Source organism: Ptychodera flava, chromosome 16, assembly GCF_041260155.1.
Source record: "Ptychodera flava strain L36383 chromosome 16, AS_Pfla_20210202, whole genome shotgun sequence".
In the NCBI taxonomy this organism is placed as follows: domain Eukaryota; kingdom Metazoa; phylum Hemichordata; class Enteropneusta; family Ptychoderidae; genus Ptychodera; species Ptychodera flava.
This window is the reverse complement of record NC_091943.1, coordinates 439323-668527: the sequence shown is the minus strand read 5'-3', so window position 1 is coordinate 668527 and position 229205 is coordinate 439323. Positions and strand designations below refer to the sequence as shown.

The following is a 229205-nucleotide window of genomic DNA, read 5'->3' as shown; positions in this document are numbered from 1 at the left end:
GTTGCATCCTATATTAATTAAATTATATGTTGCCATAATTACTAAAAACAATTGTACCTTCATTGAAAAAAGCACCTTTATTGAGTGATGATGTAATTCAATTGGGTCTACATTTACCTTATTTTGATTTTGGAAATTTTGCGCATTCTTTCCTTGTTTCCTTTATTCTAAGACCATACCTTGTTGCTTGGCTATTTCCAATCATAATGTGTATGTCTTATAAAAATAAAATTGGGTCCCCCAAATTTTTAATTTAGCATGAAAACAATTACGACCGGCTGAAACAAGGATTCTTTGTTAAAAGATGGATGCCAGAATAGTTCAGTGTTGGTTCCGGTGCCAAATGTTTACAAAGAACGGAAAACATTCACTCGCACATGTAAAATTAGTACCAAATTCCCATGATGCTCTGCGAAGAACTGGTTTTGTCGTGTTGCGTTGACACCATTTCGCTCTCCTGTGTTGCGCCAGACTGGAAATTTTTCTCCGGCCAGAACTTTGGACTCCCGCGACCAGCCATATCTCAGTCGATCTTCCCCTTAGTCTCTTCTCCTCGTGATCTCAAGTGCGGCTTGGTCCCCTCTGACCCCTGGTGACCCCTGGGGTGGGTAATGCGCATTTGAGAGACTGACAGTGGCCCTACTTCTGTCTGATAAAATCCAGCCCGGTAGCCATTAAATATCGACTAGAAACTTTGTGGGTACATTAATTTGAAAAGGTTTATCAGCGGGGTCAACAAAGTACACTTCAGCGGTCCACTAGGAAACTGGCTGAAATTTATTAGACTTGGTCAAACAAGTTCTGTCATGCTGGGCAATTTTTTTAAGTGTGAAGGAGATCTGAGGGGGTGTGCGTGACAGTTGCACCAATTGCTGTGTATTGTAGGCAGGCCTGTCATCATCATGAGATAACGGAGAGACACTGGAAGACGTTTTGTCAGATTCGAGTGCTGGCCTTAGTTTTCCATTTAAAATGTACAGGGAGGGCATTATAGGCTGTGCTAAGCAATAAACTACTTTTTGAAATGACATGACACACAAAATCATAATAATAAATCTAGCACACACGAACGCACACACAAAATATTATCAGAAAGAAGAGCAAAGTAACTGTGGATACTTTTGATAACAAAGCTGCGTACAGATAGTGTGAGAAAGGGAGACAAGTTTTTTGGGAGTAGCAGCTAGATACATAATAGAACTTTTGAAATGAATGCGTACTTTGAAATGAATGCGTACATCACTGTATCCAGAGAATAACCCTGAACCAAAGTGTGATGAGTCAACAAAAAAGGTGGGTAAATAATGACTGTTTAAGTTCCAATTTCAACAACGATCATTGGGCAATGATGGTGACACTGAACATAGTGTTGCAGTCCATACAGATTTGACACCTGTTGCTGTCATTGGCTTGACAGCTGGCGTAAGCACACATATGGCTTTATTTACTCACTTTTTGCACTCTGGGCAGACTCCCCAAATGCAGACCTGGTTACCAACTCTAGTGTTGTTGTCAAGCACAGGCCACTCGTACAGCAGAGTCACAATGCCATGTCTGGGTTTTGAACTGCTCACAGGACATGATGAAACACATACCGATAAATTGCATTTCAGCTTAGGTGTTTTCCATACCAGCCGGACAGATGATTGTTTTCAGCGTCAGTCTTTTGCATAATACCGCTTTAAAGAAACTTCCTACATGAAAACAGTTAGCCTCTTGTCTGGTACAATATTATCACATCTTGTCAACAGAGATACGTAACCCTACTTGGTGACTTCATGGCAGGCCCTCTGTCATTGGCATGCCATAGACTTCTGTATTTCATTTTGTTCGACATAAGTCACGAAACGGTTTGTAAATTTTTTCACTGACTGGTAAAATAAAGAAGATCATAAATTTTATTGATATTTTCACTTTGGTAACCTTTTCCGTTTACATTTGAATGGAATAATTACTGAGCACCCATTGATTACAAGGAATGAGGCACAAAATTTGAAAATGAATTACACAGTGCTTAATTTCTGCCTATAATTTTTGGCGGGAAAAATAGGCGGGAAATTACAGAATGCGATAGTTTAATACCACTGGATGTAATACCAAATAGACCATAGACTTTGCTACAATTGAAAAGTATACATTCATTACACAAAACAATCTCCTTCAATTTAAAATCAGAAGCTAAACATTTCTCACTGCAAAACAAACTTTAAGTGAGTTTTTACTTGAATTATCATAAAAATAAGAGAAATGTCAGAACTACTTTCCTGGATACTAATGCATTTTTCATTCAATTAGATATGCTACCTACCTTCACTCAATTACTCTCCATGAGTACACTGACCTTTACTAAAGAGCCTTTCGAAAAAAGTGACAACATTCAACAAATATTTCTATAGTGAATGCACTTGACAAGTGTTTGTAATGACTTTATTTCAAGTTCAAGCCAGCAAAGGTCAATAATGTTCTGCTTTCCAGGAGAAATCGGTCAGCTTGAATGAGAAGTTATTAAACAGACAGATGTGTCTTGGAGCTTATCTGAGAGGATCTGATACTTCTGACATAGGACTGGTGTTATTGATGGTGATTTCATCATCCATGGAAAGCATAACCCTTTCACCCCTACGTCCTATAATGAAAGACCACCTTTGCCACAGACAAGAATGGGATTGCGCCATAATTGGACAGTGGCAGGGGTTAAAACATTCTGTAAACCCTTTCACCTATTTCAAATGTCTACTTATCAAACTGCGTTTTCAGAAACTTCTGAAAGCTGGAAAGCAGCAAGGCTAATAGCCTGTAAAACAGCCTGGAAGCAAACTTCCATTTTATACAATGGTGACCAGTGTCGAAAAGAATAACAAAAAACCTTTATCTAGAACCCATTTGTATGGATTGGCTATTTTTTGTGTGAGAAAGTATTCATTATATGTGGAATACAGCACTTTTCAGAGATATTCAATAATTATCATCTTGGCCTGACAGAAGTTACTTTTCACTACCCTAAATTGTTTGCACAAGCCAAATATAACAAAAAAAATTGACAGTACATAGTGAAGAAGGTCTGCAGTGGAACATTTTCCTGGACTGAAAAGCTTATTTTTTTTCAGTTTTCTCATTTCAGGGAAACAGTTTTTACAGAAACTATTCCCTTAAAAGCATCATGTAAGTTGGTAGCAGAAACAAAAGTTTGCTTACCCTGTTGATGGACTAAGGTACTGTACTGATCAAGGTAGGATGCACCTTCAAAGTGAAAGACTTAAACTTTTGCTCAAACTTTCTTCAAGGAATATTTCAACCATTCTATTTCAAAATCAAGAATAAAACTTGAGGATTGCCGTGAAAATTTTGGTACTAGGGAAACAAATTACTCAAAATTTACTGATATTTGAAATTCAAAATGGCCACCATCCCTGTGTTAACTCTATGGAGAAAATTAAAAGTTTTGATTTTTTGAAAAACTAGGCTAGTGCAAAGTTTTCATATACCAAGAGCTTTAAAATAAACCCCAACAAGTGGTAGATCAGAAAAGAATTGTAAAAGTTTGAGAGTAAGAATATCTGTCCCCAAGGCGCATTCTACCTGTAAGCCTGCCCCTGATTGAATTTTAAAGTGGTAAGAAGTATAACAGACACACATCTAGAAAAATAATTCAACCTCATATTAATGCATTCTCCGAATGCCTGATATTCCTTTCAACAACAAATATTTGTACATGTTATGATGGAAGCGGAAGGCAAGAGCTTGAGCCAGGGGCATCCTATTCAGCTAATTTTGAGAAAATGTAATGAAAAGTATTTTCACATGTAAGTACTATTCTAATGTATCTTGAACAGAATTATAATTTGGAAGGGAAAATGACAGGCGTTGTTGACTGCCATCACGCTATGATTTAGAAATTTTGGTTTTACCCTTTCTCTACGCCCCATGGCATGGGCCCAGTATCCTGCAGTCTGGCTGGATGTACAGTGGAATTTTAAGCAGTTTGCAAGACAATTTTATTTGTCCAATTTCTGATTGGCTCTGATGGCTTCAGTTGACATACCATACATGTAGTAATATCTGTGAAGTTCATGTGCACTGTAATCACCTCAATTTTACTAGTATTGGTGCAAGATCGGGGCAGATAAGTATTAATTTATGCAAATTATATTAATGAGCATTGTTTCGGTATTAAAATTTTATGCTAATGATTCTTTATCAATGTGGATTATTCATCTGCCCTGAATTGTGCACTATATACAATTTTACACCCAAAATAATACTCAGCCAACAATACAGCTGTACCTCTTCTATTAAATGCATGGTGTTCATCTTATCAACATATTATGCATGTGTGTACATGTATGTATGTCAAATTTATTGTTGACAACTGAATTTGATAAAACACAAAATATTATACACATATGTGCTGGCAAGACCAATAATTTGTGTTTTGTCATTCAACATATTCTGGCAAGAAGAAGTAGAAAAACACTGATTTTCGAAAACATAAAATATTGTTGAAAGTTAAAACTACAAAAAAAAGTGAAACAGACAACAGTTACTTGGGAATAAATGGCTTCTTGATTTGCTTGTCTACTTATCACACAAGCAACACTCTTGTTTTACTTCCTGACTATGTGTCTTAGAAGACTGCAGTTTGGTACAACAGTTGAACACGACGATGAAATAACAATATTTAGTGTCTATTTATCAATGCTGCCATACTTTTGTTTCATTTATGTCCACAAATTTCCTAACAAATGACATATGTTTATGTTTTGATATTTTCTGACCAGAGGTCAACAGATCTCTTTCATCGTAATTTTGACAAAAAACTTTGATCTCGTTCTGAACAAGACTGGAACAACTCTCGATCGTATTTCCTCTTCAAAAGCCTAACAGAGTTGAGGTCAACAGATCTCTTTCATCGTAATTTTGACAAAAAACTTTGATCTCGTTCTGAACAAGACTGGAACAACTCTCGATCGTATTTCCTCTTCAAAAGCCTAACAGAGTTGATGTTTCTGTGTGAACTTTTTTTGCAGAGCCAAAAGAAATTCCTTTTCTCTTTGAAATCATAACGCGTGAACTGTAACTAATCATTGCCAGACTCTGAAAATTGATTCAGGGTGACATGGTGTCTGCACAGCGGTTTGTGACAATCACGCAATATTTCCACCATGTTGGAGCCAACTTTGTTTCTAAGCTTGTACTCCTCATAAAAAAATATTACACAAAATTGGTGGATTTGATATGATATTTTGAATAAGGAATTACTTCTGACAAGGATTATTGAGCATACTTAATAACTTTTGGATGGATTTTTTATTAGTTTCGAAGCGCGGTGTTTCCTTTTTGTTCAAAATTAAAAATGTCTACATTTTTCACACACACACACACACACACAAATGAAAATGTTTTCTAAATTCGAGGAATGCAAGCAGACACATTTCAGTCTACAGACGTATGTAATCTGCTTGTTTCACTGCAGTTGTAATTTAAACCCTCTGATAGCAATATTGTGGCTCAATCCTTTTGTTTTCCACAGCAAAGTTGGACTGCCGCACATGATTATGGGTAACATGGTTCAACCCAAAGACTGTAGATTGTTGTTGAAGAAGGACTGCGGAGATGTAATACACTGGAACTGTTCTTGGGTAAAGAGCCAAGTACACGGCAAAGTGCAACAGTCAACCACTGCGGTCATATAACTGTCAGATTCGACTGACATATCAGTATTTTTTTCAAGTCATCAAACTGTGAAACGAACTCTGGTGTAGCTTTTAAATCACCAACAATCTTTATAAAACTCAGGCAACTGTGAAGTAGTATTTTATCAGCGCAGTTTTTAGCTCAAACCCCTGTTTGTCACGGTGAGCTTTGCAATTCAAACTGTCATTGTTTCCAGCCAAATTATTTGATTATCTTCCCTGATGTATTGTTTGTCAACCATGCGTTAAAGATCCTCCTGTCAATTGCGCTTGTTAAAATCATTTTAAGCCGTATTTATGGTGGTCGTGATCACGGCATGGAATGATCACAGCATACATCAACAGTACCACAACTATTCCTGCCTACTGTATTATAGTAACAAACTTTACGACATGCAAACACGCATCCCTCCCATTTCCAACACTACTTTATGTCTACTTCATACAATTCAACATTCTCTGAACAAACAATATGTTGATGAGACAGATTCATTAATAATAAATAAACAATGTTCAGAATTAGACCACTTGTCCATGGCAAAATATCACTTTGTTCATCATCACAAATTATCCAATCAAACAGGTGACCAACACAATTGTGGTCATGCGTACTGTAGAATCTCTGTCATAAGTTATCATTAAAAACTTCCTTTTTCATTGCCAACACAAAACTACTCTACATCAGCTACATTTTGCATTTCTTTTATGAAATTTCATGACATGGCAAAAAAGTTTATTCTCAATGCAAGGTGAAAATTGGTTCTTTAAAAATTACTACTACAACGATAATATTTTTCCTCTATATGTAAATTTGAAGGTGTCAAACTGATAAGTTCACAGAGAAATTATGTACAATGTAGCCAAATTTTTGAATCACCTTTTCTGTCAGTCAGTATACACACATTATTAGCAAGCTCATGCAATTCCAAGGTCGCACATTTTCTGTTTCTAAAACTTGTACTTCATAGTAATTTTCTCTAAACATTAAAAACGTAGTTCTGACTGTGAGCACATCCATCAAAACTTGTACCAGTGGGCTTTCTTTGTTAAGTTGCCACACTACTGATTAGAAAAAAGTTCTCTGTGAGAAATGATTATTTTATATATTCCATGAAAATGGTGGTGCAGAGAATTTTCCTGAAATTTCAAAATTGACTGAATAGACTTAAGTGCTTGTGCTTTAGAGTGTAAACTGCCACTGGTATATCATTTACATCACAGCAAAACTGACGTTATTCAGTCTAAATCACATTTTATCCAGGTACAAACAGTAATTTCCTGTCAATGACATCATCAAAATCACTTTGGTTTGAAAGCAGGGGTGGAAAGAAGCCAAAATGTTTGCAGAAGAAATGTGAAGACTGAATTGATGAGAATTCACTGTCTCTTACCATTTACTGTAGCATAACTTTGATTCATGGATGTCAACAAGAATATGAATCTGAATCTGTTTGAAAAGTTTCTCCACTTGTAAAGAACTCTGTGCTATCACTTTCATCATAGATCAAGCGAACCGCAATCCAGCATCTTTGCATTTCCTACATCTCAGATAAGATTTGACACTGATATGTGAATCTCTTTTTCTGAACCCGAATCTTGAAGTTGTAAGATTTTCCTTTCCACTATCATTGTCGGTACTTTCTGACTGAAATCACAAAGCCTCCTTAAACAGTCATATATTGACAGACTTCAGACGATAACTGTACGGAGCTGATAACTGTGGTGGATTACGATTTGGTTAATCCTATAATCAGGAGGGGTATCTTGAAACATTTTGGGATAGATTGTGGTGGATTATCTACCTAGGTGTCGGTTGAGAGATACTTCAGTCACAACCTTTGTGCACACATACTATAAAGCAAAAATCTGAATACTGTTATTTCAAAACAGTGGCGAAATAGAAATTTTCACAATATTTCCGTATCACTGAGTGTTGTATTACCGCAATAAACCGACTTGTGTTCAATATCTGTCTTGTTTGATCTTGAAGGTGTACTTTTGTTATTTGTTGTAGCATGATTTTGCAAAGTGGTTGATAAATTCTGTCTTCCTGATCCCACACTCAATTTCTAGCTCCAGGGTCAGCTATAAATGTATTGCATAGCATTGTGGGTAGAAAACTCTGCGACTTCAGGGGGACCGAACTCGGCACACCAGCTGCTCCCGATACTGTTTGAAATTTCCCCGGGTAGGTTTCTTCAGCGTCAAATGTTCAGACGAACTGTTATTAAAACCAAACCTTCCCGGGTTTATTAAGTGTCAATCATTGAGAGGGGTTCTGAGAAACAAACACATCGGTACATGAAACGATATCATGCAAATTTGAACCCCTTGACCCGTTTCATTTAAGAACAATATTTGTTGTCTGACATCAGTCAAGAGGTAACTTTGGAGTCGGCAACCCTCCGGCAGAATATGATATTTTGAAATGGAGTTATTACTGCTGTATAATCTTATCAGTGAACACCCCCTGCGGTCGCTGAAGCTTAAGATCAATTTCAGAGTAGTGAAGAATTGCCAGGGTATACTAACGTTTTCATTTTTCTGGACATGCTGTCATGAAAACGTACGAACAGTAATTTATTTATTATTTATTATATCTTTATTTCGGACTTGAGCGTCCATATAATAGTCAAATAAGGCAATAGTATGAAAATTCAGTTACAAGATTAACTTGTGGTTGAAAAGATAGAAAAATTGATTATATCTACATACATAATCCAATGGGTTTCTTTTTAAACAGGCATTTAAACATAGAGTAACTTATTCCAGTGTTTTACCATCTCTGAGTTGAAATACAATGATTTACATACATTTCGTACAATTGCATTGCTACTTTTCAAAAGTCTTTGTCTCAGGCTGTTAATCTGATTTCTCAGAAGAGCATCAAAGTTGCTTATTCTGTTAGATACAAACATTAGACTCGCGCTGCTCCGTTTCTCATAACCCAATAACAGTCGTGCAGCATTATTGTAAGCAACTTTCAATTTTCTCAAGACATTTGCATAATAGCTATTCCATATTGGTCCCCCATACAACTGATAACAATACGCTTTAAATAGAATGCATTTAACATGAAAAGTACACATGTGGAATTTTCTCATTAGCATATTCGCTACTACGTAAAAATATCTCGTCTGCCTCTCAATGTCATCATCATCTCTGAAATGGTCAGTTAACACAAACCCTAGATGTTTTTTCTTAACAACAAAGGTTAATTTAACCCCGTTCAGATACACACATGGAATGTGCCGAATCTGATGATGTTTACTTTGCAATTTTTTCCCCTTGGGTTCTCTTTTAGCTGTAACTTGCACTTCCGGTAGTAGAAATATTTTGAAAGTGTCGGAGTAAAAGTTATTCCATGGCTATGGATATAATCCATGTAGATATGCTTGGGAGAATACCAGTGCTCCCCTAACTGATGAAGTTTCTGATATCTATGAGTCAATCCAGGAATTATTGGATATTTCTTTGAGTCAGCCCTGTACCAGCTTGCTTGCACCGGGGCTTGCACCAGCAAGAAGATTCCCGGGTCTGTAAACATGTCAAATGAGCCATAGATGCAATACAAGTGAGCATTTGCACATTACATAGTAACATTTATGAACAAAGCAGTTATGGCAACATCAGCAGATAATTCAGTGGACAGGTTTCATGGATATCAAAAGAACATTTGCTAATCCCCTCTTTCCCACATGAATTGGTCATCCCGCACAACAGTAAAGCAACGGTCTCAACAAAATTGGAATGACAAGAGGGGTTACAAGAGCCATTTCTTTCTTCCAATGTTGGCATTTCCTGATCTCCAATTCTACACTTTGTCACACTGAAAAATCTAATGTTACGTCATGACTAACAATTTGCTTCCACGAAGTCAAATGGACATTCTCGTTTCAAAATTTTTCATAACATTTCTGTTGCCTGGAAGTATAACATTTCCTTGATTTTTTTTTTTCGCTGAGGATTTTGCATCAACTTCTGCAGCCTGTTGTTTCAAACTCCAATTAGTCAATGAAAGGAAAGCTTACCAGACAGAGGAGAAGAATGTAAAGACGACAAATATAATTGTGAACATCATCGCACCTTTTGAATATTGTAATTGAGCAAATTTCAGTAACAATAAAAATACATCTATGAGTATTAGGAGAATTCATTAACAACACCATCTTATGAAATGAAGTCATTTATGTGGTAAAAGAAGTACCAAATGCACTAACCATTTCTATGTAGCTTGGGTACAAGTTTTGTGATGAAATAAGATTTTTTCAAAAAAATGATGTATTTTTGTCCAGTCAAAACAAGCCTCAATTATATATAGCACTATCACAACAAATATCAGATTGTGTTTATGCAACCACAATACACAATTCTCAGGGGCATGTCTTAGCTCCTTAACAGTGCCTAACTACTGTATTTGTATTAGAAAATCAACAAAAAACAGGCCACCTGCCTGTCTGTATTTCTAATGGATTAATCCTGTTATTAAAACCTTGCAGTTAATTTCGTCTCCTCCTCCCAAAAATTCACCGGACATAGGTGAGAACACTAGAAACAAGAGCATTCTGAAGACAATCTATCGGACTGAAAAAAACACACCTTAATATCTAATGCCAGAGTTGCATAACACAAAAATTGGAGCGAAAAATGCCAAAAAAGGGGATGAAAAATCATAGTTGTTTCCATAGAAACTGGTTTTTTACACTTGAGTTTAATTTGTGTACAGAGACAGTCCGGTTGGTCAAGAGGCCATTTTAACCACATAATGACCAGATACCGACAACAGGAGGATTAGAGTGTTTGAAGTGGTCTACATAATAACCATATTCAATTTAGCTCTGACTTTGCATTTCAATATTGTGCTTATTATTCTGCTGTAACGCAGATCAACAAAGCTAATTTGCAGAAGCTATTGGATAGCAACTTCGTTGGAAGATTTCAAAGTTTCCCTGCAACAGAAAAATTACAAAATGATATTTTTAGGTTCACACCGCAGTAGAGTTTACTTTTTCCACACTATTCTGGCTCACAGCGTGCCCTTTATAATAGCATACCTACAGAGCCATTTCATAATCTATTATTTCATTCAGGTTCTGTGTTTCATTCAAGTCTCTGAGCTCACTTTGGGTCTGTGAACACTTATCGGGGTCTTATCAGGGTCCATGGATCATATAGTTTCCCAACAGAAAAACAGTAACAGTAGAAATCAAAGTTATTTTGTTTCAAGTAAAATGCAAATCCCATTGATTATATTTCCTAGCATGTGTAAGAATAAACTTGATAAATGTACTTTTTGGCAATTTGAAATGAAAAAAGGCAAGAATTTTGAATAAAATATTTTTTTTTTTGCACGGTAGAAAGTCTGAACTTGAGAATCAAAGGTGTAATTTTACTGACTTTGTTGATTACTAGTAAAAAAGGTTTTTTGCCATGAACAGAATTTAACCCCATGTAGAATCTCCTAAAGACTCGGTTTCAAAGAATTCAGCAGGTGAAATGGAATACAAGTCTGTGTAAAATCATGACTTCAAGTGATACTGCAAGGTTGGATGGCTGGCCTGACTCAATGCCTGGGCTGTCCATGTTGATCAGATGGAGACAAGCCCTCCAACTGATAAAGTGGTCAGATAGTTACATACACAGGCACCACGGGCAATCATTCAACCGGCGGCTCTTTTGTGCTGCCATGTTGGTCTGGGCTGGATATAGTTTCTGCATCAGTGAAAACTGGCTGACCTTTTCGAGCCGCAGTCCCAGCTTGCCTTGTGAACATTGACTTGCACCGCAATATGTGATTTTTTGGGGGTATCTGGTTATGAAGTGTTAACCTGAAACATATGGCATCGGTTAGCAGCAAGACGCAGGAAGAGCAATAACTTGATAATCGACCAATTTTACCATAGAGGGCGCTGTTTTCACTACATTTGCTACATTCGCTGGAAGCAGTTTTGAGTTCACTACAATCTACAATGACCTGCTATTAACAGAGAGATTTTCAAGATAATCATACTTTTCTTTAAATACTTTGTACTTGTGGTGTAAAGGGTGATAATTGGGTGGCATTTGCACTTAGCCTTAACTTTCTGAAAGTGACCAGCTCCAATTCTTGAGTCTCTGACTAATGTCAAAGATAGATACACAGCTGATATCATTCAACTGACGTTGAGTTACACAGAAAGCAATAGACCAGATAAATGTCATTGACAGGCAAAGAGATAGAACTGCTGAGGTAGATGTGAAGATGTTGGATACGATTACACGTTCACACTAACGAAGTCCAGAACTGATAAGCCAAGAGTTCAACACTAGAACACAGTGTGTCAATGTGTCCTTCTGCTGCCTCATCTGATGATGACTTGTTTACCAGTGTATCATCTCAACCCAAAACATCAACCGTTTAGGTGCCAAAGTCAATTTTTGTAGACTTTATAAAATGTACCCCAGTCCATTTTTTTTCAGATTTTTACCAAAATTTTGATAAAAACTGTAGCCAATCAAATTATGTGTCCACTTAGTCCAAAATTATCCAAAAAAATACAGACTGAAAAATTCATAAAAATTGGAAAAATGTTGCACTCAAACTATGGTGGGACAAAATTATAGCACTAAAAGGTTTAAGGGAGTACACATCTTGAAAGTGAGAGACTCAAGTTTACACTCAAACTTTCTTCAATGAAACTTTCAACCATTCTCATACCCCATCAAGCAAAAAAATTAGGGGGTCATAGCGCAAATTATGGTACTAGAGAAACAAAAATCCCAACATTTACCAATATATGGCTATATATTGGTAAATGCCATTAATGTGTTAATTTGATGGGGAAATTATTGATTTTCAAAAAACTATGACAGTGACAATTTTTCTTACTTCAAGAGCTTCAAGATGAGCTTTGACAAGTGGTAGATAACAAAAGAATCAAAAAAATTTGAGAGTCCGAATTCTGTCCCAGAGGTGCATTCTACACTAAATACAATAGAATTCAAAGTTCCATCGGCTGTACCTTTTGAAGTATTATTCCAAAGTTTTGATCTATTCCTAAAATACGTTTTCTTGCTCTGCTCCAAAAATCATGTTTAAATGCCTAACATTAAACTTGTCAACGCAACACAGCCCGCATATGTGTGTTATGTCTAAGATTTTTGTCAACAAATGAATTATATTCCAGACTTGAATTCAGTCGTCAAAAGTGAAATTGCATATTCTGAGCAAATTGTACATGTATTAGCACATTTTAGGGAAGAGGAGTTGATATACTATGCTTCTAGAACAAAAGTAAAATGAAGATATTACCAAAAATTACATCTTTTATTCCTTCAACTAAAATTTTATCACTAAAGGTATGCATTCATGACTGTGTGTATTGATAAGACATGATAAAAGACCCTGTCTCTGGGTGCACATTGTACATGCTGTGAAAGTAGGGACCAAATCATCAGACGTCAATACCCACTTTCTCGCTGAGTTTAACTTCTTCACCAAGTAGTGAAGACTTTTCAGTGGCAGTATTAATTAATGCAAGTCTAAAGCCAGTAGGTTCCTGTGTTCTTGATGATGGGATGCAGCTAACTATGGTAGTTAGAGAAAAACAGTAACAACTTTGACTGCGTAAATATAGTAAAACTGATGCACCAAAGATACTCTGAACTCATACAGAAATTTCCTGGAATTTTCAAGCACTAAAGACATGTGGTAATTAATTATGACACCAGAAATTTCCGGCATTCAAGGTACAGTAGTCAAGAGGTCAAAAAAGAAAAAAAATGAGAATTGTTAGTAATTAAAACAATAGCAGAGTATGCTTTTTGAATGAGTGGCTAGGTTAATGGTGTAATGGATTTCATGCTGTACATTGGAACTAATGAATTCTAATGAAACATGATACAAGCAAATGCTTTATCAAACTTTATGGTTTTATTCAAAAATGACAAAAAACAAACAAACAAACAAATAAAAACAAAGGCATGACAATTGTTATTTACATATGTACACATGCATGGCTGTTACATTCTGTGGCGTTAGTTTCTATGCTTCCATTTTTAGTATGAAACTCTGATCAGCTTTAAGGAAATATAGGCTCTGCCCTAAAAACAAAGGCACCAATGGCAACTCTGCTGAATAAAATGCACCTTTTTCTTCTGAAAGTGTTTTAGGAATCTTTCCACAGTATATCTAACGGATGCCTTCAGAGGTAAAATGCCGGCATAAATCTTTGGCTGCAGAAACATTTTCAAATTTTGCAAACATTAATTTTGTCCTTGACTTTTAATATTGAAAAAATGTCATTTTTCTGATAGAAGAAAGTGTGAAAAATGTTTGTATACATTTGCATGAATTTACATATTTAAGTGTAGTTTGCACCTTTTGGTGGTAACATCTGTCACAAATGACTTCAACCATTGGACCAACCAACAAAAGCGTGTTAGTCTTGTTATGGGTTTGAAATTTCACTTCTGGTTTATATTGTGGCATTTTGCAACAAGCTTTAAGGCTGCCATAAAATTACAATACGAAACATGACATACAAAATTTTTTGGCACCAAGTGTCAATCAGTGACTTTCAATGAAACAGAGAGACATCAAGATGCTTCTGTTAGGACATTTTGTAAATTAAATGCAAGTAATCTCTCCATGCTGTATAGAAAAGGTGTTTCATTATTGGCAATAATACAATACATCGAATTATCCCCGATGGGCAACCAGCAACAGTCAGTTACACTGTGCTTTGTGTCAGAAAATATAGTTCAGTTCACTTTGACAATTGCAAGAATATGAGGGCTAAGTCAATGGTCACAAAAAACAGTAAAAAAAACCACAAGTTAGTTGATGAGTAACAACTTTGGTGTATTGTAGGGAGGGGTACATTATTGCTTGTTGCAAGCAGATTTAGTTGTAGCAAAAGTATATCATAGTAGGGCTCTCCCTGGTTTATGTTTCTGTAACTTTGATTGTAATCGTAAAGACTGATGAAGAGATAATGTCTATGACATGGTAGCTTTTCCAAATGTAAAATTGAATTAAATATGACACACGCCAACAGGATTTTTGTTATATTGTTTCAAACCATCTAATATTTATGCCTGTTACTTGAATAATTTGATCTAGTATCATGGTTAGTTAGCAATGGCCAGACTTGGGCAACATGTGCAACAAGGAAGAAGAGGTTGCAATACCATTTCAGAAGAGTCAACAATGTCAGATTTTGTAGTTTGGGGAAAAATTTCAAAAATCCATTTTGTGGACACACACCCCTGAAAGAATGGAAATATTGCTCGTCCGTGATTATAAGTAACTGGCATGTGATTATTCATGAAGAAATATGCGGAAATTATAAAATTCTAAACATTCTGGAAAGAACTGCTCCATTTTTAATATTTTCGTCTCTGCTAAACATATTTCAAAAACCCTACTGACAAAAAAGGGTGGAAGAAAATTGCATGATAAACTCTTTTGGAAAAATTTTACTACATAGTGATCACTTAGTTGCATTAGAGAAAAATGGCGAATACAAACAGTAGATCTTCAAATATTGGTAAGATGAACAAATTCTATATCTTAAAAAGGTACATCTATGTAATGAAGTGTTCTGGAATGATTGTAGCACAGACATACATGTAATAATAACGTAAAAAACCACATCAGCATATGTTAAGAGTGTACACAATGATTGTTTTACATAACACTTGTAATATGTACAATTTCTATGAAATGTGTGACTCAATAAAATATTTAAAAATACATTCTCACAAAGATAAAGTTTTCAAATTTCCAAAATAAATGTAGTTCTAAGTTCTTTTTCACTCTAAAAGGAAGGCACACATAAGTTTCTTTGAGTGGGTTCTAAGGATGATCAATGGATGGAAGTTCATGTAAATATTTAGGATGGATTGCTTTGGTAAGTATACAGTTATTTGTCCATCTGAGCACCATCATCATGGATGAAGTTAATGTTCCTTGTTGCCGTAGCAACAAGGCAGAGTTTAGGATGGCGGAAGACACTCTAAGGTCTCTGGAAGTAACTGGTATTGCTTGACATTTTATAAATAAGTATCATACTCAGTTTGCGGGTATTGCTACTGATTTGAAAGTGCTTGTGGAACTCAACTGTGGGCAGGTGAACTTGAACCTGTCACCCTATATTGAGGTCTGTCACCCTGTATTGAGGTCTGGCACCGTTGTTTTCAGTGATGAAGCAACAACTGAAGCAGAAGGATTAAAAACCCTAATGAAATTGCTCCAGCTGCTGCTATTTACAAAACTACAGAATGAGACAAATTCCATTTTCTGTTCTGCTTTTGGTTAAGGTAAGAAAAATCTTACACCTGAGATGAATAGAAATGTACGCAATACTGGGATAACATTACACATTAGTGTTAAAAAAAATAAACCCATTTTATTCGCACTTAAAAGAAAGGACTAAAACTAATGAATGGACGGCTACAATTGATTGCACAACAAGCTTGTTAAATGTCCCCACCACACTGATAAATCATGTAGAAACAAAGTAAAAGTAATAGATGTTTGCTAGAGGGCGCTAACCTGATCTGTAAAATTGCTGGGGCTTAGGGTATCTTCAGAGTCATGGATGCTGCTCCACAAGCTACCAATGTTCCTGTCGGGGTGAAAGTACATGTATGGATACGTTCTGCTTTGGCCTTTGGGATAAAAGAAAAAAATTCCAAGATTTTAATATATTGAGGCGTGATATTAAAGCTGGTTCCCACAGCTGAGGTACATGCAGGAAAAGAAAATACTACATTTGTACCATTTACACAAAAATAAAACTATATGAGAGAGGCTGTTCTACAATTATACTGAAAGTGAAATAACTCGAACTTAAAAACATAACATTGCAAATAAATAAATATTCTTAGACACAGCATTATTACAACTTAGCAAGCTGTAAAGTGTAAATAAAGTTTGACACCGTAATTAACAATCAGTACTTTTTAAAGGGGCATTTCTCAATCCCTGGTTCTTGTATTCTTTGTTAATATTAAGTACTTATATGGTGTTAGCCCATTGTTTTACTTTAAATTTTCTATCATGTTGGCCAATTTGCTTTTAGATGAAGCTGATAAATGATTTGCCCCTTTAACATTGAGTACACAGATACACCATCATATAAACAGCTCATCAGGACTTTGGGTATGCTATTTGTACCAACAAATTGATATACTGACCTAATGTAACTATGCTAAAGAACTCTCACAAGAATTTTTACTCACCTCTAGGACTTTGAGACATTCCGCTGTCACAACATCCCATAATCTGACCTGCAGAGGATAAGAATATTTGTGGAAAGATGCTCTTATCATTTAAAGACAGATAGAGAAGGTTGTATGTGAATGAATTAAAATGTGTCTCACGACTCAAAATCAAATCATTGCTCACCATGCTAAAATTAATGTAAACTTGTTTTGAAAACAAATATGGGTGGTCAATTTGCTTTGAAAAAGTTTATTGACTTCCTATAGATGTAACAGAGGTAATGCTAGCCCCATGATAAAAAGCAGTCATTACTTTGGTGTATTTCTGAAGTTTCTCCATCTATTTCAAATAAACGCAAAGACTTAACATTTCTTTGGATTTAGCATTTGATGATTAAATTGCTTTGAAAGACTCATAAAGTTGCAACTTTTTGCATTATGTTAATGAGTTTCTTTCATACTAAAATCAGTTTTTGTTAAAGTGTGCACTGAAGATGTATGTGCATCAAAGTATCATTAACGACAAACTGAAACCAGATGTACATGACTGAATGAATTGAATAATACATAGATGTTCATACATATAGTCAACTCTACACACAGTATGCTAAAAGCGGTGGAGATGGTGCATATACACATTCAAATTCTCACAGAAATTAACATATTTCACCTATTGACACACACACAGCATTGAATCCTCTGCACAAATGTATAGCATTCTCTGTTTTCTTTGTGATATGAGATTTAAGAAAATGGCAAGACATTTAAATGAAGTGAAAATTCTTTAGTTTACTTGCCCGTTCCATCTCAAACGTATGTTACTGCCATTCATTTAATGGGGAGAATTCATTCAAAAATATCTACAAAAATTGCAACACATTTTGATGACACCAAATTACAAAGAAATGCAGCAAAGGAACATCAACAGTCTCTTGACGGCTTTCATTTTTGATTATGAAATACCAGTAGAACACACTCAGTCAGTCAATCTTGCTAAACTCTTTGCCATGTAAAATGTTTAATTGGTCAATAGAGATAGTGGCAAGAGTTGGGAATAGTGGACAATGACAGCATTTTGTGTTTATCACTTGTAACCTAGGGAGTCTTATGGGATAGGAATACTAGTAGTTTGGGCAAGAGGACCCCTAAGAAAAAAGCTTTCTGGTTGCATGTACCGGTGTGTGTTCACTTATCCCTACTCATACTCAGATACTTTATCAAATTTTATGTATCACCTAGATAGTTTTTGAACCTCCAGCATACAAAACGGAATACACTCTTTCATTTCAAGAAAAAATAAACTTTGAAATACTCAAGAATGGGAACTTTCACATACATTGATGTAACTAGGTAATAATTACCGTTTCATCATCTGATGCACTGGCAACCAGAATACCATCAGTGGAGAAAGTGACTGCTTGTACCCAGCCCTCATGGCCTTTCAGTATGTGTAACAGATTACCTTTAGCAGGGTTCCAAAGACGGACTGTCTTATCCCATGAGGCTGATGCCTAGAGGTGAAAGCAAATAACGATGAAAATTCGGTGATGCCTGTCGACATTGATAAATTAATGAAAAGAAATGGAAATCATGTCAAATTTAGAAGGTCTGTTGGGTTGAAACTAGGGATGCCTAGAACTTCCAATTTTGTGATTTGCGAGTCAACTGAACACTTCCTGATATCCAAAGTTTCGGTACTTCCCAACTTCGCAATGTGATCTTTGAAAAACTGAACAGATAACTTAATCTATGAAGAAATGGTTGCAAATTGAGCATGAGATTAACACTTGTCAATATTAAATTGTCATGTCAAGTGTTCTTAGTACAGTAATTTTTTTCCAATAGGCAAAAATTTAAAAAGTTCTATGACAAATTGTGGATGTGTATGTGTATGTGCATGTATGTAAGGGGGTGGGGCGTGTGGCAGTTTTAAATCACAAGTGCACGAATATCTCAAAGCAGAAGTCAAATTGAATATGCACAATTACCTGTAGATTACTGTTATTTGATCAATTTTTTTGAATAAGCAAACATTAAAGGAAACAGCAGTCAAACTATGCAGTATGGGGAACAAAAATAACAACAGCAAATTTCATTGGTAATGGGTGTTGTTGTCACGATTTCCATAAGATATTCTTTCCTCAGAACAGCCTTTCTGAAGGAAAAATAACCCTTGTGTGTAAAGCAACGTGTTGGTAAGGAAGGGGTTGATAGATTAGATCAGAGATTGTAGCACAAGTTCAGAGATGCAGCAAACATGAAATATTAAATCCATTTTCTAGAAGCTAAGAATAAGAATCTTCTCTACGCAGGTGTGAAAGTCTAACAAAAACATGCTGCATTCATTGGTGAAGAACATTTGGAAACAGTCTAACCTCATTTCAAAAGTAGAAAAATACCTGTAAAAATGATAAAAAGAAGTGTTGCATGGAATTTTGGAACGATTCAAATCAACCATCATATTGTTATTGTAGGAAGTCTTGCCATGATTTATAATATTATAACAATAATAATTCCATAGTTAACAGACCATTTCACCCCTATTTCTCTGTATATGAATTCAACCACCCTATTGAAACTAACTGTTACTGGGTTTTACCAAAGTCTAGTGGTCAAAAGGTTAGGGTAAACTTGTTTATGCATGTAAATATAACTTGAACAGAATGTGAAAGACTTCCATGCTGCAGCACACAATTATTATGTGTTTACCAAAAGATTTCTTCAAAAAATTGTGTTATATTTGAATAAACAATGGAAACTGCTAGAGCTTAAGAAGATGTACTCAGACTATTGCCTAATACAGGTATCAACAGATAAACTAATCAACTCTCCTAAATTTCCGCAGCTGTGTACCTACGTCTTATAATGGACTACACTGAAGTTTGAGCAGGCAAATAATTAATGTTGCATCATGGGAAGGATATCTCTTTTAATTGTTTTACTTCACTATAGAGATGAAAAATGTGTCTGGCTCAGATATGGCAGCCACTAGTGCTGATCATGATTATAGATTTGTAACTACCAGTACATGTAGCAATGTGTGAGTGTAACTTTAGCTGTTGCTGATAGAAATTTGGAAAAGCCTTATGTTAGAGCCCTAGATGTGATTTTTTTACCATTTTTACCACAACATTGGTATTTACCAAATCCCATTTTTTGTTGTTCTTCTGCTTGATATTGTCAAAAGTCTTGATATAATATTGGAAAATTATTTACTCTTACATAATATTATATAGGGTTCAGCCCTTGGTGTCGCGCCAGGGGTTAAGATTGGCAATGTTATTTGTATTGATTCATGATAAAATGTAATTAAGGTGAATTACTACGAATTACGTCAAAATTAAGTTGTGGTGTCATTTTCTTGAAAATTTTGCACAAATATTCTTGGAAGTTGTGCAAGTGCAAAAATGAAATAAAAAATGGGGGTCATCACGCTCGTTTCCATGGAAACGGACGATAAAATGGCATCGTTAGAAATAAATAAAAATGATATAATTCACTTAAACTAAAGAAAGAAATTATAAAACACTTAGCAAATGAGTTAATTTTAATAAATACCAAGACTTAAGATCCATATCTATTGAATGTATTATTTTCATGATGTTTGTGAAGAAATTTTAACATAAGGCGAGAAAAAAAAATTATCTGTTCAACGGGCCCGACCGACCCATATTTGGACCACTTCACATTTTTCTTTTTTTTTTCCCGAAATCTTTACGAATCTGAAGAAACGCGGAGATGTTATTCAGTGAACATCTGTCTGTAAGATGAATGACCTTCACATTTTCGATGACATTGACTTGAGTGAGATTGATACAGGCTATGATTTGAAGAGTAAAGGTGGAAGCGCATCACAAACATTTGATCAAGGTGAAGGGCAGGGTTAATACGCCGTGGAAAATAAACTATTACGCCACGTGTTCCGTATAGCATAGACACTCTGTACTGTATTGTTTCACTGGCGGTTATTTCACGTCCGAGTGGTTGTACAGTCTATGTTTTCTAGTGTTCGTATTTTCAGTGTTCCTTGAAAATTCTTTATTGTTCTTTGAGTCATCACTCGTTCCGATTTCCGTCATGGCTTTCTCCTATCGAATGTGTGATTGTAAGCAGCAGTTCTTACTGCAGGACAGACATGATTTGTGTTTCCGTTGTCGAGAATGCACAAGGAGTCAACCTTGTGACATTTGTTTCACTTGGACACAGGAGGAATGGTCTAATTTGCTCCCTCGCTCAACGACGTCACCCCGGACATCCCCGGGGCTGACCCGTCAGTTTCTGAGTCGCCAGTTTTGGTTGGAATGCACCGTGCTCATATGGCTGGTGACACCAACACAGAAATTAGCTCCGTTAGATTCAGGTGCAACCAACGAAGCTGTTCGTGCAAAAAGGTGTTCGTGCAAAGTTTTTCAGCGGGCGGGCAGATTTCAAAACTAATCAGCGGGTGGGAGAAAAATATCGATATTTACTGTAGGCGGGGAAGAAATGTCATTACTTTCAGCGGGCGGGAGAAAATTTTTGACAGTGGGCACCGGAAAATACGTAGAGGGAGGGGAAAGTAGCGTGCTTAACAATGTTCCAAGGTATACTGCTTACTGCTTGCATGGTTTTGTGTTGATCTGGGTTGCATAGTGGGCATCTAGTTGGCAATGGGGAATTTCAGTAGTAGGGAGAGGGCAGCAGGGAGCTTGAATTGTTGTGGGGAGTGGGGAGCGGGCAGACTGTAGATACCGGAGGGCAGTGGGCATCAAAATTCAGTGGGACATTTTCAGTGTATACCAGTGGGAGGGCACTTACGAACAGCTCTCACTTTCCCCTCCGAGTTTAGGTCAGGGTCAAAAATAAGAAAAATCAGTATATCAGCCTTCAAAACAGGTTTTGTGATGATTTTGAGAAATTCATGAAATTTACAAGTTGGCGGCACCTGTAGATTGAACTGTAGAAGTGAAGGCAAAGAAGCTGTTCTGAGACAACCAACCCATGTCAACAAAAATGAAAATATCATGAACGTACTAAACAACATATCCAGTATATGTTATGTGACTAAGAAAAGCATGAAACACACAAAAAGTGTTTATATTATATGTTCTGTTCAAGAAAAACCAAAAAAAAAAATCAAAAAAAAAAAAAAAAAATCCGCCCTACCTACCAAACTTTGAAGTCATCCCGCCCGTTGAACAGCTTTTTTTTTTTTTTTGGCCTAAGTATCGATTACAAAATGATGATATCGAAATTATATCACTACATAATTTCGAACTTTCTTCCTGTTGCTTTGAATGGTGTCATTTTGACCAAACTTGGCGAATAAACTCCTGACATAATACCATTTAGTTTACACTTTTAATAAAAGGGTGTCACCATGCTACTTTTTACAATATCTCCAGGTGAATGGGTAATTTGCGCCATATAAATGGGAGAGAAATGTTAATTTTTCGCTCATATTGAATAAAAAAAAGCTTCCTAGGGGGTCATAATATGACAAGGTTACAGGTCACATGTATTTCTAAGACACTGGGTCAAAAAATTAGGTAAAAGCGCAATTTCAACAATGACAGGTGATGTTAAATATATGCGCTACAAAATAACCCATTTGCGGCAGGCTGGAGTTAAATCTGCGCAGTAACGTTCTAAAGCGTGTGCGCGTCCGAATTTGTCGCCCTTTACCTTCTTCATAAACGTTTATATGACAACTATGCCCAGTTTCCTTCTGATGAAAGCAGTTCACGTACGGTACACAATGTCAAACCCTGCAGCAGTGCAGGTATAGATTTTCTGTAACGTGTAAAATTTTGGACAAAAATTGGCAATTTTTACAATGATAACAGCCTATTGCGTTAAACAAGGGCTGTATTATGCAATCACTATCATTGCAATGGTAACCGCACTGCCCATCTTCCACCTGCAAGCTGAAAACTATAGCGTTCCATCTAAAAACTGGCAATTTTTGAATCTAATTATTGACACAGGGGGCGCTTTTCTAAAATTCAATCCCAGCATTCTTTGCGTATGCCCCCGTTCATATGCACGACAGTTTTCCCTTTATCTTTATTAACGATATTTTGTATCAGCGACAAGGTGCATAATAACATTTACTGGCTAATAAAAGAGGTATATTTTATAAAAGGCATGTTATATAATAGTAATTTGTTTCGTATTTGTTTATTTACGAGTACTCAAAAAAAACATGGCGGCGCCCATGATAGAGGGGTACACTTCCGGTTACTCGCATAGTATATTATAAATATGCGCATGCGTAGTCAGTAAGCCGCTGGCACGACTATTAAAGATAGGTACTGTAACGTCATTTGTAATTGACCTATTTCTTTTCCAATATTGATTTCAATTTTACCATTGACTTGGTCCATCCACTCACCAGCATTCCCTGTCTTGAAAATGCCACAGCGTGTACATTACCAGTATGCCCTTCAAGAACTTTGACAGCGTCCATTCCACGGTTGCCACCCAATGGCCACACCCGAACTGTGTGATCCCATGAACCAGTTGCCTGGCCAAAAAAAAATTAAGAACGACAGTCAGCAGAAATCATATCTATGGTGGTGAGTGTTTCTGACAAATGTGTAGTGTAGAGAGATACACCAATGAACGCCACCTCTTCACTGGCTATAATATGACCTCAATGTCCATGAAATATTTTTGAATAACCCATAAAAATTCAAATTTTAAAACAGAGAGAATAAAAGGCAGTTTTGATTTAAATATTAAGTTGTTTATCCCAATTGATATACTGGTATGTGCCCTCTGAGACTTAGTTGCCGTGTGCCGATAGGGTGACAATATTCCTGTTTACAATAAAATGACTGGGTATCACCATGGTAAAATCTATAAGCTCATCAGCATAATCAAAACAGTAGTAATTCATGTAAAACTTCATACTTACAAGATACTTCATATCATATGAAAAAATACAGCACTGGATCATATTCTTGTGACCATTCAAAATATACACAGCAATACCTTTCTGGAATGGAAAGAGAATAATTGTTGTATTGTCAGCTTTGCAGTCACATGAAATGTAATCTTTGATATCACACTTACTGCCTGCAGTGTTTCATCTAGGATGCTACACCGGGACTGGTCCCCCTCTACAGGAATTTTTGAGGGGGATTTTAAAATTTTGGGGGGGATTTAACTGAAACATATAATCACGGCTTTACACATAAGTTTTAATGTTGCAGTGATGTCACTTGTGATATACATACTACAAGCCATAAATCACTTGCTTACACAATCCAAGATGCTGACTGCAAACACCATCCTCTATAGGATTTTTTCAAAAGTCAACAAATTTGAGTATCACTGTTGTGAATGTATATAGAGCTTAGAAGAGTGGCGGATGGCTCATTAATATTCATACGCATTAATATTCCTGGAAAAATTGTAGCGTATTTTGTACGCTACAATATTCTGTATGTTTGTTTGTACTTATTCTGTATGTTTGCTTTCTTAGGGCTTAAAATACATTCAAACATAACAACATCGTAAGCCATTTCCACTGTACATGTACCTTCAAGGGATTTTTTTTTCATTTTTAACTGAACTGTGTGCGTTTAGACAACGCAAGAAAAAATCTTTAGTAGTAATAAAGGAATGTTTTTCTATCTTCTGAAAAAAATAATATACTTGTTTGTCACGTTTTTACTTTGCTTATATCATCCCTTAACTAGTTTGGATCAAGATTGCCCTATACAAACCAGTTAGCTGTATTTTTCTAGTGACCTAGCTGGTCTTGTAGTCTTGTGCGCAGACTCAGTAGAGTTAAAACAAACAACTTAGGAGGTCAGACTAGTCTCTGTTTGCCATGCTTTGAATGTGGAGTTTCTCGATGTCAGATTCACTCTAATTGCTTTTTGGCAGTCATTTTACAATGGGAAAATAACAAACAGAAAGGCTGGTTGTCACCGACAGTTAACTTTACGGTTTATTTGCCCAAAAAATAAGTCAATGTTTGTTCACTGAATTCAATAACCAGGCCCGTTGACACTACAGCTTGCTCCTGACTCTCATTGCATGCAGTCCCGCGGCAGTCACAGTGCCAATGCCATTCACTGAACTGAACACGTTTATGTAACAGTAAAGTCCAATTTCCGTGTCAATTTTTGCTACCAGAATTATTTTCATAGTGTTATGGACATTCATATTATGCATAAAAACTTCAATTTGTCTCCTTTTCTCAATCGTACAAGATAGTTTGTCTCCTTTTCTCAATCGTACAGAGATAATGTGACACAGAAACCTTATATAGCTAGGGCAATGAACTTTTGTGAACGTGACTCTAAATGGGCTGACAGGCTTTCATATGCAAAATCAAAATGCAAAATACGGAAAGTACAAAAAGTATCAAATCGAACTAAAATTAGTCCCTTTCATGTACATGTTCTTGCTACACTATACAATGCCTGTTGCCAAAGTATTAACAGGTGCCGATAACGGGCCAAATGCATCGAAGTGACACCCATGATATTTGATATGCCATTCCAGCCAGCTCAAAGCAGTGCGCGATGGGTCGCCCCTTCTACGTACAGATAGCGGCGCGCAGCACATCAAAGAGGGGGAATCGCGCAATCGCGCAGCCTAGATGAAACACTGTGCCTGGTGTCTAAAAGTAATGACATACCGATATGATTTCAGTTATTTTATGTCATCGATGCGATTGTGTCAAATGACCTGCATGATTTGCATTCTGTGATGTGATTGGGTAGAGAGTCTTACCTCTACGTTCCACACAATTGCAGAGTTATCCCATGATCCTGAGCATAGCAAATTACAATCTGGTGAGAAGCTGATGGTCTCAACACTCCTACAGTGACCTAGTAACATCAAAAAAATTAATATACAAATAAAAGATGAAACAGTGTCAGAACTTAAGGTAGTATGCATCTCATAAGTGAAAGACTTAAACTTTTGCTCAATTTTTCCACAATGAAACTTTCAGCTATAATCTTAACAAATCAATTGTAAAAAAGTCAGGGGTCACCGGGCAAATGCAAAGTTTGGTACTACAGAAACACATTACCTGACATTTATCTAGATACACTGATATTCTCTGCAGAGTAAAATCTGAGACAGTGAAATTTTTTATTACTCCAAGAGACTTGAAATGAGCCCCAAAAAGTGGTAGATCAGAAAAGAATTGTAAAACTTTGAGAGTCCAAATATCTTTCCGTGGGTCCCATTCTACCTTAACCTGTTATGAACTGTGTGACATGTCCTTACGCCTATCCTCTAACAAATAGTACTTCAACAACATATCCTGATCTGGCTCCATCAGATTAAAATTTGATGACAGCAAATCGTTCATATACAGGGTCACATTGAAAGAGCATTATAATCAAAACGGAGTACTGACTGCAGAGATGTACTCTGGTCTGACTCAATAAAATACAGTTGTATCAACTGTTACTAACTGAAGTATGTTTGAATTGCCAATGTAGATATAACATTACATCACTACATCATACTAGTCCACTGAGTACCAATCATACTTAAAGCTATACTGTCACCTGTTCCAATTTTGCCACAGTTACCAGGGAAAGAGAAAATCTGACCAATCACAGATTTTAAGCGGGTGGCCGCTTATTAAAAACAGCGCCCTCACATGGGCATTTTGAATACCAAGGAACGCCCTTTTGACCATATATGGGCATATTTAGATTACAGGTGACTATATACCTTTATGGGATAATACCTGATAAAGTGTGTACAATCTCAGCATTTCTTGTTCTCCATATGATGACATTGCCATCGTAAGCAGCACTGGCAAAGTACTTGCTGTCATTGGTGATAGCTACACTCTTGATTGCACCTGTCAAATAAGTAAATAAATAAATAAATAGATAAATAAATATACAACAAATAATGAATAAATGAGTAAATGAGTAAGTAAATAAATCAGTAAACAATTAGTGCTGATGTTATTAAAAATTAACGCAAGGCATACATGTACTTACTTAGGCAGATATGTACATATTGTAAGTGTTAATATTTACTTCAAGACAGTATTTATCTAGGAATTCTGATTTAAACATAGAATTTTCCAAGTAGTACCAATACAGACATCCCTTAGCAGTTTCCTTAAATGTCAATGTAATCTTATTAGAATTCTTTTCACACGACACATTTTACACTCAAAGACACAAAATACTGACACATGCTCAGTTAGAGTCTCTTCTTTAGTGTTGTTGTTGTGTTTTTAAACTTACACCTGATGAAAGTCAATTAAATATAGGGCCAAAGTCCCTGAAGCTACTATAGACATGGATACAAAATTAAGTATTTCCTGACTGTATGAAATTATCTCACTAAGGTCATCCTAGGGACTTGTAACCCAAATATTAAAGCTGTCTGACCAGCGGTTTTGAAAAAACAAGCGACTCAACAGTTGACAGAGTTTTGCTGTGTTATGTAGACAATAACCTTTGTGACACATGTATTGATGGAGAAGGTGGATATCTTTGATAGCTCATTTCAGGATGGCCTGACCATTGAAAGTAAGTTCTGTTGAATAAAGTTGAGACTGTACGTACTCAGAGAAAGCACACTGAAGAGACAAATGTTTGAAACTGAAGAAGTTCAAGGTCATCAAAAGCATTATAAGGAATCATGTACACTTTCATTGCACTGTTTACACAGATTGCATAATTGCTATAAATAGCACAAGAGGAATCTTACAGCCCAGCTTTACCATAAAAACCCTATCACTTTGACCACTCTTTTAATTGGCCTCTCTATTTTTTTTCCGCAAAAAGTAATTTTATTTTATCCTTACCAAGTCAACCATAAACGGAAATTAGAACTTTCTCTATATCTATTTATTTGACCACCCTATCATGACAAACTATTATGAGCAATTTCTTTTAGATAACATACAGGGCACAATAAATGACGGTTCAGAATATGTCAAAGTTGGCATTCAGGAAAGTTGCCTTTACATGTTTTAATCCTCCGAGATGGTAAGCATTTCACTATGACCTGTCAAAAAAAGTTGAACTTTCTGATAATTCTACACTGAAATTATTTTGGCTTTGATGATTTCCTAATTAATTCAATTATTTAAAATCATATTAATTATTTTTTTCTGGGTGAATTGATAGGGTTTATACAGTACAAGAATTACATACAATGTAAGTCAAATTTTGACCAAAAATGACAAAAAATTCAAAATACAGATTTGCATATTTCATCACAATTTGAACAAATCTAAGTTGGGTTATCCCTAGGGACCTGTATACCAAATAACAAAGCTGTCTGACCAGCGGTTATGAAGAAGAAGATTTTTTACCAAAAACGTCTTTTTTGGCATTAATTTGCCTATTTTCAACAATATCAAAAAATTAAAAAAAATAGTTTCTCAAAATCATATTTTTAATCTACACCACAAATATCAAATCAGTAAGTACTGCGGTTCTCAAGATATTTGAGTGGACGGACGCCTCACAAACGGACATACATAATAATAATAATAATAATATAATAATAATAGTTTATTTCTCATAGGTCATGAAACAAAAAAAAAAAAAAAATGACAATACAAGACCATTTAAACCTGGCAAAAATTCAATGAGAAAAAGGACTGAAAAATAGTTGCATTCCGCAACTAATCGGGCTCAGCCTCACAACTCAATGTACAACAGTTTTCAAAAGACTGGTATAATTTAGGTTACACTGTTCCTTTTAGAAAATTGATAAGGATGAACAATTTTAGACTCGGTATATCAGTACAGTATAAGAAAATAAATATGAATCAAAACAATACAACACTTTCTAAGAAAAGCAATACACCCTTGACAAGTTAAAGGTAAAACTAGCCTAATAAGAGATACTTTTTCAATTCACATTTGAAGAGATGTCTTGAATGAATAGTTTTAATGTTTTCTGGAATACTGTTCCACACCACTGGACCAACAAATCTGATTGAAGTCTGGCCTAATCTACAGTTAAATTTAGGGGGATGAAGAATACTTTTATTTTTAGACCTGGTGCCATAAACATGCTCTAGAGGGGAAAAATATGAGTTAAAATGAGGGGGGAGTCTGTCATGGAGTGCATCATGAACAAAAATAGCGACTTGAAACTTAAACTGCTTATGTATATCAAGAATTTGAAGTTTTTTGAATAATGGAGCACTGTGAGAATAATAATTACTAGCTGAAATAATACGTACAATTCGTTTTTGAATTAAAAGAATGTCATATACATACATACAGACTGACGCCGGACGGATACCTATCCCAAAAGATTCTATAGACTATAGTCTATAGTAGCTAAATATACTATAAATAGATTATGTTTTTTTAATAATAGTACTTTACTGCCTTAGCTGCTATCATGAGAGATATTCTAATTTTCTATTGACATATTCATGTTAAGGTACCTATATCAATATTGATATTAAGGTTTTCACATTACTGTGTGACATACAATGGAAATTGCAATATGTTGAGTGATGCTGACATTTTGAGCATTATACATCTAGTGACATATACTACATGTTACATGTATTAAGATACAAAAGTGAAGTGTTGTGTGTTATTCTGGTACTAGGAGATGAGTCTGAGGCTCAATAATTATACAACCATCACAGTCAGATTAATTTAGAACCAGTTTATTGTCAACTTTAACATCAGGGGTTTTGCTAGATTTGAAGTAGAAGACAAAGTAAACCCAAAAGACAAAGTAAACGGCTTTCTAAAAGGTGAAGAAACATGTTAGCTATCACAAAGTATCAATTTTCAAAGAAAGTAGCTGGCAAAATCGTGAGAGAAACTGGTCAATTTGCCACTGGCCTCCTCTTTGAGAAACCCCAGAACATTTGTGAAAAATTGAATCTTCTCCACAATAAGTCATCACTGATGACACAGTCCCCACTACAGTTCAGCATTCTCCGTGTCTGGCCTCACAGTTGTAATGTAATGATTGAAATGTAATGAGATCTTAAACTACGGATTTCCCTACCTCACCTGTGAGGGCGCCCTCATTTCACCACTGAGTTATCCATAGTCAGGATGGAAGGGGTTAAAACATTTACAAAATCTGTTTTCATACATGCAGGTGGCCCGATTGTGTGTGTTGTTCGATGTTTTTTTCGCAGGGGTAGGGGGTGACCGTTGCAATTAGGCCAAACCACAAATAAGCCTTACAGTTCAGCATTCTCCATGTCTGGCGTGTTGTTCGTTGTTTTCTTTGTGGCGATGTAGGGGGGGGGGGGTGTGTGTTTGTGTGTGTGACCATTGCAATTATGCCCAACCACAAATAAGCCTTACAGTTCAGCATTCTCCATGTCTGGCCTCACAATTGTAATGTAATGATTGAAATGTCCCATTTAAAATTTTTTAATGAAGCAGGACCATCCTGTTTCATATCCCATTGACTTTGAGTTTGGCCATACCTTGTACGTCAAAACAAAACAGTAATCTTCTTTCAGGAATAAAATTATAAAAAAAACGTAAACAGCAGGAAAAACAAATGACAGATTTTCTTTCCAAAATATACTTAATTCATATATCTACAAAGCCAACACAGAGTAACTATAGTGTTTGGTTGCACTGAGCAATGTTTTCTCTAAAATAATAATAAAAATCTGGACAACACAATTTTTCATACATGTAGGGTAGATGTTTGATTAATTATGAAAGATTACTGCTACAGTTGAAAAGGAAGCAGGTGTCTGTTGTGACTGACGAAGAAAAGGCCACGATGTCTGACAGACTTCAACAAAATATTGACTCACTGGTCACACATACCTTTCCATTACCTAGCACTTTGGCTGGGGGATTTTAACGCACATGTAAAGTGTCTGTTTACATCATAGTGAACAAGCATTTCCTGTGTTTTACACTTGTAAGAGATCTCGCATTCTAAAGAAGGGACAGGAAATGTGTACAATTCCCAAGCCTCTATTATTGTACATGTAGGTATTATGTTCAGTTACCACCCAGCTCCAGTCGCAATCGGACCGATGGTCTGTCATCAGAATGCAAGGTCACTGAGGTCAACCCAAGAGGGAGCAGTTTCCAACATTTGATATTGGCAGGTTGTTGTGAGTTTTTCTCTAGAGGAAAACCATTCATGAAGCACAAAAGTCAAACCATTCATGGAATGGCTGTTCTCACAACATGATAGGGTCTAAAGATTTTAACAGCGATCAAATTTTTTCACTCCTCAACCATTTGGCGTCTGCCTGCTTATTCACTGATTTTTGACACAAATACTTCGGCGAAACGGAAACAGGTCACCATTTTGAGTAACAAACACACAAATAATATTTTACAGGAGAATTAGGAGATTTACTGCCTTAATTCCACCCAACGTATCTTCTCTGTGTTCAGGTTATTGACCTTATAAATCTGAGTAAGATACAACAGTGCAGGGGTTTACCGGACTAATGGATAATTTTGCAGGATACAAATCTAATTCCGTGCACAATCACAAGGGATTTTGCATGCCTCTCAACCATAAAATGCTCCATAAACTCCGCGTCAAAGTAATTCAGCCGATCACTGCACAAAAATAGCTAGCTCCTGTAGAAACACTGTCTACTGACCTTCATGACCTTTAAGTTTGCAGACCATTTGACCTGTGACCCTATTCCAGACACGGATTCTGCCATCATCGCTGCCGGTGATCATGATCTCCATGTCGGGGGAGAAGGCACAGCAATTAACCTGCAATGCAAAGAGACAGACTTCACATCCTGCATAAGATGTCACATCAAAGCAACAGGTACACGTATTGCAGTCAAGCCTGTGACACTGACTCCAGGATTTCAACTTCAACACTACTGTGAAAAGGTAGTCTGCTGGATATATTCATACAAAACAATGTGTGTTTTAAGCCCCATAATCTGTAACTTTTGATGTACTTATCTTTAGTATTTTCCATAATCTATTATTGTAAAATATGCTTCCTTGTTCTACTGAAATGTGTACTGTTCAACTTTGTCAACGTAGCCTGTATTTGTTGACAGCAAACTTCCAGTGTGGACTTGAATTCATTTATCAAAAATATTGCATTTTGCACATAATTCATTTCTTGGGCATGGCTCATAATTTGTATATTTTAGGGAGACAAATAAAAAGTTAACATAAAATTGTTTTACAGAATGAAAATAATACATTTATCAACTGTTACATAGATGTCCCTGTAAGAAAATACAATGTATATATGATATATAAGGTTTATCATTGTACTGCATCAAGGTGAATATATCCCTATATATAACTATTGTTAGAGATGAAGGCTGGTTATTTCATTTTGTACAAAACGTACTTTAACCTAGTGATAGTCTTATTGTTCATCTGCCAAAAAGCTTAACAATTTTTGCCAATATATTATCCATAAAACAATTTTTACACGAACACTCTCATAATCAAATATACCGTTGCATGTACATACCCATTGGTTCTAACTATACACATATGCAGGGCAGTAAGTGAAATAGTTAAATTATCATCAGGCAGTTTCAGTTAATACACAGTCCCTTGTCAGTGGAGGGACTGTGGTTCAAATCAAAATTTCAACATTAGATTTTTGTACTTCCAATTTCTCTCAGGGGAGCGGGACCAAGGAGTTTGAGGTCAAACAAAACAAGTTTTTTTTATTTACCATTCACATTTCAAGGTTCAATCATAGAAGGAGGCCCTGTCCATGGTTGCATGCACACCGTATTTTGCTTTCATGCTGAATGTAAACTTGTTCTATAGCTTTTTATCAGCATTTGTCTTGTTGGAAAACATTCAATTAAGTTGTTGCTATTTGAAGTGATGATTAAAAAAACATTAAGGTGAATGAATGATGAATAAATAAATAAATAAATAAATAAGTAATTAAAAACATTCATAAGATCTCTGCTGATATTGTGTAAAATATCAGAGCCCCTCCAGAAAAACACTGAGATGAGGATAATAATTAACAACTCATGCGAAACATTGTTGCGAGTTTATTAACTGTATGATGTATATCATAATGTGCGTGATGTCATTGCAAACACCTGTTGCTGCCCGCGCAAACTATTTGTACACTCTGCATGAACACTGACTTGTGTGAATTTTAGGCAGACCATACTGGAGCGGTCTTTGATCAATTTTCGGACCCTGCATGTTCACATAATTGAAATGGTACCCTACCTCGTCTTTGTGGCCGTCATAATTTCGCAGATCGAGCTTTGCAAAGTTTTCTTCAATCGCTGCCGACAACATAATAATGTAATGAAGAACCGATGGACTTATGCGTATTGTTGACCGACCGGCCACATCTCGTGTGTGGTCTGTACAGTAGACAGTTTCGCACTTCGTTCGACGAAAAGAGAACAGCCTCGGTTATGTGGTCATATCATCCGATTCACGAGTGTACGTGAACCACATAAATGCGACAGAAAGTCACCATATCCTCTTCATCCCACTCAAAGAAGGGAATTTCGGCAAAACTGTAGATATTTCTGTAGCTTGACGACGAAACTTTGCTTTCTGCTTGTGTGTTTATCGCGCTTGCCCGGTACGTACACCTATGTTACTGTGAATTCTTTTGTATGGCACAATCTTTTTTTGTGGAATAGGGGTTAAATTATGGAAATAGTTTTACGGTGCTTCACACTTGTTCTACATCTGCAGTCAGAACTATCTAGATTGTGACTCAAAAAAGAAACTTTTGAATGATATCGGGGATGCATAATTTTGGCAGTCGGTTAGGGGGCCAAGGTAAAGTCCAACATTTAAAACGAGGCAAGTGACACGATGCTGAAGTTATTTTCGTATTCGTTTTCGTATTCGTTTTCGTATTCGTATTCGTATTCGTATTGGAGTCACTGACAAAATTTTTTATTTTTAGTCCAAATTTCGTACGTATTATATAAAAGTTCTGTCTTTACAGAACTTACAGTACTTTTTATATGACAATTTATCAATACTTCAATATTTGAGAATGTAAGTTGAAAAAGATCCAATCTGTTTAGGCCCTAGATTGAAAGATATCGTTGGTATAATTAGAGGAGAGATTTTAAAAACAAACGGCCAGTACACAGGCACTCCTTAGCTGGGTAGTCTGTTGAATAGATCGATTTTCGGTTCGATCTATCGATCCCGTAGTCGATATGCGCGCCATTGTAACCAAAATACTCACTAGGTTACAGTGGCGGGCAAACTGACCACGGGATCGATCGATCGAGCCGAAAATCGATCTATTTAGCAGATACCAAGCTATTAGCGCCTGTGGGCCAGTAGTAGTCTTTGGAGGAAAGATTTTTTAAACAAACATCATTTTCGTATTCGTATTCGTATTCGTTTTCGTATTAACTTTATCACAACAACCAACTTAAACATTCTGTTGACATCATTAGTATCGATAATGGAAATTTAGCTGACCCGCCCAATTTGACGAGTTGTAAACTTAAAAGGTAATTTTCTTGTTTTAAACTGATATCTCTGAGAAAGTGATCGTCATAACGACAGTGAATGCAGGGCTCAACGTTATCGCATGCCCTAAGTCGATGACATGCTATATTTAGACTGCTGTCGCAAAGAAAATATCATCTCATATGATGTGGAAAAGCGTCATAAAAGAAAACGAGATGAATAAAATGGTATCATAGGCCTATGTCCCGATCGGTACATTTGTTTCCCTAATAAAGATTAATTAATGTGTGCGCTGTTGTCAGAGTCCTTATTTCAGTATGGCCCATCTCTGCGTCAACTGTCATTGCCAGAACATGTTGATCAACTTGCTTTATGATAAGATACACCAGAATGCATGGAAATTAATTGTATCGCGAAATATCGAGAAATACCTGTACTCTATGATAAATAGACTTCAGCTAGTCTAGTAGCTGTCGCTACTGGCTCGATCGGTTTCCGTCATTTGTTGCTGCGAATCCGTAGCCTCTACCACTCGGGTAGGTTGGTCATTGGAGCTCGAGTGCAGCAGAACACGTCAAGGAGTGGCAGGGCTCGTTTTCGCAGCAACGTCATTTGTTACTGTGCGATCCAGTTTTAGTGTTACGCAGTTTGCCCAGCTCTACAACTCCGTTCTGCAGGTCACTCCAAAAACTTTCAGCAGTACTATTTTGGGGGACCAATTAAGCCGCTAGCCGTAGATAGCTACTTTTTTCAACAAAAACTCTGAATAGAAATGCAGCAACTATCAACTTCGATAGATATTTTGTAGGCAAGAGAACAAAACTCAAACGTATATGCGCATTAAATCCTAGCTATGATATCGCAGCGGTACTTGTGGCGTGTATCGAACTCGCTCGGGTCATTGAGGTCATCGCCACAGTCCCATCCATGGTCTGTTCTCTACTACCTCCATGGTTCTACATAATTGCAGTCGCTACCCGGCAGATTTGCCATGATATTTCAACAAAGTTGCTTGCTATTTAGATCTAGCTGAAAAAAAACCTTTATGAAACAGGATAATCCAGTCCAAGCTTGATGAAATCGATGCTTTGATCTGCTCTCCAAAGGACGATTTCCGGAAATGGTCTAGCCGGTCACGTGCCACTAACGCAAATATTCATTACGCACGTGAACGCATGAAACATGTTGCAGTTACTGGTTGCTTGTTTTCCCTTGTCAGCTACATTTTGATGACATTTTATGCTGGGATTATGATTGGTTCATTTGAAATGATGTGACAGCACTAAAACTGCTTCTGATACTTGATTGGATTGTAGTAAAATTTATCATTAAATTCATGGGATATTTTGACAGATCATTCAAGATAACATCAGCAGACACATTGGCAGCGCTGTGCAGAGGAGAGAACGCGCTCAAACCTTTGAGTAACTCCGCTCAACGGCTATGCTTATTCAATGCGTATTTTGGGTCATGGCCTTTCAGGACAATGCTCCGTGAACACTGAGCGAATATATGTTGTATTTGATCACGTATATGGTATGGAGAAATGTCTTGAAAAACATTCAGTCGCAATCTCATAAAATTTGGTCGCCTATGCTACTGAAAATGGTCGCTACTTTGAGCCCTGATTGAATGTAATACATGAATTATCGGTCGGTCCGGTTTTATGTATAATATTGCTCACATCTTTACTCTGAAAGATAAACTACCTATTGTCATTGATTTATGTTACTTTCTCCCTTGTAGCAGCACGTACAACTTAGTCGTAACTTGCAATTTTGTAATTTTTGCCTTACCCGCACTCCCTGAGTTTTGTAAAGTATTGTATTTGTATCGTTATTATAATTTATTTCAGGTCTACGTAGAGCCATATCAAAATCAAGTAAAATACTTGAAATACAAAATTGTAAAGGGATATGATCATTCTAAAGTGAGTCCAAAAGGATGACCGGATATAACAATTTTCATATTTTTTTATTCAGATGGTTGTCCTAGACCAGTCCCCCGTTCATCATAGCTTTCAACAGTCACCCGTTTTGCAGCGCCTCACAAAAATCTGCCCTCCCCGCAAAACAATGGTACAGTCCAGGGCAGTTCCTTTGCATCCGCTCTCACGAGTCCCATTACTTGGCACTGACCACCTGATTTAGGGGTGCATCCAGCTGCCCGGTCAAGAGACATTGGCAAGCAAAGATGCTGCCTTACCAGATCCCAACCGATTTTAAGTATTTTTCCAAATAAAATGAAGTGAACAAATTCTTTAAAATCTACAAATGCAAATTTATGTAAATTTAACCAATTTGGCAGATGAAATTACGAATCAAATTATCACAATATTTAAACCTCAGTAAATATCGTATATAGCACGTTTCATACCTGAAACCTGGACTAAAAATAACAATTTCTGTCAGTGACTCCAATACGAATACGAATACGAATACGAAAACGAATACGAAAACGAATACGAAAATAACTTCAGCATCGAGGCAAGTGACTTCCTTGCTCTGGTCTCTGTGCCTAGAGTGACACACGGCCACTCCCGATGCCACGAATGCATGATAACCCAAGTGTGCAACACAGTTTCAATACAGAATGAAACTTGTCACAGCATCCAAGATAAGGTAATTTATCAACTAAGCTTTTTGGCACAGCGACTTTTGAAGTTCATTCTTATTTTGAATGCTTGCGCTCATCAATCCCTGCCCGTAGCTATCTAGCTATTGGTTGTCGGAACCAGAGGCACCACAGGCTCTAGAGTCAATGCAGGCGAACCGCTAGCCGTCACTGATACACTTTATTGTATCAGTGGCGGCTAGCGGTTCGCCTGCATTGACTCTAGAGCCTGTGAGAGGCACCATCGTATTATTAGCGCATGGGGAGGTAGTATAGTAGCTCCCTACTACCTCCATGATTAGCGCTACTACACAAAAAATAGCGCTATCAACTACGGAGGTGCCCGTGGTCGGAATAATAATAATAATAATATTTTTATTGCTTGCTTGTAAATATAGGATTTACATCACATTTGTGGCAATAAAAGTGTGATACAAAAATAAGTTAAAATTTTGTTCAATAAAGATAAAGTATTACAGTATAATAATAGTAGCTAATAATAAATATAACTAGGTATTTCTTTGTTTATATAAAGTAAAAATATAATCAGCAAGTTGTTCATTAAAAGATAACTCTTGTTTTGTTAGTAGAGAAATAAGCTGATTTTCAGTATCGTCGTTTGGGAAATTGATTTTACTGAAAAAGTACTTTCTTTGGACTTTGTATTTCTGACAGACTAATAAAAAGTGTGTTTCATCTTCAATACTGTTGGTGTTACATTGATTGCAGTATCTTTCAGTAATTGGTGTTTTTGGAACAGTGTGTCTCCCTTTTGCTAGATCATGATTGCTAATGCGAATATGGTGAGCAATTTTCTTTCTCACCTTGCAACTGTGTTAAGTAGGGTTCTAATCTAAAATTACGTTTTATTTTGGCATACATTCTTAGTTTACTATTTTCATCAGTGATCAACTTTTTCCAAAAGACTTCATAATTGTTTGTTAAATTTGTTTTCATTAAACCAGTTATAACTTTGTGGTGTTTAAGTGATGGAGCTTTATCAAGGAGAAAGTCCATTCCATTGTCTTTAATTAAAGCACTTAAACAGTTAAACCAGGATCTATTGTTAGTGTTGTTTACCATTTGCTCCAGAAAAGCTTCTTTAGCAAGATTACAATGTGGCAGTTGTACGATATGAAGCCAGTGTTTAACAATATTAAGTTTGATCTCAAGTAGAAGTGGAAATTGTCCTAGTTCACCCCTCACAGCGGCATTACAAGCTTGTCTATTACACTGTAAAATGTTCTTACAAAATTTGAGGTGAGTTTTTTCAATTGCTGATTTATCCCACTTCTTGTAATCCATGAAATCTTGTCCCCAAATCTCTGAGCCATACAGTAAAACAGGTTTAATGAAAACATTGAATAGATGTAGGGAAAATTTTATCTTTTTGTTGTGCAATAAAATCCTTTTTAAACTATACAAAGATTTTGCTGCTTTGCTGCTTTTTTGAATATGTAAAGTGTAGACTGCAACATGCTTCGCAGAACCCTGCTGAATGAAACAGTTCTCGATTATGTTGTGAGCATTATGCGCTACCAAAGTGCTAGTCAGGGTGGTGCCTGTGCTAAATTATAATTGTTGTGTATTTTGTTTCCAATTTACAAAAATAGGTGGGTCTTTGGAATTTTATCTATATTCCCTTCCAGGGTGATCTTTACAGATCACGCCACATTAACCCGTCAAGCCATTTAGCAAAATGCCTTGTAAAACAGAGAGTCATTTGGCCAGATAACAAGTAAATTGGCGGTCAACTTCAGTGGTCTGGTACAGGGATTGTAATACAAAAGTCAGCAGGAAGCCCAACTCTAGCCATAAAATTGATACTGATACTACAGGCTGCGTAAACATCGCACAGTGGTACAAACCATTTCTCTCATGGTGTATCTTAGAAAATAAACTGAATCGAATGAAGAATAATTCACAATTGACACTGATTGAGATTACCCGCTGATTTTAGTGTTTGCAATTGCTGTACCCAACCAGTGAAGTTGATCGCCAATTTGTTTGTTATCTGGCCAAATGACTCCCTGTCTCACTAAGCATTTTGCTAAATGGCTTGACGGGTTAATGTGGTGTTCTCTGTAATTAGTTGTTAAAACTGAAAAAGAAAAAACTGATCAAATAAATTAAATTTTTGTTCCCTAATGTGTCTGCAGTCATTCATGCCGTTCATACACAGGCCATTAAAACGCCTCTGAAACGGTTCTGGGCCAATACTGGCACAGAAAGTTATGTGCGGATACTCCGAAGTGGTTCTGAAGCGCTTTCAGATTTGAGACGGTTTAGTCGGCCCAACCTGAGCCGTTGTAGGGATTAACTCTTTCTGCAAATCGCTGTGTGGACGGACCGAGCCGCTTCAGAGGCGTTTTAAACGCCCTCTCGCAACAGGTATTTAACATAAACAAACGACAACCAACATAAATATTCACTTTGGTCACGGCTGCCAAACACAGCTCTATGTCTCGTGGAAATAACTGGTCAGACGACGAAATAAGTTTGCTGATCTCAGTCTGGGCAGAGGAAAGCATTCAAAGAATGCTAAAGAGAATGTGTCGCGAATACGTAGTGGACACACAGGAAAAAAATACTGAAAAAAAGGAGAAGAAAATGGCATTAACGGGTCTTTTATAGTTAGCCGAAGAAGGACTATTCCAATGGCAGACTGTCTTTACAGTGGAGTAACATTGAATATCTTTGGTAGTCATAGAAATGCAGACACTGGGTTGTGGAATGTGCATTGAAATCACAATGGTCATGTTATACATTTTTCCCCAACATCTGAAAACATCATACAGATACTCAGTTGAAGTAAAGCATAGACATACCGGTATATGAAATGCTAAACATGTATCAGCTTTGCAACCATACTTCCCCCGGAACCCAAAGACTTTGGTTTCCCGGAAGCTGCCCGCCAGGTCATGGGAGTAACGCCGGCGGATCGCCAGTCGGCATCGTTTATGGTTAGAACTAGGACGGTATCTGATCGTCTTCGAACCTCTAACTTTCGTTCTTGATTAATACCAGCAAACAGACTCAAAAATAATTATGCAGTTCAGTTCAGTCTACTCAGTGACAAAATTGTCCTAAAATTCTTACTCTTTGCTGTATCATACTTTGGAAATTAAAAAGACAATGCATTCATTCTATATACCATGGGTGTTTCACTTGAAGTTCTTATTTTACTCAGAGTATGATGAAATGCACAATATTTAGCTTGTTAGACTAACTTTGAGATGTGCAGTGAACACTGTCATCATTGAAAATAACTCATGTCTAAATCAGTGCTTCAACTATAACAACTATAACAGCACTGAATGAACTTGTAGATTGTTTATAAGGTATTTGGTAATTTCATCATTCTTTGAGATTAAAATAGGACAACACAATACTGAAAAGTAGCTGTAGGTGTTACAAGTAGTAAAGCTTGAACATATGTTATTTTGTTTGTTTATTATTTATATATTTATTTGTTTATTATTTATTTCAAGAATGCAAGAATGTTGTTTTCACTAAAGCATATATTAAAAGTTATTATAAGGATTATATATATGTGTACAACTTTGTACCTATGTAATCTTTCTTTTTTGGAGAGAGGGGGGCCACAAAAATTTTGTTGCCGGTGATGGGGGGCCACTAAAATTTTTGCTGGTTTTAGGGGGGCCTGTAAAAAATATATGCACCACATATTTTCTCTTCCGCCCCCCCCTCTGCCGTTAATTGTGCTCGTTCCCTAATATCGATACTATAGGCCTAACAGAACCCCATGGACGATACTAGATTCATTCAAATCGAGCGTATCCAATATATATTGGAGATTTCACCGTCTTACAGTTCTGGTGAAACCCGACTTCCAAGGACTGACTCTAGCTTCAATACTAAAAGATACTAGATTCTGTCAAATCGCGCGTAAATATCCGATATATATCGGAGATTTCACCACCTTACAGTTCTTGTCAAACCCGACTTCCAAGGGCTGATTCCAGCTGCGATACTAGACAATACTAGATTCTGTCAAATCGCGCGTAAATATCCGATATATATCGGAGATTTCACCACCTTAAAAGTTCTTGTCAAACCCAACTTCAAGGACTGACTCTTGCTTTTATACTAGACGATACTAGATTCTGTCAAATCGCGCTAAATATCCTATATAGCATAAGCTTAGCCTATGTCGGAGATTTCACCACCTTACAGTTCTTGTCAAACCCGACTACCAAGGACTGACTCTAGCTGCGATACTGGATGATACTAGATTCATTCAAATCGTGCGTAAATATCCGATATATATTGGAGATTTCACCACCTCACAGTTCTTGTCAAATCCGACTTCCAAGGACTGATTCCAGCTGCGATACTAGACGATACTAGATTCTGTCAAATCGCGCGTAAATATCCGATATATATCGGAGATTTCACCACCTTAAAAGTTCTGGTCAAACCCGACTTCCAAGGACTGACTTTTGCTTTTATACTAGACGATACTAGATTCTGTCAAATCGCGCTAAATATCCGATATATATATCGGATATTTCAGCCTTTTGTAGATCTAGCTAAGCCAATCTAACTTTGATATTGTATAGTCTAGTAGCCATAAATATCGGATATCATATAAAAGTGCAATGTCGCGGTGTCCTCCAAGAGACGTAGCGGCAGAGGCAATAACTGTCTCGGATCCTCGGTAATCGGCCATCTGTCAATCCCAGTAGAAACACCAACAGAATACCTGTTAACTATGCTAAACATTATTCTGAAAAAAGACACATTCGAATTTAACAACGAATTCTACAAACAAACATGTGGGTGCACAATGGGACCGCCATCGTCACCCGAGATTGCCAATCGGCATCACATTTCACGAATTAGAACTGAAAATCATACGTGAACACACAACAAAAATATCACTATGATGTAGATTCAGAGACAATGTTTTCCTAATCTTTATTGGAACGGAGCACGAACTCCATGAATTTATAACAGTAATTAAAAAAATGCATCCTACTTTCAAATTTTCATATGAAAGTTCTTCACATGAAATCACATATCTTGACCTAGTCATTTACAAAGGTCAATGATACAACAACGAAAACATACTAGACACTAGACCTCACACAAAACCAGCAGATACGTTCCAGTTCTTACAATGAAAACACTACATATTTGTAAAGTTGGTATTTCTGGATACCTGGGTATATTTCAGATATCAATGATACAGCATTCAACAAAATTTCATCTATCAATTAATTTCCCTGCATTCATTTGTACTCATTCATGAATTTAGTATTTCAGACTACAAACTAAGCTGTTTGCAACATATTTTTCTCACAATTTTACAACGCCAGTAGTTGTACGAAAGCCAACTAGCGAAGAGAAGTACAGTTTATCGCATGATGACAGAATAATGGGCATACAATGTACGCTAAGCTTTGCGTGCCAAAACACTGAAAGGTCATCTTATCAAACAAACCCAAAATTTTGGCAAGGATTGAACGCCATCAGGGGCGACTCACCCCACTGACATAGTGTGGTTACTGTTGACTGCATTTACACTGATTTGCATGTATTTCGGATTTTTCATATTACACTTAGAATACTTATTAGTATTTGGAGTGAATGAAAATGGCTAGGTCTACTGGACACACAAAACTGGCGACCATTTATATAATTTTCATTTCGCCAAATTTCCTTCGAGTGCCAAATAGGGGTGAGTGCCAGGGGACACATACCAGTACATAGGTATTCCATCAGCACCAGATGTGATTTCTGTTGGAGGCAGAGAAATCTGAATCAATGTTACCTGACACAAAATATGTGTTTTAAACCAATTAAGATGAGCGATGTTACTTCTATGGCTCTCCAGAGAAAGCATGTAAAGTTCTGTCCAGGAAAATACCATTTTATTTGCTCACGTGTTGACACACGTGAGCATATGTCACAGTGATGTCTGTCTGTCTGTCTGTCTGTCTGTCTGTGTGCTCGATATCTCAAAAATGGCTCATCAGATCAGAATCAAATCTGATACATAGATTCAGTTTGCAAATGGCAAGAACTGATTAGTTTTTGGTGGGTGTGGCTTTCTTACTTTTTGCTCATTTGCATAATTAATGATTTTAGAAAAAACGGATATATATGGACAACGACTGCACACAATTTGATGAGATTTGCTACAAATGTTGATCACACCAAGATATATCAGCTGTGAAAGATATCAAAGGGTGACATAAAAGATAATGGATAATTTGCATATTTAATGAGCTTTCCTAATTAGGGATATATATCTGATTTGACCTAATCAAAATTGACAAAACTTGCTATGTACATTGAAGATATTATGATATAACATTATTGAAAATCATTAAGCAGTTTTACTTCAGCCAATTCCCTATTTACATATTTAATGAACTTCACTAATTAGGGATATATATCTGAATTGACTCGACTGAAGTTGATGAATCTTGCTATATATATTGAAGATACTATAAAACAACATCATTAATAGTCATTAAACTTTTTGACTTCAGCCAATTCCCAATTTGCATAATGAAGTTTCCAATTAGGGATATTTATCTGTATTGACTAGACCAAATTTGACAAAACTTGCTATGTTAAAGATACTATGATACGACATTATTAAAAGTCATTCATCATTTTTAGCGACGAAGTTACGTAACTGAGGAAGCTTATAGAGTTGGGAGAGGCGAAATTGACGTCATTTCCGTCAACAACTTCCGTAAAACTATTAAGTTGTCACACCACGCGATCAGTGTTATTTAACGACTATATCATACCTCCATAGCACACCATTCACGTTGCACACTCACTATCAGCGAAAATACCAGATCATGTTGAATTGACATTATAACTGAACTTAGAGCGTACGTGTGAGTGTATTGGCTTACATGAAAATGCGATAGACAATGATGCATTTACGTTAGAACGTCCATGCTCGATCATATTGTTTTTGTTCTGTCAGTGTAAATTACGAGGTTGATGGATGTTGACGGACATCATGCGTGCGTTTGGTCCGGTTCCTGACATGCATGTCGTTTCGATCTCCTTTTTACTGTGCAGGAGAGAATGAATTACGTTCCTCATGGGTTTCAAATATGTCAAAAAAATACGAAGTTTTGAGTGGATTTACGATTTCGTTTGTAAAATTACGAGCAAAAATTTCAGCTTCCCATTTCATCGGCGCAACCGTGCAAGAAACCTCAATCTCCTACTACCTCCATGATCACATGTTGTACCTCACGAACATGAAAGGCGTGTGGAAATTTGCGTAGTGTTTTTTCTCATTTAATTTGGCAAATTATAAGCAAAAACCTCAATAATTCAAGGTAACCCTTTCTTCTCAATCGCTTCCTTGAGTTTCAAAGTCATACCAACGAAAATGAATGAAAAATTTCGATGCAAAAATCGTGCATCGGTGAGAGTGATATGCGTAAGCTTAAAGAGACTTAGAGTATTCGTAGAGAAATAGCCCATGATTCGAGCTTGGTTTTCCTGTTTTCGTTTGAATTTTGGCCAAATAGTCGCTTTTTAGCGGGTTTTGAAATTTTTAAAGCATCTAAAAATATTAAAATGACTTTTCATGAACAAACGAAATAAAAAAGTAAGAAATTCAATTATTTATCTACAAAATAAAAATATTTTGGCAGGCTGAACATGCAGCTAAAAAGTGAACAATCAATGTTTTGGACGAGTACATACTTGTGAGTGATTTTTCGCGGGGATTCCCCGACCCTTCATTGCTGTGGCGCTCGAATACGCAGTCAGTTTCTGTGAAACGGGATGAAATTTTCTTTCAGGCGAGGCGTTTCAAGTTACTCTTGAGAAAAGTTACTTATTTATCAGTTGTTGTTTTACTGTTTCATGACACATGTTTCTGATTCAATCACTTGTTGACCTGAAAAACAACGACATTTAGTACTCTTTTTAGCTCCGCTGTCAGCGACGCGGAGCTTATCAAATAGGTTGATTTTCCGTCGTCGTCCGTCGTCGTCCGTCATCCGTCGTCCGTCAACAATTGCCTTCTCCTCTGAAACCGCAAGTCCAATTGCTTTGAAATTTTATATGCAGTTCACTTGGGGTGACCTCACTTAAGTTTGTTCAAATTGTGTTAAATTTGCATATTTGTATTTTTGGGGCAATTTTTGGTGTTTTTGGTAAAAAAATCTGAAACCGCTTGTCCGATTGCTTTTAAATTTGATATGCAGTTTACTGAGGGTGATTTCAGTCAGATTTGTTCAAATGGTGGTGAAATTTGCATATTTGTATTTTTAAGGCAATTTTTGTCATTTTTGGTAAAAAAATCTTTAAAAATCTTCTTCTTCAAAACTACTAGTCAGATAGCTTTGATATTTGGTACATATGTCCCTAGGGATGATCTATTTCAGATTTGTTCAAATTGTGCAGAAATATGCAAATTTGCATTTTTAAGGCAATTTTTGCCATTTTTGGTCAAAAAATGTTTTTCGTCAAAAAGTACTGGTCTGATAGTTTTGAAATTTGGTATACAGATTCCTATAGATGAACTTAGTAATATGTATTGAATTTCTGATGAAATCTGTAATTTTGTATTTTTGGGGCAATTTTTGCCATTTTTGGTCAAAAAATGTGTGTTTCCAAAACTGCTCATCTGATAGCTTTGAAATTTGGTATACAGGTTCCTACAGATGAACTTAATAATATTTATTGAAATTATGATGAAATCTGCAATTTTGTAATTTTGGGTTAATTTTTTCCATTTTTGGTCAAAAAATGTGTATTTCCAAAACTACTCATCTGATAGCTTTTCAGTTTGGTATACAGGTTCCTACAGATCACCTTAATAATATTTATTGAAATTATGATGAAATCTGCAATTTTGTAATTGTGGGGCAATTTTTGCCATTTTTGGTCAAAAAGTGTGTTTCTCAAAAAGTACTGTTCTGATAGCTTTGAAATTTGGTATACAGGTTTCTACAGATGAGCTAAGTAATATACATTGAATTGCTGATGAGATCTGTAATTTTGTATTTTTGGGGCAATGTTGCCATTTTTGGTCAGAAAGTTTCAGTCTTAAAAAACTACTCATCGGATAGCTTTGGTTGACATGTTCTTAGGGATGATCCGATGTGATATATTCAAAGTATGATGAAATTATGTATTTTTGCAGCTTATTTTAGCCACTTTTTTCTGGCCATTGCATTGAGCTATCAAAGATTTCCACCTTCTTCATCAACATGTGTCCAAAATAGTTACTCTCTACATAAACGCAGCGGAGCTATATCGGCCGCTAGGTCGCTTGTTCAACAGACTTATAGTAAGTAGCCGCGGTACAGCTGTCAAAATACTATCGTTTTTAAAGTACATTTTGAGTGAACTTTGTGAATGAACATTCTGAACCATCGTGTAATGTTATGCTTGGAATTTTGTTGCTTTTGAGGTTTATTCGTGGTTTTTTGTTTCTTTTCATCATCAAACATTGACAAGTAAGCTTGTAAAACTAGCCTTAAATCACTTAAATTAGAATTATGTGTTACTTTCTGGTTTTGTAACATAAAGAAATAAATAAGTTGATTTCTTTTGATCCTTTCCACTTATTGGTATTTTTCCTGGTTAAAGTTACTAATATCCTTAACCTTTAGTCTCTACAATCTTAGAAAAAATGAAACGATTGATTTAATAAAAGAAACTTATTGTGACACAGTTCAGTCATTTTCATAACTCTGGTTCAAAATTCAGTGTGCTCTATACTCATATCTTGGCAGTGCTGAACTCTTCTATCATAGTATCTGCAATTGAAGAATTACTTCACATAGAATAATTTGTAAATGTAAATCAGTGCTGTTGAAGATTATTTAATTGTTAGGGTGTTGCCAAATCTTGTGTGAATATATAAGTATGTCCGGTTCTGAGATGAGCTATATTGGCATACAAAAGGAATTTGTTGATAACTGACAATTTGAAATTTACTCAAAACTTTTGAGACTGAATTTGAAATTTTACTAAGAATTTTTGGTAGCTAGAGGGGAAACAGACATACCACTGTGATGGGCAGACCAGAAAGTCCATGGAAATCAAGCGCTAGGTTGTTCTTACATGAACATTGCTGTTTGGTGTGTTGATTTGTAACACACTATGCTAACATGTTTCAACACCCAAGGAAACATTTGTAACTTTGTAGTCAATGCGACATATTAATAAAATTATTTTAATTTTGTATCGAAATATCACAAAACAATGTTGTGATCATCGCAGTCCAGCTAGCTGTTATGAGTAAGCATGTGTACTTGGCTGGACCGATCAAGTTTCTGCAAAAAATCATTTCACCATCAATGACAAGCTAAAGTGACGTCTTTAATAAATGTGTCCATTCAATATCCAAAGAAAATCAAGGCTATCAATGACACGAAGAAAGTTTGTTTAGAATTATATTTTCGTTTTAAACTGCAGTTCTTTGATGCAGTTTGGTTGTCTGGCAATCCACCATCATGGCAGATGTAGTGCATGCAATACACAGTCCACACTGTCCAATCATGCGTGCTTATTTTCCTGTTACAATTCAAGTGGGTCAGAATTTTGTAGCAAGGAACATACCAAATCTTGCAGATAAATCAATTTGGATGATCTATGTTGATCTATGCAAATTCCAAGTTTGGTGGACATGTGAAAATTATGTTTTTTGCCTTCATGTACAAGATGGCATGTTTACCAAGCTGGACGCTCACTGCTAAAAAAACAATAGGTTTTATTACAGTTTCACAATTCAACCCTTTCTTTGCATCTTTCTCAGCAACATTCCCCAAACCCCTCTCCTTGCATCCCTACCGCTAAATGCACCGAGGAGCACAGTGTCATATCATTGACGCTATTTTTACTTCAGCCACTTCATAATTTGCATATTTAATGAGAACATTTCAGTCAATTCCTAATTTGCATAATTTAATGAACTTTCCTGATTGGAGATATATACTTGAATTTAGAATTAATCTGTGGTGAATATTTCATTATGTTGATCATAACACTTTAAATGTAGTTGCAAACAAGTGGCAAAGGTTCAAATTTACACATAACTGCAATATATAATTAAACACGTGAGCATTTTCAGTTCATATCTGGTTAGATGTTTTGTCCCGTCAGTAGAATTTGGCTTGGGGGGGGGGGGGGCGGCAAAGGTGATTAGTCAATTAAAAGCACTGCGAGAAGTTGCAAGATCTCTCTAGAGTACAGAAGAAATTGCATTTGTTGTGAAAAAGTAAATTTTTAGCATCTGATTTGTGCACCATTGTGCTTTTGACCAAACAGGGAAGGAGGGGAGGGGCAAAAAACTACATCTCTCTGTGATCTGTTATTCAAGAATGGCAGGCCGAAAAATCCTGGGCGACAATGTGCAACCCGCGGTTTTTAATGTATAGTGGTAATTATCACTTAGGTACGTTGAGAATCCCTCAATGAAATTATTGCCAAAATGTCATAATGGAAAGAGGAACATATAAGGAAATGGAATCTGTAACTCTTCACGAATATTTAGCTGTGTAGCTAGGAAATTCGGTGAAATTTTGAACATTGCGTGGAAGACGGATTTGACTTTCTGTATGCTTTCTTGACGTGTGTGGCAAAAAGCGGGCATGCCTTGAGTGAACAAAATGGGGACTTTTTCTGCCCATAGTGAAAGGAAAAAGTCATTCAATGTGACTTATGATCGCATGAATGCATTGCAGTGAAGACAATCTCGTTCAGTCTTATCTAAGGTAGTGTGCGCCTCGAAAGTAAAAGACCTAAACTTTTGCTCAAACTTCCAAAAAAACACTTTCAACCATTCTCATACCAAAATAAGACTATAAGTCAGGGGTCATCATGCAGAGTTTGGAACTAGCGGAACAAACCACCAAATGTTCTGCAATATTTGAAATTAAAAATGGCCTCCATCCCTGTGCTAACTCTATGGGGAAAATTAAATTTCCGATTTTCGAAAAACTAGGACACTGAAAGTTTTTCTTTTTCCAAGAGCTTCAAAAGGAAGCTCCACAACTGGCAAATCAGAAAGAAATAGAAATTGGAGAGTGAATATCTATCCCCGAGGCACGCTCTACCTTAAAGAACAAGTCATAAACTTGCATGTGTGTGTGTACATTTGTATGTATTTTTATTTATTCACGTTCTATGAGACTGTATGTTTATTTATCTATTTGTTTATATTTGTCTGCATGTTTGTTTATTATTTATTTCTGTATTTGTATGCTTTTTTGTATGTTTGTAAATTGTTTTTGTTTATTTATTTGTCTGTTTGCATGCTTAGGTTTTTGTTTTTTCTGACTCTCTGGGACAAAACAAATAAACAAACATGCATAAACAAACAACAAACAAAACCGTTCTTTATTGACAAATTTAATACTGAAATACAACTGCTTACTGGTTCTTTATTGTATATGGAAATAATAATACGTAACAAATAACAAACACTCATAAACAAACAAACAAACAAACAAAGCGCCTGATTCTCTGTGGAGGCACGGAGGCCAAAGAGAAGAAATAGGGTCTGTGCTAATATACTGATTGATGTGTAAAAATGCTTCAGCAAGAGGTAGACAGAAATATACATTAAAATCATTGACGTTACAGTGGAGGTCCCTCTTATACTGCATTACAATACTTGCAGGTGATATGGTCATTCTATGTACGAGAACAGTGATTTGTCAACAAAAATAATCAAATTTGTTTGGTTTAACCCTTGGAGCGCCAAAGTCGATTTTTTTCACCTTTATAAAATATAGCCCTGTTAGTTTTTTTCAGATTTTTACCAAAATTTTGATAAAAATCTGTAGCCAATGAAATGTGATGTCCATGTGGTCCAAAATTATCATATAGAAATTGGTATAATATTGTGCTAAAATTTTGGTGGGAAAAAATTACAGTATACAAAGGGTTAATTTTGCAATGAAATGGTAAAATTATTTTACAGTATCTGAGGACCTCAAGCATAGGGTCCTCAATCTCCAATGATATTGATGATGATGATGATTAAATATTTAAAAATGGAGAAAATAAAAATATATTTGGACTCTGTAAATTTGTTGTTGTTGTTGTTTTTATTATTGTTGTTATTGTTGATAGTATTTGCAGAAAAGAACAAAGTATGCCCTGTTTGTACAAAGGCAAAACCACCTCTGTCTGGGGTTGTAAATGAGATACAATGTAACATTAAAGCGCAGTGGTCGTCGCGCTGCGCAAGATCCTGAGGGTGTCCCCACTTGTTGACAATATATCCGAGAATGCCGTATGAGGTTACGGGTTGATTATTATGTTTGCGATATTGCCGCTGATATGGCGGCTGGTTTGTCACAAGCATACCAACTTACCAAATCTAACACCCAATAAAAGGTCAATTAATCTAAGTTAAATATCTGCTGAATATTGAACAGTAATTACACGCTGGATTGAGATCACATTTGATCATGATTTTCTTGAATCAGTTGAATTGGGCCCCGGAATGGGGCTCGTTCGAGCCATGGATCTGAACACTTACCCGTACGCGTGTATATGCCAACAGACTATCAATGACCGGGCTCTGGTCTACGACATCGCTACCAAGGACGAGAACTTTCATTTCAAGAGGCCCAACAGGAGTACAATTGACAAAAACGCAAGCTACAGAAATCTACAGCTCGCAGAGCCCGCTGCAGCAAGAAGCATCTGTTCCATGGTCTGCAGTAACGTCGGTGTCAAGAGAATCGGGTATATGGCGCGCTACACTCAGCTGTGGAGAATCCAACTCCACTACAAAGTTTACTCTGCTGGGGTACAAACGAGAATTCCGAGTACAGGTATAAAGTCAAGCAAAGGACCTGTCATAGGTCTTCTTGTTATGTGGGGGTTATCTCATTTGAAAGAGGATTCAGCAAGGTATAATGGTGCGCTCATTGTTGACTTTGTCAAAGTTAATCCAGTGATAATCTGGTGACAGCGCCCACAGATTAGTAATTTACCCTTGCTTACTTTGGCAAATTGGGCACTAAAACTCATCAGATAAAAGACTGAAGGTGGGTTTACACGTGTATTTTTTTAAACCCAAGTGTATCCGATTAGTCGCTCTGTAAATATTCCTTATCAGCAATCTAAACGATCTCACGTTTACACGTCAATCACTAGGGTATAAATTTAGTTTGGGCCAAACGGTATTCAGTGGCCCAGAGAACAATTGCTAGTGTTGGACACAAACATCAGACAGCTGCTGTCTACGCACTTTTACAGCCATGAATCAACCGATCGAGATGCCTTCGGCGAAGACATTTACAAGAAGAAGAGGATTTTGATGGATAGAGAATCATGTCACTCGACAGCAACCTTTAATGATTTCATCAAAGGAAAATTCCTCAGATATGCTCGCACTTGTAACAACACTGAGGACTTTATTTAAAAAGTAGCATTCTTCACGAGTAAACTACTTGATACAGAATACAAAAACAACGAAATCACAAAATGACAGTGGAAATAGACCACAGTATTCGAAGTAACTAACAAACTGCACAGTGACAAGAAAAGAAACAACGGACAAACAGACTGGGTGCTGTACGTTGTAAGTTCGAACCCGTTTGAAACCATCGTATTTAGTTTAAGGACAACATATATACTGGGCAGAGCTGCAAAAAGACACAAAAAGACACTGAGAAATCTGTTCCAAGAATCACCGATCATTGCTTACAAGAGAAACAAAAATTTAAAAAACAAACTAGTCAAAACAAAATTTACAGAAGTAAATAAAAAACAAAAAACAAACCAACTTGATCCCCAAATGGGTCTACAACGTGATCCAAACATTGATATAGTTGCGTCGGTACTTGAAGAACAAGAACACTGAATTCACTTACAAATTGCACAAACACAAACTGAGGAAAGAATTTACTCTGCGACTGACGAGAAATCACACTTGGATTTCAAAATGCAAGCAACAAAGGTGCATTCTATCAAGTCCTGTAACACTATAGGTCCGGCTGCGTCTGTCCATAAGCTTGCTCCACACAAACAAAGGACTATCATACACATTATACATGTAATTCCCTTCACATTACTATATCATAAACGAAACAAACAATACTGTAACACAAACCATTGCATAGTAATGTGGGAATCCTATTTCACACATATCCGAAACGAAACAAACACCAATGCAACACAAACTTTTGGATAGTAAGGTGGGAAGCCTCTTTCACATTTTTATGTGAGGCAGAAGACAGGATATAGTTCGGCGTTTAGTTCGGCGTTCTGGTCACACATGTAAAGAGGCCATTGTTTAGTACGGAGCACCAAACCTTAACCAGCCCTCCGACACCGAATTAATTTAGTTCTTTGTTAGTTCGGTGTTGTCTGGTCACACATCCAACTGACACAGGTTTAACTTTAATCCAGTGTCAGCTCCGGAGTAAACACGCACGTGTAAACCCCTAATAAATTACTACCTTGCTTGCTTTGGCGAATTAGGCAATCAAACTGCCCAGATAATAAATGCAGCATGCTGATAAAACATTTACGCAAGATTGTCAAGGGCAGTGCAAGACCAAAACACCAAAGTTTGGTAGAATAAACCTTTATTAGCAATACAACAAAACACCTACCCACCCCTGGGGACGGACACATAGGCTATCCCCTATGGTCATACTACATGGCCCAGGGTGACAAGGTATTTATCAGGGCCATAAAATTCACAATACAACAAGTGAAAAGTGTTTGACGTGTACAGTGTTGTTTGCTCAGACAGCAACAGGTGTTTGCAATGACATCACGCACACATCATGATATACATCATACATTTAATAAATTCCCAACAATTTTTCACATGAGATAGTAATTATTATCTTCAGTGTTACTGGATCTTTGATAGGATATCAGCATAGATAAATGAATGTCAGGGGTTTCACTAAATTTTGAAACAGGGGACCATATCTACAGTACAGGAGGCCGATCTATACTGACTGCCATGCATAGGGTTGTTTGGTGACCCCTAGATTTATTTATTTATTTATTTACTGATAATATTTTCTATGTTTTTGGTTGCAACAGGGACAGCATAATTTCATTTGCTGTTTGGATGTAGCATCAAGCACAGCACATGTGTACATGTACACGTGTGTCTCCCAGCCTTTGATGTACATGTGGTTAATGAGACATATTTAGCAGTCCCGTATTTTCAGAAAAAAAGAACAGTATTTATTCATCCTGAAAGACTTATTACAATCTGAAATTGCTGGAATGACAATCACATCATCAAAATTGTTGAATAACAGAGGCTAAGGGAAGTCCAAACAAGCTTGTTGGAAATTGTTGGATGTTATTTTTTATGGTAGCATGTATAAATTTTACATTCCTGATTACAGAAGTTGATTGTATGATTTACAAATTTTTAACAAGTTACATTTTTGCCAAACCTATTGCGTGCTATCAGATAACTTGAACTACTGTATTAATGTAATAGAATTTTTCCCTGTATTTCTTTACAGGGCAATACGAAGGGAAGAAGCTATCTGACTAGGTTTACCAAATAGATAGCATTTCTCCTGAGTGCAGATGAGGAAGTTTGCCGCCATGGTAGTGGGTAACACCTGCAAACAGACTGCTATAAACATCTTCATGATACTGGGCATTGGTGGGACCTGGGCAGGCAGCATGCAACTGGCAACGTGTGCGTACTCACCATCCTTCGATGGAGTGCTGTTGTACGTGTGGTTTTCTACCGCGTGGCTGATCTTGTTCTTTCCAGTATCACGGTTCTGTAGCAGATTTCAGAAGAAAGAATGCATTCTAGAATATGAGAAGTGAGTGAATTTCAGCTGTCTCAAACCTGTTCACTTCCAGTTCCCTGTAAACTGGTCCACAATCACTGTTTGTAACAATGGTTTGAGTTAAACCACGGCATTGAAAGGGTTAAACAAAAGAGTGCTTGTCCTGCACTTTCATGTATGTTACTTCCCATACACATGTACACCCTGGGTCTGTGACAGTATTTCTCTTTTCATGTAGCTATATCATTCATTTCATGCCAACACAATTTCTTTCATGCCGTACACTTCACCATAAAAAATATTGAGTTGTGACTATGAAAGCACAAATACAAGAAAAGTATTTGAACCTACAGACAAAATATTTTAAGTCACATTTTTCTAGTTTATGGGTACGTGTATTGTGTGCCATTGGAAAAAAGTATGTTGAAAACAGTTTCTTGTTTTTGCTGTGCTTTGTGAATCAGCTACCAAACTTACCGGTAAAAATATATGCTGTTGTGAGCTCTTAGCATTTTCACTAAGGGCTGGACAGAAAAAGTCATTTCTAATTGTGATGTCTACAGTTATTTCAGATATTTGAAGCAATAGTTGTATGATGCAACAAAGACCCCAACAAGTATATTAAAAAGAGTAAGCTATATTTTGAATGTCTTTGGGAAAAATTTATTTCTATTCATACATTGAAAAGTATAAAAGGACAAATTATTTCTTTCATCAAAATCATAGACAGTAGGAGTACTCATACATGCACATTTTCTTCATAGCTTCTTGCCATCAATATTATCATGTTTCACGCTTTCTACAGATGTTGATGTCATACATGTACACATTTCACCCTTGAACATCTATTTCAAAGAATGATGGTATTCGATTTTTGACAACCAATAGGGCAGCAGTTTCCTGACAGTAAGTATGAAGAATGCTTGATGTGAAATCATTTTGAGGTCAAAGTTGAAATCTACAAATTTCATGTTTTACACACACCAATACACATACTGTACATCCAATGTCAACATTTTGATGCTGTAAAAAAAGAAAATATGTGCTTTGCCAGTCATTTGAAAAATGCATAGGTAAACTTACACATTTTTACTTTATGATAATTTGGGGATGGCTAAATTTTCATTTTTGATCCGATGAAAAAGTGAAAAAAAGAAAATACAAAATGAATCACATGTATCAAATTGCTCATCCTGGGCCGCCAGACTTTTGGTGGACTATTAAGGTAGAATGCATCTCAGGGACATTCGAATTGTATAATACTTTTCTGATCCACCACTTGTGGGCTCATTTTAAAGCTCTTGAAGTAAGAATATATTTCACCGTCTTGGTTTTTAATATTTTATTTTTCCCCATAGAGTTAACACAGGAATGGTAGCCATATTGAATTTCAAATATTTATAAATGTTAGGTAATAGGCCAAACCCGGAATTTGAATCGACCACGGTACCAACAAATATGCGCAAACGTGCATAGACGTACGTGCATTTCCATATGCGTTAGTATACATGTGGGTTTGTTTGTACCGGCATCACGTGATTATTTGGGTGTACTGAGTGTGTAGAACGCATCGCGTCCTTTTTATTCCGGAGTAGAACCATTAGTTTATCATGTACCAAAGTTTGCACAGTGACCCCAAATTTTTATTCCTTATTTGGTAAACAGTGGTTAAAGATTTCATTAAGGAAAAATTAAGCAAAACTTAAAAAGTCTTCACTTTTGAGGTGCATACTACCTTAACCCATAAACATTGAAATGGTTAATGACAATAACACACTGAAATTTTCTTTTTTTGGTGTCAGAAAGATGACATTGGCGTTCAATTGTTTGGTATTTCTTAACTCTTCAGCCATGTCCATTACAACTGTTGTAACATTGAATCAACTCATCACACCGATACTCCATTCACCTCCATCAGATATTCTGTGACATATCACATGCTAACCACATATCATGATGCAATATCTGAAGTGTTTTCTGTAAACAGCATGAATTCAAGTAATTTTGTTGCTGTTACTTTTAATTTTGCTCCTAAAAAATTCAGCTGTCTTTGTAATGCATTTCTTAGACTGAATCCTTGCATCGATATGGCCAGTTATCCTAAGAAAGTAAACTTCTAATGACAGGAAACTTCAAAATTAACTTGATCATTTTTGTGACTTTATAAGGATAAAATGTTCTGTAAACAGTTTTATATGCGATGAGCATGGCCGATTTTGTATGTGTTGTCATATGAAAGTCAACAAATAACATTTTTCTCATTATTGCTTGTATACTAACCTTGCTGGCAACCTTTTGTAAAAGCCAGTTTTTTTCTTTTTGTCATCTCTTACTGTTCCTATGTTTTGCTCACCCTTCTAGGACATGTGATTCAGTGCATGCAATCAATGCCCTTTGTCTCAAAACCTTTCTAACCAAGGTCTGTCCATTCTGTGCCCTGTGGATGTTGACTAACTACCTGTTTCTGCAATCATTAACTGGACTTACTGCCACCGATGCCTCCGCTATCTACTCAACCTGCTCAGCTTATATTTATATATTATCTGTATTTGTATTTCAAGAGTCTGTATTAACTGCACGGGTAGGTATATCTGATTCTGTACTAACTTAATGTCTTCTGTCAACATATGTGTCACATAAATATTGATAAAAAATAGTGTTTGATATGACACTCATGTTTATGCAATTGGATATAAATCATGATAAGGAATATAAACTATTAAAGGGAAAATAACTCAAAGTTTTGATAATATTTACATTATTTTTATTCTATTCTTACCACTACAGAATGTTAATGTTAGCCTTGCCAACACAGTAAATTTATATTTTAGGGAAAATTCTCCTATTTTGTCAAAAATTCATGTGAAATTGCTTGTTCGATTGCTTTGAAACTTGTCATGCATGTTCCTAGGGGTAATCCTAGTTGAGCTTCTTCAAATTGTGGTGAAATTTGCATTTTTGGGTAATTTTTTCTTCTTTTTTAGCTCCGCTGTCAGCGACGCGGAGCTTATCAAATAGGTTGATTTTCCGTCGTCGTCGTCGCCCGTCAACAAATGCCTTCTCCTTTGAAACCACAAGTCCAATTGCTTTGAAATTTTATATGCAGTTCACTTGGGGTGACCTTACTTAAGTTTGTTCAAATCGTGGTGAAATTTGCATATTTGTATTTTTGGGGCATTTTTTGGTGTTTTTGGTAAAAAAAATCATCTTCTCTGAAACTGCTCGTCCGATTGCTTTGAAATTTGATATGCAGTTTACTCAGGGTGACTTCAGTCAGATTTGTTCAAATCGTGGTGAAATTTGCATATTTGTATTTTTAAGGCAATTTTTGTCATTTTTGGTCAAAAGATGTATTTCTCATCTTCTTCAAAACTACCAGTCAGATAGCTTTAATATTTGGTACATATGTGCCTACGGATGATCTATTTCAGATATGTTCAAATTGTGCAGAAATATGCAAATTTGCATTTTTAAGGCAGTTTTTGCCATTTTTGGTCAAAAAATGTATTTTTCAAAAAGTACTGGTCTGATAGTTTTGAAATTTGGTATACAGGTTTTTATAGATGAGTTAAGTAATATATATTGAACTTCTGATGAAATATGTAATTTTGTACTTTTGGGGCAATTTTTGCCATTTTTGGTCAAAAGATATGTATTTCCAAAACTACTCATCTGATAGCTTTGAAATTTGGTATACAGGTTTCTTTAGATGAACTAAATGATATTTATTGAAATTATGATGAAATCTTTCAATTTTGTATTTTTGGGGCAATTTTTTCCATTTTTGTTCAAAAAATGTGTATTTCCAAAACTGCTCGTCTGATAGCTTTGCAATTTGGTATACAGGTCCCTACAGATCACCTAAATAATATTTATTAAAATTAAGATGAGATCTGCAATTTTGCAATTTGGGGGCAATTTTTACCATTTTTGGTCAAAAAATGTGTTTCTCAAAAAGTACTGGTCTGATAGCTTTGAAATTTGGTATATAGGTTTCTACAGATGAGCTAAGTAATATATATTGAATTTCAGATGAAATCTGTAATTTTGTATTTTTGGGGCAATTTTTGCCATTTTTGGTCAAAAAATGTGTATTTCCATAACTACTCATCTGATAGCTTTGAAATTTGGTATACAGGTTTCTTTAGATGAACTAAATGATATTTATTGAAATTATGATGAAATCTGCAATTTTTATTTGGGGTGGCAACTGTTGCCATTTTTGTTCAGAAAATTTTATTCTTAAAAAAACTACTCATCAGATAGCTTTGGTTGACATGTTCTTAGGGATGATCCGATGTAATATATTCAAAGTATGATGAAATCTTCAATTGTGCATTTTTGCAGCTATTTTAGTCACTTTTTTCTGGCCACTGCATTGAGCTATCAAAGATTTCCACCTTTTTCATCAACATGTGTCAAAATAGTTATTCTCTACATAAACACAGCGGAGCTATATCGGCCGCTAGGTCGCTTGTTTTCTTTGGTAAAAAAATCTTATCTGAAATTCCTGGTCCGATTGCTTTGACATTTGACATGATATTGAATCATATTGTAAAAAGTCCAGAGTGCGTGTATTATATATATGTACATTGATGGTATTTATGTTTGTGTCTCAAGTAGCGTCTTCCATACTTAGTTAATAATTCACATTATTACATATTTACCACAGTTTACTTGCATAAGAGCACGCGCACGTTTACCAACAGTATTTGTACTGCAGTGAAATACCAAAAACCTTATGCCATACCTTTATGTTAATGAGCACTCATAACCCAGACTAATTTTGCTTGAATGTCAACAAATAGTATCTTAATGGTCATCTGCAAGCTGTTCTACTTCGCAAGAAAATCATCAATCTCCAGAGAGAAAGAGAGAGAGAGAGAGAGAGAGAGAGAGAGAGAGAGAGAGAGAGAGAGAGAGAATCATATTCTGAAAGTTTTGATATAATACACTGCAGTGTATTCTGATGTCACTGCACTTGCTAGACACTCATGTGTGGATGGCCGCAGATTACATGGCAGGCCCTCATTTAAGTACCCTGAATACATCGTGCTTGCACTGCCTTGCCATGGGGTTCTGTCATAAAATTTGATACCCTGGCAAATTTCTCACTGTTCCATGATTTTGAGTTAGATGGCATGATGTAAGTACATTACAATCTTCTTTTCCACAGGTAATCGCTGTTTTCCTGTCCTTATTTGGTTTTGCTATACTCTGGCATTTAGACACTGTTTTCCATCCTGGATTCATGGGTGTAATCTTGTGCCTTGGCTCAACAGTCACAGCATCAGTCTACAAGGTAGCCTACATTTTATGTGTCTATCTTCTTGCACAAAATGCAATGATCTAATTAAAATAAAATATTGATTTTTATAATAGTCAAAGTTTTCCTGACATGTTATTTATATGGTATTTTGATGCAATTGTTTGTTGTATCACATTGTCAAGTCCTTTGCACAACTTTTGATTTTACTCTAATAGCATAAATCCTCTGTGTGTGTGTGTGTGTGTGTGTGTGTACACACTGTGTGTGTGTATGTGAGTGTATTTGTTGATGCTATACAAATTACTGTGCTTATACTATACCATTCTATTCTCAATGTAGGTGTTCTTTTATCACACCATGGGAAATGCAACTTTTGCCGATATAGCCATGTTCTTTACAATGATTGGCATATGTGATTTGCTACTCATGTGGCCAGTCGTCTTCTGTGCGTCATATACTGGTTATGAGAGCTACATCATCAAGGAAGTCCCATGGACAATCTTATCCCTGGCTGCCCTGTTTGGATTGTGTGAGTACACAGTGATGGCTGATGTTGCATAAATTCTGGCAGAATTCCGGTAATGAATCGCAATCCATGCATTCATCACTCCTGGCATGAATTACAGGGTGTTATGGAATCAGTTAAAACCAACCACCAGTGGGATAAAATTGAAGAGAGGGATTTGGGTTTTGTGAAATCACTTTTGCATGTCCGTGCAGCAAAGGTATGAGAAAAAAGTCCAGCACAGTCTAGTCTCTTTATTAGATAGGGTTCGGTATGGAGACAATTCACCGTTGTTTTTCTTTGTTGAAATACCAATAGCCTTCAAGTTCACCAATGAAATCATGACCAAAATAAAATCATCAAAATATCATATTATGTCTAATCTACCTGTAAAATCATCTCAAAATATCCTTAGTTTTCCAAGCGTTTTCTTTGAATGAGACCCATTAGAGACTGAAAAAGTGTATAATGCTGCCATGAGTGTCGAGAGTGGCGTGTGAATTCAAAAGTTTTAACGTCATTTTAGATATCCCGCCATTTTCAGAAACTACTGGTAAGGCAAAAAAAAAAAATATGTGCCGTTCCGATTACCCGACCTACCTCAATTTGATCCCCCCGACCCTAGACTTTTTAGAGCTTTGTAAACCCGGAAGTAAAAATAATGATATGAAAAAATGTGAAACGCATTAAACTAATTTTAGTTCGATTTTGATACTTTTTGAACTACTTCAATAAAATACTGTTGAAACAATACCAGGCGTAAGTTTCCGTACGCTGATTTTGCATATGAGAGCCTATCAGCCAGTTGAGAGTTACGTTCACAAAAGTTCATGGCCCTAGCTAGCCCGATAAGGTTTCTGTGTCACATCGTCTCTGTACGATCGAGAAAAGGAGACAAACTGAAGGTTTTGTGCTTCATTCGTCCATAACACTCTGAAAATAATTCTGATAGCAAAATTGGCACGAAAAATTGGACTTTACTGTCACAGAAACGTGTTCAGTGCAGACTGCACAAGCATTGAAGCAAGCTGTGGTGTCAATGGGCACGGTTTTTGAATTCAGTGAACAGACACTGACTCATTTTTCGGAGCAAATAAACCCTAAAATTAACTGTCGGTGACAACTAACCTTTCTGTTTGTTATTTTCCCCATTCTAAAATGACTGAAAAAAGCAACTGGAGCAAATCTGACATCGAGAAAAACTCGTCTCCGCATTCAATTCAAAACAAGGGATCTGACCCTCTAAGTTGTTTGTTTTAGCTCTACTGAGTCTGCGCACAAAACTACAAGACCAGCTAGGTCACTAGAAAAATACAGCTCACTGGTTTGCAAAGGGCAATGTTGATCCAAACTTACAGTAGTGAGGGATGATATACGCACAGTAAAAACGTGACAAACAAGCACATTTTTTTTTCAGAAGCTACAAAACATTCTTTTTATAACTACAATAGATTTTTTTCTTGGTTTGTGTAGTGCAGATAGTTCAGTAAAAATGAAAAAATCCCTTGAAGGTACAGTGGGAATGGCTGTTGTTAATTTTGATGTTTGAATGTACATTAAGCCCTATGAAAGCAACTTACAGAATATGTGCAAACAAACATACAGAATATTTAAGCATGAGGGAATATGCGACAATTTTTAGGGATATGTTTATCCAAACTTATGAATATTAATGAGCCGTCCGCTACTCTTGGAAGCCCTATACATTCACAACAGTACTACGTGATACCCAAATTTGTTGACTTTTGAAAAAATCTTATTGAGGATGGTGTTTGGAGCCAGCAGCTTGGATTGTGTAAGCAAGTGATTTATGGCTTGTAGTATGTATATCACAAGTGACATCACTGCAACATTAAAACTTACACATAAGATGTCATTAAGTGTTTCAGTTAAATCCCCCAAACATTTTAAAATCCCCCTCAACAATTCCAGGAGAGGGGGACCAATGAAACACTGTATTGATGACAGTAAATATTGTGTTGTGTCAGTTCTCACAAGTCAGACTTACTGATGGATAAACAGTTCACTTTCCTGTCAAAGAATTGTAATTCAGCCATATCAATTTCCGTGGCAGTCTAATAAACCACACACTTCAATTCTACTGATGAATATTTTATTTTAATAAATTGGTATTCAATTTTAGTGCATTTCATGAGGAAATTGTTCCCTGGTAGTTTGTTTGAACGCGTACAAAATGCACATTGAGAAATAAAAAAAAAATGAAAAAAAAAATTTCCCTACCTACCTACCCCATTTTTGAAAACTATGTAATCGGAACAGCACAATTTTTTTTTTTTGGCCTAATCATATGACAGAGAAAATAAAGATTACAACAACAAAATGTTAGCCTTCGTGTGTTGTGCATTCAAGTAAATGGCATCCAGTGTTTTCTCTGCATGTTCAGTGAAGTGGGCAATTTCTGCCCCATTCATCAGAATTAGGGAGCAAACTTGACATTTGAGGGGGCAGTATTATTTAATGCTTACTAATGACATTAAACAACATATCCTAACAAAACATGAACATAAAATGGCGCTAGTATCCATGGAGACTGAAGCACAACTATGTCCTTTACTGTGTTTTCTTTTCGATGCGTCCACTCCACGTTATGCACGTCACCAAAATTGAATGACAGGCGATATTTTGTCTTTTCCAGGGGAATATTCTGAATAGAAATAACAGCAAATTTACAGATCACTACACTGTGCGCTTGGGTCAACATCATACGGACGCATTTGCGTGCTGTGTTTTGTACGCGATTTTCGCGCAGTCAGTAACTTTTAAAGGGCAGAAAATGGCTCGAAATGCGCAATTTGCGCAATCGCGCAGTCGAGAGAAAACTCTGGGCATCATGCTTGTTTCTGTTATGATCACGATGTATATGTGCAGGAAATACTGTTTTTTCTATTTTCCCATGGGGGCGCCATTTTATGGGTGCAGCACCCGTTTGTTATTTAACCTGTTAAAACGTGTTGGCATGGTCAAAATCAGCGAGCAGTGATACTTCAATACACGTCCTTCAGTAAGTAGATTTAAATGAACCAACTTTGGTTTGAAAATAAAATCATGAAAATAATGCATAAAATTAGCAGCTATTCAATGGGGCTTTAATATTGTTTGACATGTTGAAAGACACTGAATGAATGGGTGACCATGCATATATTCGACCCCGGTTTTAGACACGATACATGAAACCATGGCGAAAATGAATAAATGGTCATGACCATTAATTCATTTTCGCCATGGTTTCATCTAATTTGTCTAAAACCGGGGTCGAATATATGCATGGTCACCCATTCATTCAGTATCTTTCAACATGTCAAACAATATAAGTAGTATAGACATCAAATCAGGTCCAATAATCGTTATCATTCAAGGTAAACTATGAAATTTACCAGGTCCAAGGAACATATAGATGATGACAAAGGCAATGGGGCCATCTTGAACCACGAAATAGTGGTGGTACCAGGTGTCCGGAATGGGTAAGCGTACCCTGCCAGCTAGCCGCACCCGTCAAGATTGACCCAAAGTGACAAATTCATTGTTATTTGGTGAATTCACCAAATTACTTTTGTGAGTCAAAATTTGGTATGCTGTCACTCATCATTTGAGAAACAGACAGGTCATATTTTGATGCAACATCTCCGTATCTACCGTAGAACTTCTTAAATGATTTCACTAATCTACTTTCTGAGAATCCTTGCCTCACTAACTTTTGAGCTAATAGGCTGTGTCTAACTCGAAAGTCTTCATATGAATGGCATGCTCTACTGTATCTGAGGAGTTGTGAAATATACACACCATAAGCTGGAGATGATGGTATATTGCTCGGAAAGTTTATGATTTCAAAATTGAAATCGTGTATTATGTCTAATTTCAAACAATGCATCTAGGTATGATGCCGAGTCCACATTTTCAGTTGTTTCTTTTATTTCTAAATCATCTGGGTAGATGTGGTGTAGATAATTGGATATACCAGGATTGTTTAAACTGATGAGATCATCAATATATCTGTGGGTGTTGTTAAATCGCTTGGCAATCCTTTTACACCCAGATTTCTGAAGTGATTGCATGAACTCTGCTTCATACGAATACAAAAATAAGTCTGCAAGAAGTGGGGCGCAGTTTGTGCCCATGGGAATGCCTATAATTTGCCTGAATGTCATGCCAGCAAATTTGATAAATATGTTGTCAATTAGGAAATATAGCATTTGAATCACCTCAACATCACTGTATTTGAGTTTGGCATCACTGTTGTTGGTGAAATAGCCTAAGTTGCGCTTGATGGCAATGTATTCATACCTACAACTACCATTCTTGTAAAAGAAGGCTTTCTTCACGAGATATGATAGCCTGTCTTTAAGTTTGTTATGTGGGATGGTTGTGTACAACGTTGAAAAATCAAATGTGTGGATTGAATTGTACATGTTTTTGTTACTTTGTAAAATATGTAACAATTCTTTGGAGTTCTTTAATATCCACATTTGATTGACCCCACTAGTTTCATAAATTTTGTCACAATAGTATCTTGCATCAAACAAAATTCATGAAAAATGGCTGACTTTGTCTCTTTAATGAGTCAATAATGGCCCTAAAGGGGCCATTTACTGTGTGCACATCAACAACCAACAAATGTACTTGTCTCATGAAAATTCCTAATGTCCTCTGTGTTTTTACCAACAAAGTTGAAATACAACCATCTTAGCAATATCATTCAAATACACTTATTCTGTGCAAGAATTACTGGAGACGATGCCAGACCTGCCCTCATGCATTTTTGTTTTGTTTTGTTTTGTTTTAGTCCTCACCTTTCTTGTGATATTTGGCAGTGTCTGTACATCTCATGCCAACATCTCTCTAGGAACGTTAGTCGGAATCCCAATAAATATTGGTAAGTCTGAAATATTTCTTAAGTTTTCAACTACCTCAGGGTCCTATTGCAGATGTATATACAAGGTTGAGATGTACTTGGATCGCAGAGTCAGCCATATTACAGTTCAACATTATACTAAGGGGTATGCTTCCATTTGTTTCTTTTTAGCAAGGCCAGGGATCACAACCATAAGCATGATTTGACCCACTGTTCTACAGTGTTCAGTTGATTATTTTTTGATCTTGGGAGGAGATGGCTCTTAAAAATGACCCCAAAAAAATATAGAGCAAAGTTGACAGAAAAACATCTCCAGTCTTCATATCATGCTTCCGCTAAAAATTTCATATAATTTGTAACTGAAAAGTAAAGGTATTGTGGCGGGGGAGTTACATAATTTTATTTCTGCTTCTCTCCCCCTTCCCCCCCCCCTAAATAAACTTTTCAAAGAGTTGAATTCATTGGTAACTATACATTGTATGATCTTGTCTCTCTTTCACAGTTGTAGACATTCTGGCCTATGAGGTGGCCTTCTCTTGGCTGAAGATCCTAGCTTTGCTTTCCATCGGTGCTGGATTCATTCTCATGCTTATTCCAAGATCAGATACAAGTAAAGAAGTTTGTCAGGATTGCACTATCAATGGAAAGCAGCCTAAAGTGTCTGCCACTTGTTTTGGTTGAGAACAACTCCAGTCATTTCTGTGCCAACAAATTTAGACCTTGACCTTGAACATGAATGACCTTGAACATGAATAAGTTCATCTCAATACCTTTTTCTGGATCACTGAAATGTGCAATATATCAGTTGGAAAACTACCCATAGTAGAAACTAACAGAAGACATTACGTGAATAGCTTTAAGGCAACACAGAAGGATTCAAGTATCTATGCAATGGTTGCTAAGGAAACTTTGTCAAATCCCTGAAAATATGAGTTTTGGTCGTTTATTGGTTCGAAGATGCAAAATGATGGCACCAAAACTGAGGAGACACATGGTTGCTGGTCATGGAACAAGTAACGTCATAGATATGCAGATGGACACTGGACAGTATCGGCAACTCCTCAATTGAAACAGTGTCTCTAGGTCCCGTATTGCCAACTGTACTACACAAACCACTGTAAGAATTGTTCTTCAGAGTTGCTACTTTCTACTTTTGCCAAGTGGTAGGTTTTTTACTGAAAATTATGCAAACTCTGACCAAAACATCAATGCAATTTGTCTTCGGTGGTTAAAACAATGATCGTGTTCTTGTTGTAACATTACACAGTAAACATATCTATTGGACTCAATATATTGTTTCTTTATGTCCTGTGATATACAGTCACAGTGACCGCAGCCCCTCCTCAAATGGACCATGCCGTGACTTGGCATTTTGTGTCATGGAATTATTCTGCAAATTTACTGGTTCATAGACATGGAAAAAGTAAAAAATTCCACAAGTGCCTCTCTTGCCTTCTCAAGAAGATTAAAGGAAAGATATTTGATTTCTGTTTAGTGATAACAATTTTTTCAGTAATATTTGTGGCTCCCATATGCCTTGTACAATGCATACTACTTTAAAGATATCAACTCTGTGTTTTCTTACCCAAGCAGCTGTAAGGGTGGGGGGGATCTTTTATGACCAAATCTTTCATGCTTTTTTGTCTGAAAATGGAAATGGCCTAGTTTCTGAAAACAGTAAAAAACCCCAAACTTTGGGCTTTGCGCTCTCTCTCTCTCTCTCTCTCTCTCTCTCTCTCTCTCTCTCTCTCTCTCTCTCTCTCTCTCTCTCTCTCTCTCTCCACATGTCAATAAATGCAACTGTTATTACATATAAATACCTTTTTTTTGAAATATTTTTCCTATCACTAGTCCATTTTTGGGGTTTATTTTAAAGTAGTACTACTGGACTTGATTAGCTTAAAGTCTCAAAAGAAACAAATGTATACAAAGTTAAGACCTAGTTGCAAAAGTCTTCTTAGATTTTACTTTTTTTTCCTGTTTTTTACATGTAAATATAGTCATCATTCTGCCATTACATCAACCATCTCTCTAGTGTCATTGCACCTTGACTTGATAATGAACCATTCAAGTTGCTGAGCAATGTTTACAAGGAGGACTGTATGATATCCTAAAATATAACTTGTGATTTATTATTGGATATTAAAGTTGTTGCCAGCCATGGACCTTTTGATGTCATAGAAATGGAAAGTAGTTGGGTGACTTTGAAAAAATGCTTCAGAACTTCTAAATTTGGTCAAAGACCTTTTAAACCAAAGGAGTATGCCCATATGTAACATGTTGGTCCTCCATGAGCATGGAGTGTCAATTTGGTTAATTACTGTTTTGAAATAGTGTATGCTTACATTGAACTTAAATTCAAATTTAAAACAAATTTCTGCCAAATTTGGACGAAATTGCTGTTTTTGAAAGCAAATGTCCACCTTTTTAAGTTTACCCAAGTAATTGAAAGTTGAACCAGGCTTCTGACAAATATGGTGTCGTCTCCCAAAGCATGGAGAGCATTGTATATTAATACCTGCCCAGGTCTTTCAAGATGGTGCATGACAAACTATCAAAATTGTATGAATGAAAATTGACCAATTTTACAGGTTTTAAAGAAAAGGATTTCTTAAACTTACAAAAGTACAGTATGATTCAAAGTATGATTCAAAGATATGACAACAGTGAAAAGAGTTAAGCATTTTCAGCTAATTTCTAATTTGCATACTAAGAATCATCGATTTAGATGATACATGATTAATATTGCTCGTGATGCCTATCATAGTAAGTGTTAAGAAAGTTACTAACTCCTGCATAATTTCAGAGAAAAGTGTCAATTTAGAGACAATGGCAATGTATACTGGAACACGGGAGCATTTTCAGTTCATACCTGGTTGTCATGTATTCCTGAAGAATATTTTGATTATCATGATTATTATGCTGTGATTTTGATGTCATTCAGAATGATCGATACCACTGCTTAGCAAGTTGGTGTTTTTTTATAAATTTGAATCTGATATGAGATATTGGAATGTAATTTAATAAAGATGTAATATTTAGTTTAAAGAAATGGTTGTCCTGCTATCACTGACTTGAGTATGTATGCATTTGGAATGAAAATGTGTGTGTATCGAATTTGAATTTTGTGTATCGATATACATGGAAAATCTCCAGTCTTTGTATGTACATGTATGAATGCGGCATGTGGAAGGGTCGAGAACGTGGGATGAATCTGCAGCGCCCTCAATATAATTTTTGATGTATTCATTTGTTTGTGTGTTCTCTTTACCCATAACACCATGCGTTTCCTCTCGCGCATGGGCAGATTTGTAAAAACACTCGTTATGACTAAACCTGGATTCTGTAGCCTTGGCCTCGAAAATATTCCAGAGGGAAAGTGAGTGCTAAAATAAAATACAGGTAAGAATATTCTATATGACAAAGCAGCATGAAAAATGCATGCGTCATCTGAAGAAGCCTTACCAAATCGTCCTGGAGAGACCGAAATTCACGAGTTGACAATCAAACTCCCACACTGTACACTCATCACTGTAAATCATGTACATAGGAAGAAAAAATTTAACTTCCGATTGGTTCACCTTAGACTTACAAATTATTCTTTAGGGCCTCAATAGGTGTCCAATACTTTACCATTCGTTTTAGATACGAACTATCTTGACTTCGATTACCTTGACAGCCCCGCCCCCTATTAAAAATACCAATAACCTGACAGTGACAAGTGGGGTTTGTACTGCTATCTGTGTCCTATTCCGCATGAAAATTCGTGTTTGAAATTGACGGGCAAGGAAAAATGGGATTTTCCAATTGCTTCCAGCGTCAAATACACACCTAAATGGACGATACAGTCAGCCGTAGTTCGACAGATTCGTTATCGACGGCTGAGGAGTATGTCCTAGTATCGCCGTCCGAAGGTGCGCACGCTGCGGGCGACGGTAACGGGGCTCTGAAACCAGTGAAGGAAGAGACAGGTCTGAAAATCGCCGGGAATGGCAACATGGAGGAATTGAAACAGAACCTTGAGGAGGTGATGAATGAACAGCCAGAGAGCCAGAGTAATAACACTACACGGGATCAAAAGCCTGAACAGAAAAAGGAGACCGAGGATATATGGGTAAAGCGAACAGACAGCTCGAATATAGCACGGAATAACACAAGCAAAGGAAAAATTATCCAGAATTTACCCACTACGGAAGTACGGAAAAGTGTCGGAGAAAGTACGTTTTACAGAAGTACTCTGGCCCGACCAAGAACAACATCTGATATCACAGACAATCAGAAACAAGAAAGACCAAAAGACCTGAAAACTGGTAAGTCCAAGCTGAATCAGAGAGAGAGAGAGAGAGAGAGAGAGAGAATGTTCATTCATTTGTACAACATAGTACACCAGTTAAACAGCTGAACATTTCAATACTTAACATGGTCATACAGTTTTTCTGTGTCAAATTGCTATCTCCATATGGGTGTCCTTATGGATTGTGTTATGTAATAGACTGTAGTGATGTCAAACTATAGCTATTGTGTTTTGACACACAATCTTTTGTTTTTGGATGAAATTCCAGACAGCCAGAGTCAAATGGTCAACTTAATGTATGGGATGATGGTAACACCTGTTCAATATGAGAGGTCATTTGCAAGGAAATGTTTTCTTATAGGGGTACGGATATGAACTGTACATAGCTTGAAATTTCAAACAACGTAAAATGGTAGATTGGCTTATTGCCATTTCAAAAGATAACTGTACACCTGCCATTTTTATTCAAATAGACACCCAAAAGTGCAAAGTTCAGTGACTTCAGGGACACAATGTGACAGTGGACACATAAATGTTACAGTCAAAATTTGTTCAGCCTACGTCACCGTGGTCAGCTGCAGTGTGCTAAACATCAGAATGCCTACTCTAGAATTCAGTTATTGGAAAGTGCCAGTCTTGTTGAGTGTGTTCATTTATCAGCAAACTCACTAGTGAGTCAGTAACTTTTCCTATCAATTTCCCATCTCACATGTGAAAAAGGATACAACTCGTTGACGACACCATTTTCCTGGTCACCCACAAAATAATGGACATTGGCAGCCTAATTTCATAAAACTTTCTAACATTTTCTGGATTATACAGTAACATGGCATCAAATTATCCCACACACCTCGGTGATGTTTGTGCAAGAATTTCTTTAAGGTAGTATGCACTTCGAAAATTAAAGACTCAAACTTTTGCTCAAACTTTTGTTAATGAAACTTTCAACCATTCTCTTACTAAATCAAGAATAAAAATCGGGGGTCACCATGCAAATTTTGGTACTAGAGAAACAAATAACCTAGGATTTATCGATATTTAAAATTCAAAATTCAAAATCCCTGTGTTAAGTCTGTGGAGGAAAAATAAAATTTTCGATTTTTGAAAAAGTAAGCCGGTAAAAAGTTTTCTTACATGAAGAGCTTTAAAATGAACCCCCATAAGTGGTAAAAATTTGAGAGTCCGAATATCTGTCCCCGAGGCGCGATCTACCTTAAGAAAGGGGAATATCGATGAATGATAATATAATCTTTCATCTGAACATTGTACGCTAATGAAGTGCAGGGATATTGATTCAGTGTCATGATACAGTGATGGAAGAAAAATGGGAAACGGTAGATTATAAAGGTGTAGTGTGTGGACTGATATTTGTCTCTGATTTACCTTGAACTACTCAATTCCAGCAAGTGTCACCAATTACAGTTTCTCATCCAAGTGAATGAATGTGATATTTTCAATTTTGAACAGGTGCTCAGCATTGATCAGTCACGGAATTCATTCACTGTGAGCAAAGTTCATTCACCCCATACCTCCACGAAATAAATGCCTCATTGTCTCTGAGAGTGCAACCCATCCACTTTCCCGATATTTCACAGCTGTCACACTCTAAGTCCATGAAATGCAGTTTCAAAAGCGTTGACAGCATTCATAATCACAGGACATTTACTTCCTGTGTAAATACTTAAATATGAAACTCTTCTGTGTATCGATCGGATCTACTGAACAACACACTGCCTGATCACTTCCGTGCAGCAAATTTGCATCCAAAAATGTACTTTCTTGGTTTTCTGTACATCAAATCACTATGATTGATCTATGTACAAGTAGGAGAGGCAGTTCTTTAAGATAAGTTATGAGTTTCTCATGGATAAATTTTATTTGGAAAATGAAATCTGCATTACTCACTATGTTCAAGGGATCCGGTACCAGAAAATGTTCATAACAGTTGATGATTGGAATTTTTGAAATTATTTTGTAATGAGGGTAGCCTTGAAATAGAATGATGCCATTAGCAGCAGTATTGTCAGTATAAATACTGTGAAAGCAGTTTCTGAACCAAGGGAAATAAGTAAACAAGAAAAACTGTGGCATATCACTGAAGGAGACAGACATACATACATACATACATACATACATACATACACACACACACACACACACATACATACATACATATATACATACATACATACATACACACATACACCAGGTTTTCTCTCGACTGCGCAATTGCGCAAATTGCGCATTTCGAGCCATTTTCCGCCCTTTAACAGATACTGCCAGCGCGAAAATCGCGCAAAAAAACACAGCAGGCAAATACGCCCGTACGATGGTGACCAAAGCGCATAGTGTAGTGACCTGTGAATTTCCTGTTGTTCCTGCCCCTACAATGTCAAGTCTGCCCCAAATTTTCATGAATGGAGCAGAAATTGCCCCCTTCAGTGAACATGCAGAGAAAACACTGACATACATACATACATACATACATACATACATACATACATACATACATACATACGTGTATTATATACATACACAGCATACTGTATGAAATTTTAAACAATTATGTCAGTTTATGGCTGATATTCTCGGATCAGTTTTCAAGAAATGAAACCATGAAATATAAAAGATCATAATAAAAAGACATTGCTGGCTTAACTTACCATGTACTGTAGTTAATGTACTGCAGTTATAGTCTCCGTGACAGATGTGATACAACAAAGTAGTGTTACTTGAAACTTTCATTTGTAATTTTTTACAAATTTTACCCAATCAGTATTTGTCTCTGTAATTCTGTTATTGGAATGTTAAGATTAAAGCAACAAACTTTTTCATCCAAAAACCTCATTTCCAGACAGTACATTCAATTTTGCTATCTTGTGAACAAAGTTTGGAAAATTTGGGAGTGAGGGTCCTTTAATATGCAAAGTTGCCAACTGAAGGATTCAAGTGAAACATAATTTCTTGTGACTGTAGAATTTTAGTTACTTGACTCAAGACTTGAGGATTTTGTTTAACAGGAAAATATGTTTCAAATATAATAATTTTCAGTGATATAGAAGGACAACAAATCAACAGCAGCCTTGAGCTGGATCCAAAATACATTATTTAAAAAATGAATTGAAAAAATGAAAATACTATCATGTCATGAAGGTTGCTGTAAGATGCAATAGTACTTTGTGTAGAGGAAAATTGAACATAACAACAAAATATTACATTATCATTTTCCTGTTTTTCTAAATATGTGTCATTTGTCTATTCAAAGTATGTATTCCATTTGGGAAAAAAGATTCCCTGTAGATACCCTTAAGTAGTTGTGATATACAATACTTCTTTCATCCTATGGTCTTTGTTAATGGGCAGCTTATGAATAGGGAGATATTATCATCAATATGAAATTGTAATGTTTCTAATTCACTGTGCTTTGTTGAGTGTACAGTGTCGGCATTTTCCATTGGCCACTTTGTCTCTTATCAGATCCACTTGTTGTGATCAGTGCTTGTGCATCTGTGAGAAAGATAGCTGCCAAGGGTGATTCTAATTCACACTGCAGGCATGGCAGTGTGCTCTGTGCCAGTGATTGGAATTGGCAAATATTAAACTACTCTACAGACAGCTTTGTATCATTACATGGTGGCTGTTTTGGCACAATTTCTCCATTTGTTTCTTATTGTTGGTGGAAATGCTCATATGTCAACTCATTTCAAGTATCATGTGTATGTAATTTTTTATCTTCTGCTTGTATACAGTACTTTAAGACTTCAATCCATTCAAACAGTTGTTTTCATGTGTTCCTTTTGCTCTGCAGTTGTTTCAACAGGTACAGGGGTGTAGGAAATTTTGGTTAAGGTGGCAAAAATAAAAGTATATATGGATTCAAGTAGTGTGTGTGCACATTAAGTTAGTGAAAAATGTCCTAATGTTTTACTAAAATTAAATTTTCACAGCTGGTAAAATTTTAGCTGACAGCCGGTTGGTTTTGCCCACTATTTTCTACAGCCCTGAGGTAGAATGTAAACATGATGTTGAAGAATGTCAAATTAAAATAACAGCCAACAGAAAATATGTACAGTACTTTTTTCATTGAATTCCCTGTTTAGACATATGATTCTTGTGAATGTAGTTGAGCCTTAAGATTGTCGATAAATTAAAATATAGAAAACCACAATTTTTGGTCTAAAATCCTCATTTCTGTCTCTTGCTTTTCATTGAAATTTCTCTTTTCAAAACCTTTGCATTATGAACACATATTTTCATCTGACATAATGTAGGTAAAGTATCCACTGAATGAAATTTTTTCTTCTGGGTTGGGCCCTCTGACTAGTACAGTGCACCACAAATATAGGTGTGGTTGTGTGTATAGTTTAAAATTGGCACTCCTTGTGAACAGTTGGTTCATTTGGGTATATATGAATTGATCAACAGACCTGGCCAGCATTGGCAGTGACTAGAGAATGATTCAATTGATTGAGATCAGTTTGAAAAACCTACAGTTGTGATTTTAGATAGGAATGTGTATTAAGCATGGCAGATTAATCAGTGTAATTGTTGTTGATTTATTGTTGTATGATTAATCACTGGCACTCACTCCTGTCTCACATCTGATCATGGCTGTATGTCCAGTAAATATCAATGAGACGTCATTTGGTATTTTAAAAATTCCTTCAGTTGCCAACAGTTGAACTACATGATGTCACAAGGTGACCTCTAACCTTAGGTACATATCTGTGTTTTGTGTGGTAAAGCCAGTATTGTCCGAAATACAATATGACAGATGGACCATGCTTAATTTACCTAACAATGGACAAATAACATGCTGTGTATACCATTTACAATTACAGTACAGGTAGCCATTTTACAAGGAAATTTAAAACACTTGAAATTGAATGAAATGTACAGTACTTGAAATACGATGGTTTCAACCGGGACTCGAACCCACAACGCACGGCACCCAATCACCTAGCGCAGAGGACAACAGACGAACCGCTCGACTAAATCCCCAATCTTAAAAAAGATTGGTTCAATAATCGAGCTAAGGATGTTACAATTCTGACTGCGCCCTCTCCACTCGCCGTAGAGTTCGTGAAGCACTCACGCTAGCACACACGCTATCATACATCTCACACAAACTTTATTGAAGCGAAGCAATGAATACAACGCTTAAACTGGGCGGAAGATAGCCTCGAGGACAATTCTGTCCACCAGCAGAGCTATCAACCCAGGAAAGAGAAATACGATGGTTTCAACCGGGACTCGAACCCACAACGCACGGCACCCAATCACCTAGCGCAGAGGACAACAGACGAACCGCTCGACTAAATCCCCAATCTTAAAAAAGATTGGTTCAATAATCGAGCTAAGGATGTTACAATTCTGACAATACTTCAGAGTAAGTGTAACACAATATTTATTGCTGACACTCATTATATGTGCTGTTAGGTTACGTATGCTAGCAACGACTCATAATATCCACACTTTATTCATGAAATGTATTCGAGGAAGCTTAGACTATAAATCACATAGTCACTTTCAGAACTGCTTTCCAAATTGTGACAGTTAATCTGACATTATTTTCCTACATTTGATCTAAACAGGGTTCTTATTCTGGCAGAAATTCTGCCAGAATATTACTGGCAGAAAAACAAAAATTGATAGGATCAATACTCATTAACCAGTGCATTTCCCAAATGTTTCATTTCTTTCTGTGCTCATTGCTATTCTGAAATATGATGTATTAAATAAAACTGAAAGTGTAGAGCTGTTTAAGCCTTACAAGTATTTCTGTGTGTTTGCTTAGTATGAGAACCCCCTATCCTCCTGACTTGACAGTCATTCTCTATTTATGGCTGCTGTTTTGTCAGCAAATATAGAAATGATATAATTAACAGCACGGTTGAAAATGTGCCAAATGCTGTATCAGTGCAAAAATCAATGAATGTGTCAATGTCAAAAGAGTAGAGAGTTTGGAATACTGAAGACTAGACATGTTATTGTTGATAAATGTTGATAAATGAATTCTAGTCTGGACCAGAGCCATATATATTGTCAACAGTAGCATTGTACATTGCACACTAGACAGGCCATGTGGATGAACAGAAAACTGGGCATTTTAGCATGTTTTTTTGAAATAACAAGAAACTATGTTTCATAAAGAAACTAAAATCACTGGAAATCACATCAAAATGAACTGATAATGGAGCTTTGGTAAGGATCTCCCATTGGCGCTGAGTTTCTTCAAAAGGTTTGGGAACTATGCAGTATTTTGATATTTTTTAGTCTATTTAGTGTTTTCTCCGACATGATTGGTTGATTTTCATAATGATCACCAGGTGACATCAGCAGTATTCATTCTCTACACATGTACCGTACATTGCGGTACATGTGTACAATGACCCTTCAAGTGCCAAAGACAATATTTTTTGCCTCTATAGAATATCACAACAACAACTTTTCCAGATCCAGGCAAATTTTTTCCAGATTTTCCCCAAATTTTGGGTCAAAGATTGTAGCAAATGATGATTCATGTCTGTTTGGTCCAAAATTATGAAACAAAAAGTTATAGAAAAATTTTTAAAATTGGTAAAATGTAGAACGTACAGTACATTTAAATTTTGGTGGGGAAAATTACAGTACTCACAGGGTTAATGATTAATTTCCTGTATATTGTCGGGATATAATTAAATATGTTTTCAAATTTGTAATGAACTTTAATTACATAATCTCTACTGTAGAATACAATTACAGCCACATTAACCCGTCAAGCCATTCAGCAAAATGCCTTGTAAAACAGAGAGTCATTGGGCCAGATAACAAGTAAACTGGCGGTCAACTTCAGTGGCCTGGTACAGCGATTGTACTACAAAAGTCAGCAGGAAGCCCAACTCTGGCCATAAAATTGATACTGATACTACAGGCTGCGTAAACATCGCACAGTGGTACAAACTATTTCCCTCATGATGTATCTTAGAAAATAAACTGAATGGAATGGAAAATAATTCACAATTGACACTGATTGAGATTACCCGCTGATTTTAGTGTTTGCAATTGCTGTACCAAACCAGTGAAGTTGATAGCCAATTTATTTGTTATCTCGCCAAATGACTCCCTGTCTCACTAGGCATTTTGCTAAATGGCTTGACAGGTTACTGCAGTCGCGATAAGTTTAAACACACCAAACTTCCAATTCATTTAGGTATACCGCTGGTGATGTCGTTTTATGCTTACATATCTGATATCACATTCCCCCCCCCCCCCCCCGTGAAGCCGTTGTTTTATGGAGGAAGTGAACGTTGTCATGGGTAGTCTACGAGATAAGCTCAAGGGGTCATTCATTTTGGCCCAAGGGATTGGTAACGGTCTGTGGGTTGGTGAAATAAAATATGAATGGTACAACTACACTCTCATTTCTCTCGCGTGTCATTTATTTAGAATAATATATATTTTAACTGATTTCATTTTCACATGCGGATTTTTCATCGGTGCTAGCCTTCCTCAAAAATGTCCACACAGAATGATTCCCTTTATAAAAATGGTATCAACTGCAATCACTCCAAGCGCGCGAATATTGACCTGTAATGTTCCACAACGTACACGCACGCACTCTGTGCAATGACCAAGCGACATGTACCAATTTCAAGTGAAGTACTGCGGGACGAAAATACGTCACACTTATGGTGACGGCATTAAAACGAATTTCAAAGTTGTGTGCCTGATTAAGGAAAATATCTCAAGTTTGAAAACGGCTGACTTTCAAATTCAGTATCGGAATGACGAAGGAGACACTATAAAGTTATCGAACAGTGAACTCGATGTCAATGATTTGTATCGTTGCTCAGAAACTCTTCCGAACGCGGAATACAAGCAGGTAAAATTAGAGGTCGTAGAAGATTTCTCTCATCAAGTTCGCGAGCGACTCTTCGAAATGACATGAGTTGGAAGAATATTCGTTCGCTTTATCCCGGCTTCGTCAAAAAGTGTATTTGCAGTGGATCAAGGCTTGTGACCATGTCGATGTATCGAACGACACGTTCTATGTTTTGCTCTGTAACTTGTTCTGCAGGTACCTGCGATAGCCTCTTGTAACTATAGTTCAAATCTCGTTTAAAGATGTCGTATATAGTTCTGTTGGCAGGGCAAGGAATCGATGTCACAGATTTCACTATTTAAAAGCTCCGCGCGAACTTCGCTGGCTGTCATTGATGGCTTCCTTATTTTCAGATACTCGACAACATCTGCGGAGCTTTACACTCAGTGTCAGTTTTCGGATAGGGTAGTGAATTTCGCCCAAAGCTGTTTCATAAATGACGAGCACTACGAAATCTTATTATCATACCGGTACCTTTCGAAACTTTATTGTGTTTATCCTCAAACTGCTAACACCGACAGAAGTGGCATTTAGGGGGTCTAAGTTGCCAAATTTTTGACCCATGTTGAGTGCGTAGTAATCAGACTGCTATCGCAATAATCAGACGTCGTATTTGGAATATGATTATAGGGGCTAAATACTGATATTTTGAAACTTCGAACCCCGATTTTCAATTTCGTTGTGTTTAGAAAACTATTTGGAAATATTTCGTGATAATTAGTTACGTTTAATCCATGGACGACGCAACTGTATTTCGACGTGCGTTCGACATCTTGTATCGTACGGTGTGGCTACCTTCGCCAAGTTTGTAGCGCCCGAAATAGCTTCTACCGAAAAAAAACCTATCCAAAACGGGACAGTAGCGTCACCTGACTTAATATGCGGTAGCATGCCTTGTAAAACGCTATCAATACGGAGCGAAGTGAGTACAACGAACAGCATGTCATTAAAATGTCCAAAAACTGAGGTCGTCCGAAAATCACACTGAGTGTACTGTGTGGGCGTCCACTTGCTCTAGCCGTTACAGTAAGACCGGTTTTCTTGAATCGCCTCAAAATAGTTGCCACTGTTGATGCCGATATATTTTTGTCATTAGCAACAGATCTTATAGAGTGTCCATTCAGCTAAAGCTGAATTATTTCAGACCGCACTGTCGGGCGAACCCTTCGCTTCGACAACATGTTCGGTGGAGATAGTTTTGGCGTGGGACAGACAACGTAGTGGTTGATACCATTTTATTAGGGTTGGGAGGAATGATCGGTAGTAAGTTCACATGTATATTTTTTAGGCCTACTGGTGATAAAAGACGAAAAGCGAGAGAAACAAAAAATAAAGCAGTGACACTCGGTAAATGATACAAACAGTAAGAAGATGAACAAGAGTCATTGATTTAATAAAATTTTATTTTTGTGTCCTCATTCAATAAAGTGGAATATTCCGTCCCATCTGTACAGCCGCCACTTTTATGGCCAGGCTCAGCTCCCTGTGGAATTCCAGAAGCGTAAACAGCATGTGTAATTCTACCTGATTACTTGGGTGATTACATGGGAATGTAACAACATCACCAGCGGTATACCTACATGTAAATACATTGGAAGTTTGGTGTGTGTAAACTTATCGCGACAGTAATAATGTCGTGTTCTCTGTAATACTAAAGACAGTGAAGTCAATAAGTTGCTGGCTTTTAGCATAACTGTGGCGTTTTGTTAACAGGTCCATACTCACTATTGACAACAATGGGTTTGGGCCAAACTACGGTGGTAAAAGGGGGAAATACATGATAACCATCCAGGATTGGTTGGCTTCACTTGGCCATCTCTTTAAGATAGTAAATACCTGTGTTTATTTTTTTCAACATCTCTGTTAATCTGCAGCTATCCTCCATTGTTTGCATTTGTTCTCATTTGTCATAAAATTGGTGTATCATGTATCATAAGGTGACATTACTATAATATGTACAAATTTTGCAGACAGCAAGATATTATAATTTCAGTTACAGATTGCAAGTTTGTAACTTTTAATTATAATTCTCAGCATCAAGTAGACTGAAGAAACACTCTTGAAATTGTGTCTGCTATACTGTAAACTCACTTGTTATTCCATAGAATACCATATCTACAAGAAAATCAATGCTTCATTTGAGTCAAAAGAAACTAAGATAGCAAGACTGAGGAAGGCTAGGCCCATACTGCACAATTTTACAAATCAACATAACACTAGAGGGTTCAGTTGCTTCATAAAGCAAGGGTAGGACCCCCTAAGAAAACTTCATTGTTGTACATTTGGAATAACGAGTCCATTGTTCTTCAGGTGCACCAATAACCAAACCCAGCCCAGTAAACAGACATTTAAAATATAGACAGCAACAAAAAATTCATCCATAATCTGTTTTCCAAGTAATTTACCGGATTTTTCTGAGAGTACGCCCACTCGAAAAACCGCCCATGGGCGGTTATTTGGGGGGTGGGCCGTCATTAAGAATTTTAAATTTCATCTTAACCTTTGTCTACGGCATTTCAACTTGACTCCCCTTGAAAAAAATTACCTACGCAAAGGTCAAAAAGTTTTATATAGCGTACAAAATAAAATAAGTTACACTTCTAAGATAATTACTTCGGCGATATATGTCCGTATCCCCCTATTTATGCTACTAAAATGCAGGTGGAATGATCCAGAAGAACGCAAAGTCAACGTTAGAGTTTGCCACACAATGCCGACAATGATTGACAGATGAAGCAGGAGCCAGGAATTTTCCATTCTGCACGATGGGGATCATGAAATAAATAAAATGACTATCATAAAAAATAACTCTGTTTCATTATTTTTTTATTTAATGTACATCATTACTTTTTACGTTTTTTTCGCTTTGATACAAAAATCTGATGATTTTCTTCGCGTAAATTTGTTGCATTCACAAACGTAACAGTAGTAGTAATCCCTAGTAGAAGTGGTATGATCCACAATTGTTTACGACACTGTATCTATTTTCACAAGTTCGACTACTTTGATTAACTTGTCACGCTTACAAACTAGGTCAACCTCAGAACACGTGCACACGTCAAAATCTGATCGATGATTTTCTTCGCTTAAATTTGAATGCGTTCGACAAACCATGGAGGCATATATAAAAAAAAATGTCTATATAAAAATTTAAAAAGGTTTTTCCTTTTTTTGTTATTGGCAAGTAAAATCTAGCGTAAAACTGTTGGTCGAGGATCCCTGCAGTACGTCACTACAGTGACGTAGTACGCGGTGACCTCTCAACTTCTGAACACGTACCAAGAGATTACGGCCAGCATGCAGCATCCGCGCGCCACGAATAATCATAGATCCTAGGACTGAACTTTCCCCCACCCCCCGAGTAAAAGTTTGGTTTCAGTTTTGTGAGACTGGGAATGTCCATAAGACGAACGATGGTCATCGACATCACACGAAGAATCTCTCAGTTTGTGTTTAGAAGTTGAGAGGTCACCGCTACGTCACTGTAGTGACGTACTGCAGGGATCCTCGACCAACAGTTTTACGCTAGCAAAATGGCGGTCTCCGTGTAGTTATGTCGGGCAAACTTAGAAAAAAAGGCGATATTTCAGTGAATTTTGAGCGGACTTCTGGTCTGGTTAGTCCCTAATAACCAAGCTGTCGATGAGTGTTGGCAATTTGTAATTTGGATGGAAAATATTTCGAAATATCGTCGAGCAAACTTCCGCAAAGGGTGCTTGCGGCGGAACATGGACGCTAGTCTATGGAATATCCCATAGCTGTGGTGGCGGGGTAAAAATCGTAAAAGTCAAAACCAGCCCGTAAAAGGCAGGAATCCCGTCTGAAAACACCACAGCTATGGACCCACAGCTAAATCATGGACCTTGTGTTGTCACGGTTGTGCGTTGATTATCCATGCGTTATTTTTACCTGACTCGTAATTTATTTTTCCATGTGTGATTTTATTTTCCAAAGAGATGTGTATAATTATTATTGCAATTTGTGTTGATATACAAATAAAAGAAATCTTGATCGTATCGTGGGTTCAATTTAGTTTTATGCGTGCGTGAATGAGTGCATGAGTGTCAGTTTATGTTATGATGCATCAGAAAATTGCAACATTGTGTCCTTTTTGTTGAAGATGGATCTGTTAGAATTTGTAGCGCACAATGATGAAAAAGAAAACAAAACTCTCGAGAAAAAAATGAGTGGATGTTTTGCAGCGTTCTACCGCCATTTATTTAAGCAATAACCCACGCCGCAGGAGGGTATACACGAGATTTTGGTACAATGCGCGACATATAGCACGAGCCGATAGGCGAGTGCTATATGGAGCGTATTGTACCAAAATCGAGTGTATACCCGACTGCAAAGGGGGTTATTGCTATTATATTATATCAACTTATGTGTCTTTGTTGTCTTGTTTGACTATTTTCGTCACATTAAGCCCCAAATACAGAAAATGGACGTGTGAGAGACCGATCATCGGAAATTCTGCGCCCGAGACCGAGCATTTTTATGTTGGGATTACGTACACGCACACAGTATCGTACGATAAATACGCATACGTTCATCAACATTGCATTTTATTCGCATGCAACGCGAAGACTATCATAATATACGGATAGTTTTCAATCGGATTCGAACCCACAACATACGGCATCAGTCGCCTAAAAATAAAAATACCTGCTGCAGACACAGAAAACAGGTCAAGAGTTCAAATCAAAAGAAAAAGTAACAATTTTTTCGTAAATTTACATATGAACAATAGTCCTGGTTTTTTTTGCATAGGCCTACTAAAAATAGATTTGTCTCATTCTGTACCGCTTACGCGTATACGGTATACCTCGACCGTCGCGACATTCAGAGGTGGTACAGTGAAGTTACAGGATGTATTTGATGGATAATTCGGACGTACCAGAAAATATGCAGTTTTGAAATAATCCAGATGTACGATGACTGCAATTGTGATGAACAGTTGTACAGTGTGTGTTGCCCGATGCAGCGAGAGCTGGACGCTGATATTGTTCGTAGCATTTGATGTCAAATTTTGTCGCAGTCGCCATGAGTCGTCCCATTGTTATTTTGAACTTCTTGGTCTACATCGACGTTAGGACACCCTGGTCTGTTGCAGCCCAAACTTTGGTAAAGAATATCTGACATACCGTTACTGTGAGGAAGTGTCAATTTATCAGTGTGTGCACGAATACTAGCTTCATTTTAAAGAGCGGTAGGATATATCACGTCTCGATTCCCGCAATATCAAGAAAAGTGCACGGTGCGCTGTCGCCTCAATGCAATAATTCGTCTACATCACACTCAAGTGTGCTGGTTCAGAGATGTAGTTTATCATCAATCTCAACTTATTTTCACCAAGAGGTGAGTTACAGACCCACACTCTATCTGTGTATCAAAATTCTGTATTCTTTCTTTGAAACAAAGCGGACTGTTTCGGTTTTTCGCGAGGGTCTATGGTTTAGATGGGTACGTTCAAAATGCAGCGAGTGGGAAATTTTCGAAAATTCTGGTTTAGGGGCCCGTTTTACCACTGCTATCAGTGCTAAAACAGTATTTTAGCATCGGTGGAATGAGCTCTCGTCCAATCAGAATGGCGCATGGTAGCATGATATAATATAATTTTGGTTTTGTGATCAACAGTGATAAAATAACTCATTTATTTTTTAGTTAATTGGCGGTAAATTTATACCGAATTACGGCCCTGGGCCGTTATTTAGCTACAGGTGTGAAGCAGACAATGTAGCCATTTTCTGTTTAACGGCCCTGGGCGTACTCTCAGAAAAATCCGGTACTTGAAATGCATGTGAGGAAAATGTTGTAAAATATTTCTTCAGAGAGTTAGCCCATCTTAAATGTAAAACAGGTTAAAAATTTAGAAAGCTTAATACTGTAATAGCTTGCAAGGGCATTTACATTTGGTATTGTGGAACACAAGTGCCCTCTGTCCAAAGTATGTTTACAGGAAATTTCAGAACTAAAACCAAACTAAAACATCGAGAGTGAAAAGTACATTTTTAATGAGAGAATGTTTAATCACCAAGAAATCTGAGTTTTTAATACATAGATTATTTTTTTTAGGGCTATAAAGTTTGATACTTACTAAGATTGTGACTGTCAGCTTTCGTGAACTTATACCATACCAACCAGAACCCATAAATATAATCCACTTTTTCAAACATTCATGTGTGGAAAAGCTGACAAAATAGATCTTGACAATATTCATGTTTGTCGTACAGTCGAATGTTACAGTGTCTTAGCCAATCAGCTCATTTATCAAATACTTGTTACACCGTGTAAATAATTGCACTCAAATATGAGTGTTCGTTCATCAACTAACTGTTATTGATGTCAATCATGGCCAGGTAAAGATATGCAGTAGCTGCTTGGGGAATAAAACACACACAACACTCCATCATGTCAACACATATACATTGGATATGATTAATCATCACATTTTGCTGTACAAATTATGCAGAGCCAACAATTTACATGTACCTTGTGTTGGGTATGTCTCACTTTCCTAACCCCAGCTGCCCCATGATTCCCCTATACACAATTCAATATCATGTTTATGCATGCGAAACAGTAATATTTGACCAAACCTCATCTCTGGAAGATTCACTTCGTTAGTAGTATGCTCTGCACAAGCTACACTGATGTCAGAGTTCCATTATTAATATGCAAAAATAAATATTTGTTTTTAATATTTTGACAAGACTTTTAGAAATTGTGCTTGTAAGGAATAGCCATGGTTGTAGTTTCTTTGCTACAATACTGTTATTGAAACTGTCGATACTACATATCAAAGGATCTGATCACGAGAGGCAGTGATAACTTTAGAAAGATGCACAAACAGACAGTTTGTCTGAATTTTTGTTAGCGGCAGCCAGTGTTGCGCATTTGTTGCTATATTTAGTAACAAACCTACGATTGCAAGCAATGCTATATCTGGCAGTCATATACATATATGTGCCATATCAAACGTCTATACCTCCACCTATCCACCTCCATCTATGCATGTAGCTTTCCAATATTGCAATTACGGCCTTGTATTTTCTGTTAAACATAAGGTAGAATGTGCCCCGGTGACAGATGTTTGGACTCTCAAATTTGTACAGTTCTTTTCTGATATACCACTTGTAGGGGCTCATTTTGAAGCCCTTGGAGTAAGAAAAAATTTCATGTTGGTTTTTGAAAATCAAAAATTTTATTTTTCCTCATAGAGATAACACTGGGATGGCGGCCATTTTGAATTCCAAATATAGGTAAATGTTTGGTAATTTGTATCTCTAGTGCCAAACTTTACATGGTGACCCCTAATTTTGTTCTTGATTTGGTAAGAGAGTGGTTGAAAGTTTCATTGTGTAAAGTTTGAACAAAAGTTGAAATCTTTCACTTTTGAGTGCATACTACCTTAACAGTATTTGCCCAGTGTACCGTACTTTAAATCAGCGCCATACTTGCATTTTTTTTCTTCTCCATGTTAAATGTTTGCCTGTTGATGTTCTGGTAGAATGTAAAATAATTGTAAATTGACGCATGATTTTGTCCAGAAAATTTCCGGGTTAGATATGAGGTAGGAATATTGTGACAAGAAAATCTTTCGATGAAAAAAATCATCTCAAATTACAAACATTTGAATGATTTATTATGCATCAAAGTTTAATATGATGAAAGTATACTGTGATAGGAGTTTAGAGTTTTCACTTTTCATTTTTCATGAAAATCTTTCCCCATGGATGGATTTATTCCGTGAAGCAGATTGACAACAAGATTATTGTGAAATCATCCTCCCATGAAGTTTGATATGTGATGACTCATTTGGTTATCGGTTTACGTCATCCGTATGCTTGATTTGAAGTGTTTCTGCACGCATTTCACAGTGTCTTCAATCTGTCATTCAGCATTTGTACAAACGTCTGCCATCTGTCATTTTCTCTCTTTTCCGCTGCTTATTTTTTTAAAGTCATTTCTTGTTTTACATTCTACCCAGCTGTGTCATTTTATATTTGGTCATAAAGTAGTTATTAATTACAACTTACAACTTTCACACCCCCTTTCAATGTGGTAAGGTTCAGTTTGACTATTGAAAACAATAGGATTGGGGCAAACCATCATGTTAAAGGGGTTAAGTGAAACAAGAAATGGATATTGTAGCCACCATCCATGGAGAGTGTGTACATGTTAGCAGAACACAAGATTTGTTAGCTTCCTAGAATGTTGAACAGGAACAGGAAATTTTTACTTTTGTAAAGAGCAACGTCAATAAAATTTGATTCAGCAACTGACACACAACATTGATATAACAGTCGATAGTGAAACAGAAATGAAACTAATAATACAGGTAGGTGTGAACTGGATGAGAACTGTTCCTAATTTTCTTTCTGTTGTGTTTCAATTCATTCTCGTTCTTTGAAAGTACATCTCTTGCATTTAGTTGTCTTCTATTTCCCTAAAGATTTGTCAAAAAACAAAATTGTTGAATCCTGCAAGATACCCACTTGTTGTAGATGTACTTGTAAAATATTAAAATTAAACAAGGATATCTAAGTCATTTGTAGGAGTACCACAGTGAACAAAACTGTCGGCAAAGTGAATACTTTGTCAAATTTTACTTGTGAAACTCTGTTCCATTAGAGTGTTCATGTAAGGTGGTATTCAATTTCTACATTGAAAGCAAGAATGGATTTTTTTTATCAAAATTCATCATTTATGCAACATTCACATGAATTTTAGAATTGTGATTGACTAACAAGGCAGACAATATAGCATTGATTTGTTTTGGAAAGAAAGTGTATGTGCATGTAATATTCAGTGTTCAATCGTTCACCATAATTTAAATCAAAATGTGTTTGATGTTTTTGAGCTTGGGGTATGACTTCAGAGATGAATGTTCAATTTCCATTGTTTATGAGATTCACTCGGCAGTTGTAACATAATTACTGGTATAAGTGCTATAGCATACCGGTACCTAATACCAGGGATACTGAAGAGTTGCACTGAATTTTTTTCTTAGTTTCAATAACTTGCTTAAATTACTTGAATATGCTAAATAAGGATACCTAAGTGATTTGTCACTCTGTGAAGTTTTAACAAAGAGGAATTCCTGGAAACTTCTCAATATTTCATATTAACCCTTTGAGTGCTAAAGTCAATTTTTGCCGCCTTTATGAAATGTAACCCAGACAAATTTTTTCAGATTTTTCCCAACATTTTGACCAAAAACTGTAGCCAGTGAAAAGTAATGTCCATCTGGTCCAAAACTGTTAAAAAATTACAAAAAAGTCATAAAAAGTTTGTAAAATTTTGCACAAAAATTTTGGCAGGAAAATTTGTAACACTCAAACGGTTAAGGGAGAATGTGCCCCAAGGAACAAATATTCAGACTCTCAAACTTTTACAACATTCTGCAGGTTTACCACTTTTTAGGGTTCATTTTGAAGCTTATGAAGTTTAATAAACTTTTCATTATCTTATTTTTGTGAAAATCAAACATTTTATTTTCATCCACATATAGAGATAAAAACAGGCATGGTAGCCACTTTGAATTGTATTGGCAAATGTTGGGTCATTTATTTGTGTCGTTCAACAATTTGCTTCATCTGTTCTCCCTAGAATAGGGTGGTGATTTCTTTTGAGAATGTGACCTCATCAAAGCGTGAGTCTGAATGTAGCATTTTCTTTTATGGTTTTTAAAATAACTGTACAAGCTTGTAATTCCACACAAGTTTGTGGCAGAGATAAATGGCATATGATTGTGAAGACTGTCAATTTCATGACAGCGCAAAGATCTTATCTCATTGAACAAAGAACTGGAAATGATGGCAAGATGAGATCAGATGACTATGAAAACAGGATCAAAACCATTCTCACTTCATCTTTAATTTCCCAATCTGCAGGTCGCTCCAGGTCAGTATCAACACCAACCGGTACCGCAGTGACTCCAACAGAGATGGTTGACGCTGATTACACAGTGTTCAGTCGCATCATTTACCTGGGCTCGGCCACCATGAATGCGCCCAGAAGTGAGAAGGAAGCGGCTCGCATCATGGGAATTCTGAAAGAGCAGTCGCATGCTCCAAATGCAATGGAAGTTGTCTTATCGGTACCTAGCAACTCAGAAGGCATTGTAAGGTGAGAGATTTGCTGATTGCAGTTATCCCGTATTTCTTAACTAAATGAAAACCTTTAAATTTAATTCTCTCTTTTTCACTTACCTTTTCCTCTTAGATTAACACCCTTTTCACTCTCACATTTAATCCCCACCTTCAACATCAATTTACCTGTTCAAGCCTTTCACCATGTGTAAACATTACAATTACATCATTTGTTAACCTTGTGCTTTCCCTTGTGACCCTTCACCTTTGACCTCATCACCTCTTCAGTCTGGCTCTGCAACATTTATAGAAACGTCAATAACAAAATCAATCAAGCAAGCATAGTTATAACACAGGCAAATCCAATTCAGGAAAAAACATGCGGAAGAACAGCTCTAGAGTGGAATGATAGAATGTACTGTCGAGGAAATGAGATTTTTTGAGATTTGCTGATCCCTTTTGAAAGTGTTTTGTACTTGAATCGGTAACTCCAAATGTAATTCCTTTCAGGTGAGTTCACTTGTGATCTTTTTACTTTGGGCTTGAGTCTCAGTTTGATTAATCTAACAAGCACCATTATTTTGGTTCAGACGAGTTCACTAGATATCAGATAGGTGGTAAGAAAGGAATCGACAGTTTGTTCTTCTTTGCAAGCAGTATAACTGTTTAATGTAACTATTCTCTGATGACTAGCTGAAAAGCAGAACAAATCATTTCCTCTACATTACTTTCAGTAGGAAACACCCATGTCAGGACTGATTTTTATAACAAATTTGACCAAATACTTCTGCAGTTAATGTTGTTACAGTAGGTCAGTGTTTTAATGGCGTCAAGGAAGAGATTTGTTTCAAATTTTCCAACTGTTGGTTTTGGCTTGATAGGCAGTTGGGCTAAACGAAAACATGAAAAACTGTTCTTGATTTTTTCCAGGGAAACATGCAACTATGACAAGTTACAAAGAATTCTCTGTAACCCTTTGAGTGCCAAAGTCAATTCTTGTTGTCTCTGTAAATTATCATTCAACCTATTATTTTTCAGATCAAGACAATTTTTTTCAGATTTTTCCCAACATTTTGATCAAAAACTGTAGCCAATGAAAAGCTATGTCCATTAGATCTAAAATTATTGTAATAATTGCAAAATATTCGTAAAAATTGGTAAAATGTTGCACTAAAATTTTGAGAAAATATACAGCACTCAAAAGGTTAATGATTTAGAGTGACAGTGTTTCTGAACAGACTTGTAAATCTTGTGAATGCATTCAAGTACATAGGCAGAACCACCATAGGATTAAGTGTTTTGTGCTCATAATGATAACAGAACAAGACAGAATCAAGAGAGACATCGTATTATCTCTGTGTTTAAACCTCTAGCGAACAGAAGGCTTTGAAACAATTAGCGATATCCTTTGAAAGACGGAGTCCGTGCCAAAGATGTTGCAGTATCAATTAACTTTTTAACAACTATTTTATGTGGCCTCTTATTCAGAATCTTAGCTAATACCGTTTTTCCATCCTCAATTTACCACATTCCATCTGTAAAATCCAGTAGAATTTCAAATTGTTTGAGTCTTAGGGACACATAGTTCACGCATTTCCATTTCAGTTGCTCTCATCTGTCACTTGTGTATGTCACACGAAAAGTTAATTTTCAATAAAAACTAAGACACAGACATACATTACGTTTCCTCCAGTGGATATAGATCAGCTTGGAGGTGCCGATAGACAAGACTAGAGAACTAGCTGATTTCATTTGCTGTCTCTATGCATAGTTAAATAGACAAGAGTTCAGGAAAGAGTAATCTGTTGTTTGCTCACAGCCTGTAGGTAACTTGGAATGAGTGGCTTAGTCTAATATAAATCAGTTGGGATAAATTCTGAATTATGTCTTTGCTCTGCGGTCATGTTTAAATTTGATCACTCTGTATACTGCCAACTTCGGCAAACATAATTCGTTACCACAACATTTTCCAGGGCCCTGTTGTAAGTGGTGTGACTTGAATCATTTGTCTTGCGTTTTCAGTTGAGGTTTGTAGCTGGCATTTATATAGAAGATTTGTTTTGCACAAGTTGATGTGCAGGTTACCTGCTGTGTGCCAAATACCACAGACTGGTCTGTTGGAATTTGAAATGAATGCTATTGGTATCACATATTAATCCTCTTTCTAACAGTCTCCATTGATAAACCATAGAAATAAATACAACTTGGCAGAAAGACGATTAATTGTGCCAAATATACAACATACAAATTTGGAAGACAATTATATGCGATGATGTCAGAAGAAGGTATGAAGGTGAAATAATAATTCCTTTGCACCCGATTGGTTAATTAATGTTTTCTACTAATTTGCATAAATCTCCCCCAGAAAATCCGGAGCATTTGTGAACATATGAGACCGTAATGTCTTTGTAATGTTTCATTGCTTAATATAAGAAAGATTGACTAAAACAGTGCCAGGGGTTTTTCGTGCATACACTGGTACAAATGAGATGTCCATGTAAAAACAGGTCATACAAAGCTACAACTACGGTATACCGGTACCTATACTGGATGTATGATGCAAATTGTGTCAATTTTTTAATTAGAATTCTCGTTGGGGATAGATATTCCTAGTCTCAAATTTTTACAATATTCTTTTGGCCTATCACTTGTAGTGGCTCATTTTGAAGCTTATGGAGTAAAATATTTCACTGACTTAGTTTTGTGAAAATCAGGAATTTTATTTTAATTTCAAGTGTTGGTAAATATTGGGTAATTTAATTTCTTCATCTAGTACCAAAATTTACACAGTGACTCCGGATTGATTCTTGATTTTGAAAGAAAATGGTTGAAAGTTTGCTTGAGGAAAGTTTGAGCAATAGGTTAAGTCTTCATTTTTGCTCCTTGACTTTCAATTTTATTATCCAGATTGTGTCAATTTTCTTTACAAAAAAAATCAGTAGCAAGATTGTCTTCCAAATTTGTATGTTGTACATTTATATGCAAGTTGCATTTTTGATAGCACCTTTTCCCACAACTAACTGTAGCTTGTTGTATTGGTATCACTATCTCAAAGTTGATAAATTTCAGATGTATTTCACAAGAGCCTCTTCAAAATGCATACCTGTAGTCTGTAGGCAAGACTTGATGAAGTACACTGTAATCCGTTCCAACTGCTACACAGCCATCAGAATTCATTTGCCCGGAAGAAGAATTAAATCTGAATCCAAGGGCTAGAAAATTTGCAGCATTTTGTCTATGCTTGAATACCTTATGCAGTTTGTTATCTGTAATGCATCTATGGCTAGGAGGATGTACACTGCAGTGTGTCTGTACATCATTGTAATACTGTGCATTAAGTATGTGTATGGGGTTCAGAAGAGTCAATTTAGAGTGTGTGGTTAACCTACAAGGGTCAACAGGATTGGATTGCGTTTGAGTTGAGTGATAGCATGCCTGTCTACGCATCTTTCTACCCTAGATAGATAGGGTGGGAAACAGGTAAGTTAGCAGGTACTTGCAGGTACATGGTATGTTGATTCATTGATGGGGAAGTAAAGGAAGTAGGCACATAGGAACAATGTAGGTAGTTTTAATACGGTATATAGATTTAACCTCTGAGGGTCAAAAGGTTAGACAGCAGCAGTGTTCAGTAAAAGCATAACAAGTGTCTGCATGTCTTCCTAAGTAGAAAGATTGGTTTAGGTAAGTACCGGTAGATTTGTATGTATGTACAAATGCACCTGTTGATTTATTGGCAGGGCAGCAAGTAGGTACGTATGTCATGTGTATCCGTATTGATTTTACATTAGATGGAAGAAAATATCTCTTAGAAATTTTGCTTTATCATTAAAAATTAATAAGGAAATATTATATGTTGTTTCTGCAAGATTGTCATGGCACTGACAATCTTGATAAGAGCAAAATGGTTTTTTACTCACATTTGGTATACCAATGTGAGGTTATCGTATAAGCTGAATTGATTTGCATGTCTGTATATTTGTGGGTATGTGCGGATGTATGTCCGTCACACACAAAGGCTCCCATACCGCCAAAGCTACCGTCTCAGTATTTGGTGTACAGGTAGATGTAAGGGTTGAGATGTGAATTTGTTCAAATGAACACATCAGTGTCAAAAATGTGCAAATGAGGTAAGAAAAAGGGAAATTCTGCAATGTTCATGAGTGGTCGCATACCAATGGCTGAAACAGGATACTCCACTGACCTGTAATCATTTCCTGTCATTGTTTATGAACTGTTACATATTAACAGACCTGCTCAAACTAAGGGACGGACCATTAGATCTTGGGAGGGGGTGGTCACATGAATTGTGAACATTTTTTTTACAACTGTAAATTTCTAAAAAAAATTTTTCCAAATGAGAAAGCTGTGCTAATATTTTTTACTAAGTAAATTTTCAGATTTATAATTTTTTTTAGTTAGACGCTGTCTGAGATACAATGTACATCCATATCACTAGCGCAAATAAGATTGCGTGCTGTAACTACTTATGGCCCAGTGATTTATATTGCTGATAGATTTCGCGAAATGTTGCAGATCATCTTTTGACAAGCTGAGAAGCTGTTTGCAAAAATGTGGTGAAATTTCAATATTTGTGTTTTTAGGACAATATTTGCCCTTTTTTTGATCAAAACATCAATTTCTCTGTAGCAGTATGTCAAACTTCTGTCATTCTTGTTGTTTTTCTGGTTGTGCTGTGCAGAAATTATTGTCATAACATCAACGTAGTATTTTCCTGCACTGAACAGATAGAAACAACATTTATTGTTGATCTTTGGTACCCATACTGGTATGTACCCAATTTTGATCAAATGTGAGCGATACCGTATCATTGACGCTATTTTTATTTCTCCCTGGCTTTTATCTTCAATTTCAAGATACTGCTTTGGTACAATTGATATCTTGCTTTAGCATTCCAATCTCTGAACACTTTATTATTTTTTTTACTTCGCAATATGTAATTTTTGATAACTAACTAACATACAGTATGTAGTAACAAAGCTGTTTTGTTTCATAGCATTTGCCATTTCATTGTTGCAAGGAGTTTTTATACATCCATATCTCACTTTCTGGGTCCCATCTGTTGTGAGAGGGACCCTTACATTTTCAGGTCAAATCTGCAGCAGCTTAACCCTTTGAGCGCCAAAGTCAATTTTTTTCACCTTTATAAAATGTATCCAAGTTTGACTCAATATTTTTCAAAGTTTTGCCAAAATTTTGATAAAAAACTGTAGCCAATGAAATGTGATATCCATTTGGTCCAAAATTATAAAAAAATTACAGAAAAATACATAAAATTGGTAAAATGTTGCACTAAAATTTTGGTGGGCAAAATAACAGCACTCAAAGGGTTACAATTTAATAAGCCTATAGCTGATTGGCTATTATTTGGAATGATTCATTATTGTCCATGATATTCAACCAAACAATGAGCCAGAACCTTGCCATACTCTGCACATCAGCCCCATTTCCACTTTCACGTACGATTGAAATTTTCTTTGTTTATATTCCAGTCACAAGAACTCACTTTTACCAATCACAGGGGACTCTAATTGTGAGAGGGACCCTTACTTACTAGGTTCCTGTTGTCTTCATGAAGCAGATTTGTACCACCTCAGTCTTTTTGTCAACTAGTTTTGTATTTGTACCGATATGTCCAAATTAATGCCGTAGTATTTTACAGAAATGATGTTGCCTCATCATCTGAACAATTTCTACGCACCCTGTTCTGTTTTTCAGATTACTAGAGCCGGACGGCGACACCCAGATATCAGAGTATCCCATCACTAGTATACTGTTCTGCTGTCGAGGCGCCGAGTCAACTCACGAGTATGATTGTTTTGCTTTCAATACTGGTCATGGAAAACGCAACAACGAAATCTTTCAATGTCACGTCTTTCGATGTGAAATTCCTGAGGCTGTAAGTTAAAAATTATTTTGTCGTTTCTTCAGAAGAAAAAATTAATTTCTCGTAGTACTTTGTGTACTTTTTCTTTCCCAAACATTGTACATAAAGCCAGTTGAGAAAAACTTACTCTAAGTAGTCTACTCTCTGGCAGGATTAGAAAATGAGTTGGAATAACATACAAACGTGCTTAACCCCTTGAGTGCTGTAATTTTTTCCCACCAAAATTTTAATGCAACATTTTACCAATTTTTATGAATTTTTCTGCAATTGTTTGATAATTTTGAACCAGATAGACATCACATTTCATCGGCTAAAGGTTTTAATCAAAATTTTGGCAGGAATCTGAAAAAAATTGACTTGGGTACATTTTACAAAGGCGTCAAAAATTGACTTTGGCGCTCAAAGAGTTAATATTTGTAAAACCAGCAAGTAGACACATGTGTACACTAAACATCAACAAGAGAAACAGTGCAATTTTTTTCCTTGTTTTAAATGAACCCCATTTTCATTTAATCAACCCTTTTGACATTTTAATGTATTGAAATCAGGGCACTCAGGTTGTATGCAAGTCAGTTCTTATTATCTCCACTTCACGGCAATGTTTGGAGTATTGTAAACATTTGTTTTTTAATGCAGAACCTTATTTCTCCAAAGAGTTTATTTTAATAAATGGCCTTTCAAGAATTTGACATTAATATTTTGGCCTTTAATCATAATTTGGCATTTTCCTTGATTGCCAATGTTGTTTCTTTTTATTTACTGCAAAGTTTTTGACCAACTGAGAAAAATTAAACACAATATTTCAACCTTTTTACTGGGTGAGAGCAATACTGTTACAATGAATTGGTACACCTTCTGAGGGCATACCATATTCTGCCACAGAAATAAATAAGTACCAGAGCTACTTTTTCCAATTAAATCTCTGTAGATCAGGTACGTATCAGTTTGACCAAGCCATTCTTGATTTAACATGTTTTCTGTGATTTCTTGAGGGCAATAAAATTGTGTAATCTTTACAGTTCTTCAGATCTGCTGTGACACACATCTCCTAATTGATGAATAATCATGTCTGGTAACAGCTCACGAACCGAATCATTGACTCAGGACAGTCATCATGAATCATAGACTATCTTACCCTTGAACCTTCAAACCATTGGTAATATATACGAGTGTGTTGAAGTCCATCAGAAACATAGAGGTTCCAGTAGTGTAAATTTCACATTTTCATATTTTAGTTTGTCGCCATTTTGCTCCTAAAGTTCGACATTTTTCAGCCTAATGCTTACTTGGAAAGATAACTGTTGAGGTTACTGAATGCTAACAGTGGAGAATTTTTGACACTGTGTACGTTTAAAAAGGTAAAGTAGAATATAATTAGAATGATGACATTCGTCTGTGCTGATAGAATTACTAGAGAATTACTGGAAAACCCATGACTAACATTTTCGTTTCCATGAAATCTTCAACTTAGCGTATTAAGTTAAGAACGATATAAGACTCAGTGATCAAAAATATGAATGGAAATCACTCACCATTTGATAAAAAATTTGTGAAATGTTTTCATCTGTTAAATTCACTGACACAAAAATGCTGACTCAGCCTTATATATATGAATTCACCCAGTGTGCTCTCTTACACTACTGACCAGAAGTAACCTTTATATTTTACTGTTTTTTAGCTCACATTTAGTATACCAATGTGAGGTAATCGTATAAGCTGAATCAGTTCATTTGCATGCCATTTGCATGTCTGTATGTATGTATGTATGTATGTATGTATGTATGTATGTATGTATGTATGTATGTATGTATGTATGTCCGTCCACGTCAAAAACAGCTAAATGGCAGAACCTACTGTCTTAATATTTGGTGTACAGGTACACCTAGGGGTGGAGATGTGAATTTGTTCAAATGAACTTGTCAGTGTCAAAAATATGCAAATGAGGGGGAAAAAAGGAAAAACCCTACAAATTGCTAAAACTCTGTAACCCTTGGTCAGATAGGGTTGAAACTTGGTGTGCAGGTTCCTTTAGGTATTCTGAAGTAGGTGTTTAAAATTTGGGATGAAATATGCATGTTTCTATTTTTCAGGTAATTTTTTCAGTTTTTAGTCAAAAACTGTTTAACTCTGAAACGACTCATCTGATTGCTTTGAAAGTTGGTATACATGTTCCTCAGGATGATCTCAGTCAATTGTATACAAATTGAATTGAAATTTTCATATTTGTAATTTTGGGGCAATTTTCTGAATTTTTGGTCAAAATTTTTTTTATTCAAGAATAATCTGATAGCTTTGATATTTGGTATACAGGTTACTAAGGTTGATCAAAATCAGTTTGATGAATATCGTGAAGATATCTTGAATTTTGTATTTTTGCTTAATTTTTTGGTTATTTTTCTCATTTTAAGTAAAATTTCTTCTTCTCTGAAACCGCTAGCCCAATTGCTGTCAAATTTGGATTGGACGTTTGCAAGGGTGTTACCCTTCTAATTGTTGAAATTACGAAAAAATTGGAAATATCACTGTTTTGGGGCAATTTTTGTCATTTTTGGTCAAAAAATCGTAAAAAATATTTTCCTTTTAAAGCCCCTGGACAGACGGCTTTTATATTTGATGTACAGATGTCCAGGGATGACAATAGTCAGATATGTGGAAATTGTCCTGAAATATACAAATTTGTATTTTTAAGACAATTTTGTCATATTTGGTCAAGAAAAGTTGTTCTCAAAATTACTTGTCTGATAGCTTTGTAATTTGGTACAAAAGTCCCGAGGGATGTTATAAGATAACTTTTCTGCTCAAAGTGTTGGGAAACCCCCCAAATAGTTATATTTTAGTTAATTTTCTTTTGTGACCTTAAATGACCTACACCAACCAAGGATTTGTTATGAGACAATTTTGAAGGCTCTGAACATAATTTTGTCATGTTTAATATCAATTTGTAGTAAAATTTGATCCTGAAAACAAAGCTGAGGTAAATTTTTTCATTACGGACCAATTTTTAGCTCATAATTGGTTTTATATATAAATACCAAAAAGAGCTTATATGATGAGTCTAAATGTCTGTATATTTGTGGGTATGTGCAGATGTATGTCCGTCACACACAAAGGCTCCCATACCGCCAAAGCTACCGTCTAAGTATTTGGTGTACAGGTAGATGTAGGGGTTAAGATGTGAATTTGTTCAAATGAACACATCAGTGTCAAAAATGTGCAAATGAGGTAAGAAAAAGCGAAATTCTGAAACAGGCTTGAAACAGGCTTACTCCACTGACTTGAGTCATTTCCTGTCATTGTCATTGAACTGTTACATATTAACAGACCTGCTCAAACCATAGACAGTAGAGGGGAGGAAGACCGTCAGTAGAGGGGAGGAAGACCGTCTATGGTCAAACTAAGGCAGTAAGGGGGCTAGCTGCCTTTCTGCTATGCATGTTGCTAAAGTTGACCTCCAGTACCTAAAGTTTCAGACCTTAATTACTTTTGTCATTCTTGTTTTTCTGGTTTAAATATTTCTTGTTGTTTTTCTGGTTGTACTGTGCAGAAATCATTGTCATAACATCAACGTAGAATTTTCCTGCACTGAACAGATAGAAACAACATTTATTGTTGATCTTTGGTACCCTACTGGTATGTACCAATTCTGATCAAATTTGAGCGACACCGTATAATTGCGGTATTTTTGCAACTTTTGCATGTATTAAAGACACACAAGAAATGATGAGAAATTTGGATCCAGGATAATTCCAGATGTCATAATCCCCCCCCCCCCCCACAGTGGAAGGAATTTCACTATCTTTGAAAATAGTTGTAAAGCGGAATATAAAATTCCACAAAGAAGTGAAATCGTTTTCAACTTTACAAGATTCATATCGTTAACAGTGAAATTCACACAACGGTCAACCAAAGATATAGAAAAGATTGAGCAAGTATGAGTATCATTCCCGATGACTCTTGAAACAAAGGGAACTGCAATCACAGCAGGAACTATGTTTGCTCAATCGTTATTACTCTATAAAGCTAAGAAAATACATTTTATTGCATTCTCTGTTAATCCTTTTACCGACAAATATTGGCAGAGTCCATTATTCTACTGTTCTCTGTGTAAAGTTGGACCTCTAAACTGAGTAACGGGGGTGAATGGATTAAACTATTCCTCATTACATTGAAACATGACCGTTTAATTATATTTCTGGTTTTTACTATACACAGGCATGTATTCTAATCTCTGTATGCATGCATGTATTCCGGGGCATGTATCCTGTTCCATTTCCGTATACAGGCTATGTTAAACAGTTCTCTGAAATTTACATCATGTATATTGAGTTCTTTCAATATTGACATGGTTGTCTTCAGACTGTCTGTGTGGCCCGTCCATATCACAGGTCTTGCTTCCCCTTTTTAAGCAGTGATCATAATCCATATTACAAGGTCAGTCTGATTCATTAATCTCTTAATCCTGCTGCCCCTTGTTCGGTTTCTGGTACACAATGGTCCAATTATATGCTGTAAAGAATAGTGTGACTTAACAGTTTTTAAAAGGTATAAAGACAAAAATTAATATGTATGTACAGTGTGAACGACAATGACTTATCAAATTTAAGAACCTTGAACATACTTGTGATATTGGTATAGAAATATTTGTCCTGCTCAAAAAAAAAAGTGAAAAATCCGAAAGTAGACAGAAAATGGATATTATGAGAATTTCATTTTAATGAAATTCTGTCAGGTACACTATTTATCCCAACTCAAATTAAAATTATCCCAGAAAAGTACAAAGTTTAACAAAGGTTATGTTTATCAATATTTTGATTACGTGATTATGATAGTAGGGGTATTTTTGAAGCTTCACTCACACACACAAGGATGTATACAGTGGGAATGCAAACAGGTGATGTGATAAGGTTGAACAATCATTGATAGAACCGGCATACCAAATGCATAGGTTTGGTTTCCAGATGCATGTAAAACCAGGTAGTACCACTGGTAAATATCAGCAGTATGGAAACACCGGACTTGTTACCCGAAGTATGTGATATGTAAAATCTCGTATGTATAGTTAATTTGTGGATGAGATTGGATCAGTGCCATAGTTTTAGGTTCAGAAGTTCCCTGGCTAATCTTTGTGAGTTAATTGTAATAGTGTATTATTGTGACTAGACCATGGTTCTGTCAATTCTACCAGTCAGAGGATAGTGGGAAAACACATGTTTATATTGGTGTGTTACTTAGATTTGTGCACATTTTCACATACTATAATATCTGGAATGCAAATCATGGTTAAAAATTTTGTACTGAGATATGAGAGATCAATTATCCAAAGATATTCATAGATGTGTGGTTTTTACCAGTTCCTCCAAGTATCCAAACCAATAGAGTATAACCCTTTTATAATACATATGTCTAATTTATTGATTTAACCACTGCCGAATTTTACTGCAGATTGATTGGTTTAGCTGAAGGGGTTAAGCATTGATATTCGCTTACAGGAGCAGTACTACCTGAAGTAAAGTGTACCAACTGTCTAGTTATAACAGTCCTGGTCAGCTATAGTGCCTACCAGGGTATAACAAGTCAGGTGATATGACATCAAACTTGACGTAGCTTTATATGCTTGCATATACATTATGATTTATACATGTAGGTACAACTTCATTTTTCAAATGTCACCATGTGCCAGGGTTTACAATCTGGGTTTAAATGTGATAGGTCAGTGACATTTGCATAGACTTGCCCCAAGTCCGATGGCAATCAAATATCAAAACAGAGTAAATTGAAAGCAAATTGAAGCAATATACTCTGACAGGCTGAGGCGTAGAGGTAGGATTAATGCAATGGCCCTCTAGGACAGCCAGTAACTGCTTCCACGAAAAGCTAAGCAACTGGGGCCAGTCTAACATTGGCACACCCATTTACAGTAATATTTCCCCTGAAAATATTTGACATGTGCCAGTCTGGGCTTTTATGATACATCCAAACTGACTGAAAAGAACCATCAGGGTGTTTTCACGTAAGTTGGATGGGTCTCTCTCAAATATACCTATCTACCACAGCTGTTTTATATACTAGTACCATAGTATTACGTACACATCTATCTGTCAAAAGATCTTGTGGCTTCTAGTAGGTTGAGAAAGATGCATTGAGCCACACAGTAACTGTCCCTGGTTTTTGTCATGCTACTCAAGTGCTATGAGTCCAGTCACAGTATGGTCACTTCATAAATTCTGCTTTCTTGGCAGTGTCCATGATTCAGGTGTACTTCTGTTTCTAACTGTACTCTATGCTTAGTGCCATTGGCATTTGTAACGTGAGGACATTCTGCAATGATTCCTATTCAGCTTTGGTTCTCTGTCTTCTGTTGAACAACTTGTAGAGTTTCTGAGCAAGATAGACAATAAATCTTCAGGAATATTCCGAGCAGATACTTAGACAAAAAATAATGGATAAAATATAGTACTAGGTAAAGTTGTAGCATACTAATACCGGTATATGGTAAAGAAACATTAATGATTTTAATGTACATAAAATTCAACACATGGGACCGTTTATGCCTCTCTGGTAGCATTAAACCTTTAAGTGCCAAAATCAATTTTTTGTTGCCTTTATCAAATATAATGCTAACAACTTTCCCACATGTAGACAATTATTTTTCAGATTGTCCCTAAATTTTGGTTGAAAATTGAAGCTAATGAAAAGTTATGACCATTTGGTCCAAAATTATTTGGTCCAAAATTATCAAAAATATTACAGAAAATTCATAAAAATTGGTAAAATTTGATGGGAAAATTACAGTACGCAAAGGGTTAAAGCAACTTGATCTGATGGTGCTCCAGTATTCATTATGTTTTTGCACAAGCCATGCCCATTTACAAATTAAACCCTTCAGGCCTAAACTCATATACACTGTAAGGGAAGCTTTGGTAAGTGACCAGAAAGTCAGGCCATAAAGGGTTAAGAATATGTCTTATACACTGCTGTTTGGGAATAATCACACATACAGCCATAGATACTTTAGCATGAAACTATGCCGTGATCAGGTGTGACACAAACGTAAATGTGATCAAGTACGTAGGGCAAACATTGTTGAGTTTTATCAATGTCAAAATTGACATTACAACTTTCATCATAAATTGTGTGTCAACCAGGAAATTCACGTTACCATGGAAATCAGACACTATACTTCTGCTCAGGTCATCTAAATACCTAAGCTTTCTGTACTAAAATGATTCCATATTCATCTGGTATATTTTCTCCGGTGATCTAAAAGGCATGCTGTTGAACAGTGGGGTAGTTAAAGAAATTCAAGTATGATGATCTGATTTATTACCAAAGTGAAAATGAAAGGAGAAAATCAATATTTAACCTGTTCACCCCTAATTCCTGGTAAACAGGTCCACACTCACCAATGATAATAATTGTTTTGGGCCAAACCATGGTGGTGAAAGGGTTAAAGTATATATCTAATCTACTATCCTCAAGTTGAAATAAAAAAGCTGAATAGGATGAAACCTTACAATCTGTTTTTTTTATAGGAAGCCAACAAGTGTAGCTTCTAAATATTAATTTTCTGAACTTCTTGAGTTAGTTTACGAACTTCTTCAAACTTCATGGAATTGATTAAAGAACTTTTATTTCAATTTCCTTGAATAAAAAGCCTCAAACCTGTAGATGTGATGTGAAATATGCTCTCAATTCAGATAGCACACTTTTGATGTGTCAGTGGTATATCAAATTGGTTTTCCAAGTCACAATTTTGCCGCTACAAATGTCATATAATGTTTAGACACTAGATGTATGGCCTCACCAAGGAAATAGAACAGGATGCCGAAAAATGTACTGATAAAAATAGACACACATTTTGTCGTAGAATTTCTAGGAAGTTGTCGCGTGCATCTTGATAAATACCGTCTTTCACCTACACCTGCAGGTAGAGAAGATTCTGTATACGTTTGCTGCAGCGTTCCGTCGGACTCCTCGAAGTCCCTCGTCCCTCAGCAGCCCCCCTGCCTCCCCTTCCAAAGAAATGAGTGACCTCTTCTGCTTCGATGTCAGCCTAGATATCAAGGAGGATGATGGGAAGGGCGGCTTCAGCCATGTCCCCAAGGAGAAGAACTGTTTCAAGTTGAGGAGGGATTACGTCAAGAAGATCATTGTGACAGTACAGCAGGTGAACAATGTCCAGCTCAATGTGGAAAGGTATGAAACAGGATTTTAGAGAGATGTTATCTGGTGGACTAGATCCAGGAGAGGTGATTGGGGGTTTTAGATTTGACAGATGATCAAACAAGTCAAGATTTATGGAAAGCAAGGAGCTTTTCACTAACATTTTGACTTCCTCCCATTACTGCCTCTCAGCTACCACTGTTCATGCTGATATCAGAGTGTTTTGCAGAAATCTCTCAAGAGTAAAGCATTCTTTGTGATAGCAAATGCAAGTGTCAATATTAAATTAATGCAAAAAAAAGGATTTTTGGAAACTGATTTCATCATGCTGAAAGTTTGATAAGTGTGACCTGTCAATATAAACTCATTTCAATATTTGATGATCTGTAATAAGGCCAAATATCAAAGCTGAATGCACTGAATTTGGAGATGTACAATATTCATGAATGATTTGTGTTATCTCAGACATGAGCATAATAAGAAGCATCGAAGTTGTAAGTAGCATTAAGCAAACTTAAATTTATATACAATGAACGCCTGTATTCTTGTTATTTTTGGTTCTGCACCATGTTTTGGCACGCAGTTTCCACATCTTACTTTCATTGATTGACAAATTTGCAGTGTGTTACATTAATGTAGGATTTAACCAGCTGCAAGTATGAAAAGCACCAATTGATTCAAAGTACTATTTCTAAAGAAAGAAAAGCAAAAATTGTTTTCTCAGCTGTTTGAGTTGTAAGGGATTGGGGAGAGGGGGTAATGTGACTCCTCAGCTTGCAAATTGAATAGCAGGCCATTGTTACAGTCAATATGCTGAACCTACGGTATATAGTGTGTGAGCCACATCATTGGGTACAACTACCAAAACACTTGAAATATTACGGTGGTCATGAGACTTGCAAAACACAACGGGTACAACACAAAATACAGCTTGCTATGCTGGTTACAATACAGCGATAAGATCGCCGTTCATACAGAGCAGCACAGAATATGCACTGACAGCACCACCCCTGACATCACAGTGAACGTAAAATTCACAACAGTGTTTAGTGAAGTCCCATGTGCTCATCTCTCCATCTTTCAGATGCTTTGGTTTGCTACTATCTCCAGGACGAAATGTCAAACACGCAGACATGCACTTGCTGGAAATGGTAAGACTTCTTCCCTGTATTAGAAATCACAGCAATGCATACAGAAATGTACATGTGTTTCTGATTTGTATTTGGCATGACTGTAGACTTTGTCTATGAGCATTAGTTGTGTGCATGTATGTTTGAAATTGGAAATGTTATCTTGACACTTTTTGTGCAGAGTTATACAGTGGTATTACAATTAATTGACACAGTCTGTAGTTTAAAAGAACATTGTTTCCCTGGGAAAAACATTTACACATACAACTGACAAGAGGCATTCTTGTCATCGTATGTTGCAATGTCATAGCAAAGGTGAAATTCTGGAAGCTTTCCTTTACATGTGTATCTATGGAAATTGATATTTCATGCTTTCTCCATGGATTTTCACTTTGTAGTTGTGACCATCCATTTCGGGCAGAGTAATGAATGACAACTGTGCAGATGAAAGGGCAGATCATTGTTATGACACTAGATTCAAACTTGGTGCGAATCTATCTTTACCTAAAATGCATACCTCTTTTGGTCAATTTGCAATTTCGTACATGGGTGCAAAGTTATGGAATAATTTACCCAATACTGTTAAAATAAGTACATCACGATATCAGTTCATAAAATCATTAAAACAGTGGTTGTTACGAAATTAGTTGAGAAAGTTTATACTACTCACTTCACTGAGCGCCACATGGTGGAATATGTAATGTAAATATTTAAGAGAATGGGACCAGACTCGATTAGCATATAGCTATTTTTCTGGATCCATATTTGCCTTTTGCCTATTTTCAGTTTTTGTAATAATGAACTTGTCAAGATTTAAAAAAAAGGTAATAAAATGAATTGAATTGAATTGAATTGAATTGAAAAAAATTTCAAAACTATGCTGTTTTCTTTGGAGAATTCACATGGTTTTATGGCAGGGTATTCCTTTCAATATTTAAAGCTTTCACCCCCCGTTCCCTGTGTACAGGTCCAACTTTATCATAGAAAACAATGCATTTGGGACAAACCACGGTGGTGAAAGGGTATTCCTTTCAATATTTAAAGTAGTTTTTGAAAGATCTCTCTGTCATCACAATCCACATCATCATCATCACCATCATCATCATCGTCATCATCATCATTTTCATCATCATTATCATTATCACCATCATCATCATCATCATCATCATCATCATCATAATCCCTATGATTATCATCATTATCTTCATTGATTATGTTGTGGCTGACATTCAAAAACCTGAGTCTCAATCTGTATTTGTTGACAATGTAGGTTTCTATGGGTGACAACAATGATGGCAAAACAATGATATCTGGAGAGTGGGATCCTAGAGACCCTAGCTTTGAAGTACTCAACACAGAAACTACCAAAGGTATGGCAAAGATCAGAATCTAATCCCTGACCACACCCTTTTCCCCCGTAAAGAGGTCCAACTAAACCATTGAAAACAATGGTATTGGGCCAAACCATGGTGGTGCAGGGATGAACATTGATGTTTCTCCCTTCTAGGATTATTGTAAACTTTGTGATCTCCAACACACTCATACTTTTTCAGACAGTCATTTATCACATTTCTTCCCTGTCTTGTGAAAGCACATAGAGAAAAACAGTCATCGGAACTGCCCCTGTGTGAGTTTCTTGTTTACTAACAATGTATTTCATGCACGATATCTAGATGCACCTCATCATAGCTGCAACATTTAAATTATACGATGTAGATTATAACAGACATGTTTTAACTTTCATCAATCACCATCGTACCTCGGATACAGTGTTTACATTGGTTGTATGGGTCTCATACCACCTTTGAGCGCAGTTCCGACAATTGTATCCCTTTAATATCGTTTTCTGTGTTTTGTCAATAATTTCTGTGACATAGTTTATGTAAGTGAGGGAAATTCTATGATTGTGTCAATTTCAATTGATATTTTTGAAGTACCGTGTTTTATGTACAAACCATTCATTAAGGGGAGGGAGAGGAATAAGAGGAGGGGGGAGAGAAAAAGAAAGAGGGAATATACAAAAGTGACTTGTGTGCTAGAGCATGATGTCGCAATTTCTTCTTGTGTATCAGAAGAGGTCAATGTTAAACTATTCAACTAAAGTATGTGTAGCTCATACTTCACATGTTAAGAGATCTCTGAAGGGCATTGCTGATTGTGAGTCATGTGACAATCTATTGAAAGAGTATGATAAATCAGATTCTAACATTGTATCTGCAGGTACTAGAGCATTCATGACAGTGGCAGTAGATCTGGTGATCACCGGTATCCAGGAACCTGTCCGATTCCGCATTGAGACTAAAGTGCGTGTGTTCCAGCCCAATGAACGCTTCTGGTACTTCAACAAGAAACCAATACGGGAACTGTTCTACTTACAACTCAAAGAGGTAGGGGCCTTGATATCTCTAATGTTTTCAAAGATTGAGTGAATGCAGTATTGTGTAGATGATACCCTCTAGCAACTGCATAGAGAAAGCTGTTATTTTGTCCGTCACAGAAATCAGATGAATACTGGAAATTATTTTAGTCCTTTGTTAAAGAGTTTAGTTTCACAATTGTAGGAATATTAAAAAATCAACATGGATATGATTATGACATGACCTAGAAGGGTCATGAGGTTGATGAATTGACCATATTACATTGCATTGTAGAGTTCCAACAAATTCAAAAGTCAAAATAAGTCTGACATGGTCCACTGTAGTCTCAACAGATTGATTTAGATCACAGTGACATACGGAATTGTTAACCCTTCTCAGGTCAAGTCGTTTAAAATCAGTGTCAAAATCAAGCATCTCTGTGACATACACAATCACAATCAGGTCAAGTTGGTAAAAATTACTGCATTGTGTATGTTGACATAGCTAGTAAAAATTGAACTTACACATGTTTTATGTGGTTTCTGTCTGCACAGTTATATGGAATTTTTCATGCATTAATTTTTTTGTCCAGCTTGGCCAGGTAAGGGCAGATGAACCTGGTAGGAAAAGGGTTATAAAGAGAAAAAAAATAGTATAATCTGAAATAACACCCACCCCAGATTAAATCATCATGTCTTTGTTAATTGGTTGATTACAGGTGCCAAGTGAGGTTGAGAATGAACCAGCCTATGAGGTGATTAACCTTGTAAGTGAGAGTGACCTGGAGAGACAGCGTGCACTGATGCAGTCTCCAACCAGAATAGCCAGGGAGAGTGTAGACGCTGGCAACAGTACCACAGATACACCACAGGATGACGATGATGGTGAGTAGAATGCTGCCAATAGTGGTAGACCTATTGTGAAAGTAGGTGAGGTTCTCTAGCAATGTACGCCACTGATTGGCTGAAAGTGGTCACCTGACCAATAATGTAAATTAGGTTCACTTCAGTCACTGGTCAGTCACTCATTGGCCAAAAGCTGTCACATGACTGAGCCTGTAATGGATACTCAGTGATGCCCTGAACACTCACGTCATTTATTTTAGGCTTGTTGATTCAGGAGAGAAAATGGTAAACATGGAAAAAGTATTACCAGTACAGCATTACATTTCATGTGATGGTATATCACACTGTTTGGGTAATACATACCAATAACCTAAGATAAATATTTGTTTGAAAATTTTCATGGAACTTTCAGAAAGTACGGTTACAGGAATGTCAACACCTTATTATCACAAATGCTGTGGATGAAAGTGTCAAAGTCATTCTTGTAGGGATCTAAACCACAATTTCAACAATAACTACAGGTGCACAGAGACAAAATTTTTGTGAATTTCTGTCATGCATTTGTTGCAATATTTAGTAAACAACCTACAACTGTGAATGACACTGTTACTAACTCCTAATGATGGCATCTTTGGAACTGTTTTCATCTTGACTATAATTATTTTAGATTGAACAGAATTTGTAAACTTAAATACAAGATGAATCCAAAGTAGGCTTGACTCCAAGGGCACTAAATAAAAAATACACAAAACAGTCAACACCAAGAAGTGTGTATGATTTTGTCATTTAGAAGAATTTTATGATGTGTTTTTCTTCTCACGTCAGACAATGATGAGCCCCTCTTGAGTGGTTTTGGAGATGTCTCCAAAGATTGTGAGGAAGACATCTTGGAGACGTGGGGTGAAGTGCTGGCTAAGTGGCGTGCCAACCTCAACAACAAACCCAAACAACTCACTGCCCTGGTCAGAAAGAGCATCCCAGAGGCTCTCAGGGGAGAGGTGTGGCAGCTACTAGCTGGTTGCCATGAGAATGAAGGACTCATGGAACACTATAGACTACTACTGACAAAAGTAAGAATTGAGAATTTAGAAAAATCATTCTGATATTGTACCCATTTGGTATCATGCGTTAGTTCAACCCTATAGTTGTCAGGGATGATTGGACCAGAGTGGAAATATTCATGATATTATTACTATAAAAAAAACCCTGGTATATTGTAAGTGTGCAAAGGATGAAAAATCATGACATAAGTAGGCTAATGTTATTTCTTTTGCCAAGGAAATGCTGTGTGTGGGTATTTGACAAAGAAAAAGTGGATACATTCTGTATCAGCATTTTGCAACAAGGGTTTGAAATGACAATCTGTTGTAATTATTCTTGAAGGAATCTGTACAAAACTTACATGCCACAAAAACTGTAGTTATACCAGGTAGGATGTAAGAGAAAAATTTAAGCTTTACTCAACCAGTTAATCAAAATATGTTATTAGTCAAACTTTGAGTTCGGTCAATCTGAAGTCAACATTGTGTGAAAGTAGTGTGAAGTGGGTTAAGAGATCTCAGATTAGCAATATTATAAATGAGTTTATGGTACGTGTGAAAGTAGTCTATCATGAATTCTGATCATGTCTTATATCCAAATGTCATGTTTTCCATCTTGAATTTCCCTCTGTAACAAAACGTTTTCTTGAAAGAAAAGCACGAGACAATTATTTAATTATCAGATATTGAACCGAACAATTAATATTAACCCTTTGAGCACCAAAGTTAATTCTTGTCGCCTTTATAAAATATATATACCCCAGTTAATTTTTTCAGATCTTTGCTAAAATTTTGATTACAAACTTTAGCCAATGAAAGGTGATGTCCTGGTCCAAAATTTATATCAAAAACATTTCAGAAAAATTCCTAAAAATTGATAAAATGTTGCACTAAAATTATGGTGGGAAAAATTACAGTGCTCAAAGAGTTAAATCTCTGTGCATGAGAACTAAAACATTGTCAAAACTGTCAATAGCTGTAACATTTGATATGTCTTCCATTGTTTTTGTTCTGTTCGTAGAGTTTGTTCTACTTCCAAAATCACTTTGAATTGCCAGGTGTTGAACTTTTCAATACAATATGTGTTTAATGTTCAATGTCATTGTTAAACATGAACCTGTCTTAAAGAACAGAAATAGTAAAACTGTCATGAAAGTTAACAGCTGTTGTCCATTTGAGACTTTTTGTGTTTTTTTTACAACAACATCCAGTGACATTCATCTGAGAAAATTGAAGACTGCATCATATTTCTAATAGATGAGTATCATGTCTGTGTTTCAGGAGACTCCTGCAGAGAAGGTGATTGAGAGAGACATCAACAGAACCTTCCCTGCACATGATTATTTCAAAGAGACTGGCGGACTTGGACAGGATGCTTTGCTCAAAATTAGCAAGGTTAGAGAAACAGTCCTCATCATAGCTTAGCTGTATCTTCCTTTCTGAATAAAAGTTTCGTAAAAGGTGTCAAATCATAGCAGTATTTAGCTAAAGATGGGCATCTGACTTTATACATCAGTGCAAATGAATATTCAATGCCTGTGGACTCATGAAGTGATATAATTGTGTGAAACTTCACCAATACAATAAGTGGACATGAAAAACTGTGTGCATCAGCCAGTGTCAATTTTGAACATATTTTTTCACACAAATACCTATGGCTGCAAATTCACATAGCAGTACTTGCATTTATGTACCTGTACACATCCATATACATCCATACGTACTTATGGTACAAACATGGTAACCATACACACCTTTTCCATCTGCTAGGCATATTCCATATATGATGAAGAGGTTGGATACTGCCAAGGTCTCTCCTTCCTTGCAGCTGTTTTACTCCTGCATGTAAGTGATATAAAACACTCTCACAGACACGCTTTGAGTAAAAAGGAGCTTTTTGACCTATTGGACTGAGACCTTTTGTTTCTGATGATATTAATATTTAAAACTAAGGCTGTAATACAGAAATTGATTTGCTGCAACATTTATCTGTCAAAAAGAAACTCCTTTAAAAGCTGACACAAACCAGAATTCCTGTGAATATTTTAAATGATATACTCTGGTTTATATATCAGATCAGTTACTTTGTAGTAAATGCTAAGTCTGTATCATGTGTTCAAAGGGACAGGACACCTTGTGAATAAATAGAACCCAATAAAAAAATATGGTAAAAACTGGGTTGAAATGTGTGCGTTTTATTTAACTTTCACATATGTAAATAAATAATGTGACGTGTTAAAATCATCATCAGTTCGTAATTTATATGTCACTCTCTAATGTACCAGATGCCCGAAGAGCAAGCATTTGCTGTCCTGGTGAAGATTATGTATGAGTACGGACTTAGAGACTTATTCCGAAATGACTTTGAACTTTTGCATGTCAAATTCTACACACTGGAAAGATTAATAGAGGTGAGTTCCCAGGTTTATCATCATCAGGTACGGAACACCTGAGATAGATCTAGGATAGTAACCCCCTTGTGATTTATCTGCAGGACACTCGCTGTCACCCTAGCCCTGAATGGTGGATGGGAACTGTCTGAGTAAATGTCCAGGGGGTGTCCATCTTTATACCCCATAGACTGAAAGATTACACGCTAGTGTGTGTCTGGTGTATATGTTCAGAATGTAATGCTGTAACAAACACTACCAGAGAAATCACAAATTCTGTTCCCAGTATGAGAAGAACAGCTATCAATATGAAATAAATCACTTGGATCTGTAATTTTGAAAGAAAGATCATTAGAGTTAGATGAACTTCACACCTAATACAAATGGTAAATGCCAGATTTGGCTTTGCATTCCTTCAGCATACAACAGTAAGGGCATCTCCTGCACTCTAATGTTTTACTGGATCAGGTCATATGAGTGAAGTATTATTCAACTTTGTCTTTTCTGTTCATCAGGACACAATGTCAGATCTACACTATCATTTCACTGATAACAACGTAGAAGCCCACATGTACGCATCTCAGTGGTTCCTCACACTCTTCACAGCCAAGTTCCCACTATTCATGGTGTTTCATATTATTGACCTTTTTCTCAGTGAGGTGAGTAGAGAAATCACATATATCCTAAAGCAGCCATGATAGCACTGATGTTATATCATACCAGTATAGTATATTGATGGTGAAATACTGCGATTTGATTGGTCGAGATGCAAAAATACCTGTGCTATATTCACAATATAGCACGGTTGGAACAGGCCCGAGCTCTTTGCTACAGGAAAATTCCCTTTTTGACGTTTTACACCAGAATTTGAATTTAATATTATAATATAATTGCAATAAACCACCTCTGCAAAGGGTATACCACTCGATTTCTACCAGATCACTCCATATATACACGAGCGATCAAACTGTTGGGTGTAAAAATGACAAAATTAGTCCCAAGAAACGGTGTTTGTTGTCAGACCCAATAGTGTTTGGATAAAGGGAGTGGTTATGGTTCATTTGTTATCTGGTTAATGTAGTATGAACAGATTAACACTCCATCCATTTATAAAACCAAAAGATGGAAATACAAAATCTCTCTACATTGCCTTTTTTTCAGGGAATGAATACACTATTCAATGTAGCATTAGCTCTATTGAAGGTAAGTATCACTGGAATGTCAGGAAGAAGTCACTAAGCTTTTAACCATAGTCACATTGTTCATTAGAATAGTGTTTCTTGTTTTACATTTCTTAGAATAGCTTTTACTAGTAACATTGATACAAAAGAAAAAACTTCTTACTAGTTTCATGTAAGCTTTGCTACCTACAAGTTGGTCCTTCAGCTGATGTACCATTTATACATAGAGAACATTTCTGTTGTACAAGACAATCTGATCAAATGCTCGTATAATCTGTGTTGTTTATCCACTTCAGTTCAATCATATGTAAACCATGTATTATTGACAAAAACTTTCCTGACAACCAACATTTTAATTTTTTTCACTCGGTGGAACTTTTGAAAGAAGGAGAAATATCTGCTCTGTCTCTCATTTTCAGAAACAGATGCCTTCCTTTTAAATACAAAGGTTAAGGGTCGCATCAATATTCAAATTTGTGGATCAGAGACAAAAGTATACTCTGCCTTTGACATCTAGACGTTTAATATGGTGATCTGCTTCATTTTCATTTTACAGTATTAGCTCACTGTTGCTCTTGAAAAGTACAGTTTATTTTGTCAAAAAAAGTACATTTTCAGTGGGGCTAGCACTCTAAATGAATAAACCACAGCTAAAGTATGCCAGACTGTTGAACAATAAGCTGCTTGCCACTTTGTAATCAATCCCATGGCCCATCTGAAGTTTTTCTTTGTCATTGCTTTGCTCACAAGTAATCTTAGACATCAAACTGAAAATGTTTCATGTTTATGGAGTGAATCACAAGTGTTACAGGACCCAGCACTAATTAATGAAATATGATAGTCTAATATTATCGTATTAAAAAAGTCTGTCAGCAGATGTCTTTCATCGTCTGACAGGACTTTGTTTTCCAGCTTTCCAAACACAATTTCCTTCAGTAGAATGTTGTCCAGATGTAATTCAAGCCTTTCTCAATTCAAAATAAATCCAGCGAAATGTATACAATGCAAGTATATCTGACTGCCGCAGTAGCTGTCAACATCTATGAATCATGTTTGATCTGTGCCGTCCCTCCTCCCCCCCCCCCCCCCCCCCCTCGCCAGCTCTTTTCCCCACCCCTCTGCAGTTCTTGTTACTGATTAAACGTTGGACTGTCCTCACTGGCTCTTGTAATTGGTTTGGAGGATCTACTTCTACAATATTGTTTCATTGCTCTACCTCCATGGTGTATCTTTGAAACAGAGCAGAAGATCATGTAAATTTGACCTGATTTGCATATTGTGGGGTCAAATTCTTTGCATGATCAATGGGAGCTGCACTATAAATACTAGACATACTTAGCGCCCTGCTATGCTGCAGGTTTCAAATTACCAAGATGCATTGATGAGCTGTGCATAATAGCTTCACTGAAAGTGTCCTCCTTCTCTGGCTCTTCAAATACAGACGTCCAAGAAGGACATCTTGGCGTTAGACTTCGAAGGAACCCTGAAGTACTTCCGCGTTACCCTGCCCAAGAAGTACAGAGCCGAGGAGAACGCCAAGGAGCTGCTTCAGATTGCGGTCACTACTAAGGTAAGGACAGGGGTAGCTCTTGGGTAAGGGTGTGGCAGGGTACAGTACAGCATGAGGGTAGGTAAGGGACACTGACAGCTCATCCACCCCTGTTGTAAACACACTGTGGTTAGGTCCGGGAGGAAAAAGGTCAGGGAATTTTTTGCCAGGGCATTGGGGTTTCTGACCTGAACTAAACTTTGAGCGTACAATCTTCAAGCCATTGATGAAGTCAGTTGTGATGGTTAGTTTGCTGGCCTCTGTAAAATGGATCGGTACATGTGGCATGCCATTTGGTGTTCTTCTCACTTCTTACCATGATGTCTGTTTGTGAAAGCTTCCATTTAGGACATTGCACAATATATTATACCAGGCCAACAAAATGTCACCAAGTTGCTCAATCTTATCTGAAATCAATTTTTCACTCCTCCATAAAAGAACAGGCATTACAGCTGCTGAGTTAAAGATCTCTTAATCTTCTTTGAGATGCTTTCATTGATTACTGGTGCATGATTTAAGTGTCTCTGCAGAGGGCTCATCGATAATTGTTGTACAGGAGCTTTATAGCTTCAAAAAATGCCCAATAAAATACAGAGGTCACCCTGCTGTGAAATTGTCAGACGTGTACTCATTAAACATAAAAATAAAATGTTTTCCACGGTCTCATACAGTCCATGTTCTAGTGTTACACGTTGCTTTTTCTCTTCTCCCCTGAAAATTTTTATCATTGAAAGAGCAAAATATTGCTCATGTGTGGAGTTTCATAATTTCTTTTAATGACAAATTGGACTATTTGTGATGATGACAATTTTGACTTTGTGACGATAAAAAAGTTGTCGGGGAAAAATCACACAGATACCAGTATGTGAAAAACACAGCTTCTATGAGTGGGTTACCCCTGGGATAAATGGTTGCATATATATATATTGATTCGTATGCACCCACACTCAGTTTTGTTGGCATGTTTTTATATGTCAAGCAAAATTATTTTGATTTCTTTGAAACACACTTAACCCTTTCACCACTGAAGTGTAGTGTAGTCATATTGTTTTCAGTTACCAAGTCGGACCACTCTACTGTAAAATTGGGGTGAAAGGATTGCATAAGTTCATCACAGCATTTTTCTGTACAAAGACAGAGTCCTATCAGAAAAATATCTGTATATAAAAACAAAATTCCCATAAAAGTTTGAGAATCGGCTATGTTCATATTTCATCACCATTCATGCTGTACAAATTGACTTGTGTCACAAATGTCTCAGTTTAATCCTGTAAGTGAAATGCCGTTCATACTTCACAGTTTGTCTCGTTTGCTCTTGTTGTTTCAGTTGAGTTCAAAGAAACTGAAAAAATATGAGAAGGAATTTTACGCCATAAAACAGAAACAGATGGAGTTGGAAGATCCGTTGTCCCGGTTTGAGGTAATTGAACTCCCTTTTCCTTCTAATTACTTTAATGTGTGTGTGTGTGTGTTTGTGTCTGTCTCTGTGTGTCTATGTGTCAAAGATGAAAAAAATTATCTACAATTATGGATTTACTAAAATGAAAAAAATGATAATATCTTACATTTCAAGGAGTGTAACTTTTGTATTAGGAAGCATAGCAAGCCTGACGGAGTGATTTACAGTGCTTGTGAAAACAATATAATTAAAAATAAACTTTAACTTTTGTATTAGGTAGCTTTCCACCTTTGCGTCGACCTCTTTTCAAACTTGAAGTTTGCCATCAAGTTGTGTATTATATATCACCTGAAAGCTATTTGTATGAATTTTTTTGTTTGATCAAGAAAATGAATGGGCGATCAATTTTCATGAAGATTTTAGTGAAAGTGTAAAGAAATTGGGGAAACTGACATAAAAAAGCTCAAGTCAGAGTGGAAGGGGGCTATTGTCTAGGTGTCAACGAGTAATTGCACTTCAGAATACTGGCTACAAAACCGTGTCTCAGATTTTTGAAAAAAGCCTTAGTTTTTTCACAGTGCTGAATAAAGTTTAGGCGATTAGGCTCACAATGCCGTCTAATTAAGCAGCGATAACTCTACTCTAAAGACCTACATTAAAAAAATGAGACACTGTTTTAGAGATAACCTATTCGACAAGCATCTGTGAAAATCTGGTGAACTTCCGTTCACGCGTTCTCGAATTAAACTCTTTTGAGCGTACTGCAAAGTGACAAAATGCTGAACTAAGAAAAAGGCGATTTAGTAAATTGGTTCGGTTTTTCCTTTATGAATGGCCATAAACAATTTACTCGACAGATAAAACACCCAAACAAGATAGTGCTATCAACGTTTTAACCCAAACAGTATTTTCACTCATTGAAATCAGTGTCAGCTGTTAAAATTAGGCTAAAAAGAGCGATTTTCCCGGAGCGATATTCCCTCTCAGAGCACAATGTACACAGTGACCGATGACTAAATAAACTTGAGGAGTGCCCATTTATCTAATCGTCTCAAAACGGACGAACTACGAGCAGACCTACAAGCTCGTACGAGCGAAGTACGAGTGACGTAATGTGCCGTACTTTCAAAGTACGAGTGACGTAATGCAGGTCCCAAAATCGACAAAGTGAGCGTCAAGCTGAGCGTGGAAAACAAAAACAGCGTCGAGCTGAGCGTTGAAAAAAAAAGACAAAATAGGATTCGAAATGAACGTAGAAACATGCCAAACAGAATGTCAAAGAGGGGTTCTGAGTACGGGTGCTAAAATATAGCAAATATGCGAAATAAACACGTAATGACTTGACTGATTTCAGCTTGAATGTAGCAAGTACGGGAACGAGTTCAAAACGTCTTTCACGTGGGTAGGCCCTACTACTGACTTTGCAGCACTATATTTATAACACTGTTGACAAAATCTCAACAACATTAAATTGTGGGTTCATCGTAATTGGTATTGCATGCATTAGTGAATTTTCAAAAATGACATTCATAATTGCATATATTTCAACTTGGGTAGCAAGAAAACCGACGACTCTGAGTGACTGGCATTGGGCGTTCGTTCGTGTGCAAACATCGCGCGCAAGTTACAGACGATGGGCGGTACGGTCGGAGTAGGCACTAATAGCGATAAACAAAACGGCCAGTTTAGCCTACCCGGGATATTGTAATACATACGTCATCCACCCTTATGTGATTTTCCTCTAATTAACGCCAAATAAATAAATATATTTGTAAAAATACATTATTACGTCGATGCCGACTTCAGTGACGTCGACAAATCGACGTCAGCATTTATACTACGACTGATGCCTGGAACTTATCTACCGAACTGAGTGTAGCTAGGTAAGTTTGGAATGTGATGAGTTGGTTTGAGTGATGTTTTTTTGTTGTTCAGGAGCGCGAACGAACGAATTGAATATAGAAGTATCGAGCATCGATATCTTGTATGGCTTCTGCAACCACGATGACAAACAGGATATTGACCCCACAGTGACCTGACTATACCATTATTCAATAGGCGGGGCCGTAATCTCGACAATACACACCAATAATAGTGTGGTTCCGATAATGTGCTTTTTCAAAACTTGAAGTTGAATGCGAGGTCAGAAAAATGTTAGTCTTTAAAATCATTGAGTAGAGGTCATTTTCAAATAGACTGCACAACATGAGGTACACACGGGTGCCACAAAAACACCCGCCAACTCATAAAATCCTTCATATTATTCATTGTACACTGTGATTAACATAATGTGGTGATCAGATTATTTCGAGGTCATAAGCTGACTCGCGAGCCACGCAGGTTTTATGTCTGTGAAATCATTGCACTTTCGAATTCGAGAAAGTAAAAAAGATTTACAACGGCGGTAGGTTCAAGTGCATTACAACCAATCGAGGTCTCTTCCTTGATGTTCGGACATTGCAACCTCTTCTTTGGTTCTTCTTTAACAGCTTAATGTTAAAATCGACGTCTGCAAAAAAGTCTACCATCGTGGCGTATAATAAGTCAGAGAGTGTCGCGTCGTCTCCAGTCTTGACCCGTACGTACAGACTCGTCCGAAAGTCAAAGCCTAAAAGTATTCCTCCGCACTGCACTGAACCCGCTCTCACGACCAAAAAAATAATCATACAAAGTTCACACCCGCTCCTACTTCAGAGTTTCGAATATACACAGAAAATGTGTTTGTCGTAAAATCCTTTCACATAAACAAAATCTTTCATCCATGGAATACAACATAGTCCTAAGCGTATTCATAAAAAATTAGGTCAAAAGGCATGTGTGACTTATAGCTTGCATACGTCACTCGTAATATGAAAGTACGAGCCAGTACTTCTGCTCGTACAATGTCAATTTCAAGACAATTACATACCTCGAGTGCCTAAGAAGGGATTATGCATAATTATGACGGATTAGCAGTAAGATGTAGACAGAGTATTAACTGTTGGACCTAACTGTTGGGACGGCTACGGCATATCGAAGCCCTCTACAAAAGGGTAAATATAATGTAATTTTATGTCAGCATTGGATCTCGGAAAGGGTTCATAGCCACTGAAGGTTCTGATTGAATGATCCCGATAATGAGTGACATAGCGAATTGAATATCGGTTGACACCACAACTAAATAAATCTGCATTTATATGTAGATATAGATTGGCAGTGTCTCTGATCATGAGAGTAAAAAAGACCTCCATGCTGTGATTCAGTCAGCTGCTATTTTTTTTCGAACTTCACGCGCCTTGAAAACATATTAACACCCACTACTCAACTCTGAGCGTTTCTAAGACAATAGTTTGCTTTCGCTCTTTACGATATTTCTGAGGCGAAGACCCTTTCTCGAGTCATTTTGACTGACATAGCCAAATGCTAGTCATTACAAATGCTCTCAACGAATGACAAATAATCGGCCATCAGCGTTAAAGTTTGGCTGTAGTATGATAATTTGCTAACATTCTCAGGCTATCTTTAACACGGTGTGGTTGTTTTGGACTTTCGATGACCCCTTTCTCGTTTTACTTCCTTTCACGATGCTGTTTCTGTCTCTGCCTTGGATGCTGAACATGTACGGGTACGTCGCAGTATTCATGTATTTGCCATCACTATGTGGCCTCCAGTGGAACGTACCATTTATGTGTACGGGACGGCCGGAGCTTCTCCAACCACTGCTCTGGATGCTTTTTCAAACGCGCAAAAGTGTCTCAAATAAAACATTCGGTATGTGGCAAAGCAATTACAAATACATGGCTTTGCCGACACGACTCGTCTGACTCGGATTACGCTGCCAAATATAGTCTTAGGATTCTGATCGAAAGTACTGTCTGCCCCAATGATCATTGAAACACGGTCCCTCCACGCCACAAAACGTCAATGGGCGGGCGATCTCTGACAAGCTAACTTGACTGTGACTTTTTATCACTTTTATTTGATAATAACTACATGTCCTGCCATTACTCATGTTGTAGATTGTAACACTCGATATATGCTGCTATTTGTGATCCGTACTAAACCTGAATTAAAATCGTCAAAATGTCATGTCTGGTCTCGTTGTGTCACTAATACTCAGAAGTTGCCATCTTTTGGGAGCGGCCACCCCTATGAGAAAAACGTACGATCCACTGTTCTGCGCCTGATCGCTATGCATACACGCGATCAGTGACGATGATCTTGACACACGCAGTTACGGTAGGTGTCAATGGGATTTTCACAGCGGATGTTGTCCAAGTGCATGCGACAATACAGTGGCGCTGCCGCTTAGCTTAATCCCTTGCCAATCAAGACTTAGCGGGAGTCTCTAAAAGCAAAAATGTGCATCTATTCCTCTTGTAAATTTTTATCGCAAAATTTCAGCCAGAAACAGAAACTCCCAGACCAAGATATTCTTCACACATGAAGATCAATATTACAGAAATCCTTTTAAGGGAAAAAACAAATTTCCGTGTTTTCGACATAAAATACCCCAGTAAATGTCGAAAGCTACCTTAACTTGATGGATATTTATGATGTTGTAAAAAATAGGGCGGCATGATTTAATAATGTTATGACATGCCTTGATAGGGAAAGGACTCAAACTTTCCTTTTTAATCCCAAATGAATCATTAGTCATAGTTTACTAAGTTTTTAATCAAATATTTACCAATTTTCAATTATTATCTTAAACTGTGAAGTTTCACCATTTGAACACCCCCCTTTTCCCATTTGAACATCCCCCCTTTTCCCATCCTCAGTCTAGTGGTCCATATACTTCCAGTGATCTGACAGCTTGTACCTTTTCTGTACCAGGGGGACAAAGAGATTGACACGCACAATATGCCATTATCTGTAATGATTTATGATTTCAGTGAAAGTGTTAATCTAGCCTTGACACGCGCTCCGTGGCTGTAAACTCATATTTTATTCCATTGTAAAAATTGTTCAAGTATGCAGAAAATGTCAAATGAAAATTTTAGCATGACCATAATTTTTCATCATCTGCAGACTTCGTGGAAATTAAAAACGGCAATAAATTCTGGTGGTTTCACACTGAAGATTTCAACTTTGAGTTTACACTTGAGCATTTCTCTAGGAGTCATGCCACACTTCTGAAGAAAAAATCTACTCATCACTGACTTCTATTCATTTTCACATACTTTTCTTTCAATTCCTACTTGACAAAAACAACTACTGTATATTGCTTAATTAGGACATGTACATTCCATTCTACTCGTTGGGTCATAGGGCGAGGTACATTCCATTCTGTTCTGGGGGTCATAACCTCAGCTCCTTTTGCATACACAGCTGACTGTAAGTAGGACAACCACATGTACCGGTATATATTGACTGTGACATAACATATGTTTCAAATCAGAACAGCTTATACTGACTGAAGTTAGTTCATAACATCATTAACATTTTAGTGTTGTGTCACATTTTGCATTGACGGTGTCTAACTAGGAAAGTGCAAATTTATGAAAGATTATGAATCTTGGACAGTTATCCTGGTGTGTTCTAGACACCCAATCATTTCCACATGAAAAGTTTACCCGCATCTCTTATTTACAAACTGAACCACTGCCATGTTCTAAAAAGACTGTCTCTTTTACGGTGTGTTTTCTCCAAATCTGAATGGAATACAAAGAGAAAAGTGCAATATCATTATTAAGAATAATGTTGGATAATTACTGTCATGTATCTGCTGTTATTGTAGTACGTGCCTCAAAAGTGAAAGACCTACACTGTTGCTCAAATTTACCCTAGTGAACTTTCATTTGTACTCTTTACCGAATCAAGAATAAAAATCAGGGGTCACTGTGCAGATTACCTGACATTTGCCAATATTTGAAATTCAAAATGGCCGCCATCCCGGTGTTAACTCTATGGAGGAAAATAAAATTTTCAATTTTCAAAAAACTAAGATAGTGAAAATTTTTCTTACTCCAAAAGCTTGACAATAAACCCCTACAAGTGGTGGATCAGAAAAGAGTAGTGAAAATTTGAGTGTCTGAATATCTCACCCCCAAGGCGCATTCCAAATTAATTGCCTTCAAGTGGTTTGATAGTGTATGGATCTATGCAACTGGGAGAGTTTGTACCAAATTTGAAATTGGAGTTTTGCAATTTTTGTTCCAACGAGAAAACCATGGGTGTGAAGGGAGACAGTGAGAGAACATCAAACTTGAGCTTCCTTTTACAAGTAAATGAAAATCAAAATAAAAGAAGTATGTGAATAAATGATTAAAATACAAATTTTCTTGAGGGCAGTATCTAGTAAATTTCACCATGGTTCATCTGTCATCTGAACAAGGTTTCCCCAGCTCTATCCATGCTGTTTTGTAGGCCATGGATGAAGAATTTTTATCCAGGTTCCCAAACCATGGTGAAATGTTTCCTGGTGATATCTATTATATATATTAGGAATATTGATAAATGGCTAGATCTTTGTAAAGTGCTAATTATAAATAAAATCCAATATCTGCAAATCTGTTCAGAATTTTGGCCTTATCGCCAAGTCCTGATCACAAACTGACTGAATACACATTAATTTCTTTTCTATTTCTTGCAGCGGGAAAACAAGAAACTTGTAGAGACTAACATGAGACTGGAGCAGGAAAACGATGACCTTGCTCATGAACTTGTGACAAGCAAGATAGCACTCCGTCATGACCTTGATAACGTAAGTCACATGACATCTAAAGGTGACATCAAACTTTTTAGTATCCTCATCATTTACGGTTTGTAGGTACTATTTCTAGTGACCCAAAGAATCATCTAGTTTCAGCTTGAAAAATATTGCCCCAGCAAACAGGTTTTTTTGAATATTGTTAAATGAAGTTTGTGGTTTCAGTGGGATAGGAAAGTGCTTAGTTAAAGGGGGCTTTTTTCATATAACAGGTCAAACCTTAATATACATGCACAGTTGTTCAATATTTATGGCGTTTTACACACACCATCTTTGTTAAGGTGCTGCATACGCGTAATATATTCCCATTCAAGCATTAAAATTATATATGTTATTCTTGAAAATTTCCACTGTGGCTGGAGGCTCTGTTTACATAGATATCAACATAATTTTAAAATGTTTAAGTAATTTTTCATAGTACGGGGAAGCATGTTGAAATACAGAGGTAAACATGAAATTTTTGCAATCAGCATACAGAAAAAAATCATGAAAACTGGTACTGACTCTGTTAATCATGGGTCATCTTTCTGATCTAGAATATTTGATTCAATATGCTCATAATGGTAATTATATGTGCAAAGTATTCTGTCAGATTTTGGCCGTTGCATCAAGAAACATTATGGTTTCAAATACAAGATAGACAGTGAAGCGACAAGGAAAATGTGAAGTGAATTTTTATTTTTTGGTTGAATAATTGATGGATGTCACCATTGCTTGACAGGCTGAAGACAAGGCTGACAGTTTCAGCAAGGAATTGTTGACGACCAAAGAGCAGTTGGTTGAGGCTGAGGAAGAGAGAGACAGGCTAGTAACAGAGCTTGAACAGGTAATGCAAACTAGATTACCCTAGTCCCAGCACAGCATACATGGACGTTATAAGGAACAAGACACCAGGGCATAAATTTTTCAGCATTCTTCATGAACGCAATGCCCCATGTGTACAACACATGTACGTTGAAGTACATGTAGCTTGAAGTGCTGTGGAGAATGTTTCATACATTCTTTCCTCAAATTAAATCAAATGATACACATGAAGAACACTGGACTCCATCCTGAAAACAACAGGGTCTTCTTGGGGGCCCCTCATACAGCTTTTGAAGCAACCAGACCCCCTAGGATTATGTTTATTTGTAAAATTGTCCTGTGTGGGCCCATTCTTTTTCAGTCTTGCCAATCAGAAATCCTATACACCACAACCAGTTTCCAAGTTTGATTACTAGGTAACATGGGCAACACATCAAAGTGACCAGCTGGTCATCACGGAATAATGACCATACACCACGGTCACCCCACAAAAATTTGTTTGTGAAGTGACCATGTGTACAGAAAGTAATGCCATCATTTTTGTTCAAAAAGCGATCCAGATAAAATAGATCAAAACTCAGAGTTTGAGGTTGCTAATTGACAGAGTGACATTTTTATCATACAGATAGCAAGCACATATTTTCATTGGCTGCATGCAAAGACTTACTATTGGAACATAGCAGAAACAAATTTTCTATTCTTCCCTCCCTGTATTAAAACATCCAAACAAATGGAAATGATTTTAATAAAGTTCTGTATTCTTAACCTGTTCACCCCATTTTGCTGTAAACATGTCCACCAATCGTAGCAATTGCTTTGGGCCAAACCATGATGATGATGATGAAAGGGTTAAAGAAACATATTCCTGATGAGATTAAACAGAAAGCAAAGTGTTTTAACAGATTTTAAATTCCATGGAAAATGAAAGTTTGCAAAGTTTGAATAAGGCAAAGAGGTAAAAGAATAGGTCTACCATGTCTACGAAAATGTCCATGGAACATTGACAATCTAACATGATATACCATTCTTTTATTTATTTTCAGGTGAAGAAAATGTGCAGGATAGAACTTGAAAGACAGGAGAAAGAAATCCAGAGAAGTACATCCATCGTAGCAGAGTACAAACAGATCTGTTCACAGCTGAGTGAAAGACTGGAAAAACAACAGGTGGCATATAAATCCGAAATACAGGGAGTTAGGGTAAGTGTACAAAATTTTGGATTTCAGGTGAAAGATCACTATAGTCAGGTCAGGGGTCAACATTGCTGCATCTTGATTATGGAAAAAATAATACTTGTCATAAGGAGCCTGTAATGGTGAATATTTACAAACATACCCCTCAGGGTAATATTGATTCGTGTTACAGCTGAGCATGGGCCCAGATTTCTTCAATGCTTACTACTCTTTCTTGCATGCTCATGGGTGCGATTTTGCTAAAAACAAGACATATTTCAACCGTAGGATTGTTTTGACTCCACTTTGTACTGGTAATGAAGATGTATATGAAGTAGTAAAGGATTCTCAAAGCAATGTTGACCAGTAATGACAGTTTTTTATAGGATGCAAAATATGAGCTGTTCACCCTTCCTGGATGCTTTCATCCCATGAAGGATTTGTTATGTGTACGTCAGCGTAGCAGGAGCTGAAGTGGCAGCAAATGGCTTTGGCCAAGGTGGGTATGCACAGATGGCTGATGGTCAGTGATGTTACTCCTTCAAAGAGACAAAATATTCATGGTAAAATATTTTTCCAAACAAATACTAAACAAAGTGTGCGCTTCTGTCCAATATGCAGGAAGCGGTCTCCACGTGTGAAAACTGTTCTGCAATGTTTACAAGCAATGGGAATGTGCAATTTAGCGTCACAAACAAAGTGAACAAAGAGGAGGTCGACCCAAAGCTAGTGGACACCGAGAAGAAACTCAGAGAGCTTGAACTTGAGCTGGCACAGACAAAACTGCAGCTTGTTGAATCAGAGTGCAAGACGCAAGATCTTGAACATCAGCTGACGGCCGCGGTCAATGAGTTGCAATCCTCCAAGAACAACTGGTTCTCAAAGACTTTTACTCAGTTGAAAGAAGTCACTTCCAAGAAGGAAGGCTAACCTTTGACCTCTCCTGCATTGCACTGCCATCGCCACTGTCCATTCCTTTGAAAAAAAAACATGAACTATTTGTTGTAGTTTTAACAACAGCTTCATGTAATCTCATTCTGAATATGGTAGCTTTTCTGAAAAAAATTTGTGTGAGTTAAGCCTATCAGGAACTAGATATCATTTTTGAAAGGTCAGACAGCCAATCACCACCATGTATGTGTACATGTATCAGTCCGTGAAAGATATCCACTTGACGACCATCTTGGATCTGCAAAGTTCAAAGTTCACAGCCTATGACCTTAGACTACCCATAGTGGTATCATATATGCAAAACCTCATCACACAGTTTATCATGCATCGTGTATGATGTACTGTCATCAATATTATCTTGTACATGAATCGAAGTGGCCCAAAATTTTCACATCCTGTATGTCCTGAAGTGAGCAACTTTGTGAAGTTGTAGATATTTCTGTTGAAAAATGAAAGTGGCAAACTTAGTAATTTCAATCACTCATCAATTTTGGTTCAGATCCAGTCCATGGTAGAATCTGAAGAATATTTACATATTATTTCAAACCAGTGTGTTGTATGCCTGTGGTGATTGAGTACAGTACTCCAAAGGTGTTGCCTAACTTTGATGCGGTTAGGGTACAATATGTTCAGTATATGAGATGTTTTTGGATAGTAATATGCATGTATTGTTATCCCCAGAACTTGAGAGTGTGTGCAGATGACTATTCATACTTTACAATGCAAAGTCCTTTCAGTTTAGCCTCAGTTTTGTGTAATTTGTAGAGCAAGTTTTCATGTCAACCAACAGCTGTTACTAGACAACAAAAGTTTTCTCTCAATTATCCTCTTGACAATTTCAGTGTAGATTTCTCTCATATGCAGTGTCTTACCTTTTTTCAGTATCAGCAGCAACAAAACGTTGCTTTTTTTACATTTACTGTAAAGTAGAGCCTTTTATTCATGTATACTTTTAACTGGTTGATTACAACTGAAATACATCAACAGACAACACAGCCGATGTTCTGGCGAAGCTTTAGCTTTTCTCTCACTGTTATAGAGCCATATGGGATCATCATAGCATCTACTGTATCCCTGATAAATATTTGGCATGTAAATCCTGCCCCCCTTACCCTCCCCCCACCCCCATCCCCTGCATCTGCGCCATTTGGTCTTTCATTCTTTTTGTCAGAAATGAACATTTTAACCTGTTAACTACCAATTGCCTGTAAATTTACAGGTCTGCATTGATAACAATTGGTTTTGGCCAAACGATAGTGGCAAAAGGGTTAAACTTTGGGTGGAAAAATAACATTTTCTAACTTTTTTAAGATAATGTAGTATACATATCGGTGTGTTGCCTGTTGGTGTATTTTCATTGTATTATTATCTTTGCTGAACAACTGCCTTCACCATAGCAAGATTTACTGTTACCGTTATGCTGATTTGAATCAGTTCACAAAGATGCTTCAACGTTTGAAAGATTTGAAAAGTCACAATTTACTATCAAAGAAAAGGAAATTGTTTTTGCCTATCAGTTTGTTACAGCTCAATGTAGATCTGAGATTGTTTTCAAAATGATTTTTCTGTTTATACTTGTTTCATTCATAACAAGTGGGCAGTGAGTCATGTCACTTGTACAAAAATCGCCATGAAATAGCATGCATTTCTTCCATGGAAGTTAAACGTAGATAACTTATGTCATTGCAAGGATATCTGCGTAATAGCTGAGTCAAAATTACAAGGAAGTGTCCAAAGGGAAATCCTATACACCACAATACTGCATGATTACTATATATTAAAATCAATGAAAAAAGATGAGAGAAACCAATATAATACCAAGATACTAGCGTTGTATCCCGTTCACCTGGTTTTCCTGTATATAGACCCACCCACCCCATTGAAAAGACTAGGAATGAACTAAAGTATAGTATTGGCAGGGTTAACCTGTTCACCCCCAGTTTCCTGTGGACTGGTCCACACTCACCATTGATAACAATAGGTTTTGGGCAAAACCATGGTGGTGAAAGAGTTAATGACGGTGACAGAAATATATATGAGGTGTTGTATAATACTGAGAAGGCAGATCACATTTCTTCAATGTAAAGTTAGGCTTCATTTCTCAGCAAAAATTTGAAAAAATTACTCCCTTTTACAGATGAGAGGCTCAAGCACAATTAAGGAGCTTTTGTAAGTTTGGAACATGATATTTTTTTTCATTTTATCCTCCACTAAAACAATTAAAATCTAGTGGAGTGAACTTAAAAAAAATAAGTATATATTGAATGTTGCATGAGTTAAGTTAAGGAGCGACTGTTCAAGTTGACGTGCTTTGCACCATGAGCAAATTAGTGTGTTTATTCAATATGAAGTATTGTCACTATGAACTTTGTGCCATCAGAGATAGACCTAATTTGTCTATGGTGTTAATCTTTAAAGGCAAACTTCATTCAGATCTCAATCTAGAGAATTTCTGAATAATCTGTGTATATGTGTAAATTTTTTGTTTTGTTTTGAGTAGATTTAGGTACACAGAGTGATACAAAGATGCTCTGCCGTTAGACTTACTAGTTACATGTTTGCAATAAGCTTTATGATAAACTTCTAGAAGACCCTCAGGTTGGCAGCATGGCAAACCACAAACTCCTCTACTCCCCATGTGAAAGTGGTATGTTCTTATTCAGTGAATTTTCATGGATTGGCCCATCATGCATTTGGGGGTGTGCATTTAAAGAATGAAAACTGTGTACAGTGCTTTGTTCTTTCCAGTGTTCCGTTGCTGTCTCACTTCAGACTTGTGTGTTTTGCCATAGATATTGGCTTGTCACTGTCATCTAATATTGGCTTGTCACTGTCATCTATGCTTGTCATAAATACTCCATGAAATAAGAAAATTCTGTACCACAGAAATGCCTCAAACTGGCCAAAAGAATGAATTTTTCCATGACACCAAGCTGTAGACAGATCATCTGTTCAGTGAAATGATTCTGTTAATTATCACTTTGTCACTCTGCCATTTCTGCTGGTATTTGGACACAATTAGTCAAGTCCAGAGCTACCTGCTCCTGCCAATGGTGTCTGCTATTTACAGCAACACAACCAGCATCTTTTTCTCTTGCCCAAAGCTTTAATGATATTCACTGCTTGTGGACAGTAATAGGAGGCAGATGGTACAATTGACCGAGAGTCATGGACAAAAATGGCTTCTAGTATTCTGTACTTGACTTTGATATCAGACACTCACCCCTCCCAAGACACCACATATCTACATGTTATAGACAAATAGTTCAGTCTAGAGGTATTCATTGCCATAGAGATGAATCAACTCAATTAAATCATGCAGTTCATAGGTTTTGCATATGCATGTAGTGTCAATGCTATAGCTGACTGAAAAAAAACCCACAAGAGTATATACGATAAAAACTTGCCATGCATTACATGCCATACTTGATGTGTATGACTATGAGATTTACATGTGATGTAAATAAAGATAGTAATTCAAACGTATGGGTTTTTGGTGTAATTTTTAATTTATTAAGGTAGAATGTGTCTCGGGGTCAAATATTTGGACTCAAAGTTGTACAATTCTTTTCTGATCTACCTCTTGTTCGAGCTCGTTTTAAAGCTCTTGGAGTAAGAAAGATTTTCACTGCCTTGGTTTTTCTAAAATTGAAAATTTTATTTTTCGGAATGCTGCAACACTAAGATGGTAGCCATTTTGAATTTCAAATGTTGGTAAATGTTTGGTAATTTGTCTAGTACCAAGCTTTGCATTATTTTGTCACCCAGATTTTTATTCTCGATTTGGCTTGAGATTGTTTGAAAGTTTCATTCAGGAAAGTTCTGAGGCGCATACTACCTTAATGACACAAATGAATGCAAGTTGAATATTTGTAGCAGTAGGGCCTATTGAGTTCCACAAATACACAATCGTGTATCTTTGTATGCATGACTCAATAGCATGTGATTTCATACTGTAACTTTATTTTAACCTGGACTGCAAGGTAAAAGAGCCAGTAATGCTAACTTCTGATGATTTTTTCACCATTTTCGTTTTCACTGTCAACCGTAATTCCTTGTTTTGTGGTACAAAACTAGTGATAATATCAACGGTATACAGCTATTGTCCGTTTGAAGTTCTCAAATAATAAGCTTAAAACTGGGACGTTAGTTTTTTCTTGTTGAAGAATGAGAGAAATCTTATAAGGTACTTGATAAAATTTGCGCGAACAAAGATAAATTGCAGATCATTCCAACCAGAAAAGACATCGATCTTGCCGGCTGTTTACCGGCCAGGTAAGACAGTGTGTGACAGAAACGGGCCCCGGTGAAAACGCGAAATGTGTATAGCGCCACCACCGGCGATGGATCGATGGTTGTGTATAGAAGTCCAAGGATCAGAAACGGCGTGATGTTTTCAACGTCATTCTGATGGCACCTGTAGGAAATAGAAACGACTTATTAAAATTTATCAGTTTACTTCGCCAATATTTTCTTTGAACCGTGTTTGAAAAAAACTGCAAAGACACAACGTGATGAGACACTTTAAACCTGCTGATAAAATTTGCAAAGTTTAATAACACGTTATTTCACTAAAATTAGAATAAACATGTAATACAGGCATGCTTGGGGTAATGAACACAAAGAACAAATTGTAGTGAAGCATGCATGCCTATACTAGAGTTTATCAATAACAAGAAGTTTAGGTATATATAAAGCAAATTTCAAAGTGATTTTTTACCTTCTCGTGTCTATTTATAGACAGAGAAGGTATTAGAGTTGAAAACCAATATGCTGCTGTCAAGAACTTCCGTCTGTCAAGCCTTCCGTCTGTCAAGATCCGTTGACGTCATGCCATTGTGATGGGTCATATCATAAACTGGTGGGGGTGTTCATGGCTCAGGTTGAGGTGTGGGAGAACGATTTTGAGCTATGACAAAATCAAAAGGGACTTAGCGGCATAGCCACAGTGTTAAGCCTTTCTCCAAGGTTTCTTAGTTGACTACAATCTATTACAGACTACTGAGCTGACGTTAGGGGTACTCACTTTGTGTTTGCTCACTCTGTGAGCGCTAGTGTTTGGTACTGAGTTGCGTGGATATTCCTCATGGCCTCACGTGATCTGGCCTGTTGCATAATCTGCAGAGATGATCATATGCCTCCAAGTCTGAAAACTGTCATTGTGTAAGCCTGTCGGCATTTTCCTTGCATTTTTTCTCATTTAATTTTGCAAAATATCGGCGAGTACCTCAATATTTCAAGATAACCCTTTCTTCCCAATCGTTTCCTGGAGTTTCAGAGTCATATGAACGAAAATGAGTGAAAGTTTAGACAGGAAAATCGGACGTCGGCCATGTTCAATGTTTACAGTACAATCAGAAGTTTACGTGGAGGAATTAACCAACAAACACAGGAGTGTTCATGATGCCCGCCCTCTAGAGGCAGACCCTCCTATATGAAGTACCACATTTGATGCTTGTGGAAAGCTTGACCACACAATGGAGCATTTAAACTTTTAGAAAATGACAAACTGAATAAGAAGGTATTCAGAAAACGTCAAATACTGAGGAAAAATGCGCAAATATTCAAAATAAACAGGTTAACTGATTGGTCAGCTATAAAAAAACAATGAAAATGTTTATGATCAAAAGTTTTTTAGATGTGCACATTTTAACAAATACAGAAATTATTAACATTATAAATATAAGACCAAACTATTTTTTCAGGGATGGGACAGGTCGGAAATGAGGGGTGAGAGACAAAGGCACTCCTATTGCTGCATGTGGATGCAGCCACACCATTTCATTTACAGCATACTTATTCACTGTGTTGTGTTCAAGTTCCATATTGTACTGACTGTCATACAAGGATAACATAAGCAAATCAAATCAAATTAGAAAAGGATCAATGCTGTTGTGTGGATTTTGCTGAACATGGCTGATATTTCGCCCTATATATTTGGTATCCAGCAAAGGCATATTTTGATGTAAAGTCAAAATTAACACTACATTGCTGAAAATATATTTTACCGTTTCTGCATGAATTTTTCTTTTTTAAATTATAGTATATTAGTACTTCAAACAGATTAACAGTTATCGTGATGTCAACCCATAATTTTACATCACAAAGACTGTAATTCTGCCAATTTTTTTTGTTTTTCAGTCATTTTATAAATTTTGCACTGCACAAGATGATTGAACAAATTGCAATGTTTGAATTTGTAAACTCAAAGAATAAAAATCCTTTGGTCACAAATTAAATTATTTTTTGAAAAGAAATTTACTCTTAAACACTTTTAGCATATATTCTTTACACGGTCATGTATTTCAAGGAAAATATGCCTATTAAAAACAGTAATTTCTTCACTTTCAATTTTTTTTCAAAAATTTGACAATTATCAGCCATGAGGTTATACAAACACAAGACCAGATAAGCGTTTTTCATCATTTCCACAGGACTCTTTGGAAAATCCATTAAAAACAGTTAAAAGTGACTGAAAATGATCACTTGTTATACATTTAATTTACAGATGCCAGGTTGTGTATTTCACATGCACTCAGGTCAGTAAGGAAGTGCGTCATTACTATTTTGGACTGTTAATTCTTATTTCTGAATTGTTTAACTTTTTTCCACATTGAACTATCTTTAGGCAGTTTATACTGTAGCTTAGAATTTTTTGATTGATGTATTTAATCATCTTTTGGGTTCTTTGGGTCCATATCCCACCTCATGCCCCTACATCATCAACTATTTACCAACAACTCCATGCCAACAACCAATTACCTGACCTGGCCACACATTAGAGAAGGTACAGCGTCATTGACGGTATTTTTTCATCATGCTGTAGGCCAATGTTTGAAACTCTGAATTTGTCACCTAGGAGTTCCTGCCTGAATGAGATCATAAACTGCCTGGTTGGGTGCCATTTCATCTCCGTTGGCCTTGAAATAGGCCCGCGGGGAATGTGCCTAGGTGACGTGGTGTAAAAATGGCCTATCTGCAGGTTTTGGCGAAATGGGTCGTATAGTTTTGCAGGTTTTGGCAGTCTTTCGCATGTGCGCAGAGCATGGATGATGATTAGACAGGTCCAGTTACAAACCAGCTAACAATATCTGACCATTTCTTTTTTGGAGAGTGCAATTTGAAATGTAGTTTGCTAGAACAATTATTATCAAAATTCATCCTAGTAATACGCAAACTCTGGGAATTTGCCATTTTCTTCTCACCAGCTACGCGTAAGATGAACCATGTTCCTCCACAAATTTCTGGATGGACCATGAATGAACCGCACATGAAAGCAATTTGTTCTCCAATACCGACTAAAGTGAAATGTCTAATTTACTAGTATACTGCGTGATAAATGTGGTTGCACGATGCGGGACTGTGTGAGGCTGCCCTCTGTAGTCAATAATCATTTCTAAAGTATTCTTTGCATTCAAGAGCAACTCAACAACAACGGTCACCTTTTGATTCTTTCAACATCCGGGTCTTGTTTGACAGCTTGGGTACCAGCATCACCTGTGTCTTCCGGATTTGCGTAAGCCTAGAAAATGCAATTCATACACAAATTATGACAAAAGAGATGGGAATGTGATGGCACCGACTTCTTTTCAACTCAAAGTCGAATAAACAATCAAAACTTTCATTAATAATTTTACGATTCCAACACGATGTTATTTCACTGAGAACAGATGATGTAGAAATAATCACACAAAACCTGGTCAACAAATGCGAGATTTCTATAACTCGTGTGTGCGCGTACAAAACTATGGAAAGATTTATATATATATATAAAGAATATTTCTCGTAATTTTACAAAATATAAGTCCAAGGTAATCAACTTTATGTTACAATTACGATGAATGTTGATATTTTGAAAGGACATATCTTAACAATTTACACTTTCCGTGATATTTTTCTGGTGATATGCCTGGGACAAATTTAGTTTGAAGAATTTCATCCCCCACAAAATTCAAGGGAAACTTCTTCATCAGCCATTTGTGGAAACTACGATTTTTTTTCAAAAAGCAGCTGTGATGTTCTCGAACCCATTTAGTGCTGTAATTTTGCCAGCCAAAACTTTAGTGTAACATTTTAGCAACTTTTGTGAATTTTTTAAAATTGTTTTGATAATTTTGGACCGAATGGACATTATATTTCACGGGCTACAGTTTTTTTATCAAAATTTTGGCGAAAATCTGAAAAAATTGACAAGGGTATATTTTATAAAGGCGACAAAAATTGACTTTGGCGCTCAAAGGTTTAAAATAACTGTTAATTAGTACACGTTGCTTGAAAAAAACACGCATAAATAAGTTATAATAATTGCTTCATGCGGTAAAATATACATCTATTAGCTTCGATTTAACAACTTTATCGGTGAAACGAACGGACCTTTAGTCCACAAAAAAGTATTCCCGAAAGAGGAAAGTTAATAAAGCAATACACCTTTTAAATACTTGTAAAACTGACGTTAAACTTACTCTTTTGATTTTCCTAAGTAGTCCAGTCAGAGGCGAAAGTACCAACCACTTTACAATCAAAATGCTGGCATAGAATGCATAACTCCTGAAAACCTGGTTGTTTTCGCTACAAAGAGGCGATGTTGTCTCCATTTTGAGTCCTACTGGCAACGGGATCAATGTGAAATTGCAGTTTTCGGTAAGCTTGGACGGTAATAAGAATGTTTATCACAATAACTTGTTAGATGAGGGATTTCAGCCAATCCCAATCCAGACTATGAAATCTATTACAATTTATGCACACGGTAGGCATCAGTATTTGCATGTTCATGCAATGATTGGATGCTTCACGTTAAATGCTGAGCAGGTATCTCATACTTGAAGCGCTGCAGAGCGTTTCGACCAAAGTCGCCTGTGCTAAAATTCCGCTCTAGGCGCAGAGCGGAATTTTAGAAAACAGGCGACTGTGGTTCAAGTTTCGACATTGTGTATTGATATGCATGATTTAATAAGAATGCAAAACTTGTGATTGTGGGTTATTACCGATGATGAGTATTCATAAACCGCGCATCTTGCACACTATGTGTGTGATATTGGGAGAATTATTTGATTTCGGAGCGGTGGGGGAGGGGGAGGAAATGAGTATATGGCAGCTTTTTTTCCCGTCACTATTTTCGTTTTACCCCGCTCCATATGTTTTTCACTGAATTTTTAAATTTATTTCTGGCCATGTTAGGCTAATATTTGTTTTAGAAGTAGCGAGGTTGCAATTTATTTTTTCCCGAGTTTTGTTTTACAGAATTTTTCAATTCTCATGCCCTCGACATGTATTGATTTATGTACTATTAAATGAAAATGCTGCGTGCCATCTGAATTCCATAAATATTATCAGGAACCCGCAGTATGTGAAACATGTGGTCATGATCATACGCATAAGCTTAGGGCCTAAGCTTACGAAGCTTACCTCATCGATAAATTTTATAGTGGTTCCCCGTTTTTGTGATGTAATTTACGAAATTAATTTTAATCGCGTGGCTGATTCAAAACACGCTATCGATTGATTTATAACAACATAATATGGAAGTCACTGCAATGTTCCCAATCGTGCCAGTGTGACGTCCGCCGAGCTACGGAGTCTTGCCACAGGCGACCCAAAAACTATTACTGAATTTTTCTCACTTTTCTCTATCATTTTCTCTCCTTTTCTTCCAGTTCTGACTGATCGGAGTAAATAAAATAAATGGTTATATAACCTAACCTAACCTCTTGTTGTGATTCTTTATTTATTTTACACCTCATTACAAGGACGTATATCTCTCATACACACATGTTGTAATTAATTAGTCAACACAACTAATTATGCTAATCCGGTGACTTCTCAGGGATTTTACGGGTTGGTCAACATCGTGAAAAATAGGAAAGGTTACATCTCTATCTTTCCAATGTTGACCAACCTCTGATAAGTCCACGGATTAGCATAATTAGTTGTGTTGACTAATCACAACATGTGTGTATGAGAGATATACGTCCTTTAATGGGGTGTAAAATAAATAAAGAGGCTAGGCTAGGTTATATAACCATTTATTTTATTTACTCCGATCAGTCAGAGCATGAAGAAAAGGAGAGAAAATGATAGAGAAAACAGTGAGGAAAAACTTAGTAATAGTTTTTGGGCCGCCTGTGGTTGTGCCGAACGAAGCTGTGGATGTGATGACGACCTAAAGTTCGTTGACACAGATTTCTTGACCCGATGGGAAAGATCGCCCTCTAGAGAAAATTACTCCCCCCTCCCGAAATCATATTAACATGTTTTAGAGTTCCCCGCTAAAATTGGTAAATTTCATATGTGTATTTTTGCATTTATTTCTCTTTCAAAAATAATGTTATAGTCACGAAATAGTTATACGCGGAAACTTAAAATCCTATGCAACAACGTTTCCGTGTTTGTTTGGTACGAGCCAATAAACATCCAAGATGGCGACGCTCGTCAAATGCACTCTCGGACCTCGGCTTTACAGAATATACAGGAGAGGCGAAGTTGCGGTCAGTATCATCTTAATATTTATGCGAGCAAATGTTAGCGTTAGTCACATTTACAGAAATAACATCAAAACGTGCTCGCCTGTTATTATTAAATTACGGTGATCTTACTGTCCGGATCGTGTGATTGGTCGGAACGCGTGCACCGCCAGTTTATAAAGACGATGGAAGTCATAATGGAATGACTTTATCACCTGTAAAGCCCTTGCCATGGTATTCTGGCTATCATGTACATCTACAACTATCTGTACTGTGACCCTTGAATAAGAAAATGTTTATTTTCAACAATAATTACACATATTAGCAGCATGGCTGCTGGTGCACATGCGCGCGCGGGTACACGTTTCCCGATATACCATGTCGATATACGGCGATAGGTGACATTTATATAGTGTAAAATATTGTTGCAAAAGACTTGGCCAAATTAACTGAACTGTAGAATGTTGAATTATTGGATTTCAAAATTAGAAAGAGCACATCTGTTTAAGTTAAACTCCACACTCTGCATTAGTAATTTAGACAGTCCGGGGTATCCTGTGAGGTGCTTTGTTCTTTTAATATATAACATGTTTAATGTACACTGACACTGTATTGGTGTCCAGCCAGACTTCAAATTCAACCTCCCAGCATTCGTCATTGTCAGCATTGAGGTCCTAATCAATCTAGTACTCCAATGTTAGTAGTATGTCCATGGATGTAGCAGTGAGGGGGCAGTGAGGCTGCTTTGATTTTTTGGTGCTGCTGTTGCCATGTCTCAATATTCAAATATGACTGTTTCGCTTTCAGTTTGTGATAGGGTAAGGGTTCAGAGAGAAGGATGTACTCATGACACAGTAACTGAGTAAGCAGCTTTTTTCTCTTTTAATACATGCGTTCATACAGAGCTGCTAATGCACAGAAATTTTGTTCAAAGAACTCTGAAAATTGTTATCATAGAGGGTACAGGGATTTGCATATATGCGCTGAGTGCTACCTTTCACCACGGTCCCTCCGGGCTGTGCTTTCACTCATGAACACAGTCTTTGAGTCAATTTTAGCAATTTCTAGAAATTTCTTTTGTCAGCTTTATACTGAGACATGTAATATGAAAAATATTCTTCTGTCACAGAGGACTTCCTCGAGTCAGTGGAATGTCAATCCTTTGGGAACAGTGATGTGGACTTACTTCAGTAGTATATAACTTTCAGGTGTGGCAAGTTGCACGATCTGATTATAACACAGCTAAATGTAATACTGTTGAAATTTGAATACCACACTGCACAAATCAGTGCACCAAAATTTGATTTCAATATGTAAAACACAACTAACTGTAATAATGTTGAAATTTGAATACCACACAGCACAAATCAGTGCACCAATTTGATTTCAATATGTATAACACAGCTAACTGTAATAATGTAGACGGTGACAGCACAAATAAGTGCACCAATTTGATTTCAATATGTATAATACAGCTAACTGTAATAATGTTGAAATTTGAATACCACACAGCACAAATAAGTGCACCAATTTGATTTCAATATGTATAACACAGTTAACTGTAAAAATATTGAAATTTGAATACCAAACAGCACAAAACATAAAATAATGTACTGTGATATGGTACAAATGATAATTGTGAAGGAAGTCTAATGGTGAAATAGTTCTATGCTATTTCAAAGCCTGTATGATAGGTAGCATTGTACAGTGTACCTGTTTATTATCAGTGGAAATCACGTCAGTAGACTGTGTTGCCATGCAACAGGGCTCCAAGCAATACTCTTGAAACCAGATGTACCGAGCACCAACAACAATTTGTTCAAAACAGGAGTACACCTCACACACAAAGACTTTGCAGCCGCTATGAAGCCATTGCGAGCATTTACAAATTAAGCTATCACAAATATCAGTGTTTTCTCTGCATGTTCAGTGAAGTGGGCAATTTCTGCCCCATTCATTATAATTAAGGGGCAAACTTGACATTTGAGGGGGCAGTATTATTTAATGCTTACTAATGACATTAAACAACATATCCTATCAAAACATGAACATAAAATGGCACTAGTATCCATGGAGACTGAAGCACAACTATGTCCTTTACTGTGTTTTCTTTTCGATGCGTCCACTCCATGTTATGCACGTCACCAAAATTGAACGAAAGGCAATATTTTGTCTTTTCCGGGGGAATATTCTGAATAGAAATAACAGCAAATTCACAGTTCACTACACTATGCGTTTGAGTCACCACCATATGGGCGTATTTGCTTGCTGGGTTTTGTGCGCGATTTTTGCACAGTCAGTAACTTTTAAAGGGCAGAAAATGGCTCGAAATGCTCAATTTGCGCAATCGCGCAGTCGAGAGAAAACCCTGAAATATTGCTCTATGTGGAGAGGCAAATACATACCTCTGTGTGTGTCATCTCTATCACATTGTGTACTGCTGCTGGTACCACTATGCCCAATGATTCACAGAAAATATGCAATAAATAAGGTAACTCTAAATTTTTAGAGTCGTACCAAGGGTGTGTACATAGTTGTACCGGTGACAGTCTGAGTGTCTGATACATTTATGTGTCTTCTATTGGTGAAAAAATTGTCAATTATAGAGTAAAAAAATACAACTTTACCAGAAATAACCACAATGGATACAATAATTTGACAACTTGGAAAACGAACAATTGCCAAGATTTAGTCATAGAAAATTCAAAATCCTGGCGTAAATTTCGCTTGTTTGCTTCCCTATAATTTACACATACACTAATTAGCAAGGGTTTCCTTTCTCTGAACCAATTTTAAGAACAACATATATGTACTCCACTTACCAGTACTAGGATGCAAAATACAATGCTATATGTATGTGTGTGTTTGTGTATGTGCTTGAGTGTGTGTGTGTGTGTGTGTGTGTGTGTGTGTGTGTGTGTGTGTGTGTCTGTCTGTCTGTCTGTCTGTCTGTCTGTTAGTTTCTGCCATTCAGTCCATAGTGGCTGCTAGGCAGCTATTGACCAATGTTGTAATTTTCAACATATCTGGAAACCATTAAACATGCCCTGACCAATATTGTTGCATTTTATACAAATACAGGGTGATAATTTGCATGTATGGACATCATTTGTTTCAAGATATTATATTGACAATATTGCTTTTTAAGTCAAGAATGTTGAATTTTAATCAATATGTGTATAAATGTGTCAATAATTTTCCTTTGGTTGTATTTCATAACGTACATGATACAGAAATACTGGCAGACACATGAGTCAGTTTTTCCCTGAAATGATCCAGAATAGGTACAAATTATAAGCCAACCGTTTTTTTGATGTCTGGTTGTCCAAAACCATAATGCATGATGCCTGTACCACTACAGTTTACTTTCAAGGTTGATACCTCTATTAGTGAATTTTTATGGTTGATACTAGAGTGTAGCACAAAGACATATACATGCAGATCAGGTTGTAGGATTCACGATTTATTCATTTCATTTTAATGTTTACATATCCAAATCATGTACTCAAACATCATAGAATCAAGGTCTTCTAACCCCTTGACTGTCATTACCAATGTTGTCCCACATACATGTTCCAAAGATAAGGGACGGACCATTATATCTGGGGAGGGGGTGGTCAAAAACAGAAAAAAAAAATTTCAGAGCAGAAAGTTAGGAAAAAAAAAATCTTCAAACTAGTTTGCAAAATAAAAAAAAATAAATAAGAAGACAAATGTGTAAAAAAAAAAATCTGCAAAAGTCTTTAAAATCTTGAATTTTTTTTAGATTTTACCGACAGGAAGCAACTTTCTGTATTTTTAGTACATCCTCCAGGCACATTTTTAATTTTAATTTATACATTTAGAGTGACTGTATCCCTTATACTGGAAGTTGTGATTATCTTATCTTTTCAGGACTTTTGTATTCTGATCACTTGAAAATTATAAAATTATAGAGCCTGTTTTCTACTTGTTTCCTGTGTACAAACCAAGCAGGTACACTAGGTAAAACATTGAAACTATGGTATGGTTGTCAAGACAGAAAGTTATATTTGCCTTTTAAGATCAAGGTAAACATATGCAGGCCACATCAGGTTCATTTTTTTCCTCAGCATTTTATTGCAATGATGAATGCAAGAATGGGTGAACAAGAAGAAACACGTCAATAATGATAAAACAACATATCAAGTCATTTTGTATTATTTTGCTTTTAAAAAGGCATTTTCAATTCTTTTTTCTCAAAAAACAGCCTCAAAAAACAACAACAACACATTTCTTAACATTCAACAATACACTACGTAGAATGCCATCTATCCAACAAATCCCAACACAAAAACACACAAAAGGGTTGAACTTTGAAAGTTTCTCGATAGCAAATACTGAATAAATCTGCATGAATAATCGTTTGTGTGTAGCAAATGCTGAATGACAATTATCTGAAGAATTTTTCCACCACAAAAAAGAACATGATTTAAACAAATCTTAAGGGACTTATGTAGCAAATTTCAAAGAAACTGGACAAGCCCTTTCAGAGAATACAGCTTTTTTGACCATGAATGGCATAAATTGCCCTAAAAAGACAAATATTGAAATTTCACCACATCTATACACATCATATCAATTTGGACATGCTGCTACAGAGAAATAGATGTTTTGATCAAAAAAGGGCAACAATTGCTCTAAAAACACAAATATGCAAATTTCACTATATTTTGCAAACAGCTTCTCAGCTTGTCAAAATCAATTGTAAATCATGAGATATGCATGATGTTTGGTGGTGTGAATGTAGGCATTTCACCACGCAGAAGAAAGGGAAGCCAGGAAACCAAAATAGTCAATTTTCAAAACTATAGGAAGCTACTGAGGAGCAAGAAGACCATGTTTCAGAGGAAGATGTGTAATCTGAAAAAATGCTCCCCAAGTGCCACCAAATAACACCATTTTAATCTCTATTTTTCGAAAGCTCCAATGGCAGAAGGGGGGACACCCCCCTCCTGACCTCCCCCCACAAAAATACTCCCCAAGTGCCACCAAATAACACCATTTTAATCTAAATTTTTCAAAAGCTCCAACAGCAGGATGGGGGACCCCCCTCCTGACCTCCCCCCACAAAAATACTCCCCAAGTGCCACCAAATAACACCATTTTAATCTAAATTTTTCAAAAGCTCCAACAGCAGGATGGGGGACACCCCCCTCCTGACCTCTCCCCACAAAAATACTCCCCAAGTGCCACCAAATAACACTATTTTAATCTCTATATTTCAAAAGCTCCAGCGGCAGGAGGAGGATATCTCCCTCCTGACCCCCCCTCCCCGCGACCGCTTGCGAGGTCGCTTGTGGCACCACATCTTTGCCCTGTTTATCCTCAGACAGTGACGAACTAAAAAAAAATTATAAATCTGAAAATTTACTCTGAAAAAAAAAATTGCACAGCTAATCTCAATTGGAAAAAATTTTTTTTTAGAAATTTACAATAGTAAAAAAAAAATTTTTACAATTTCAATGTGACCACCCCCCCCAAGATCTAATGGTCCATCCCTAATGTGAACACAGATACATTCATGCCAGAATTCGCCAGCACTGACAATATCTTGTAATTCAATATGGTGCTGGCAATATCCGGCATTCATGGTAGTCAAAGTTGATTTAATCACATGTTTGCTTTTACAAGTAGGGACCTTTTGCATTGACAACAACCCTTGCTTTTAATATGTATAATGTGATTGGTCGTATTTTTATATGTATCAGTTGCTGGCAAGGGCTTATTACCACACCAATAGCTTTTCGGTCAGCGTTGCCCATAGCAGTTGTAAGTGTCAAGCAAGACACAACAGCAGTGTATCAAGTCATAGCTAGCATAATTGGGAGTGAGGTCGAGGCAACATATCATATCGAGAAATCCAAAATAAGCAATCAATAATGACAAAATAACACGCTATAGACTTGTCAACATGTACATGTATCACATTATAAATAGAAGAAAAGTGTGTACAAATGATGTTGGAATTGTAAGCTTCCTCCATGGTTCACCTGTATCAAATACATTTTATCTTTTACAGGGTCATGAGTACGAGGCAAATGCTCTTGAAAGACACAGCGACACTGTTGTTAAATGGGTAAGTGTGTGTATTTGGTGACTGAACCTAGGTCTGTGAAAAGCTAGTGTGAATGTTAACAAGATTTGGTGATTTTAGTAGTGACTGGCTTCATAGAGGCAATACTGTGACCTTTGACATGCATTTGAGAAGTAATGTGTTAAGGTCAGACATTTAGAAGACTTTAATGATGAAGAGATTTTGAGACTTGAGCAACAGCCATCTTTATTTTATGATCTGATATGAAAATTAGTATAAAGCTTTAGAGAGGAAATATGATGAATTGTTTTATTTCTGTTAATATTCTGCTGGAGATACAAAGTGTACTTTGAAAATAAAAAAAATGCAAAATACTGACACGGTTTTGTGGAGGGACCATGATATGGATAATAAATGGTCATGTTCATGCACAAAGTCTTGTAATGGTACCATCTAGGATACTATCAGCAAGAAAAACCATTTAAAAGAAAGGAAAATGTATTAAAAGCAGTATACAATTGATGTTGACTCTGAGATTTCCAATTCCAGGTGAATGTTATGTGGAATCTCACCTGGTACTTCTCACCTGGGGTTGGATTTTTTCTCTACAGAAGAGGTAAGAAATAACATACAAACACTTCAGTTGGTCAAAGGTGAAGTGGACTTGGAGACTCAACTGTGTGTCAGTTTTCTGCAAGGAGAAATGTTTTCGGATTGTTTTCATGCAGTTTTGAATGAATGTGATTTTACTCATGTTCAAAATGGGAGAAGAAATGTTCTGAATGACTTGTAATTCTTTGCCTCTAAAATTTTGTATTCTTCGTGAAATTCAAACTAATCAGTCATGCAATGAAAATAGATATTTCAAGCATTGTATTCTGCCACTGAATCAAAGTGAAACATGACAACAAAATGAGCTTCAAGGAAAGCACAGTCCAAAATAGAATTTTAAAGGTAATTGTAAACACTTTTACTGAATTTGAACCTTTTTAGGATTTGCTTCGCTGGAAACAGACCCACACTACCCTAATGTAAGGGTGGAGGCCTAAAATGTCAAATTATTTCCAAAAATTCTTCCAAAATTCCATTAGGTGGTTTATCAAAGCTTGAAAATCAGTTTTGTAAAATGGTATGGTATGGTTTGAGAACACTTTCATGTAAAAGTTTCCATGTGTAACTATAAGTGTGCTAACTTTTGTTGCAGGTTATTTTACAGTGGATGGCCTGATAAGTATAGCCAGATTTGCTGGGACTGTGTTCATTATTCTGTTTAGTGCCGTCTGTGTCAGAGGTAAGTCTCAGGTTTCTTGTCAGTGTAGCAATCACCAAAACTCAAGAGTAAGAAAAAAATGTTGGGGCTTCATAGGGGTGAAGTTCAACTTATTCCAATAACAAACTTGTCCAGTACAAGAAACATGCTACGAAGAAACAAAACACTAGCAATTTCATAGTTATGAACTGAGGTGAAAAGTGTGAGATGGCCAGGAAAATTACGCCAAAACTAGAAAGCATCTGTAGACAATAGAGTTCATGATGCATAATTTATGTGAGTCCTACAAAGGTGAAGTTTGATTTACTCTGAAAACATACTGGTCCAGTTCAAGAAACTGTAGTGAAAAAAGAAAAAGCAGAAATGCCACGCGTCTTTAACCAAGCTGAAAGACATTAGACTGCTGGGGAAATATACTGCAAAAAATGCCATAAATACATAAACTGAAAACAGAAAGAGAGAGATGTTTCATCAATGATAATAAACCAAAGCCGCTTCGATCACCACGCAAAACAACAATAGAAGTGCCTTTGATATAAGCTATGGCTGATCAAACACCCAAAATGCTACAATTTTGACTTGCTTGAGGAGATGCAGGGTTATTGGTGATATTTTTTTCAGGTATTGGTAGGGTGACCAATGAGGAATACAGAAAATTTTTGAAAATTTTACATGAAGCACAGAAGAATAAATCATTGGAGAGCAGGGTAAGATAACAGGAATGTATTTCTTTCTTAGTGGTGCCTGCACCATTTATGTTAGTGCTTTTCAAATAAGGCTGTGTGCAAATGATGTCATTGTTTCTTCATTAATATGCAAAATGTTTGTCTGCATTTTAAGATAACACTTTTGAAAGTTTTGCATGCAAGAACGACAGAAATGCTATTTATTAGGCGACTCTTAATGTTACAATTTATACCAAAAGACATATTTACAGCTCAGACTACAAGCAAAAACAACAGCCATGCATGCAACACAGAAAATGTGTCCATGTTTTCTGCAACAGTTTCTGATGTTGCGGGTGTGCGACTATATTTAGTAATAATTCGCTAACCACAGACATAGTTATTTGAGCCTGTTTGTCTCTTTGAATGTAGAAAAACAAAAAAAAACTGAATGAATGCAAGTTTATCAAAGGAATCCCCCAAATCATGCAAAATTATGGATTTTTAGAAATGATGATTACATTTCATACTAGAAAACAACTGATGAATACAGGATAGATCGACAGTTGTAATTCCAAATTTTGATTATAGCTTCTCACATTCAAGTTATACTGTCACCTGTTCCAATTTTGCCACAGTTACCATGGAAGGAGAAAATCTAACCGATGACAGATTTTAAGCGGGTGGCCACTTTTTAAAAAGCGCCCTCACATGGCCATTTTGAATACCAAGGAATGCCCCTTTTGACCATATATGGGCATATTTAGATTACAGGTGAATGTATACCTTTAATAAAGAGAATAAAAATATCAATGTTGTTTTGTTTTTTCAGCGGAGTCTAGCACAGTATGACTTTCAGTTCAAAGCTTGGCCAGTAGATTTCAGGTGGGATGAGGTTGAAAGGTAATGTATAATTCAATGTGTCATGCTTCTACCCCTGATATTACCTAACTTTGGTACAGCCGGTAAGACTTCAATGGTGATATTGGACAGACATACTGTAAAGTGGGTGTTAAAAAGTCCGAAGGAACAGATTGGAGTCACTATTTCATCTCTGTAGTAGGAAAGACATCAATCTGTTGACGTGTTGTATTGAGTCTAAGGAGTTGGAAACATGAAGAAGGTTTTCTATTTGATAGCCTTTCAAAACTGGCATACATTGTATCCCACATACAATACCCAACAGATTATAATATACGAATTGAGGTAGAATGTGCCTCTAGGACAGATAAACAGCCTCTCAAAATGTTTTTCCCATCTTGTCCGTGTGAAAACTGATACTGTCTATTGTAAATTTTAGGTACTTTATGTCTTTAGTACCAAATTTGCATTGTGACCCCAGATTTTTATTATTGATAATGGAAGATATTAGGTTTTAAATTTCCTAGAGGAAAGTGTGAGCAAAAGTTTAAATCTTTCAGTTTAGAGGTGTATGCTACCTTTAAACTGGTTTGGACAAAGTTCAGAAAATGCTATCTTAACACACTCAACAATGTACCTGCCTTGGTTTGGAACAAGTTAACTATGAAAATACTACCTTAATACACTCAACATTGTACCTGCTGCGGTGTGGGTCTTTGTTTTGTGAAATAATTGGAAGAAACTTCATACATACCTGTGTCAATTTACATGCACCAATAGTTTCATGATGAACCAACTCATTGAAAAAAATTCTTCATGTTTTATAATTTAGATTTTCAAGAAAATTAATATATCTATTATCCAGCTCAGGCCTGCCTTGTTATCTGATATTTACTAACGGTTGTATTATCATAATTCATGGCTGTGCAGGACTGCATAGCTTGAATCTTTGCAAAGCTTTTATACAGTACTTGATCCAAGATGCATACATAGATTCCATTTAAAGTTGGTCATTGTCTCAGAACTTGGAAACGTAACCCATACTAAATAAAACAGAAATTTATACCGATATCATTTTGTTGAGCGTTACCTTTGGGCTTGTTCAATGTCTTGAATAGAGTCTTGTCTGCATTGTAAAGACAGTGACTGAAATCCACCAATTTTTGTAATAATTTCTTTGATGCATGTTTTTGATTACAGTGATGAAAGAAAACCAATTGTGACAAGACAAGTTAAACAAAAGAAACTGATTGACCGAGTCAAGGGTCTCCCATGTCAGGTTGTTAGGTATGTACCAGGAACTTTTTGCAAGTTTGTTTTTGTAAGTGTAGTTACTGTAATTGAAAACTGAATTTTCAAACATTTTATTCTTTTACAAAGAACTTATTACATGAAAACCTTTCTGTCACTATTAGGAAGTGAGCCATCTCAGTTGGGTCAGGGTTATCTCACATCATTACTGCGATGGATAAGATCCTGAGATGATCCTACTGTACCTAAAACAATAGCCAGCCATCTGAATGCTTCATATCTCAATATCCTTGTTCCAAAGTTTTAAAAGTGAAAGTGAGCAAATTTACGAGCATTTGTGAAGACTTTGTATCTCCAATGAAAGACTCCTGATAAATATATGAACAAAGGAAGGTACTTCTGTCTTGATCATTTGCTTTCCCTAGTTTTTGCAAATTTAAAAAATGTTCATGTACAGCTCAGGCATTGCACTATTGATTTCCATATGGAGGCATATACTGTAGCTTGCATGTAAAGAGTACTGTATTTATTTGACAGTGAAAACAGCAAATTGGAACATGTTTATTGTAAGCTTAACATGCTTATTATACACAATGTCTGTTTTTTTTTCCCAATCAGCTATATTTTAGTACATACATTTGGACGTAGGCTGATTTACCCAGGATCAGTCTCTGTGCTTTCTGCTGCTGTGGGTAAGTCAATAAAAACAAATGTTCATGTGCAATTCTGAGACTTTATTCCTTGAAACGCTCACAAGTTTGATGTGATTCAGTTCTGCGGTATTTGTCATCAAAGGACAACAAAGAGAAAAATATATCAACCATTAGGTTTGTAAATAGAAGACAGTACTTTGAAATATAAGATATTCTGGTCCAGGAATTGTTGCAAGAAGTCATTGGATTACGGTGAAATCATGAATACACTCAGTGTGTGTGTCTCCTTTTCAGGCTCTACGTGATTCACTTTATTTTGTGACGTGTTTTTTGAGATGCTTGTTTGTAGTTGTATCAGTTTAGTATTTCTGTTCATTTACCTGACATCCTGAAGAGCTGGCACCAAATTCTACCTTTTTACATGCTCTATACTGTAGAGACACAACTTGATCCATACTGTCTTGTCTTTCTTTTCCTGAAACTTCCTCAAACTTTACTTGCTGAATTTCCGTACAAAGTTTGGTACTTTCACATTTTATAATGTGTGTGCCTTATAAATGAATGAAGTGGAACTATGCAAATAGCTACAGTTGCCTATGTCGGCAATGTAGCACGCCCTTCCATTGAATTCTGTGCTTGTACTGGACTAGAAAGCTAGTATAAGCAAGGCACAGCTGTTGTGTTGAGTCTAGTGCCTTAACTATAACCAATATCTTCTGTGGTTGTTGTTTGTCGGGTGTAGATTCAGGGACAGGAACTACGGATAGCCTGGTAACTAAACAGAGTATTTACAATTTCAATGATTCTTGTCAGGACCAATGTTACTGCAAGGCAGGACCAAGCAGGTTGAGGAATACAATGGACAGAGGGCCAAGTTACTGGCAAGGGACGGCAATAGCATTGATACAATGTTCATTGACAGACGAAACAAAGAGGAACAATTCAGCAATGGAAACACATTGGTAAGTTGACAAGTTAGTACTGTTTTTGAAAATATCAAAAGTTTCATTTGACCCCGACAGTATCTAAAAGAATAAGAAAATTTGAAATTCAAAACAAGTGCCAATAACTTGTGTGATTTTGACACTTCAAAAATAAAGCAACTGTATAGAGAATGTTGATTGGCATCAAACAGATGACAAAATCAAATGAAACAGAATTTGTGAAATAATAGTTTGATTTTTTGAAGTTCATCAAAATTTGAGCATACTTTTAGTTTAATTCAGTCTTGTAACTGAGAACCTGTACCCTACTGGAGTTAAAAAGGCTCAAGGATCAAGACATTTGACTTTTTAAACCCAGTATTGAAGACATAAAATATGTCTTGAAAAATTGATATCATTTGCAAAGAATGGCATATCACATCTAGTTTCATATTTGTAGGTAGTGTGCTGTGAAGGAAATGCTGGCTTCTATGAAATAGGCTGTACCTGCACTCCTGTTGAAGGTATGTCACAGAATTTAGTAAACAAGATTGTGAGACTGAAGAGTGCTGGGTCTATTCTTTATTATGAGGTTATTACGAAAATACCGCAAAGGATGCACGAGGACATTGGCGCAGCGTATCGCCCAACGCGAAGCGGGGGGCAATGCGCGGCGCCAATGTCCGCATGCGTCCTTTGCGGTATTTTCGTGATAACCTTATTATTATACATCTTACATTCCCGGCTTGGGCATCACATTGTCAGAGTCGTGACCATTTTCGTGCAATGCCAACAATTTTTCTTCCGATTTTATAGCGCCAGTGTGGAATTCTATCTTGGACGCGCTTCTGCAAATTTTGGAGTGTGTGCACTACACGCGTACGTATGTACAGAGTGCGTGTGAGACATGTTCTGGCACTCGTCCAATGGGTCCCTTGAAACCGTTCAACAGTGGACGCGCAGATACAGCCGCAGTGGATGGGGCGCCTTGAAACTGTACGTGTTACAGAACGGGCGTTCCGTACGGCTTTTTAGCGCACGCTAAATCCTATTGTTCTCGATGGTAGATGTATAATAATGTAGTGTATTCGAACATCATCTTAGGGGTATGTTTTGTGTTTACTCACCATGATAGGCATTCCCAGACACGAGCTGATTTCTACCATGACAAGGACATGACCCACTTTTCTTCAGTCATGCTAAATAAACTCTATAGCATGTTTATAGTCTCTTGTGCACACTTGGCTGATGTTTACTTGTCAACAAAAGTCATGGAGCATTTATCAGCCAAAAGCATTTTCAGAAGTACAAGAACTGCAAAAAAGTTCATGCAAGTGAAATCTAGAGTTGTATGAAATGATGAACAAGAAATAACTGTATTTATAGAAACAGGAAGGTCACCCCATGGATATTTACGTCAGGGAGATTTTCCACCCATCAGTTCAGGAATAGGTTTAGGGATAGGGTTAGTGATCAGTCGGTGAATGTCCTTAGGACGACTGTTCTAGAACTGTCTCTTCTTTTCTGTTTGTTTCAATATTTGTTTTGCAAGTGCTGATGAATAAATAAGATGGGATAGGATAATAAGAGCGTATTTGGGATCAACTTGTATTGAAAAATATTCAGATAGCTACTGTATGTATCATATGTGACAGTGCAGACTTCAGTATGTAAATTGGCTGGATACGTGCAGATGTACATTCATTTTACCTGAGATATAGTAAGTAGACGAAATTTCCCTTAGTTTTAGTTGTGAAGCTTTTGCTATTCACTGAAAACACTCGTTTGCCAGGCATGTGAAACAAGGCAAAATTGTGTGACAGGATGGTGTCTGTACAGTTTATTTAAATGTAATGAACTTCTGCACAGTCCTTGATGCTGTAGATGACACCCAGTATAACCAATTTGCAATTTGTCATGTGATATAATGCAGTGACCTGTAAAACCACTTGACTATGCAACTTTTCATGGAGTCTCATGAACCACAGAATATGTTCATTTCATTCTATGTACCATACATAATTTCTTTGTATATTTTCTAACACAGGTGGATATTCAGTTCTTGGCTGGAATCACCCAGGATTTGCTGGAAGCACTGTAAGGCTTTCCAAGTTATTTATTTCAAGACCTTTTTCTCTGTTATGCTTTTTCTGCCTGCCTCATCTTCTCCCCTTCCACTGTTTGGGTTTGTCATTCATTAAATTTTTATCCCCACCCATCCTTCGTGAATCGTTCTTCCACCAATTGTTGGTCTCTCTCTATTTCAGTCTTTGTGTTTCAATTAAGCATCTTGCTGTGATAACATCAAGCTTGACAGTGCAAAATACTAAAAAACATCAAAGGGACGGGTCATCGAAACTGGCCTGTGCGACTGTCATGTTTACAAACAATGTATTTCATGCATGATGCATCATGTCAACATAGATGCAACATTTAAATTTTGCAATGTACAGTATGACAAACATGTTTTAACTTTCATCAATCACTAATGTACCTTGGATAGTGTCATTGGTTGTAAGGGTCCCATACAACTTTTGAGTGTAGTTCTGATGACCTCCTCCATTTGTCATGGACTATTATTTAATATATCTTTTGCCTTGGCCCTAGATCATACAGATCTTGTACTGCATGCATTTCTGATAGCCTTAATTGTGGCAAGTCAGTTATGTAAATTGACATGTATAACCTTGAAACAAGGAGTTTTCTTAAAACTGAATTCCCCTTGAATTCACCATGGCATTGATTGATGAATGCCTGAATATATTATGTTTGAATTTTTATAAACTGTGTTCATGTGAATATTTGTTGTTTTGTTTTCAGGGTGTTCCATTCCCAGAGAGTGAAGCAAATGCTGTGGATGTTGTCATGCAATATGCCATTAACAAACTCGGTTTTCAAGTTGAGAATATCATCATCTTTGCATGGTCCATTGGCGGCTTTACAGCTTCCCTGGCTGCCAAGAATTATCCAGATGTCAGGGCTGTGGTGAGTAACTGAAAACACAGGCTATGTCCATTTGAATAGGTCATTTTCATAGACCTTTGTTCGTAAAATGGTTTTACATCCTGGAATATTTGTCGGTATGAATTTACCATAACACTATGTGTCAGCTGAACATATCAACTGAATTTGTACGAAATTGCCACTCTACGTAACTTAATGTCAAAGAAAAATACGTATTTGTCTTGCAGCAAAATATTGAACTTGGAATGCTTGCTAACCAGAATGTAATGGCCTGTGGGATCATTTAGAAAATGGGATGCAAAATATCAACTTTTCTGACATTCTTATCAGTATGGCAAAAGTTAATTCATGTAGCATCACGCTCAACGCGTGAAAAAGGTGGTGTTTCTTGTAAGCTTTACGTACTGATGAAATTATTTTAATTTTGAAAGGTTTGATGTTTTGGAGGATCTTTAACATTAGCCTGATTATATTTCCTGCTGTTTTTAGCACCCACGGACACCGTCCGGGGAGACATAGCTTTGGTCATGTCCGTGCGTCCGTGCGTCCGTCCATGCGTCCGTCCGTTCACGCAGATATCTCAGAGATGCCTGGAGCGATTTCATTCAAACTAGGTACAAGGATTACTTCATATGTCATACAGATGCACGTTGATTTGTTTTGTGATACGATCCAATATGGCCGCCAGGCGGCCATTTTATTACAATTTTTTCATGTACAGAGCCATAACTCAGACATGTTTCAACCGATTTTATTCAAAGTTGGTACAAGGACATTGACCAATGTCATAGATATGCACGTCAATTTGTTTTGTGATACGATCCAATATGGCCGCCAGGCGGCCATTTTATTACGATTTTTTCATGTATAGAGCCATAACTCCGGCATGTTTCAACCGATTTTATTCAAGGTTGGTACAAGGACATTGACCAATGTCATACATATGCACATTGATTTGTTTTGTGATATGATCCAATATGGCTGCTGTGCGGCTATTTTGTTACGATTTTTTCATGTACTGAGACATAACTCAATCATATCTCAATTGATTCTATTCAAAGTTGGTACAAGGACATTGATCAGTGTCATAGATATGCACGTCAATTTGTTTTGTGATACGATCCAGTATGGCCACCAGGTGGCCATTTTATTTCGATTTTTTCATGTACAGCGCCATAACTCAGACATATTTCAACCAATTTTATTCAAAGTTGGTACAAGGACATTGACCAATGTCATAGATATGCACGTCAATTTGTTTTGTGATATGATCCAATATGGCTGCTGTGCGGCCATTTTGTTACGATTTTATCGTGTACAGAGCCATAATTCAGGCATATCTCAACTGATTTTATTCAAAGTTGGTACAAGGACATTGACCTATGTCATACATATGCACATTGATTTGTTTTGTGATACAATCCAATATGGCCGCCGTGTTGCCATTTTTTTTACAATTTTCCATGTCCTGAACCATAACTCAGACATGTATCAAGCAAATTTATTCAAAGTTGGTACAAGGACATTGACTTATAGTATACATATGTACTGCGATTCGTTTCTCGATATGGTCCGATATGGCCATATGGTGGCAATTTTGTTATGGTTTTTTTCATGTCGAGAGCCATAACTCTGGCAAGTCTCAACTGATTTTATTTAAAGTTTGTACCTCAGGACATTGACTTATGTCATACGTATACGTGTTTTTTAAACAGTAAGATCAAATATCGCAGTGTGGCGGCGATTTTGTTACGATTTTCTCACGATTTTCTCAAGTACTGAGCCATAACTCAGACATATTTCCACCAGTATCATTCAAAGTTGGTACAAGGACATTGACCTATTTCATTTCACATCATGTAAGCAGTATCATGTCAATTATTGATGTTTCATAATTAGGCTGATATGTCAAGAAATACTGCATCAAATTTCATGACACTTTGTACAGATGTTAAGCTCACATTGCTTTAACAGTGAAAAAGACATTTATAAGTGTCATTTTAATTAATTTGTAATTGCATATGTAATTAACTTTCCTAATTAGACTTAGGAGTGATATATCCACAAATACAACGTCAAATTTGATGAAACTTGATACAGATGTTGATCTCATAGTGTTGTAAATACTGCATTAAACTTTATGAAATATGGTACCGGTGATAATCTATTAGTGTTAGGATAGTATGAAAAAATGTTTTGCAACATCCTGTCCACTAATTCCCAGTTGACTCATTTAATGACCTTTAGGATAGTGGCCTACATTGGTTTTATGTTTTCATCACCATGGAACTCATTCTTGGCCATTGAGTGCCATCTGTATCAAAGTATTTTTATCACAGACCTAATGAAGAGGACTCTATCCTCTCTGAGGACCTGTAATCAAAGTACCCATTAACAAGTGGGGACTGTGTCATCAACGATGACTTGTTTTTTTAACAAAAGAGCGATTGCTTTGATTACAGATTCTTGATGCTACATTTGATGACCTAGTGCCTCTTGCTGTGGCTAGAATGCCGGACAGCTTGAGTAAGTAATATCAGACTCTGGCCAATGAGTGAAGCTGTGGTGCTAGTGCTATCGTTGAATTGTTCATTCACAAATTTCAGCTTTCTTGTAAATAAATATCAACCAGTCACATTCAGCACTGGTGAGCTTTGTAAGTCAACATCAACATGTTGTAAAACTGATAAGATTATTTGTGAATGCAAGGAAAGTTTCATTATCATCAGAACAGGGTAGGTTAAGACAATGTGGTAGAAATCATAGCTGGACTTGAAGATGGCAAACCGATTTTAGCAGTAGATGCAACTGTTTGCGGTGAGAAATAACATTTGCTTTTTTAATAGAAAGAATCAATAAAGAGTTAATTTTTTGTTCCAACAGGAGGTGTTATCATCAGAGGAATACGAGATTATGTCAATCTAAACATTGCTGATCAACTTTCTCAGTAAGTCAACAATATACTCATTTTGCCTTAATCTTGTACAACTGAGGGTATGAAAATCTTGTCTAAAGAGGGCGCTGTCACTGTCAGAGAACAGTTCTCTTGAGATCTACTTGCATGTGCATTTCCCGCCATGTATGTACATTTGAAGCCAAAGGTTATATAGTAACAAGCTACTTTGCATAAATTCTCTCAGGAACAGGTTAAGGATAAACTGTGTTATATATTTAAAGATAGGGTTTTCTGATGAAACCGTGTGCTGTGTTGAAAGTGTCTTTGATAGTAAAGAGTTATGGATATATACCACACAATATGACAACTACAAACGTAATCTACCCTTTGAACCATATTCAGGTCTTTTGGAATCTACAGCACTATATGTTAAACCGATAAACCTCTCTCCGGCAAATAAACCTAAACATTTCTGTGAAAGAATCTGTTCTGTAAATTGTCATTTGAAATGAAATGCAAGAAAAAGGTAATGATCAGCTTCTATTTTTGATTTCCGATTATTGAGATTTATTGTTCAAGCGTTGTATGATGTTTCTTGGTATGCACAGGTACTCTGGACCTCTAAGGCTAATACGAAGAACTAGAGATGAAATTATCACCACAGAGTAAGTCTCTATGCTATATAATCATGTAGCTGTGTGACAGTATCTCATGAAAACAAATTTGCTTACTATCTATGACAAAAATAAAATAAATTCACAAGAGATGTTGCAAAGAGTGGCAATTATATGTCATTTACGGCAGCTTGACATAATGCTAGCTACTGTAGTTCATTTAAGTGGGCTGTGTGCTATGAAACCTACATGTACGTGCAGCATTCAAGGTCACAAAGTGGAAGGTCACAAAGTGCCAGGTATTGTAGCTCATTATGGGCTGTATGCTATGAAACCATGTAGAATTCAAGGTCAAAGCGCAAGGTCATGAATTGCTAGCTACTACAGTTCATTATGGACTATATGCTATGAAACTTACATGTAGAATTCAAGGTCACAAAGTGCAAGGTCACAAAGTGCTAAGTACTGTAATTCATTGTTGGCTATATGCTATGAGACCATGTGGAATTCAAGGTCACAAAGTGCAAGGTCGCAAAGTGCTAGCTACTGTAGTTCATTATGGACTACAGTATATGCTATGAAACCTACAGTGTACATGTAGAATTCAAGGTCACAAAGTGCAAGGTCACAAAGTGCTAACTACTGTAATTCATTGTTGGCTATATGCTATGAGACCATGTAGAATTCAAGGTCACAAAGTGCAAGGTCGCAAAGTGCTAGCTACTGTAGTTCATTATGGACTACAGTATATGCTATGAAACTTACACTGTACATGTAGAACTCAAGGTCGCAAAGTGCAAGGTCGCAAAGTGCTAGCTACTGTAGTTCACTATGGGCTGTATGCAATGAGATCTATTTGCAGAATTCAATGTCCCAAAAGCCTGGATTGTGTGTGTCTGTATTGTTCAACTGCCTCAGTCTGCATACATGACCTGTTTTTTGTGAAACATTGACTTTAATATAGACAGTTTTCCGTCAGCCCTTTCGCTGCTCCTACCAGCTTTATTCTTTTTACCAAAATTGTATTTTTATTCATTGAATGACTTTCTTGTCTGAAGTTAGCCAGTATTGTTGAAAGAATTATAGTTTTTGGTTCATTATGAAAGTAAAAGCAAACAATTCAGGATTTTTCCTGCAAACAAAAGATAGCATTTATTTGTTATTTATTTGTTGATATTCTGTTGTTTTTGTTGTGCCTTTCAGTGAGCATGATGTTGCCTCGAATCGTGGTAATGATTTATTGGTAAAAGTCCTGAAACAAAGGTGAGTTATGTCCTTCAGAATCATATTGTGAGTAGAAAATTAGCATTAGATATACTCCTGGAGACTTGAATTCAAATCAGATTAATCCACGTTTATCAAGTGAGAATATTTTTCAAATTTTTTTTTTGCTCACGACATATGAAAAATACACGTAATACAAATACAAGTTCATGACAACTGATTATATTCATAGTATTTTGATACTTCAAAGACAAATGTCCTTCTTTAATACTCCTAATTTTTGGCATTCTCTGTTTTTCCAGGTTTTTCTCACTGGGTGTCCCACCTGTTTTGAAATTGTGGGAGTTGGTTTTTGTTTAGTTTGACCATAATAACTTATCCAAATGTAGTTATGCAAATTGACGTTTTGTAAGGTATCAAATATACAATTAAAGAAAGTCTCAAATTTCTTGCTCTTATCCATGTAGCAAATATTTAATATATTAGAAGCTTGGATTCATATGAGTTCAAACACAGTTTTGTAATCTGGATTCAAGATCTTGATAATAGTCCTCTAAAAAAATGGAGGCATCATGGGCCAGTCGCTAGAGCAGTGGACGCACGATCACAGGATGGTGAGTTTCGAGCCCTGGCATGGCTATGTTGTTGTGTCCTTGAGCAAGGCACTTTATACCTCGTTGCTTCTCCACACCCAGGAGTGATGGGTACCTGGTAGGACAGTGGTTGTAATGTGTGCGTTTAGCTCTGCTGCGCTTATTGGCTGCACATGTGAGCTGTTATTTGCTCCCCAGGGAGTTGAGTGGTATCATATTAGGTCCAGTGACCAGGGGTAATAGTAATTGCAAAGCGCCTTGAGTACATGTACTTGTGGATATGTGCGCTATACAAGAACCCAATATTATTATTATTATTATTAGTCCGCCATCTTCTGCAGATACATGTAGGAAGCTAGCTAGGCCAGTGGTAGTGGCTTATATCAACTATGTGATGTTACATCACAGATAGTAATCATGGTATGGATATCTAGATGCACCTCATCACAGCTGCAACATTTAAATTATACGATGTAGATTATGACAGACATGTTTTAACTTTCATCAATCACCATCGTACCTTGGATATAGTGTTTACATTGGTCTTATGGTCCCATACGACCTTTGAGTGCAGTTCCTGTTCCTACATCCCTTTAATGTCTCAAGATGTCATTGTAGACAGGGATATGTCGATTACTGTTTTCTTGAAGGGGAATTTAAACCATAAAATGGGTTTGGCTTTAAGCAATCGTGCACTCTGGAGAAAATACTGGGCATTGATTTAATGCCTTATTCAATCAAATGAAACTAGTTTGAAGTTGTTTGCTTACTGAATACTTGGCATATTTTTTTCTCAAAAGTGAAATACATCCCCCATGATGAAAGAGAGGATTACTCTCAAATCCTGAAGGTTACTGCGCCTGTATAGGTCCATAATGAACCACTGCATGTTACAGATGTTTGGATTCAAGGTTTTTGCTAGAACCTTTCAGATGGGTCTTATATGACTCCCTAGGTTGATTGATATTTTTCCCTTGGGCTAGTTCAGCTTTATCATCCCATTGGTATCATCTAGATGCCTTCAAAGTGTCACTTTTGCATGATGAATCTATCAACCATCTGTCAACAGACGACTCTTATAAATATTTGCGGAGTTACCCATACCGTATGGAGTCAGGTCAGAGGTCACAGACAATTGATTGACTCCCAGCCATCCACTCATACAGATTTCAAGATGAGTGATGAATTATCAGATCATACGCTATGCTTTCACTGAGCAAACTTATACCTCATTGACATCCGTCAAAAATCAACTCATTAAGATGACAAATGATGCCATATTTCAGCTCTGTTTAGGAATGTGTGTCTCTACAAGGAGCACTGGGACGAAAGATTAACGGATAATTTTTTCTTTTCCTGGCAGGTATCCCAAACTCATAACAAATGAAAGCCTTTCAGTTCTAAAGGCTTGGTTATCAGCTTCTGATCAAATAACACAGTGTAAGTCGATTTATTGTGTTTGTAGAGGTGTTATTTTCAATCTTGTAGTTTCATTTTCATTTCCTTCTGGCAAAGGTCTGCTATCAATATGCATATAGTGGCCCTATAGATGACTGTGTATCAGTGATCTTTTCTGCACTTTCAATTTCTTAATGTAATATTTGGTATATTATTGTATTATTTGGTGTACTATTAGATCTCATTTAGTTATGTTCTTTCTGATTTGGATATTTCAAGTTTGTAATGTAAAATGGTGCATACAGTCTCCAGTTAGCTTTATTGAAATAGTATGTAAAATCATATGTTTGTTCTGAACAATTGAAATTAACTTGAAATGGGCCAGTTATATTGTTCACATGAAAACTTTGTCATATATCACAGTAGATCCATCCCGGTTACCAGGCAGCTTTGTTCATTAAAATGTAAAAAACAAGCACTGACATTTTTCCTTCCATTGCAACATGCTTTATTGCTAGTCATTAAGGTAGAATGCAACTATTGGGGACAGATATTTGGACTCTCAAACTTTTACAATTCTTTTCTGATATACTACTTGTTTGGGTTCATTTTAAAGCTCTTGGTGTATGAAAAATTTCACCATCTTAGTTTTTCGAAAATCAAAATCATTAACTTTCTCCATAGAGTTAATACAGTGTTAGTGGCCATTTAGAATTCCAAATATCAACGCATGAATATGATGAATTTCAAATATTCTCTAGTACCAAAATTTGAACGGTGACCTCTGGATTCTGGATTTTGAAAGAGAATGGTTAAAAGAATCCGGAAAAGTTTTAGAAAAGTTTAAGTCTTTCACTTTCAAGGTGCATACTACCTTAACAGGACAGCATCGTCTTATGTACACACCATAAACAGCAGTAGATGAAAGGTATTTCCAGCGTCTAAACTCATTCATTTCTTTACAGTGTCCATTTTATCATCTGTTGAAGTAGATGAGTCAGAGTGTTTTCAGATTCTACAGAGTTATGCTGAGGAGAACTCGGCGTCTTTTCCAATGTTAATAGGTAAGTGTTTTTGTGTATCAATAAGTGAAATGCATGCCTGTACTGTATACAGTAATGTTAGCGAAGGGGTAGCGCCCTCTATCAGTTGTTGCCAGGTATGTAGAAGGAAGGTGTGTGATCTTTTGTGCGGTAAATTACTTGGTAGTCATGACAAACCTCAAGAACAGTGACCTCCTGCAGGAAGTAATTGTCAAATGCCAGTAACTGGTAGCGGGGTGGCAATCCAGTATAGGATAAAAATTAGATTGAGGGACAAGGCCAGGGTTAAAGTTGTAAGGATTTGACCTGAAAGAAACCCTGTGGCACATGGCACTGGAAAATACTTCATTGTTTTGGTTACCAATGATTTATTCTCATTCAAGTAGATATTTCTATTGATAAGAATAATTTGCCTTGTAGTTGCTACATAAATATAATTTGAGATGGTACTTATATCTTATGGGCAGGCATAAACTGCACACAGCTGTTTGTTACCTGTACGTGTCAGTCACTGTAATGGGCATAAACTGAATATTCAGTCCCTGTCAGTTTTGGCAACTGTTTACAGGTAGAAGAAACTTTTAGCGATGATGTTTTTATCTAACAAAACTGTTATACACATGACCTCTAAGTTCACATCAGAACATTCATTCAAGAAGTCAGGTGTTTCAGCCAAGGCTGTTGTGAGGAAAAGTTTAGCTCCTCTTAAATTACAATGTGAAATTTGTTTCATAGGTGATGACTTAGAAGATGATACAAAGATGAAACTGCTTCTATTTTTGGTAAGTCATTCAAAACATCCAAAGTTTCCTTGTCAGTCAAAGTCAATAATAAAATGCCTATTATTCTGTGTGTAAACTTAAACAGCAACTTCCCCTATGAAAGCCTGAATATCGTAAATCTATGCAACTGTGAAAAAGCCATGCTACTGATCGGACGTGCCATGTTTGGTCCCAGAATCCCATAATATTGCCATGTTTCAGGCGTTCATTGTCATAGAATCTTGCATATGATGTCTGTGAATATATAGCGACTAAACTTGAGTCAAAAATAAACTGAAATCATGTTCCGTTTTTAGCTACTATAGACTATAGTCTATAGAAGCTATTGGGATGGGTATCCGTCCGGCGTCTGTCGTCAGTCTGTATGTATGTATGTACGGTATGTATGTATGTCTGTTTGTGAGGCGTCCGTCCACTCAAATATCTTGAGAACCGCAGTACTTACTGATTTGATATTTGTTGTGTAGATGAAAATATGATTATGAGCAACAACAATTTTTTTTAATTTTTTGATATTGTTGAAAATATGCAAATTAGTGCCAAAAAAGGCGTTTTTTTGTAAAAAATCTTCTTCTTTGTAATCGCTGGTCAGACAGCTTTGTTATTTGGTATACAGGTACCTAGGGATAACCAAACTTAGATTTTTTCAAATTGTGATGAAATATGCAAATCTGTATTTTTAAGGATTTTTTTTATCATTTTTGGTCAAAACTTTATTTCATGAAAACCGCTCGTCTGACAGCTTTGATATTTGGTATACAGGTTCCTACAGATGAACTAAATATAATATATTGAATATATGATGAAATCTGCAATTTTGTAGTTTTGGTGCAATTGCCATTTTTGGTCAAAAAATGTGTTTCTCAAAAACTACTTGTCTGATGCCTTTGATATTTGTTATACAGGTTCCTAGGGGTTGTCTTAGTGTTATATATTGAAATTTGATGAAATCATTAATTTTTGTATTTTTGGGTCAATTTTTGCCATTTTTGGTCAAAATATTTGTTTCTCAAAAGTTACTCATCTGATAGCTTTGATATTTGGTATACAGGTTCCTAGGCTTTATCTTAATGTAATATATTGAAATTATGATGAAATCTTCAATTTTGTATTTTTGCAGCTAATTTTGCCATTTTTGGTCAGGCCATCCTGAAATGAGCTATCAAAGATATCCACCTTCTTCATCAATACATGTGTCACAAAAAGTTATTCTCTACATAACACAGCAGAGCTCTGTTGACTGTTGGGTCGCTTTTTTTTTCAAAACCGCCGGTCAGACAGCTTTACTATTTGGTTTACAGGTCCCTAGGATGACCTTAGTGAGATAATTTCATACAGTCAGGAAATACTCAATTTTGTATCCATGTCTATAGTAGCTTCAGGGACTTTGGCCCTATGTTTTGTTTGAGAACTCATATGTTTCAAAATGTGTTCCCTGTCCGACTATTTGACCCCTCTTTGCATATGTCACAAAAGTGCCTATCATGATTATTCAAATTTATCATACAGTCAAAACGGTGCTATGAGAATTCAAAAACCACCCCCCACTCCCCCAGTGTATGCAAATGGCTGCGCCATCAGTAATCCCCCTATTGTGCACCCAAGGTCCTGTAACTTCCCGTATAAATTCCCCTTTTGCAAATCTTTGTTTCCCATCGAATTTTGAATCTGTTTGATTCCACCAAGATTATACCATTTCAACCTGTCTTATACATGTACATCTGGTTTCTGTCAGTGTCTGCATAGCTGCTGTGATTCCTGTCATTGAGGTATGTAAGGGTGCTGGAAATCGACAAGTGCGGGGCTGAAGTGAGGGCCAGCACAATCAAAGTGCGAGCGAATGTGAGGGCTTGGAGTGAGGGCTCTCGCAATCGAAGTGCGAGCGAATGTGAGGGCTCTCACAATCGAAGTGCGAGCAAATGTTAGGGCTTGAAGTGAGAGGCGCCATGAACCCATCAAATTCGGGCTCAGGCATACGAAAAATGAGAGTCAAAGTCGTTTTCAACGTAGAATAAAACTATCTCCAATACACAGTCGCGGCGCGGCATAGCTCTGTGAACCATTGAACGAATGACTGAGCACGGAAGGAGTGTACACAATGACCTGCGTACAGATCATGACCCGTTACATCACTTACATCTTTGTCGTTAACCTTTTTGTGTTTTTTGTCATTGCATTTCAAATATCACAGATATCCTTTTTAGCTCATATTTGGTTTTGTATATAAATACCAAAAAAGCGTATATGATGAGTCGGTGGCGTCTGTATGTCTGTATATATGTGGGTATGTATGTGCGGATGTATGTCCGTCACACACAATAGCTCCCATACCGCCGAAGCTACCATCTCAGTATTCGGTGTACAGGTAGATGTAGGGGTTGAGATGTGAATTTGTTCAAATGAACACATCAATGTCAAAAATGTGCAAATGAGGTAAGAAAAAGGGAAATCCTGCAAATGTGCAGGAGTGATGGCATGCCAGTAAGAAACAGGCCAACTCCACTGATCTTGAGTCATTTCCTGTCATTGTTTATGAACTGTTACATATTAACAGACCTGCTGAAACCATAGACAGTAGAGGGGGAAGACCGTCTATAGTCAAACTAAGAGGGGCTTGTTTCTGCTATGCATGTTGCTAAAGTTGACCTCCAGTACCTAAAGTTTCAGACCTTACTTATTTTTGTCATTCTTGTTTTTCTGGTTTAAATATTTCTTGTTGTTTTTCTGGTTGTACTGTGCAGAAATCATTGTCATAACATCAACGTAGAATTTTCCTGCACTGAACAGATAGAAACAACATTTATTGTTGATCATTGGTAACCCATACTGGTATATACCAATTTTGATCAAATTTGAGCGACACCGTATAATTGCGGTATTTTTATTATTAAATAGGTACTCCCATTTGGTAACATTTTTAAAACACATTTTTTTAATGCCAACGGTGGTTATTTGACGTGGCGACTCCGCGCGGATCGCGAGATATCGATAAAAACATGTCATTTCCCGAGCGTATTTTTCACATCCCGAAGTTTTACAATCATTTCTGGTTATGACCTGAAATCCCCCGAAAGTGTGTTGTTGTGCTGATTGACGATATTCTAAGGAGTCCAAAAACGTTCGAATGACGCAATTAAATTACCTCCTACTGCGATGACTTTATATACATCATTATCAATGCCTTCACCTCTGGTAATTCTTGTTTAAAACTTCTCCTTAGTTTTTGTCGTTTTCATTATTCTCAATCAGTTGTATTAAATTTTTAAACCACATAGATATCAGTTTTTACATGTAAAATATTAGTTGCCTCTGATGACTACATTTTGTCGTCTGCCACACAGTTACGCGTGGTTCGATACGTAGCGGCCGCCGCGTGTGGTATGCGCGCACACCATGCGGCGGCCACTATGCGTACTATGTGTCAACCGCACCTGTCTGTGCTAGTCACCTATGCGAATTCTGGTGGAATCAGCAAACTTTGTTTTTTCGTTTTTTTGCCGAGTCAGTAAGACTCGGCTTTCTCCCATGGGACATGACCGCTCAACGACGCGAGTGGTACTGCTGTGGTGTACAGCAGCGTCAGCGTAGACTCGTACTCCATAGCTTAGTTGACAATGGCCCCAGTGCTGAATTCAGGTGGGCCACCGGAATTCAAACTTTAACTTGTTTGAGGACATGTTTTTATCTATATCTCGCCAGATCCGCGCGCAGTTGCCATGTCAAATATCGACCGTTGGCATTAAAAAAATGTGTTTTAAAAATGTTACCAAGTGGGAGTACCTCTTTAATACATGCAACTCAAGCGAGCGATACTTCTTCTGGTACCATTGTACGACTAGCGCGACTGATAAATGTGACTTCAGTCAAAGCAGTTCTTGTCTGGTTCTCTATGATTGATTTTTTGAGGATAAAAAAGATTCAATAGAAAACTCTGAGAAATCAGACAACAGCAAATGACAAGTTCTTTTTTACGTTTGTACTTACAGTATGCTTTTTATTTTCTCTATACACAAATTTTGATAATTATTTCACAAGATCAATTGCATCGGATGGATATTCTACCTCAATAAAGTATGCCATTTTGGTCAACGAGCCCTTGAATATTGTTCATTGAATCAATCTCACGGTCAATTATATTGTCACAGTGAAGTCTCTGTGAAGTAAGCGATTGACCAGTCATTAGCTAGAAATTTGACAGTCTCCTTTGTTTCACACTATATAATCGGAAAGCTCTGCGACCTTACATCTCATTCATACGTTGTTTGTCTGTAGTGGAAATGATTGTACTGTTTCCGGCTCTGAAACTCTTGTAAGCCAACGACTGGATGATTAGAACAAGCGATCTATCGGCGAGCAACACATCGCGGCCAAATCACTTGCTGTAAAACGAATATGCATGCATCGTGTATCAGCCTTGAAATAAACATTAACTCTGTGACAGGCATGTTAGATGCTAAAGAAATTTTGTGCGTTATCGTTTATAACAACTTAATGACTTAGTCGATCGTAAGAAAGGTGGTGTTGAAAACATATTTCAACTGAACGCAGTGGGTATACTATTTCCCAGTAAAACATGTCACTTTCACAAACTCTCTCTCTCTCTCTCTCTCTCTCTCTCTCTCTCGTGTCAATATCGGGTGTGGTCTCTCAGCGTACCGTCATTCTAATTTGTGTTAGGTGAAAATGATCATTGCAGTTAAGTCTTGAAATTGGCCAAACGTCATAACTAGAGACTTGTCATGGTCTGGAGCAAGTTATCAGCTTGTATAAAAGTCAGAAGTTTTTGCTTCCGAAGGGGCGAACATGTAAAATACTGAACGTGTAACTAAAACTCACCGTTGAGAAATTTCTGACTTTCACAATTAAGCCGGTTGTAGTGTCAACAATACATAAGACAGAGCGATACAGCCAACCTTAAAGACTCCGTGTATATTTTCAACCTTATACCAATGCAGCAATGGCGAGAGTATTAGTCTAAAAATATTACATCATGGTATTTCGCTTGAATATGCCATTGACCCAATGAACATGTTAAATTCGGACACCTGAACCCTAACGCTACTAGCTATGCAGTTAGACAGTATATTATCGGTCTAGACTAGACATTGTACGTTGTGATAACCATGGACGCCAGCAACCTTTCCGAGAAGGCATGCGATGTCCTGCATGCCGCTCATCGTCCGCTTGCACGGGTCGTAACAGTTCGACTATAGTCTCCCATTTCGGGGAGCATCAGGCTGAACGGACAAGAGACATACATGTAGGTCAGCGTAAATGCACATTGCAAAATGGAATGATTTAAATTGTGTTTACGTCTAGCCCAAAAAAGTCAAATTATCTACCAATCACAAGATTGTAAATTTGTAAATGATGATACATTCGCCGATATCTCTTGATACTAAAATACTATATGTAAACAAAAACGAGGGTCTTGGTTATGGGTTCAAGGACTTACATGGGGAGACACCTCGGTCGTCATGGAATTTTTTTTTTAATTCTGCAACTTAACATAAAGATGGTTACTTTGCATACCAGCAGACCGGAATAAGGCAGAGATTTCTCAGATTCAGTTCTTTTGATCTTGTTCTAAGAAAACATAGACTAATTTTCTAGGGTCTACGGTTAACACAAGTGTCACCAGTGTGATGTCGAACGAATCGAGAAGTATTATATGATGAACTCCACAGTTTACTGCTTTTGTTACTCAAAAATACAGTTTTGAAGAAAGTAGACACGCGGGAGAAAGGTAACGTAACAGATGGATGTCTTATAATGATTTTCATGAAATTCTTTTCACGAACTCTAGACTGAGTATCCTATCTCTTCATTATTTTCAAGCGGACACAGTTATTATGCCACTGTACGGCACCACTTTCATATCCCGGCATCATACCGCGCAGTAGCAAAAGAAATTCTATTCCGCATGTACGGCCAATACACACACATCTCTGAGGAAGATTCGACTTCTCATGCTCAATCGAATAACTTGTCAAATCGATGTGAAAGTCTGGGTTCCGCGTCGCTGGCAACGGCGAAGCTGAGTCCCGATACTGATGGATGCATACTTCATTTACATGTAGGGAAGCTTTAGAGCACAGTCTATAGAAGGAAGGACTGTGTTCAGATAGAGTTCAAAGAAATTACAATCATTCGGTGCCCCCGTGATGAAGCGACCGCTTTCCCTTGCCAATGTAAACTTAACTTGGAACAACCATTATTTATTCAAATTCCCCAAATACTGCTCTCTGGTTTAGGTATTTTAATTGTTGCTTCTTGAACATGCAACGAACAAGAAAAACTGTACAGATGAACAATCCACGCTGCATTAGCCTACTTCTATGTTACGGGAGTTCGCTTCTCAGGTGCGAAATTCCCGCGGGCGACTAATTTCAATATAAGCTATCTGCTATGTTTGGGAATAATGAATATTTACGAGGTGACTTTTACGACATTTGAAGCCAAATGATAAACGCCAGCCAAGGATGAACACCAGCCAATAACTTCAGCTGCCGAGAAAAGCGGCCAGTCTACTCTGGGCCATGCATTATTGTGACTTTTGTATCTATCTGGTATTGAAATACTTGCAATGCGGACAGATTTTAATATTTGCATATTTGAGAAAGAAAAATGACGTCATTCACGCTCATCGTCGAGTCAGGCGTAGCTGTATTTTCAGTGTTACTATAGCTATACTCAGTGTGACAGTTTTCGGATGACCTCAGTTTTCGGACATTTAATGACATGCTGTTCGTTGTACTCTCTTCGCTCCGTATTGATAGCGTTTTACAAGTCATGTTACTGCATATTATGTCAAATGACGCTGCTGTCCCATTTTGAATAGTTATTTTTTCGGTAGAAGCTATTTTGGGTGCTACAAACTTGATGAAGTTAACCTCACCGTACGATACAAGGTGTCGAACGCGACACACAGAGACAGCCCGTGTCCGATATCTAAGCGCTATACACATCGAAATATAGTCGCGTCGTCCATGGATTAAACGTAACTAATTATCACAAAATATTTCCATATAGTTTTCTAAACACATCGAAATTGAAAAACGGGGTTTGAAGTTTCAAAATATCAGTATTTAGCCCCTATAATCATATTCCAAATATGACGTCCAATTACTGCGATAGCAGTCGGATTATTACGCACTCAACATTGGTGAAAAATTTGGCAACTTTGACCCCCCCTAAATGCCACTTCTGTTGGTGTTAACACTATGAGGATTGTTACGACAGAAACGCCCTCTATACACTTTTTTCTTGTGACCATGTGACATAGTTGGATCATTTTGTTTTCTTTTGCTTATCTGCGTGACCAGGTGATGATAACTAATGTATTTTTGCCGTTTGTTTGCGTGACCAGGTGTTGTGAATAAATTATTTCTTTTGCCGTATATAAACCTTTACACGTGCCACGTGTAGAGCGTCGTCGGATATCCACGTCCACGGAGCGGAGCCTCTCAGTTTTGAAGACAGAGCCCGGTTTTGACTGGCTTTGTCTGAGTCGACTTGCTGGTGCTGAAAACTATGACTGCGTTCTGGAAATAACTTTGTGTAGCTGTAGACGTCTAAAGAAGTTCTAGTAACTTGCCTGTGAGTACATTCCTGTAATTAAGAAACGTCTTAGTGGTAAGAGTTTCTTGTTGTGACTTCCACGTGGATTATTGTCTGAACTTGTGCGTCAAACTGCTGAATATTGTCTGAACCTGTGTGTCCAGCTCTGTGGCTGTTTCCCGTGGACTGACGCGTCGCGGAACGGAGTGGGCACTGAGAACCAGCGTGACTACAGTGAGGAGAGAGCTCTCGTCGTCGGGTCTGTGAACATTCTGTTAATTTTCTAAAGTTTAAACAAGTTTTTTTGTTCATACCTGGTCACGCTCGTAGTACAAATAATTTCAATATTGTAAATAGTTGTTTTTTTGCTGTCATTGCGAGACACTCTGTGATTAAATAAGGATAAGACATTTTTAACCATATTATTGTGTATAGTTTCCTTTGTTTGACCATCTTTTGTTGCGGCCAGCGGGTCTGTTTGGAGTCGTTTCACTTGTTTAAAAAAAGCATTAGACGACCACATTCATTTTTGCCTTGTCGACTGCTCGTGGTGTTAACACTATGAGGATAAACACAATAAAGTTTCGAAAGGTATGATAATAAGATTTCGTAGTGCTCGTCATTTATGAAAACTGTCACACTGAGTGTATTGTTGCACACTATGACTTTGTCTTTCTTCCCTTTGGTTAAATACTGGTCTATTTCATTACCAGATCAGATCCTGATTTGATCTTACACCTACTATATCAATTCTATCAATAAGCTCTTTGGATTTGTTGACGTTTATACCGGATGAATTGAGCACAACATTCATCGTCGCCTGTCGCCTTTTTTGTGACGTCATGCCTTTCATTTCAGATCCCAATATTCTAACGTGACTTAGCTTGACGGAGGCTGTGCTAGACCATAGACGTAAATACGTCCATAGCTAGACTTGCCTAAACTTTGTAAGCATATTAATGTTGTAACAATAAGATGATAATTTTTCGAAACAGAATGAGCTCAGTGGAGTGCTCGTATGCATGAGTCGAGAGACACTTGAGAGTCTTTCTCACTCACTCCGTAGTAACTTCCAGTAGCTATTCCTCTCACTTCTACCGCTTGAGGGCGTCCTTCCATAGTACTATAAAAAGCCTGAACAGGCTACCAGGTGTCATTACCTTTCATCACGCTTGAACGGTAACATCTCCACAAGTGTTACCGGTCGTTCCTTCACGATGTCCGACTCTAAATCGTCGTCGAAGAAAGGCAAGAAGCCCGGTAAATCTCCCGCTCCTGTTACTCAGCCGGAAGAAAAACGGGACTCTTTGCCATTAGCCAACGAGGATAGCACGCATAGCAGTGGCGGTATTGGTACACCGACTGAAGCTAGTGCTACCTCGCAGTTATGCGATAGAGAAAGTGCTCCGTCGTCTAGCTTGAGCCAAGACTCAATTCGCCAGATTGCAACCCAAGTGGCGCAGATATTTGGTCAGCAAGGTATGTTCGCCACACCTTTGCCATTCTATCAGCCAGGTGATAGCGTTGCAGCCGGTTCAACGCACGTTGCTGTCAGTGGGCCGCCATCTTGTGCGTCTACGTGTCAGGCTCATCCTACGGTCAGACCTGGCTCCAGCCGCAAGTTTCCTACAGTGGATGCTCCAGTTCCTCACAAACGTAGGCGTATTATTGAAATAGAGGCTGATAGTTCCGATAATTTTGATTCAGATGCCTCCGAAATTTCTGACGTGCCGTCTTCGCTACCTATAACTATTACTACTATGAACGAGCCTGACCAGGACGAATCCCCGTCTGTGTATGCTGACGTGCCTGACTATCATACGGGCGTTCCTGGTTGGAATATGACAACGGAAACAGCTGAGTGGTTTATGAAAAGGGCAGACCGTCCATTACCTCAAGCCGTTATCCAGCAGTTGCAGCAGAAGTATTCTGTTTCTGACCAGTTTGAGCCATTTTTCAGGGCACAGGAGCTACCGTCATCGGTCCGCAACCTGATAAAGTCAAGTAAGTCTACTTACCGTAATCATGACCGTCCATATTACAAGGTTCACCAGGCTTTCAATTTGGCTGTGCGTCCTGTTCTCCAGGCCTTAGAAACCACCATTTCTCCAGATTTCAACCCCAGTCAACACGTACCCTTAGTCCGTGAAGCTCTTGGTGATGCCATACATTTAATGACCACAGCTAGTTATTTGCTGGCAGAAGTTCGCCAAGCTAGGTTGAAACCACTCTTTAGAGACGAGTATAAGGAGTTGCTGCAGGATGCTAAGCCCTCCGCACAGGGATTCTTTGGTGGGAATTTGGTTAAGGCCATAAATAATTCCAAGAAGTCAGTTAATGCTTTTCGTGTCGTCTCCAAGAGCAGTTATAAGTCCGACAGACAGTCATTTTCAAATACCAGCAGATCTGGTCGTTACTACTCGGGGAGGCAGAGTTTTACAGATAGCCAGCGATCCGATACCCAGGCTTCCAGTTCCAGAGGAGGTAAGAGATTTCAAAAAGGTGGATTTAAGTCAGCAAAGGGCAGAGGTGGTAACTCCTCTACCAAACAGGATAAGCAGTGACTTGGCAAGTTCATCAATCCCAGTTGCAGGCAGACTACAGTATTTCACTCAGGCTTGGGACAATTGCACTCAGAACACTTGGATCAGAAACGTCATTCGGGGTTACAAGCTACAGTTAATGTCAACTCCATTTCAGACTTACCAGCCTATCACCACACCTACCTCCAATACCCAGCGTTTAGTCATCCAAAAAGAGATAGACTCACTTTTGCAGAAGGGAGCCATTGTGCCAGTAAGTCCACAGCAGGATCAGTTTGTGTCAAGAATATTCACAGTGCCCAAACCGTCAGGGGATTACAGAGTAATTATAGACTTAAAGGACCTGAACAAGTTCATCAAGAAGTTATCTTTCAAAATGGAAAGCCATCCAGTCATCGAGCACCTCCTAGGTCAGGATTATTTCATGACTTCAATCGATTTAACAGATGCATACTTCATGATTCCTATCCATCCAGATCATCACAAGTACCTTTGTTTCCAGTGGATAGACCAGCGATACCAGTATGTGTGTCTCCCGTTCGGTCTAACATCCGCTCCAAGAATATTCACCAAGGTAATGAAAATTCCAATTGCACATGCACGCTCACAGGGCATTCTCTGCAGCAGTTTCATCGACGAATCTTCAACACAGCTCAGCACAGAGACAATTGTCAGACAGGCACAGACTTCCTGCTAGATCTCCTTCAGCGTCTTGGCTTCATACCCAACATCCGCAAGTCTCATCTCAGCCCAACTCAGAATCTGTTACATCTAGGCCGCACTTACAACACAGTGGAGATGACTGTTTCCCTACCTCAGGACAAGCTGCAAAAAATCAGGGACTATGCAGGTCATCTCCTAGACAACAGGTTAGTGTCTCTTCGTCAATTAGCAAGAATGTGTGGGACTAATAGAGAATGCAAGGGGTTCTATGGTCATCGCTGCATGCCATTACAGACATTTGCAACACCAGTTAATTCACAGTCTAGCTTCAAATTCATGGGAATTTCAGATAATCCTGTCAGCAGAATCAAGGTCAGATCTACTTTGGTGGATTCACCAGGCACCCCTCCACAACAGTCGGCCTCTCCATCCACTACCTCCAGACTTGAAAATCCAGGCAGATGCCTCACTCAGTGGTTGGGGGGCAGTGTGCGGACACCAGTCAACACAGGGTCGATGGACTGTTCAGGAGAAGTCATTCCACATCAACGTACTAGAGACAAAGGCAGCTTTCCTTGCCATTCAGTCATTTGTACAGGACAGATCAGACCTCTCCATAACATTGCAGCTAGACAACACAGCAGCCGTGGCTTATCTAAATCATCAGGGCGGGGTGAAGTCACCAGATCTGTGTGCAGTAGCTCTTCAGGTATGGCAGTTTTGCGAATCTCACAACATAACCCTCACAGTAGAGCATCTTCCGGGGGTCGCAAATTCCTTGGCGGATCATCAATCCAGAAATTTCAGCGATCAGCACGACTTTCATATAGACCATCACATATTCCAGCAAATTTGCAGCGTTTTCCATACTCCAGAGATAGATTTATTTGCAAGTCGAAATACCGCTCAGCTACCCCTTTATGTGGCATGGAAACCAGATCCCAAGGCTTTTGCAATAGACGCATTCACTATCTCATGGACAGAGAGAGATTTGTACATGTTCCCTCCACATGTTCTGATATTGCGTTGTCTCAGGAAGATTCAACAAGACAAAGCAAGGACTCTTTTTGTTGCACCAGTGTGGAAAACCAAACCCTGGTATCCAGTACTGCTACAGTTAACCTGCAGTTACCCAGTACTTCTACCAGAACACAGAGATTTGCTTCTGGATCCTCACACAGGGAATCCACCCATGTTCAATATGATTCCACTAGCCGTTTGGAAGCTCTCCGCGCACATTACAGAGGTAAGGGACTTTCGCAACAAGCTACTGAAATCCTCATTAAGGCAATTTGCATCAGAACATCAAGGTTGTATGACAGCAGATGGCAGCGTTTTGCAAGCTGGTGTAATCAACGGAATACCAATCCCATTTCATGCTCTGTAACACAGGTAGTGGAATTCCTTACGTACTTATTTGATTCTCATAGTCTCGCATATAGTACTCTAAATGGTTACAGGTCTGCCATTTCTTCCGTCCATGAACATGTTGATAATGAGCCCATTGGATCTCATCCTCTTGTTACAACTTTATTCATTGGGTTTTTCGCATGCGCCTCCTTTGCCTTGTTATCCAGCAATTTGGAGTGTATCTACAGTTTTGAACTATTTGAAGACTCTTCACCCAGCACAAGGTCTCAGCTTGAAGCAACTTACATTGAAGACTTGTATGTTGGTCGCTTTAACTTCTTCAGATAGAGGACAAACTCTGAGTTATTTGGACCTCAGATTCTGTGATATTTCAGATAGAGAATGTATTTTTATTATTCCTAATTTGACTAAGACATCGTCTGTTACCAGGCCTTCACGAGTGGTGAAATGTCCAAGTTTTGGTGACAAGTCTTTGGATGTCAGACATTATGTTATGATGTATATAAAGAGAACTACTAAGTTCAGAGATTATGCTGTTTCTACGGGGAGTACCCGGCCTTCCAAGTTGTTCATTTCATTTGTTCAGCCATATAGGGAAGTTACTTCCCAGACTATTGCTAGATGGATTAAGACTACATTGGCCAGTGCAGGCATTGACACAAGTAAGTTTACTGCTCATAGTACCAGGGGAGCAGCAACGTCAGCAGCATTACGACAGGGAGCATCTACTGCCCAGATACTTCAGCTTGGTGACTGGTCCTCAGAATCTACTTTTACAAGATTCTATCGGCGTTACACTGAGAACTCGGAAATTGGACGCCTCATCCTCAGGGCTGCACAAAATCCTGACAGTTCTACTCACCGCTAGGCATCCAGCTACTCAATCAGCTACTGTAAGTTACTACGGAGTGAGTGAGAAAGACTTAGAAAATTTGCCTACCTTAGGACGTCAAATTATAAGTCTTTGAGGGAACGTAGTAGTAACTTACTACGTTCTTCCCTCCCACCCAGCCCGATGCCATCTGGTGAGTTGACTTTATTATTCTGATTTTGTGGCTTGTTTTTACATGCTGTTGTTTCTCCTAGGTTCCACTGGTCCCTGCCTTTGTGCTGTTAGAGATTTTGGTTTTCATACCACAATTTTTTGCACTTTGTTGCATAAATTCCGCACTTTATTGTGCAATATTTAGCTTAATTGCTTAATTGGGTCAGCTTTATTGCTTATGACCTGGGCACCAGCTTTGGTGATGTGGAACCTACACAAGCAGCTCTGAAAGGTAATGACACCTGGTAGCCTGTTCAGGCTTTTTATAGTACTATGGAAGGACGCCCTCAAGCGGTAGAAGTGAGAGGAATAGCTACTGTAAGTTACTACTACGTTCCCTCAAAGACTTATAATTGACGTCCTAAGGTAGGCAAATTTTCTAATTTTGAACGACTTGATCAGTCCTGTGTCACAGTGTCATGGCATTGATTTCGATAATGCAATTAATTTTAATGGAACAATAATCGCCCGGGGTGGCTTGTCTCAAGTTTAAAAGCTTTACATGAAAGTGTTTTCGGTCCGTTTCTAGGTCAATTGACAGTGAATAACCTAATCATGCTGATGACTCCTGTTTTAACATTTCTGCCTGTCGCACATAGCTTTAGATTTCACTTTGACAAGCACTTTGAATGTGCTATCCCAGCCCGACCAGTCAGTCGCAGATTTTAAAATCAGCCAGACATTATATTCTTAAAGAAACTCAAGGATGTAAAGATTACAAAATGCCTCATTTATATTTTTACGGTGTTTGACAATTTTTTCCGTCACTCATATTGTGAAGATTCGATCGATGCTGTAGCTCCATGCATGCTCATACACAGGGCTGCGCTGTTTACACTTCAGTGGAGATCTTATCACGCTTTTTTAGAAGTGACTTTGATCACAAGTCTTCATTCGATCAAGGTGAATTTAGTACTGATTTTTGCAAGTCTCAACCCTCAAATACGCTCGCACTTCGATTGTGAGAGCCCTCACTTTAAGCCCTCACATTTGCTCACACTTCAATTGTGAGAGCCCTCACTTCAAGCCCTCACATTCGCTCGCACTTTGATCGTGCTGGCCGTCACTTTGGCCCCGCACTTGTCGATTTCCGGCACCTTTACATACCTGTGTCATTGCGTTAAACACTAATAACCACTGACTTGTGAAAGTATATCCCTGGTGTTTCTTTATAGTTAAATATGTACATATAAAAAAGTTCAACTTCATTGTATCATTGACTTATTAAAAGCATTATACCATGCTGTCACGGTTACTACAATATCTCTATAGGCTACCAAGTACCTATCAGATTTCGACTCAACGCACTGTACCCCACTTCCTGCCAGTCAATTTGCAATGCCTTGGATGCTGGATGAAGAATTTGTCATTTATGATGGCCAGGATGAAGACCAGTGAAGAAATGCTGTGCGTGCTCCATTGAGAGCCTGTCACGTTTGATGGCTTTGATGAAGATCAATGCAACTTTTGATAGAATCAAGGCTTTATGATAGAGTGAAGACTTGTCAGGTCTGAGTGGTTTATTTTGCTGTTTGGAGTGAGTGGAGTAATTACTGTTTGTCAAAGAACAAAGACGACAAAACAGGCAGAATAATTTTATCTGCTATAGAGAGAGAATTTTACCTTGTTCTTTTTAATTTATAGAGCATGAAGTAAGGTATTCAAGTCATCTCCATTTGATTTTCCATTTTTAGCTCATATTTGGTTTTGTATATAAATAATTATATGATGAGTCGGTGGCGTCTGTATGTCTGTATGTGGGTATGTATGTGCGGATGTATGTCCGTCACACACAAAGGCTCCCATATCGCCAAAGCTACCATCTCAGTATTTGGTGTACAGGTAGATGCAGGGGTTGAGATGTGACGTTGTTCAAATGAACATGTCAGTGTCAAAAATGTGCAAATGAGGTCAGAAATAGGGAAATCCTGCAAATGTGCAGGAGTGATGCCATGCCAGTGACTGAAACAGGCCAACTCCACTGACCTTGAGTCATTTCCTGTCATTGTTATGAACTGTTACATATTAACAGACCTGCTTAAACCATAGACAGTAGAGGGGGGAAGACTGTCTGTGGTCAAACTAAGAGGGGCCAGCTGTTTCTGCTATGCATGTTGCTAAAGTTGACCTCCAGTACCTAAAGTTTCAGACCTTCCTTACTTTTGTCATTCTTGTTTTTCTGGTTTAAATATTTCTTGTTGTTTTTCTGGTTGTACTGTGCAGAAATCATTGTCATAACATCAACGTAGAATTTTCCTGCACTGAACAGATAGAAACAACATTTATTGTTGATCTTTGGTACCCATACTGGTATATACCAATTCTGATCAAATTTGAGCGACTCTGTATAATTGCGGTATTTTTTTGCAATTTTTTCAATTTGTACTTTGCATCAATTTCATTTGTATTTGAGCAGATGTAAAGTTGTAAGCTTCACTTTTCAGTGTAGACTCAATCTGACCATTCAGAATCTAAACAATATGTAGTGGATTAGGGTTCTGTGCCACTGGAAAGTGCTCTTAAGGAAGCACTTATACAACCAACCTTTGCACATTTTGTCAGAGCTGTCAGTCAGTTATCTGTAGCAATTCACAGCATTGCTCCATGTCTTAAATATTTCATAAAAAAAGTAGTTTTGCAAATCTTTAGAAATTTGCATTAAATGAATTCTGTTATTCATGGTTTAATTTCAAATTTGGTAAATGGTTGTTTCATAGTCATGATTTATAAGTTCACTGAAATGTTGTTGTACATGACACGGCAGTGAACTGTGATTGCTAGGATTCATGATTGAAAAATTTGGAACAAAGCTGCATTTGAAGGGAATATACTTGCCTGGAAAATATGACGGAAAACTACAAAACTTCGTCTCGTGTGTTTTGTTCCAACTCACCAATAAGCAGAGTAAAAAACACAACAAACGTGTTCTGATAGTTACGTAAAATGTAGTGAGGAAATTTTATCCAATTATTATAAATTTTTCCGCAGACATTGTCATTTAGTTTGCAAAGTAATGTGGTAATAATGTTTCAAAATTTTGAGTAACTTTTTTTGTCTCTTCAAAATGTCTGTCATTTTGTGATAACAAAAACTTAATGTTTTATTCCTTAATTTCAGTGTAATATGATCTTTCTGAGCACTTAGGAATGATTAGGAATATTGAATTATGCAGGAAAATTTGTCACCTGGGATATAACGGATATTGTTGACTTCCCCAATCTATAGAAATTATTACAATCAAAGTCAGATGCTTGAGTAGGCATGCTTGACAAATAACTGTATTTGTCTTGAAGATTTGGTTAGCCCTCCTTGATTGATGGTTGTACTTGAAAGTTTGACACCGGGAACCTGTATTATGTAAATTTTTGTTTCAGTGAAGTCGTGATGATATGTTTGTATATAAAGTTTGAATTAGTTTTTTGTTGGGTTTTTTCTTCTGTTTGGTTACCAGACAGTTTCTGAAAGAACATGTATGGTTGAATGTTGTTAGATGCTGATGGCGGTAGATGGATTGGACTAGTTGACTCGTAGCAACTCCAGTGGTTGGCATTGAACCGTTGGTAATACAGGAACTAGATATACTGTCTGAATTGCAAAGTTGTCTACACTGTCAGATGTAACTATTGCTTAACGGGAACATGTGTCGATCACAAAGAAATTAACTCTGTGAAAGTTGAAACACTGTCTGGAAGGTGGTCAGACTTAGTCAAAACAACACCATCACCACACATGTTTAGGAGTGATGCATTCTGAGTAGGATGTGTGTGGATGTTTGTTGTTGTTGTTTTGAGAAAGTAAAGTTTGTTCTCGTTCTGGACAACGTTTCAACTTTTTCAGAGTTTACGTTTATTGACTGATATTACTGCCCAGACAATAATTAGGCCTGACAGTGTTGGCAACTCCTCAATTTAAATGGTATGTCTAGTTCCCATGTTGCCAAATGGTGCAATGGAAGCCACTGTAAGATACAGGTCTTGCTTCAAGTCATTGGACAATTTTGATTTATGATAAGATACCAAAGCACATGTCAAGAGTATGTCTTACATGTAACACACGTCTCATAACTGGCAGCCTCAATTATGATGATACACAAACCAAGAGGAATATGGACAAGTGTTCTAAGCTTTGAATAGTTTTAACGTGACTGAAATTAGAACGTGTAATTTGATGACACCTGCTTTCAATATCATGTCAGAAAGATGACTGTCTTTGAATTCATCACATGGTTGGCTGTGACGACTTCCACAGATGTCCATCGCAATAGTAGGTGCTCTGAAATATTTTGATGACATAAAAACAATTCAATCATGAAATGTGATATATGTTCTATGTTTACCTTGTCTAATACCCCATCCCAGTTCAGTTGTTCAGTACTGGTAGAACTCAGAAATGAAGTGGCCTTGCACAGTACTAGAGATTTCCCATAATGCATCGTGATTTGTACCAACGTAGATTCCCCTGTGAAGTCTACCACGTCTCCCATGTATAGACAAATTCCTGGACTAGATGTAAAAATTCTGAAAACGCACTTTTAAGGACACCTTTCTTCTCAATTTGCAGTTTAAAGGATTAAGAAAATTGTGCTTGATTGAGAGAGGAGATAGCATTTTTGTAAATTTTCCACTGATGGTGTCCTCAGCCATACAGAATAAAGTGATGGAAAGTAGGGAGACTAGTTGCACCTGTTTCATGAAACAAAAGGATATTGATTTTTCCAAATAGAAAAGACAAAAGAAATTTACATGCTAGCTTTTCTTTCCGAGAATGACCCCTTCAGTTGGTCATAACTTGTTTCCCAAAACTGTGACATTTGTAGTACTTGCAGAATGTGACTTTTATGGTTAATTGACGGTTTCTTTGAAATTTATAATACAATATTTCAACGTACTTTTAATAAATAAAATTAATCAATTATCATGACACTTCACATTATTGCTTTTATGCACAACTGAAAAAGTTATAAGGAAACTAATGTTGTTGGTACAAATCAAACAGCATTGTGGGTAATTTATTGTACTGTGCCTTGTTTCATTATTCTGTAGGAGTCAATATGGTAATTATCTGTTTTAAAATTTTCAATAAGGTGCAGGTGGACAGCCTTATTTGAACATTCCAATAGAAGTCAATAACGTCTGCATTTAAAAATTTGGACATTCTAATTGGAGTTTACATAAATCTATATTTGAGTATTCCTATTGGATGCTGTGCTCTATTTTCTGATTCTCGAAAAAGCTGACTTGTTTTCCATGTGAATATTCCTGATGGAGTAAGGGGTCTCATTAAATATGTTTGTGTACATAGATTTCAGTGTCATGTGACCTTGGTATTCCATGTAATAAATAAATATCGTCCAAATTTAAATTTTACTCTTACCAAAGGCAAAGAGGCAATATCATCCCCATTTGAGTTCCACTGCTACAGTCCATATCATCAATATATATATATATATATATATATATATATATATATATATATATATATATATATATATATATATAAATATATATATATATATATATATACATTTTTTTGAAAGCTACAGTGTATACATTATCTGTTTACATGCAGAAGTAGACTTTGAAATATCATTTACCATTGCGTTGTTGAAGATGGGTCTACAATTGTTACCTCAATGCATCCATAGCCCAGGTGGCAATGTGTTACCCACAGTGGAACATTGAAAAATATATTTGGAGATTTGTTTTGTCCATATAAATGTATAAATCTGCTGCTGATGTTCAAATATTATGTATTTGCGCATTCAACTTATTTGGTTCCTTCATTTAAATATTCACACAAAGGTTTAACTGCATCGAACATATTCATTCCCTTTATTTGAATATTCATAATTGACTTAAGGTAGAATGTGCCTCAGGGACAGCCATTTGGACTTGAATTTTTCCAATTTATTTCTGATCTACCATTTGGGGGGACTCATTTTAAAAATATTGGAATAAGAAAAATTTTCACAGTCTTCAGAAATCAAAAATTTATTTATCCTCATAGAGTAAGGACAGGTATGGCGGCCATTTTGAATTTCAATATCGGTAAATGTTTGGTAATTTGGTTGTCTAGTACTGAAACTTCAACCAGTGGCCCCTGATTTTTATTCTTTGATTTAATGAGAAAATAGTAGAAAGTTTCATCTGGGAAAGTTGGAGCCAAAGTCATTCCCTTTTGAGGCGCATACTACCCTAATATGAATATATGACATACGCTAACACCTATTCAGCTAACCCATGGCCAGAAAGATCATTTTATTTTAGAGTTAGGAGAAGGAAGTAGCATTCTGTGATTTGGAATGGATGATCTCAGATGGAGCTTTGCAATGTTTTCCATTACTTCAATAACATGACAGCTCATAATTGTGCCTACCTTTAATTTTATCGTCTTCGAATAAAGATCGGCCTTTATCACCACAGATATATTGCTTGTCTTCTGTTCGATGCCTTCATTATCAAAACAGGGGCTTTTTAATTGAGGTAAGCATGTTTCTTAATGAATTTTAATCCATCAGATCATCAGATATACCTAAAGCCAATCAGGTAAATTGATTACTTGTCAGTTTGTTTTTGTGATGCGATCTTGTTCGGCCCACAGGGGCATTGATGAGGCATATTTTTAACTTCATAGGATTACGATGTTGTGCCAAAGCGTCAACAACGCCCTTGTATAAGTGTGACAGTGTACGTGTCGTGCATGTGGAATATATGTCTTAATCTGGTCTCTATGTATACACTGGGCCACTGCAAACCTGCATTCCATGGTCTATGTTACGGAGACATTGATGATTTCCTCCGTAAACTACTAGTCGGCAATTTTCAAGGAATCAAATGACCTTCCATCCCTGTATTTTGCCATGGTATCAGATAAGGGATATACTATATAAGGATCAGGCGATACATGCTCCGTGTAGAAGATTCTGAACCTTCTCATTTTTATTCCCCACGGACAACGTCCGGGGGGACTTATAGGTTTGGTCATGTCCGTGCGTGCGTGCGTGCGTGCGTCCGTCCGTCCGTCCGTTCACGCAGATATCTCTGAGATGCCTCAAGCGATTTCATTCAAACTTGATACAAGGATTACTTCATATGTCATACAGATGCACGTCAATTTGTTTTGTGATACGATCCAATATGGCCGCCAGGCGGCCATTTTATTACGATTTTTTCATGTACAGAGCCATAACTCAGGCATGTTCCAACCGATTTTATTCAAAGTTGGTACAAGGACATTGACCAATGTCATACAGATGCACGTCAATTTGTTTTGTGATACGATCCAATATGGCCGCCAGGCGGCCATTTTATTACGACTTTTTCATGTACAGAGCCATTACTCAGGCATGTTTCGACCGATTTTATTCAGAGTTGGTACAAGGACATTGACCAATGTCATAGATATGCACATCAATTTGTTTTGTGATACAATCCAATATGGCCGCCAGGCGGCCATTTTATTACGATTTTTTCATGTACAGAGCCATTACTCAGGCATGTTTCGACCGATTTTATTCAGAGTTGGTACAAGGACATTGACCAATGTCATAGATATGCACGTCAATTTGTTTTGTGATACAATCCAATATGGCTGCCAGGCGGCCATTTTATTACGATTTTTTCATGTACAGAGCCATTACTCAGGCATGTTTCAACCGATTTTATTCAGAGTTGGTACAAGGACATTGACTAATGTCATAGATATGCACGTCAATTTGTTTTGTGATACGATCCAATATGGCCGCCAGGCGGCCATTTTATTACGATTTTTTCATGTACAGAGCCATTTGTCAGGCACGTTTCAACCGATTTTATTCAAAGTCAGTACAAGCTTATTGACAAATGTCATAGCTGTGCACGGCAATGTGTTTTGTGATACGATCCAAAATAGCCGCTGTGCGGCCATTTTATTACGATTTTTTCATGTACAGAGCCATAACTCAGGCATATCTCAACCGATTTTATTCAAAGTTGGTACAAGGACATTGACCAATGTCATACATATGCACGTCAATCTGTTTTGTGATACGATCCAATATGGCCGCCAGGCGGCCATTTTATTACGATTTTTTCATGTACAGAGCCATTTCTCAGGCATATCCGCATGTTTCGACCAATTGTATTCAAAGTTGGTACAAGAACATCGACCAATGTCATAGCTATGCACATCAATTCTTTTTGTGATGCGATCCAATATGGCCACTGTGCAACCATTTTGTTACGATTTTTTTCATGTCCTGAACCATAACTCAGACATGTATCAAGCGAATTCATTCAAAAGTATTTTTATCACAGACCTAATGAAGAGGACTCTATCCTCTTTGAGGACCTGTAATCAAAATACCCATTAACAAGTGGGGACTGTGTCATCAATGATGACTTGTTTTTATTACCTCCCATTTGCCATACATATATGGCAATTGGGAGGTTATATGGTTGAAAAAAGTCTGTATGTGAGATGTCTGTCTGTATATTTATATATACAATGACGTCAAACAGAGAAAAATACCATGGGATTATATATTTATCACATGAACAGTCTTCTTAATTTTCTTTTGACGTGAATGGATCAAAATTATCGTAACAAATTGCATGAATTTCGTCGCGATTTGTGTTTTACTTACGCGGTACTTTCATTTAGGCCGCGTTCAAAAAAAGTGGCGAGGGGGGGGGGGGCTGGAGGAATTCAGGGGGGGATTCGAAAATTTTTGGGGTAGTCGAGGGGGGGGACTTGAAAGTTTTGCTCTGCCTATAGGGGGGGGGGACCTGAAAATATTGTGACTCCCAACATTTTGATGTCGTCCAATGGTTCTAATGTTAGTAATAATTAAACAAAATCTAGAACCGTTTTGTCATATTTTGTATCTTTAATCTCAAAAAAGTCTAAAACTGTATGAATGCCATTAAATTTTCGTAGAACAAGTTTGCCTTGTAATGGGGCAGGAGCTACAACTGTTTATAATTTTTCAATATTTCTATGCAATGTATCAAACACAGTTTCTTGGTGTCTCTCTACAGCATGCTGAAAAACACAATATTCAGTTTGTCAACAAAGCCCGTTTGTCTAAATATTGGTGATAATGAATGATGCAAATGCATGGTACACGTAGGCTGTGTTGGCAAGCTGAATACTGGATAGCTCAACATTCTGTAAGGAATAGAACAAGAACACAAATGTATAAACTGAACAAAAATGTTGTCAAAATAAAAAGTTAATACAACTACTGCCCTGCTACTACATACTGGCAGTGAGAGTGATACATGTAGCTCTGACTCTGATGTAATTTAAAAGAGTTTCGGTCATAGGACACTCAATGACAGTGAAACATACATCTACTTGTACACAAGATCCAGCCAGAGAGCAACACATAGAAGACTAGGGGACTAACAGTTACCATGGATTTTTGAATTCTGGCATATGAGAACAATAAAATATTAGAGAAAAAAGATGGGGTCACCATAATTGATCTTATACAAATATACGATGAAAAGTCAGTTTTTCTAAAATCACTTAAAATCAATATATAAAACCATTCATTTCAAGTTTATGCAGTGAATGAAATTTTCACATCTCATTGTACCAATAACACAAAAGTAAAACTTAGAATAGTAAAGACTCTAATTTAAATGGAAAAATGTGTGACTAAATGGAATCTTTTATTTTTTATCAAATTTGTCATTATTACACCCAAAATTTCTGAGATTAAAACATTAATTTCATGGAATATTTTAACCGTCCAATCCAGTATTGTCAATTTTGTAAAACATTTTATAAGTGGCATCTAAGTTGTATATGTCTTGTACTTTTGAAAAAAAAATTTTGGTAGGTCACTGTGCTCATTTTTTCACAATTTGGTTAAACGTAGCTAGGAATACACAATTTTCATACTCTCTCATGACTGTCATTTTGTGTGCTTTTCAGCTGGTGCCATTGAACTGGCCAGAGTTGGATAAACTCAAGTCGGCTTAGACTGAGAAATCCAAAATGCTCACTGATGCATTTAAAAATGAATCAATTTAAGAACTTGCCCTAGGTATATGGCTCTACAACCTGCTGATAAGAGATATTATTATTTACCATATACCCATGCCCATATTGCTACATTCTAGTGACGTTCAACGTAAAATATCAGCCGTGATATTTCACGGTAAACGTCGAGATATGCACGATGAACGTCATCAGCTTTAGAGTTTTCCCGAACTACATTAGCAGTTTGTTGGTAAACAACAAAATGGCTGCCGCTCCCCGCCTGGGAAGCGATGTCGCCGACGTAAAAACTTGAAGGGCTTCGAGGAAGACGGGTATTTCTGGTTGCAAAATACGGGAATATCACGTTGAGTCTTGAAATGTTTTCCCATGGTATTTTTTTGGTCAAGTTCTAGCAAACATTCTGCCGTTCGCTCGGCTTCGGCACTGTGCACGGTCTCCACCGAACAGGTAGTGAGCGCGTGGCGTGACAGCGATGTCGCGCGCGCGACGACTGTTGACATGGCAACTCTAAAGGTAAACTAACAAAATGGCGTCCCTCTCCGCGCGAGCTCCGTGCCGTACGACGATCGAAATCAGGATAGATTTAAAGCTGAGCAGTTTTTGATCGGTTACAGTTGTACTAGCATATTGCAACTTAAAATGCTCCTTCCGTATGATGAGTTTTGTATCCCGGTGTCTTTCTTCTTGGGTTTCATTGAGATATGGACGACTTGCAGCTATGTCGCGCGTGATGTTGACATCTTCGTCGTATACTTTATGAATGAAGCCTGTTCACATAAACATTCTGATATTTATGCGCAAGGCGTAATAAAGTAAAGCCTCAAAATTTAAGGTTTTTCGTTCTATTAGTAAAAATTCCCTAAAATTATGGGCATGGGTATATGATAAATCGGTTATTACCCAATATCGCCTGTTCCTTGTGTCGTATCAGCATTCGTGTCATTTGTGCTGCGTCAGACACTCGACTTCGTCTCGTGTCTGACGCAGCACAAATGACACTCATGCTGATATGACACAGGAACAGGCGATATTGGGTAATAACCTCTAAGTGTTGAACATTTCCGAGCAGAACTGCCCAATAGATGTTTACATTTTCTTTGCATGCATCCTTAATAAATATGCGGCTATATGGTAATTTGGGGGGGGGGACTTGAAAATTTTTGAGGGTATTGAGGGGGGGACTTAAAATTTTTGAGGGTATTGAGGGAGGGGATCTGAAAAAAAATAAGATTTCAATCGCGATTCCTCCAGCCCCCCCCCCCCCCCCCCTCACCATTTTTTTGAACGCGGCCTTAAAGAGTAAAGCGGCCCGTCACCCAGGAGATACTTTCATTCATAAATCCCATCAAGATGAAATTTGCTACATCAAATGGTATCTCCACCAACCAGACATATGGATTCTGTCAGGTGAACCTGTCAATCATTGTCTCGCGCTGTACCGATGTCAAGGCAAGTCGGCCATCAGCATCGCATCGGTACGGCACGGTGGACATAACTTTCATCGTGCTGGTGACGGATAGCCATAGTATTCAGAGTTATTCAGAATATTCACAAAATAGATTTATGAAGTAAATGCAACGACACGATCGAAACAGTAATTCTCATTCTCAGAGATTCCGTGGCTTTTCAAAATATCACACAAGTTTACGACCGTGGCAAGTGCGAAAGATTCTGTTCGATGACACACAGAGTGTACCTTAGACTCTCCACAGTCGCTGTGCCTTGTTTTGTGCGCGCCCACGATGGGCCTGCATTCGAAGACTACGCTGTGCAGCTGTGAGCACGCGCTGCCAGACACAGCGACTGTCCGTTTTTGCAAGGGTATGAATATTCATAAGGGTAGTGACCTCCAAAGAAACACCTATCTAACTGGGCGGAGAGGATATATACTAGTAGCCGGTAGACCTGTATACGTGGTATGTTTTTATATTTCATTTTTCATTTTATTTGGCTATGCTACTTGTCATTTTTGTTGTGATTAACGGATGTGTGGAGTTCTATAAAGTACCCGGATCAGGCAGAAATCCGACCGGTCGCTTGCAAGAACGTCCAGACCCTGGGATTCGCGTCGCGTCTCTGAAGGGCGCGCGTGTTCCAACAGGGGAGAACGCGAATCGCAGGGTCTCTGCCAGACTAGGTGTACCTCATTGCATGTTTATGCCCACAACGCTGCCATCACCGGTCTCTGCCATGCCGGTGTCAACTCGTTAATCCCGATCTCGGTCATCAATGTTTACGTCTTAAGGACTTTGATGTTTGCAGTGACATATATCTCTCACCCGTAGATACATCCTAATTTTACTTGACGGAAACTATGTTCTGAGTGTTGTCCGAGTCAACTTTCGAAGTACATCGGATTCCACAGCGCTGCAATGCATATTGTACAGCTCAACAGTTGATGTCTTCGCTAGCGCTACAGCCTTACGCCGCGCTACAGGTTTGATTCCAAGCAAGAATTTACGGATTTTTTTTGTATGATGAAGGAAATTTATCGTTGTTAGTCGAATGACTTTATGCTTGTGCCTGTATGTTGCTTTCCCGAAGATTATACTGTACTCATTTATTCAGTTGAACTTCCGTTGAGGTGAAGATTTCAGGTTTATCGCCAACCGGGATCGCCAGGTACGACGTCCACATTGAGGCCTTACGAGGCGACTCGCCTGGATCAACGGTATCCCCATTCGATTCTCGGGAACAGCTATAGTTTTAGCGACTCGAAATTTCGCTGGACATGCCTTCTATGTTTCCATGTGTGGATTTATCGGGTCACCTTGAAAAAGTGTTATGAGAGCATGGCATCGATCACGACAAATCGGTCTATGTTCACGCATATACCCTCGAGAAAAACGAGGGTCTATGGTTCACGTTGCGACCCGCATGTATGAACGGTACCATGGAAAAAAAAAGTACCGGTTGATGACGTACAACAGGGGTAATTCGGATTTCTTATCCGTCCTGTTCTACGTCACACAGGTGGGAATTTGGGCCAGTTCATGTGATAAATGTATGTATGTATGTATGTTAGTATGTATGTATGTATGTATGTATGTATGTATGTATGTATGATGTGGGATGTCTGTCTGTCCAATGCAAAAACTCAATCAATCAATCAATCAATCTTTTATTACTCAACACACACTGACAGAGAGTGTGGTATGGCACATTTCAGATGAAAGAACAACATGTCCAGAACTGAACACCATCAACTGGATATTAAAATCCAAGTAAATTGAATTGAAGTACAATTTATAACTCTGACTGTAAACAGCTAACTGTAGGTAGCTACTGGAGGGGTCAGCAAACACCAGAATTCCTTATAAATATAGCAAGGTTTAGAAAATTCTGTTCCATAATCTTTTTCATCTCTTCTACTTTTTCTTCAACATTCATAGTGATAGAAAAATCTGTTCTGCTTTTCTGGCACAAAATTGATCTCTCAGAAATATGACACTTGCATGTGAATAAAAAGTGAAACTCATCATCTATTACATTACTATCACATCTCAAGCAAATTCTTTCATTTAAAGGTAAATGAGGTTTACATTTCCTACCAATTTCAACACGCAAATTATGATCACTCAGTCTATATTTTGTTAAACTTCTACGTAACCTGAAATCTGAAATATCTCTTAAATATTTTAGTCCCGCGGACGAAGTCCGGCGGGGACTTATAGATTGGGTCCCGTCTGTGCGTCCGTCCGTCCGTCCGTCCGTCCGTCCGTCATCAACAGTTTCTCAGACACTGCTGAACCAATTTCGTTCAAACTTGGCACAAAGGCATAGCACTATGACCTACAGATGCACGTCGATTTATTTTGTGATACGATCAAATTTGGCCGCGAGGCGGCCATTTTGTTGCAATTTTTCATGTCTGTGGACCATAACTCAGACATCCTTGAGCAGATTCTGTTCAAACTTGGCACAAAGGCATAACACTATGGCTTTCATATCCATGTCAAATAATTTTGCGATATGATCCAATATGAGCGCGAAGCGGCCATTTTGTTGCGATTTTTCATGTCTTTGGACCATAACTCAGACATCCTTGAACAGATTCTGTTCAAACTTGGCACAAAGGCATAACACTATGGCCTACATGTGCATGTCAAATTAGGTTGCGATACGATCCAATATGGGCGCGAGGCGGCCATTTTGTTTGCGATTTTTTGTGTCTTTGAACCATAACTCAAACATCCTCGAACCGATTCTGTTCAAACTTGGCACAAAGGCATAGCACTATGACCTACAGATGCATGTCAAGTTATGGGCGTGAGGCGGCCATTTTGTTGTGATTTTTCATGTCTTTGGACCATAACTCAGACATTCTTGAACCGATTCTGTTCAAATTTGGCACAAAAGCAAAACAGTATGCCCTTCATATGAACACCAATTTATTTCGTGAAATGATCCAATATGGCTGACAGGCGGCCATTTTACTGCGACTTTTTCATGTCTTTGAACCGTAACTCAAACATCCTTGAACCGATTTTGTTCAAACTTGGCACAAAGGCAAAGCACGTACTATGGCATGCATATGCATGTATCAATTAACCTTGCAATAGGATCCAATATGGCTGCAGAACTGCCATTTTTTTTGGAATTTTGCATGTCTTTGAATCGTAATTCAAAGGTCATTACACCCATTTTGCCCAAACTTGGCACAAAGATCAAGCACTATGGCATACATGTCAATTTACTTCGTGACATGTTCCAATATGGCTGCCAGATTGTCATTATTTTCCAATATCGCTGCCCGATGGTCATTTTTGGATTTTTTCATGTCTTTGAGGCTTAATCATATGCAAATATTCCTTAACCAATGTTGTTGAGACTTGGTATTAAGATAAAGTACTATGGCATACATATGCATGTCTACTAACTTTGTGCTATGATCCATATGGTCAATAGACAGCCATTTGATTTCAATTTTGGTGTGATTTTTTTATGTCTTTGAAACATAAACATACAGGTCACTGTCCCTCGATGGACTGATTTTGTTCAAACATGATACGAAGATAAAATACTATGGCTGCATTCTTGTGCACATTAATTTGTTTCATTATATGATTCGAATGGCTGATGGCTGATTACAACAACATACCCGATCCCATAGCATTTCCAAAATTCCACCAAACCATGTGTATAGTATGTGCCATCATGACACTAGAGGCAGTGAGGGCATTGTTATGTGTGATGTAATCAAAAGTTCCTTCAGTGGTCATTACCAGCAGAGATGAGTCATTTATTGAACGTTCCTCAGATAACTTTATTATGCAAGTCACAGGCCTGATGCACCCGTTGCATCAATGTCATTCCACAGCGACCTAGACCACAGCTACCTAGACACCAAAGATTATAACAAAATGGACAAGCGGGGACTGTGTCATCAACGATGACTTGTTCAAAACCAAACTTGGTCTTGAAGATTCTATAAGTGCGCAGTTTGTTACCACTTCCATTCTTCCTTGAATCATTGAAAAGGGTTCTCTTCCAAGTTTCTAAGTATTGATTTTCATACTCATGTTTTAACTTTTTACATAACTGAGAATAAGAATTTACTCTAAATTCACTGAAAACACGACTGTGATTGTAACTTCCCAAACGTGATGAACAAATTTTGCCCATGGAGAATTGATTTGTACATTTTCTCTAAGTGCATTTTTCAAAATATGGTCTCCTGGTAAATTATTTAATCTACACCAATATCTTATCACAGACATATTGAGCTTAATTTTACAAGGAAATCTACCTAGCTCAGATCTAATACCCTCAAAAGGGGTGTGTTTACTTACTCCTAAAATAAACCTGAGATATGATATACAAAGACTTTCAAGGCAGTTATCAACACTTGTAATTTCTGTCCCCCATATTTCAGAACAATATGAAAGAATTGGGACAATCAAACAATCAAAAAGTTTTAAACACAGCTTTGGATTCAGCATTTTTTCACACAATATAGACTTTTTAATGCTGAATAAAGCTTTCATAGCCTTATTTTTAAGATTAATCATATTTTGTTTGAACTTTCCATTAGGTGTAAAAACAACACCAACATATGTGTACTGATTCACTGCTTCAATCACACTTTTCTCAATAAAAAATTGCCGGTTCTTTATGAAACGGTTACCTCTATTAAATATCATTGTTTTTGTCTTATTGATATTGATTGAAAGGCCCCATATTTTACTGTAAGCATGCAACTTATCTAAACAATTTTGTAAACCATCAGCTGATTTTGACATAAGTATCAAATCATCTGCATATAATATACAATTTAACTTCTGATCTCCAATTTCGATAGGAGAATCAGAAATACCACCAAACTCGTGTGGAAGATCATTTAGGAAAATATTAAATAATGTTGGTGACATATTGCAACCTTGTTTCACGCCACATGAGGAAATAAACCCATCTGAAATACCACTGGACAGTTTCATTTTGTACTGAGTATCATCATACATAGACTTAACAACATTGTAAAAGCTACCAGATATACCCAACCTCTGCATTTTTAAAAAGAGGCCTTTTCTCCAAACACTGTCAAATGCTTTTCTAAAGTCTACAAATGCCACATAAAGATTGTTTGATGAATTTTTCAATCTTTTCATGGAGAACATCTTATCAATAGCAGTCTTAACAGAAAAACACAGTCTGATGTACGTCTGTTTTTTCGAAAACCAAACTGGAAGTTAGAAAAAAGATTATTATCCTCAAGATACTTAATAAGCCTCCTATTCATCACTGATGTAAAAAGTTTTGAGAAACAACTTGAAAGAGCAATTGCTCTATAATTATTCGGATCACACTTATCCCCTGACTTGTGAAGTGGAACTAATAAAGTGGATTTCCAAACTGCTGGAAAATTGCCGCTTTCTACAATGTGATTAATAACTTAAGAATGCTACTTATACAAAGACTATTACTGACTTTAATCATTTCATTTATAACTGAGTCTTCTCCTGGCGCTTTATGATTTTTTATTGTTTCATAGCAAGCAATAACTCATTGTGTTTTTTGGCATATTTAGATACGTATTCAATCTCTTTATTTTTTCAAGATCATTTAGTTCATGTGAAATACCATTTTCATTGACAGTTGTTGATGAATTGTAAAGTGACTTAAAATATTTTACCCAGTCCTTACAATGTATAGCCTCATCTACAGATGCCCCTGATTTGGAACGAAGATTCTTCAAAATATTCCAATACTCAGTTAAGTTATTATTTGTTGATTCTAATCTGTCTATTAAACATCTGCTATGCTGCTTTTTATTAAATTTCAGAAGTTTTCTATATTTTTTCCTCAAGCTGAAATAATTGCATCTTAAAAAATAATCATTGGGATTCTTATCAAAGGCTTTCATAGCGATCTTTAGTTCTTTGCGTAAATTATTACAATCTTGGTCAAACCACTGATTTCTTTTCTTCTTTTTTCCAGGATTGCTGTACTTAATTTTTAAACTTTCTCGGGCTCCTTTAGAAAAAATTTTAGTTAACGTGATAGCTGCTGAGTTCGTATCAACAAGACCTTCATTATATTTCAAAAACTTACCAAATGTATTTGTAAAATCTTGATTACTCATCACACTATTGAAAGCATCAGCACTACTACTTTCCCAAACATATTTTGGCGGAAGCTTATTTGGAGGAGAGTCATGAACTACTCTGTAATTACAACTCAATGAAGTACTTATGGCACAATGATCAGACATGGCATTAAAATCATGCACTTTAAAGTATTGCAAATTCTTATAATTTGACTTAGAAGTGATACAATAATCAACAGCACTAGATCCCATTGGATGATGATAGGTATATTTTCCAGATAAGTCTCCAACAGTTCTCCCATTAGCAATTAACAGGTTGTTATTCAGACAAAGATCAATCAATTGTTTACCAAATCTATTACCTTTGGTAGCGAGGAATCTTTAGAATTTCTTACTCTAAAATTATCAGATGTATAAAAATTGGGAACTGGAGTATATACTGTATCATCGTTCTGGATAAAGTCTGTTAGAAATCCAACTCTACTATTAAAATCACCCATTACAACAATATCACCTCTCAAAGAGTATTGAGCTATTTCCCTCTCTAATGCATCAAAATAATCATATTTCACATGTACAGAAGAATTTTCAGGTGGAATATACACACAGCAAATGTACACATCATTGTTCAAAGAAAAGAACTGCTTATCAAGTTTACACCACAAAAAATCAGAAACACTAGATTTTAACTTTGAAATACCTTTTTTCAGTGATGATCTGAACATGATTGCTGACCCTCCAGCAGCTCTACCTCTTTTTTTAACATTACAACTTCTTTCAGAACGAAAAACACTATAACCCTTGATATGGAAAAACTCCTTACTACAAGTCAACCAGGTTTCTTGTAAACAAGCTACATCAAACTGTTTGATAAATCTAAAAACTCGTCCGCAAAAACATTTTTATTGGTAAGACCATGCACATTCCAAGAACAGATAGTGATATTACTTTGACAAGAAACTGAGGTTTTATCTTGACATGTTTTAAGCTTTGGAAAATACTTGCCAGCAAATTTACACATGAAATGGTAAAAAATGTCTGAAAGACAGTGATTTTTGCAAATTAAGATCAAGTACACTCTACACTACAAACTCTGAGAATAATGTCCATTTCTGATCAATGAATGGATAAATGAATGGAAGGGGAAAAAGAGACTTACTTGTCTAACTTTCAGTAAATACACAACCCCTCGATGTAGAACAGGTCATATGAACTGCTTCATTATAACTTTCAATTTTGGCATTTATATCAGTAATGCGTTCATCCAATCTCGGTAGAACACTTGAAACAGCAACAAATGCTTTCGGGGATTTATTGAACACTTTGTTCAATAGAGTATCAAAGCATTGCCATTAGCTTTCCATAGGTCTATTTCTGTTATATGACTTCCCATATCTATTGTTACCAGAAGTATATGTATTTCTTGGTTTGAAAGTGTCATACTTGACATTCTACCACGACCATTTCTGTAGTTTCATGACTACCCATACCTGTTACCATATTGGTTTCTATTTCATATCTATTTCTGTAATACCCACGACTACCATTTGCCCTGTCAAACTCACTTCTGTGGAAGTCATAATGACTACCATTTGCCCCATCAAACCCACTTCTGTGGTTGTCATATCCGTTACCTGGATCAACACTAGAGCCATACCGGCTACCAGAACTATTTGACCTGCCATGGTATTCACGTGGTTGTACATTATGAGATATTTTTTTACCACCATGGTACTTCCTCCCTCCATTGAACACTCCAGATATTGTTTTCTTTATATCAGATACAAGCAGACTGGTGCCCCAATAATTGATGTGTATCAAATCAGGGTTGAATAGGTGACTGCTTTTAGAAAGCCTATCATGTATAACAAATACACAACCCCTCAATTTAGAACAGGTCATATGAACTGCTTCATTATAACTTTCAATTTTGGCATTTATACCAGAAATGCGTCCATCCAATCTCGGTAGAACACTTGACACAGCAACAAATGCTTTTGGGAATTTATTGAACACTTTGTTCAATAGAGTATCAAAACTGGTGTGACATGATTTGACATCTGAGTCATTTATAAGGTCATTTATACCAACATGAATAATAACTGTCCTTACATCATCACAATTCTCTACATTATCTACAAATACTTGTGCATCAGCCAAGGTTGGAGTAAACACCTTCTTAACACGTCTATAAGGATACATCTTAGTTGGAGACAGTTTTTGTAGAATAGAGTCACCAATCACAACGGTATCTATACCACTACAGTCTATAATGTTACCACAGTTTAACAAGCTTGACTTTGTCTTGTGTACAATATTATCAACAGCATTTTGAGACTCACCCAGAATATTATGTTCATCATTCTTTTGTTCACCCTCTGTTTGTCTAACACTTTGTAATTCATCTTTGTGAATATTTGTTACATTGTATTCATTGACTTTTTGTTCTTCATCTACAATGTCAAACACCTGCACCTGGTCTTTTGAATTTATCTCAGCACGAGACTGTGAAACGCCACTCTCAATCTCGTGCACACGTACATTTGTGCTGATGAAGCTCTCAAATTTTCTCTCCCACTCAGACACAATTAAACTTAATTTCTCTTGTAAATTCACATCAAAGACTCTTTGCATTTCTACTAATTTGTCCGACCAGTTCTTGTTTGATTCTTGAAGTTCAGTTTTCAGCGCGCGATTTTCCGATCTAAGTCTACACAGTTCGTCTTCAAGACGACCCACTTTTTGTACAGTACATTTCACACTGTCCAAGTCATTTTTACACGTGTGTACTTCCTGTTGTACGTAGTTCAGAACAACCGTAGATTCTATGATCTTTTCTTCCAACGCAGCTATCGTACAATCTAACCTGTCCGCACTTTCAGTTGTACCCGAAATCTCTTTAACGCGAACATCTTTGGCATTGGTACTTACATGGTTTTCCCTGCATATCGGTACTGTCGCATCAGTGCAGGGTCGAGTAAGCCCCTCATCAGCTGTTGACAACTTTTCTTTATCACTACTCTCTCCGTCGACTAAGCTGTACACATCAAAACACTTGGTGTTTATATCTTCATCATTTATGAACAACCTTTTCACAACAGTGTCAGTTTCGGATTCTGATAAACTTTCAAAGTCATCAGATGTGACACGCGTCGTATCTGTATCCGTACAGTCATCATGGCCGCCATCGAGAGAATCTACGTCGCAGTCGGAGAGAAATCCGTTACCTGAAACTGATCGTAGAATTGTTCTGCTTCAGCTTCTGTGTCAAAACCTTTGAAGCAGTTTCCAGGGTATCCGTTGGTAACTTCATGACATGACTTCCAGTCACAAAAAATACCAGTCGACCTCCCGACAGTTACGGCATAGAACTTTTTCTTCCTTCCACGCGTACGCATTGGTCGCTTCATCGTCAGCTTCACCACTGTAGCTTCATCTCGTACAACATCTTCATCTTCCGAAAGTAAATTGTCGAATTCTTCACCGTATATAAAGTCCTCACTGTTATTTAACTTTCTCTCTCGCTTCTCTGGCGTATGCATTTTCAATCCAACAAAATTGACTTGTGCAATGAACTAAATCTGCTAAAATCACTGTCAGAATGCAGAGCTGATGAAACACGTGTACACTCTACACCGCCGCCATGTTGTTTTAAACTCATGAACTGCTGCACGTGTTAAGCTGATTTTTGGTGTAGTGATGCCATATATGGTGTAGATGTGCCGTTGTTAAAATGAACTTTTTAGTCTCATAGATATGCAAATGAGGTAGAAAGAACAGAGAAAATGGTCAAAAATCAATAACTCCTGAACTACTCATCTGATCATTGTCATATTTTGGTTTTAGAGGTACCTTAGGCCCAACTCATTTAAACATATAGATTTGATGTCAATATTTGATGCTTTCTATTTTTAATGAATTTTTTTCTTTCTTTTTTGCCATTTTAGCAAAAAATCTTTTTCTCTTAAACCAATGGTCGGATCTCTTTAAAATTTGGCATGCAGGTGCCTTGTGATAACTCAAAATAGAATTCATCAAAATTATGGCAAAATTTGCATATTTTTATTTTTGGGCAATTTTTGCCATTTTTGGTAAAAAAAACTATTGGAAACTGTGTATGCTATTCTAATTGGTTGTGCAAGTTCCTAGAAGTGACCTGAAGATGACTCTGTGAACTCAAGCTGAAATTTGCAAATTTTGTGGTGTTTGCCATGCATTCAAATTTGGTACATAGGTGAAATGTAGTAGGTCATTCATTCAAAGCCAAGTACTGCCTGTGTGAATGAGCAGATTATGATTGTGCTGTTCCAGGCTGAGGTGCTATTTATAGGAATGATGCAATGTTAGACAGTAATTGATGTTTTAACTGAATTTGACTTACATTGTATGTAACTCTTGTACTGTATAAACCCAATCAATTCACCCAGAACAAAATAATTAATATGATTTTAAATAATTGAATTAATTAGGAAATCAACAAAGCCAAAATAATTTTAGTATAGAATTATTAGAAAGTTCAACTTTTTTGACAGTCCATAGTGAACTGCTTACCATCTTGGAGGATTAAAACATGTAAAGGCAACTTTCCTGAATCCCAACTTTGACATATTCTGAACCGTCATATATTGTGCTCTGTATGTTATCTAAAAGAAATTTCTCATAATAGTTTGTCATGATAGGTTGGTCAAATAAATAGAGATAGAGAAAGTTCCAATTTCCATTTATGGTTGACTTGGTAAGGATAAAGTAAAATTACTTTTTTGAGGAAAAAAATAGAGTGGTCAATTAAAAGAGTGGTAAGGTGATAGGGTTTTTATGGTAAAGCTGGGCTGTAAGATTCCTCATGTGCTATTTTATTTATAGCAATTATGCAATCTGTGTAAACAGTGCAATGAAAGTGTTACATGATTCCTTATAATGCTTTTAATGACCTTGAACTTCTTAAGTTGCAAACATTTGTCTCTTCTGTGTGCTTTCTCTGAGTACCTACAGGCTCAACTTATTCAACAGAACTTACTTGCAATGTTAATTTGAAAGTTAAAATGCGCTTGGTTAATAGGATGAAATACTGATAAAGATATCCATCTGAAGATTCTTTATAACCTGACAGATATGCTGTTTTTTTATGACGTAAATCTTGATAAGCAAGTCTTGTTTACTTTAATTAGAATGTAATTAACTCTCGTTTATATTATTATAAGCAGTAGTATCAAGTTGAACAAGCTGATATTGACAAGTTGGTCGGCTGTTGGAGGTTAAAAGCTGTAAAAATAAATGTATGCATGTATGCATGTCTGTCTGTCTGTCTGTCTGTCTGTCTGTCTGTATGTATGTATGTATGTATGTATGTATGTATGTATGTATGTATGTATGTTAGTTAATATGTGCGGATGTATGTCCGTCCACATTAAAAACTCCTAAATCGCAGCACCTACCATCTTAGTATTTGGTGGACAGGTGCACCCAGGGGTGGAGATGTGAATTTGTTGAAATAAACATGTCAAAGTCAAAAATATGCAAATGAAGGGAAGAAAGGAAAAATCCTGCAAATTGCTAAAACCCTGTAGCCACTGGCGAGATTTGGTTGAAACTTGGTATGCAGGCTCTTTATAGTGACTTAAGTTACATTTCTTCAAATTGTGGTGAAATTTTGAAAGTTGTATTTTTGGGGCGATTTTCCCGGGTTTTTTTGTCAAAAAATCTTCTTTTCTGAAAGCGCTCATCCCATTGCCTTAAAAATTTGTATGTATGATCCCAGGGTTGGCCTTTGTCAGATTTGTTCAAATTGTGGTGAAATTTTCATATTTGTATTTTTGGAGCTATTTTTCCCATTTTTTGTCAAAAAATCATTTTCTCCCAAAGTATTTGTTGGATTGCTTTAAAACATGATAGTCTTGATCCTAAGGTTGTTTTCTGTCATAGATGTGTAAAAGTCATTATGAGATGGAGCATTTCATATTGCTGGGGTATAAGATTAATTTGGACTTGCAATGGAATTTTCTTAGTCAACCTGTAAGAATGCAATGTCATGTGTGTACTAGTACTTAGTATCTGTAAAATTGGAGCACAGTGTCATTGACACTATTTTTTTATGTTCGGCGCTAGACTCGAGTTTGCACAAACGCATGGAAACGTGACAACTTTTGTTGCTATGCCTTGCTCGCATCAACCGCACGTTTCGGGTTTTAGTACGTTATTTACGACATACCTCAAGAGTTGTGCGTTGCTACACTCTTATTGATATGTTTATATTTGAAACATAATCTAGGCCCAAATAGATAAAAACTCTGAAAACCTGTGCGTGAAAATTAAAAGAATTCAAAAATTACATCAAGACAATAAAACCCAGCCCTGACATATCTGCATGGAACATGAACTTTTCTCCAACATCTTTATTGGATCGGATCTACGACATGCACGGATTATATAAAATTTCTCATATCTATTAAATCTGTGGGCAAAATTGTATAAAATTACGGTAATGCTCACCAAAAGACAATTTTAACAACCAAAAATATATTCATGCAAAGAAGAAACAATTTCAAGCAGAGTCATACTACTTTATCTTCGACTGAACAGACACATGTATATCTCGTCATCTTTATTAAGGTAGTATGCGCCTCGACATTGAAAGATTTAAACTTTTCTCAAACTTTCCTCAAGGAATCTTTCAACCATTCTCTTTCAAAATCAAGTATAAAAATCGGGGGTCACCATGCAAATTTTGGAACTAGAGAAAAGACCCAAGATTTACCGATATTTGAAATTCAAAATGGCCACATCCCTGTGTTAACTCTATGAGGGGAAATATTAAATTTTGGATGTTCGAAAAATTTAAGACGGTGAAAGTTTTTCTTTCTCTAAGAGCTTCAAAATGAGTAGAAATTTGAGAGTCCGAATATCTGCCCCCTTGGCGCATTCTACCTTAAGTATCGACCATTAACTCTTCGTAAGGAGTGTTTATTAGACTGTGGACTAGTGAAACTTGTATGAGTCCCAATATTTTCATTTTCTAGCATTTGCAGAGCAAGCCGTCTGTCTTTCTTTCTTTCGCGTTTTTTACGTTTTTCTTTTCATTTACAGTGATGGGAATACTAGTTCAGAAACAGCAAGAAAAAGGTGCAAATTTGTTTTTGCACAATTTTTGCCCTCACTAATGAGCGGACACTAGCTGAGTGTTATTTGTACATTCAAGATGTACAAATTTGAACAACAATTGATAAACTTTCATCTGAGACAGGGAGTGAATTACAAGAACGGTAAAAACACACAGATTATATGTAGCGGAGAGCTACTGCAGGGTTTGAAAATATCAATTTTCTTTACGAATATGATAGGATTTTGAAAAAGGGACGATACCTGCAGCCTTTATTATTACCTTATTCCTTTCATGAGAATGCTGAAGAAGTCCGTTCCTCATTTTTTCGACGACGATTCTTTCTGAAATGGGAACACTTACACGAGAATGGGAAATGACACTCATCTTGTGTTTTGTCACTCTCACACCTACAAATTCTTTCATTTAAAAAGTAAACTATGTTTGATAATAGTTCAGACGATATTATGTGATTGGAAGGAGTGGTATTTTCATCCATATATTCCCATGATTCATTGTACGCGTTTAAAGGTCTTAGACTACCCACGGGCAATGTACCTTTGACATTTACCTTGTTCCATTAATTGACTCGCATGTACAATGCATGAAAAAGGTTGATATAATATTGTCATCTTCATGAAAATTCCGCATTAGACTTTGTAAGACAAGCATTATTGAAAATGCATCAAAATTTGTGTCATTATGTTTGACTTTGGGGTGCAGGCTGTGATTACAGTGTTCTTGTTTTTGGAAATCTTTGCAAACAAAAATACTGACTGAGCTAAAGTTTTTACAACAATTGATTAAAAAAATTTGAGTTTATTTTTTCATCACCTTGTCAGCAACCCGCCTGTGGCTTCATGTATTTCAAAGTCATACACAGACATTCAACAAATCTGCGCCAAATTTAATAGCTTTAAGCTTTTCATGGCGTAAAGCAATTGTCGTATAGTTTTATTCAGTCCTGTGTCCTTCAGGTCATGGATTGTAACATCAAAATCCATCAAAATATTCCAACAACTTCATACGCGAAGGATGAATCTGGTTATCAGCTGTCTGAAAGTCGCATACATATAGCCAGAAGGGTTATCGTTTAAAGTACAGGCAAAAAGTATTTAATTTGACATTGAGATACATGGATGAGATTTATAGATGGCGGAGCATTACATTTCCAGCGTGTTTTGTATGTTTCACAGTACAGTACATTCGCTGAGGGTCACAGAGACAAAACCTCTTTAGCGAGGATGATTCTAGCAAAAAGGCCATCTATCTGTGTACGAAGTAGGCTATAACATGAAAAACACAGGTGTCTGAGATTTTCAAGATTTCAAGGTCTGTCTAATCCCTGCTTCTATGAAAGTTAAAATCGTCACAAAGTAAAGAGAGCCGCGCTGGGTCCAAGGATAAACTGTATTTTCGTGTGATGTATCTCAAGAAGAGAATCTCAAGAACACCGAATCTCATCATTTTTTCTTGTAAACTCACTTCTAGAATGTCGGTAATTATGAAGAAAATCGCGATATCCAGGATTCTGGGTAGGTCTCCATTAGGTGTAGTTTTTGATGCACTTTCTACTATTTTCGTGTTTTCTTTTGTAAAAACGGTTTCTCTTCTCACAAAGTCATATTGAAATGAGGGGGGGGGGGCAGGACCTAGCTTAGATAGGACTTGGGTAATTTACAAAAACGTACATGTTGACAATGTGGAAAATTCCACTCCCCCCCCGCAGGCTACGTCCCTATATGTGTGCAATATCCAACGTTATTGTTCACTACTGAATTTTTGTTCGGACTAATAATTCACTCGTCAAAAATTAGTGATTTTAGCGCCGCTAAATTTTCCAAGATGTATGTAAGAGCCAAAGTGTACCGTTCCTGTACGCAGAGAGCGTGAATGTGGGGTCGCTAAGTCATGAGTTCGCTTCTTTCTCGGCTACGAACCTGATCCCATGGTAACATTTCAAAATGTGTAACCTGGGGGAACGGTTTCCCATTTCGCCAAAGAAAATGAATGCGCCACGATTAAGTTAAATTTTTCATAGGCTGGTCTGATCGTCGACAGGTGCTACTACGTTGAAATGCAATCGACCGACTGTCATGCTCCGAGTAGCCATGGTTACCCAGTCCCCTTACACGCCAGACAAACGAGAGTGTACTATATTTACGAAATGAAGGCCCTAAGCAACCGATAACATGTTTTCAGAACTTGCCTCTGGGTAAGAGTTTCAGATCGATTGAAAAAAAGGTTTTTGAGAGTGTTTGACCCAGTTCCTGGAAGCTCTCCGCTTCAATGCGTCAGTGCTACTTGCTGCTATTATGGCGGTACTTTATTGTCGAGCGAGCGACGAGCAGACGATTTACCTACAAACCTGTTTTCCCACCTTGTTTTATGTATATTTAATACATAAATGAAATCAAGAAGGCAATTTCGTTACAAGATAGGAAAATAAAATTGTCGTAATGTACCTGTTCCCATATTAAAAGTATAGAAAGCTGTCTTTTGTAATATCAGAAAGTAACGGCGTCACACCACAGGCGTGATGTTTTCTAGGTAGTTTCTATGAGTGTAGTTTATGCTACGTTCCGTCGTTCTCTTCCGTAGCCTAATCACCTACGGACGAGAACGACGGAACGTAGCATAAACTACACTCATAGAAACTACCCAGAAAACATCACACAGTAACGGCGTCACACGTCTCTTGTGGAATTCTGAGAATCTATGTACATTAGAAAAAAACACTTAAACGGTACCAGAGTATATGTAAAATGTTTACCGTAAAAGTAGGGCGGGTCAGTCTACAAGTTCTTAATTTATTCATTTTACTCGGATGATTCAAGGAAAAAGAAAACAGTTTTAAAGGTTTCCTTTCAGGGTTTTAAGGGTTCCCATCTGATAATTTACGGTTGTGCGTGTAAGGTAAAAATTTCTACACTAAGGTAATAATGATGTTGGTTTTGTTTTGCTGTACAGCGTCTTGAAATAAATGGCCTTTCAATGCCGCCATTTTTCGATGACTGATCCTCCCATTCTGCATTTTTCCAGGAATTTCTATACTTCAAATCCAAATGAGGAATAGATCGATCCATTAAGAAGGAAGGCACAGTGCTAAATTGAAAGTATCATAACTGTCGACAGCGTGGAGAAAGTCCATTACGACTGCAGTTATACAGAGCAACGGTCACCATATTTCGTGCTGAAAAATACCCCAATATACCTCTTACATTTCGAACACGTTTGGGTTTTTTTCTGATCCCTTCTACAATGTCCACATCTTAGTGGGCATCACGCTCAAAATCTCTAAAATTATTTCATTTAAATACGGGAAAGTACGGACACTGGTCTACCCCCCGGTACAAATCATATTTTGTTTCCACAGCTATGATTTCAACTATTTTGTACTTTGTGAACGGAATGTATCTTGTATCATGCTTTTTTATAATTAACTGGAGCCGATGCCTTGTAATTACTTCTCAACGATATGTACATTCGATTCATCTACCGATATGTCGCCAAGGAAACTAAGACTTCACTGACCAAGGTAAGTAGAACCGACAACTGATCTTAATTTTTCGCTATTCCTGAAAATCATATGTATAGCTAGCTAGTCAGAAAGATAGATAGGTAGGTAGGTAGATAGATAGATAGATAGATAGATAGATAGATAGATAGATGGATGGATGGATGGATGGATGGATGGATGGATGGATGCTGGATGGATGGATGGATGGGTAGGTAGGTAGGTAGGTAGATAGATAGATAGATAGATAGATAGATAGATAGATAGATAGATAGATAGATCTATTAGATAGATAGATAAATTGATTGATTGATTGATTGATCGATTGATTGATTGATAGATGTCGCAGTGACGTGTGTATAATGAACCTTTTGAAAATAATAGTACTGTTTTAATTCTTTTCTATATTGGCATTATGTTGTTACAGAAACGTTAGACCATGAGTGCTAGAATATAAATTTCAAACGTATAACCTTCAACGGTATATTTTGTCATCAATTTCCGTAAAACATACATGCACAACCGAGAGATGACAGAAAAACGAGAATCAAAGCTTATCTGCAGTATTATTATCTCCATGTACGAAGGAATGGGATTCTACTCTGGTATTACAAGCAGGCATTGATGTCGTAAAATGAAACAGTGAGCGTTAAGCTAATGATGGAGACAAACGAAGTCGTACACGCCATCTAACGGTCTCCACAAATCCAAGATGAAAACCTTCGTAGGCGTCAATTCCTTCATAGGCATGCGAAAATTAGTCTTTAAATGACGGGTATACCGTTGTCCAAAGAACAAGATCACAGACTATGAAAAATCGTCACCTCTCATGCGGCGATTCGAGTGAATTGGTCACGTGACTTTTACATCAGCGACGCACGCAACCCGTTCGTGGTGGATCCCTATTTCCCGCGACCGCAAACGAACAACGAAGTGCGTGCGCGCGATATATCAATTTTCAATATCTTGTCAGGTCTAATACCTCTCCCCGCAGTTGGCCCGTGATTTGGCACACGCAACCGAAGACACCTGTTGCACCCTAGGCCTCACCATCTAAACTTACGTAGAACCTCTGAGACACATGGACGTTGAATGCAGACCGAAATAGATCTGTTGAAAATATCTGCTGAACAATTTTTTGTTGATTTACGTAATTCGCTATAAGCACACAGAAATGGCTGCCTGCAATTTTTACTGAAGGTTCTAAGAAATAATAAATATGTCGGAAGGCAAACCATTCCTTTCCGATAACAGAATTAGCGACGAAAACAAGACAAAACAGATGAATCGCGGAAAATAAGAGCTTCCACTACTGCAACAATAGCTACATTTATCAATAAGTAAAATTAATTACTCTGACAAGAAAAACTGTAAAATACTGTACAAGTACACCGTACTCCTAGAATTTTTTGTGAACAAAATATCCTGTGATACCTGCATGAGATGGAATTTCATGAAATCAGTTACTTTTCCCGGACTGTCTGAAAGGTGGAAACAGATGAATGAAGTAGATGCACTAAATAAAAAAATTAATTTAATTATTGAGGTTTTTCTCACGATGCAAGGTAACTTGTCCATTTATTGTCACCGTCCTGACGTTTGAACCCATGCTGTACTATTGATTCGACGCCACGGGCCGTCGTCGATTGTGTACTCGGCTAAATTAAAAGTGAATGGGGGATATTAACAGAATACAAAATTAATAACATAACGTCAAATTTATGTGATTAACGGATAACATGAATGACAGTTTTCGGACAAAACGAAGTGAAAAGTCGGTCTAGGGTTACTTGAAGACATCATTCATTTCATTGTATAATCGATTAAACCAATCGTAGAGACGATGTTATGGTATTTCCTACGAGAAAAGGTTGAAACCACACACAGCTGGTCACACCATCACGGCATTTGCGCTTTCAAATCCCGTGCATAATCGGTTTCAGCTTTCTTCACAAATTTGATGTTGAAACGGAAAAAAGGTGCCGTGTCACCTGTTAAACCAAAATTAAAATATAAACACAATTTTTATATTATCATGAAATCTCGTGACCAATATTGTTCTTTGAGAATTTAACACAAGATGCAGTTCAACTCAGTATAATAACAACGCTATGATTTTTCCGGCTTTGCCTGCAGAGTCACAGATATAACGGCTGATATTTCATTTTGAAATGCTCCCACTGCCCACCAGAAGGATACGTTTCTATGGTAACAGATTAATTGACATGGCCTCCATATTTTTCCTAACGTCCTGTTTAATGTCACGTGCCATGCCGCCCGCCGAGGGCAATTGTACAGGCCTCGCCTACTCCTACGACGGACAGAAATAAGCCAGAATGTTGACATTGGACATTTAGCTTAATTCTCACGATTTCGCTTGAATTACGTATGAACTTATGACCAGGAAGCTCGCTGACATTGATTAAAAAGCCGCTTCACCGAATAATAACATTCCCAGCGAAATGATGAACAACTGCCGTGTAAATTGAACTTGGTCGTGATCGTTCCATTGTGGCGTCTGATGTCAGCGACGCAGGGTTGTTCAATCTTCTTTAGTATTTCATGCAACATTGCACTGCTACTAAAATAAAATCGGTTACTGTAATTACACATTTTCTCCATCAAGATTGATATGACGTGTAATGAAAGGACATTTGATACACATCGACTTCAAGTAGAGTCCCTATGAATACATATTTCCTTCTTATATTGATATCAAGTAATTGTATATTACAACTGTTTTTTTTAATTAAAAATTCGACATTAAAAACCGTACAATTTTCATGAGTATAACTGTACGATACACAGTAGATCAATGTAGATGTACCTTTCATGAATGTACAGAATAATAAAGCTAAAACGGAAGCGCTTTCTTTCAGAAAAAAATTATAAGGACTTACTAAAAGTGATACTAAGTTATCACATAGATTTCGCACAGATGCATTATTTATTATATCGAGATGAAAAGCAATTTGGTAATGTCGTGATTGTTGGTAACTATGACAAAAACACTAGGAATTGTGACTAAATGAAAGCAAGTAGGTCGCCTGAGGCAGTAGCCTAGACTGGCCCCCAGTCTCCTGGCTTTTCTCAGTAGCTGAGTTACTGGCTGGCCAAGCGACTGGTGTACCTTGCAAACGCCCTCTAGTGTTACAAGCGGTCTGCCGTTTGTTGACATAAGCATATTACGTCAGCAAATGATTGACAAGGACTTCGAACTTGGTACGCAATCGGTTTATCACAAGAAGTAATTAAATCTTGATTTATAGCTGATAGTTATTTAAACTTGATAAAAAGGGAGGTTTTGGCCGTGATATGATCAGAAATGAGCATTGGCATGCAGAAAATGATCAGAAATATAGGCCCGACGCTAATATGGCACACACTGTGCAGTGGTAAAAGGGCCACCGTGTTTTGTGCATGCACGGTTTTAAGTCCTACACAATCAAGTTGATAATTTACCCGGTTTGAAAACAAGGGTTAAAAGTTACCGCATTGAACATTCTTGAAATAAAACTCTCATAATCTGTGTAATAAAGGAATGGCACATAACTCAATGGTTGCAACACGATTCCAACACAGATTCCTGGGGAAACTATGCCTATTTTTCATGCATATTTATAAGCCTTACGTTATCATGGAATATTTATGGCAGCCAAAACCCTGCAAGGTTCACAAGTCTATTGGCCAAGGCGTTCTCCCAGGATATACAAAACAGCCTCAGTGCCACTTAGTGCGACAGTCTGCTGAAGTCTAGTCCTTCAATTTATTGTTTTGATAAATTAATATGACCACAGACTTGGAGCAAGTCAGTTGCACTAAATTTCGACACTTGTCGGGCAAATAAAACGAAGTATGCCATGCGCCTCGAAAGTTCTCACACTTTTCTCAGTGAAATTTCAACCACTCTCTTGCAAAGTGACGGATAAAATCATTTAGTCCAGTCAAAATAGGGTTAGACCCACCACAAATTGCAACAAAATTTTTTTCTTCAGAATAGATATTGGAGAGGTACCCAGAACAGCAATCAAAAGTTTAATCGAATCAACCTTGGGGAAATATGTCCAATTTGCATAAATCAAATATGGCTGCCAGCCGTCCAACAAAATAACATAATTGGCCGTATATCACACGTTAAACAAGCTATTTCAGTGATTTCAAAGTCTGTAACTATTTATTTGGCACGAAAAATCATTTTGTAGATATAATGTTGCGTATAGGCAGTTCGTTAATTTGCATAATTCCAATATGGCGGCTAACATTCCTAAAAAAACACTTTTGGTCATATACTTCGTATTAAACAAGCTATTTTAGTGATTTCAAAGTTAAAAGTATATTTCTTTGGCATTGACAAACAATTTTGGAGGTACAATGTTCTACACAGACACTTTGTTAATTTGCATAAATCCAATATGGCGGCCAACATTTATACAAAGGAGATTTGCGGTCATATACCACGATTTAAATAAGCTATTTCAGTGATTTTAAATTTAAATATATTTCTTAGGCACGAAGAAACACTTTTGGCGTTTCCTTGTTTTGAAAGGCATTTTGAAACTTTGCATAAATTAAATATGGCTGCCAAATTAATGCCCCATTGCTTAATAGCTTTTAATATAAATAAAGTTCTGGTATAGTTTATAGCACTAAGAACCTATCAAAAGAAACTGTTAAGTCCTTGGACATTTGTGTTGAAAATGGTGGTGTTTCTATATATGAAGACTATTAATGATTATTAGCCGTCTGAATAATTTTTTTTTCCTGAATTATATTGGATTCACCTGTATACGACATTATTTGTAAGTTGTATGGGTGTTTAACACTATACAGTGTCAAAACATGTAATCTGTTATGTTTACTGTTTAAAGAAAAGACGTTAACTAAATGTTTAGTTTTTAATTTAGACTGAAGCTCCTTCTTATGTACGAGTACATCTGGAAGTACATCTGGAAAAATGACACTTTTGTGTATTATGAGACTTAAACAAACGGTCTGATAGATATTGTGTTTGCTCATGTTATTCGAAGTTAGGACATTCGGTGGGATTGTGAGTTCTAGTGATTTCATGAGTGTATTTTCTGCATTTCTTGTATGTGATAATCAGTGGTTTGGGAAATAGTATGTTTAAGCTTTTTCTTAAATTCACACCACTGTTCAGTCAGGGCTTGTTTGATTCTCTTAGGTCTGATGTATGGACTTCATTGTTGTGAAAATAGACTCTCTTCCTTGGTATTATTTGCTACTTTTCGTCCCACTTGCCTTCTTGCTTTACTCACTTTTCCTCCGATGACATATTTTGCTACTTTTCGTCCCACTTGCCTTCTTGCTTTACGCACTTTTCCTCCGATAATATGTTCTCTTTCCCGTTTTCGTAGTATCGGTCTTGTCGGTTTTTTCACTATAGTATGTCACTTTCTGTGTAAAATCATTTTTGTTTTTGCATGTTCTATGTTCCCCAATGTTTCACTTTTAATGAGGCCTTTCAATGTTGCCCTAGCATAGCATGGCTTTCTGCGGTTTAACTGGAATGTATCCGTTGCTTTTGTGTATTCCGGTGGAAACAATTTCTTTGTTGTGCCGGTGACCTTTATAATAGACAATTGGGCCTGAATATGTTATTTCTTGATAAGAGTTTCAACCGAAAATTTAAAAGTTGATGCATTTTGTTGAAGATGTTCGATTTAAATTCATTGAGCTCGTGTTGCATTCCAATAAAGAAATAATCCATCTCAGATACGCATGCTGCTGTTTTATTCTTATTTCTGTATCGTGAAATGCAATATCAGCTATATATCCTGTGAAGCTGGAGATCCCATACAGCACCGTCCCAAATATTTTTCTTCAGAATTCATTGTTAAATTCAAACCTGTTGTTTCTCTAATTTATCTCTAGCATGGCTGGCATATATTTTGTTTGTGGTTTTCCGATCATGTAATCGTTTGGTAACGTTTCCAGATTTAATGCCCTGTTGACTGAGTCAAATGCTTCATTATGTGATGTACTAGTACGTCCATTTACTCTTCGTCTAATGTTACAAAAGTCGCATTGTTTAGAACTTTGATTTTCTCAATTTTCTGTATAAATCTGTTTGTGTATGTTATGTATTTTGTAGTTTTTCCACGATTTGTTTCGAAATGTGAAAAGTTAGACTTCAGAGTCCACTTATCGAGCGTCGTATGAACTTTGTGCCTCGTGATCGAGTTTTGTTTATTTTTGGCAGGAGGTATGAAAGTGGTGTCTGTATTTACTGTTTAATAGACTAAGATATTTATGTGATAATCGATGTGTTTTTCTATCATACATTTTGTTGTTAGGTTGTTTATTTCTTCTATTGTTCGTTTTGTGCGATCTGCTGTTAACTTGTCTGGTATCGCCGCTCTCCCAGTTGTTGCTTACATTTCCTTTATGTTATCATCAGCATCTAGAGGTGCTGTTCCCCTATATTTATCACATGTTTAATTGCTATCTTCTTATTCTTAGATAGAATTTTCAATGCCTCGCGTTCTGTAAGCATCGTGTGATTTTTCTGGTTTAAACAGGGAATTTCACAAGTGTCAGTTACTTAGCTTTCAAATAGTTTTCTAAACTTTATGTTTCCTGTTGTTCTGTGAGGTCCATTTTGATTTCAGTATGAATGGGAGTTTCATGATTTGTTTAATTTGTTCTGTTTAAGTCTCATAATATATCGAAGTGTCATTTTTCCAGATGTACATGTTTGCATCTTGTAACAGTTGGATTCTGTTGGGCTGATTAGGTGTTTGAATGAATTTTAAGCCTTTGCTAAGCATGCAGTTTTCAATTTTTTTTGTAAGTTTGTGTGTTGATAAGGTTTTTATGAGTCTGACATTGTTTGCAACAATGATAAGTTTTAATTTGTGTGTATTGTGGCCTTTGTTACTTTTGATCAAATTATTTTTTGTATCTGCATTTTTATTAGCTTTGTTTTGTTTATTGTAGTTTTGCTGTTATATGTGATGACTTCTTGCCTATCATCTAGGGGGACTACTAAAGATGCACTCGTCCATAAGAAGAGCGATCAGTCTAAATAAAAAAACTAAAGATTTTGTACACGTCTTTTTAAATAAAAACCCAGTAAACATTACAGATTACATGTTTTGACAAAGTACAATATTAAACACCCATACAAATTACAAATGATGTCGTACACAGATAAATCCAATGTTACATTCAGAAAGAGAATATATTCGGACGACTAACAATCATTTACTGTTTTCATATATAGAAAAATCACAAAATTGTTAAAACCGCATGACTTTCTTACATCTTAATAGTAAAAGCGCACGAGCATATACTTATTTAAATCCATTTTAAGTCATAAGTGTGCCAAATTCGCTTTATCGTTTTTTCAAAATACGGTATATTTATGGAGTATATTAATACATTCAGGTACCACAAACACCTATTAAAATAAACTTTAATTCTGAAATTGATCGTTATTGTAATTAAAATTTAAAGCATACTTTTCACATTTAAAAAAATAAATTTCCAAGGACTTAACAGTTTCTTCTTGATAGATTCCTTGTGCTAAAAACTATACCAGAACCTTATTTATATTAAAACCTATTAAAAAATGGGACATTAATTTATTAATAAATTGTATTTATTAATGGCAGCCATATTTGATTTATGCAAATTATAAAAGCGCCTTTTTAAAACATCCAACCACTAAAAGTGTTCCTTCATGTCAAGGAAATATATTTCAACTTTAAAAATCACTGACACAGCTTATTTAATACGTAGTATATGACCGCAAATGTCGTTTGTAGGTATGTTGGCCGCCATATTTGATTTATGCAAATTAACTTAGTGCCTACTCAAACCATTTTATATCCGAAATCGTTTGTCCGTGCCAAAGAAATATACTTTAAACTTAAAATCACTGAAATAGCTTGTTTAATACGGAGTATATGACCGAAAATGTATTTTTTAGGAATGTTAGCCGCCATATTGGAATTATGCAAATTAACTAACTGCCTATATACAACATCATATCTCCGAAACGATTCCCCGTGCCAAATAAATAGTGTCAGACTTTGAAATCACTGAAATTCGAAATAGCTTGTTTAACGTGTGATATATGGCCAATTATGTTATTTTGTAGGACGGCTGTCAGCCATATTTGATTTATGCAAATTAGACATATTTCCTTAAGGTAGATTCGAGTAAAGTTTTGATATGTTTTTCTGGGTACCTTTCCAAAATGCATTTTAAGAAAAAAATCTGTTGCAATTTGTGGTGGGTTGGGTGCCAAAATCTCGTAGATTGACTGGAATAATTGGTCACTCCGCAGATCTGCAAATTTGATACTAGGGAAATAAATGACCTTCAATCTACCGATATTTGAAGTTCAAAATGACCGCCATACCTGTGTCAACTCTATGGGGAGAAATCAAATTTTGATTTCACAAAATATCAGACAGTGAAAATGTTATGCAGTTCAAGAGCTACATACAGAACAAGCCCACACAAGTGGTAGATCAGAAAAATGATGTAGAAATTTGAGAGTCCGAATATCTGTCCCCGAGGCGATAACTTAATCGCGATTTTAATATAGTTCTTCACCGGATCTCTCACCATCCTGTTCTATTTTCTCTGGAACCCCTCCTAGAGTGAGATTATAGATCTTTGCAGTGGCTACATGGAGTTCTCAAGCAATACATACACTGGTAGTTTCTCCGACATACTTTCATGATAAATATCGAATAGAAATGGGGAATTATCAGAGAGATTCTCTCTCTGACTTTCAGCGTGCCGCAGAGAGAGATTTTTAGGGGTAAAGAAATCCAATCATTTGTTTCATATGTTGCACTTTGTTTACAGTTATTTTTGAAAATTACGAGAGTATGCTTGTTTTTGTAATAAGCTTATCGATTTCATGAAATGAAAGATATTTTTTTCCGCAGAGTTAACACAGAGAATGGACGCCATATTTGCATTTCAGAGATTTAGTAAATTTTAGGCAATTTGCTTTCCTTCGTTAGCGGAAATTTTTGCATTGTAGGCCTCACTTTTTCGCTTGCTCTTGATTTAAAGATGGAAATGGATGAACGTTCATGCCAATCTTAGCAAAATCGGAGGTTTGAAACAAGTGGAAGGCAGTCTAACCAACCATGAAATGAATTCAAGGGAGAATGTTTCTCACGAGCATGGTGGGGTCATGATATGTACAGAGGAATAGGTAAACGTCAATCAAACACATGGCAAGAGAGAAGACATGTCGAATAAAAACCCTTTTATAGGAACTACAAGCGTCTTTCTAGGGCTTCTAGATATATACTCAATCCCGTACTCTGACCCTGGCGACCCCCTAGGTTACCGGCGATTACTACGGAGCGCCGCTTGGGTCCAATTATCTACACGCCTACAAAATATATGATCGGTTTGCTCTCCAGGCGAGCTCCGTAAAGTGACAGTCCTCTGTCCCTGGTTCTCGCATTAGCTCATTCTTTTAACAATCACTACTAGGACCGGTCATTTCTTTGTTTTTCTTTTTAAATCTTATCGAGTTTAAAAACACCGCTTTTAGACAAAGCTGATAAACAACCCGCGCCTTGTTAAAGCCGGAATTTAGACCATTTCAAAGGAAGGTACAGAAACCTAAACACACGGTAGTCTATGCGTGAAAATATTAAATATTGACGGTAAGTATACTGAGTATATCACAGAACATTCAATTATTGAAGCTTTTTTCTCTATCCGCGTTTACCTTTACAGAGAAGTGTGTATTTGCACAGATGTAAGCATTAGCGTGTGATATGACAACGGATGCCCCGTGTTTAAAACACCGTTGTTTGGATCACCTTGCCGACACATTGCGTGAGAAGCTACAATTATTAACACCCAACGGTTTGCTGAGTGTATTTGCAGTGTGATGGAAGGCTATCTCAGTAACTGCAATTCGATCTAAACTTCTTGTACAGTGCAATGCCTCGCGAATCCAATTTCAGCAGCAATTGAACAATTCCACACGTTTATGTTTGCGAAAACTCGCTGGCGCGAGGACGCGGCCCTCTCCGCGATGTTGACATGGCGTGACATCAAAAGGTTGCTCGGTCGTACTTTTCGCTTGAATGACATGGAGAAGATGAAGAAAAACTAGGTGAAGCGGATGTGCACACAACGATGTACGGTATCGATCGCTCCGGGGAGTTAAAGACAAATATGGTGAAGTTCTAGATGGTAAATAAACGTGCATGCACCTCTCATGCTAATCCTCAAAGCGGCGAGAATGTCATATTTGTTTGGCTTCGTTTTTTACCGTCTTCACGGAAGCCAGTATCGCTTCCTTCTCTGTTTGTTCTCCATTTTTCGGTTGCTTCGACTGAATCAATATGATACCATTTTGCCTGCTGGCTAGTAAAGTATGTTGACGTATAGTTTGTGGGAATGGATATTTTCAATTGATCGCACTGTACGAAAGCGAACTTGTCACCGTTTCGGTCCAAGAAAAATCACGAAATAAATAGTACAACATATTCGCTGCTCATCGTTGGGTAAATATGTTGTACTGGGTGCGTTAACAACACTGAACGACTCTTATGCTTTGAGGGTAAGAATTGCTTAGATTGACACTCTCAATGTCTTATCTTGTAGTTCGCTCAAGGAACACTTGACTTGGTTCAAGCCTTTGATTTCTGAATGTGTGAGTGCGGTGAGCGCGATGATTTGTGTTCTGTTTTCATGTGAAACGTGTGCGTGGAGTGAACACGATACTGGGGAGTTTCACCCGTACAAAGTCCGTCTAGCTGGCAGTACTACTGTGCAAGGATGCAAAGTCGGTGAATCCGGAAGAAACTAACTCACTGCACTGCGCAGAGTCAAAGGTAAATTCACCGACTTGAACCAAGTCTAAAGCAACACTTGATTGGCAACCTAATTGGCTATATTCAACATTTAAGCTGTTCTCTACATCTTTTCTCTTTACAACAGAGTAGGTAGGGTTCTTTAGAATGCGTTTGTGGTGTTTTGTTTCGAATGAATACAGACTTTGGCGAACGTGCGTGATTGCACGGTTTTCCTCGATTCCGACTCCTCGCTTGCAGCACTGAGAGCAGTTCAGTGTGGACCGTGTGACGTCATTGCGATCACGCGTGATCTGAACTCTTCACAAACATCTCGCCGGATACGTTTTTCTTCGACTAAATGGATAAAAGTTAATGAGGGCTGGATGAAAGGAAAGATTATAGGGCTGTCCGGGAAAAAATATTTTGTTACTAAACTTACGCAAGAAAAAATATCATAGTGTAAGACAAGTAGACGGAAGCCTCCTTTGGAAAGTTTGAGTTTTGATGATTTGTTTTCACTATTTTTTTCACTTTTTTGTTTCATATGTCAATCGTATGTTCTTGTTCTACTGCCCCAGGCACGTCGAAACGTCCACCTGATTAGCGTATGGACACGGCGTCTATACATGTTGAACTAGAATGCACTGTTATTGTTTACGTTTAAATTGTTATCACTGACAACAATAACAATGCCATGTACGGGCTGAGTTGAAATGCCTAACACTGTTTATCTCAATATGCTTTGGGGAGTAGAACAAGATACTGTAGTTGATATTAAAAACAAAAATAGTGAAAAAAATCGTCAAAAGTTACACCTACTCTGCATATAAAATTCCTACAGTAATTTGTCCGTTGCTTGTGTCGACCGATTTTGTGACCATGTTGTTTGTTTTGTTTTTTTGTATGTATGTATGTATGTATGTATGTATGTATGTATGTATGTATGTATGTATGTATGTATGTATGTATGTATGTATGTATGTATGTATATACACATATACAGATTGTGTCCGCAGTTTTTCATGCGTGATTATGAAAAATAATATAGTATCGTGTTCGATCAAGCGTAATATGGTCGAAACTACAGCCTTTTAATTTCACCGCCATGGTTTGCCGCAACCGATGTTATCAATGCTGATTATCGGAATTAGGGAATCGGGGTGACAATGTAATCGGCACGTCGACTTTGTGTACTTTTTCTCACTTCGTATCTTTCTGTTGTACGGTTCGTTTTACATGTATATTAACTCAAGTGCATAAGTGAATAATGTATCAGAAAGAACAGATTGATATATAAAAACAAAATCAAAGATTAATCAATCTAAAATAAAATACTTGTCCCATGAAAGAAAAATGAACCAAATAATTTTAAATGCCGGTGATGGGGCCTCTCTTCAGTCAAATGGCAAGTAGCTTTTCATGATTTTTTCACAGTTTTTGTTTTATCAATGTCAATTTCTTGTTCTACTCCAAAAGCTTGTTAAAACATCAGCTATTTAGCTTATCACCACGACGTCTATACATGCAGACTGTTTGTGTCTGCATTTGAATTAAAGTCCGGACTAGAATTCGCTTGTCAACAATAACAAGTTTACTCATGAACAGACTGACTTTGTTGAAGAGCTGAATACCGTGTATCTTAATATGCTTTGGGGAGTAGAATTCTTTCAAGAAACTCTATTTGACATTGAAAGCAAAAATAGTGTAAAAATTGGCCAAAAGATACAGCTACTGACCCCTTAAGTTTGTTTGAGTACAGTCGATAACAGAAACTAACTAAAAAGTATGTGGGTAAAGGAAAACGAAGCGCCATCCATAAAATCGTAGTTATTTAATATTTTGTTTTCTTCATACCAAAAATGGAGAAGCGGATGATAAACATGTTATTTTAAATACGTTTTTGCAACAAAAAATACAACTTCAGAACCGGATTGAGTTCTTAAAGCAAAAATGATGGAGCGTGCTAATAACCGGATAACGCACCGTGGTGGGCGCGTATACGGATTCTACATTATAATCTGTAGCCTACATGTATAATTGTAACGCGTTGGCGCTGATACGTGATTCCAGGATGAACAATCGGGCAGATTTGTTCCTATACTAAACACAAAACAGTCGCCCTCCTTCCAGAACCTTCCAGCTCTGTCGTCTGCCCCCTCCTAGTCAATAATTCAGACCACTAAACATTCATACTTTCTACGTATATAGATGTCGGTAAACTTGATGTTGTGTTGTGTTACAAGGCCTGGGTAAGTGACACGTGTCGAATAAGATGAACGACTCACGTCGGATTCAATGAATATTTGATCTGGAATCTAAACACTCCAGATCTGAGGAACGAAATGTAGATACGGCAATCGCGACCGATGTCAATAGCCCAAAGTGTTTTGAATAAATCCCATATTGTCATCTGCGAGATTAATTATTCACAATATGTGCCGGTGCCGAGGAAAAAAATATGTCATTCCCGCTGATCTATTCTCTGCCATTTTCCAAACGGCGAATGTGCAACTGCTAAATTTACTGGTAACTTGGTGATTTTTAAACGTGTTTTGGCGATGAATTCACTTCAAATGGAGATCTGAAATTTCTTCAACTATGACTTCTATGAATTCTCTGCAATGCGATTGTAATCTTTTATGAAATACTGTAAATATGGTGGAGATGTAATTAGCATGTAAAAATCCCCTCTTTCCTTGCCGTCTAAGCTCATCCAATCAAATCCCCGTTTGTCTACCCTATTGAAGTTTGCATCCGAGAGCGACGCGACTTCCAAAGACACATTTCAAGGATAAACTCTTTGTTATCATTTTCGTTCGGTGCTTTGAAATTAGCCCGATTTCCAAGAATCCAGCGATAAATTATGCAATGGTTCTTTAAAATAACTCTCCATTGGAAACTGATCATATCATCATGATTGATTTTGAGATAAAAGCTGACGGCATTTGTAATATTGTTTTCGTTCAAGCAGTAGTGGACGTACAAGTGATCAGATATACAGGAGCCCCCATCCCCCAATCTGTACTTGATATAAACATTTTATTAATTGTTTGTGGCACATGAACAGAAATAAAGAAAGAAAGTTCAATTAATTGATCGTTTTCGTATTTTGAATAATTCTTAACACTGAAGAACAATCTTCGTAATCATGATAAATTTAAGGCAATTTCCGACGTCCAACAAAATGTACAATTTCATCAAGATATAAACATCTTGTTTTGTAGGTCATATATCATCACCATTTCCAACTCCGAAATACGAGTCAAGTTCGATGTGACTTGAAACTGATAGAAGCCTAGACTTAACAACAAATTTGATCTAAACCCGGAATTCGAATGGACCATGGTACAAAAAGAACAAAAACAAAAAACAAAACAAAGCAAAACCCTTGTGCAAGAAATACGGGTGTTCCTACCCGCGTTTGTTCACGTAGTCTAGTTTGTACCGCCGTTACGTGATCTTTTGGGTGTACTGGGTCTGTGGAAAACCGCGCGTTCTTTTTTTCAACTTCAGGGCAGCCGTGACTTATTGCCAAGTCGTTGGAAACGCCTTTTCTGCAAAACACTCACGTTTCAGTTCTCGCTCCCTGTCCAGACCGAGTTAGCCGAAGGCAGCCAATTAAAGCATGTTTCATTGAACGAATGTGCGCCTGTGGATTGTGAAGTTCATTAAGTGGACGAATACGCATACTTAGATTGCCGGGCTTGTTATTTTATCGCCGCGTAACAACAGAATTCCCCTCAGTGTAACGAAGACCTTTGCGAGTTAGAAGATGTTACATCCATCACGATTTGTACAACTGTGGCATGAAATAACCTGAAGAGCAAGAACAAATTGACCTTAGATCACTTAGTCATGAAGTTACTCGTAATTTACAGAATAGCTCAAATTAAATGGGTAATTACAAAATACATTATAACACAGAGTAATGACAGCCAACGAGGTGAAGACCGTCTCAGGGCTAAATAGCTATGTAATGCAGTCGATAGAGGACAAATCGATAAAAAGGTACAGTGCAGTAGATGTTTGTAATGATCCCGAATTCCAAAGTGGAGAAGATTTTACGTGATAAACGTCTTTAGTCTTTCTAAATGTACATTTGGGCTATGTGGAGAGGCGGGGTGATATTATGAGGTGGAATGCGCCTCGGATATAGATGTCGAACACTTAATTTTTTTTTAAATTCTTAGCTTGTGTTGAGTCATTTTGAAGGTCTTACAGCAAACTAAGTTTCGTTGCCTTATTTTTGTGATTGTCTGAAATGTAACATTTTCCCAAGAGTTAAGACGGAGAATGGCGGCCATTTTGAATGTCAAATATCGGTAGGTAAACCGGAAGTAACACGCTCTTCTAAATCAAATAATTCGATTCCTTAATTTGATTCCTTATCCAGTAAGAGAATAATCCGAGCTTTCTCTAGACAGTGTATGAGCAAATCTTTAAAACGTCACGGTCAATTTTCAAGATTAACGATTGGTAGGGCTACCTTTAACTTCGTTTGGCGCTAGACTGAATTTATCCAGGGGTCAAGTTGAAATGTAAATGCCATTTGGTAACGATCATGGCCATGGAGGTAGAATATATGGTCGTCTCTGCTACTACCTCCATGTCATGACAGAGTTACAGTCCTGTGTGAGCGACCATGATTTATTTTAGCAGCATACATTCCGTGTCGTATATCGACACCTTTATGGGGAATTATGAAACTCGTCAACCTGAAGTGTAGGTCTAAACTTAGGCCAGATGAGTCGACATGGTGATTGTCATCGAATGTCTACATATCCGCCGTTCACAAGCTTCCGTAGAACATATACCTGGTGTGTACACTCTCATTGTGTCCTGATAACATAAACTTTGCAACAGTTTGACAAACGTGATAAGCGACTTGGGCTCATGGCTTGGCTAAGTGAAAATCCTGATGAGCCAGTAGAAGAGGGTCATGGCAACATCACGACATGTTCGAATTATAAAAGGAGATATAATTCTGCCCGCACGCAATCGAAACTTAAAGTATTGCAGGAGAATAACTCCAAAACTACTAAATCTGAATCTATACATTTTGTTGTTTTTTTCTTGAATGGGTGTTCTCCCAGGGATTCTTAGGATGTTTATATTTCATGCTCCAAAAATCCCGACGAAAGGGCGTATTTCACAGTGTTGTTGCATACCATGGCTACAATCTCTGAGAAAAGCAAGGACGACATTTTGATAATTTCGTTGAATGGCGGTGTAAATATATCGTTGATTACATTAAATTGGTAAAAAGGAATGCATCTTATTCGGCCTACTTGGAAGTAATTGCAAGACTTGTGCTCTGATAATGACGATATTTGTTTTCGTTTCTCCAATCAATGGGTCATTAACTTGGTGTACCATTGACACAATTATTTCCTGACAGCTATACCTCCGTTGGGGCATTTATCATAGCCATGATCGTCGTCATGATCAATATCTATTCTCATTATCGTTGCCGTCACCATCATCATCGTCGACGTCATCACTCTCATTATGGTCACTGTCACGGCCATATAGTATCCCCGGTACCCTCAGAGATGTTCATGTCCTGGAAACCTTCGTTAGCCGGCTGAAACCAACGGTTACATCAAAGGAGAATAGGTGAACGTGGACAAAGACCTGAATGACATAAACCCATATAGAGGTATATAACAGGCTAACAAGCTGTAAACAGCTCCTAGATTGTCATTAAAGCATTAGACTTGGTTCAAGGTATTTTGAACACGTAATGGCTCGTTACGATGTAGATCCAACCTGTGTATCCACTTACGTACTGCTGCCCTGACTAGCCTAATTACGACTAAAGATCGATCAAGTGTTAAGATAGCGCTGCCTTCAGTATTGAGATCCAGGTCTGTCCGCAGATTCCATTATAAACGCCTTCTTGAAGGTAGACATGTTCAGATACTAGTGTAAAGGCGTGCCTGCCACATCTTGCCTGTTAAGTAGTGTCGCCCTCGGTCAAATTAATCTACGAATTTGAAATTTGAAGCAAAGTAGCTAGTGCTAATGGTCGGAGTGTCAACGACACGGACATCTTAAGAACGAGACATGCTTTAGAGTGAAAATAGCCATAATAGCAGTGGTGATGATGATGATGACGATAATGATGATGATGATGATGATGACGATAATGATGATGATGACGATAATGATGATGATGATGATGATGATGATGATGATGATGATGATGACGATAATGATGATGATGATGATGATGATGATGATGATGATGATGATGAGGATGAGGAGGAGGAGGAGGAGGAGGAGGAGGATTGACATTGAATAACCCAACTTACACGAAACATCGGGTTTTGAAATAGTGTACTTTTCTCCAACACAACAAATCTAAATCTTTGAATTACTAGTATGACAATTATATGTTCAATTATCAGAGGACTGAGCCTAATCTTGTATCAAATACATTTTTCTCTGCTGACAGTGCTGCCTGTAGTGGGTTAAGAACAACTCCCCAGGGGATGATGAGTGAAACGATTTTCGGATTGCGTCATTGTAATCCCTCCAAAGACTCAAAGAAGCGTATTCAATTTAGTAACCCTGCTGACCCTCTCCGGTAGCTCCCTGAACTTTGTATCCCGAGCTACATAAGGCCATCCTCCTCCAGGTGTGTAACATTGAAAGGCATACCAACGCCAATGAGTACATGAGTTCCCCGTGCAACTAATGAACACATGTACTTCATGAAAGTAACACAGAAAGCCAACGTGACGGTGCCTACTTTGCTCTGACTTCAAAGACTGCGTTTAAATACTTGATTAAGTTGTACCTATAGACGGTGGTGAACACAATAACGTGTCACCGATTGTGCTCATGACCAGTATTTCGCCTTACTATTATTTCCATCCACTCAGATGTTTTTATATCTTTGGCCGGCATCCCGCACCACGTCATAGATATTGGGTATCTTTAAAGGTGTCTTTGAGAAGATATTCACGCAGAATTTCACTGCAAAGAGCCTGTTGTATGCATGCGCTTCCGGTATCTGGTTGTGGATTCAGCGCTGTAGACAAGAATGGTACAGACTGTCACAGAGAGACAGTGACTCGACTCCAGGCTGTGGAAGAAACACAATATCGAGTAAGAACAGACAGTTACAGGTATTATTACAACAACGAGCAAATGTTGGCCTGACCTCAGTATTACATATTCCCACTTCTAGACCAAACGTCTCAAAGCTTTCTGCTCGATCCAATGAAAACCCGGCTGCGAGTAGTCTCCATGGTGACAGCCTCAATTTGAAATCACGGCAAATAGAAGTCGGAAGGCTGAATTTGCTTGATTTAAATGCGACTGGAATGGCTTGGCGGAAGGAATTGTTGTTCGTCGCCTCTGCGTTGTCCCTTCGATGGAGCTAAGGCTCGATGACCGGGAAGGAAGCAAGTATACAGTAGTAGAACATCGTCGGCGTCAGTCCTGTCCCTGAAATAGCCTTCCGATAGACTTCCTTATGGTTCAGACAATGTTTTAACTTATGGACTTTCCGTACACTGGTGAGTAATCATGCTTCCGTTGAATTATACCCAGTCGTTGCCTCGCACCCTATGAGGGACGTATGTATTTTATCCCCCGAACCGGGTGTAGTTTTTGGGGCAAATGTATTCACTCTGACAAGGAAAGATTGATTCATTGTCAATTGCATTGTGTATTTGCCATATTCTTCGAGTGAGATACCTACCGTATTAAAGAGATGGTATAACATTCGAACAATACATGGAGTGAGCAAGATTCGACTTCGACGTGGATGGTATTCTAACAGTGAGACATGGAGGGTCAGATTGCTGACTTTCAAAGAAACCAAAGCTGCTCTTCGAGGGCCTACGTGATACGCTTAGTGGATGTGAACTTAAGGAGAGTTAATTAGGTATACGTGTGTGTAGCCTTCCACAACATTTGAGATTTTGTGCTGCTATTCCGTCAATTTGCAAGGTGTAATTGATCGCCGACGTGGTATTTTGAAACACATTTTCGGATGGGTGAACCCTGCAAGCCGTTTCATGTCACGCTGGGTTTTTTTTTTATCAGGACAGTCCTATTCAAAAGCAGGGTTGTATTTTGCGCCACACTTAGCCACAATCGGCACAAATCAGATTAGCTCGTCGACATACGATCAGCATCAGACCGACTAATCCGCAGAACAGTGAAAGTAAACGCGGCGGAGAAAATTAGATTGCGTCAAATTTCATCGCATAAACAGAGCAATTTACAAGCAGCGTACGTGTAATTTACACAATAACGTTTTATAGACAAACAGAACCGTCCTTTACACTCGGCGCCAAAGGCAGATTTCTATCGATAGGGTAGCCGGTGTTGTGTTCATCGTTATCGATTATTTCTGCATGGCGGCTCTTTATGAGTTGACGGGTGCGATGAAATGTTGTATTCATAGTCGCGAATGGCCGTGCCCCGCATAGTTTAAAATATATCTCTAACAAAGGAAATACTGACGCTAACGGTGCGTCATATCGTCCACTTTGAAGTTGAACGTGTCGTCCAATTGGAGTTAAACGTACAATATCTGCGGTCATATCGCCCTATTCTGGTGTCAAGTGATGTTCTCATTCGAAGACTGTGGAATTATCATGGAACGTGATACATGGATTGGTGGGGTGGGATGGGTATGGGTTCCTCGTTTTCTCAAATAACTAGCTAGTACTGGAGGAGAAAGTGGAGATTTGAAACAATTATAAACGAATTCTGTGAACACTCACTATTATTAAACTTGCAAATGTGTATGTATGTATGTATGTATGTATGTATGTATGTATGTATGTATGTATGTATGTATGTATGTATGTATGTATGTATGTATGTATGTACGTACGTACGTACGTGTGTGTGTGTGTGTGTGTGTGTGTGTGTGTGTGTGTGTGTATGTATGTATGTATGTGTGTATGTATGTATGGATGTATGTATGGATGGATGGATGGATGGACGTACGTACGTACGTGTGTGTATGTTTGTATTTTGTATGTATGTATGTATCTATGTATTGTTCTTTGGTTCATTGGTTCATCGATTGGTTTATCGGTCGTACGTTTCTGTCAGCAAAAGTTCTAGTGTTTCACAAGATTACATTGTCCATCCGCTTTTCCTTAAAGTCGATTGTCACTCGTCCAGGTACTTCGTTTGCTGATTTCATGAGAATTGCTCTTAGCGTAGTGACGGCAATACTCTGCTTCGATGAGGTAATCTCGCCTCAGAATTGTAGTTCATTTTTCGTCTTCTAAATGAACTGTTTCTGTTCAAGTATTTCTCGTAAACGTCGTTCTGAAGTGTTTGCCAGCGTAACGGATCACGGAGGGTATTCGCACAATCGTATTTTATTTTTGCACGGCAATTTACAGAGTGCTGCAGTGTCACACTCTCTGATCTTTCTTCGTTTTCTCTCATACGTACTCATCTGTGCCTCGTTTAGCAGTCTGTAATTTCCTGGACGTTCTGCCCACAGCGATACTTGTTAAAAGTCTTGGGTCAGTATATATCAGGTCCTATTGCTTCAGTGGATAACTGAAGGCAGCATTTAACCTTCTGCAAAGGTTATCGGGTCCGCAGTAGTGTTTTTGCTAATAGCTACAGCGTGTTGTAAACAGCACACCTTATTATGGTCAGGGTATAGGATTGAACATGTAATGGATTACAGGACAAATATAATGTATGGGAGAACTTACAGGGAAAGAGTTACAACTGATGACATGTTGAAGGACAGCCAGCATTAGTATCCCTCTTTATTCCCCGTTCACGATTATTTCGTACGAGCGATCGAAATGTCCACGAGTTGTCGCCCCCGTCGGCTGTGAATGACGCCGCTCCGTCAACCACAGTTAGAAGGTTTCGCTGGTTTTATGGGATTGACGCGGTCATGCGCATCTCTGTGTCCTTGCTATGCCCAGATAAACATCTGACTGTCTCCGCACAAATGGATTACCGATACATATATTTAGGTGTGTGAACTTACTTACAGACAAAGTCGTTATTTTTTTCCGTAATTTGAGCAAATCTTGGCGAAGTAAGCCCACGAGACCGAAAATCAACTTTGACGAGCTATGAGACGCGGATCATTACTGCATTTACATTAACATATAACCTACTTACCTACCCACGTACAGCATACATATGGAACATGGTGACATTGTCAATATTTTATGTCATTTGTTGCTCTTATTGTTACTTACATACATACGTGCATACATACACACATACGCACATACACACATACATAGTTTTTGTTTTGGCAAGGCAGGTGAATTTGCAGATGAAGAAAACATCTTGGCCACAATGCTTGATTATCAGATACCATCAGTAATAATCTGAGGGCATGGCGTCACCAAATTCACCGGTATCGAAAAGCTATAATAGAATTATTTTATATACTTATTTATTTATATACACATGCAAGACATAGACACATACACAGACAGGCAGAGAGACAGACATACAGACACACGCACATGCATGCATGGGAACACCTACATCCATTAAACACTTAACTTACAATAACATCTAATGGACGCAGTAACTAAAAGCAGGTATTATCTACCGCAATCCGATTTCTTTGCAGCGTAATGAATTGAATTGACCTAGGTAATTTCAAGATCAGACAATGGCAGAATGTTATTAGGCTATTCTCACTTTTCATTCACTTTAGCGATTGCGTTTTACTCCTTATCAAAAAGTAACATTTACACTTAGCACCATCATGGCAGCGTTGACATGCTTCTACCCTGCATTTCCATCCCTGCGGTGACAGATACCTATGTATCCACAGTTACCAGATCAATTTTTTTGAAGAATCTTTTAGATTTTAAAGAAAAAATTCACATCAGTTGCGGGGTTATCTTCGCACTTGAACCTTGCGATGATCTTCGTTGCAATAACACAAATATCTGCAAATCAGCCTCGCAAGCACTTTAGAAAATGAGGAATTTATCGTCGATCAACATTTTACTGAGAAACTTTATTCTGTTATAACATCCCTCAAAATAACCGTAATAGTCTGCTTGTCGATCTTTCTGTTTGTAAAACTAATACATGCCAGAAAACTTAAAGCTCAGCCACCGGTCGTGTAACCAGAAAGTACAGGCCACATCGACACCAATCCTTCCTAATTGAATTGTAAAATTATTTTCTTGAATTACGCAGTAATTGATGGTTATTTATCAAGTTATTTTCAACACTTTCTAGAAATGAATGATGCACATGTCGTGTCCAAGGCCATATTGTATTGGCGCAAATAATTTCAACAAGCATATAGGCGGCGTCCATTTTATGATCTTTAGGCTTCAATTTTTTCAGTCTGTGCATCCCGTTAGAGTGTTCTCACGGTCATCTGACTCGGGAGTCATTTTTAAAGTAAGTTTCTCTTTTCTGAAAACGACATTAGTGTGTGATCGCATAATTGTGTTGCTACGTGTTGTGTTGTGTGGCTAGACATTGTTTTGATATAGAGCACAGTGGGTTTATTGTGATGTTATGTTCTATGTATGACGGTAACAGCTATACCGATTGCTGACACTACAACTTACTGACGTACCTATGATGTGATGATGATGATGATGATGATGATGATGATGATGATGATGATGATACTCATAATGATAACGATGAGAATGGCAATGATGTTTAATATCACGCCACGCTGTTTCCATGGTCACCAGCTTCTGATCACCGCTGTTACGAAAATGATACATTAATGGAGGACTAGAGTAGGAAAAACATACCATAAACATTGGCATATCGTACATGATTTGATATGGTAAGGAGGCAAATCAAGAAATAAGTAACCAACGTGGTTAGAAAAATGTAATTGGATGTTAACAAACAAACAAACAAACACAGAAACAAACTTGGCAACGGGTTCTCCAAGGTACATGTAAGGTTTGAAGATAGAGAAATGTGAGATCGGCCTCGCATTCGAGTACCGAGCGGGATAATCAATGCAAGTCCCCGTAGGTTAGTTGATAAGCAAAAAGTTTACTCCATGCATATGTGGGTTGCAAGTAGGCGGCTGCGCATAGATAGATGGGTAGATTTTATTAATTATAAGGTGGGTAGAATTCAAAGATTTCTCCTTTGTAGCACATGAGTCCGTCAATATGGTCGGGTGCAGCTCTGTTGATGAGACCCTTCTTAGGCGTAAATAGTGGTCGTGTTCTTGCTCGAGGCGACTTGAATGCAGTCAATTATATTGTAGGGGGTGTGTTGGTTGAATATTGTCGATAGATATATAGATAGATAGATAGATAGATAGATAGATAGATAGATAGATAGACAGACAGACAGATAGATAGATAGATAGATAGATAGATAGATAGATAGATAGATAGATAGATTGATTGATGTCGCAGTGACGTGCGCATGATGAACCTTTTGAAAATAATATTGCTGTTTTAATTCTCTTTGATATCGGCATTATTTGTTACAAAACTTAGACCATGGGTCCTAGAAGGTTGGTTGGTAGGTAGGTAGGTAAGTAGGCAGATAGATAGATAGATAGATAGATAGATAGATAGATAGATAGACAGACAGACAGACAGACAGACAGACAGACAGACAGACAGATAGATAGATAGATAGATAGATAGATAGATAGATAGATAGATAGATAGATAGATAGATAGACAGATAGATAGATAGATAGATAGATAGATAGATAGATAGATAGATAAATAGATAGATAGAGAGATAGATAGATAGATAGATGCGTAAGGAATATTCAGTGATCAGAGTAATACTGTCACCATCAAAGTTCAGCATTTACCTGTTGAACTTGAGCTAGACAAGTCAGAGTGACGTTCACAAATCATGCATACATGCCTACACAGTATTAAAGTAAGGACAAACGGAAAGACATTCATATCTGCATCGCAGAAAGACCCATTGAATATTGCTTACAGACATCCATCTTTTGAAGTTAGCCGTACGATTTTCTTAATCACATACTCCTTGCAGGGCACGCTGCAATTAATAGCGCCTGGGGATATTTCTTATGAACAAGGTATTAACTATGGAAAACTTATGCCTCAAGCCTTTGAGTAGAGATGTGAAAAGCTCTAAATTAATATATGATTCGCACTTTTCGAGTGTCAATCCGCTGACAAGGTTATTTGCGATTACCCCGCGCGACGCGCTTAAGGGTTTTGAATTTCTTTAGATGAATACACACGTCAGTGAACCTCACTGTAGGCGATTATGACAATGTTGTATGACATGCCAAGGCAATGTTTGGCCTACTTTCAGTGAAGCGATCACGTGAATTGTGGGAGAAAATGGAAATGTACCTAGTTATGCCAGTTGTTTGAAATACGCCTAACGGTTTAACATGACCATCTGAAGGTAACTTGCTAATAAAATGAAAAACATCATTAACTTCGGCTATCTCACATCAAACAATTCACAAAATCTGGATGATCAAAAATGGATCGCAATGATGATTGCAAGCCATGGATGATAATGCCTCAATTACATTTGAGATGGACATTTCATAGAGAAATAACCCCACCACGGGTATAATCGATACGCGAATTTAGATCAGCGTACCCTTGTAACAGAATTGACTTACTTGACGGAAACTAACAATACTTGTCGTTGGCTAAGCCAAAACAGGTGTGCTGTGTCGGAGACACACCGCTAGGAGACTGAGGACATCTTGCAGCATTTAGTTACCGACAAAAAACTTTTAAATACAAAAGTATACTTCTATAGAGTTTTAATAAAATGTTACAAGTCTTTTCTACGCGCTTTACATAAATTAATTCCCCCATTAGTAATCTATTACTAATCATATATTTTTCTTGTTCACAATTCAATCTTTGTAAACAGCAAACTTGCTATTATTATGATCAAGTTAAGGGCCGGAGGCCTACATTATGTATATATTTATATATATATATATATATATATATATATATATATATATATTATATATATATATATATATATATATATATATATATATATATATATATATATATATATATATTCGTCCAATGTAATTTATGACGTATATTATACACTCTGTTGGCCTTTTCTCCGACTGCCTTCAAAAATACCCAACAAAATCACAGCATAAAATAAACTGTTTACAGATTTCAATACCATTTGACATAGAGACTTCTCGGATATCTTCCATTAAACATCTTGCGATATCTCTCGAAACATAATAAACAGCTTGATTTCCACCTCTGCCACGATCAAACGAATGCAAAATTGTGTAAAATGAGTGCAATCACTTACCACTTCAGGAAATTCACAGACTGATTATTTCAATTTATGATGAAATGGACAGGATGACATTTACTATTGTTTTTTACGAGGTAGCATAAATTGTGCATGTCCAGTAATATACAGCCGTCCCCTTAGCTGTTTCAATAGCAAGATAAACGTATTTAATTTCCAATACAAGATGCTTAGCTTAAACAAATATTGACCGTTCTGCATGCATTAGGGCAGAATGCGCTTCGGGGACAGATATTTTTGACTCTCAAACTTTTTCAATTCTTTCCTGATCTACCACTTGTGGGGGTTCATTTTAAAGCACTTGTTGTAACAAAACTTTTAACCGGCTTAGTTTTTCGGAAAACGAAAATTCGATTTTTCTCCATAGAGTTAACATATGGATTGCGGCCATTTTGAATTTCAAATATCGGTAAATCTTGTGTAATTTGTTTCTCTGGTACCAAAATTTGCATGGTAACCCCCGATTTTTATTCTTGAATTTGAAAGAGATAATTAATGTATTCCCTGATGAAAGTTTGAGCAAAAGTTTGAGTATTTCACTTTCGAGGCGCATACTACCTTAAAGATCCATTAGCTGTAACTTTGGTCATTTTTATATTTTGTTTGTTCTGTGTATCATCTGCCGTTTCTGGTTTGAATCCCTGAACCATGGAGACATTCCTAATATTTAGCTCATGAATATATCCTATATGAGTATAATCTGTATAATTTGTATTCAGGTCCGGACTAGAGTACATTTATCAACAATAACAATTGTCATTTTACGTATACAGGCTGTGTTGGCAAGCAGGACACCGGGCATTGGTCATGATGATCGGATTATAGTAAAATTCTGTAGTTGATACATTGAAACAGAGTAGTGAAAAATTAGTCAAAAGTTACAGATAATGTCACTTTAAGATTCAAGTAAAACATCACCCTAATTTCATGACCTGTGTGTCTGACTGTGTAGTCTATATTTAAATCTCTTTACTATAGGAAGAATCTTGAACAGCAGTTTGTCTATTTAACTATCATAAAAGACATACGGTTCCTTTCTTGCGTGTATGTAATTTGATCCTTTGCGTGATTTTACTCGATGGAACGGCCACGCATGGTCAGCGACGTGAGCTTGATCAGAAAACCTTCGATGAAAATGTGTGTTTCTTATCCACCGTACGCCTATCGATGATAAGATGTCTGTTGATAAATCCTGGGTTCCACAACTTACACTTTTTTGATTTACCAGACAGAGTGTTACGCAACTGTTAGTTTTACATGCAGGTAGTCGACACACATCTACGAAATTCATGCTGACTGCATATTACAATACAAAACACTCGTTTAAGTTGCGTCACAATAGCAACAGTAAACCCCCGAACACAGTAAATGAAACTTTGGCATGATCGTATACTCTGAGCACCTCCGGACAAATGTCATTGCATTCTTAAGATCAAACGGATTGTTGACTTCACAACATTGTGCAGTTTAAACTTGATAAGGAAAATGAAAGAATGAAAGAATGAAGAAAGTAAAGATTGAAGAACAGCCTATCTTGGACTTTCGCAACACACGTAAGGAAGATCGCCAAGTTGGTCTCATTTGTCAGAATGGTAGCGTTCTTCTTTGTGGGACCTGTGAAAATGTTATGATTTCGTAAAGGAAAGCTTGAAGATACGTACACTGACTGATGTCTCAAAGAATTCATTTCTTGTAAAACTCAGTAAGTTTTATCGCTGAATGTATTTTGCGGATTTTCTAAAAATCGTTTCAAAATACCAAGGGTTCAATTTTTCAATTGTTCTGTATGAATACTGTTATGTAGGTAATTTCCCCCACACTCATCATGACCTGAGTTCAATTAGTCTAGAACATTCTCGAGGTCACTACCCTTAATGACCTCACAACCTTGAATTCAATTAGTCATGTTTGGAATGTTGTGGAAAGTTGATTAGTTGTGTAAGAGAGATAATTTTAGAACAGTAATTAGCATGTCAATAAAAGTTCTAGATTGTTCTTATATGCCTTTATAAAAGGGACGTGCACTGCTTCCAGTCAGACTTTTGGGATCGTGTCTCTTGTGTGTTACTAAACTCCAGCAGTAGTCATTCTCAAGACTTTTCAAGACCTTCACTGTCAACGCTGGATTTATACTGTGGACTTTGTGCAGCTTCAAGCCTGCAAGCCAAAGGACTGTTCATTCATCCGACTGACTGTTACAACTCTGAGACTGGAGCTTTGCCGTCCCAGCTGAGATAAGTAGTCTGTACACTTTTAAAGCTTGTACTCTATCCCTGACTTAGCAATTAGTTTTATTTTTGTAATAAATTTTGTTTAAACATTAACTGCTGAGTTCACCCTTTTGTTAGTTTTCTCTGCACGTAACAATTGGGGGCTCGTCCGGGAGACGAACATTTTGAGCCGTTTGACAACATTTTGCCAGCCTTTTTAAAACTACTGTATACTGTGAACTCAGCGAAATTTAATCATGGCGGAATTTAAACCAGAGGAAATGGATGACCTTGATCAGGACACATTTGATTCCCTCAGAAAAGACGACCTCATAACACTGGCCAATTTCCTTAAAGTAGAAGTCAAAAGATCTATGCGCAAGAGGGAAATACAGTACCGTATTGCCAAACATCTAGTTGATTTAGGCCAATTTGAGGAATCCACCCTGAAAGATTATGAGCCCGAGTCTACCTCTGAACTCAGAAAATTAGAATTAGAAATGCAGACAAATTTGGAGATCAAGAAACTAGAATTACAAATAGAAAAAGAAAAAATACAAATGCAGTTAGAAATGGAAGAAAGACAGAGAGAGAAAGATAGGCAGGAAAGATTAGAAATGAAACGTTTAGAGCTTGGACAGTCAGGAAAATCCTTCCCTTCACACGGTTTTGACATCACTAAGCATTTCAGGTTAGTCCCCCCTTTCCAAGAAAAGGATGTTGATAAATATTTCCTTCATTTTGAGAAAATTGCTCAGAGTCTGAATTGGCCTAAGGAGTCCTGGTCTATGCTTTTGCAGAGTGCTTTGGTGGGTAAAGCCAGAGAAATTTACATTCAGTTGTCAGTAGAGCAGGCTTCAAATTATGATTCTGTGAAGGAATTAATTCTCAAGGGCTATGAGTTGGTGCCTGAAGCTTACCGTCAGAAATTTAGGGATTGTGAGAAGGTGAAAGATCAAACTTATGTTGAATTTGCTCGAACAAAAGAACAACTGTTTGATCGTTGGTGTTCTTCTGAAAAGGTCAGTCAGAATTATGACAAATTACGACAACTTGTTTTGATTGAGGAATTTAAGAGGTGCATTCGGAGTGACATCAAGACGTTTATCAATGAACAAAAGGCAGATACATTGGAGGTTGCTGCACGTTTGGCCGATGATTACTCATTGACTCACAAATCTTCATTTCTCAGCAAACCATCCCAGTCCTTTTCCTACAGAAACAATGCAGGTAAATTTAACTCCTCCTTTTCATCCAAGAATTTTTCAAAGGAGAGTAGGAAATCAAATGAAAACAGTTCACAAAATTCAAGTAACACTTCCACATCATCAGATCCCAAGTCTCAATCTCCTTCTGACAAACAGTTTGGTACACTTTCTTGTAATTATTGTAAGAAAGACGGCCATTTAATGTCAGATTGTTTCAAATTGAAAAGAAAACGTGAAGGTCAAAGTGGTCAAAGTGGATCTAAGCCCACCGGCTTTATTTCTTCATCAACTCAATTAGAGCCTAATAATGTGTGCAACACATTTTCTGAGGTTAAATCCCTCTTATCCCCAATTAATGAGGTCAAGGTCAATTCTTCTCAAGATAGCATTATGGGTATTTTCGAACCATTTATTCATAATGGTTTTATATCACTTTCTAGTGATTTCTCTTCCGCTACCCCTGTCAAAATTTTAAGAGATACCGGGGCTTCCCAGTCTCTTTTGTTGGCAGATACCCTGCCGTTTTCTGAAAAGTCATTTTCAGGTTCTAAAGTTCTTATTAAGGGGGTAGATTGTAATGACTACATTCCTGTTCCTCTCCATAATGTCTATTTGTCTTCGGACTTTGTTTCTGGACCTGTGGCTTTAGGTATTAGGCCTTTTTTGCCTTTTGAAGGGATTCACCTTCTTCTTGGAAACGACCTTGCTGGGGACAAGGTCATTACTAATCCACTTGTGACTGATAATCCTAGTTTAGATCAGGATCCAGAGCCAATTGAACAAGAGATACCCGATTTATTTCCTTCATGTGCCATTACTCGAGCCATGTCAAAGAAAACTTCCGAGAATCAAAATACTCTCAAAAATAATGTCACAGATGTTGACTTAAATGACACCTTTCTCAGTCAGGTGTTTGACACGGATCATTCTGTTATCCCTCGTGGATTTGAAACTTCCAGTAAAACTTCTGCTGACCAAAGTCAGACATTTTCTAGATCAAATCTCATTGCAGAACAACACAAAGACCCAGATATTTTGTCTTTGTTTGACAGGGTAGATGATGAAGGTAAAACTTCAGATAGCTCTGTTTCCTATTATACAAAGTCTGGTATTCTCATGCGTAAATGGAGACCTCCAGATGTTTTGGTTGATGACGATTGGGCTATAAAACATCAAATTGTGGTTCCAAAGCCCTATCGTGCTGAAATATTGCGCCTGGCCCATGAAACGCCCTGGGCTGGTCACTTAGGAGTCAGGAAAACTTATCATAAAATTCTCAGTCACTTTTATTGGCCTAATCTCAGGCAGGATGTAGCACATTTCTGTAAACATTGTCACACATGTCAAATGGTAGGAAAGCCAAATCAGACCATTCCAAAGGCCCCTTTACAGCCAATTCCTGCATTTCAAGAACCATTTAGTAGGATACTAATAGACTGTGTTGGGCCCCTACCAAAAACAAGATCAGGAAATGAGTACATGTTGACAATTATGTGTACATCAACTCGGTTCCCCGAAGCCATACCACTGAGAAATATAAAGACAAAGACTATAGTGAGAGCTTTAGTCAAATTTTTCACTTTATTCGGCCTCCCTAAATGTGTCCAGTCCGATCAAGGCTCCAACTTTATGTCTGGTATTTTTCAACAAGTAATGGATCAGCTAGGCATTAAACAGTATAGGTCCTCCGCCTATCATCCAGAAAGTCAGGGTGCTCTTGAGCGATTTCATCAAACTTTGAAAAACATGATTAGGACCTACTGTTTTGACACTGAGAAGCAGTGGGATGAAGGAATTCATTTTCTGCTCTTTGCTGTTAGAGAGTCAATTCAGGAGTCTCTTGGTTTTAGCCCATTTGAGCTTGTATTTGGACATACAGTCCGTGGCCCACTTAAGCTCGTTAAAGAGAAATTCCTATCAGACGATGATGATTGTCTGAATATTTTGCAATATGTGTCAGATTTTCGTACAAAACTCTCTAAAGCATGTGAATTAGCCAGAGAAAATCTTGAGTCATCTCAGCAGTCAATGAAACCAAATACGATAAAAACACCTCAAAACGGAAGTTTGAACCAGGTCAAAAAGTTCTTGTTCTGCTTCCGGTTCCTGGCAAACCACTCCATGCTCGTTACTTTGGGCCATATCTAATTGATAAGAAATTGAGTGATTTAAATTACATCATAATAACACCTGACAGGCGAAAACAAAAACAGCTATGTCACATAAATATGCTTAAGCCATATTTGGATAGGGATAATCCTACTAAAACAAAGCCTGTCGGTACAGTCAGTTCTGGCCATTATGAAGATAGTGATACTGAAACTGACTTGAGTGAAAATACTCTAAACTCAAAGCTGGGCTCGGTCAAGCTTCAGAACTCAGAAATCCTGGAGAAGCTGGAGTCTACAAAGTTGGCACACCTCCAGCCAGAACAACAACAACAGGTGAAAGAACTGCTCCATGAATATAAACACCTGTTTCAAGATGTTCCAACGAGGACAAACGTCATCTATCACGACGTTGATGTTGGGGACAGTAAGCCTGTAAAACAACATCCATACAGACTGAATCCAACAAAAGCGAAATATCTCCAGGAAGAAGTCAAATACCTGCTGGACAATGACTTTATTGAACCCAGTAAAAGTAACTGGAGTTCGCCGTGCATACTTGTTCCCAAATCAGATCACAGTTATCGTATGTGCACGGACTTTAGGAAGGTCAACACTTTAACAAAGACAGACACTTTCCCAATCCCGAGGATTGATGACTGCATCGACCGAGTGGGAAAAGCTAAGTACGTGACGAAATTTGACCTACTGAAGGGATTTTGGCAAGTCCCTCTGACGGATCGTGCTCGTGAAATATCCGCCTTTGTTACACCAGACGGATTGTTCCAGTACAAGGTGATGCCATTCGGAATGAAGAACTCTCCGGCAACGTTCCAACGGATGATCAACGACGTCATATCCGGGCTAGACGGATGTGCAGCTTACGTTGACGACGTCGTCCTGTATAGTGACACCTGGGAGGAACACATCAAGCTCATGCGGAAGTTCTTTGAGAGACTGAGCAAAGCAATGTTGACTGTCAACCTTGCCAAATCTGAGTTTGGTTGGGCTAGGGTAACTTACCTCGGACATACTGTAGGACAGGGTGAGGTAAAACCTGTTGATGCCAAATCAGTGCCATTTCAAGTTTCCCATACCAAACTGCAAACGACAACTGATGCGCTTTCTCGGTATGGCTGGTTACTACAGAAAATTCTGTCCAAATTTCTCCACAATTACTGAGCCTTTGACTAACTTACTTAAAAAGAAAGTAAAGTTTGTTTGGTCAGAGCAATGCCAACAGGCATTTGATACACTTAAAGCCATACTGCAAAGTGCCCCAGTGTTGTCTGCACCAGATTTCACTTTGCCATTCAAATTAGCTGTAGATGCTAGTGATACGGCTGCTGGTGCTGTTTATTGCAAGAGGATAGTCATGGTATAGATCATCCTGTTTGCTATTTTTCACGCAAATTTAACAAATCCCAGAGAAACTACTCTACAATTGAAAAAGAGTGTTTATCTTTGATATTAGCTTTACAGCATTTTGAAGTTTATGTTACTT

General features: G+C 37.2%; 7 protein-coding genes across 9 annotated transcripts in view; 5 read left to right on the top strand and 2 right to left on the bottom strand.

Moving 5' to 3' along the window:
* Positions 1-13583: 13583 nt before the first annotated feature.
* Positions 13584-33432, bottom strand: LOC139152448 (WD repeat-containing protein 38-like). The gene is made up of 9 exons (XM_070725562.1): positions 33044-33432; positions 31462-31582; positions 26608-26724; positions 25632-25729; positions 23800-23880; positions 23275-23406; positions 18263-18412; positions 16920-16967; positions 13584-16346 (listed from the first exon to the last, which is right to left on the bottom strand). The coding sequence occupies exons 1-9, from the start codon at positions 33113-33115 to the stop codon at positions 16254-16256; spliced, it is 912 nt and encodes a 303-aa protein (XP_070581663.1). The 5' UTR covers positions 33116-33432; the 3' UTR covers positions 13584-16253.
* A 3306-nt stretch (positions 33433-36738) lies between these two features.
* On the top strand, positions 36739-67336 carry LOC139152447 (solute carrier family 35 member F3-like). Its single transcript, XM_070725561.1, has 7 exons — positions 36739-36888; positions 53359-53673; positions 56002-56221; positions 58817-58942; positions 59249-59438; positions 64216-64305; positions 64787-67336. Exons 2-7 carry the CDS (start codon positions 53426-53428, stop codon positions 64963-64965), a joined length of 1053 nt encoding a protein of 350 aa, XP_070581662.1. The 5' UTR covers positions 36739-36888; positions 53359-53425; the 3' UTR covers positions 64966-67336.
* Positions 67337-67550: 214 nt separating this feature from the next.
* LOC139152445 (rab GTPase-activating protein 1-like) lies at positions 67551-125602 on the top strand. 3 transcript variants are annotated; one of them, XM_070725557.1, is made up of 21 exons: positions 67551-67686; positions 68102-68594; positions 86339-86573; positions 92276-92456; positions 100372-100640; positions 101692-101758; positions 103008-103107; positions 103958-104124; positions 104813-104978; positions 105765-106009; positions 107261-107374; positions 107750-107824; positions 108265-108390; positions 108885-109028; positions 109531-109572; positions 110992-111120; positions 112427-112519; positions 119073-119183; positions 119911-120015; positions 121037-121192; positions 121787-125602. In XM_070725557.1, exons 2-21 carry the CDS (start codon positions 68120-68122, stop codon positions 122093-122095), a joined length of 3309 nt encoding a protein of 1102 aa, XP_070581658.1. In that variant the 5' UTR covers positions 67551-67686; positions 68102-68119; the 3' UTR covers positions 122096-125602. The 3 variants fall into 3 exon arrangements, with proteins under 3 accessions (XP_070581658.1, XP_070581660.1, XP_070581659.1); XM_070725559.1 differs by lacking the exons at positions 67551-67686; positions 68102-68594; positions 86339-86573 and adding an exon at positions 86860-87046; XM_070725558.1 differs by lacking the exons at positions 67551-67686; positions 68102-68594; positions 86339-86573; positions 92276-92456 and adding an exon at positions 97378-97472.
* A 555-nt stretch (positions 125603-126157) lies between these two features.
* Positions 126158-130804, bottom strand: LOC139152446 (microsomal glutathione S-transferase 1-like). Its single transcript, XM_070725560.1, has 3 exons — positions 130579-130804; positions 129559-129638; positions 126158-126533 (listed from the first exon to the last, which is right to left on the bottom strand). Exons 1-3 carry the CDS (start codon positions 130708-130710, stop codon positions 126296-126298), a joined length of 450 nt encoding a protein of 149 aa, XP_070581661.1. The 5' UTR covers positions 130711-130804; the 3' UTR covers positions 126158-126295.
* Positions 130805-132336: 1532 nt separating this feature from the next.
* LOC139152443 (phosphatidylserine lipase ABHD16A-like) lies at positions 132337-174311 on the top strand. The gene is made up of 20 exons (XM_070725554.1): positions 132337-132600; positions 138617-138673; positions 139181-139247; positions 139836-139922; positions 140523-140608; positions 141399-141469; positions 142628-142714; positions 143297-143370; positions 144145-144293; positions 144715-144778; positions 146302-146351; positions 147075-147239; positions 149681-149744; positions 150102-150165; positions 150723-150779; positions 151932-151991; positions 153909-153985; positions 154909-155007; positions 155722-155768; positions 170223-174311. The coding sequence occupies exons 1-20, from the start codon at positions 132532-132534 to the stop codon at positions 170346-170348; spliced, it is 1620 nt and encodes a 539-aa protein (XP_070581655.1). The 5' UTR covers positions 132337-132531; the 3' UTR covers positions 170349-174311.
* Positions 164452-166568, top strand: LOC139152444 (uncharacterized). Its single transcript, XM_070725555.1, has 2 exons — positions 164452-165332; positions 166348-166568. Exons 1-2 carry the CDS (start codon positions 164546-164548, stop codon positions 166566-166568), a joined length of 1008 nt encoding a protein of 335 aa, XP_070581656.1. The 5' UTR covers positions 164452-164545.
* Positions 174312-215188: 40877 nt separating the features above from the next.
* Positions 215189-229205, top strand: part of LOC139152442 (uncharacterized) — a 100265-nt gene continuing 86248 nt past the window's right edge. Inside the window, exon 1 of the mRNA XM_070725550.1 lies at positions 215189-215430. The gene's annotated coding sequence lies outside the window, so the exon portion shown is untranslated. The remainder of the gene's footprint in view (positions 215431-229205) is intronic.

Coding starts and splice junctions, on each gene's coding strand:
- LOC139152448 (XM_070725562.1), bottom strand. CDS start 33,115: ATGTTGTCGGCAGCGATTGAAGAAAACTTTGCAAAGCTCGATCTGCGA. Junction 31,583..33,043: donor ATGACGGCCACAAAGACGAG/GTAGGGTACCAT, acceptor TTTGCATTGCAG/GTTAATTGCTGTGCCTTCTC. Junction 16,968..18,262: donor GTGCATCAGATGATGAAACG/GTAATTATTACC, acceptor TATCCTCTGCAG/GTCAGATTATGGGATGTTGT.
- LOC139152447 (XM_070725561.1), top strand. CDS start 53,426: ATGAGGAAGTTTGCCGCCATGGTAGTGGGTAACACCTGCAAACAGACT. Junction 53,674..56,001: donor TGCATTCTAGAATATGAGAA/GTGAGTGAATTT, acceptor TCACCCTTCTAG/GACATGTGATTCAGTGCATG. Junction 64,306..64,786: donor CGGAATCCCAATAAATATTG/GTAAGTCTGAAA, acceptor TCTCTTTCACAG/TTGTAGACATTCTGGCCTAT.
- LOC139152445 (XM_070725557.1), top strand. CDS start 68,120: ATGGACGATACAGTCAGCCGTAGTTCGACAGATTCGTTATCGACGGCT. Junction 104,979..105,764: donor ACCACAGGATGACGATGATG/GTGAGTAGAATG, acceptor TTCTCACGTCAG/ACAATGATGAGCCCCTCTTG. Junction 106,010..107,260: donor ATAGACTACTACTGACAAAA/GTAAGAATTGAG, acceptor TCTGTGTTTCAG/GAGACTCCTGCAGAGAAGGT.
- LOC139152446 (XM_070725560.1), bottom strand. CDS start 130,710: ATGGAGACAACATCGCCTCTTTGTAGCGAAAACAACCAGGTTTTCAGG. Junction 129,639..130,578: donor TACTTAGGAAAATCAAAAGA/GTAAGTTTAACG, acceptor TGCATTTTCTAG/GCTTACGCAAATCCGGAAGA. Junction 126,534..129,558: donor GATGTTGAAAGAATCAAAAG/GTGACCGTTGTT, acceptor TATTTCCTACAG/GTGCCATCAGAATGACGTTG.
- LOC139152443 (XM_070725554.1), top strand. CDS start 132,532: ATGGCGACGCTCGTCAAATGCACTCTCGGACCTCGGCTTTACAGAATA. Junction 142,715..143,296: donor CTCCCATGTCAGGTTGTTAG/GTATGTACCAGG, acceptor TTTCCCAATCAG/CTATATTTTAGTACATACAT. Junction 151,992..153,908: donor GTAAAAGTCCTGAAACAAAG/GTGAGTTATGTC, acceptor TTTTCCTGGCAG/GTATCCCAAACTCATAACAA.
- LOC139152444 (XM_070725555.1), top strand. CDS start 164,546: ATGTCCGACTCTAAATCGTCGTCGAAGAAAGGCAAGAAGCCCGGTAAA. Junction 165,333..166,347: donor CCGCAACCTGATAAAGTCAA/GTAAGTCTACTT, acceptor CTATCCATCCAG/ATCATCACAAGTACCTTTGT.